Source organism: Podarcis melisellensis, assembly GCF_964234715.1.
Source record: "Podarcis melisellensis genome assembly, chromosome: 6".
Lineage (NCBI taxonomy): Eukaryota > Metazoa > Chordata > Lepidosauria > Squamata > Lacertidae > Podarcis > Podarcis melisellensis.
This window is the reverse complement of record NC_138538.1, coordinates 31,520,772-31,790,755: the sequence shown is the minus strand read 5'-3', so window position 1 is coordinate 31,790,755 and position 269,984 is coordinate 31,520,772. Positions and strand designations below refer to the sequence as shown.

Sequence of the window (269,984 nt, the reverse complement as noted above, 5' to 3'; positions counted from 1 at the left end):
CTTAGTAATAGCAATCATTTGAAAAAAACACACGCAGTATAATGAAATACTGAGAACCTCTACAGTCCTATACCAGTCCAGATGGTCTCAAATTCTGTATTTGGACCACCTTGTGGAAATTTAGATGTGTATACAATTGTATGCTTGGTCTGCAAGTTTGGTCGCTAAATTGGGATTTTGTCGGATTTGACTTTGTTATTTAAAAAAACACACAATTGAACAAAAAAATGATGCAAGAGGCACAGCTGGGGCAACAGTCAGGTAGGGACACGAAGTCTAAGAAAGTAAAGTTATTCGCGTGGAAGACACACCTTGACACACATACCCTATTTAGGCATGATGCATTTTTTCACATCCTCTTCATATGAAAGCATGAGAAAAGGGATTAAAGTTTTTTAATCATGAAAACTGAGATTCTTTCCCAGAGACAGTTTTTCTCATCTACCCCATCTCAGCACTACAATGTGGAGTATGTGGCAGTGGGGGGGGGGGAGGAGGAAACTCAGGGAACTGTGCAAGGGACAGTATTCCCTCTCCTCCCCATCATAGCACTGCAATGGAGAATGTTTACTTGCAAATGCATTTCTCTGAGCCTAAGTTTTGATTATATGATACAATCGCCTACTCTCTAAAACTGTGTTAGGAAAATGATCCAAATTACAAGGGGTTTTCATTTAAACCTGCCCTACCCTCACTTTGAACTGTGATAAATGCTGTTTCAGCTGCCCTGAATACCGAATGAATGATATATGTTTATTGTGCAAAGAGGCTTTTTTAAAAAAATCTGCTTCAGTGTCTCCTTGGAGTGTTAAAATCTTAGACTGTGCCACCTGTACATAAATTTTGGAATTCTATTTTGTGATATACAGGCAACCCCTGATTTCCACAGGGGCTACGTTCTGGGTCATCACGTGCGATGGCAGAACATGCATAAGCCCGCTTGGGTTGCCACAATGCGTGCATGGTCACACATCAATCGGACGCACGTAAATCAGTCGCTGCCTGTGTATCTATTTGTGTGTGCTTCTATATACATGCACACACATATACACATACTTTAATGTAGAAGATTCCCAGCAAAACTGATTACACTAAAAGAATTTTAATTCCAGTTAACAATTTAATCTCAGGTCCTGCTTGCAGGCTTCTGCAGGCATCTGACGGGCTGCTGGGGGAACTGAATTCTGGACTATGCAAGCCATTGGTCTGATCCAGGTTTGTCTTGTGTTCCCATATTCTAACATGCCCATCGTGACCAAAAATAATTTATTACCTCTGTTTCCCATACATTCAAATGGCCTAATAATGTTTCCCCCTCTACCAGTGTTTTGGCAGTTTGCTCACTAGGAGGATTACTCTGGGGGAAGAAAACCCCAAATATCGACATATAGGCAATATAGTTCCTCCTGGAAGGTAGCAGCAATTGCCTTCTGTCAGAGAAGACAGGCATGCATATTTATGGTATGACAAGGTAAAGGTGTATAAAAGTTTCAAAAACCATATTGTCAGGAAAGCATTATACAATGTTTGGATTCGATATAAAGACTTGTTGGAAAGTAAAACTCCCAGGTGGTTGTCACCAATGGAAGCTAAGGCGGTGAAAAAACTTAATATGGATTCTAAATGGCCAAAATACTTTGAAATCCTAGAACAAGATGGTGAGAAGCTTAAACTTCAGAGTTATGAGAAATTAAAGTTCAAAGTTCGAGACTGGTTACATTACCATCAGATAAATGAGACATTTAAGCAGGACAGGAAAATAGGATTTCAGAAGGAGAGGTCAAAGTTAGAAACAGAATTGTTAGAACCCAATACTAAGAATTTGTCTAGAATGTATAACTTGCTGTTGAAATGGAATACACAGGATGAAACGGTGAAATCAGCTATGATTAAATGGGCACAGGATATCGGTCATGACATTATGTTTGCTGACTGGGAAGTTATGGACCACTGGTGTTAAATTTACGGCATGTAATGCCTTAAAAGAAAACATAATGAAAATGATTTACAGGTGGTACATGACCCCAGTCAAGCTTGCAAAAATTTACCATTTGCCCAATAACAAATGCTGGAAATGTAATGAGACTGAAGGTACCTTTTACCACCTATGGTGGACCTGTCCAAAGATTAAAGCCTTCTGGGAGATGATTTATAATGAAATTAAGAAGGTCCTTAAGTGGACTTTTCCTAAGAAACCTGAGGCTTTTCTCCTGGGCATGGTTGCCAAAGAGGTGATAGGTGGTGCCAAAGAGGGATAGGACTTTTTTCATGTATGCTACTACAGCAGCAAGAATTCTTCTGGCAAAGTATTGGAAGATGCAAGAACTACCTACTCTGGAAGAATGGCAGACAAAGGTGACAGACTTCATGGGACTAGCAGAGATGACCGGCAGAATCCGAGACCAGGGGAAAGAGACAGTGGAAGAGGACTGGAAGAAATTCAAAACATATCTTAAAAACTGTTGTAAAATTGAGGAGTGTTAAGATGTCAAGGGGTAAGAAGTAGAGAATTACAGCTGTAACTAATAAGTTTAAGGAAATCTAATGAAAGGGAACCAATAGATAAATTGACTAAAGGGTTGCTAAAGAATTGTGGAATAAGGATGCAGCGAAAGGGAGGTATGGGGAAGTCGGTATATGTTTAATGTTGTGTATGTTTTTGTTTTGTGTTGTGTTTGTTTTTTATTATGTGTTTGAAAAATGAATAAATTTTTTTTTAAAAAAAAGAGAAGACAAGAGCACAAAATATGGTCTGAGGCTCAACATCAAAAAAACAAAGATCATGGCCACTGGTCCCATCACCTCCTGGCAAACAGATGGAGAAGAAATGGAGGCAGTGAGAGATTTTACTTTCTTGGGCTCCATGATCACTGCAGATGGTGACAGCAGTCACGAAATTAAAAGACGCCTGCTCCTTGGGAGAAAGGCAATGGGAAACCTAGACAGCATCTTAAAAGGCAGAGACATCACTTTGCCAACAAAGGTCCGTACAGTTAAAGCCATGGTTTTCCCAGTAGTGATGTATGCAAGTGAGAGCTGGACCATAAAGAAGGCTGATCGCTGGAGAATTGATGCTTTTGAATTATGGTGCTGGAGGAGACTCTTGAGAGTCCCATGGACTGCAAGAAGATCAAACCTCTCCATTCTTAAGGAAATCAGCGCTGAGTGCTCACTGGAAGGACAGATCATGAAGCTGAGGCTCCAATACTTTGGCCACCTCATGAGAAGAGAAGACTCCCTGGAAAAGACCCTGATGTTGGGAAAGATGGAGGGCACAAGGAGAAGGGGACGACAGAGGACGAGATGGTTGGACACTGTTCTCGAAGCTCCCAACATGAGTTTGATCAAACTGCGGGAGGCAGTGGAGGACAGAAGTGCCTGGCCTGCTCTGGTCCATGGGGTCACGAAGAGTCGGACACGACTAAACGACTAAACAACAACGGAGAAGACAAAATGTGATAAATTGTATGGCTGATAATTTGCTAGCGTGGGCCTTTGCCAAAATATATTCTGAACCAGTATTTAAACCTACTGTATAATCTGTTTAGGAGAGTTCTGCTTAGGTTTCTTTTCAGAGTTGGAAAAATTGGGATTAAAATCAAAACACAATTTCAGTCCAATTTTCTTCACATCCCAGTTCTAATAAAGACACTATCCAGTCTTCTCCATAGGCATGTGCTCAACTTTTCCTCAAACACACCTTGCAAAATAACAATTTAAAAAATACAAACCTACCCATTTTTTATTCAACGTAGGGAAGAAATGGGAAAGTAGATGGAATGCTTGATGCATTTTTTTTGCCTGTGAATAAAATTATATTTCTGAAAAATGTTATATATCCAAAGAATTGCTTACTTGGGTGGAAGTATAACAGTAGCTATGGGTGTGTACAGTTATTTTTAGTAATTTATTCAAAGGTATGTTCACAACTGGCTGTACTTATACTGATTAAAGACCTGTTCAGTTTAGCTTTGACCCAGAATAGGTGTGCTTCTCTAAGAATACACTGGTGCATTTTGTTGCATGTCCCACTTTTACTAATTACCTAAAAATATTATATTAAATGTAACAGGTTTAGTAAAGTGCAGTAAAGGTTTAGCAACATTGGTAAAGAGCAGCGTCCACAAGGAAAAAGCCAAACTCACGCTGCACTTTTACAGTTAAACATGCCTAATTGTGTTTAGTACTGCTTCTGTCTTCACTGTCACACCTTAAATTTAGAGACGGAATCCAGCACACTAGAGAGACTTCTCTGATTAAACAGTGAGGGATTGAAACCTGGGCATGCAAACCATGAGTTCGTCCTTGGAACTGTGCATCCTTCAGACCAATGCTCAACTTGCTGAAGGTGTCTTCAAACTTACAAAGCTGCCAAGAAAGGAGCAGATACATAAAATATTATTTGCACTCATCTGTAGTCCAGCAAATGAGGCCAAAGGTACACAACTTTAGCTTCCAGAAATAGTTTAAACACCATTCATGACCATTAGTCATAGCAGGACTAAATATGTTATTTATTACTCTCTCATTGGTGCCTTCATTCAAAACATGCGCAAAATACACAAATTAGACAGTGAAAGAGAAAATTGCTGTAAAGAACTTAAGAAATCTGCAGAAGTAAAATAAGATGTTTTTAAAAACAGACAAGTGCTTCACTGACACTGCCTTAGAGGCATTGCATATAATGAGTAAACAGTACATTAATTGCAACAAGTCTACTTAAGAGATGGAAAGGAACACTGAAACAGACACAGAGCTAGAGACCGGGATATTTCACGACAGCAAAGCTTCTATGTTTCTGAGCAAGGTCTTTTGGACAATCCACTGATACTGCTTCCTTTCCTTTTCTGGGAAATGTGAGAATCTTTGGGTGGGTTGGCTGCACTTTGGTGGTTCTCTTCATCGGTGGTTTCCAAAGTCTGGAATAACATCAGAGAAAACCAACTGAGAGAGGAAAAATATTGGTTTCTGTGTTCACACTTTGCTCAAAGAACCAATGCTTTCATTCACATCTTGCAAGTATGCAGACTCCCTAAGTTAAGACTTCAAAAGTCATGGGACACATTTTGTTCTTTAAAGACACAAATCAGCTAATTCCTCACCTCCTTACCACCCCACCCAGAATTCCCCTAGATCCTCATTATACAGCTCACCACATTTAGTGGCCTGACAGCCAACTTGAGGTGCTACAGAAGAGAAAATGTGCCTTTTCCTCCATCACTGGACTGTTCTTATGTGTTCTGGGAACTAGAAAAACCTTTTCAGAAATTTGTGCAATACAATATGTATGGCTCTGCAAGATTTGTATAGGCTGTTCATAGATCACTTCTATAGCATAGATATACCCAGTCCTTTTTTCTGGGGGCACTCAAGGGTATGCAGTACCGGCATATTTTTGCCTAGAAGAAAAGCACTGGATATACCAGTTTTTACAAGCAAATTCTGGGCAACATGGAGATGCTACCTCCAAACAGAAATCAGTTCTTTCTACAAGCAGGCCAAATTTATCCAAAGCTGAAATTCTGCTGACAGCCTAAGAAGAATCAGCTTCTTCACATTAGTTTAGAAACAAGAAAGTGCAACTATGAAAGAAGCTGTATTATTTAAGGTTCAGATGCCCCCAAGTGTTTCAGCTGTGTAATTTCATTCCAATTTACCTGGAAATTTCAATAAAAGTAGAAGGCATAGTTGTGAATTACTGAAGACCACTCTGTGCTTTATTGGGGCACACAAAACTGTTGAAGATGACACAGGATAATTTATACAGAGCTGATTGCTACATCTACTTTCTGCTTGTGCTACATTCTACTTTCATTGCTGGTGCTGGGCTGGGTGCTCTAGCATGGATGACTCCAGTAGTAAGTGCTCCCTCAAAGTATATTTCCTGTTTTCTATTCACTCCCCAGCTTTCAGTGACTGTAGAATACAGCCCTTTATAGTATGCATTAAATCCTCACTGAGGAAATGGAAGAGCAATGCTCACTGAGGAAATGGAAGAGCAATGCTTTCAGACAGAAGTTACAGTAGGAAGTGAAAGACTACATCCCCATCATTTTGAAGTTATCAAGTTCTATATGGAAAAACTTCAGAAATGCACTGTGAGAGGAATCAGGCATATATGCAGAATATCAAAAGACGATCTCTCAGCCTGCCCTTAACCATGCTTTGCCATCTCCTCTCCGCTCCTCAAATCACCCAGTTTGCTTGTCTGGAATGCTATAACCAATTCTGTGACTAGGAAGAGGCCAGAATAACTACAGTTGTACCTTGGTTTTCAAACAGCTTAGTTCTCGAACATTTTGGCTCCCAAATACTGCAAACATGGAAGTGACTGTTCCGGTTTGCGAACTATTTTGGGAACGTCCGATGGAGCTTCCTGCAGCCGATCAGAAGCTGCGCTTTGGTTTTCCAAATGTTCCAAGGTACACTGGTAGACTTGTTTGATGAGGATAGACCTTCATCTCATGACAAGCTTATCTCCTTCTAACCTGACTCTGGAGCACAATGGTTTAAAGCCCTACAGGTGAGCAGCTTGAAATTCAGGTTAAAAGCACTCATCTTTGAAAGTGTTTATAGTGGTTAGTTCACAGGAAGGGTATTAACTACCCTCTATGGAATCCTAACTGATTCTTTTTGCAGGGACCCTAATGGTTCTTGCATGATGTAGGAGAATGATATTGGCAGACCAATCTCTGAAGCTTCCTAATGTGCTCTGTGGTCTCATGCACCCTTTAAAACTATATCAGCAGCCGTCAAACTAGCTTCTCAAGTTAGTTTAAGCAATATAAGGTTCAGCAGTGAACTAAGTTATAGGAATCCCCCCCTACAGTAAGCCTGCAACTTACGCGGGAGGTGTGTTCCAGGGATCACACCTAAAGCCAAAATCACATGAAGTCAAAACACAGGTAGAATTGCCAAAGTCGGACACCTGCCCTTTATTTATTTATTGCCAAGCGCATAAAGCTGAATGCGCACAAGTTAAATGTGCCTAAGTTGTGGGCTTACTGTATTAAAAAAAGAAACTTGTTTCACTGCATATGTAGACCAGATGTAACTGGGAGAATTTCTATAAAGTATTTCCCGGATTAGTGAACAAGGCTGATCCCACATCCTAAATTTCCCTGGAATCAATGCGTGTTTGGCCTGGGGTACTGGAATGATTTTACCAAAAGATCTGCATCTCTGCTGATGAATTCTTCCCCTCATACAAATACATGGAGGATGTATGCCGTCTGCAGATTTAGAACCATACTGCAAGCCAAATAAAATTCCATATAAAATGTTTGCAATAGGGTAACTTCCAAATATTCTTACCCAAGGCAAATTCTACAAGATCAGACACAAATAAAATACAATAAACGCTGAACAATCCCTGCATTTTTCTATGACATTTTAGATTTATGACGTGGCCAAGAAAGCAAAACAAAAACTCCCATTGCCAGAAAAGGTAGTCTACAAGGGAGACGTTAATCCAGACACTTGTGTTTCATGGCACATTCATAGTATTTCCATCCCACAAACTCAATTATAGGAAGATGGGCAATTATAGGTGACGCAGATTTGAAGTATTCCGTTGGGCACAGCAAGACTGCACATGTGAAGATTAACCTACACCCCATTCCTCTCTAACAAAAGTGATATACTTTCCTTACCATTGTTGTCTGGCTTGCATACTTCTCTGTCCATTGTCTGGCATTTTTGAGGAATGTTTGCTTGTTGTATTTATACTCAGAGGACTAGACATAATTAAAAAAAAGGAAAAGGAAAAAGTAAGAGACAAGGATAATTATGGCCTCTCAACCATAAGACCATAGTTACATTTGATGACAGATTTACTAGACCGCATGGAAGACTACTTAACCACACTAGGTATTTAGGAAGACTGCAATCGCCATATTTTGTATCCTGTATGCAACACACATATACCCATCCATCCATTTTTAAGCATGATGTTTCAAGGTAGAAAGTGTTGACCTCACTGTCAACAAAACAAATTCTATTTGAGCATCTCCCACCTCTCCCCACCCCCACTTCTAGGTCAACATGGCCTTTTCTCAGTTGTATTACTGGAAAATTTGTACCCCAAAAAAATGAACTGCAAGAGGTACATCTATTGCACTCTGTGGTTTCTTCACATCCCTTCACAGACAGAGTTATAGCATAGTTATAGCTTCCAAAAATACAACACACATTCCACCAAAATAAAGGAGGAAACTTACTATGTCAGCCATGAGGGGGTCATCAGGGTTGGGTTCATTCATAAGTATCTGTATTGAAGTCAGCAAAGTAGCAATATTCAAAGACGGTCTCCATGCACCCTGCACAGAACGAAAAATTACTTGAGTGAGTGGGGGTATTATGATACAAAGAGAAGTGTGTCTTGTTGGGAGTTACTTTGCAGGTCCAAGGTATAATTCCCCCCAAGATTTTCTGGGCAACATTGCAGAAATTTAGAAGCAACCTGTATATCAAATAGGTAATACATACAAGTGTGACATGCAACAAAATGTTGCCGTGTATTCTCTTCCAATAACAGGAGTGCTTCTGTTTCCTCCAGATAGTGGTGAGGGGCTTAAGTAGTCCAATTCACATTCCTTCCCTAAATTCTCCTTTCTAAATCTCACTCTACATTCCGTGGCTTGAGGAGACCACCCTTCATCCTCTATATTTATTGAGTTGATTTTGGAAGGGTGTGTTGCCCTCTTTTGTTTAACTCTTTATGTACTTCTGAAAAATCTTAGAATAAGCCCCAGCAAACTATTTCGCCCCCCCCCTCCAAACCCTGTTTGGCAACAATCACAGTGACACTCACAAACTTCAGTATTATCAATATGCATAGCTAGATCAACATGCTGCAAAAATATGTGGTACTCAAAACCCCAAAAGCATCAATGCCACCTGTGCCACACACAACCAAAGGCAATAAAGAAAAGATGAGATTTACAAGGAGCTTAGACCAGTTGACTGTAACTGTTTCTGTCCAGGTCTCCTCAGTAGGGAAATACAAGCAAGTGGCCTCTTTCAACCAATACACATAGCAGGATCTGCACTTGCAGATAGGAACAGCTGTGCCAGGAGGCCTACTGCTGCTCTCATCAATCCCTGTAAGAGAGGCAACTGTAACCTTACCTTAGGTGGCAATCTGAGAACATCAAGGCAAATTCTTCCAGCTGAGTCAATGTTGGGATGGTAGATGGGAGTCAGAAAGCGTATCTTTGGGGGTTCAAATGGATACCTAATTAAAAAACAGTTGGTTCTCTTATTTTGAAAGATAATTTTCACAAGTTAACACCCACAAATCCCTTGTTCTTATCCATTTCTGAACATGCACAAGCATCATCATCATCATTTATTATTTATACCCTGCCAATTTGGCTGGGTTTCTCCAGCCACTCTGGGCGGCTTTCAACAAAATATTAAAATACAATAGTCTATTAAACATTAAAAGCTTCTCTAAACAGGGCTGCCTTCAGATGTCTTCTTAAAGTCTGGTAGTTCTTTTTCTCTTTGACATCTGGTGGGAGGGTGTTCCACAGGGTGGGTGCCTCTACCGAGAAGGCCCTCTGTCTGGTTCCCTGTAACTTCCCTGTGGCTTCTCGCAGTGAGGGAATCACCAGAAGGCCCTCGGCACTGGACCTCAGTGTCCGGGCAGAACGATGAGAGTAATATCCAATTGTGGTATCCTATATAAGCAAACAGGGTTTACACTTCCTTACCTCTGCAGTCCCCTAGATGCCACCAAAAGCTATTGTTTGGAGGCTTAGGAGAAATCCTGTTGCACCCATTGGCATAACATTGATCTCACTCACTAGCAGGCACATCCAGCTTACAAGTGCCTGCGATCTACTCCCTCTTGGACATGCCTGATCTAGAGGAATCAGCTTGATCTTAAAGCAGTTTAACAGCTCTCTAGTTCCTAATCCTGTAAAAGGAACTGCAGTCTCATGAGCTGTACAGTGGTGCCCCGCAAGACGAAATTAATTCGTTCCGCAATTTTTGTCGTCTAGCGAATTTTTCGTCTTGCGAAGCACGAAATCCCATAGGAATGCATTGAAAATCAATTAATGCGTTCCTATGGTCAAAAAAGGTCTAAACAAAGCCAAATTTGGTACAACAACAGTTTATTAACTGCTCTTTAAAGTCACACATACTGTAAAGAGCAGTTCAAAAACTGAAGGGAAAATAAATTAACTTTATAAACAAAACATGTCTTTGTTTTTAGACGTCGCGAGACGTTTTCGTCTTGCGAAGCAAGCCCATAGGGGAAATTCGTCTTGCGAGGCAAATCGAAAACGGAAAAACCTTTCGTCTAGCGAGTTTTTTGTCTTGCGAGGCATTCGTCTTGCGAGGTACCACTGTATTTAACAAATCTACCATTCCATATCTGCTTAATACATTGAAGCACAAAAGATTTTCAAAAATCCACTTAACTTTCAGGCACAACTACTTCCAAGTTAAAAATTCCTTTCTCGTATGGTGTATCTGCAGAACCCAACATTTCTAAAGAGAAAAAGACATATTAAGATACATCAATACTGCCCTCTTTAGGTAACTGCTTCAGTCACTGCAAAAACAAAGTTTGATCACATAAGCCACAATATATTCATAATATCTTCAAAATACATCCATCCAAGGAACTAGGCAGGAAAAGAACAAAAGTTACAAGGAATGTAATAATTATTTATTTTTCAGACTTATTGTTCAGTGCCAGAATTCTAAAAAGTCTTGGATGAGGATATATTTTTATCTTCCAGGAAAGGATCTTTATACTGGCTAACAAAATAAATTTCTGTCCAAAAAGAATTAGAAAATTATGAGCATCTTCTAATCTTTGCTACACCAAACATTTGTTTTAGAAAAAGGAGCTACTTCTCTATTTCCTGCTATGCAGATGACCTAGTATCTTTACCTTTTATGGATTATACAGTGGAAGCTCGGGTTGCGATGTGGGATGCACGTTCGCAACCTACGTCTGCGCATGCGCAAAGTGCGATTTAGTGCTTCTGCACATGCGTGACCGCCAAAACCTGGAAGTAACCTGTTCCGGTAGTTCCGGGTTTCGGCAGTCCGCAACCCGAAAAGACGCAACCTGAAGTGACTGTAACCCGAGGTATGACAACACCTTCCATTTCATTATTAATCACAACTAAGTTCAGCTTCTTAAGCAACATTTCCTCAAATTCCAGTGAATCATTGGCAAAAAACTAAATGAAATAATTGCATTAAAACAATCTAGAAAAGGGCTGGGGAATCCATAGCTCTCCAGAAGTTGTTGGACTGCAGCTCCCCAGCATCCTTCACTGCATGCTTTTTGGCACCATGCAAGTTTACTCTGAAACAAATCCAATTTTTTTTATGGAACTTGCTTCTAAATACAGTGTACAGTATATTTGCATGTATACAGAAAAAGCAAAACAAAGTTCTCTGGAACTTTTAATTAATGCTTATGTATATAAGTTATAGATTCTAACCTCTAACTATTTGTATATTGTTTTGTTTATTGTTGCTGGGTTACTGAGGTATGGAGGGCAGAAAAGATTGAATCCAGACAGATACATACGGGCTTGAAGATCATCTATACGGCTTCCATTCTGCCAGCAAGTAATTCCTGGTGGCGGCTGCGTAGTCAGCAAATGCAGCTCCCTCTTAAGTCGTGAAGCCCTCTGCATTGTTCTGCAATAGTGTAGGGGAAATTTGCTTCATTTAACTTTTCTAATTTCAGCAACTATAAATCCTTTCTGATAATGAATTGCATGTCAGTGCAGTAGTAGCAGAATTTTCGGGTAGCTGTGTAAGTTTTTTTTAAAAAGATTGTAGCCTGTTTAGACAACTTAGCTCAGAAATGCTGAACCAGACCCAGTTTCACTCTTAGAGATCACTATCAAAACAATTTCTCCATGTCAGAAGCACTCATGTTTTACATCAATCAATATTAAATAGGACTGAGATAGTAGGTAACGTTTTTGCAACTTGTATATGATCTTGTAGAGATCATTAAACACTAGGCTGAGATCTATTAGTGGGCAAGGCAGCACAATATTTCAGGAGTACAGTGGTACCTCTGGTTACGAACTTAACTCGTTCCAGAGGTCCATTCTTAACCTGAAACTGTTCTTAACCTGAGGTACCACTTTAGCTAATGGGGGCCTCCCGCTGCCGCCGCACCACCAGCATGCGATTTCTGTTCTCATCCTGAGGTAAAGTTCTTAACCCAAGGTACTACTTCCGGGTTAGCGGAGTCTGTATCCCGGAGTGTTTGTAACTGAGCTGTTTTTAACCCAAGGTACTACTGTAGTTGGAGAGAGCATGCCTTTTCAATCAACTTATCCTATGTGGAAAAGGGTGGGTATCAGATTTATAGACTTTACTGGCTTCTGTGGAGGTGTATTTTGCAGAAGTTAGGCTCCCTCCCAAACTGGTAGGAAGGTAGCATTATTACTGGTGGGTATCATTGAGCAGGATTCAACTAATGAGTCCCATCAGCAGACACCCATGCAAGAACTTCCATATGCACAATGGGGATTCCCCACTTCTGCCAGCCAATGCAGCCAATGGGTGGGGTGGGGAGAGAATATAAAATATAGAATAAAACAAGCCATTTTTAAACACATCACAATTACTAAAATTATATGCCTGGGTACGCTTGCATAAACAAAAAAGGTTTTAGTGAGCACTGGTGGGAGAAAAATACAGTGAAGGAACCTGCCTAATATTAATGTGCATGGAGTTCTGAAGTGAGGGTGCTGTTGGCTTCTAAATGTGGGACAAACGGGATACAGCACTTGTAAAAGTGTGAGTTCTGCAGATCTAAGCAGTGAAGGGCGTACATATTGGGGGCGAGGCAATCCTTCAAGTAGGTGGAAGTAGACCTTCAGCTCCAGGAGGCAGCCAGGCCCCTTCCTACTGTTTTTAAGGAAGGCTAGAGAGGGGTGTTAGGTTAAAAATGGGAGCCAGTTGGGGAGCTGCAGTTTTGGTTTCACTGCCTCTTCTCCCTGGCTTTTGACACTAGAGAGAGAGAGAGAGAGAGAGAGAGAGAGAGAGAGAGAGAGAGAGACTGTGTACAGTGTGTGTGTGTGTGTGTGTGTGTGTATGTATATATATATATATAGTGTGTGTGTGTGTGTGTATACTACACACATAAACATGCAAAGTCTCCCTGGCTTTGACACTATATATAGATATATAGTGTATGTGTGTATATATATAGTGTATAGTGTCAGAGAGAGAGAGTGTGTGTGTGTGTGTGTGTGTGTGTGTGTGTGTGTGTATACACACACACACACACACATATATACACACACTTTTAATTGTTGTAACCCGCCCTGGGGACCTGAGGGTGCCAGTTAGGATAGCAAAATAAAGGTAACAGCAATTATAACACCCATAATTCGAGCCTCAGTACATGCAGAGGGAGGGCTATTCCTCCTCCCCTCTCCCCGTGCGAAACTGAAGGGGCCCCCAGTGTGAACCGGCTCGTCCCGCCCCGGCGGGCTTCCTTCGCCAAGGCGGCCTGCGAGACCCCCGCACGAAACCCACCCGGTGCTTACGAACCCCTCTCGGTTTCTGAGGAAGCGGGACCTTCCGCTGCCTTTCCCGCCCTTTCAGAATGGATCGGCAGCTGCAGCAAAGCTGGAAGCAAGGCGAGGTTCGGGAGGGCTTTAGAAAAACCCGCTGCCGCAGGTTAGAAGCACGAAGGCCCGACATGCTTTGCACGGGCCGCGGCGTGAATGGGCGTTCGAAGTGTCCGTCAAAATGCGACCTACTACGGATTGGCCTTCGAGGCCGGAGGGCAGAGCGGCTCCAAGCGGGGAAACGGCACAATCAGGTTTTTCCAACACTTCGGGCACGAAGTCGAACTGCTCTCTCCGTTCCAGGCTGCTGAGGTTTCGTTAGCAGCAATCACAGCTGCTTTAAGCGCCTGCGGAAGATATTCTTATTTTTGTTAGGGAGGGGCAGCCAACGTTGTTCAGCTTTTTTTTTTAAGGAAATCAGGTGTAAAAATACCCCGTAAATAGGACATTGCGGGGGCAAGCTTCTGCTGGGGTGGGGGGACAGAACCTTAGATAACTGAGTACTTTCAATGCTTGTCAATCATTTTTGTGGACCGGGGGGGGGGCTGCCCCCCCAGGCTACACCCATGAAGCCTACCCAGATGTTTTGCCAGTTTGTACGGGTTTTAATTTGTTTCTAGTATATTCTATTGTGGTTTTAACTTTATGTATGTTTTAAATTATGGTTGCTAAAAAAAATAATAGTGATAATTCTGATTGCTTTATTTTTTTATTTGTAAACTGCCTTGGGTTTTTCCTACAATCAAGTGGTATATAAATTTTATGGAACAAAAATAAAATAGATATATTATGAATACTCTGTGCTGATTTTGCAGATATTTAAGATTTAATTGTCACAGATTCTCACTTACCCCATTGCAGAACAACTCATCTATAATCACATATATGTACATGTTGCAGTGCGCGTGCACACACAGAGAGAGTTTTTAATGTTTTTAAATAAAATCAAATACTGAGAAACACTCGCCAACTTGTTTCAGAACTTCGTTACACCCAATGCAGTAGACTACAGTCCATAAAAGCTGCCACCAGACAATGCAAAACAAGACTACCATGGTTTCGCTGGGTTTATTACAATCCTTTGACTGTAACATGCATTGCTTCATTGACTTCAAAATGTGATAAGCCAGCCCTCCTCATTTTGCTGAGTGGAACCTTGGACCTCTATCACAAAATCCTGCCCTTACCACACCACTGCACCCAACCCACTATGTGTTGCTGGCTAATAAACCATTTCCTGAGAGCTGGACCATAAAGAAGGCTGATCGCCAAAGAATTGATGCTTTTGAATTATGGTGCTGGAGGAGACTCTTGAGGGTCCCATGGACTGCAAGAAGATCAAACCTCTCCATTCTTAAGGAAATCAGCCCTGAGTGCTCACTGGAAGGACAGATCATGAAGCTGAGGCTCCAATACTTTGGCCACCTCATGAGAAGAGAAGACTCCCTGGAAAAGACCCTGATGTTGGGAAAGATGGAGGGCACAAGGAGAAGGGGACGACAGGGGAAGAGATGGTTGGATAGTGTTCTCGAAGCTACCAGCATGAGTTTGACCAAACTGCGGGAGGCAGTAGAAGACAGAAGTGCCTGGCATGCTCTAGTCATGAAGAATTGGCCATGACTAAACGACTATACAACAACAAAATGTCTTGAATATATATAGTGGAGGTGTTGTAAGCCCATTTTTGTTCATGTACTCCGGGCAGCATCTTTAGCTGACCTGCACACCACAAGAAAAGCATAAGCACATTGGTGCATCTCCATCTGTGTGAGGAGTGCAATGAGGCATTAAATTCACCCCTTTTGCAAGATAACTATTTCTCATGTACTTTAGAGGACTGAGATTAAAAAGCATATGTATACAGTGTTATGTGCCCAGGACAGACTGAAAAAGAAATCTTCATAAAGTATGCCCCGCCCCCTACAAATTACAATTACAGTTTTGCACCCCACACTATCCTTTTATCATTACATAATCAAGCCCTGTTCAATAGCAGAGATCATGCCCTTAAACTCTTTATGGCAGATTAAAAAATGCCAGTAACTTGGATGTGTAAGAGGTCAACATGTTTTAAAGGAGAATTTCATCATTGGGCAATTTATATTACAGCATGCTTCTATGTAATTTGATAATATTCAATGGCACTAAGATAAGTAAGTATACACTGATTGTAATCTAATGTCATAATCCTACACATGTTTATTCAGAAGGAACTCCGATTGAGTTCAGTGAGTTTCAGGTAAGGAGCTATATGATGTCAGTCTTGGTTATGCAAGTTAAAACTCTACTTAAGAACATTATAAAGCAGCCTTCAATTGTATGCTGCACGTAATTATTTCATAAAATATTATATATCACTTGGTTGTAAAAACCTCAGAAAGAATAAAACAATAAAATTATCAGTAAAAAGAGTTACATTCAAAAATAATTAAAAACAATGACTTCACTGCCTCTGCTGCAAAACCTAATGCACCACTGGCCTGAACCCTTTTCACTTTGAATAATTTTAACCAAGTATTTATCAAAACTTTAATAAAATATTACCCCCCAAAAAACCCCCTCCCAGGTATTTAGCATGTAATTAAGGGTTGTATCCAACTGTGTTCTACTCAGTGGGTCTACTTTGAGTAGGAATAGCAATGGCTACAATGCTAGGTTTCATTTTATTTTGCCTATAGAATCTGCATAGCTCCTTAAACCAGATGCCTATCACATGCCTGTACTCTTTTAAGTGGGCATTAGTCAGCTGCAGCTTTTGCCAGGAGGAAGGAGAAGGGATTTAGAGTGACCTACATTCTGCCCATAGTGACCTAGTTATTGTATTGTGTGTGAGGCAAGCACATACAGAAGCTTCCAGGTGTCACATAAATGCCAGTCAAATTCCTGTGAACAGCTTTGAACTGTGTGACAGGATATGATCCTGGGATTCCCAGCAGGAGTCAAAAGACCTCAACAGAAAAAGGTAAACATTACAAGGTGCATTTGGGGTTCAGTTCTTAAGCCAATTAACCAGTCCAGTTTTTTTGCAGTGGAATTGCTTCAGAGTTTGTTGTTTGAAGATTGTGCCTGTGAAGATGATGCCAAGTGAACTGGGAGAACAGGCCTAAGACATTTGCAACATTTTGGGAGGATTTAGTCCTGATCCTCCTGATTCCACTTACAGTGTGTCAGAAGAGACAGAGGCACAGTGTCATCGCCTTCCCTTCCAGGGCACTTCTTTGATTTGGATCACAAAAAAATATGAGTTCTGAATCTTGAGAGAGATTTGGGAAGCAGTGGCGTAGCGTGGGGGTGCAGGGGGGCCGGCCGCACCGGGCGCAACATCTGGGGGTTAGGGGGGGGCAAATCCACGGGTTAGGGGGCGCAAATTACTTGCCTTGCCCCAGGTGCTGACAACCCACGCTACGCCACTGTTGGGAAGCATTATAATTCAGCATGTTAATGATTACCATGTACATAAAAGATATACAGATGTGATTTTTAAATATGAAATGGTACTAGTGGGCTGTAAGAAATATGCATATTTCCACATTAATATTGTGAAATTTATTTCCTCCCCACACACAGCTCCATACTTTGTTACCAAGGTATTTGCTTACTTAGCATGGGTAGTATTTAAAGTACAGTGGTACCTCGGGTTACATACGCTTCAGGTTACATACACTTCAGATTATAGACTCCACTAACCCAGAAATATTACCTCAGGTTAAGAACTTTGCTTCAGGATGAGAACAGAAATCGGGCTCCAGCGGCGCGGCGGCAGCAGGAGGCCCCATTAGCTAAAGTGGTGCTTCAGGTTAAGAACAGTTTCAGGTTAAGTATGGACCTCCGGAACGAATTAAGTACTTAACCCGAGGTACCACTGTATATTCTCCGGTATATAAGATTTGACATTTAATAGCCCTCTACATTCACTTATCTTGGTCCAATAAAAAGTAATCCTGTTCACCTAAGGCAGGGCTAGGGAACCAGATGTTCCTGCACTCCCAACATCAGCCCCAGCCAGTGTGGCCAATAGGAATTGTAATCCAACAGCATCTAGAGACTAAAAGATCACAGTTCCCCCAGGCCTGACATATGGATGTTGGATAGTCAGTTTTGACTATCAGGAGTATGAAGCCACCTGTTTTCTGTAAAGGACGATGGCATTCGACCTGATCATTTTCCTGTTGTGATATCTGACAGCATGGCAAGCTAGAAATGTATGACATAAATAGATGTGTATGGGATGCCTCCACCTTTGCGTTCTGATAGGTCTCAAGTGCCTACATAAAGCTGTATAAACGTGCAGAAAGTAACGCAACCTCGCTGCCTCTCCACATTGCCCCTGGTGAACGTGAACCTCTGTCTGTTAGCAGCAGAGGAGACAAAAAGGTGTCAGCAGCACGTTCCCAGACTGGTCTACACCCGGTCACACAACCAACCCAAGTCTGGACACGCTTCCTCAGAAGAAGCAAGGTCTGACTGAGAGCAGTGTGACTGACACCAGGCTCGGGGATTTATTACCCCGACAGTCGGTTTCCCGTTTTGCAGCGGGGTTTCCTTCCCACATCACTGCTGCTGCTGCTGCCTGCTTAGGGCTGCAGCACTATTATTATTACTATTATTATTATTATTATTATTATTATTATTATTATTATTATTATTATTATTATTAAATAATTAATAATTAATTAATACCCCACCCATCTGGCTGGGCTTCCCCAGCCACTCTGGGCGGCTTCCAACCAAATATTAAAATACAGTAATACATCAAACATTAAATGCTTCCCTAAACAGACCCAGACCAGACCCGAGTCGGCTCCCGGTCTTCTTGCAAACACAACCCCGCGCATCTCCAGGCAAAAGCGACTGCTAAACCACCGTCACGCCCTCCCTGAGCTCCTCCGCCACCGCTTTGGAGGAGCCGCTACCGGAAAGAGGAAGGTCTGGTGCCGAGGCTGCCCGGAAGGCCCCTTGCGCCGCTGCAGAGAGACAGGTAACCCGCGTCCCCAGCAGCCCCTTGCCCGCCTCTCGAGAGTGGGGTGGGAACGGGACGCCCCTTTCCTCCGTCTTGCTACCGAGCCTCTCCTTCCCCCTGGCGCTCCTGGCAAGGCCCTGGGAGGCTTCCCCCTTTCCCCGTCCTGGTGGGGGCTCTTCCCCTCCGCCCCCGAAGCCCAAACTCCGCGTCTGTTCGCCGAATGCGTCTCTGCATGTAACGTGCAGGGTTGATTCCCGTCCCTCTTCCTGCATAGACAAAAAGCAAACTGCATCGACGGCGGATTTGATAATCTCCGAGGTCAGTAAGGGAGAGTGAACGCAAACCCTTTTTCTTCCCACGAGGTCGCCCTGAAGAAACTCCATCCTCTGAAGCGAGAATTTGCAAGAGGGTGAAAGTCGCCACTGGTTAGGGAGACGGGCGATAAAAAGGAATGGGCATCTGCACCTTGGACAGGTGTGTAAAAGATGCAAGCTGCATCAGCACCATAGTGAGTATACCTGCTGAAATCCCCTCTTCTAACTATTGGAGGTGCAAGAGCTCTGGTCTCTTTTTTTTTGCACCTGGTCGCTCTCCTCTGAAGGCAGAAATTTATCCTGCTGGATAAATGTTGCTAATCCCGATTACAGCTTTTTATTTTAACATATAATGCATGCTAATGCATGTGTTCGTTGAGCTATGGCCAAGGATAGAATAATGACCAGGAACAACTAGATTTTGGATTCTGTGCTGGAAAGCTGCATTCTGAATTCACCATAAATTTATACCAGTGCAGACTTCAAAACCAATATATCTGCAGTCACATTGATTTCTAACCTTCTACATGCTTGAGATGGGACTGAGCCTGGAGAGTCTAAAAGTATGGTACAGCAAGCAACAAATAGAGTGTTGTGAATGTTTTCTGTCAGGGTGCAGTCAGTCCATCAGATACCATCTTTTTGAAAATTATTTTTGAAAGCTGCTTTTCCAAATTTCCAGCTGCACCTAAGTAGGTATTCTTTCTATTCTGAGGAGTCTGCTTGGCTTCCTGTGACCTAGATGCCATTGTGCTTCCTGTCTTCCTGTTCTTTACCTCCTCTGCTGTTTACTGCAATATGCAGATATTGATAAAGTGAATAGAAGATTTACTCCCTCATAACACTAGGACATGGGACATCCAAGTTAGTTACCTGAACTGGGGTGAGGGAACCTGATCTTCCTTCTGTTGGTTCCTTCTTGGCTGGCATGTAGATCACTTCCTTTTAGGCTTTACTACTTTCCTCCTCCTTCAGCCAGGCTTTCTTTCTTTTTTAAAAAAATTAAAAAATATATTAATCAGTACAAACACCAAGCTAGAAAGACACATACAACAAAAACCATAATAACAATAATAACACAAATTTAGATACAGTAATATCCCTATGCCTACTCCTTGTTTCTCACCACTTTCTCTCCCCTCTATTTCCCACTGTTATCCGCCTTGTCACTTAGATATTTGTTCCAAATTTCTTTGTATTTATCCATTCTTATTTGGCGTTGACAAGCAGTTCTTTCGTATGTAGCTAAGCTGTAGTTCTTTCGTATGTATGTAGCATCTGTCCATATTATCAATCCATATGCTCAGTGGAATCTTTTTGCGATTCTTCCAATTCATCAAAACAAGCTTTTTTTGCTTCTAATGTAGCGTGTGATGTAACCACTTTTTTTGGCCCCTTGAGCTGTTCCAAATTTCCAGAATATACTTTAGAATTAAATTCAGTTCTCCTAAATAACAATTTCAGGCTTTCTTTCTATTTTGACATAATGTTGGGGCCTGTTTTGTTTAACATCGTGTCTCCATAGTGGACACATGTGAGCTTGTGCTTAGGATGGATTTGTTTTCCAAGAGTTAATAATAAAACTTAATTTTTATATTCTTTAAACTAGCAGCCTTACCAGACTGTTTCTGTATACCACTGCAATATATACCAAACCCTGACTTCTTTTCTTCCCCCATTATTGTAGATCTGAATTCTCCCCACATTTCTTCCTTCACGTGTGAAATAAATATCCAACATGCCTCATCGGACTATTCATCTTTTTCGGAAGGGTCTCCGGCTACATGACAACCCCACTTTGCTAGCTGCACTGAAGTCTTCCGAAATCGTATATCCTGTTTACCTATTGGATAGAAATTTTTTGACATCTGCAACTAGGATGGGAACTAAACGTTGGTATTTTCTCCTGCAGACTCTGGAAGATCTCCAGACAAACTTAAAGAAATTGAACTCTTGCTTATGGATTATTCAAGGGGAGTATGAGGCTGTATTGCGGGAACATGTTCAAAAGTGGAATATTACCCAAGTGACTTTCGATGACGAGATTGAACCATATTACAAGGAAATGGAGAAGACTATCCAAGTTATGGGGAAAGAAATGGGATTTGAAGTATTTTCTTTGGTGGGGCACACTTTGTATGACGTCAGACGGTACGGAGCTGACCAAGGGGAAGAAAGCTTATCTCCTGGGGGGCCATTAGTGGTTTTACAGCATAACAAACATGCAAACCTAGCTTGCATTCTGCAAGCATAGATATTTTTCTGTTGCTGATGCAGATCTTCACTCCTTTCTGCTGCAGAACTGGCCACTATTATGAGCGCAGACATTAAAATGAAGAGTTTAGGCTGCAGCGCTAAACACATTAGGGAATAAACATCACTGAACAAAGTTTTACAGAAAATTTAGTTCCTCTGCTGTGACCCAAGTTCCATCCTTTTGCAGGCGGTTTCTGTTCATAGTGTAATCATCTTGTGTTATACAGGATTGTGGAACTAAATGGAGGGACACCACCACTGACGTACAAAAGGTTTCTTCAAATACTAACAGTGCTTGGAGATCCCGAGATGCCTGTGCAAGACATTACAGCTGAGAATTCACAGTAAGGAATAATTGTACCACCAGAACATAGAAATTTTACTCTAGGAATAGCTGGCTCACTGTAAAATGATTTTATTTATTTAAGACCATTTATATACCACCTATTCAAGCTAAAGTGGTTTACAAAAGACAATCTAAAATAATTTTGCAATAAGTATTTTTTGCCAAGCAAAAAAGTTTTATCCATGTGACTTATGAAAAGATTAATGTATCCTTGTTTTCATAATGTCCAAATTGAGAGTCAAATTACTTTTAGTTTTGTTACATAATTATCTTCTGGGATATTTAATTAATTTTATAATGAATTATTTTAGAGTGTTGTTTGTGTTGTACTTTTGTACTGTTTTATTGTTGTTAGCCGCCCTGAGCCCGGCTTCGGCTGGGGAGGGCAGGATATAAATAAAAATTATTATTATTATTATTATTATTATTATTATTATTATTATTATTATTATTATTATTATTATTGTAGTGCTTTAGTAAACTGTCCACTTGTGATGATCACATTTGAAAACCAGTGTTGGGGCTCTGAACAGGTTTTATGAACGTATCAGAATTTGAAAAATCTGCCTTGCGGTGAAATACCGGTACTTCATTTGAAATCTATCCATACAATGGATTTGATTATGACTGATATATTGGGATCTCAAATGGCCAGACAGTCTCAGTATACTGGCATGTTTTGAAAGATTTTTTTTTTTTTTGTAAGCATTACTTAGCACAATACCAGCTGTCGATCTCATGAATACAGAGATGTACAAAAAGTATGAACTGAGGCTATGAATTGATGATCATTTTACAACTTATTTTAATTAATCCTGTTATCCCAGCTCGGGACACTAATTTGCATGACCACTGCAGTGTTTCCTAGAAACATAGCATGATATGTTGGGCCTGATTGTGCAAAGATAGGAAGGCAAGGGAGGCAGCTATTCCAGTCTATTATGTTTCTTCCTTTTCTGTTGGCTTTAGGACATGGGTGGTTTCCAGTGATGGTAACAAGCAACACTTTCTGCTGCATCCACTTGTTCTGTGATAAAACAAGCTGATTGTGTTTGTTTGCCTCATTATGGTATAACATTTGGTTTTCAAAATAAGTCTCTTTATTTCCTTCTTAGAAAACTCAGTCCTCTCCCTGAAGTGGGTCTGGCCGAGTGTTACAGGGTGCCTCTCCCTGAGGACCTTGGGTTTTCCAAAGAGTACAAGTCATCTTGGAGAGGAGGGGAAACTAATGGGCTCCAACGACTTGAAGAGCACCTGAAAAACCAGGTCAGTCTTAATTCAAGGTGTATCTGTCCTTTCTCATGTTGTTTGTGAGAGGATAATCAGCAGTCTTTCTGATCACCTTTGCAAGAACAATCTAAATGCAAGCCACTTACCATCTCCTAAAGAATTCATATCTGAAGTCATCTAGAAAGTCCCACAGCTTTTTGTTTCCTTTTAAAAAATTGCCTTCCAATATTTATCTTTATTCTGCATGTCATGGGTCACCAGTGCGGCACCCATGGGTGCAATAGTGCTCTTGGGGTCTCTAACGACTACCACTCTGACCACTATATTATGCTGGCTCAGGTTTGTCACAGTACACAAAGTGCAACAGATTGAATGATAATAACTCTGAAAATTTTACTGGTTATTTCCTATCATAAAGGTCTAGCCCAGTATGTGCAACATATTTGGTTCATATGTACGGTGTATAACCTATGAGGCTAATTCCAATATTAATATATTTCTTCTTTTCTAGTATACGTGCTGCCGAAGCGAGCACAACATTTCTTCTTTTCTTATCTTTTCTTGCTGCTGCTTCTTGTAAGTTCCTGTATAACACAATCCTTAGGTGAAAATAGAAAGGTATCGAGAACAACACAGCTGATGTAGACTGCTGGCACAAGTACTGAGAATCATTCATGTACAATTACTTATGTACCTGTTATACACATTGACAATCTAATATCAGCTGAGGAAGCCCTTTGTGTAGCAAGGTATTGAACTTGTTTTGGCTCAGGTTTGTCAGCACATAACTATAGTGTGGAGCAAGGATAGCCAACCAAGTGCCTTCCAGGTGTTGCAGACAACAAATCCCATCAGCTCCACCTAGTGTGACCATTGGTCAAGGATGATGGGAGTTGTAGTTCACAGCATGTGGATGGCACCACTTTCACTACTACTAGTGTGGAGGCTGTTGGTTTCTGCTCTCCTTCTCTGTGCAGCGAAGTGCTTGTCACGAGACAGGTTGTTTACATTCCACAGTAAATGCACTGTTGGGTTCCCACGGGAAGAGGAGACTGGATGTGACGTACACTGGTTTCCTGTTTTCACTGTTCTTTGCAGTTCAGTGTTGTTCTCTCCGTGCTTTAGAGGAGAGAGGATGCATTTTCTGCTCCGGCAGAGGCAAGATGTTTTTCTGTAACATACCAGCTTTGAACTGTAAATAAAGCAATATAGAGTATGTAGCACGTACTCCTCATCCTTCCGCTGTGCACGGGACGCTGCTTTTCACCAACAGAGGCTGTGTTCTTAGCATGGAGCATAGGCATGCTATAGATTTACTTGTTTTTAAACTATTTCTAGCCCTTTCCATTGAATTTTATCAAAGGTGGCTTATATAAAGGGTTTCATACAAAGGTAAAACAAAGAGGAATAAGGTTTGCTTATAGAACCCACTGCCTCATTGTAGCACAGCTGTCATTCCAGTTATAGCAGCTGTGCTTCTTCTGCTTTGTGTTTCTCTTTTTAGGGTTGGGTAGCAAAGTTTGCTAAGCCGAGAACAATCCCAAATTCTCTGCTTCCAAGTACTACAGGCTTGAGTCCCTATTTCAGCTTGGGCTGTTTATCAGTTCGAATGTTTTTTCACAGGCTGTCAAAAATTTATGCTCAGGTAAGTTTGCAGTATGCAGCTTAGCTACATGTTAAGCAAGGAAATGTGACAAATTTCCATTCCCAGAAAAAGCATGTTATTTTTCCTACAGCAGCTAGGCATGATTTATTTCTTTAACATATTGGATGGATTTTCCCCTAAATTGGTTTTTGAATTTTGAATTTATTGTTATTCATGCTTTTATACTGTATTTTATACTTTTTTTGTTGTATCACAATTAAGGGTTTTAAATTTGTTGTTAGCCACCCTGAGCCCGGTTTTCTGAACAGGGAAGGGCAGGGTATAAATAAACAATATTATTATTTCTACCCCATCTTTTAGTGCAGGCCCACATATGAAATGTTAAAACCAAAACATTTGCACAAACATGATAAAATCACCAGCAAAGTAAAAAAAAAAAAGGGGGGGTATATAGGGGCCAGGCCATCAATAATATCAAGAAAAGTCTTTAAGGATTGCTTAATGACTGTCTACAAGAGACGGGGCCAAGTGGAGTTTTCAGGGGAGGTAATTGCACAAATGTGGGGCCACCACTGAAAAGGTCCATGACCCTAGTACCCGGCAACCCATTCAACTTTAGTGACAGGTCTGAGAGGAGGCCAATCTTAGGACTTGAGCAGTTTCGTATAGGCATAGTAGGAGTTCTTCAGATAACCTGGTCGCAAACTGTTCAGAGCTTTAATGGTCAGTCCTAGCACTTCAAATTAAGCTGAGAAAGAAATGGTTCACCAGTGCAACTGATGCAAAACTGTTGTGTGACATGCTCAAACTGCCCATTGCACATAAGCATGCTGGAGGCTGAATTTTGCACCTGCTGAAATTTCCAGATTGTCTTTACATGCAGCCCTACATAGAGAGCATTACAATACTCTAGGCTGGATGTAACTACTGGTCCAGTCCACATATAACATTAATGCAAACCATGGGTTAGCACAAATGATGAAATGTAAGAGTTCCTGGAGTGAATATCATGGCAACTGCATCATTCCTCCAGTCCGGCTGCGCTAACCAGGGTTAGGTCATGGTTTGGTTTGGTGCGATTTCCAAACCCAAGCTCGTGGTTTCTTTTCCCAAGACAAACCATGAGGAGTAAATCAAGAACAAACCTTGGTTACAGCTTGTGATTTGACTGAGCAAGAGTAACCATGTGTTCAGATGTAAAACTAAGTCAAACCAAGGCTTAGCCATGGGCAGCCCAGCAGTAGGAGAATTGGGAGAGGAGCACAGCAGCTGCAATCTTTGGTCCAGGAAGTTGCATGCTTGCTCATTGCCCTTGGTGAAGCTTGAGTCATGTATATGTAACTGAGGCTAGATCTGCTTTCTGCAGCTAGGGTTGCAGCTGGTGAACCAGTCTTTGCTGGTAAAAGGCACTCCTAGGAACTGATGTCACCTGCACCTCCCTAGTTAACAGAGTCCAAGAGGATCTCCCAGTTCCATGCCTGAATTTGTAAGCGAGTGCAGTGAAACCATATGAAACTTTTTGTAAATCTCCATCTAGATCAGTGGTCTTACCAAGCAATGCCTTGATTGGATTATCTGGATTAAGATGATGTAATATACTCTATGTACAATTGTGTATACTGAATTTTTTTAAAGCACAAGGTGTAATTTGTTATATTTGCCCAATTCATAAGGTTTTAAAATACTTATAGTTAGCTTTATAAAGTGTTAGGATTCCATTTTAAGCACAGCAAGGTATTAGGATCTCCTAATAGGCTTGGAAATACTATTATTTAATTTCATCTGAGTCTCTTCCATGAGGCATCTCAGTGCGATTTACAATACAATAAAAACATAAAACAATTGCATATATAAAACACTGGAAGAACAAAATAGCTTGTGAAAGGTTCTGGCTTGCTGCTTTCAGTGCTTAAACCACATTAAATGTTACAAATTGTTGAGCTAAATCATGCTTCCCATTTTTTTCGTGTTCCATGATCAATATTACAGTCAAAGAACCATTCCCTGCCACCAGTATCTCTTCAAGGACAGCTACTGTGGAGGGAATTCTTTTATACGGTAGCATCAGCAACCCCCAACTTTACAAAAATGGTTGGGAATCCCATCTGTCTTCAGATAGATTGGTACCAAGATGCAGAGAAACTCCACAAATGGAAAACGGTATGTTGATTCCTTGGACTGTTTTAGTACTCTGAGGCCATTGTCTACAGTATTTTGCTGATGCTGGAATTATATAAATGTTACGGTTTAAGATGCTTTACCTCTGCTATGTTTTTCCGCCCTGGGACTTTTGGGGGAAGGGCAGACTACAAATACGGGAAATAAATCAATAATGGTGAATTTGTCATCACATCCATTCGGTCCTTAGTCTCTGTAAGAAGAGAGAATGTCAACTATTGTGAGAGTTACAAGGTGGGAGTGCAGCGTATCTGAGCAGATCAAGAAAATTGAAATTGTTCTATTTCTTAGGCACAGACAGGATTTCCCTGGATTGATGCCATTATGACTCAGCTCCATCAGGAAGGCTGGATCCACCATCTTGCTCGCCACGCGGTGGCCTGTTTCCTGACACGTGGAGACCTCTGGATCAGTTGGGAAGAAGGAATGCAGGTTTGCAGTACTTATTTTGCCTTCTGCCCTGATTGGCATAGTCCTGTAAAAAGCAAACTTTCTAGGGAATCTGAAAGCAACCTCAGTGTTTAATGTTAGCATTCCCCTTAGCAAACTGGGGGGTGGGGGGTGGAGTTTATTGCAAACATAATTTTGATTGGAGTGAACAGCAAGTATCCTTTGGAATGAAAAGGTGTTAAGGCTGTAATCCTATGCTCACTCTCTTGTGAGCAACTCAGCAGAATATACTTCTGAGTAGACACGTATAGGATTGCACTGTTAAGTAAATCATGGTAAAAATTACATATAGTTCTAAGGTGGTAAATCTATACCAGTACAGAATATGAGTGATGGCTTACATGATTGAATGGTTCATAATAATTCCTCACATTGATGTCTCAGGGAAAGGTTCTAACTTAAACTTGTCCCTTATATCTAGTCTTCTGTGTCCATGTTGGGTTTTTTTTGGGGGGGGCGGTTTCACAGGGACGTTAGATCCCATGATTCCACTGCCGGCATAGACATAATTCCTGAGGCATGCTGGGAAGCCGTAGCTCTTGCTGCTGGCACTTTGAAACAAATAAAAAAGACAATGAGGGGGATGGAAAGGAAGTCCACTTAGTAACTCCTCACCTCCTAGGATTCCCCTGAAACATCTTGCCCAGTCACACTACCACCCAGGTTTGCAAAATCCCCCGCCCCCCTGCAATTTGAGAAGAGTCAGCAATTTCATGTGGGTTCAGTTCAGCCCAACTTCGCACTGTGTCTTATTTTAATGGCATGACTCTCCTCAACTACAGGTGTTTGAAGAATTGCTTCTGGATGCAGATTATAGCGTGAATGCCGGGAACTGGATGTGGCTGTCAGCCAGCGCTTTCTTTCACCAGTACTCCCGCATTTTCTGTCCTGTTCGCTTTGGCAAGCGCACAGATCCCGAAGGGCAATACATCCGGTGAGTACGCATGGTTGATACGTCAGGGTCTATCATGCTATAAAACGTAAGAGCAGTGCTGTTGGATAAGAACAGTGGTTCATCTTGTCCACATCCCACAGTAGCCAATCGGACGCTTTTTAAGATGTCCACAAGAAGGCAAGCAGGAATAGTGGAAGAATTCGGAGAGTATGTATTAAGAGGGCAAACTCACCTGATCCGCACCTCAGGGTTGGACTAAGGGTTGAAGGGTTGGACTGAGCAAGTTCTCTCTGTGAATCTGCATTCTCCCAATGGTATTTTACAAGGTGGCCCAAGCAGGCAACTTGCAAATTCTGTAAATTAAATAGGCATTGTGTTAAAATTGCATTACTTCCATTTGTCTGTCCTGAATCTGAAAAGTTCCTCTTCTCCTGGGCCTTTGGCTAATTAAACTATCTATAATCTTTTAAATTGAGGGAATAGTGTTATATTTGTTATTATGTTATGTATTTTTGTGTTTTTTACTGTAAACTAACCTGTGATCTTCAGATGGAGGGCAGCATTAATAATAATAATAATAATAATAATAATAATAATAATAATAATAATAATAATAATAATGTGGTTCTGCTCATTTCTCCTGGGCCGTGTCCAGAAAGTGGTGTTGGGGGATGAGTGTTCAGACCCCTGGGCTCCCACTTGTGGGGTGCCCCAGGGTTCCGTCCTCTCCCCCATGCTTTTTAATATCTATATGAAGCCGCTGGGAGAGATCATCAGGGGGTTTGGGTTAGGTGTTCATCAGTATACAGATGACACCCAGCTCTACCTCTCTTTTAAATCAGAACCAGTGAAGGCGGTGAATGTCCTGTGTGAGTGCCTGGAGGCAGTTGGAGCTTGGATGGCGGCTAACAGATTGAGGTTGAATCCTGACAAGACAGAAGTACTGTTTGGGGGGGCAGGGGGCGGGTGGGTGTGGGGGACTCCCTGGTCCTGAATGGGGTAACTGTGCCCCTGAAGAACCAGGTGTGCAGCCTGGGAGTCAATTTGGTCTCACAGCTATCCATGGAAGCGCAGGTTAATTCTGTGTCCAGGGCGGCTGTCTACCAGCTCCATCTGGTACGCAGACTGAGACCCTTCCTGCTCGTGTACTGTATCACCAGAGTGGTGCATGGTCTAGTTATCTCCCGCTTGGACTACTGCAATGCACTCTATGTGGGGCTACCTTTGAAGGTGTCCTGGAAACTACAACTAATCCAGAATGCGGCAGCTAGACTGGTGATTGTGTGTGGCCGCTGGGACCACATAACACCAGTCCTGAGAGATCTGCAATGGCTTCCGGTACATTTCCAAGCACAAATCAAAGTGTTGGTGCTGACCTTTAAAACCCTAAATGGCTTCGGTCCTGTATACCTGAAGGAGCATTTCCACCCCCATCGTTCAACCCAGACACTGAGATCCAGCGCCGAGGGCCTTCTGGCGGTTCCCTCATTGCGAGAAGTGAGGTTACAGGGAACCAGACAGAGGGCCTTCTCGGTAGTGGCACCCGCCCTGTGGAATGCCCTCCCATCAGATGTCAAGGAAATTAGCAGCTATCCTATCTTTAAAAGACATCTGAAGACAGCCATGTTTAGGGAAGTTTTTAATATTTAATGCTGTATTGTTTTTAACACTCGATTGGGAGCTGCCCAGAGTTAAATTATTATAATAATTTATAATATAATTATAATATAATAATAATAGAAACAGTTAACAACACAAGGTGTGCACTAATTATATTTTTCAGAAAATACCTCCCGGTGCTGAAGAATTTCCCCTCCCAGTACATTTATGAACCTCGGGTAGCACCAGAAGAGATACAGATAGAGGCAGGCTGCATTATAGGTAATACTCAAAACAAAATAAATTTTCACTATGTACCCAGCAGAGTAGGGCCCTGCTTTCCCTGATTTTACCATATTTCCCCCTCCCTCTCAGTACCTAAGCTTCCTATCCTCCTTTCTGTCTGCCCCCTCCAGTCAGGGCAGGCTCTCAGAAGGTATCCCCTTCACCATACTGTGTTGCACTGTCTCACTTCCAATGACCCCATTGCTGGGTCAAATGACCAGTTTCCCAGCTTTGGAATTGACATGTTCCTCTATTCCCTGAGCTGCAATGAGAGTGCAGCTTTCTGTTTCCCAAGTACCATTAACCACTGCACCCAGCTCACCTTAGCCGCTCTGAAGTTTCTGCTTCCCTGGTGTCAAATCCTGTTCTCTCTCCTCATTCAGGGACTTAGCAAGCGAGCGCCCTTCTTCCCATGACTGCCTTTATCTGCCCATTGTGTTTATTTGGTCTAACTATTAAGCCAGTTGTGTTTGTCTGCAGCTGGAAATGGAATTCCATTTTGGTATTCAGTCAGGAATTTGAAAAGGTTCTACCAAGATCTGATACAATTAATTCGAAGAGTTACTGTTAGTAATTCTGTTTCCTTTCTGTCATTATTTCCTATGTTTTCCATTAGGTAAAGATTATCCCTTTCCTATTGTAAACCATAAAGAAGTCAGTGATCACAATCTACAGCTGATGAAACAGGTTAGAGAAGAACAGTATAAAACGGCTCAGCTCACAAGAGGTGCGTCCGTAGGCTGGTACAGAGCTCTTTCAACTTGGCAGGGATTGTGGGTTTCTCTTGATTCTGAAATCTAACCATAATACAGTGGTACCTCGGGTTACAGACGCTTCAGGTTACAGACTCCACTAACCCAGAAATAGTACCTCGGGTTAAGAACTTTGCTTCAGGATGAGAACAGAAATTGTGCGGCGGTGGCAGCGGGAAGCCCCATTAGCTAAAGTGGTACCTCAGATTAAGAACAGTTTCAGGTTAAGAATGGACCTCCAGAATGAATTAAGTTCTTAACCCGAAGTACCACTGTAAAAGCCTGGTAGCGTCTCTACAATTAAAAGTAACAATGTTGTAGATCTCTCTTTATAATCTGCATCTAGGTAATTCAAATTCTTTATTAAGAAAGGTTCCATTCTGCCTTTAAAATATATGTGCAAATTGTGCATAGTTTTGCTGCTCTTCGTGGGAAGTGAACTTCTGCAGGATATTAAAGGCCTGCTACTCAGTCCCTTCAGAGATTTCTCCAGGCATTGTTTATGCACTTTCAAGACTATTTTCAGAGCCTCAGACAAAATTAAGACGAATCCAATTATGTCTGTCCCCTAGTGGAATGGGCACCTTTGGTGTAATGTACTGTCTCCCCTAAAATCTACTCCAGAGGGCTGGGGGGCAGCAGGGATAAGGAAAATCCTATTGTGGAGGAGGAGGAGTTTGGATTTGATATCCCGCCTTTCACTCCCCTTCAGGAGTCTCAAAGCGGCTAACATTCTCCTTTCCCTTCCTCCCCCACAACAAACGCTCTGTGAGGTGAGTGGGGCTGAGAGACTTCAGAGAAGTGTGACCTGCCCAAGGTCACCCAGCAGCTGCATGTGGAGGAGCGGAGACGCAAACCCAGTTCACCAGATTACGAGTCCACCGCTCTTAACCACTACACCACACTGGTTCTCTGTGTGAGCAGAAATCCATTTGCTCAGTGTTAGATGTCACCCTTAGACTTTTGTTTTTATCACTGCCTAGGCAGTTTATAATCTGCATTATATATGGATAAAGCAGGAGGTTAGAGATTGATAATGAGGAGTGATGCTAAGGAACGGAATGCCAAATGGCAGAGGCTGTAAGGAGATTCAGGAAAGGCTTTGCTAAAAAAATATGAAAATGTATAATGGATTTCTTTTCACAAGATTCTGAGGGGGGAAAAACATTCTTAGAAATTTTTTCTTGGGAAAAAAAGTCATTACATGTATATTACTTCCTAAACTGGTCATTGTTTAGTATTTTGCTTTAGTATGTTTTGGAAAGTACAAGGAACTAATTCCTCCAGGAGGCATAGTTAATATTGTTTATGTATCTTTAAAGATATTAAAGCCAGGATTCTAAAATTTTCACAGCTGGTTCTACGTGCCCAGTGAGACTTTTCTCACAATATGTTAAACCACTTTTGAAATGGAGGGAACTTTCAAAACTAGATGCTACTGGTGGTGGAGAGGGGAGAGAGAAGAAGAAGGGGGGCAGTGGGGGAGAAATAGAAAATCCCTCCTGGCAAACTCAAGTCCCTGAGTGTGCCTGAAGTAGCTTCTGGAACCCAGCCTAAGTATTTTATTTGCAATTACATTTCAAGTGCTCCCTTAATTTAGTCAGGCGCTATTGGATTTGACCAAGGGGACATTTCAGTTGAGACATAAAAAGAGTATTCCATCTCTTCACCAGTGAAACTCAGCCTTCGAGTTTTAGTTAGTGTACATATTATGAGCAGTTTTGCAGTAATATGGTATTCACCTCCTTTCTAGATGATGTGGATGATCCAATGGAAATGCAGCTAAAGCGTGGATGTTCTGAAGAGACCACACAAAAGAAAAAACTTGCCAGAAGCAATGAACAAGGACAGACTGATTGACTGACAGCCCAATACTAGTTAGGTTTACTCAGGAGTAAGTCCCACTTTATTTATTGGGACACACTTCCAAGCACTTACTAAGCAGGCAACAGAAACTCCTAGAGACTTCTCAAAATCAAAAAGAAGTGATGAGGTGGTTAATTTGTGCTATTTATATTATGCAAATAATTTGGTTCTTTGCCTGTTCCTGAATTTTCTCCTTCAGAACCACCACCCACTACAGCTAATTTTGAAATAATTCATAGAATAACTTGCAACGCGGATGGTTAATAAATCATTTCTAGGAAAAAGGTTCAGTGTTTGAGTTCTGATTAGTTTACATAGATATACTCCTTTGACAGGATTCCATTCTGATCAGTGGTCAGTCAAATGTTTGCTTCGAGAAAAGATGTAGGCTATTTTTAATAAATTGTTTTCACAACACTGTGTTAACAGCTGAAGACGAAAGCTGGCCGCAAAATATGAAACCAATGGAATCATTTTCCAGTGGATTTACAATTCGGACAACAATATATTTATTTTACAAAAGTGTTTCTATAACCACCATATCGGTAGTTATAGAAATGCTTTTGTATAACACTAAAACATAAATCCTCTTTTAAAAACTACAGGTAATCATTAAAGTGACTGGCTAGTCAAGAAACAGTTGCTAATTAATTGCGGCAAGAAGGAAGGAAACCTTAAAAAAACACAAGCAACAGCGATTCATCTGTGGTGCTTGAGAGAAAGATTCTGCATATTAAGGAGATGTTTTTTTAAAAAGAAGCAGAAAACTAGATCATGAGGGATGAATTATGCAGTATTCTCTATTTTTTATATTTATATTTTATTGAAACATTTCAGTAGAGAAAGATAATTAAAAGGTGAGGAAAAGTGAACACAAAACAAAATGAAACAAAAAGAAAATTACTTGAAACTGTGGTATAATACAATCTGTAAATATATACATATATACGTATGTAAATACAGTGGTACCTCAGGTTACATACCCTTCAGGTTACATATGCTTCAGGTTACAGACTCTGCTAACCCAGAAATATTACCTCGGGTTAAGAACTTTGCTTCAGGATGAGAACAGAAATCGTGCTCCGGCGGTACCCCATTAGCTAAAGTGGTACCTCAGGTTAAGAACAGTTTCAGATTAAGAATGGACCTCCAGAACGAATTAAGTACCGTACTTAACCCAAGGTACCACTGTATAGAAGTATTACAATTATTCTAATGAGTATAACATCATTATGCTTTTCTGTAAATGGACTCAAAATATCCTTATATTTATCCATATACAATCTACGTCTACAAGCAATCTGTATGTTGTATGTGTAGGAATATCCATCATTCCAAGGGAGCCATGGTACAGTATTATCTTTCTAATGTATGAATATCAGTCTTCTAGCAGAAGCAAGGATGCAAAAAGTCCATTTATGTCAACCCACTGTCAAACCACATGTCGTTGGTTTGGAACTTTCATCTGACAGTTTTTAATTCCCGCCCAAAGTAATATTTATCTTAATACATTCCTCCAAAAAAATTTCAGTAACTAGTATTTGACAATAAGTAACCTTGGTGATATAATTTCAATTTTGTAATGCCAAATCCTCCTTGTTTAATTTGTACTTGCATTTTTAATAACAATAAACTTGGGAGTTGAAGAAGCTCAGAATATGAACTGGAATTCCTTTCAGAATATAGTTTAATCTGGGAATAATATTCATTTTGAGAACATTCACCCTTCCCCAAAGGGTAAGGGTTAGTTCCTCCCATCTATTAATATCTAAATAAAACTTTTTGATTATTTTATTAATATTACATAACTGGGTTATGTCATTTGGTATTAAAATACCGATATATTTAATGGATTTTGAACAAATATGGAATTTCAATTTCTTAAAAGAGTAAGTGAGCACCTTTTCACCTATTGGCATCAATTCTGATTTAAGCCAGTTAATAGAGTAGCCAGTAAATTTGACCAAAAGTATATTGTTTGCCTCAGCCGTAGTATACTAGTGTGAGTGTTAAATTGTGGGCGAACATATTAGACGACACAGCGATTCTTCCAAAGCAGCTCTTTATTTGTAAGCTGGAACAGAACTGAACTGAGGAGCTCAGTCAGCCTGCTTATATAGAGCTCCACTAGAATGCAACAGTAACCCTTTTCTGTAACTAGCCAATCACTGAACGTCACTTTCTATCCTTCATTTGCATACAAACTATCCAATCACTGAACGTCACTTTCAATCCTTCATTTGCATAACTATCTACAGTATCCCCCTGCTGGCCCAGGGTGAGAACTTCAGTACATAACAGTGAGATTTTGTAATAAACAAAAGTACCTATATCACCCACAAGTAAAACAAAATTATATTCAACTGAGTTGTGAACTGCTCTGCAAATCTCACTAAATTGTCTAATACCACAGGCTAAATGTTCTAAGCAGATAATAAACAAAAAGGGGGATAGGAAGCATCCTCATATAGTTCCTCTATATAGGGGAAGGGTTTTGGACATAATGCCATTTGCTTTAACTTGATGTAGGTATATCATATGGTATCATGATCCAAGGGAAACCTGATTGGTTCAGAATTGGGAAAGGAGTACGACAAGGCTATATATTGTCTCCCTGCTTATTTAATTTATATGCAGAATTCATCATGCGAAAGGCTGGGCTGGATGAATCCCTAGCCGGAATTAAGATTGCTGGAAGAAATATCAACAACCTCAGATATGCAGATGACACAACACTGATGGCAGAAAGTGAGGAATTAAAGAACCTTTTATTGAGGGTGAAAGAGGAGAGCGCAAAATATGGTCTGAAGTTCAACATCAAAAAACAAACAAAAAAAACCCCAAAGATCATGGCCAGTGGTCCCATCACCTCCTGGCAGATAGAAGGAGAAGAGATGAAGGCAGTGAGAGATTTTACTTTCTTGGGCTCCATGATCACTGCAGATGGTGACAGCAGCAACGAAATTAAAAGACACCTGCTTCTTGGGAGAAAAGCAGTGACAAACCTAGACAGCATCATAAAAAGTAGAGACATCACCTTGCCAACAAAGGTCCGTATAGTAAAAGCTATGGTTTTCCCAGTAGTTATGTATGGAAGTGAGAGCTGGACCATAAAGAAGGTTGATCGCCGAAGAATTTATGCTTTTGAATTATGGTGCTGGAGGAGACTCTTGAGAGTCCCATGGACTGCAAGAAGAACAAACCTCTCCATTCTTAAGGAAATCAGCCCTGAGTGCTCACTGAAAGGACAGATCATGAAGCTGAGACTCCAGTACTTTGGCCACCTCATGAGAAGAGAAAACTCCCTGGAAAAGACCCTGATGTTGGGAAAGATGGAGGGCACAAGGAGAAGGGGACGACAGAGGATGAGATGGTTGGACACTGTTCTCGAAGCTACCAACATGAGTTTGACCAAACCGCGGGAGGCAGTGGAAGACAGAAGTGCCTGGTGTGCTCTGGTCCATGGGGTCATGAAGAGTCGGACACGACTAAACAACAACAACACATATAATGTTTATAAATTTTATCAAAAGTTTTTTCCGTATCTAATGATAAGATAACAAATTGGTGTCTATTTTTAATTCTATTAAATCTATTACTGGTCTAATATTGTATGATGTTTGCCTAGTTTATTTTATAAATCCTGCCTGATCATTTCTTATTATAGACTATATCAACTACATGTACCCTATTTGCCAACATTTTTGTTAAAATCTTTATATCAATGTTGATCATTTACAAAATGAGGAGTTTCTGTTAAAGGAAGCTCTCCCATGAGAGGTGTTTATTGTTCAGTTTTGTAGGCGACAAACCTATGCACACATATTTGGGAATAAATGCCATTTTTTTCTCTCTTGCCACACTATTCATTTGCAATGGATACAAAAATATGCAGCTATGTTTACTACCTGCAGGATCAGGACCAGAGCCAGATCAAGACCATAAGAGGTCCTGGGCACCAAAAAGCTTATGGTGCCTCTCAAATATAATTCAAAATAAAAGCAATACTAAACCATAAAATAAGATTTTATTGGTTACATTTCATCCTCTTATTTCAGTTATCTGAAACTAACATGGCAGGCTAAGGCTGTTTAAATCTCACCACTTGTAATGTGGAGGGCAGTGAGGAATGAATAAATAGAAGTTGATTCATTCAACAGATAATTGTTTGTGTGAACTGGAGTTAATAGTACAATTAAGATGAATTTTGCAATTTTGCAAATCATTGCTCACTGATCAGAATGAAAAGATGAAGTAATGATTGTGCTATAATCATTTCCCCACTGGCCATGTGCCACTGCTTTGGACTTTATTTATTTATTTATTTTCACCTTTGATGCCTGAAATAAAGACTAGGTAAGTTCAGTTACTACTAAAGCCTCTGAATGATGGGAACTCAGGGCATTGGGTTAAATCTGAACATATTATTTGTTAAATAACTAATTAGCTGAGTTTAATTAAGTATGCTTTATTATGAATCTTTTATACCAGAATGAGACACTTAAAAATTGAAATTTTACTCTTGTCAATTATGTCCATCTCATAGGTTCCCAAGCCTTAGTTAGACTTCAACCTGGAAACAAGGACACCAGGAGAAAGTAGCACAACAGAGCCAACAGTTCCAGTTTTAAACTAATATCCCCCCAACAGGAAGTGCTAGCTGCAACCCGGAAGTCATTCTGGCGACTTCCCGGAAGCTGTAAACTGACACGCTCGGGCAAAAAAAGCCTACTTCCGGTGGCGCGTGGAAAGGAAGCAAGAAGGAACGTGGCGGAAGTTGATAGGAAAGAAAGCACCTGCTAGTGGTGCCTAGCAATAAGCGCACCGGAGACGGATGCAGTAGCTTCGACGGAAGCTCCCCGAAGCCGGAAGTACGTCACAAGGTTGGGCTCAGATTAATACACTAGCGGCGGGGGTAGGGGGAAGTTGGCAACGGGGACGCGACTGAGGCACTTAGGCTGCGTTTTCCTCGTCGTTATGTCCCGACTGCCTCAGGAGGCAGCTCAGAGGCAGGACAGGAAGGGCGAGGGGCACGAGGGGTCCGGAGCTTCCGCCGCCTCGCCCTGGTGAGTAGCGGACTTCGCAGCTCCCTCAGGTCTGCCTTATTTGGGGGGGGGGCGGCGGGTTAGAGCGCTTGGAAGTATCGGATTCCGGAACCTTTCGGCGGGGGAGGGGATCCCCGCGGCGGAGACGTGAAACTGAAGGGGGAAACAAAGCCTTTGTTTCCGCGACGTCGTTGTCTGGCCCTCGCGCTGTAACTACCACAGCGCCGCGTAGCGTTGGGTTCTGGCACTGCGCGCTCTTGGATGCCCCCTGCGGGCTTCTTGAGCTTAAAACAGCTGAAACAGGAAACCCGCCGCTCTTCCGCTTGCCTCGGTGAAAGCGCGACCAGCCTTTGTGGGTGGTTTCCCCCAGGTAAGAGTTACGGGGAAGGTTCTTGTCCTTTGCCACCAAACACACGCGCGCGCACAGACACAGAATGCGTGTAAGGCAGTAACAAGGCATCACAGGCTGTCAACCAAAATAGTGCCCTGCCCCAGCTCTGCTACTAGTGGTTAAGCAAAATAATAATGGATAAAAAAATTATCTGGACTTCACTGGTGTCATAAAACAGGAGACTAGCCTCTGAAACTGGTTTCATTACCTTGCTCTGATTTCTTGTTTTGTTACACTGTTTGTATACCGCTTAATAGATAGAACATATCTCTGAGTAGTATGCACAAGAAGACTGAAATAACATTTTTTTAAAAAAACAAAAAAACTATACTTAATTACAAAAATACAGTTGACATATAACTGGTAGCATATCCACTGAGTCCTCTGGTCAGGAGGTGCTGTTGCTGGATGCCAGATCAGTCCATAATAAAACCATAATAAAACAATTTGATTGGGGATGAGCGGGCTCATCTGGCTTGCATTACCAAGACTTGGGTGAGTGAGTTGTGTGGACTGGACCTTACCCAGCTCTGTCCACCTGGATTTTCAGTACTGCTCCAAGCAGACCAAGTAGGGGGTCAAGGTGGGGGAGTTACCCTTGTCTATAAGGACACCATCTCCTTGACCAGGGATGGCCAAGGAGATGGTTGGTGTTGGGATAGACAGATTGGGGATGCTGTTAGGCTACTGGCTGCCCTGTTGCCCAGCAGTATCCCTGATAGGCTGGCTAAGGTTAGTCTCTGGGATATTGTTGGAAGACCCTAAAATGATAATTCATGGTGACCTCAGTATCCACACGGAGAATGCTGTCAGGCAAGCTCAATAGTTCATGGCCTCTATTACAACCATGAGTCGCTCTTAGATGGTTATCAGTCCAACACACCAGGCAGGGCACACCTTTGATGTGATCTTTATCCAAGTGATATGAAGGATGGACTGAAGATAGGGTGTATGCAATACACTCCGCTGTCATGGTCAGACCATTATATGGTTAAGTTTGGACTGGCAATGGCAATTCCCTGCCCTCCATAAGGGTGGTGGGCCCATTTGAATACCCCACCCTTGGAGACTGATGGAACTGGATGTGTTCTGGAGTGCTCTGGGAGATTTTCCAGTGGAGAAAGCTGGTGACCCTATTGAAGCCCTGGTTTCGCTATGGAATGGTGAGATGAAATGGTTGACACAGTGGCTAATGTTGCAGCTCGTATTGTGTCCTCTACTAGCTGCCCAGCTCACACAGTCTAGAGGTGACTAACTCTCTGGGGAAGGGACCTCTGGAACCCTTTGAAGTGAAAGTCGGTAAACTTTGGTGTGATATTGACTCTTCACTTGCTGCAGCTCTGGTTGTAGTACCCAGTGTTGCTATTGAGGATGTTTTTTGGGATCAGTGTCACCTTATGCAATCAGTTGATGTGGACAAGATGCTGGTGGCAGTGCCTCTGACCATGTGCCACCACAACTCCTGTACCTCCTGGTTTATCAAATCTACCAGAGGGTGATAACTAGTTGGGATCAGAGTGTGGTTAATGCTTTGCTATGTGAGGGGGTGGTTCTTTCTGCTTTGAAAGAGGCAGTGGTGTGAGTCACTCATGTGACCACTCCTAACAAAACCAGCTCTGGGCCCTTCCTTTCAATGTTAGAAACTGGGATAGAAAAGCTAGGAGCCAAATGGCTTCTGGGACCTGGGTTATAGGCGCCAAAACAGAATGTCTAGTTGTCACGGAGTGGGTGGGTTGGCAACACTTTTTATTCATTATTTTGAGAAGCATTAATTAATACGCAAGTCACATAAGTGACACATTTTTAGCAGAAAATGTGAACACATGTTTAATTTAGTGTTTACAATAAAAATATTGGTACCATACTTCCGTTTTCAAAACACTCTATACTCTTTATTGTTAAACTCCTTAACTTATTATCTATTCTTAACATTTACTTTGAGGCTTCAAAGCATAAACATTTCAGTAATCCTTGAGTGTCAGCCAGGTGCAAAAAATGGCACCCAGACTTTTTGAGGTGCTCGCAAATGGAGAACCTTTAGGCGCAAAATGTGCCTGGCGCCCTGCTAATTTCAAACCCTGAACTTCCTTTAGATTGGAACAGCTATCAGCCAATTGCCAATTCCTGTTTTGGGGGGAAGGTGCAGATCTGCACTGTTAGCCCATTTGCTACTGGGTAAAGTTCAAGGTGTTACTGTTAGTATATAAAGTTCTTAACAACTAGAGACCAATTTGCCTATGAGATCGCCTTGCCCTACATGTGTTTACTTGACCACTTGGATCGGTGGAATTGGTACTGCTACAGGTGACAAATAATACCCATTTCACATTTTTAAGGACTCCTTGGTGTGGCAGCGCCTACATTTTTGAACTCCCTGCCTACTAAGATCAAGCATGTGCCTTCACTATGCTATTTTCAGTGCCTGCTAAAAACATTCCTGTTTTGACACACTTACTCAGATGCTTAGAAAGCTGAAGTAATTTTAATTTGTTTTAGTATGTTAACTTACATTTTAAAATAGCATTGTAATTTGTTCTTGATTTGTGTTATCGTTTGTAATCTGCTTTGAGGTTGTTTTTAATCAAGTGGTGTATAGATTGTATTAAATAAATAAATAAACATTAGCCACCCCTCTACCCACACTTCTTTCTCCACAGTTCTGCCCCTTTCTCCTCCAGCTGCTTTATTGCACCATAGAGAGGGCTTGCTTTTATGGAGAGGCACCAAGGGAGATGGCATTTCCTCGGCTGCCCACAGTTGTGCCCCATTAAGCAGTCAGCTGCACTCTCCACACACAGCTTCAGGTGCAGAAGGTTTGGTGAGTTTCCCAGAGTCCCAAGGATGGAAAAAGGACACCCCACCGCCCCAGTTTTCTCTTCAGCCTCTTCCCCTTCTCCAGCTGCTTTCATTCCATTCTCTTGCTCTAGTAGTGCCTTGAAGATAACGAGCTTCTCAAGTGTGCAAGAATATTTTTTAAAATAATGACCTCCCAGTGTGTTTCAAGACGAGTTGTTCCTTAGGAGCACTTTTGAACAACTAGTTTGAACTTGTTATCTACACACTGTTGCAATTGACTGTTCAAGAGTGTTCCTGAGAATATATTGGATCCATAAATAGATCTTGAACACTTGGAGGCGGTCTTCCTTCTTTTTCCTGCAATTGGTACCTTCCCATTTTTCTTTTCTGCCTCAAAAATAAATGGCAAACTGAATGAGGCAGGTGAGCATCTTTCTTTGGAAAGGGGAGCCCTTCCTTTCTGCACCTTTTATTACAGTGTGCTTTCTCTGTTGCTTCAGTATTGTAGATTGAATGAGTGAATCTGTTAGGCTTGGTGTCTTTTTCTCGACAGAAATTTATGTGCCTTCAGCAAGGGCACTGAAGGCAGAAATTATCCCATCTCTAGTAAGGAGCACCTTTTAATTTTTTTACCTGGCATGTAGCTGTATAAAGGCTTCCATTGGAAAAAAATCTGATGACCTTCAACAGCTAATTAGAGAGAAAGTGGTTCTCCTAGTGATCAGTGCTGAAGCATGCCATGTTGTTATGACTATAAGCTAACAAATAACACAAATTATACTGGTTTTGCCTTCCAAATTAGCCAAGATGCTTTTCAGTTGGCTTTTCAGATAAGCCTCTGATATGTTCACTGTAGATGTACCATTCACAGTACATAGTTTAATGCGAAATAATAATAGTGTATGAGTGATAGTTATTTACGTGACTTTTCCCCTTCAAGTGTTACAGGCCATATATACAAAGTAGTTCACACTACTGGTCTGGATGGAAAAAAACTTCTGGAATTGCTTCCACTTTCTAAACGTATAGGAAACATTGTGTCGTTGGTTCAGCCACCAGTCATATCTGATGCTAAAGGGGAAGACTCCATGTCTGGTCATAGTCATCTTAAGGACCTGTTTACAAATATAACTCCGTCTTCATTTGTTAAAGCTCCTGAACTTAATACAGCTACTCCTGGAAAATTAATTTTACCAAAGCCATTGGAAGAAATGGAAAATATGGAAGTAGCTCCTTTTGCAAAAGAGAACCCAACTACGCCATCAACTTCTACCATTCACAGCAGTTATCATTCAGCTGATAATTCCTGGGAAAAGGATGCTACTCTAGTTTCACCACACAAGAGCAGTGCAGAATATGTACCTGTGAATAAAAAACTCCCAGTTACTGTGAAGAGTCCTGTAGTGCCCTCTGGACATCACCTCCAAATACCAGCGCACGCGGAAGTAAAATCTGTCCCAGCTTCTTTTTTGCCTCCAACAATTCAACAGAAGATACTGGCCACAGCAGCCTCAAATGCCTTTAGAACATGTGAAGTTACAAACGCATCAACTGTTATATATGTGTCGCCAGTAAATACAGTGAAAACACATTCAAAACCATTGCCAAATTTATATCCACAGCCTGTCGGGGAAGTATCAAAATCTTTGGTGCTGACAATGGCACAAACAGCAGCCAGTAGTTCTGCCCTGGCAACGTCTGATAGCCTGGGAAACCAGTCATCTCCTATGAAGTGGGTTGTCGAAGAAAACCCACAGTCAGCATCCTGCCTTGTTCCTGTAAAGTCGTCAAACAGCGTGGCATCAAATATCTTAAAAACATTGGTTAATCCTGAAGATGGAATAAACAACCATGCCAGTATTCTGCCTACTTGTTCGAACAACCTAAATGAAAGCCAAGCAAAAATGCCCTCGATTAATGATAATGCTCTGGTGATGTTCAATGGGAAGGTGTATTTACTGACTAAGAAAGAGTCCACTGTGACATCAGCAAGCAAATGTGGCAGCCAAGTATCACTCGGTGCTGAAACACATTTCAGAAAAAATGCATTACCGTTCATTAATTCAGCTGCAGATAATACAATAACCAACCAAGTTGTCAATTTAGTATTGTCGAAGAACAAAAGAATTGCCCCTTATGCAAAGGATCCAAAATCCAGTGAGAATATGAGACTTTTCCCACAGTCTGAACTAAAGGATTTTAAAGTTACGTCTCCATCTCTCACACCACCACATGGGAATCTTCAAGTAAGTAGCATCAGCCAACCTGAGGCAGTGTCCACACCAGAAAACGTCCTAGCTGGAGGAAATGTTGCTAAAATATCAATCACAAAAGAAAGGATAAAGCATGGCTTACAGAAAATTATTCCTCCCAAAGTACCTGCTGCTGCTTTAAAGCCATCTACAAGGCATAGTACTTCTGAAGACCAAGATCAAAAGGTAACTTTCTCGCTAGAGTAAATTGTACCAATGGTACAATTGTATTTGATTTGAAGTGTCAGTTGCCTTAAATAAGTACTGTTAGATAATTATTTTGATAGGGAGGATTTTAATAGGCTATCTGACAAGTGAGAGTAAAAAAAAAATGAAACTGGTTTTCATTGCCTGCTGCCTCAAGTCTTTCACTGAAAAGAAAAAAAATCTGAACCATCAGCTGTTGTAAGGTTCCGTGTTTCTCCAGCAAAAAATACTTTGTTGATGTCTATAGTATTAAGATGCAGAGGCACTGAAATAGAGCTACATGCAAGCTACCAAGCTGTTGGGGCTAGGTGTACTGCTTGCCCTGGGCAATTTTGATATTTAATCCAAAGGGGCAATGTTCTGACAGTTCGGAAGGGGTCCTGTTTGTTTACTTGGGGCAGTATTGAACTAAATAATTGTGCAAGCACAAGGATTACGATAGTGTACCAGGACCTCCACCCCTTTCCTCCCAGTACGTGTACCCTGCACTGTCCCCAGATCTGTTCTGGAAGGTTGTGAAAACCACTAAAATATATTTAAGAGGGGGAGCGCATTCTTTTACATTCAATACAGCCCCATAGCTATTTATTATTTATATATGTGGAAGGCAATTCACAAATACGCCCCAAGGCGATTTACAGTCATATTTTTTAACATAATTTTGAAAAGCACACAAAACAATACAGATTTCAAAATGAACACCTAAAGAAGAGACCTTTCCATCTAGCTGGAAAACCTTGTTAAAACAAGAATGTCTTCATTTGTTTCCAAAAAGTACAGATGCACTGGAGAAGGAAGTTAAAAAGAAGTTAGTTTTCCTTAAGCTACAAACCAGCATTCACAAATAGCAAGTGTCCAAGGCTATCCAATTCTAGGGCTATCACTTACAGCAGGACTGGAGAACCTGTGGCCCTTCAGATGTCAGACTGCCATCATTCCCTGATGACTTGGCCATGCTGGCTGGGTCTGTTATGAGTTGGAGTCCAACACCACCTGGAGTGTCATGGATTGCCTGTCCACTGGATTATGGCTAATGGATTAAGCTTCAGTATATGTTCCTTTGTAACCTTTTTTCGGCCACAGACAATCTTCCAGGGGCCATATACCAGTGGCGGGCAGGTTCAGAGGTAAACTGAGTGGATCTAGAAGCAAAATGGGTTCAGTAACAGTTGTTACAGTAGTTACAGTCTCACCACATAAAAGCCAGAGGTTTCTACATGCAAACATTTCTCCATCCAGGTGAGCAGTAGGCATTATCATTGCTCAATTACATGTTCCTGCCAGGCTATGGAACAGGGCTAGTAAGGGGTCTGGCTTGAAGAGGAGCATGACTTGGGAGAGTCCAGAGTGCTGAATTGAGAGTCCTGAAGCCCCCCCAAAATTAAAGCTTTATGTACAATACCCTTAATCATTGTGATGTTCTGGCAAGCTTATATAATGAACGTTTATTATTTCAGATGGAGAGGATACTTGCGGGAGTGGCTGCTCAGATCAGACAAAGGAAACAGAGAAAACTCTGTCATGAGTTGAGAAAAAAATTTGGCCTGCATAGAGAAGAGAGAGTATATCTGCAGAGAATTCCTTTATCAGTTATTCTCAGAAAATCAGAAGTGACTGTGTGTTCCAACAATGTACAGATGAGTGACTCTTGCAAATTGCCACCAGAAGTACCTATTAAACCTGGACCTGAGGAAGAGGAAGAGGTATCCGAAATGTTTATGTGTCTCACTATACCATTTTGTTGTTTGAATTATTTTCATATTCATCAGTATTGTTACTCAGTCATTGAAGCTTCATGCAAAGATTGGCTGAGCTATTGTTATGTCGCAGTGTTTTCAAAATATTCTAACTGCTGAGCAAGCAGACCAACTTCTGCTTGGTTTGGAATAAACTAATAGGTATAGAATGAGCCATGTGGACACGTAGTAAAGCAGAGAAAAATGAATGGAGAAGGTAGAATGAGTATGCTGTGTACAAAAAGAAAAAGAGAATCCCGAGAGGATGGGTGGAGTAAATTGGGAGAGGGAAAATGAGTCCAAGAAAGGTAGAGAAAATGAGAAAAAGGTATTGTGAAAAATCTTCATGGGGCCCTAGCACTCAAAAGTAATTTCTATGATTATGTTAACTTGAGAAATATTTTGACATATATTTAAAAGTGACAGCTGGTGCAAAATGCAGCAGCTAGGTTGTTGATTGTGGCACTCCATCAACACCATAGAAAATATTGGTTGAGGGAGCTGCACAGGCTGTCAATATGCTAATAAGCACGGTTCAAGGTCTTGTTGTTAGCAGTTAAAGCCTTAAACAATTTGGGACCAGGGTATCTAAGGGACCACCTTGCCCCAGAAATGTGCTTTTTTACAGGCGGTGACAATTTTGTGCAGGGTGTTCTGTTCACAGAACCCCACATGCATCAGCGGAGCACATATAAGCGCTCCCTACCCCACCAGGTACATAAGGACCCGCATGTCGGCGATCACACATCAGCAGGACATGCCTAAAATGGTCATTACCTATACTAGAAACTGGACTTTTAGTGTTTTGGTTTAAACCCTCTGGAATCAGTTACTAGCTGAAATTAGACAGCTTAGTGTCACGATGTTTAGTCGCCTACTTAAATCATTTTTAAGAAGCCTTTCTCTGAAGTCACTGGTTGAACAATAGTGTATCTGAATAAATAGCTTTATTTTTAAATTTTTGGAAATATTTTAGAAGAAATGGCTTTAATGTTTTAGAATTTCTAGAGATTTATTATTTTCTGGAATGATTTGTTTTTAGAACTCATGTTTTATTCTGGTTTTTATATTGCACGCTACTTGGATGCCTTTATGCTATGAAGTAGTTTATGAATTTGTTAATAAAATTAACAAAAGTTGGTACATGTTCAGTAGATTTTAGGAATATAGGTCAGAATTTTAGGAAAATCTAGCCCAGTATTGTCCAGGGATTGGTTGGGACTTTATGCGTGCTCTACTGCTGAGCTGCAGTCCCTCCTGAGCTTTGGAAGTGAGTGGCAGTAAGGGGGGGGAATAACATTAAAGAATTTTAGTATTATTTAAAAAAAACACATGATTTGTGAGTAGGGCATATTCCACGATGCTAGGTGGATATTTTCATAAAAATCTAACCCACTCCTTTTCCACTGATACTGAAAACTATCATTGCCTATAGAGGTTTATACAGTCCCAAGGCATGGAATACATTGGTGGTAGTTAAGCAATTAGAATAGTTCAAGTTATAAAATAGCTTTGTGGACTATATATTTTATTTTTTTGAATAATTATAATGTCACAATAATATAGTATTACCTAATATTCTTCTCTCCCCCCCTTACAGATAACTGAGGAACAGGAGGAAGAGTTGAATATAAAGAGGAAGGCAAAAATGCTACCAATACAAGAAAATACAAAGAAGCAGAAAACAGAGATACAATCTATACCAAAGCCAAATTTGAAATGTGGCAACTCTGACTCAGTAGTGGATAACCCGAGTAGCTCTTACACACAACTTGTATCAGAGCAAGGAAATCCTACAAGCATTCTGCAGTTCTCTCAAAGGGTGGACCCACACTCAAATCTTTGTGTTCAAAGTAATGAAGAGAACAAAATTTCAACCTCAGCTTTACACTACAGTGAACATGAAACTCCTTTAAGCAAGGGTACTTTCAGAGAAGATTTTTCATTTAACCCTCCAGATCTGGAGGAAACAATAAGAGATGAAAAAATAGCAAAGCTTAAACTCATGCTGAGGGAACGAGAGGCAGCACTAGAGGAAATTCGCAAAAAAATGCAGCAGACGTGACAAGCCTAGTCCTTACTTAGCCCCAAATTTTGCTGCAACCCCTTTGCGACTTGTTCATGTCATTTCTTGTTTCTTGCATATAAAGCAAATAAAAAAAAATCTAGTTTTTTATGTTTACATATTGAGTGCAAGTATAAACATTTTGAAGCCTAGGAACTTATGTAGCAGAGTATTGTTTGCAGAATGTGATACTTGTTAGTTCAATATATTCTCTCATTATTTCCGTAAATGCAGTTTATATTCTTGTCGTTTATTGAGGTTGTTTCATGGAATGAAATGTAAATGATTTTTTTTTTCAGTTTTACGTTAAAAGGAACAGCTTCAGTTTGTTTCAGAAAAATGAAATTTCTAGAAAAATTGCTAGTATTAACTTATTTGAATTGGGTACTTGGAATCAATGTCAATGAATGGGGTAACAGTATTGAATTCATCAAGTTTCTTTAGTGATAAAAGTTTGATTGAATTTCCTTAAGTCAGCTTGAAAAGATCAACTCTTTAACTTCACCCAGTTCAGTTTTTCATTAGAACAGGTGAGATCTGCAACAAAGTGGTGTGCTATAATGTTCGTATTCAGGATGCCTGACAGCCAGCCATGCTCTTTTCTGAGGTACCCTTATTTGTAAAGCTCTTGCCCTCGTTGAAATGTATGTATCTTCTGGTTTAGTTTGAATAGAATACTTACTGGTCTAATTTGGTATGTTTTATCTCATGTTGGAACATATTTGACAGTAAAAATGTATTCATCAAGGCACTGCATATGTAGATTCCTGCCACAAAATGTTCCACTAGTGTTCTTGTTTTGTTTTGTTTTTGTTTTTTTGGCACTCTCAAAATTTGGTTGCATTTAAACCATTGGCCAGAATGCCATATAGAATATGTTTCCTTACCTAATTATTCTTGGTAATCCATTAATAACCAGCTACCTTGAATTGTGTATGAATACAAGTGGTTTAAATGGTTTTGGTTGTCCTAAAATATATAGAAACGAGTTCATCTCATAACAATCTTTTGTTTTATTCAGTTGCCTACTGTTCAGTTCCCTCTTACTATGTAAGTCAGCCCCATCACCTGGGTTCCATTGACAATGGCGGTACAATAACCTTACTCTTTATGAAAACAAAATTTTAACTTGTCTTTCTTGTTGATACCAGCGTATGATCTCAGAATATGTGTGGGATATAGAAAATGTTTGTTCTTCGAAAAGACAAAGGGTTCTGATTTTTAAAATCCACTCAAGTTTAGAACAGGCATATCCCAACTTGTCCTTCTCTCACAGAATTGTAGAGTTGGAAGGGTCATCTAGTCCAAACCCCTACAATGCAGGAATCTTAACTAAAGCATCCATGACAGATGGCCATCCAACCTCTGCTTAAAAACCTCCAAGGAGAAAGAATCTACCACCTTCCAAGGGAATCTGTTCCACTGTGAGAAAGTTCTTCCTGATGTTGGTCTCTTCTTTCTTGTAACTTGAATCCATTGGTTCATGTTCTGGAGCAGGAAAAAGCAAGCTGGCTATCTTACATAGTTTCTAAACACTATCTGGATTTTGTTAAGCTGCAGGGGAAGTGATACCATCAGTTTTGGAAGGAAATTTCCACATGTTGCTTAGCAAAGAGAAGGCTGCAGTTTGATTCAGAAATTCTACAAGGTCTAGTATGCAAATACAATTATGGAAGGAGCTGTGCAATGACTGTACCTTTCTGTGTCTCCCCCCTAACGTGGCAACTATGTTGTGGCTGGCACCCACAGAACTCTCAAAATTCCAGGTGTGCCCACTGGCCCAGAAACGTGGTTGACCCCTAATTTAACCTATACATGGTAATCTTTCAATCCCATCTCCTTTTGTGAGTATCATGGACTTCAGTCAGCAAACTTTAATCTGTATTTTATTATTGATTTTATAAAAATATGGAAGAAATGTTGCAGGCTGCTACTGGCAGTATTACTTCATATTCGGAATTGCATTGCTTTATGGGTTAATTAAAAATATTTTCACATAAGTGACAGATTTCATTAACAATCCTTCATCAATATTTGCATATAAAATGACACATTTTTACTGCTTGCACAGAATGTGCTAAATCTTAAAACACATTTATAGAGTTGTAGATGTGGTTGATGACAACGAGACAAGTAGGCATCTATCTTGTTAGTTGCATATTAAGAGTGATGGCATAACTGAGTGAAATCCAATGGTGTCTGTGGTCAAGAGCAATGGCACTTAGGTGACCCTCCAGGACAGATTTGGGAAGAGGATAGGGAAGTCCCATTGTGTGAGCAGAAGTGCACTCAGGCAACATTAGATTTTTAGACACAAAACCAACATAGGTTCATCAGATATTAAAAGCTAGTGTTTGATCCAAAGTTTCCCTTCTGACAGAAAAAGCCATTCTCTGATGGACGGATTCCACCTTTAGATCCAATTCATACTCATTCTCCATTGTTATCTTCTCATATATTCCCTGTGGTTGGCATTCCTTGGTCATCTGCTAGTAGCTGCTGATGTGTATAATAAAGGTTGTGCCCATGCAGCAGTGCTTCTGTACGCAAGGAGATTTTCTGAAGAAGGGAACAATGGTGGAAAAGAATGAATAAAGTCTGTCAATCCATTTTCGCAACAATTGCAACATCAAACAGTCCTCCACTAGATCTTCCTTCACTGGGTGGTGATGGTGGAATTGATGGGTCTCACTGGTTTGGATTACTATTGGCTGCTTTTTTAAAAAATTCCAGAGATGTGTGGTGGGATTTTTTTCAGCTCAATGGCTGCATTTCCTCATGGGGAACATTCCAGCAGCTGCATGCCAGTAATAGGTGGGCCAGAGGTAAAAGCGGGTGAAATAATAGATACAACTCTTACCTATTTACAGTAGGCCACATACCAGCTATACAAGTCCCACATCTCTCAATCCACATAAATCAGAGGAATTATCACAGTTTAAGGACACATTCTAGCAAGGCAAAAAACTCAAGGGGGGGGGTATTGAGTAGGGCTGTGACAAGGACTGGATAGAGAAGCCTTGAGAGCTGTATCTAACCCTCAGGACTGAGGTTCCCCAGCTATGCTACAGATGTACCTGGAGGGATTTTGTTGGAACACTTAAACCAGGGGTGGGATACTCGTGGTCCTCCAGATGTTGCTGAACTCCCATAATATCTGACCTGTGGCCATGTTTGCTGGGGAGGATGGAAGTGGGGAGTCCAATTTCATCTGGACTGCCTACCTGGCTTAAATAGACATGAACAGATATGGCAAGGCACTAAAGGTGTCCTAATTCTCAAAAAAAGGCTCGTGGTGGGGAATCACCCTTTAAGGGGGAAGGTAGGGTATAAATTCATCAAATAGAATAACATTCTGCAGTGCGTAGCAGAAATGAATTTTTTAATGGTTTTCCATCACTAAATCCAGTGATCCATGGGACACTTGTAAAGAAAGGTTTCATGCATTGCTTTGTAATTTGGTATTGGCTCATAAGCAAGGATTTTACTAGGAGCTAAGTGCCCATGCAAGTCAGGAGCTGGCCTCATTATGAGCATAAACTTGACGTTTATCAGTGTATCTGAACCAACCTGAATAAGACATAACAAAACGAAGACCATACATAGGAGCCTTGTTGCCAGAGTCCTTCATGTACACAGTCTTATCTAAAAGATTTACTACCTAGCTGAACTCTTGGTTATATTGAATGGCAAATTGCAAGACTGCATATATTCTTGTCAAGTTCTTTGTGACTACATACATGCCTTGTGTGGATTTTATTTTGAGTCATACTACCAATTGCACTGGGACTTTCAGTGCATATTATACTTTCATTGTATACAGAGTTGGGTTTGTTTTCATAAGCAAGGGAGACAACGCAGACAAAATGTTGTTCTTCATGCTTAAAAACAGATTTCTGAAAAAGGTAATATTGCAAGTAAACTATGAAAGTAAACTATGCTTTTATGAAGTGTTCTTTTTTCTCTTGTAGCTCAGAAAAACAGCCAGTTTAATTTCTGTGCTCCATCTAGTGCACATACTGTCTTAATAGTGGCTATCTAGTGTGCCTAACGTCTTTAAGTGGCCAGTCATGTACGTCAAAGAGGAAGTTTACAGATCAAAAGCCACAAGCTTTTAGCCTGGGGTGATATTTACCTTACATGATTTGCCATGGAAATTCACATTTCATATTATCCCATGAAGTGCCTTCCTTGTTGTGTTAAGCCACCCCCCAAAACTTCAGGATGGTTAAGGATATCTATTATCGCTTAGAAGCTATTCAACTAAAAACTCGCATTGGTTTACCTGGAAGTCACGAATGTAAGTAAGGAAAAAGCTGAGGAAAGAGAAAGCCAAAGACCACTCAGAGACTGTGCTCATGATGTGAAAAGTGTAACCCTGTAGAAGACAAAAACAGATTTCTATGAGAATACATCTTAGTGGTGAAAGATCACTAATAGCAATTAAGTGACTGTCAACAAGTAGTCAAAACAAGAGGGAAGTTTCAGCATGCCCAGGGGAACCCTACAGATTGCAAAAAGGTATGAATTGTTTTTGAAAAGATGAACACTTAAGGGGGCAAACCCTATAAAATCAGCTCATGGATGACTAAGCATGCTCAGTAGGCATAGCCTTTAAAGTAATAGTTGGAAAAGAAAAATGGAACAGATGGGGATGAGTTGAAAACTGTATTTAGAGGAAATTAGGATGGGGGGATGAAACCCTGAATGCAAACCACCCTTTTACAACTGGGGATACACTGCAGCATTTTGTTGCAGGTTTCTCTTGTTCCTTCTAAAATAGTCTCATAGATAATAAGTGTATGGAAAGTGTGTTGAGGGCTGATTTTCCCAGAGCCACCTATTTGGGCAGTATACAGAATGGCAGTGAATGAGTTCTGATTTGCGCTCCATACATTTTTGTTTGGTTATTTCCAGGTTCAGAGGCAATAGGCCAGTGAATAACCATGTTAAGGAGGAATGCTACACAATCATCTAGTGCTATGTGAATGAGCCTAGGTTCCTCATTCATATAGCACTAGACACTAGCTTTTTCTTTTTTTAAAAAAAATATTTATTAGGTTTTTACAAAAAATAAAAGTACATAACCACCACAAAAGTAAAAAGAATGTAAAAAGAAATAAAACATAATCAAAAATAGACACTAGCTTTTTCTTTCCCTTAACTATGGTTTGTCATTTCATCCAAAAAGCTAAGTAAGGTTTGCTAATACTAATAACAGTTAATTTCAAAATAAGACTCCTTCAAATAAAGATATATCGTGTTAAAGCTAACCATAATGTATTGAACCACAATTCACAGTTCAGACAAAAACAGGCCAGAGTTAAGGAAAGCAAAAGCCTCACTTCCATGTGAAAGGAAGGAAGGGAAACATGCAAGCCTAGGAGGAGGCTACACTTGTAGCATAATGGGAGGAAACCCTGTTTTAACAAGGCCAACTTTGACCCCCCTGGTGGGTAAAGTCTGGCTCGTGAGCTGGAGAATCTCCATCCCTGCGCTTAAACCATGGTTTAGCACTATAACTGAAGATGGTCAGTGCCATTTGCTGAAGAGTAACTGGGGGCTATTACCTTTATACCCTGCTTGTGGGCATCCCACAGACATCTGGCCGACCCAACTGAGCTCTTCTTACACATTTCTCTAGACTGGACTGGCATGAAATGGGCCGCAATATTTATAGAAAATGTGAGAAACACTTGTCTCATACTATTTTTAGGGTTATGTTTGTTAATTTATGTGCTACTTTATCGGGGAGGGGGGGACTATTCAAAGAAGCTAGCAAATTGGCAGAAGCTCAGGCAGAGCAACTGTCATGCAATCTGGTTTTTAACTTTACAGGTACCTTCTGGTTCAAATAGTCAAGCCAACAGTGGGTTTTGAGCTCCCTACATCACCACTGCTTTACTTTTGTATGCCCTGGTAATTTTTTACTGTGACTACTTAGCTATTTGTTTTTTAGGGTGTGTGTGTGTGTGTGTGTGTGTGTGTGTGCGCGCGCGCGCATAGCTCTCCCTCTCCCCCCTATATATATATGCTACAAGGCAGAGGACCAATTTCCATTATGTCTTCAATTTTTCTCATAAGAATATGAAACTTACCTTCTCCTGGGGGTCCCAATGCAGCTTCTGTACTAAACCTGTTCCACACAGGCCACTGTACAAAATGACTGAAGAAATAAACACTTTTAGCAGGTTAAGGAACACCCATGAGGCATACGGAGCACCCTCACTTTACATTCATCCTTGCTTGCCTTTATTTGCTTTTTCTCTGATCTAGGAGCTCTCCGGTTTATTGGCTGACTCATATCAAGAAATAGAAGAGATATTATTTTTCCTGGTATGGATCTTCAGTTTTGCTGGTCTCTTCAGTTTGTCCATGTCCTTTAAAAATGTGATAACCATAAACTGACCAAATGCCTCAGCTGAGATTTAGAGAACAGTCCAAATCCAAGATCTGCCAGGATGAGTGGAGTTTGGAACAGGAGTATCTCTGGGCTAAGCCTAAACTCAGCCGGCTGAAGACCCTCAGCTTGGCTCAACTGGAGAATACTCTTCCAGCCAGCACTGGAATGAGTCCTGAAAAAGTTGTGTTCTGTGGAGAGGCAGAAGACTTGCCTCTTTTCCAAATTCAGCTCAGTCGCATTTAACTGCTCAATGGTAATCTTACTTGCAAAAAGGGTGGTGGAAGACAAACTCTATTTAAAGACTTGTTTTCCCTCTTCAGGCTTGGGCTCACTCAGTCCTACTCCTGAATGGAGTTTGGAATAGGAGTGAATTAACAGCAGCATAATTTACCCCAGTGCAATTAACACTGGCTTCCGACCAGTGATTGCTCTCCCCATCAATGCCAAACAGAATATTTTTCTTACCTCTTGTGAAATGTATACCAATATAGTTGAAATTTAGAGACTCACAAATGGATTTCCTTTCAAATACCCCTAACATCTGCTTTGCGCTTTCAGCATTTGAGAAACCATTCAACTTTATCTTAGTCATTTATTTACGAAATACAGTGGTACCTCGCAAGATGAATGCCTCGTAAGACGAAAAACTCACAAGACGAAAGAGTTTTTGGTTTTTTGAGTTGCTTCACAAGATGAATTTCCCTATGGGCTTGCTTCGCAAGACAAAAACGTCTTGCAAGTTTCAATGCATTCCTATCGGAATTTGGTTTCAATGCATTCCTATGGGAACCTGTGCTTCGCAAGACGAAAAATTCGCAAGACGAAAAAACTCGCAGAACGAATTAATTTTGTCTTGCGAGGTACCACTGTAGATTTGCAGCCTAGTTCCTATGCAGAGAAGTATGAATACATTCAGCATGTTTTTGAATAGCAGCTGCAGATTGTGATGTGCAGGAAGGGAGGCTAACCATTTATTTCTGTGCTGCAATCCCTATGAAAATCCCTATGCTTTATTTTTCCTGGGAGGGAGGCTGTAATTGGCACCAGTGGCATCAACGTAATGTTGTTATACAAATATATGATGCAGCTGCATTTCGAATCCTACGTATACTTAAATAAGCATCACAGAACTGGGAAAGATGCATAAAAAGAACAAAAACTATCGGAGGGCTTGAGAACCTTCCTTAGAAGGAAAGGCTAGAACATTTAAAACCTTTGGGTTAGGGAAAAAGTCAGCTGGAAGTAAAATACTGGACTAGATATACCTTTGGTCTGATCAAATAGGGCTCTTCTTAGGTTCTTATACTAACACCCACTGAAGTCACAGAGACTTCCAAATAGAACATGGACGAGTTGAACTGCAGTCTTATGTTCACATTCTACTATTTGAATATAAATTATACATGTTCACTGTTTTAATGACATTTCACCACAAAGGATACTACTCACTATGCTCAATGTACACCACAGCAGAACTGTCAGTCTGATCCAAAAAATGCCCTTTCCATGAATCCCTGGTTGCATCTTGTAAGAAAGAACTGTTTGAACCAGAATGTAAATGGCTCCTATTCCAAACGTGAGACAGGCTCCAGTTACATGCATAGAAAATAAAGTGCTTTTCTGGAGGAAAAGAACACAGGTTTCAATGCTGGTTTGAGCAAGTAATATTTGAAAGCTGAACAATTCAGTCAATAAACTGATACTTTAGAGGGGTGGCTCCCAAGGAGAGTTCACGTTTTCAAAAAAATGTGTTTTGATAGCAAAATCATATACCTATTTCTTACATCTGTCTCCCAGACTTAATTCATGTTTTGTATTTTTTACACTTACAACATTTTTACCCTACTCTTTAGTGGAAAAGAATAGTTTACATGCTAGTTTTTCTCCAGGAAGCTCAAAGTAGCACACATGTGGTTTCCAGATAGTCTCTCACCCAACTACTGACCAGACTCAGATATGTCTAGCTGGAAGGTTGCTGGATTATGTGTGTCTAGAACTCTGATAGCACTTTAACCTCAACAACTCTTAGAAGGTTAGGCTGAGAGACTGCAACCAGCCCAAGGCCATCCAATAAGTTTTGTGCCTGAGCATTTCATTTCATTTCTTAAGACTTATTAGTCACTTGTCACCTGAATATCTCCAAGCGGCTTACAGCAAAAAAGGTAAGTTTTGCTTAACAAATCATATGTAAATATTGAAATTCACACCAATAAAACAAAACAGCACTAATTGCTACCAAGTAAATGTACAGCAAGGCCATGGCAATCGTACAATTGTGGCCTGACAACCAAAGCCCAATTGTAAATACAAACCTATTATGAGATGAAAAATTGTGTTTCATGTGCATTCACTACCCAAATTTATGCTGGAAGGCAATCAGTAGGCAACTTCTCTGGAGAGAAAAAAAAAGCCTATCATATCCTATATTCCAAAACAATTAAAGATGAAGTACAAACCTGGAAGTTTGCAATGACGCAAAGCCCAAAGCAACTAACTGTTCCTAACACAAAGCCAGCTTTATTTAACTTGAAGATCTTGGGGTTGTCAGGATTCAAAGCATCAACTTGTTTGTATCGGACATACATGGTTCCCATGCCTGTGAAATAATCCAAATACAGCACAGTAAGACTATGGTATAAAAGACTGCCCTTGGAAGAAGCCAAGTATAATTGGTGGCCATCTAAAACTAGCTGTCAGGTACTCAAAATACAATAGGAGGGAAGAAAGTCTGTGAATACAGCCCTGAGGGCAGATGAAATTTACTTATATGACGTAGCCATGTTAGTATGTTGCAGCAAAAAGAAAATGGCATCTTTAAAAGACTTAACAAATTGATTAAGGTAGAAGCTTTCGTGGACCTGCTCACTTTGTTAGATGCATGAAGTGTTCTCCTGAGCTATAGGGATATATTCACATGGTTTTGCAGGAGCAAAATTGTAAACAGTATGGACAGAAGGAAATGCAATGCAGGAAGCACAAAACAGTGATAATCATACATTAAGAGAGAGAATTCACAAACAGTTGTTTATAACAAACATCCTGGCATTGGTATGGCTATTAACTATGTAGTATCTCAAAACCCTTTGTCTTACACCTTAATGCATTTGTAAGTTTTTAAGCTGTCACAAGATTCTGTGTCATATACAATTACTTGTCTACTATGAGACAGGCAGATTTAGCAGGATTATTTATGGAAGAATGAATAGTCAATAATCATATTGCCACCTGTATTTGCCATGGCAATCTTTAAGAACAGTTGTTGTGGTGTCCTTGTCTCACTTCCATCAGTGCACCTTTTCCACATGGCAAGGGCATCTCAATAGCTATGCTACAGATACAGAATTCCTTCCCTTTGGAGTCTCACAAAGCCTATGTCTAAGCATCTTTCAGAAGCCTACGATTCTTTCCCCCCTGTACTTACCCAAAAGAGCGGCAATGTTTAACATTATCCCAAACAAACATCTTTCAGGGGGTGTTGTTCCTGTGTCACTGAAAGAAAAGCAATGTAAGATACAGTGACTCTAAAACTAACCAAATGCACAACTAAAAAATGGGAGAAATTTAAATTTTTAAATACCAATTTGTAAGTATCAAGAATAAGCAGTAGACGGGGAAAAATACAACTATCAAAAGGGAAGCAACCAAAAACAAATCCATGCCCATGCAGTACTTGAGGCACAATTCATTTGGTTTTTGTATTATTTCAAAATGCATAGAGTAAGTTTTTAATGCTGGAAAATCTAGCACAATTATATTTATTAAAGGAACAAGTTTTTTAAAGACTTATAAAAGGTTGTTTGTCAAATATAGAGCCTTTTTATTTATTAATTTAATATAGCCAGCAATGCATGGCTAAAGTTTACCAATGTCTGACAAATTTTCTGACTCCAAGTCATTTAAGAATTTCAATACATGAATAATGGCAAAGTTCTAAAAAGCAAAGTGCAGTCTTATCAGGCTGCCTATATGCTATCTCTATGTATTCATCCAGAAACATAGACCTTCACCCCCACCCACTTGCAAATTATCTGCTGAAAATATTTGCTAGTACAGTAATCCTTGCTCTTGCTCACAGCATGCTGATTTTTAACACTTCCCAGTGAATTACATAATGCAGGAGCAGGGAACCTCAGGCTGGCAGGCCAAATGTGGCCCTTGGAGCTCTCCCTAGGCCACAACACCTCACCGGCCTTGCTTCACACCCCAACATTTTTTGTCAGGCTAGGATGTGGCCATGTATTCTGATAACGCCTCTTGCTTTTCTGCATGGAGATACAGAGGGGTGTGTGAGTATGTGCAGAAACTAGCCTTTCATTGCTCAGCCTCTAGTTCTCCCTAACACTAGCATGTGGTCCTTGAAAGGTTGCCCAAAAGGGGATGCAGCCCCAGAACTGAATAAAGGTTCCCTGACATCAGGCATGACAAGGCCTAGAAATGGATAGCTCAGTTGGTGAGAGCATGGTGTTGATAACACCAAGGTTGCAGGTTCGATTCCTGTATGGGACAGCTGCATATTCCTACATGCAGGAGGTTGGACTAAATGATCCTCTGGATCCCATTCAACTCTGCAATTCTATGATTCTAAGGTTTATCTGCCACCCCAGACATAAGGCATTACGAATAATGAAGCAAGGACCCTGAAAATATATGAAAGGGGAGAGTGTTCATATCAGCGATATTATTTTTCTTCATCTGAACACATTAGATTACCTTTTTCTATAGTACTAATATTATTTATTTATATTATTCGTCTTTATATTTATATGCCACATTTCCTCCATGGAGCTCATGGTGGAGTGCATGATGCTCCGACTTCCTCATTTTATCCTCACAACCACACTGTGAGGTAGCGTAGCTTGAGAGGCAGTAACTCTGCAACACTTCCCCCCACCACCACCCCACAACAGTTTTCTTGTAAAAATGTATACTTATCCAATGGCATTTAAAACTATATATTTAATTAAAACAGTAAGAAGCTCTTATGGGTGTTTGGTTACAAGCAATATATGCATCATAGGAAAGAGATCTAACTGACCTGCTCTAGGACCTGTAGCTGGCATGTTAATGGAGAAAATGGATAACTCGGATGCAGGTTTCTCCCTGCCTCTTGGTTTCCAGTGATCACAGCAGCTACACCCACATTGCCTGGGAATAGCCAAATAGGAATCTGTATCTTAGTCAAAATGTGTATGCGGTTTATTACAGCTGCAGATTCTTGCAGTCTCCTATAGTTAAAACATGGCTGCAGGCAAGTTATAACCTATAACCATTTATTGATTTTGCCATACTCCTCTGTAAGGAATTGGGAAGTATACAAACGTCACCGTCCAGCAAAGCTGAGGGGAGAGGAACAAGTTTTTCAGCATTGTTAGATAAAAATGAAATAACTTTAAATTGGTATGCATATGACTTTTTAAAAATTAGGAGTTCCACACCCCCCAAAGGGGGAGTGCTTTCCTATGCAGTGATCTTTTGTTATACAGTGGTACCTCTGGTTACAAACTTAATTCATTCTGGAGGTCCGTTCTTAAGCTGAAACCGTTCTTCTTCTGAAGGGCGCTTTCTCTAATGGGGCCTCCTGCTGTGCGCATGCTTCTGGTGCGCGATTTCTCTTCACATCCTGGGGCAAAGTTCACAACCAGGAGCAGATACTTCCAGGTTAGCGGAGCTTGTAACCTGAAGCGTTTGTAACCAGAAGCGTCCATAACCAGAGGTACCGCTGTATGTAACAATGCAATAGTAAAAGTCTTACTGACCTGATGTAGGGCACCAAAGGGTCAACATGATGTAAGACGACTGCAGTAATGTATGAGAACACAAAGGAAGCAGATGTCCAAATAACGAGGGCAGAAGGCAAGATGCTCAGTCCTTGCTGAAACCACCACATCTCAAAATCATCTTCCAAGTCCAAACACTGAAGAATGAAGAGATACCATTAACTATGTTTTCTCTTCCCCTTCCTTGCCATTGAAAGCAAACAATTCTTTTCGTATGCAGTCTTCTTTGTGTTTAGAAACACGCCCAGGCAAACAATTTTACTGACTCAAGACTTTTGTCCCGAGAGATTAGCTTGTTTCACTTTCCGTGCCTGCACTGCAATACCAACACAAACCAGGAAACAGAAAGTTATTGCAATACAGAAACTGAATGGAAACTAGAAAGCAGAAGTGTATTTTGAATATGTGCAAGACTATTTTTTTTTTTTTAGAAAAAGGAGATGGGGGCATGGGAAAGAAAGAATCTAATAAACAGTGTCAAATCTTCCTAGTTTTCTTGGCTGCTTCATCTCTTGGCAGAGAGATAAAAATGATCACTGTTTTACCAATTATGTGCAATATCGTAAAAGCATAAAAGAGATGGATGGCATGACAACAAATTCCACATACAGTGAAAAATAATCTTCTAATAAACAATGGGAACATATGAAAACTTGCATAACTGTTAAGAGGATTAAAAAAAATAAAGTACAATACTAAAGACTGGAAATAAACACATTAGAAAAGAGCAATTATTGTTTCCAAGAGAGGAGCAGGCTGATACTACTTGGAATAACCTTGGTCAATCTCCACCTAAAGTTGGAGAAAAAATATGGGCATTGTAAAAGTGGGGTCCTTTTTTATCTAACTGTGAGCATAACTTCATGTTTACACAGTAACAACAGCAATCCCAGCCTTAGATATTGGTTTATCCAGCTAATGCTGCTCAGATTTCTGCTTAAAAATGGAAAACACAGTGTAGGGGAGCATCATTGGACTTGAAAAGAATGCAGCTCTTCCTTTCTACACTCCATTATTTGGTAATGTGCTGGAACCATCTAGCTTTACCCTTAATATTCTTCTGAATCTGTTCCAAGCTCTGAAACAGGGGTCAGCAACCTTTTTCAGCTGTGGGCCGGTCCACCGTCCCTCAGACCATGTGGTGGGCCGGACTATATTTTGAAAAAAATAATGAACAAATTCCTATGCCCCACAAATAACCCATAGATGCATTTTAAATAAAAGCACACATTCTACTCATGTAAAAACACCAGGCAGGCCCTACAAATAATCCAGAGGTGTGTTTTAAATAAAAGGACACATTCTACTCATGTAAAAGCACACTGATTCCCATGCCATCCACAGGCGATTGGGCCACATCTGGCCCATGGACCTTAGGTTGCCCACCCCTGCTCTAAATTTTTTTGTAAGAATATTAATTTTAATATTACCAGCATGCTGTTTTTATTTATCCAAGATAAGAATTTAAACAGGGAATCCAATTCATTCCTGTTTGAAGCCTTTCCACTGCTATGTATTTTTTAGAGTAAACAATAGTTGAATAGCACTGGACACTGCTAATTGATGGTAGGGACTATTTAACAAATGGGACTATTTAACATTTCTTAAGCATTAACAGTGGGGGGGTCTATATGGGCCTCTGACTATTCTCAGATATTGATACTTCTGCACAAAGGCTAAGTAATTCTTTTAGATGAGAAAAGCATATATTATTGGATTCCTCATATCCCGCAGCAGCAAGTGTCCCACAGAAAAAGAGTTAACACATTCAGCACCAGAGACAGAGAACATTCAGAAGACCTGTAACATGGTTGTGCTTTCCTGGATTTCAAACCATAGATTGTAGGTAGATGTGTTCAATTTCCAAATTCATACAAGTACATGAAAATGTGGTACATGGCATTGTGGGCAGAATTCAGTTTTCTGAGAGCCTCACCTTTCATTTTAAAAAGTGTTTCCTTCCCTTGTGGTTGTAAAAATAGGACACAAAGTATGTCTCAGGTGGGTGGAGGAGTATTTCCGGGGGGGCAGAGTTTTAATGCCTTGCATGGATCTTTACACTTCTCCATAAGTCAAAGCGGACTACATTCTAATCTGAATAAATTATATAGATTAAAGAATTAAAGAGTTTAATACAGCCACAGAATTACTCTAATGGTGAACATGGAAATCTTCTCAGCGGCTATTCCAGCAGGTCACCAGTTATATAACTTTTAAAAATTAGTACTTTAATTTCTTTTCCCCTTCCCTTTCCACTCCTTTTCCTTTACTATCATGTCTACTGTAAACATTTGGGCAGTTTTTTAGTAAATGTGCATCACTTTAAAGTGTTAGAAGTTGTATAAATTATAAAGTAGTACAGAAACAATTAGAACTTGGCTTAGGTCTTATTCTGTCCCCCTATTTGCTTTTCATATCAGCACTCTACTTTGTCAGGGCCACTGACCCCAGGTTACAATGGTGAAACCTGCTCTTTGACTTTGATCTGATGCACCTATCTAAGGGTGGGAATATATGTTGCAAACACATAATATCCATAGCAAAACTTGAGAACTGCTTTCCAAAGGGAAAAACTAGATGCAGGAGAAAGATTTGAAGCAGAGAAATGGTGAGGTAAGGGGAAAGGGGCTGTTAAAACCTCTCTCTACCTACCACTTATTCACTCCACACCAATCACCCTTTATTCAAAGCCACATTTCCTTCCCCCAGGTTTCCATACGCTTGCATGCAAAATGTAGCCAGGTCCTAAATATGGCAGTTTCTCTTTTAACCATCCTGTGAACTCCAACCACATAGCTTTGGGTATTTTGTATTTTGAAAATACTAGGAATCCTGAGAGCTCACTGACAATTGGATCTATTGGGAACAGAACACAAATCGTCGCTTTCCAACAATGGAAAATCCTCACATATCCTTAGGTATGGCATTCTAGTTTGGCAAATAAGCTCTCGCCCCTTTCTGCTGCCAACACTTGGACTCAAGAGCCTATTAATTCTATGAAGAGCAGGATGTCCATACCACCTACCAAAAACACTTATCATCAGCTGGAACTGTCAAATGCAACTACAATTTCTAGAATTGTGTGGTGAAAGGTTTATTCTAGCTGGAGTACTTGATCATTACACTTGATATGCTGAAGCCACAGGAGTACTGTGCATGCTGTTTTTAGCTCACAAAGTATAACTAGAAAGTAATCAGGGACCATAGCACAACTCTTTGGCTGTAGTGGGTACTACTAAACTACTTCCCCATGCACCCCACAGCTTAGCAATGCAACTCATAAGGAAAAGAGTTGTATGTAGGATGTAGCTTAAATCAACTACGGTATGCACAGAGCGCCAACCAGGATCAGATTCTCAGAGTCTATGATAAAACTCCCAATTCTGTTGGGTAAAGGAAAGTTTAGGGTATAGGAAAGTTTAGTTATTGGGAATAGCAACAGGATTTTATCATTTTAAACTGTTTATAAAGTTTCATTATTGTAAGGCTTCTGGGGCTCCACATTGGGCATAAATTTGATAAAATAAATATTTTATTTTCCCTGAAATAAGTATGACACACACAACATAGAGTGGAGCTGCAGGTGTTAATGCAGATTTCAAGATACGGGAGATACATTCTGATGAATGTGGATGTGTCCGACTCTATGAAAAAGGAATATTAGGTGTTTCTGAAACTAGTTGCAGATTAAAAATACGGATGAACTCTGGCAGTAGGTCACATGCCATTCATGAGAAAGGGTTGCGACATTTGGGACATTTTCTTTTAGAAAAAGGCAAGTAAGAGGTGGCATGGTGGAGAGAGAAAAGTTTACTTCCTCATAACACTGGAATTTGTGGACATCCAGTGATGCTGAAAGTTGGAAGATTCAGGGCAAAAGAAAAGAAGTACTGTACTTATTGATGTGGCACATAATTAAACTATGGAACTCACTCCCACAAGAGGCAGGGATGGCCGACAACTTGGATGGCTTTTAAAAAAAGGACTGGACAAATTAATGGGGAATAAAGCTATCAATGGCTACCAACCACAATGCCTATGCTCTGCCTCCATGGTCAGAACAGTATCCTTCTGAGTACCAGTTGCTGCAAACTACAGGGGGGCAGAGTGCTCTTATGTTCAGGTCTTGCTTTTGAGTTTCCCACAGGCATATGGTTGGCCACCGTGAGAGAAAGTTTCTTTAGTTACCTCCCATTTTTCTTTCTTGTTGGAATTGTCTGCATTCGCACCTTCAATATTTCACTTTTAAGAAACATCCATCCATTTTGGACTCTCTTCTCTTTGAGTATTTCAGACTATGGGATCTCACCTGCATCTTTAAGTTACAATGGATAAAAATTAAACTCCTTTTCAACATTAAAAGCTGCAGTATTTAAGCTGTAGATCTATAGTAGGAAATTCGGTTTCTGAAAGTTCCATGGCTCCCAGATTTTAATTTAAACTGATGTTGCTACTATTTTACTCTTCCTCCTCAGCTATTTCATTGGTTCAAAACAAGAAAAAATGCTACAAGAAAAAAAAGAGATTTGTGGCTTTCTAGTCAATAAAGACAGCTTCAAGCTGGACACGAATGCAGAACATAGCACAGAGCTAATGCCCTACCCTCTAAGAGTGCAAAGAAGGATTCTTCCCAGCACAGTCATTCGATTACAAAGCAGAGCCCAACTAATTTAGGAGACACAAAAAAAGCCTTCATTGGGACAAACAAAGGCATAGTCATAGTGATAATTTCGTCTTCTCAAATGCAGGAAGTCATACCTCAAATGAGAACGTCTTAACGTTTGCATCAAAAAAAGCTACCAGAAAGTGTGCATGCACACGAAAGCTCATACCAAGAACTAACTTAGTTGGTCTTTTAGGTGCTACTGGAAGGAAATTTTTTTTTTTTACTATTGCAGACCAACACGGCTACCTATCTGTAACAGCTACCAGAAAGTTACCATTCTCGGGCAAAAGAAAAAAACAACCCTGAAAAATAAACACTCTTACCAGCCACCAGCTCTCTTTAGGCTGAGAAAGGGGACAACAGCAGTTGCTACCTCTCCCTCCACTTTCCCGACTCGTGTGCCTTTAACAGCTACCAGAAGTTCAACGGGGGGGGGGGTATTCTGCGTATGGGGCTGTGTTTAATGGGGAAACTAAATCTGTTGAACGTCTGCCTGTCATACGGCTGTTAAAGCCACAGTCCTTCCCTCCCTCTCTCTCGGGGCGGGGAGAAGGTGCCCTTGGCACGGAAGAGTCGTTTTCATGCGACCCTCCTGAGGAGGAGGAGGAGGAGGAAGGCGGGAGGCAGGCGCGCTCCCTTTCCCCGCCCGCGGCACCTGAGGTGACCCTGTCCCCCTCACGCCAAAGTACACACTTCGATATTCGACCCTCCAGGGAGGTGTTAATTTACCGTCTCGCTCTCTCCCTCATCTCGCTGCTCCAGCCGCCTCCTCTCTGAGGGGGGAGCAGCGAAAGGGCGGACGCGAGAGGAGGAAACGGGTCACGGGCGGGCGGGCGCGCGCGACGCTCCCTCCTCCCTCAGCCAACCCCCGCCTTCCCTTCCAGGCGCGTCCCTGGAGCCAGCCAAGCAGCCTGCCGCCGGCCCGCGCGCGCTCCCGCCGGCTCCCCGTTAGGAGCCTCTGCCCGCTCGCGCGCCCGTCCTAAGCAACCACCAACCCGGCCTTGTTTACGGCAGCCGCAAAAGGGACGTAAAAGCGCCGCCTGGGCGAAGAGGCTGGTTGAGGTAAATGCCGGGTGTTTTTCGGCGCGGTTCAGGGCGATGGTCTCTGTCGGGCGGGGGGCGGTGTTGGTGGTGGGAACTCGGCCTTCGACGGCGCCGGGTCTCCTCCGGGCCCAGCGGAGGGTTGGCTAAGGTGAGTTCTCCCCCCACCTCAGCCACCGGGGTCCTTCGACGAGTCGGACCGCAGGGGTCTCTTCTCGCTCCCTCAGCCTGCGAGGCATCTGCGCAGGGGATGGTGGGCGGGTGGCTTGCGCTAAGCGGAGCCCGGAGGCTGCCCTTGCCGTTGGCTCCTCTCCCCGGCCGCCGCGCCTGGGAAGGTGCGTGGCTCCCGGTGCCAGAGAGAGAGCGAGAGACAGGGGGTGGGCTGCCGCAGTTCGTGTCATGTCAGTCAGTCCTTGGAGCCGTGTAACCGGAGCGGGTGCCACTGCTGGGACAAGTCAAAACAACCACCCTCCGCGCTACAAACACACACGCAGGCATGCCACAGTTTGCGTCAGGTACAGGCGTGGCAGGATCAGGACAAGGCTGCGCCTAGTGTCTCGAGACCGCAGGAGGGTCAGCCTTGCATGGAGTCCAGAGCGTTAGCCCAGGTAGCGGCCCTTCAAGGTCTCAGGTATAGTTCTTTCAATCAGCCTCGCCGCCTGCTTCTCTTCAGCCGCTATGCCATCCCTGTTCTCTTTACAGGAGGCTTACATGCAAAGTATGTGCCCTGACAGTGAAAGTGCGGTGCTTTCACTTCCCTAAGGGCAGGTGTGGGCTTCCTCATCCCCCACCCCCATCCTTGGAGTAATTTCTGTAGTCTGGTGACCAGAGAGGAGACTTTGGACTGGATCTTGGCACTGTGCTTTTTCTTTAGTTTGTAACTTTTGATACTGTATTGACTCAGTGCTTCTGACCTGCTTATTTAACTGAAGTGAATTATTAGCAAGGGTCTGGCAAGCTTCTGTTGTACTTTTAAAGGACAGATGATTTCTGGAACTCTAGGCAACCTGAGGGAGTTCAAGGAAAAAAATGCTTTCATTTTGTATCATCCGTAAGACTTGAGTAAGATTTCTTCAGTTTTATCTCTTTATCTTCTATTTATTTTGCTGAATCCTGTAAAAGTTTTCTCCTTTCGTGTGCTTCTTGTCACTCTTTGCAAAACTACTTCTCATATTGCAGCAGATGGATGCTTTCTGTTTGTATTAATAGCAAGGAACAAATAAAAAGGTGTTCTTTGAAGTACAAACTTAAGTTTCAGTTAGAGAAATTGGCATGTCCAAATGCCCCCAATCAAAAAGAGACCATTTATTAAACTTGTTCCTTGTATTTACTCTCAGATAGTTCTAGTCCTTGTTCTATGTCCCTGTATATGTCCAGATTCTCCTAAAGTAGCTTTTAGTTGTGACTAATGGCTCCTAAATGCCATGTTGGTGGCCACAAACTAATAGCAAGTCTTGGCTGATCTGTTTTCTCTATCCCGAGCCAACTTGAAGAACAGCATAGCCTGGGACAGGCACTGTGGCCATGCTCACATGTCATTGTAAACTGTAAGCCATGGATTACCATGCATGAGCTGACTTCTGCTGTCTTCATTTTATGGTTCCTGTCTAATTGTAGTGGGGGCACTTATTCTGTCACGTGAATCTCTGAGCACTGTTTGTTTTGTTTCTGAGTAGGCTTGGGCCTTCAAATATCTCATGTTTTGCTATGAAACACTCGAAACATTCCTGACAGCTTTCCACCTGTTACATTAATCTAAATACTTTATGTTCCAGATAGACCAGGATCTTGAGATACTTTACAACGGTTAAAATCTGTCAAATACAACATCAAGGCTAATAAATCCATGAGTGGGAATCGATCCGTGAAGAAACGATGTGGGGAATTGCAGTTGGAATCCCCTGTGCGCTATGGTCATGTTCCTTCAGCAGGATGTACATTAAGCAAACTGCTTCAGTTGCCTACGCCACCTTTGACAAAACATCAGCTAAAACGGCTAGAAGAACACAAGTATCAAAGTGCTGGACGGTCCCTGCTTGAACCATTAATGCAAGGTTACTGGGAATGGTTAGTTAGAAGAGTACCAGCTTGGATTGCCCCTAATCTGATTACAATAGTTGGACTGATAATAAACATCTGCACAACCATAATATTAGTGTGTTACTGTCCGACAGCTACAGAGCAGGTAAGCTAAATATCTCTTAACGTTTCTTTGAGGAAGGGATTGTACTCCTGTTGAACGGCTCAGTATTATATTTACTTTGGTGTTCTGTTAACAGACATATCGAGTTTTATGCATGTAATTTTTGCTCTTAAAGGATCTAAATTATGTTTCTAAAATTCCCAATAATACTTTTGCACAATCCTTAATTATTTCAAAAAAAGATACATTTTCACAAAGGTTTTCATAATATCATGAGCGCTATGCAATGCATGTTGACTGATGTGTGACAGAATGTGAGAATGATAGAAAGTTTAGCAGTGGAGCTCATAAAATTTGTAACAAGGGCAGAGATATCAAACATAAACATGAAAAATATGAAGAATATCAAAATGCCTCTCTCCCAAGGTCTGATACTACCAGGCTCTTGTCATTCTCTGAGATCTGGAGATTTAAAATGTTTTAAAATATATGTGGGGGGAAGCAAAAGTTGAGCTGTTTATTGTTGAAATTCAGCTATCAAATATTGGAGGACTCTGCACACATCACACCATTGCAATAGATCACTTTTCCTTAATTCAAGAAGCTTTCTGTAGTACACAATCTCAGTTTTCCTTCCATCTGTACTGCTGTGAAATATATATGTAATAAGCTCTAAGTGACTCAGCACCCTACTAATGAAACTTGCTTATGCTGAGATACTTGTTTTTCTGCCTTTACTTATGTAGTGTTTAGCAGCTGCTTAGCAGGATTCCTGCTTGAAAACTTATATGTGAAAGGGATTACTACTGATCTGTATTGTGCTTCGCCAGGCGCCTATGTATATCCATATAGATAAAGTGAAGATTATATAAATTTTTGAATAAATAAAATATAAATAGCATGTTAAAAATAGAATCTTAAGGTTTGAAAGCATCATCAAGTATTACCTAATTAATCTCTCTTCTTCTAAGAAAAGAGCAGGTTCACCTTAAGTTTCTTGACAGATGCCTGCACATAATGGAGATTCCCCAACTTCTCAAGTACTGTAGTTAGTTCAGTGACTGTTCCAAATATTAGGGAATTCTAATTATACCTTCCCGTATTTTTACTCTAATCAATAGGTAAATAATCCCCCCCCCCTTCCTTCCCTTCCTGCATCTTGGTTCTTTCCTAGGATAACCATACTTTCTTCTTTTTACTCTTCTGGCAATTGATCATTTTTATAGCTCTTCACTGGATCGTTTCCAATTTTTGCACATGGTACTCCAAATGAGGCCTTATATCGGGGTGGAGAACCTCCAGCCTGTGAGCCTAATCTGGCCCACCAGACCTCCCCATTTGGCCTGCCACACCATTTTCGCCAAGGCATGCCCAGCTGCCTTGACTTCATATACAGTGCTACCTCCGGTTACAACTTAATTCGTTCCAGAGGTCCATTCTTAACACGAAACCGTTCTTAACCTGAGGCGCTCTTTCACTAATAGGGCGTCCCGCTGCGCATGCGCCTACAGTGTGTGACTTCCACTCACATCCTGGGGCAAAGTTCGCTTCCAGGAGCACCTATTTCCGGGTTAGCAGATCTTATTACCTGAAGCGTTCGCAAGGAGGATGGTACATAACTAGAGGTATTACTGTATGGTGTCAGGTGTGGGAAGGTAAAAAGGTGGTTGGGTTGGGCCAAAGGTAGCTTTTGAAGCACCACTGTTAGTTGGTTGTCAGGACTTCAAGCACAACCTCAGCAGTTTTGCAAGCCTCTTTGTAATCCTCAGATCTGCTAGGAAATCTCAATGATCAGCTGGTCATCAGCACTTTGAAGAGCTCTGTGCAGTGCATTAAAGTCCCAACAATTAGCTGATTGTCAGGGCTTCAAAGCCCCGTATCACTTGACATCATTGTAACACCAGGTGCTTGAGAGGTGGGCAACCCCACCCATGTGTCAAATTTGGCCCATGAGTTAGAAGAGATAAGAATCTGGCCCATTATCTGGATGCAGTTTCCCACCCCTGCTATTGTTGTTGTTGTTCATTACATGTATTGCTTACCCTTCATGAGCATGTCCCAGTGTGGGTTACAACAATTTAAAATTCAGTGTTATAACTGTTAAAATTGATTATAATCAAAGGCATAAAGTGGGCCCTGAAAACACCCATTTCAAGTATCAAAGGCCAGGGTAAAGAGGTGAGTCTTCAGCATTTGCTGGAAGCTATATAGTGAAAAAGCCAGCTTCACCTCTGTGAGGAGGGAATTTCACAACAGAATTCTCTTTTCCAGGCCGCCGCCACCCTGAACTTCTGAGAGGTAGAACTGCTAAGATGGTCCTTTCTGCTGATCTTCACATTTGGGGGGAGGGGGTGTCTGTAGAGAATGAGGCAGTCTTTAAGATATTTGAGTCCTAAGTCGCTTAGGGCCTATAGGCTCAACAGAACAATATTATTGCCTATGGCAGGGGTGAGGAACCTCAGACCCAGAGTCTAAGAGAGGAATTCAGCGTAGCACTAAGCAGATTGCTCCATCAGCGCAAGCATTACTGTTTTCCTGATAGAATGAACTGTCTTCTCCTTCCCACATGTGCTGTTCTGGGGTTTTTTCCAACCCTCCCCCAACACCTGTTTGTGGGGCCGTGGGGGGAGGATAGGGGGCTTCTGCTTATGGGACTATTTAGTGAAACTGAGCCATAGATATAGCTCTGCAGACCTCTATCAGCAGCCCATGGGACTCTCCATAGACCACCCAGTCTTCCTAGTCCACAATTCTTAAAGGCTTTGCCTAACACTTCTTCATGTGTTTTTGTCTGGTTGAAATGTGACCTTAAACTGTGATGACACCTCTTGCTTGCCTGGATGAAGGGATGACTTGCTTTGCATGGTTGAAAGGAAGAAAGTTAAGAGTCACTTTACTCTGCCCACTTTTACTTCTGGACCCTTGTACAACTTGGCATGTGCTCCCCCGAAATATTCCCCACGAGGTAATGCAGGCTTTGGACTAAAAAAGGTTCTCCATCTTTGGTTTACATAGTCTTTGAGGAATTGCTTCAATAATAAAAGTAAGCATTTCATTGTCTCTTTTGATTTCAGGTCAGATTGTTGACTTGTGCTAATTTTGTTTTTGTTAGTTACCAAAAAATCTTTAGTAATGCTACTGCTTGTCTGGATCTTGTTTTCAAAACTCACACTTTTCTCTATTATAGCTTCCGTCCCTTTGAATTTTTATTTTTTTGCAACAAGTGTTGGTTATCCATCCTAATTGTGTTTTTTGTGTATTTGCTGTCCACTCCTTCATCCAGATAATTAATGAGGGCACAGAGCAGCACTGTGGCCTTTGCATAACTCCACTTAGGTAATACTTCTTTCTTATATTTAATCTATCCATTAAGTACTACATCTACCTTTTAGTATTATTGAGTATTGCCAGTTGCTACTCATCTAGACAAGAGCAAAATTAGGAGTGCAAATAGTCATAAGATTTTGGGGATCATTACTTCTGGACCTGCACTGTACAAGTAAAAGATCCCATGGATCTGGCATTTTAGAAGAACCACTTTATTCATAAGCACAGTTAAACTCTGCTATCAACAGAGGCATTTTCCTCCTGACAACAATCCAGTGTGAGTGTTGTACTTTGTATCAGACTCTCAGAACACAATTGGGAAGGCCTTGAGACACATCCTTTATCTTGTAATTCTTGTTTCCCTAAATATTTAAGGTACTTCTTGGAAACCCCATATATGATGAAGTTACTTAGTTACATCTGTCTTGTTTATTTATTTCATATGTCTTCCTCATACTCATTTCATAAATATACATGTGTGATTCAATGTCACCTTCTAAACAATGAGCAAAAATGCTGCTTTACTACTACTACTACTACTAAGTTATTCTCAAGTAGTACAAGTATGTAAGATAGTACAATACTTTGCAAACATCCAGTTGATTAGCAATCCTTGAGAAGTACAAGTTGACATATATTGAGTTACAGTTAAAATCCTGCCTCAGCTCTTTGAGTAACTATCTGTATATACACCCTGAGACATGCACAGAGTTGTTTCTGTAAGACAGGGAAAGAATATTTACTTAGGCTTCTGATGATGATTAAATAGAGGGGGAGGAGAAAAATAGAGCAGAGAAATTATAGTTCGAGGCGACATTTTAGGGGAAGTGTCATAGAAATATATAAAATGACTAGCAATAGTATTTATTACAAAATTGAGATTAATTGATACAGACTTAGGCATTGTTGCTCATCAAGGCATTAAAGATCTAGATCAGCATTTATGATATACTGCTGTATTGCAGAGCACTGTTTTGGTTTTCCTTTTGAGAGTGGGATTGATGGCTGGATCAGCATATTTTTTGCATAATATTGTTACTGCAGTATACGACTTATATTTTATGATCACCCAGTAAAGCAGACAGGCTTCATACCTTATAAGAAATTATTTCTTTGTGTAAAACCAAAAAATGGCAAAAAACACAAAAAATATTCACCAAAACCCAAATCACTCATATCTATATAGCAAAGATTTATTGAAATTTTCTCCCCTTTACTGTAGTTCTCTTAAATACATATTGGTAGTTAAATGTTAACTATTTCAAGAATGGGTGCCAGTTTGTTTCTAGGGTGGTATGCAATGATAAAATGCAGGAATCAAACATTCCCACTTGACATGGGGCCTTTGAAATTTCTATGCATTTTTGAAAATGTATTGAAATAGTGATTTAGATTATTTGAGGCTTTGGCCCAAATGAGCTCTGAAAATTTCCCCATTCCTTTGTGTATCTTAAACATGGCCAGAGATTGCCTTTTTACATTCTTGGAAAGTAGGATGCAGTGTTTCTAGTCCTGGTAAGAATCACCTATAGGAAAGCTAATGTAGTGCTCAAAGCTGGAGAAGTAATTGTGTGAACAAGTTATTTACTGAGGGCTTTATATATTATTGAAATTTTAAAAATCTAAGAAATTTGGGAAGTAGCCTAATCCTAGACATTGTAAATGTTTGGTAAAAATGTGTGCCATAGAATCTGTGCTAAGGGTAAATTTTGAGAGAATTTGTTTCTTTCCAGTATGTTACATAAACTGTAAAACTAAGACAATAACAGTGCATAGTTTGTTATTATTTTATTTATGTGGCACCTTATACTCCAAGATATTGGGGTGATTTACATTGTAAACAAATATGAAAAACTTACAAGTGATCAAACATTCCCACAAAGTTGCCAAAGTACACATGTCCTGCTATAAAACTATTACAAGCCATCACAATAAAACTGCAAGCAGCTAAAAACCACCCACTGAGAGTGAGTAAGAGACAGATGTCAACACTCAAGTGTTTGGGTGTATAAAACAAAGTCACAACCTGGTGCAGAAAATATTTTGGGAAAATCTGTGGCTCAGTGGTGGAGCTTTCATTTTGCATGCAAAAAGTTACAGGCTGAATATGTGGCATAGCCAGGTAGGGCTGGCAGAGACCCCTGTCTAAAAATAATGCAGACCTAGTGCCAGTCAGTGTAGATAGTGCTGTGCTAGATGGACCAATGGTCTGACTTGGCATAAGGCAGCTTCTTAGGTTCCTGTGTTATGCTTGGAGCCAGGTATGCTTTTCTGGGATGAATGTACCAGAGATCCATTACAGAATTAGGACTTGTTGGACTTTGAAACTTATTCTCAGGTATCCTGCACAATACATGGGTATTTGGGAGTGGGACCTATTGAGCAGAGTGAGACTAGCTTCATGTGTCAGATTAAACTGTAAGAGTACTTGAGGCAAACCATGTCATCACAGCTAGGTTTTCCACACTCCAGAAAAGTGGGAATATTTATAACCTTTTACAGATACAGTGGTACCACAGGTTAAGTACTTAATTTGTTCCGGAGGTCCATTCTTAACCTGAAGCTGTTCTTAACCTGAAGCACCACTTTAGCTAATGGGGCCTGCCGCGCTGCCGGAGCACAATTTCTGTTCTCATCCTGGATAAAAGTTCTTAACCCGAGGTACTATTTCTGGGTTAGCATAGTCTGTAACCTGAAGCGTCTGTAACCTGAAGCGTCTGTAACCTGAAGCGTCTGTAACCCGAGGTACCACTATAGTTAAAACTGGGAATAAATTTGCAGCATGGGAGAACCACATCTGATTTAAGACCCTGTAAACTTTTTATTGACATTAACTGCAGTCACATACTTTCTCTCTTAGGCACCTGCTTGGGCATATATTGCATGTGCTTGTGGCCTTTTCATATACCAGTCTTTGGATGCTATAGATGGGAAGCAAGCGAGAAGAACCAATAGTAGTAGCCCTTTGGGAGAACTTTTTGACCATGGCTGTGATTCACTGTCCACAGGTATTATGTCATATATTACTGAAATATAAGGGTCTGTTAAGTGGTTTATACTTTGAAGGATACTGGGGATACTGAACTGCAAACAGCAAGAAAAACTGTTGGCACTCTGGCAGAATGAAAATAATGTACTCTGATTGTATATTCCCGTGCCATCTTTCAAGGTTTAGCTAGTACGTTTAATACAGAATCAAAATTTCACTAGGTAATTTTAATTTCATAGTAAATAGTTTAAATTATTATTTTAAAATGACAGTAAATCTAAAATATTGAAATATTTGAAATATGATTGGGCATTTAGATTTTTAACCTACCCCCTGTCCAGATTCTTTGAACAAAGAAGCAATAAAAGTAAAGCTGAGTACCTTAAACTATAGTTAAAAGAAGTGATGGTTTAATGTGGGCGTGCAGTATGCTTGCACATGCCACTGAAATCACAGGCACTTCACCCCTGCACCTGCCTTGTTGCTGAGAAGCAGACCATACATAGTCTGGTTTAGTCTTGCATCCAAACCTGGACTCATGAATCCTTCCCACCCCACAAAAAAACCCCACAAACCATAAGTGGTTAGCATACCTTGGTTTTTCCATGTGTTTGGAGAGAAACAAACCACAAGCCCAGGTTCTGGGGTAATGCATTCTATGCCACTCTGTGGTTTGTTTCCTGGCTGGAGCACTTAGGATGCTACACATTCACATTAAACAATAGCTTATTTGAATTATGGTTCAATGTGATGTGCAAACTGATCTGAGTCTTTTAGTTTCATTCTCACTTCATTATTGTTGAAAAGCACCATGGTTTTCCAGTTCCCCTGGAATGTCATCCATTTTCCAAACAAATCCTAGACATCAGAAGGGAGTTTATGAAAGATTATAAGGTTGTTTAATAAGATGCCAGAAATTGAGTTAGCCTACATGCTACAACTCAGGGAAGCTCCTGAGCCTCAGGAACAAAGGCTTTGTGCAATCCCTCAACTTGTCCAACCAAACTTGAAGCCAACTGCACCTTAGGCAGAGTCTCTGTGAGCTCTTACCTGTGTCCATGTGATGGACCTCCCTTAGTCTCAGCCCTGTTCCTGTAGGTGGAAAGGATTTACAGAGATTATATGTCGAAACCCTGCTTTGCTTTAACGTGGTCCAGTCCTATCCACACAAGGTCAGTGATTGCAAGTGCTTAAGACTCAGAAGCTTTACAAACTGTCCTGTAGGCTAGCTCAGGGACTGCCCAATTCCTTGAAGATCCCAAAGTAGCTTTAACAGGTTTTTAAAAAACATTATCTAAGATGTGACTAGTGTGCAAAATTTGGGTGCAAAGTACACACACTCTGAAACTGTATGTGTAATTTTCTTAGCTGTTGGACCATTTTGTTGAACTCACTGAACATCCAAATTTTGACATGAAAATTGAAATTGTGATATTTTAGCACAATTTTGCTGTAAGTTGGATGTTAAATATAAAATAGAATAAAACTTTTAGTTAAGAAATAATGTTTAGTAAAACATTATTAAGCACCCCTAAACCTACTAAACAGAATAAAACATGAAGAACCTCTGATAAAAACACTAAACAGTCTCATCCAGTTGCAACCAAAATTAGTGTGCTGCTTAAAGTGATGCTTAATGCTATGATACGTTAAGTACCGGTAGTTGAATTCCTGTCTAACAACCTGTGTACTAAGTACTTTGCTACAAAAGGGCAGCAGAGTGAGCAAAGCTGTTTCAAATACTGCTTCATCAATTTCACACTCCTTTACCTTGATTAGGGGAAGCAGGAGGAATTATAACACAAGAAAAGGAAACAACTGTGCTTAATCCTAATATATTTCTCCTCTTTTCTATTATGTTTGCAGAATTACAGTATCAATCTAACAATTCTAGATCTGCTGTAGTGCCACATTAACTTAACCATAACAGAATTGGGCTGCCCAGTGGTTATGAAATGTTACTTACCATGCAGTTGTCTTATGTGTGTCTGCTTGGAAGTAAATCTCACTCCATTCAATGAGACTTACTCCCAGACAAGTGTGTTTAAAATTTGCAATCTAAATCATGCAGTATTAAAACTCAATGGTAATTTTATTTTCATATTTAAAATGTGTAACAGTATAAATTCTGATGGAACTGAGAACCCACCAGTTTTCTCTAGTTTAGTTACTTTGACTGTTGAAATTTGTTTCTGACTATACTTTATGCATATATTTGATCTTGAATCTTAAAATTCTTATGACCAGCATCAAAAATACAGAGCAGTAAATAAAAGAGAGTGCCAACTGCATACTACAGACTATTGAACACATTTGTTTGTTCATTCTTTGCTTTTGAAATCTGTAATCTATGCTCATGTTAACTGATTTTTTTCTGCAGTGTTTGTGGTTTTGGGAACGTGTATTGCTGTGCAGCTGGGGACAAATCCTGACTGGATGTTCTTTTGCTGTTTTGCTGGAACGTTCATGTTTTACTGCGCACACTGGCAGACATATGTCTCTGGAACATTGCGCTTTGGAATGTAAGTAAACCACCTAAGAGAGAAACCGAATATTGCCAAACATTACACTGCTAAGTGATTAAGTCAGTCAGAAGGTATATGCAAATCTATAATCTATGGAAGAGTATATTGAAGCAATGTTTTGGCCTAAACAAAAGTAGTGCTAATTAAATTGTTCTTTCAGTTTGGCACCTTTTCATCATAGTGAATAATCAGGTTGAAAATAAGAGGCACTAACTTGCACCAGAGATTGGGGCAGTGTCACACACATGATGTCAGGAGGCGGCTCAGCATGGTGCTGAGTGCACTGCAGCTTCAGTGGCTCCTCTCTCTCATGTGGCCTCTTTCCATGGTAGGAGGAGGAGCTGGCCACTGAAGCTGTGCCATGCTCGGTTCCACGCTCGGTCTCCTCCACCCTCTCAAAATTGGGCCCCCCAAAATAGCTCGGCCTCCATGGTGTCCCTGATCATAGAGTTTATTAACAGCACAGATTGATTAGGAATAGTGTAGGAATTAGAGACATAGTTAGGTGCCATGCAGTTCTGTTTTTTCCATTTTGGACCACAGTCCAAACTCCCTCCTCTGGTTAGCAGGGCTTTGTCAAGCCGTGGAGCAACTTTTGCACCTGCTGCTCATGGTGGCCACAGTGGAAGGTGGGGGCGGGGAGGGGGAGAAGAAAGAAGACACTTTAAAAATTATTTTTAACCTCTCTTGCAAGCCTAAGTTCATTCTGAGCTTTGGCCCACCAGACATTCCCTGCAACTGTTGGCTACTCGGGTAAACTCTTCCTTTGTGATTTCCCCTTTCTTCCATTTCTTATACATGGTCTTCTTAAAACTCAGTTCATCTGTAAGCTCCTTATACAGCCATACTGGTTTCTTTAGATGCCTCCCGCTTTACCTGCTTTGGTATGCAGATACAGGCCAGAGGAGAGGGAAGAAATGAGTGGGAAAGTTTAATGGAGTGCACTAGAGTTCAGTGTTGCATAAAAACATTGCAAAACTAGCTTTGAAGGGCAAAAGGAATTCAAGCAAACAAGAGTGTTGGGTAAACTTTAAAAAAAAGTGGGGAAAGGAAGGACAGTTGCCAGGATTAATCCCTTCTGTCCCTCAAAATTACAGTGGTGGGTTAATTACTTAATATTAAAATTAGTGCCTCAGAAGGGCACTGCTTTCTTGGAGCATTAATAATAATAGCATACATCCAGTAGAAAATAGACAAATGTAGGCCATTCAATTGCTAGTATGGAAGCTAAAATTTCTCTCAGGCTGAAGTGAGAGTTTCTCGCATGCTGAAGTGTTGCAGCCTAACTTTCTTTCTGCAAATTCCAAGATATGCTTACTGGAATCTGTGTATATGTCTATTTTTTCTATTGCCCACCCTTCTCCAACTCAAGATAAATGTTATGTAGCTGTTTTATGCAGTGATTTCATGCAATTGTCTTTGACCCACAATTCTAGATTTTGGTGAGCTCACTGAACTCCAGCTTAGGGAGTCACTAGGCTGTCACTAGGTTAGTTAGTGCATATCATGAAATGAAACCCAAGCTTGAGTGTAACACGAGGTGAGACATAAGCTTAGCAGCTTTGCTGGCAAAAAGAACTACATAATATTAAATAACACATCTTTAAATATATGCTATACATTTACATTTTTACAGTTTGAAATGTACACTGATTAACCAATTTTGTTTTATTTGACAAAGCAAGAAAGAACAAGCATTCTGTTCTGTAATCTTTAAGAAAATGTGTTATACATTTAAAAAAATATGATTAGTTCATTTCAATCTGGTAGACTGTGCTAGTTCAGCTAGCTTTGTTTCATTAGGTCTTCTCTTTTATTTAAATGCAAATGTTTGATTATAATGGCCTAAAAATGGACTTGAGTAGCTGCACTGAGTATAACTAATGCTGAATATTACCCAAATGTTTAAACACAGCATTCAAAAAACCAGATGCATTGCTTAGATTGCAATAATTGTTTACTTTGCATGTTGAATGCTGTCATTATTTTTTAAAATGTTCCTTTCTTTAGCTTTACCTATAATGGAATGTTTCTCCTTTCCTAAATACAATTCACCTTTTTGTGCCTATTTTTAATATAGTGATTACAGATCACTAGTTAAGGATTTAGCAGGTTTAAAAGGCAAAAAAAAAGAGTATCGTTTCTTCCTAAGTTATAAAATCACTGACTAATCAAATCGGAACATGCAAATTATTGTCCACACCCATCTTAAGGGTAGGAAGCTTGCTTAGCAATAAGTGACCTGACATCTTCTCGCATTCGGCTTTTCTGTCTCCTATCTTCATTGTGGTGCCACAAGGTATAATGCTAGTGTCACCAGTTACCATTCATACAATTTGAAGAGTACATTTTTACTAGATTCAAAGCTTCATAGGTAATGTTAAAGCAGGAATGATAGTTGGGGGAAACAAGCCTTAACAATACATGGTGTCCAAAACGTTAGCTAAATTTGAAAGTAGACTGTCTGAAGAACAAATAGTGTTCTGTGAACAACAACAAAAAGAAGTTGCACGTGAGTTCAATGTTCTGCATACCATTGCAGCCTTAGCGTGGAATATTTTAATAAATATAAAATAGATGCACAGCCCCCTTACATTCTTCTTACTGCTTTATTTACAAAGAGACCAGTGTAAGTGCTTAAAGAATCTAGTGTGAGTAAAGCTTCCTTCTTATAGCTGCTTTTCCTGAGTACAGTGGTACCTCGGTTTATGAACTTAATGTGTTCCTGAAGTCCGTTCTTAAACCAAATCTGTTCTTAAACCAAGGCGTGCTTTTCCTAATGAGGCCTCCCGCCACCGATGCCCTTCCACTGTTTGGCTTCCGTTCGTAGACCAAGGTAAAGTTTGCAAGCCAGAACACTACTTCTGGTTTTGCGGAATTCATAAACCGAATAGTTCGTAAACAAGACTGTTCGTAAACTGAGGTACCACTGTAAAAGTAAAGTTTAAGTAACATGATTGTAAACATATTATCTTTATTTGCATTCATTGGGTTAAAATATTACCGTTACAACTGACATAATATTTAGTTTCAGGTTTCATTGTATTAATTCAGTATTGTTATTGAAAATGTAAATCTTTAATTTCAATTTCTGTGGTGTTTGCCTAGTAATTTGTATTTGAATTATGTACTGCTTTTATAATATTTTCAGACTCCTTATGAGTACAGTCCAAAGACATTAAACTCAATGGGCACTTTACCATTGACGTCAGTGGGATTGTATTGAATTGTATGCGATGTGGATTTACTACTGCTTTTCATTTCTCTCTATAATTGTAATTGCAACTGTCATATCATTCTGAAGGAGATTATGCTGATTTCAAGTCTGTATCCTTAATTGTGTGTGAAAATCTGTTCTTATGGAACTATTAAGCTGAAGATTTCTAAGCAAGCTGTTTTTAAATGTTTCTTTCCCTCACACATAGATTTGATGTTACAGAGTCTGAACTCTGTCTTGCAATAATTCACCTTCTCACAGGAACTCTGGGACCTGGGTTCTGGAATAACACGGTAACAGATACAAATCAGTGTTACCCAATGAACAATGGCATGAAATCTCTAGAAGCAGCACCTTTTTGTCATGCACAGAGTAACTGCAAAAATGCCAATTGTTTTCCTGGTGATATTTCATGGACATTTGTTTTAAAGGCAACTCATAATGACTGAATGAAAAATAAAAACTCACTCAGATTATCGAACTTTTCTGCCCCTGTTTACTTTAAAACAAAACAAAAAAAGCTTTGTTTTGAAACTCTGGTGTTTTCTCCCCTATTGGCTACTGTAAAATACACAGAACTGACTTCACCTCTTTGAAGAGCAGAATGCCAGAGTGGTGGAACCATCTCTCTATATAAGGTCTGGATTAATTTTGTTGGAACACCTTTGGAATATTTCCTCCCTTTTTTGCTAGAAACCTTTCCACCAGGAAAAAGAATTGTTAACATAGTTAGCTATCGTGAAATATATTGATGTTAGAAAAGTATTTTTACAGGGCAATCCTAACCATTTCTACTCAGAAGTAAGTCTTACTGAATTCAGTGGGACTTATTCTCAGGTAAGTGGGTTTAGGATTGCAGTTTTAGTCATGTTTTAGAGTTCCTTGCCCTCACGCTTAGGAAAGAGTGCTATAGGATCTTTCCTAACCATCTTTGTAATAGTGATGTAATTTCCTCATAAACCGAAGTTCCATTGCCAGCTTCCCTTTACCTAGATATTAGGAAAGTAAATTCAAGCTCTTAGAAGGGGTTTTGAGCTTTCTGTTGCTTGGTAGAATCCCATATGAATATGTTATTTCTTCAAGATGACATAATTCTAAGGAAGCAAATAAACTTGGGTCTTCTGAATCTCTCAATATCTTGCTTAACTTTGCTGTCCTTTTCTTGCACCTCTTTCTATTAATATTATTTGTGAAAGCAAAAGTCATTTCACACAGAAAGATTGCTGGAACAACCTTTCTCAGTCTAATTTGTACCTGTTGCCAAGTAGCATATGGGTGCTAGCTGTACTCTGCTCATACCGAAAGGAAATACTGATTACCTTGGTCAAGCATAACTGGCATATTGTATGAAGCAGCATAAAGTTTGGATGACTTGGTGTGGGGCACAAAACAAGCTGCAGAGCAGACTGCTGGTAAGTTTGAAAAAGAGAGTCATATGTGCCAGCATGTAGTAACAGTAAGGCGGGATAGCATTTATATCATGCTTTCAGCTGTTCAAATGCATACATGGGGTCTGTAATCCTTATAGCAACAATGTAAGGTCCTGAGGAGGACAAATGCTGGGGCATAGTAGCTTCGCTGAAACCTTGTAGTGGTTGAGGTGGCATTTGAACTGAAGGCCTCCTGGTTTGAGGGATGCTCATACCGTAATAAAACTGTGACAAGTCAACAGGACCCTGAATATTTTTTTCACGAGTTTTACAGCTAACTTGCCCCAACTCTGTGGAGCGGCTGTCATTTTTATTTCTATTTTCATATATGCATCTGATCAGATTTTTTTTAAAAAAGCAAGACAAAATGAGTACATGGCGAAATGAGGACTGAGGTAGAATGGCTCCTGGAGTTGCACATAACTGACTGAGCATTTTGTGGTAAATAAGCTGCACCCGTGAAAACTATTAGACAGAAGGTGTCCCACTTTGTTTCAGAGTATGCACCACCACAAGTGGTCTTTCGCAGGTGCAATCTTTTAAAATTCCCCATCTCAGTCTAATAGAGCTGCGTTCCACTAAATAGAAAGATTTAAAGGCTTGCACCCATGAAAATAGTTTTGGAGGGAAACCCAAAGCCCACCTGAAGACCCTTGGGTTGGCAGTATTCTTTGTGGGGGCTACCTGCCCCCATTGATTTTTACGGATACTGCCATCAAAGACACAGGCATTAGAAAGGCCTGCAACTCTCCCTGACCCTGGTTACCCTTGGCACCTTTGTGCAGCCAGGAAATATATCCCAGTGGGACTTCTTCTGGTTGTACAAAGTTGTTGTTTAGTAGGTGGTGTGTGTGTGTGTTGGGAGTAAGCTAGAAATTCAGATTTTATCAGAACCAAAGAATAAGTTGGTGATTTGCAGTATGTGCCTCTTTCAGGCCAATAATATGGCCTGCAAGTTCATATCTGAACCTGTGCCTGGTGAGTTTAACTGGAAACTCAGCTTTGTACATTTAATGTAAAAAAGTTGAGATCTCACATCTCTAGATTTTAAAGATGTAAATGATGCATTTAATACCTTCAAACATAAAATAATAGTTAATAAAATCTGAATTAAAGCAAAAATAGTAAATTGAAATGCAGACATTATTTCTTTCACAAGATCAATTTATAATAGGGATTCTCCCTGACACAAACATAATTGATAGTGCAAGTGTGGTCCTGAAATGCTGATCATATGTGGGACATAAAATGGGTTTAATACAGTTTGTAAGTATTTGAAGGGAGTGTTTTGAAAATGTTATAGTCTTTCATTGTAAGACTTCATATGTTGATCTATTATATTTTCTCACAAACCCATCCTGTTCCCACTTTCAGATATTTCTTCCTCTTCTGTACTCTCTCTGCTGCCTCAGATTTCTCTTTGACTAACAGTGTGATTTACACAAGTTTGCTTAATCCAGTTCTTCTCTGTTCTTGGTGTATATTTCCCCTCCTGCCATCATAGATGAAGCTAATTAAAGTTTCTGAACCAGTAATTGCATCTGCCACAACAGAGTATTAAATGTTATGTTAGCAGTGATTTGAAGCCAAACGTTTATTAGAAGTTATTAGCCATACACTTAAGCAAGTGCCTTCAGAAATTATGTAACTCATGCTGGGTGTGAAGACACTTTCCTTTTTAATTGGCCCTTGGATGTGGGCACACCCCCATTTGGCTTTGGAACTTGAACCTATGTAGATTGTAGGTATAAAGTACATATAAACAAGCATTTCATTTCTAGTGCTAAGGTCTACACGATGTTTCTCTTGTGAAGCATGAAAATAAGGGAGTGTGTTGGTGTCCATTAGTAATGCCTGTGGAAAAGAGAGTAGAAAGCATGTGGCAAATTAAGAAACCATGATTTATTTATTTTTCTTTATATTATGTACATACAATTATATACTTTATCATTATACAAATGGAATATGTACACATATGCAACTTTTTTATTACTCTCTGAATTCAGCAGCATTCCTTCTCATACATGAAAGACAAGGCAGGATTATCTGAAATAAAACTTCTATTGTGACTCATGGAAGAATCTTAATCCATCAAACAGAAAGTCAGCACTGTCAGCTTTGTTGGCATTGCTCACCTTTGAGACAGGAGAAGAGGGAAGGGTGCCAAGGAATGTGCCCTCACTTTCTAACATGGTCACCTGCTTAAGAGGAGCACTGTACCCTGTAGCCAACCATGGCCTCTTAGCTAATGAATCTGCATAATTAACAATAAATGGTGAACACAAGTATGTTGCATGCAGTCATTACATCGTTACATTGGGGCTACTCTGAGTATGGCTTATTCATACTACCCATAAGTGTCAGTTGGCCTATTAAGGAAGACCCAAACCCCACAAACTTCAGAGTTGCAACCAAGTACCCTTCAAAAGAACAGCACTAGCTAAGACTAGTAGAAAACAGTGGTTCACTGAAGGTGTAACACTGCCAAGCTCTTCACCATGGTTAAGATATTGGTAGCAAGCTGCAGGCTTGCACCCTTCCTCCCTTCTCCAGTGCAAATCCCCCTTACCTTATTTGCCTTAACCAATTTGGTGCTACTCAGGGATGCTTCTTAACCAGAGTTTGCAAACCTGCTTCAAACCCAGGTTAGCGTTAACCATGGTCACTGCCCGAAGGTATCACATTTAACCATGGGAAAAAATAAAGAGGGAAGATTTATTATTGAGAGGTGAGGGTCCTAAAGTCTTATCCATGGTTAGGAGACTGGTAGCAGTATATCAGTTCCATGCCTATGTGAATAGCAGGACAGAATGAAAAGAGAAAGATTGTGATGAGGGCAAACATTTTTTTCAAGAAAGTAAGACTCAGAATTCTTTTTTTTGGTGGGCAAGGTTAATGCTTACATTTTTGCAACTGCTTATGGTTAGCTGAAAGAAGTAAACAAGTTCCAACTTTTCCTTTTGGCCACACTCCTAGACAGTCATGGTGTAGGTAGGAGAGAAGCAGAAGTGCAGCCAGAGGAGTTTTGAAAACTTGTCCAGCAGCCAGTCATTGGTGGAATGGGAAATCTATCTTGCACTTAAAACCAGTTTGCCTATACAGCCAGTTGATTGACTTCACTAGAAACCTTTAAAACACCTCTGGCTATGTATGTTTGACACATGCCTGCTCTAGAACTGTCTAGAATTGCGACCCCTAACTAGATTTCCATTTTCTGTGCTGTGATGTTAACAAACAGCGGTACAGCAAGAGTATATCAAGAAAACATTTTCTCCATTGTTTTGTTTTACCTTGTGCATGATAGAGGAGCGCTGCCATGCTTGCAGATTGATTATAATTGGCTTTGAGTAATTGTGCTTTTTTGGCTTTTTTGTACCTAATCAGAATTGATGTGACTGAAGTTCAAGTCTTCATAATAACCATGCATTTACTGGCAGTGATTGGAGGACCAACATTTTGGCAAGCGATGGTAATTCTGTTCATCTTGTATATCACATGTAACTTACATTGTTTATTTTTCCCAACCCATTTTGTTAATACATTTAGAACAGTATCTCTTTCCTTTTTGTTGGAGAGACCTTCCCATTTTGGCTATATTGCACTGGTTCATCCCACAAGATATTTAAAGCCATCATTCTTTTGTATTATGTGCTGCCATTTAGGCAGAGGGAGCCCAACACATATTCATTAAGGAGAAACTTGGTCTGTTGGTTGAACAAAGCATTCACATCTTGATGGACAGTTCACAAATCTGCTAAATTTGGAAAGGGAGGACTATTGCAACTGGATGCAGATCCTGAGCGTAAATGCAATGGCAGTGGTAAATCTTTGGTAACTATGTCCGACTAAATAATTTTTTAAGATGATTTGGCTGCCATAGTTGCTTGAGCAATGCTATATGTATGTCTACTAAAATATAAAAATTTGGTCCATAACATAGCTGTGTGTGTCTTGTTTTGTAAGCTATCTTAAAATCAAAAGCTAATTTGCTGCAAATCAAATTTCTGCTACAATTTAATTATAGAATAAATAAATAAATAATGTGGAACTTGCAAAATGTGAGTTAATGTTAATGTGAGTTACACTCAAAAGGAAGTGGTGTGTCAAGAAAAGGCTGGTTAAAAGTAAGCCTAGCTTTCTTTGAAGTATAAAACACATAAAAGTATTTTGAAGTCTGCTCTGAAAAATTAATATGTGCTATTTATATACACAGTGGTTTTTTTTAGATTTTCTTGACAACTGCTGCTTATTTTGGTGGTTTCTTATACTGGGGGAAAAAACACAACTCCACTTGTATAGAGGAAAATGTATCATTAAAATGTTTGCTTATTATTTCAATTGCACATGTACTCAATCATTCCACTTTTCTCTCTAGGGCCTTTCTGTGGCACTTCAGCATTTGCCCAATAGTTTCACAAGACAATAGAGCAATATTCTGTTCACAGCTGATGGAAGAGAGGCAGAAGGCCTGGGTGGGGGAGAGCTGATACTATACTGCTGTTACCTTCTATGCCTTTTGTTAACCTTGCTACTAGGTATGCAGCTCAGCAAGGGAGATGGAAAGTGCACAGCCTCCCAAAGAGTAAATTAATGCCTGCATAAATGTTTACGACATGCTGGGAGAGAGATAGTTATGCTGTTTCTCACCACTCTTTTAAAAAGAAATTTAAAAGCACTTTTTAAAGCTGCAGTGGTGGTGTGTGCAGCCATTATAGAATTAATAGGAAAATTTGGTTGATTGTCATTAATTGACTCATAGAATTGTAGAGCTTGAAGGGACCACGAGGATCATCTAGTCTAGCCCCCTGCAATGCTGGAATCTTTCACCCAATGTGTGGCTTGAACCCATGGCCCTGAGATTAAGAGTTTCATGCTGTACCAACTGCGCTATCCCAAGTCTTGGCTTAGTTTGGATGATTGTTCAAGTCATCATAAAACATGGTTTATGAAGCTGTGAAGCAGTATTTACTTAATTTATTGTTAAATTTCTATACTACCCTTCACCCAAAGATCAGAGGGCAGTTGACAATATAAAAACACAAAAATACATACCAAACAAACAACAACAGCCCCCCGCACCACATTTTAAAAGGCCATAGATGGTTTAATTAGCTAAAAGTCTGTATTAGGGTTGAGTGTCCCACTCCTTCCCCTTATTTCATTGTGTGCCAGCACTGGTGTGAAGATGCTGTTACACTCAAGCTGCAGGACTTTGATTTAATGCCAAAGGGCGGGGGATGTCCTGCTCACCACTGATTTGTCAAATGGCTTTTGCAGCACCATCTGTGTGTGCGAGTGTGCCAAGACCACCCTCTAGTGTCTGCCACTGACAAGGAAGTAATGGCCATTGGGATGTTGCACCCCCTGCCTGCCAGGAAGAAGACATGGCAAGGGGAAGATCAGCCTGGTTCCATCCATTAGCCAAGGAAACAGCTGTTCCAGGAAATTTGTTCCCCACCTTACACTTAAAGAGAACACTGCTACAACTGTCAGTTGCCCTGGGACTTGCGAGAGCATCCATCAGCTTACTAGGCTGTGTATGTGTGAGCTTGGGTGAATTTGCTTTTTTAGCCCTTACTTGTAAACTGTCTTGAGAATCATTTGATTGAAAGGTGAGGTATAATCTTCAAATTAAATAACAAGCCCCTTTTGTTTCTTTACAGTTCTCTTGGTTTTGTTAAGTTCATATCACTGTTTTTCAAATACTGTTCTTAGTTCAAATTTTAGGGGAAGAGTTTCAGAATAATACTGTAGAGTAAGTGCAACATCCCTACCAGCTGTAGTTTGGTGGTGGTCAGGATTTTGCGAATTAATTATATAAAACAGATTGGCGGTGGCTGTTCAGAATTGACAAAAGGAAGTTCTTTTTCCACATAATGCTATTTTGCCTAGGGAATTAAATGCCACAAGATCCAGTGATGACCACAGGCATAAGTGGCTTAAAAACAGAATTTGATAAATTCATCGAGGGTTGATCAACAATGACTGTTATGCATGATAATGGAACCATCATTTTTCAGGGACAGTATACCTTTGTCAGATGCCGGAGACAAACAACAAGGAATGTCGTCACCCTATTGTTTAGCTTTACGAGCATCCCAAGAACATCTCTCTGGCCACTGTCCAGGGTACAGAAATTGACCATGTTTTCACCCAGCACTGCAGCCCTGTGTACTTATTTTTCTATTTGCTTTTCTTCATTTCTAAGCTCTTAACATGAAAATTTGAAATATATTGAAATGTCCTTTCCTAATTCTTTAGACATATCCTATCTAGTCTGGCTTCTATGTGACTTCCAATTTCTTTATTCATATTATTTAATGTATATCTCACCTCCCCTATAGGAACTCAAGGGGATGTGCAGGTTCGTCCCCTTTTTTCCTTCAGAACAACTTTGTAAGGTAGAGTAGAGTGGGGATTTGAACCCTGCTCCTGCCAGTGGCAGGTCAACATTAACTACCATACCATACTTCATGGATCCTGGTTTCTGACCACCTCAGAATCGAAACCTAAATACTGACTCCATTCAGTACTGTCTGCTCTCCCCAGGAATAAGTTCTCAAATACTGATATTTCTCCTGTGTGTCATTATGGATACAGGTCTTCAGCTTTCTGAAAGGTAATGTGTGAAAGAATATTGTACCCCCTGTTGTTTCTAGGTAGTTCCCAAATACTAGATTTGGAAAAGTGGAATGTTTGAGTTTACTTGAAATCTAGAATTCTTTAAACTGTGTCTATATTTTTCTTCCTCTCCTGTTAAGATTCCAGTGCTAAACATCCCAGTGAAAATACTTCCAGCTCTTTGTACTGTAGCAGGAACCATATTCTCCTGTACAAACTACTTTGGTGTGATCTTCACAGGTGGTGTTGGCAAAAATGGATCAACTATAGCAGTGAGTTTTTCTCTACCTTTTGGGTAACTCAGTTCAGTCTCCCTTTTCTCCTGCCAGTCTTTAGAATTCTCTATGTCTTTGAGTGGACTTGTTTTATTGGTACGGTCTTCTACTTTGCATACTGGCATAAGGAACATAGTTGGGAAGGAGTTTGGCTGTATAGTCCTGTTGCCTATCAAAACCTCTTTCTCTGTGCTCAGTACAGAAGCCAAGCAAGCTGCTGATGGAATATATTGGCAACTTTTCCCATTGGCAACTTGCTAAAGGGAGCCCCCTTTCTCAGTGGCTGGCAAAGATCATCATGTATGAATGTGTGAAAATTGAGAAGTGTGCGTGTATGGAGTGTGGGCGGGATGTTTGTGGCACCCTAACCCTGAAGACCACTGACATGGAGACCCCAAGTTACCCTTGAGGGAAGGGAGCACTCGAGTTAAAAAATATTCCCTATCCCAATCTAAATGAAACATGCAAATGCTTCAGGGGCTTTGGAAATGAGGAAATATCATTAAAAAAAAAAATCTGACCCAGAAGGCCTATAATTTTCAGACATTTTTATTTTTGTTTGTCTGCTGGTTGTTTTAGGGCAGATTCATAGATTTCACATGGTAAATGGTTCTCCGTTTTTCACTGACGATGAAATAACCATGTCTCTGACTCCAAACTTATTGTCAGATTTTAGTACAAATGTTGATCTTCAATACATGTGTTTGTGGATTTTGCATTTTAAACTAAGATGGTTGACTTTTTAGTATGTAGTGATAGACATTGTTTTTGTTTTGTCATCCAGATGAAAATATCTGGGCCACTTGTGCTTTAAAAATTCGTCTGTTCACATCTGTTAGGCTAGAACTGGGTAAGAATTGCATTTCATCAAGCTGTTTTGTGACTGAAATTGCACTTAGGCCGGGCATGCAGCACAAAGTTCACTGTGCCTGCTTTTCTGTTAGAGACTCCAACCACACAGCCAGGTGACATCCTTCTCTGCACTTCCTTACTGCCAGCTGAGTGGATTAAAGAAGGTAACGTTAGAATGTTACAAAAGGACAGTCAGCCAGCCTCCAGTTGTTCTGGAGATAGCATGTTGAGATATTTGTTTCTGTAATATGCCCTTGATGAATACAAAGCTCTTTCTCTGTGTAGGGAACAAGTGTCCTTTCACCCTTTCTTCACATTGGATCCGTCATTGCATTAGCCGCTATGATCTACAAGAAATCTGCTGTGCAACTCTTTGAAAAGCATCCTTGCCTCTACATACTGACTTTTGGTTTTGTTTCTGCTAAAATAACTAACAAACTGGTGGTAAGTTAGAGAATTTATTTTATGAGGTGTCCCATAAATACAAACAAAGTACTTAACTCTTATTATTTGCTGGTCTCACATGGTATACTTTGTTGTGAAAGTTTTACTTTCTTTCTCCAGCTGCAAACAATGATTTTCCAAACTTCTTTCAAATACTGCATTTATGAAAGCTGTATAGTGGTATATGTAATGAAACGCCTCATTTGCTTCCCACAGAGTATGCCCTGGGAAATTGGTGATAGCCCAAGCTATAAAGAGAAATCAGAATTCAGTTGTTTACCCCTCCCCTCCAATATTAAATTATTCAGTATAGATGCTGAAATAGAATATTTATGAGTTTTAATTTTTCCCAACAGGTTGCACATATGACCAAGAGTGAGATGCATCTGCATGACACAGCATTCATAGGCCCAGCACTCTTGTTCCTGGACCAATATTTTAATAGCTTTATTGATGAGTATATTGTACTTTGGATTGCCCTGGTAAGTATTTCCTTATTTTTCTGGGCATGAAAAATATCCTTGTGTGTTCTTTCACGTTAATGTAAGCAACTTTATTTTTGCAGCAGTCTAACGAAAAAGAGGGAATGGTACAGAAAAAATCTGGGCAGCATAGATAAGTTTCCAAGCAGTTTTATTCTTGCAGCGTACATTTGGGATTTTTGTTTTGGATTTGATTTTTAATCTTTTATATTTAGTTTATTGTACATAACCTAGAGAATTCATTATGAGGAGTCGAATATCAATGAATAGGGAATATATACCTGCAGCTGGAGGTTGGGGAAGGCTGATTTAGAGTTTAGAAAAAGCCTTTTGTTTCAGAAAGACAAGGATAATTCTACACTTAACTGAAGAGAGGAACCCATTGCATAGAGAATGGATACAAAATTTGCAGAACAAATTATTTCTGAGCCTTTATGTTTGGATGTCACATGTAACTTATGTTCTTCTTCCAGATCTTTTCCCTTTTTGATTTGCTCCGATACTGTGTCAGTGTTTGCAATCAGATCGCTTCCCACCTTCACATCCATGTCTTCAGGATCAAGACCTTCTCCACATATTCTAATCATCATTAGTTAACTTGGTCACTGACACAATAAGAAATAACTCACAACTGTTTTCTACAGGAGAGGTTACAAACATACTGAGGAGACTATGAGAACTGGAGCAGATAGGAACAAATCTAATTTATAATAATGTTGTATAACTTCTACTCTTTGTTACTCCTTAGCTAGCCTCCTCCAACAAAAGGGGAATCCCAAGCACTCTCCAGTCAAACATGCATATTGCCTGCTCTGCTGGTTGTGTGCCCAGGAAAGCATGCAGAGAGTAAAGCTTTGTCTTTGTAATTACCTTGACTACACGGCATAAACTCTTGGGGAAATGGATTCCCAATAACAGAGTACTCTAATACAATGTGATTACAAGCTGTAAGACAATTTGCTTTCTAATTTTAAGAAATCATCTATTAGTAAAAAAACCCTCACTTAGTACCCACTCAAAAAATAAGAGTTGAGCTTGTGAAACACAGATCCCCCACTAGCTTTTGTGGCTGGAATGTCTTTGACTTTTGAGTCTGGACTGTGATCTCATTATTCACCTGTTACTGATACCAGAGGTAGATTTTTAAGAATCCAAAACGACACTTAGGCACAGCACTGTCACTGGAAACCAGGCATCTAAAGTGCCATCTTTGCAAGCAATCCACTGTTGCTGGGCAGTCTCTGTTCATTTCAGTTGGGTGATGTGTGTCTGCTGAATTCAAGTTGCTCAGCTGCTGTGCTTGTTGAACTGCACCTTTTATCTTTAAAATTCTACCCCCGGTACCCTGTGATGTGGGGGTGAGCGTCCGCATGCGGTAGTGTGGTTATCTCAGTTTATTTTATTTTTTAAAAAATAAACATTTAAAGAATCTATTTCTGTTTTCTTCAGTGGAAAGTCTATACAAAATTTACAGTTACTTTTTTTGTATAAAATTTATGCAAAAAATTATTTCTGCTCTTTAATAAATAAGAAAATTCTCATAACTGTGACCATCCTTGTGTTTATTTTGAGCCATTCTGCGGAATATTTATTTGAACTGATAAAAGTGCATTCCTGCTGTCAAAGCGACTCATGTTTTGCACATAAATATTTAGTTTCTCCTAGCAAAGGCTTCTTGCGAAGCAACTGGGACAAGCCTTGTGTGGTTGGCACAAGGAAGGGCACTGACTATTCTGAAGGCTGAAGGCGGCTGAGGGGCCTCAGGAACAAGGAATGGTGGCTCCAAGGGCAAAAATGGAGATAATGCCAGTGGGGCAATATTGCTGGAAGTCCTCTGGCCTGCCTGTGGAAAGCTCCATCAGGTTGAGGTTCCGCAGGCAGAATAGGTGCAACAGGATGTGCTCAGCACCTATCAGGGATGAAGGGCACAGGGATACCATATCCTAAGTCCCAGTGAACTGATAGGGCAAAGGATTTAGGGGCTGGCAGCTCCTCCCAGCACACCGGTAAATACAGGTAGTATTTACGCTTTAGTCATATAAATACAGGTAAATCTCAGCAATTCTGATTTCCACCCCTTTGGTAGCAGCAAAGGCACTTGCTGGTTTAACCAGGGGGGAACTAATGATGCAGACTATGAGGGAAACTTCAGGAAGAGATATCCTCTGAAGTAAGTAGATAGTTCAAAAGAATATATTCTTGTGACTGAGCCTCAGTACTAGAAGGTGAATGCTGGAGTGAATATATAGCTCGAGTAGGAACAAAGAGGGCTTTTGGCAGAGCTGTCAGCTGTTGTCACCAATGCTTCTAAGGGTGCATCTGCTAGTTAACTAGTCCCTGAGTTCAAATGAAGCAGGCACCAGCAGCCTTTCCCTTTGGTACATGTGGCAGATTGCCACCCTTTCCCCATTGCCCTTCTTGTCTCCTATATGAGCAAGAATTTAGATGAAGGCCTTTGTGGAACCTTAAGAGGCACACACTCCACAGCTGAGATTATGTAGGTTCCAGTGGCATTGTGAATATAGTGCATTGCTGTCAGAGCCACCCGTTTGGTCCCAGCTCACAAGAGACCCAACTCCGATCCGGTTTATTTACAGAAAGTCTTTATTGAAGATCATGGTTGCGTTTACATTCCATCTTTGTGACTCTACGTCTGTAACGTTAGACCGCTGAAGTCCCCTCTGAATCTGTCCCGCCGAGGCACCAATTTAAGAGGCTAGTCCTGGACCACCTCTTCCTCTCCTTCCTTTTCCGCAGGGTCTTTCTGCCCCCCTGGGTTCCCCCTCGCCGGGACTCGCCCGAGGCTGAATCCTCTGACGCCTCTGCCCCCCTCCTTCTCGCTTTGGGGCCGGGCTCCTCCCCAGGGCTCTCCTCACTTCCGCGCGCCTCTACATTTGAACTTGGCGCGCGTACGTTGCTTCTGACCTTTCTCTCGACCGCTACACTGCTCCCGGTGCTGCTCTCCACCCCTTCCGGCTGAGCGCCCTGCTCCGATCTCCTTCCCCTGTCTCTTTCTTGCTCTGCTCCCTCTGACACACTGGTAACTCCACCCCCTTCACTCCGTTCCGGCTGAGAAGCCGGCTCCTGTCTCCAACTCCCACTGGGGCTTCTCCCTTCGCTCCCCTGCTCCTCACTGCTTCCCCCTTGTCCCCCCTTTGGTCTGACCAGGGGGGCCCCCTTTTGGGAGTCCTCTGACTCACTGGTCAGACTCATGGACAACCTTTGGGCATCGTCATCCTCCTCCTCATCTCTCTGGGATTCTTCCCCCTCGCTCTCTGTCTCCTCCCCCATCTGCTCTTCTCTCCCTGAAACCCTGACATCCATCCCCCCCTCGAAGCCCCCCCTTCCCCCCTCCCGCTCGCCGGGGGCCGGTTGTGGAAACTGCGGCTCTTCGGGGGTAGGCTCAGGATACAGGTCGTCTACGTCAATGTTCTCTGCTGGCAGTTCTGTGTATGTGTGTTCGAACTCGGGTTCTTCACCCAAAGGCTTCTCAGTCTCTTCTTCCATTGCTACTTCCTCTGGTGCTGCCCGCCAAGGACCCATCATCCACCTCTTACGCCATTCCTCCTCTGGTTGCTCCTCCCACCAATAAGGGGTTTCCGTGTCCACCCCCGAGCACGATCCCCTGGGCGGGCTTGATTCTGGTGTTCTTTCCTCGGGGGAAGAGAAACCCCTGAACGTGCTATCTGACAATGTGGGTGTGAAAAGCCAGTCATCAAAGTACTCAGCTGGCATGGGTCTATGTGGGAAAAGTGCATGGAACTCATCTTTCAAAAGGGGTTCGTCTAACGCGTAGCCCGGCACCCAACTATTGGCAGTGGCTGGGGTGCCCTCCCTGGCGAGAAAGTATTCAACCCCCTCCTCCCCCCATCTCGAGTCCAGTATCTCTGTGACCTCGTTAAGGGGTTCGGCCCTAGGGGCCCCCCTCCTCTTGGGTGCCCCTTTGCGTGGGTCTGGTACTGTTTCTGACTCTTGAAACCTGTGCGGGGCCTTGTAGGGAGTGAGCACCGACCTATGAAAGACCGGGTGCACTCTGGAGCCTTCTGGAAGGGCCAGGCAAAATGCTACCGGATTGATCCTAGCCTCAACTTGGTATGGTCCTAGCTGCCTGTGTCCTAGCTTCTTCTTGGCTAACGACTTGGCTGGCATCGCTTGGGCCGCTAACCATACCCAGTCCCCCACCTGGATGTCCTCTCCCGCCCTTCTGTGCTTGTCCGCCTGCACCTTATAGGCCTGCTTGGCCAGCTCCAAATGTCTCCGCAGCTCCTCGTGCACCTCTTGCAACTCTGCTGCGAACTGGTCGGCCTCTTGAGGCACCCCCTCTCCTGGCGTTATAAGTCTCGGAAAGGTTCTGGGATGACGGCCATTGTTCGCGAAGAACGGCGTCACCCCGGTCGATGCATGCTTCGTGTTGTTGTAGGCAAACTCAGCCATTGGCAGGTAGTCCACCCACGCTGCTGGTCGCTGATTGGCGTAACACCTCAGGTACTGCTGCATGATCGCGTTGACCCTCTCTGCTTGGCCGTTGGTCTGTGGGTGTCTCGCCGACACTAGGTCGATCTTGACGTGCAGGATACCCAGAAGCTTCTGCCAGAAGTTGGAAACAAATTGGCGCCCCCTGTCGGACAGGACGGACTGCGGTAGTCCATGCACTCTGAACACGTGGTCGATGAAGAGTTTGGCGGTCTGTTCTGCCGTCGCCACCTTGGCACAAGGAATGAAGTGCGCCATCTTGGTGAACAAGTCCACAACCACCAGCACCGCCGTCTTGCCCCTGGAACTGGGCAGGTCAGTAACAAAGTCCAGTGCTACCCTCTCCCACGGTTGCTGCGGCGTTTCCAGCGGTTCCAACAATCCCGCCGGCTTCTGGTGTACTGTTTTGGACCTCTGACAGGTGTCACACCTGGCGACGTAATCCGCCACCTCTCCCCGCATCTGGGGCCACCAAAAGTCCCTGGCCACTAATTCTATTGTCTTCTCCTTGCCGAAGTGGCCCGCACTGGGGGCGTCGTGCAATTGCTGCAGAACCTTTGCGCGAAGTTCGTCGTTAGGCACGTAGAGGGCACCCTTGCGAGTTAAGAGTCCGTCCCGCAACTGGAACTCATCGTCTCTTTGCGACCCGCTGCGGAGCTCCTCCATCTTGGACTGTGCAAATTGATCCGCTTGCAACGCGCGTCGCACCGCGTCCAGGTCGACTGCGATGGCAGCGCACGCCCACGCCTGTGGTGCGAAAATGTGCTTCGCTGCAATTGGTGTCGTCTCCTCCAGGTATTGCGGTTTCCTGGAGAGCGCGTCTGCTATAACATTGGAGTCTCCCGGGATGTATTCTATTTTGAAGTCGAAATCCGCAAAGAATTCTGCCCAGCGCATGTGTCTTTGGGTCTGCAGCCTTGCCGTTCGCCAATACTCTAAGTTCTTGTGATCCGTGCGGACCTGCACTGTGTGCTTGGCTCCTATGAGGAAGTGTCGCCACGCTTTGAAAGCTGCATGAATGGCCAACAGCTCCCTGTCCCATATGGTGTAGTTCCGCTCCGTCTTGCTGAGCTTCCGGGAGTAGAAGGCACCCGGCCTCCAATTGCCTTGCGGATCCTCCTGCAGAAGGACGGCTCCAACCGCTCTGTCTGACGCGTCGGTTTCCACCCGCATGGGCCTGCCGGGATTCACGTGCAGCAGCTGCTCCTCGGAGGCGAAGAGGCTTTTAAGCTTCCGAAAAGAGCGCTCTGCCTGTTCCGTCCAAGCGAACTTCTTCTTCTTGGAACTGAGGGTGTCCGTGATTGCTGCCGTCTCATTTGCAAAACCTTTGATGAATTTGCGATAAAAATTGGCAAATCCGATGAATCTCTGGACCTCCTTCCGATTGCGTGGGCTCTTCCAGTCCAACACCGCTTGGACCTTGACTCTGTCCATGGCCAGCCCCTCGTCGGACAGCTTGTAGCCAAGGAAATCCACCTCCGTCACATCAAACTGGCACTTCTCCAACTTGGCGTACAGCCTGTGCTCCTTCAACCTCTGTAGGACTTCTTTTACATCCTTCTCGTGAGCTTCCGGCGATTCCGAGAAAATCAGGATGTCGTCGAGAAAACATACACACTTCTTGTAGAGGAGTCCCGCCAGCACGTGATGCATAAATGCTTGGAAAACGTGGCTGCCATTTTGGAGACCAAACGGCATAACTCTGTATTCATACGTGCCTAGAGGCGTGAACATGGCAGTCTTCCACTCATCGCCCTTCCGGATGCGGATGAGGTTGTACGCTCCACGCAAATCCAACTTGGTGAAGATCTTACCCTTCCTAACGGTCGCTAGGAGGTCGTCAATCTTGGGCATGGGAAAGGCCTTGGGCTTAGTCAGTCTGTTTATGAATCTATAGTCCACAATGAGTCTTTTTTGGGGCGTGTCTTTCTTCTTCACAAAGAAAACAGGACTGCCTCCCACTGCTTTGGATTCCCGGATGAACCCGCGCTTCAGATTATGCTCTATGAACTCTCTGAGCTCTTGCATCTCGTCCTCAGACATGGAATACAGCTTTGCAGTTGGCAGCTGCGCCCCTGGCACCAGGTCGATCGCACAGTCGTAAGGCCTGTGAGGCGGCAACTTGTCAGCCTCTTTCTCGCAGAAAACCTCCAAGAATCCCTCGTACTTGTGAGGCACTGCCTGCACCATGCCCAGGTGCAGTTGCTGCTCAGCTCCTTCCTCCTGATTGGTTTGGATGCAATGCTGAGCACAATACGATGAGCAGAAGGTGATCTGCCGCTGGTACCACGCTACAGCGGGACTATGCCTCTCCAGCCAACTCATGCCTAACACAATGGGCGTGTCTGACAGGTGGGTGACATTGAAGCTAATGAGTTCTCGATGATTTCCAATCTGCATCACCATGGGAGGCGTCTGCTGCACAACTTGCCCTCCCAGCAATTTCCTGCCGTCCACTGTGACCACGTTCAGAGGCGTCGTTGCAGGCAGGAGCGCTATGCTATGCTGCTTGACAAATTGTATTCCCACAAAATCCGCATTGCTTCCTGAATCAATCGTGATGGGAACTTCCAGGGATTGTCCATTTGGCAGCTGAAGGGTTGCAGTGAGTTGCACTGCTGGCTTGGGTGGTAAAGGGTCTGTGCGTTGCAAGGGTGCTGGGGACTGTTCTACAGATCCGCCTGGCTGAGCCCCAGTAGCTCCGCTTCCAGCCAGGCACTGTCGTTTCCCTGAGGCTGCTCTCTTTGCACCACTTCCGCTGCCACTGTTGCTAGAGCTGCAGTGTGTTTTTGGAGCCTCTGGGGGCACTCTTTCGCCATATGGTGTGCACTGTCACAGATGTAACATTTCCTGGTCCCTCTAGGCGGCTTCGCCTTCACTGCACCGGAAACAGGGGCTCTGGATGGTGTCTGAGCCCTAGCACCACCGATTTCCATCGCCTCTTCTCCTTGCCTCCCCAAGGGCGAGGGGTGCGTCTGGCTGGGGACAAAAGGGGGGGTTCTCGCTGGTGCACGCGCCTGGGGTCCCTCCCCCTCGTGCCACGGGCGTCCCTCATGTCGGATTCCTATAGCCAAAGCCCGTTGCACTACGTCTTCTAGGGTCTGGGGTCTATCCCCCCTGGCGATCTCATCCTTGACGGGGGGGCTAAGACCTTCCCAGAAAAGATCTCTGACTGGTTTACTATCCTTCTCCCAGCCCAACGCAGTTAGTAATGCAAAGAACTTGGAATGATATTGACGTACAGTGGCTTTGCCTTGCCGCAGTCCGTACATCTGTCTACGCGCAATATCCACATCCACAGAGGACTGGAAACAAGCATCCATCGCTTTAATAAATTCATCAGAATTGCGGCGGGCAGGGCCATCTTCGCGCCACAAATTGCGCAGCCAAGCTCTGGCCTCCCCATGCAGATGCGAAATTATGAACCCCACTCTATCCTCCTCATCTTTAAAATCATGACGGAGTAAATGCAGTGCATACACGACGTCTGCCCTGAAGTTAGGGTAGTCTTGCAGGTTGCCATTAAAGTGCGTAACTAGGGCGCCCCCCCGCCGTCCAAGTGCAACGCCCTCCGATCTGGAACCCGGGACCCCTGCCCTGCCTGCCTGCTCCCACCTTGTTCGCAGGTCCTGGCAAGCCTTGTCCAGTTCGTCATTCTTCTTCTGCGATGCAATGACTGCAGCTGTGAGTTCGGTAACTTGATTCCTCAGCGTAAGCAGCTGTTCCTCCGCGCTCATGGCTGCTCCCGTTGGTGAGCTTTGCAAAAAAAAAATTTTTTTTGCGTTCTGGAGAGGGGACTTACTGTCAGAGCCACCCGTTTGGTCCCAGCTCACAAGAGACCCAACTCCGATCCGGTTTATTTACAGAAAGTCTTTATTGAAGATCATGGTTGCGTTTACATTCCATCTTTGTGACTCTACGTCTGTAACGTTAGACCGCTGAAGTCCCCTCTGAATCTGTCCCGCCGAGGCACCAATTTAAGAGGCTAGTCCTGGACCACCTCTTCCTCTCCTTCCTTTTCCGCAGGGTCTTTCTGCCCCCCTGGGTTCCCCCTCGCCGGGACTCGCCCGAGGCTGAATCCTCTGACGCCTCTGCCCCCCTCCTTCTCGCTTTGGGGCCGGGCTCCTCCCCAGGGCTCTCCTCACTTCCGCGCGCCTCTACATTTGAACTTGGCGCGCGTACGTTGCTTCTGACCTTTCTCTCGACCGCTACACTGCTCCCGGTGCTGCTCTCCACCCCTTCCGGCTGAGCGCCCTGCTCCGATCTCCTTCCCCTGTCTCTTTCTTGCTCTGCTCCCTCTGACACACTGGTAACTCCACCCCCTTCACTCCGTTCCGGCTGAGAAGCCGGCTCCTGTCTCCAACTCCCACTGGGGCTTCTCCCTTCGCTCCCCTGCTCCTCACTGCTTCCCCCTTGTCCCCCCTTTGGTCTGACCAGGGGGGCCCCCTTTTGGGAGTCCTCTGACTCACTGGTCAGACTCATGGACAACCTTTGGGCATCGTCATCCTCCTCCTCATCTCTCTGGGATTCTTCCCCCTCGCTCTCTGTCTCCTCCCCCATCTGCTCTTCTCTCCCTGAAACCCTGACATCTGCATTTCACAGGAACAATTGAGTCCATAGCAGGTAAGACAAACTGCAATAGAACTTCCAGTTGTTCCACCTGTAGTTAAATAGGTTGGTATGCTGCCTTTCAAAGTGGTTTAATCCTTACCTTTGTACATGAGTAGCACTTCCTCAAAGAAGATTTAACTGTTATACTCAGGCTCTACAAGTTAGTGATTAAGGACTGAAGTTTTAGAAGTGGATTCTCAATATATTTGTCTTTAAAAATAAAACAGATATTTAAAATACAAAGGTAAGTGTCAGGGTTCCTGGGAGAGAGGAGGAGATGACAGAGGAGACGGAGAGCGAGTGGGAGGAGGGGCAGAAGGATGAGGAAGAAGATGACGGAATTCTAAGGGAATCCACGAGTCTGAGCAGCGAGTCAGAGGATTCTCAAAAGGGGGTTACCTTAATCAAGCAAAAGGGAGGAGAAGGGAGAAGCGGAGAGGAGCCCAGTGGAAGACAGACGCAGCAAGAGGCGTCTCAGCTGGAACGGAGTAAAGGGGGTGGAGTCGTCAGCCTCTCGGAGGGAGCAGGATTAGGAGAGAACAGAGAAAGGGGGTTGGAGCAAGGTGTTCAGCCGGAAAGGGTGGAGAGCAGAACAAAGGGTGGTGTAGCGGTCGAAAGAAAGGTCAGGAGCAACGTACGCGCGCCAAGTTCAAACGTAGAGGCGCGCGGAAGTGGAGAGAGCTCAGGGGAGGAGCCCGGCCCCAAAGCCAGAAGGAGGGGGGAAGAGGCGGCAGAGGATTCAGCCTCAGGCGAGTCACGGAGAGAGGGAACCCAGGGGGGCAGGAAGACCCTGCGGAAAAGAAAGGAGAGGAAGAGGTGGTCTAGAGCCAGGCTATTAAGTTGGTGTGGAAGAGGGGAGGAGTCAGAGGGGACTTCAGCGGTCTAACGTGACAGACGTACGGCCACGATGCTGAACTGTACGAGAAGCAGAAATCTTCAATAAACTTTTCCTGTAAATAAACTGCAACGGAGTGAGGTCTCTTGTGAGCTGGGACCCGTCCTGGGTGGCCGTGACAGTAAGTCCCCTCTCAGAAAGCAAAAAATTTTTTTTTGCGAAGCTCACGAACGGGAGCAGCCATGAGCGCTGAGGAGCAGCTGGTTGCACTGCGGGATCAGGTTACCGCTCTCACATCGGCAGTCATTGCTTCGCAGAAGAAGAATGACGACTTGGAGAAGACGTGCCAGGATTTGCAGGCAAGGTGGGAACACGCGGACAGGGCGGGGGCCCCAGGTTCCAGAGCGGAGGGCATTGCGCTTGGACGGAGGGGGGGTGCCCTGGTTCCGCATTTTAATGGCAACTTGCAAGACTATCCCAATTTCAGAGCGGACGTCGTATATGCACTGCATTTACTCCGTCACGATTTTAAAGATGAGGAGGAGAAAGTGGGGTTCATTGTTTCGCACCTGCATGGGGAGGCCAGGGCTTGGCTACGCAATCTGTGGCGCGAAGATGGACCGGCCCGTCGCAATTCAACTGCGTTCATCAAAGCGATGGATTCTTGTTTTCAATCCTCTGTGGATGTGGACATTGCGCGCCGTCAAATGCACGGGCTGAGGCAGGGGAAAGCGACTGTGCGCCAATACCACTCTAAATTTTTTGCATTGCTCACCGCCTTAGATTGGCCAAAGGACAGTAAGCCGGTCAGAGATCTTTTTTGGGAGGGATTGAGCCCCCCCATCAAGGATGAGATCGCTAGGGGGGACAGACCCCAGACCCTAGAAGACGTGGTGCACCGGGCTTTAGCTATTGGAATTCGACATGAGGGACGTCCGTGGCACGAGGAGGACGGGCCCCAAGCGCGTGCGCAAGCGAGGACTCTCCCTTTTGTGCACAGGGATTTCAGCCGTGCGCACCCCTCGCCAATGGGGAAGGACAGCGAGGAGCCAATGGAGATTGGTGGTGCTAGGGCTCAGAAGCCATCCCAGAGCCCTGTCCCTGGTGCAGCCAAAGCGAAGCCTCCTAGAGGAACCAGGAAGTGTTACATCTGTGACAGTGCGCACCATATGGCGAAAGAGTGCCCCCAGAGGCTCCAGAAGCACACTGCAGCACTGGCAACTGTAACAGCAGAGGTGCAACCAGGGGAGCAGCTTCAGGGAAACGACAGTGCCTGGCTGGAAGCAGAGCTACTGGGGCTCAGCCAGGCGGATCTGTAGACAAGCCCCCAGCATCACTGCAGAGCGTGGACCCTTTGCCTCCCAGACCGGCAGTTCTGCTCACAGCAACACTCCAGTTGCCTGATGGGGGACTCCTCGGGGTTCCAATAACGATCGATTCGGGAAGCAACGCCGACTTCGTGGGACTGCAGTTCGTTAAGCAGCACAACATGGCGCTCCTGCCTGCAACGACGCCTCTAAACGTGGTCACGGTAGACGGCAGGAAGTTGCTGGGGGGGCAAGTGGTGCAGCAAACCCCTCCCATGATGATGCAGATTGGCAACCATCGAGAACTTATTAGTTTCAATGTCACCCACTTATCGGACACACCCATCGTGTTAGGCATGAGTTGGCTGGAGAGGCACAGTCCCGCGGTTGCGTGGTACCAGCGGCAGATCACCTTTTGTTCATCGTATTGTGCTCAGCATTGCTTTCAGACCGATCAGGGAGGAGAAGCCGAGCAGCAGTTGCATCTGGGTATGGTGCAAACAGTGCCTCACAAGTACCAGGACTTCTTGGAGGTTTTCTGTGAGAAGGAAGCTGACAAGTTGCCGCCTCACAGACCTTACGACTGCGCGATTGATTTAGTGCCAGGGGCGCAACTGCCTGCTGCCAAGCTGTACTCCATGTCGGAAGACGAGATGCAAGAGCTTCGGGAGTTCATAGACCATAACCTCAAGCGAGGTTTCATCCAGGAATCTAAAGCAGCGGGTGGCAGCCCTGTGTTCTTTGTGAAGAAGAAAAACACGCCCCAAAAAAGGCTTATAGTGGATTACAGGTTCATAAACAGCTTGACTAAGCCCAAAGCTTTCCCCATGCCCAAGATTGACGACCTTTTAGCGACCGTCAGGAGGGGCAAGATTTTCACCAAGCTGGACCTACGTGGAGCTTACAATCTCATCCGCATCCGGAAAGGAGATGAGTGGAAGACCGCCATGTTCACCCCTCTGGGCACATACGAATACAGAGTCATGCCTTTCGGTCTCCAAAATGGCAGCCACGTTTTTCAAGCATTTATGCACCACGTGCTAGCAGGTCTCCTCTACAAGAAGTGTGTCTGCTTTCTCGACGATATCCTGATTTTCTCGGAATCGCCGGAGGATCACGATAAGGACGTGAGGGAGGTCCTGCAGAGGCTGAAGGACCACAGGCTGTACGCCAAGTTGGAAAAATGCCAGTTTGATGTCAGAGAGGTTGATTTCCTTGGCTACAAGTTGTCCGACGAGGGACTGGCCATGGACAGGGCTAAGGTTCAAGCGCTGTTGGACTGGAAAAGCCCTCGAAATCGGAAAGAGGTCCAGAGATTCATCGGCTTTGCCAATTTTTACCGCAAGTTTATTAAAGGTTTTGCGAACGCGACGGCGGCTATCACTGACACCCTCAGTTCCAAGAAGAAGAAGTTCGTCTGGACCGAACAAGCGGAGCGGTCCTTCCGGACGCTTAAAGGTCTTTTCGCCTCCGAAGAGCAGCTGCTCCACGTGAATCCCGGCAGACCCATGCGGGTAGAGACCGATGCGTCAGACAGAGCGGTTGGAGCCGTTCTTTTGCAAGAGGATTCACAAGGCAACTGGAGACCGGGTGCGTTCTACTCCCGGAAGCTCAGCAAGACGGAGCGCAATTATACCATATGGGACAGGGAGTTGTTGGCCATTCATGCAGCTTTCAAAGCGTGGCGACACTTCTTAATAGGAGCCAAGCACACGGTGCAAGTCCGCACGGATCACAAGAACTTAGAGTATTGGCGGACGGCTAAGTTACAGACCCAGCGACACATGCGCTGGGCGGAGTTCTTTGCGGATTTCGACTTCAAAATAGAATACATCCCAGGAGACTCCAATGTTATTGCAGACGCGCTGTCCCGAAAGCCGCAATACTTGGAGGAAGCAGCTCCAATCGCAGCAAAGCACATTTTCGCACCGCAGGCGTGGACGTGCGCTACCATCGCAGTCGACCTGGACGCGGTGCGACGCGCGTTGCAAAGGGATCAGTTTGCACAGTCCAAGATGGAGGAGCTACGCGGAGGGTCGCGAGACAACGATGAGTTTCAATTGCAAGATGGACTTTTGACTCGTAAGGGTGCCCTTTACGTGCCCACCGACGAGCTTCGAGCCAAGGTTCTGCAACAATTGCATGACGCCCCTAGTGCAGGCCATTTCGGCAAAGAGAAGACGATGGAGTTGGTGGCTAGAGACTTTTGGTGGCCCCAAATGAGAGGAGAGGTGGCGGACTACGTCGCCAGGTGTGATATCTGCCAGAGGTCCAAACCAGTGCACCAGAAGCAGGCGGGATTGCTAGAACCGCTGGAGACACCGCAGCAACCGTGGGAGAGGGTAGCGTTGGACTTTGTTACAGACCTGCCCAGCTCCAGAGGTAAGACGGCGGTGTTAGTGGTGGTGGACTTGTTCACCAAGATGGCGCACTTCATCCCTTGTGCCAAGGTGGCGACGGCAGAACAGACCGCAAAGCTCTTCATCGATCACGTCTTCAGAGTGCATGGACTTCCGCAGTCCGTCTTGTCCGACAGGGGGCGCCAGTTTGTTTCCACTTTCTGGCGAAAGCTTCTGGGCATCTTGCACGTCAAAATCAACCTGACATCGGCGAGGCATCCACAAACCAACGGTCAAGCGGAGAGGGTCAACGCGATCATGCAGCAGTACCTGCGGTGCTACGCCAACCAGCGACCTGCGGCGTGGGTGGACTATCTGCCGATGGCTGAATTCGCCTACAACAACACGAAACACGCATCCACCGGGGTGACGCCTTTCTTCGCGAACAATGGCCGTCATCCCAGGACCTTCCCGAGATTTGCGGCACCAGGAGGGGGGGGGCCTCAAGATGCCGACCAGTTTGCAGCGGAGTTGCAAGAGGTGCACGAGGAGCTGCGGAGACATTTGGAGCTGGCAAAACAGGCGTATAAGGTGCAGGCCGATAAGCACAGGAGGGCGGGAGAGGACATCCAGGTTGGGGACTGGGTGTGGTTAGCAGCCCACGCGATGCCGGCCAGGTCATTGGCCAAGAAGAAGTTAGGACACAGGCAGCTAGGGCCATATCAAGTTGAGGCTAAGATCAATCCGGTGGCTTTTCGTCTAGCCCTTCCGGAGGGTTCCAGGGTGCACCCGGTCTTTCATAGGTCAGTGCTCACTCCCTACAAAACCCCACACAGGTTTCAAGAGTCAGGAGCACCCCCAGAGCCACGTAGGAGGGCGCCTGAGAGGGGGGAATCGCCAAGACCAGAACCTCTTAACGAGGTCACAGAGATACTGGACTCGAGATGGGGGGAGGAGGGAGTTGAATATTTTCTCGCCAGGGAAGGCACTCCGGCCTCTGCCAATAGCTGGGTGCCGGGTTACGCGTTGGACGAACCCCTGTTGAAGGAGGAGTTCCATGCACTTTTTCCGCACAAGCCCATGCCCGAGGAGTATTTTGATGATTGGCTTTTCACGCACACTTTGTCGGACGGCACGTTCGAGGGTTTCTCCTCGCCCGAGGGCCATACGCCCGAAACAAGCCCGACCAGGGATCCGAGACTGGGGGGGGAGGAGACAGGCCCTTGTTGGTGGGTGGATCAGCCAAGGGAGGCATGGAGTCAGAGATGGATGGTAGGTCCTTGGCAGGCAGCGCCAGGAGAAACAGTGATGGAGGAAGAGACTGTGATGTCTTTGGGTGGGGAACCCGAGTTCGAACACACATATACGGAGCTGCCAGAGGAGAACGTTGAAGTGGACAACCTGTATCCTGAACCGACCCCGGAAGAACCACGTTTTCCTCAACCTGCACCCGGCGAGCGGGAGGGGGGAAGGGGGGGCTTCGAGGGGGGGATGGATGTCAGGGTTCCTGGGAGAGAGGAGGAGATGACAGAGGAGACGGAGAGCGAGTGGGAGGAGGGGCAGAAGGATGAGGAAGAAGATGACGGAATTCTAAGGGAATCCACGAGTCTGAGCAGCGAGTCAGAGGATTCTCAAAAGGGGGTTACCTTAATCAAGCAAAAGGGAGGAGAAGGGAGAAGCGGAGAGGAGCCCAGTGGAAGACAGACGCAGCAAGAGGCGTCTCAGCTGGAACGGAGTAAAGGGGGTGGAGTCGTCAGCCTCTCGGAGGGAGCAGGATTAGGAGAGAACAGAGAAAGGGGGTTGGAGCAAGGTGTTCAGCCGGAAAGGGTGGAGAGCAGAACAAAGGGTGGTGTAGCGGTCGAAAGAAAGGTCAGGAGCAACGTACGCGCGCCAAGTTCAAACGTAGAGGCGCGCGGAAGTGGAGAGAGCTCAGGGGAGGAGCCCGGCCCCAAAGCCAGAAGGAGGGGGGAAGAGGCGGCAGAGGATTCAGCCTCAGGCGAGTCACGGAGAGAGGGAACCCAGGGGGGCAGGAAGACCCTGCGGAAAAGAAAGGAGAGGAAGAGGTGGTCTAGAGCCAGGCTATTAAGTTGGTGTGGAAGAGGGGAGGAGTCAGAGGGGACTTCAGCGGTCTAACGTGACAGACGTACGGCCACGATGCTGAACTGTACGAGAAGCAGAAATCTTCAATAAACTTTTCCTGTAAATAAACTGCAACGGAGTGAGGTCTCTTGTGAGCTGGGACCCGTCCTGGGTGGCCGTGACAGTAAGTCTTAGAATAAACAGTGTAGGAATCTGCAGATGGTCTAAAACAAGAGTTAACTGGAATTCATTGAAACCTTAAAATACCAGGCCAGCTGGGAAAATGTAACTTTTTTGATTTAAAACGTTTCAGTATTCGTTCACTTATGGTGTCACATCACAGCAGCCTTTGCTGCGTTGACCTCATTGTATGGTTAAGCTGCCATAGTCCTTCAAATAGCATTCAACTAAAAGTCCTTCAAATAGCATTCAGCGGCTTTATTGTTCCCATTGGAACAATCTCCAGCTCAATCGCATGCCAACCCCAATTTATAATTCATATTTTATGTGCCAGGTGAAAGGGTCCCTTTAAAAAAGAAAAGGATGTTTTGAACTAGCACCTCTCTATTGTGTGGTTCAACAGGATTAGGCTGCTTATTCCCCTTCATGGTGTCAATATGAGATAGCATGAAGGTTGCTTTTTAAATCCCTGTGTCACTTCCACATTTTCTATTTTTTAATTCCTTTCAAATCAGTTTGAGAACCTTCCTTTCATTCCTTTGCATGCTACTACTTGCCACCACACCCCTTGAGTATTATTATTATTTAGGTGCTTTACTCATAAAAATGACAAAGCAATTTACAAACAAATGCAAACACTAAAACCAATGACAATTAACAGTCATGAAAGTCTAAACAAAACAAATCCATCTGTACAAATAAAAGACAAGTCCTGCAGATCCTGCCCCACCAAATACTTAAGAAATCCTTTAAACTAAGGGCCAAAAGCCCTAGGGAAGAAGGAAAATTCAATACGTTTTTTTCCCCTTAAGAAAAAATATATGGAACAAGTAAAGCCATTGCTACCTGACTGAGTGCAGAAACACAACTTTACAAAAATGGAAATAAGAGCAATGAAAAACAGAAATTTGATTCCAACAAAAGGATGCCATTAGAAGCAAACACTGCATGAAACCATTGATTTGGAAACCATTTAATGAGAACAGAAACGTTTCCAATTAATATAATTTTTCTCATCACTTGCTATACAATCTTTGTCATTATTAACCATCCTACATCTCCTTCATTTGACTGAATTTCTAGAGTCCTGTTTTGACCAAGATGATCACTTGGTTCATTTCAGTTTTATGCTGCCGTTTTCTTAAAGAACTTCAGTCCTACTTCCAAGCTGGGCTGTTAAATGCAGCCAAATATCAACTATATAATAGAAAAGCTCTGTAGTGCCAGTCTTGAAAAGGAAGGGAAGATTAAAAAGTAGAGCTTGAAGCCAAGCTGGCCTCTCATGAGAGCCAGCATATCCAATGATGTTCTTCCTCCTAGGAAGTTATCTTGGTCCAAACAGGCAATTACTTTAGGCACAGGCCTGTCCATCTGCTGGTGAGCAATCCTGAGAGCCCAAATTCAGGAGAGTCTCCTTTGCTTCTTTTGTTCTTCATATTCATTTAATCTCTTCTGAAAATATCCTGTGAATAAGAAACAAAATGCACCAATCACTACGTATGGATTTCCCCACCTAAAGGATCTTGTCATCCGCTTCCACATTGCAGTAAAATGTTAGGAACATAGGAAGTTGCCTTAAGATCCATCTAAACGCTGTCTACATTGACAGGCAGCAGTTCTGTGTGGGGGTGAGGAGCAGTGAATCAATGGGGCAGTAAACCCCAAGAACAAGGGGATTGGGGTACTAGGACCCAGAAACCTAAATGTTCAGCGAAATCTGGGTAGATGAGTTCCACAACAGGTGTGCATCAATTTTTTGTTGTTGCAGGGGATCCAGCTGTCAGAAGAACACTGTCGGGCATAATATTCATTTTTGCCGCATTCAAACTTTGATTATTTCTCAGGGGGAAATTCACACACACACAGACACACACACACACACCGCTGCACCTAGCTCTCAACTGCGATAAGTAATTATGCATGGATTGTGGTTGTGAGAAAGAAACTCCCAATTTATTCAGCCTGAAATGCGAGTCCTCATACGCAAACTATATTTATAAGAACTGTTTAAAGGAAGAATGGTTTCACTTATGCCAGTTTTACCTTCAACACTCTTCTTGTTCCTTTCTGCTTCTTGAATAAATAAGGAGAACATCTGCGTCTTCACAAACTTTTTCAGAAACTTGCGACTGGTCTTGGAGGTGAGGGCCTTGCAGAACGACCTCTCCTGGAAGCTGCCCTGACCATTCTTGCCCCACTTGATGTGTGCCGGATAGTGGCCAATTGTTTTGACGAAAAACTGCACAAAGGCGTCTGAAACACGTGTGTTGAGTTCCTCAGATGCTTGGGAGCAGGGAGAGAAAATGAGATAATGTACAGTTCAGGTCTAGAACAAATGTTGCTCCTTTCCCAAGCCTCAGGATACAGGACCAGACGGCCTTTTTGTCTGCCTGCCTCTCTGTCTCTCTTGTGTGTTTTCTTGCATGGAGAGAGTCAGCCAATACTTAACATGGATGCACACAAATGGTTCAATATGTGCCCATTTATTATTGATTGCGTTTATATACCCCCTTAATCCTTAGCATTTCTAAGAGGTGTACATAAAAATAAACCATGCAGAGAATAAAACAGTAAAGAGACACCAAAAAGCTGAAGGCAGCCTTAAAATGCCTGCTAGGATAAGGAAGTCTTTGTTGTGTACCTGAAGATCAGCATGGATGGCACCTGCCTAATCTCAACTAGGTGGGAGTTCCACAGGTTTGGACCCACAACACAGAATGCCCCATTTCTGGTGGTTACAAGCTATATATCTGAGCCATGGGGAACAAACAACACATACTCCCCGAAGATCTCAGCGATCGGGCAGGGATATAAGGGATCAGGCGGTCCTTAAGATATCCTGGACTCAAGCTGTTAAGGGCCTTGCAGATTAATAGAAGAAGCTTGGTGACATATACAAATACACAGACCCCAGGGAACAGACATTACTCATCCTTGCTGAGTTCTTCAGAGTTCTCAGACATTAATCTCTAATAGGGATTATGGAGAATTCACGTGAACATAGGTACTCTTCACTCTCACAGCCCCTTTAATCAAAGAGCTTTAAAGCTCTGCATACTCGTTTTCTTAATGAGGAAATGTCTACCACTTACACACAGTGGAGGCAGTAATGGCGTATTAACTCATCAATTAACTGTGGCGTCCTTAAGTCATAAAAGCCAATCCCCTAGCATTAAACTGCTAAGGAGCTGTTGCCATGGAAACATAGGTCTCCAAAGGGAAGATCTACCTGCATCACTAGCTTGCATATAATCTGTAATGGCAGAAAGAGCTAGAGATGCAAAATTGTCCCCTCCACCTTTGGAAAGAAGGATCTCCTATCTGAGCTCATCTGTCCAAGGACAGCCATTTTGGAGCCCTTCCCTCATAACATTTCTCAAATAGCTCTGTTTTATGTATATAAAGGGAGACGGAGACAGGCAGGCTTACTTTGTACGTTGTTGTTCATCGTGGGCAGAGAAGACAGCATCTCGCTTTGTAGCTTGGCAGGCAAAATCTCTTCTTCGTCACCAACCTGCAGAATTATTAACAGGGAGGTTTAGACAACAGCCGGCCACTGAAAAGCAGCAGATGTGAGGACAAGGGGCTGCCACTCAAAAATAACCCCTTTCTGATGGCACTTTCAGGTCTGCAGGGCTATAAACACGTCTTGCCACTAGCTCCTCCAAGACACATTCTGCACAACGTACAGACAGATGTAATTTATATGTGTCAGGGAACTGCCATCGGCACAGAGGTGAGAGATAGAGGGGGAATTGTGTTACAGAAAGCCTCCGAAAATCTTGCGAATCAGTTCCTCTTCTGGCAAGGAGGAAAGCCCCACCTCCAGTGGAGAAGAGGTGGAAGGACCAGGGGATGCTAGAAAGAGCCTTAACACCGCGCCTGAGCAAGCCGTAGAGGAGGGAAGTACACCCCTGCCTTCGCCCATCATGCGCAGTAGCTTGAGGCACAGGGAGGGGCGGAAAAGGCTGGGGGTGACGAAATGTTTATGTTGGGGGAGGTACAAGAACAGACCACTCCCGGATTCTGCTAGCGATTGAGCCAGACATGAACTTATGACACTCTTCACTGTAAATAGTTTGCACCAAAATAAAGCCTGTAAAAGACAGGTCGGAGTCCTGCCTGGTTACTCTCAAGCAACCACAACAGCATCTGACAGCATGGATATGCAGTCTCTCATTAGCTATCAACAGGAGCCATTCCATGGTATCAGAGAGGAGAACAGAAAGATTATCTCACGAAGAAACCAAGAAACAGGTAGCATGACAACCTGAGAGCTGGATTTGCCATCAGATTATACTGGCCTAGCCTGGCAGAGTGAAGACTGTCTAAATGATCCCAGGGTATTGTCTGAAAGCACATGGTTTAGTAATGTTTTGGAGGCTAGGCAGGTCTGAGTTTGGTTAAAATGCTATTTCTATTCCAAACAATTCCAATACTTAAGGATACACGATGTCTGAAAGATTGACAAAAAGATTTGTCTAAGTTTATTTGGAGGGAGAAGAAACCATGGGTAAAACATAAAACTCTTATTGACATAAAAGACAGAGGAGACCCAAGGATAATGTTGGATTTGGATTGAACTTACCAATTTTAAGAAATTTCCTTTGCACAGGTCAACAAGGAGCACCTAAAAAGGTAAAAATAAAATAGGATCCAGCTTTATTTATCCAGAACTACTTTAAGAATGAGCAAACTATCCAGAGAATGTTCAAAATTGGAGGGCTGGAAGAATGCAGGGGATTCAGAAGGCAGTGGCTTCAACCAAGTTGTGCCAAAACACTCACTGACATTGTGGGTTCTGATGCCCAGTAATCCTGGGAGTTTTAATTTTTATTATCTGCATTGATTAGCCACTTATACAAAATAAAAAGTCCCAAAGCAACTTGACAAGACATAAATACAACAAATAAAAGCAGTTCCAAACCAGAAAAGTGTGGAACAATGAGCAATAGAAAATATATGAAACAGACATTCAGTAGAATGTTATAAGTCCTACCCAACCTGCTAAAATATGAACAATAATTTGTAAAAGGCAAATTAATTATCAAAAGCTTGAGCACACAAAAAAGTCTCAGCCTGGCACCTAAAGACTGACGAAGACGGTGTCAGGCACATCTCCCCAAGTAGAGTATCCTACAGACTGCACTGGGGGGCACCACTGAAAAGGCCATTCTTCTGTGGCCACACTCTGTACCTACTACTGGCAAGGCACATGGGGAAAGGCATCTGATGAAGACCAGAAGATACGGACTAGTTCATATGGAGAGGAGTCTTTGAGGATTTTGTTGTTTTGGGTTTCTTTGGTTTATTTCAAGGCTTTGATGAAAGTTCCTTTCAGGGGTTTGAGTCAGGCCCAAAGGTGTAAACTGACACCATCATTAAATTAAACCAGGAGCCAAAGTGAAATATTTGCATGGAGGGGGGGGGAAATCTAGGCATATTGTAGTTGGATGGAACAACCAACGTTGATTTTATGAGAGCCAAATGACCATGCCAAGCCTTTAAGATGACATGGAACTGGATATGAAGGTGAAAGTGATGAAGAATAGCTGCCTTGCCAGCAGGAGGACATAGGTGGACACCACGAATGTCCATCTTGGGTGCTGTGATAGCCCCAAATACAGAGTCATGTTTTGCTCTCCTGCCATTCAGGGCCACTTTCCCCTTACTCAGAAACATGAAGGACAGTACCTCTTCCATGGGTTGCTCCTGAACCTCATCTAGGTAGCGCTTCTGGATCCCAACCATGAAGGGGGTGGGGCAGCAGACGGTGCTGAGAAGCTGCTCTGGAACCACCGGGATGTATGTATGGGCCCAGGTGAAGGGGTAAAGAAGAGCTGCAGCTGCATGGATGCACTTGGAAAGGGAGCTGAAAAGGGAATCATAATGCTGATGAGATTATTACAGTGGTACCTCTGGTTACGTACTTAATTAGTTCTGGAGGTCCGTTCTTAACCTGAAACTGTTCTTAACCTGAAGCACCACTTTAGCTAATGGGGCCTCCTGCTGCTGCGCCGCTGCGCGATTTCTGTTCTCATCCTGAAGCAAAGTTCTTAACCCGAGGTACTATTTCTGGGTTAGCGGAGTCCGTAACCTGAAGCGTCTGTAACCTGAAGCGTATGTAACCCGAGGTACCACTGTACTGAGAAACACTCAGAAAGGTTAGGTGCGCACCAGGCAGGAATCTATTGAACATGGCGGACAAATACCCTTATTTCATTACTTTCATTTCACGCCAGTAGAGAGGGCCAAGCAAAGCGGCTTGATGGGCCACATTCAGTCATCCTCCACTCCAATCTACGCCAACAGGGAAATAAATTCTGAATAATCACTACACTTCCTGACAGTACAAGCAACAAAGTCATCCCACTGATTTCAGTGGGGCTGAAGCGCAATTAGTTTTTGGCCTAGATGGAAGCCAAGAAATTCACCTGAGTTCCTCGGCCAGGAATACTATCCGCCGTTCCAGCACTGCAGAGGCAAATATCTGGAGGATCTTCTCGGGGCTGAGGCACTGAAAGAGGGCCTGAAATTCCACGTGTTCCAAGTGAGAGTCCAGAGGCCGTGTTAGCTCAATATGCTGTGAGGAAGAAAGCAAGACATGGCAGGATGACTATGTTCATCTATGGAGACAGGAGTGGGTGCATTTTGTATCATAGGTTTAGCAAAAAACACTCCACGTTTCCCCCGCACACTATCTCCAGCTACTCAGTGAAGAGGAATCATTATGATCAACTAAAATTACTGCCCTAGAATTCAACCTAAATGCCCTTTTTGAATGTAACACAAAACTATGATTTTACATTATGTGCACAAGGAGCAGCAAGTCTTGGGCTTGAGTTCTACGTTACATATGAACTCAGGAGAACTAAGGCTTGTTCAAATAGACCAAGATAATCAAACAGTGAATTATTATCCAGATTCGTTCTCAGTTAGTTTAAACAAACCAGAGTCCCCATGAGTTTGGACACAGTGAGAGAATCCAATTAGCTTAAATGTTTCTTATCTCCTTGTAGCTACACCAGGGAAGAGAGAGAAGGAACAGCACTCGAGCTCCAGGCTTGCTGCTGCTTGTAGCCTCCTGTTTTAGACAACAGTTCCATATATTTTATTTTTGTTGTTGTTGTTGTTTAGTCGTTTAGTCGTGTCCGACTCTTCGTGACCCCATGGACCAGAGAACGCCAGGCACCTCTGTCCTCCACTGCCTCCCGCAGTTTGGTCAAACTCATGCTGGTAACCTCGAAAACACTATCCAACCATCTCGTCCTCTGCCGTCCCCTTCTCCTTGTGCCCTCCATCTTTCCCAACATCAGGGTCTTCTCCAGGGAGTCTTCTCTTCTCATGAGGTGGCCAAAGTACTGGAGCCTCAGCTTCACAATCTGTCCTTCCAGTGAGCACTCAGGGTTGATTTCCTTCAGTATGGAGAGGTTTGATCTTCTTGCAGTCCATGGGACTCTCAAGAGTCTCCTCCAGCACCATAATTCAAAAGCATCAATTCTTCGGCGATCAGCCTTCTTTATGGTCCAGCTCTCACTTCCATACATCACTACTGGGAAAACCATAGCTTTAACTATACGAACCTTTGTTGGCAAGGTGATGTCTCTACTTCTCAAGATGCTGTCTAGGCTTGTCATTGCCCTTCTCCCAAGAAGCAGGCGTCTTTTAATTTCGTGGCTGCTGTCACCATCTGCAGTGATCATTGAGCCCAAGAAAGTAAAATCTCTCACTACCTCCATTTCTTCCCCTTCTATTTGCCAGGAGGTGATGGGACCAGTGGCCATGATCTTCGTTTTTTTGATGTTGAGCTTCAGACCATATTTTGCGCTCTCCTCTTTCACCCTCATTAAAAGGTTCTTTAATTCCTCCTCACTTTCTGCCATCAAGGTTGTGTCATCTGCATATCTGAGGTTGTTGATATTTCTTCCGGCAATCTTAATTCCGGCTAGGGATTCATCCAGCCCAGCCTTTCGCATGATGAATTCTGCATATAAGTTAAATAAGCAGGGAGACAAAATACAGCCTTGTCGTACTCCTTTCCCAATTTTGAACCAATCAGTTGTTCCATATCCAGTTCTAACTGTAGCTTCTTGTCCCACATAGAGGTTTCTCAGGAGACAGATGAGGTGATCTGGCACTCCCATTTCTTTAAGAACTTGCCATAGGTTGCCGTGGTCGACACAGTCAAAGGCTTTTGCATAGTCAATGAAGCAGAAGTAGATGTCTTTCTGGAACTCTCTAGCTTTCTCCATAATCCAGCGCATGTTTGCAATTTGGTCTCTGGTTCCTCTGCCTCTTCTAAATCCAGCTTGCACTTCTGGGAGTTCTCGGTCCACATACTGCTTGAGCCTTCTTTGTAGAATTTTAAGCATAACCTTGCTAGCGTGTGAAATGAGTGCAATTGTGCGGTAGTTGGCGCATTCTTTGGCACTGCCCTTCTTTGGGATTGGGATGTAGACTGATCTTCTCCAATCTTCTGGCCACTGCTGAGTTTTCCAAACTTGCTGGCATATTGAGTGTAGCACCTTAACAGCATCATCTTTTAAAATTTTAAATAGTTCAGCTGGAATACCATCACTTCCCCCTTCATGGATCACTGCCTTGCCGTGGCGAAGGGGCTTGAAGAACTCAGAGAAGCTATGAACTATGCCGAGCAGGGCACCCAAGATGAACAGGTCATAGTGGAGAGTTTTGACCAAACGTGATCCACCTGGAGGAGGAACCGGCAAGCCACTCCAGTATCCCTGCCAAGAAAACTCCATGGACAAAGACAACAGGCATATTTTATTAACTTCCATACTATAATGCTAATTTTCGCCTGCAGAGGGCAGTATGCAAGCATTTCTGCTATACCAGTGGCACCACAAGACTCAAGTGTCTGAAAATCCACAAGCTGAGACAGCCAACAAGCCAGGCCATATGCACACACCTGACAGGATACATTTAATAGGTTAAACAAGAGCAAGCTGTGCACAAAGGGTGGGCCTCAACCACTTGAAGTTTCCTGAGGCAGAGCACAGGCTTAAAAGAGCATCTCCCGAGTGGAATGGAACTGGAATGAATGGGGTAGTCTGGGCTAACACCTCTTCTACTCCCTTTGCTTGCCATGAGGAATGGTGGAGAAATTTGATCCAATTTGCATTTCAAACTGAATTTGCCAAATTTGCGCTTTTCTGAAGCAAAATGCGAACAGAAGCACAGCTGTCATTCAAAATTCGAACTTACCTGAATTTGGAGGTGCAGTGATCCCAAGAATGCACACATTGTTGGGAAAACGTGCATAAAAATGAACATCTTTGTGAAAATACCATACAATAGTCCATTATATTTGGGGAAATTGCTTGCAACCATGTGAAACATTATTCAAAACCGTGTGTGTGTGTGTGTGTGTGTGTGTGTTTACTGGGAGAAATTAAACAAAAAAAGCTGACTAATTTTCACAAGTATTTAAATAATAATTACAATTTGCTGCAGAAATGTGGAGAACTGAATTTCAGATCGGAAAAAAGGAGAACCTGAGAACCCAAACTGACATATCCTTCCACAGGCTACTTGCCATTCAGCAACATCAGTCTAGAGGCAGCCCATCTGCCACCATCACTGATTGGAGAGCAGAGACAGCCAGGAAGCAAGGAGGACTGTGCCAACTTTGGCTGCAATCACATGCACACACTTACTTTTGAGTATGTCCCAATAAAACCAGTGGAATGCACATCTATTTCCTCCTCTTAAGCCTGTCATTTGCCCATAATCCTTTATTTCAAAAGGCAGCAGTGGTGCAACAGCTTCGGTAACCTTTGGACTTTCCATACTGCAAGTGACTCACTACAGCCAGGGCAGAGAAGCAAATGCTTGATTCCAGGCAGAACTAACTATTCTTGTTTATTTTGCAAGCTTAGGGTGGAATGCAGTGTAGTCCTAACAAGATCATTTCATGGGCGCAGGCATTTCTGCAACGTTCCCCTCTCTCCTCTCCTGCACTGTTCTGGGGTTTCCCCTGACCCTCCTAGGCGAGATGGGAGGGTGGGAGTGCAGAGGGAGGCAAGGACGAAATTATGCCGTGATACTGACAGTCCTTGTGCTGGCTTCTGCTAGCAGGACTGGGTAGTTAAAACCCAGATCTTAATTTCAGCAGCCCACCAAAAGAGAGACTATGGCCTGCTCAAAAGTGGCAGAAATGTGGAATGAGGTGTTCTCTCTCTTTGATAACTAAACTATTAAGCCATCATTCCACCTGACACTTTTGAACCTGTATATGGAAACAGAACCGAGTCTGAAAAGCAAATAATTTATTTCTCATCTCTTAACAGCAGCCCGGGGCTCTATTACTAAATCCTGGAAGTCCTTCGGTCTTAATAATTTGGATCGCTGGTACTTTAAGGTTTGGCAAATTGCCCTCCTTGAAAAGATATCTCACAAACTACAAGCATCTAAAGGGCAGAGCTGGAATGAGCTATTTTTTGTTACATGGCATGGTTTTATTTCTTAAATGATTGGTCACTCGCTGCCATCAGCATGGGCAAACATATGGCGCATCTAAGATGTTATAGAAGCTTTATTCTCAATAATGATAGAATTCACAGGTGGAGAATACTTTATTTTCCCATATCTTTATTATGGGCAAAGGGACATTTTGCAGGAGTTAATACTTTATTACCACTCTAAGGCCGTGCTGTATCTTTGTACTTTTGTCCTTTCAGGCTGTGATGCTTTATGGGTTATAATGTTTTTATTTTTTATCTTTTTATTTCTTTTGCTCCTTTTTTGGAGCTAACAAATAAATGATTATTTTGTTAAAATAAAATACAAAATAGACCATAGTAATCCCAGCCAAAGTTGCCAGAAAAAAAGCCACATAGACTCAGAAAAAGCTTTTTGACAATTTGCACAGAGAAGACCAATCTGTGTGTTAGGTCCAAAAGTACATACTATATACACCGTACAGGACTTGCCTGCCCTTCCATCGCCATTCTGTTTCCTCCGGACATTGCAGTGTGCAGCAGGCAGATGCTCTGCCTGTCCTGTCAGAATCAGTAGACCTCTGAATACCAGTTGCTAGGAGCTCCAGGTATGGAGAGTTGCTGTGCTCAGCCCCTGCTTTCCCACAGGGATCTGTTTAGGCATTATGAGACCAGGAGGCTGGAGTAGGTGGGCCTTTCCCCACTTCTCACGCTTTAAATTATCTGGTTTTAAAATTTATTTTCAAAGCACAATGACGTTTATTCCATTTGTTCCCCCTTTCTCGTTTTTAAAAAGCAGAATCATTCTTTAAAACATTTCACAACTATTCCCGTAATGGGGTGAGAAAATGTAGTTTAGTGACCATAACGTAATTCCAGCCACTCTTGTCTTGCCCTAGGGTCAGCTTCCAATACAAAGATGAGAAACTGGCTCTTCCCTGAGCAAAGTCTGCAATGCAAACAAAAGGAACTGGTTTCCTGAGCAAAATCCTGCAGAGGAGGTTTATACATGTGCACAAAAGCTAGCAAGGGCACTTCCACAAGGGTGTGACTGCTGAAATAATCTGTTTTCTGTGCGCAGTTTCTCCTTCTCCATAAAAGTCAAGTCAAAAAGTGTCTGGTGGAAACATACTGCTATGCCCATTTAAGGATAATGAACAGACGCTGGTGCTTTTGAGGAAAATGCAGGCTGCACTCACTATCTAACTCTTCCAGCTGCCTTAAACATTGAGCAAGCCAGGAAATCATACCAGAATTTCATTTTCTGGCAGCTGAAAGAAACAAACTTTTGACATCATAACAGGAAGTCAAAACTCACTAGCACAGAGCACAGAAAGGCAAGTCACGCTTTGGGGCCGAGGACCTAACTAATATTTCTAAGTAAGAGGACCTTTCCCTAGGGAGGAAACTTGCTATGGGCTAGAAGAGATGCCAGACACATTAGAGGGCAGGTCTCTTACACCTTTCATGGTTGCATCAAAGAGGAAATTTGGGTAGGTGCTGTTGTCATGTCCTAGTACGGAAGGAGGGAATCTACATCTGCCCAAATCTGTGCAAATATTAAAATGTACACAAGTCCTGTCCTCCACTGTATCTGGCAACTTTTTACAAAGTAGAAAACCACATTCCCATCCCATTGTAGGGAATTTCTTGCACTTTGATTCAGCATGCCAATATCAATCCAAACCACTCATGCTGTTATGATCAGACAAGCAATACTAATGGGGCAGGTAGATGCAGAAGCAGTCACAGATTTTGGATTTCTAATACAGTGGTACCTCAGGTTAAGTACTTAATTCGTTCTGAAGGTCCATGCTTAACCTGAAACTGTTCTTAACCTGAAGCACCACTTTAGCTAATGGGGCCTCTTGCTGCCGCCGCGCCGCCGGAGCACGATTTCTGCTCTCATCCTGAAGCAAAGTTCTTAACCTGAAGCACTATTTCTGGGTTAGTGGAGTCTGTAACCTGAAGCGTATGTGTCAGGGGCTCAGGAGCAGAGGCACAGGAGAGGGAGGAAATGGAGAGCGAGGGGGAGGAATCCGAGGGGAGCGTAGGCGATGACAGTGGTCCGAGGGATTCCTTGAGTCTCTCCAGCGAATCGGAAGATTCACAGAATGGGGCGCCCATGGCCAGGGCAAGGGGGGTGCCTAGGGGGACACCCGAGGAAGAAGGGGCCAGAGGGGACTCAGAGAGCAGCAGTTGGAAATCAGGACCAGCTTCCCCACCAGAGCGCAGTGGGGGGGAGGAGTCCCAGGTATCGGGATCAGGCTGCTCACCACTGGCGAGAGGAGATGAGTCAGGATTGACCACGCCTCCATCGGAGAGCGCGGAAACGGTCGAGAGGAAAGTTGGAGGCTGGGCGCGCGCGCCAAGTTCAAATGTACAGGCGAGCGGCACAGCAGGTAGCCCGGATAGGGAACCAGGTCCTAAAGCCCGCCGGAAGGAGGGACAAGAGTCAGGGGGGTCAGCGTCAGAAGAGTCCAGAAAGGAGGAGACCCCGGGGGCAGATGGAACCAGAGGAGGAAGGAACAACGGAAGAGGTGGAGTAAGGCTAGAGTCTTAAACTGGTGTACAGGAGGCGGAGACTCAGACGGAGCTTCGCCGGTCTAGGTTCTAGACGTAGAGCTGCACGCTACGGCTTGTAAATGGAAACTGAACTTCAATAAAGACTTTTGTACATTACCACCGGCTGGCGTTGGTCCTCTGTGAGCTGGGACCTAGAGGCAGCTCTGACAGTATGTAACCTGAGGCGTATGTAACCTGAGGTACCACTGTAGTTATAAAGGACAGGGTGTTTTTGGCAGGTACGACTGTAATAAAAACTACACCTACATAAATTCCCTCTCCTATGCAACTGTTAATAGCCTAGGAGTCTTTTCTTGTCCTCCTGAATGACAGTAGTGGAGCACACTCTTTGCATACAGATTCAATCCATCACCTGTCCAGGTGGAATGAAGGTCAGGTAGTATGTGACATGAAAGGCCTATTTCTGAGATCCTAGAGCAGCAGTGGGAAACCTGTGGCCCTTCCAATCATCCCAAAATTATTGCCCATAATGGAGGCAGCTGATGGGCGTTGGAGCCCAACAACACCAGGAGGAGCACAAGTTCCCCACCCCAGTCCCAGAGAACCACTTTCAGTCAAAACAAACAACAGGCAAATAGCCTGACCTGGTATAGGGTACTTTCCAAAGTTCCTGACTGTGGGCACTTAAGCCTCTCAAGGCATACACTGGACAATTCATATGTCTAATCTTCCCATGCCAATTGAGTTTTCTTCCCCTGCCTCCTATCTCAACTGCAGTGTGCTTGCAGTGGAGAAGTCATCAGTTTTGTTAGTCATACCACTTTCTGAAGTGAAAAATTGTGGTTTGTGTCCATGATTAACAACCCATGTGGTCCATGGGTTTCAAGATGATAAAATCCAGGCAGACACATATAAACAAAAGTTAGCCACATAAAGGCTCACTTCAAATGTAGTGCAGGTGTATGTTTTGTGATGCTAACCATAGTTAAGTGAGCAAACCATTTTAGTTTCCAGGTGTACAACAGGCAAACCATGGTTTAGAGCTTCTTGACCAGTCCCTTCCATCTATCCACCATTCCTTTTCCTAAATTCACTGCCATCTCCACTGTGTAGTAGTCTCTTCAGGAGGAAGCATGGCCCTTAGAGTGGTTTGTCAATGCTCTGTGAATTGGGATGTAATGCGAAACCATAGTTAGCTCAAACTGCAACTTGCAGACCAGCTTCAAACCATGGCTTCAGCACCTGGTTTATCCCCAAGAACTACGTTTTTGGGGCAGGTCTGGGTTCAGATGTTAACATGAAACCATGAGATTCAGACCATGGTTTCAAGTTAACATCTGAACCCAGCCACAGAGTGTTTTGTGATCACCAGCTCCTGCCTTATTGCACTCCCTGCTGAACTACCACTATTACTGACTTACCGTATTTTCCGCCCCATAGGACGCACTTTTCCCCCTCCAAAAATGAAGGGGAAATGTGTGTGCGTCCTATGAAGCAAATGCAGGCTTCGCGCAGATCTCCGTAAGCCTTGGGATCCCGCACCGGGCTCCCACGACTTGCGGAGAGTTGCCTGCATGCCGAAGGCTGCAGAGAGTTGCCTGTTCTGGGGGCTGGGGTGGGGGAAGCTCGGGCTTCCCCCGCCCCAGCCCTGCGCCTGGGAAAAAATAAATAAATTTCCCCCCTTTGTTTCCCCCCCAAAAAACTAGGTGCGCCTTATGGGACGGGCGAAAAATATGGTATTTACTAGTCATGATAGAACCGGCTGAGGTTATTATCAGCAGCTACAAACCTCTGTCCCTGAGTCGGGGATGAAGCTTTTAATGGTGACCGTTTTCCCTGGTGCTGGAAAAGGGGATTCCCGGAGACCCTGCATAAAGGGGTAGATGACAGCTGTAGAGATCTGCCGCCTTTTCTCCACCTCATCCAAAATCTAATGGGAAAAAAGAAGGGTATCAGTCGCTTGACAGCCACTCCGAATCTGCTTGCACCTCTCCAGGGACTTACAAAAGAAAGAGAATTCTCAGCAAGGAAGCCACATTATGATGCACAAGACTTAATTTTGCTTCTTTCATCTTCGACATCTTGGCGTCAACTCCTCTTGTAAACTGCCTTTCCTCTAAGGGCATCTCATCCTCCCAACCACTCTGCAGGACTGGGGAGCTTGAGTGGCAGCACCTCCTATGACTAGGTTACTGTACCACACTGGCTCTTAATTTTAATAACGATGTGCAGAGCACATTTCCACTGATCAGTAGGTAAGGACACCTGGGATTACAAGGCATGACATCTATGTGAGATGGAGCCTCTTTCTTTGTACTGGTTCCTCATAAGGGGAATACCAGAAGTTGGTAGATTTAAACATGGAATAACAACACAAGCAATTCTGAGCCAAATCTATTTTTTCTGTATGTGCTGAAGAGTAAAAGGGATGACTGGGGTGCGGGGAGAGATAGTCCAGAACTCCTACCTTTGAAAACAGGCCAAAACAACCCAGGCAGCTTACAATGCAGTAAACCTCTGGAAGACGTGCACCTCGTCCAGATGGCTGAAAAAATCATTTTACAAAAAAGTTAACCACCACTAAACGTCGTGTTCAAACTGCATGTTTATAGTATGCAAATACACAAAAACATTCCTATAGCAACAAGAAGAGGTGGCTTAAGTCACTAAACACAACTTTCAAGGCCCCTAAACTGGATTGTTGGTTATGGAGTGGTGAAAGCAAAAACACAGGGCTATTTGCAACAAGCGTCTTTGGGGTGGGGTGTATTTCTTCTTTTCTGCAGCAGATGGAACACATTTTGTCCTCTAGGATGATAAGGACAGAAAGAAAGCCCCGAGCACTAGACCAGTTTGAACGCCCTCCTGCTCTCTCTCAAGATCAACAAGACATCAGCTTAACTCACTGAACACAGAAGAAAGGTGAATTCTGGATGACCCAGTTTTGTGAAAATCACCCACAGAACTTGAAAATTTGGTTTGGCAACAGGAAGCAATGCAGTTTCACTATGCCAACAGAGGGGGACAGAGGGGGAGAGGGAAATCTCCTGGTTTTTTTATAAGCTAACTAAACAGTTTATTTCTAAATTTAGCCGAGTCCTGATTAAGTCGCAGTGCGCATTTCCATGAAGCATCCTCATGACACAAAATGAGCCTCAAGTGATTTCCTCCCCCCCCCTTACCCACAGCCTAAGACATGAGAATTTAGTAGATGTCAAATAAACCGGATGGTGAACAGATGGTTAAGCTCTTTGTCACCATAGAAAACAACCTAAGCTGTGGAGGGACCAAGTATAAACAGCTCTGCATGGATGAATATTGACTGGGCAGAAGGCATCTGCGTGGGGTTTCCTTTGGAGCTCTGACATGCTGAGGCTGAAGCTCCAAACCCACCTATTGCGGAGCAAGCTGCATTAAGTTAATTAACTTCTGAGTAAAACGTGCTTAGGACTTGCGCTGCCAAGTGAGAGCAAACTGTCACTCCATGTAGGACATAGCACCTGGACACAACCATGGCAGGTTTCCTGGTAGTCCACATGACAAATCAGTCAGCATGCAAGTCCAGGGCACTGCAATGAGATACCTACTTTTGGGGGCTGGAGAGGCAGGGGCCACACTGCTTCCTGAACTTCCGGTTTCACACTAAAGCACTGAAACAGGCACAAGGAAAGCTTCCCTGGGCACACGCCCTGGTTCTGAGTCTGGAGTTTCCTCAGAACACAGGTAGGAGCAATGATGGCATAACTCAAAGTGAGTCATACAAGAGCCTTACAGAATGTGAATATACAGATTTAAAGGGTAGCATGGGCTGGTGGTCAGAGTGAAGCATTTCCCTCACCTACAAACCTCTCCTAAAGCCCCCCTTCAGCCACTTTTCTCCCTATGTGTGTGGAGTGGGTTATATGTGGACAGAGAATACCACTGGGAGGGGGGAAATGGCTTTTTAAAAAAAGCAGTAAGGAGGCAGAAGCTCAGCCCCCTTCTATGGTATGTTTTAAAGAACCACACACCCAGTTGTGGGGGTTTGCTGGTAACCCCCCCCCCCCGATGTCATGCCCTGTTTAACCTCAAGACAATTCCTTCTTTATGGTCACACATCCAACTGCCTCCCCCTTCTTCTGAATCACTACATTTGAAGTATTTCCCACCCCCACCCCAACTGTCCCTTCAGCTGTTTGGGATTTTTCTTTGTAAATATGTCTATTGAGTGGTTTTCTGAACATACAAATAGCAAAAACGAACATCAAACAGAACCACAGAATATCTGCTGCAATAGTGTTCACTGTGAAGTCCTGTAGATTAACTTAAAGAGTCTCTCCACAGGTCTCCATGGGTTGATGGAGGAATTATGGGATGACTAGTTCTGTTAACATATGAAATAAAGCAAAAACCCATCAAAGTCAGCTTTTCATTCTTTTCACCTTTCGAGGCCTTCAGTCTTCCTGTTGACTTTTCAACTAAGCAGCAATTGAAATATTTGCCCTGAAAGATGTGTGTTTCTCTCTCCTCCCCCCTCCCCTGCCTAACATCAAAGCTTTATCAGCTGGAAAGTTGTGCCCTGTAATTATTATGCAGAAATTCTTATGCACACAACACTTTCTCATTTGTCCTCACGAAGTGTTATGGTGTGGGTGCATGCCAAGCGAGAAAACCAGGTTTCTGAGGAGCCAAGTATTTGTGTCACAGGAAGTGAAAGGAGGTACTTCTGCCTCAAGCTTCAACCTCACTGTACAGATGCAGGAATGGAGACACAGCTAGCACCTTGCCCAAGAATCATAGAGTTGGAAGGGACCCTGAGGATCATCTAGTCCAACTCCCCGCGATGCAGGAATATGCAGCTGTCCCATATGGGGATCGAACCTGCAACCTTGGCCTTATCAGCACCACGCTCTAACCAACTGAGCTACCCAGGACTACAGTTCATCTTTCCAACTGAGATCCTCTGGGGGAAGGATCTGAACCAGATCACCAACCTCCAACTAGGCAACAATGGGTTCTTCAGCCACAGCAAATGAAACAGCCACATTTGGTTCATTAAGAGAGGGGTTGCAGGCTGTTCCGTGATTTTGAAATTTATTGTTTATATGAGATATTGTATTGATTGGCTGTGTGTGAGTGTGTGTTGCAATCCCCTTGGTGTGGCTCTGTATCCTAAGAGGTAGGGCACAAACACATTCGTTCATTTAGTAAATTACTTCTTAAGAATGTACCAGATAATCTGAATGTCGGACATTATCATGACAAATACCGATTCCCAATCGGTGATAATTTTCCATTTCAGCTTCCAATCACACATAAGAAATCAATTTGCTTTAAAGCGAGTCCAGATTCCACGTGCACAAAAATGCTATTATTAACAAATAACTGGAACTGTTTGACATGCAGAAATGAAAGTACATAGCGTACCTCATATGTTAACCAGAACATCTTCAGAACAGTATAGAATACAGGGCTGGCCTTGTCATTAGACAGAGGAAGGAAACTGCCTCAGGGCTTAGAGCAGTGGCAAGGTGATTAAAGAGCTGTGTGTGCCGTGTGGCCTGGCCTGCATCCCCTAAGCTAATTTGGAGTCTTCAGGTGCAGGGAAGAAGTTGAAGGAAGATTCAACTGCCAACCTGGAATGGGCATATATGCCATGCTGACTTGTACTTTGCCTCAGGCATCAAAATGTCTTGGTTCAGCCCTGATCTACGACATGCAGTTTGCAGCCAGTTTTCATTGTACTTCTAAGCGCAATGCAATCTGACTGTAAGCTTTGAATGTTGCATATCTTGTGAAAAGAGCAAACAACACAAACAAAGGTGCTGGCTACACTAGCAAACAGAATGCCAACATGTAAACTTCTAAGAACATACAAACTCACTTCTGAATCAGACTGCTATGAATCAGTTTGTAGGGGAATTAAACTAGTAGATTGTGTTGTTTTTGGCTAACTGGAAACAAGCCAAGAGAAAGATCCTATGATCTGCAACTCCCATTTACAGGTGGATATTAAGAATATTCAAAACTGAAAGGCAAAGGAAGAAAGGCAGTGCAGAATGTCTAACAGGTTAATTTAAGATATGAATATTCCAGTTCACCGCCTCAAATTTAAGGAAGTGCACAAAATAGGCTTCCTCAAAGGGAGGTCACAAAGTTTACAAGAAAGTGAAATGAGGACAAAAAACAACTGTCCCTGCAGAATAGAAAGAGACAACAGACACTCCCTTGTGTTGAAAAAGGAACACATCACAATGAATGATGGTTGTTCAGTCTAAGGCTGAACAGTGGGTGGAGGTAGCTGTGAAGACCCCCATTTCATCTGTACAAAGAGTGGTCAAGAGGCCTTTTCTGGCCTTATTCACAGCAGCCCTTACTTGAGGGCTCACTGCTCCCCCCCCCCGCCCTCCAGGACTTGGAGTCTCACATCTTTCAAAAGCCTGTCCCTTTGTTATCATCTGAGTTAAAGAACCAGTAATGAAGGCTCTGATTTCCTGTCCTACTTTCTGGTTGCTCTGTATCTTCAGCAGGAATAGAGAAACTGTGGCACTGGAGGTTATGTGCAGCCTTCGTTCTGATTTCATGTGGGTAGCAAGTGGGGAAAAAGAAGGGGAGGATGGGGGGGGGAGTGGGAGCGCACTTGTGCCCATGCTCCATCTACATTTGCCTCAGGCCTCCCCCCATCACTGGCATGATCCAGATTGGGCCAATGCCAAAATCACCACCACACCGCCAAGGTTTCCCTTCAACGTACGTAGGGAGTGCTCCAGAAATGGTCACTGTTGCAACCAAGAGGAGTCAGTGCCATGGAGTGCCTTGAACTGGCACCACTTATGGTGGGGGAGGCCAGGCAGCAGTGAGATTGGGGCTGTGTGGGAGTGCCAGCTGCAGTAACAGGAGCCCTGATGGAGGAAGATTCAACAGCCAACCTGGAATGCGCATATATGCCATGCCCTGATGGAGCCAATCCAGCACCCGGTCATCATGCTCCCACAACCCCAATCTCACCACCCCCTGACGTGTCTCTATAATGTCCAGGTGAACAACAGTGATTCTGGTATCAGGAAGGTGTCTCCTCCCATTGCCTCTCTCTTTCTCTGCTCTTACCTTATCCGCTGCTAGGGAAAAATCCCACCTTGTGTATGGATTTTAAAAAACAAACTAATACTTTAGTCACCTCAACTTGTTCACCCCTGATCAGAAATACGTAGCTGCCTGAACCAGCGGTCTCTGCTGGTCCTCTCTGCTTCCCCCTCTATGTCTGTCTTGTCTATTCAGGCTGTATATCCTTCAAGCTAATTATTTATATTTTGATCCCAGTGTGTGTTTGTCCAAGTCTTTGCACAACAAAGCCCCCCCTACCCTCCCACTGTTCCCTTGAAGGAACAAACATAATAAACATAAAGCCGCAAGCAACTCAAGGGCAACTGTGCTGTGATTGATACAAACACACTTAAAAAAAAAAAAAGATCAGTTGTTGTTTCATTTATCTGAGAAATTGCCCCAGAATTTGCATCAGATTGCCTTGGAATGTAAGCCTAGATGTCTCCAGAGGCAAAGGGCCTTGACTATGATCCAAGTGTCCTTTGTAACATACAGTGCAGAGCTCTGGCTGGTCATTTTTGATTTCTGCAGAAATGGAGTGGATCCAAGTCACTCAAAAAGAAGGCTGTTTTCCTCCCCTCTCAAAACTCTTAGCCACAAAAACTAGGACCTAAATGTGACTGTGGATTCTTGCTTTTAGTTTTTCCTATTTTATTTGGAAGAGGTGATCTGAGTGTTGTTGTGGTGGTGGTAGTTGTGGTTGTTATACCCCACCCGTCTGGCTGGGTTGCCCCAGCCACTCTCCAACACAAGAGTTCTACCTTTTTAGAGGTCCAACATTAGGAACACACACCATAGATGCTTACACAGTCACAGATTTTTAAAGCTAAAGGCACCAGTGACATAGCTCAGAGCAGCTTTTGTCAGTCATGTGCCCTCAAGGTGTTTTGGACTACAACTCCCATCAGCCCCTGCCAAATAGGTTGGGGAAGGCTGCCCTACATAATGGTAGGGACATAACAAATGCTCCCATTCTAAGCATGGATTCTACATAAGTGTTCACCAGCGCTGGGACCCCACGAGACCCTTTACCATTATTATTTATTTGTAAATGTAATTTTAAAAAACAGCAGGTGTTTTTACTCATGTGGAAAGAGCTGCTTGCACACGAGGGGGAGGGGAATCTTCTTTTCCACCTCCGCTAAAGAACAGCCTTATCAACTTTTAAGTTGATAAGGGACTGTGGTAAGGGCAAGGAGCAAGCTAGGCACTTTGCAGCAGCAGACAATTGTCCCATAATGCATTTTATAAAAGTCATAACACTATGCTTGGATAAGGGCACATATTTTGCAAAGGTCTGTTCATACAAAAAGAAGGTTGTGAATTGCCCTGGGATCTTTGGATGAAGGGCAGTATAGAAATAATTATTATTATTATTATTATTATTATTATTATTATTATTATTATTATTATTATCATCATCATCTTTGGCAGTCTAGCCCACTCTCCTACTGCCATCACTACTATTACTACTAATTTGGGTTGTTTTTACCATTTGAAATAAGTACTGTTTTCATTCCTCACACTTGACTTTCTCCTCTAATGTGTAAGTTCTTTTTTATACCTGACAATGCTCTTTCATTAAAGCTCCATACATTTTGGGGAAGAATCTGGTGGTTTTCATAGAATCCCTGCCAAATCCAGCAATAGCCCAGTGCTGACAAGGACTTGACAAGTTCTCATGCCCTGGAGAGGCCCCAGTTCCTTCATCCAACACCCTGCTGCAGAGTCAAGAATTTCCATCACACTCTCTGCCCTTGCCTGCACTGCTAGGCTTCAGAAACAAAAATCCCATTACAGCTAAACTAATGCATTTGCCCATCGTATTCTCTCTGGGAGCCCCACTTGCTGAATTTATCAACCTTGTTTTCTGATAGTGAATTTAGGACTAAATGAAATCTGCGGGCCTAAATCACATCTTTAGAAAGAAGTACAAAGTAGTGCATCACTACAGATACGATCAAGGATGAATAAGCTGACCGGCTGGTATGTATTATCCAGACCTTGCAAAACCCTTTTGGTCCCAGTCAATTCAAGCCAGTTATTTTGTACAAGAGCAACTTATGGTCATTGGGTGGGAACATGGGATTGCTGTAGTAGTGCCTAGGGATCCTCTCCTCCATGCCAGATGCCCAGTCCAAGATACAATCCATTTGGCTATGAACATCTAGCACAGAACAGGGATCCTGCTGTTGTCATAAACACCTCCCTCCCTGAGTGAGCAGTGAGATTGTCTTGGGCATGGCATTGGGGACTCCTTAAAGAACAGTACTAGGGTACTGCAATTTCAACATTGAGACTTCCTTAACAAGCACAGATCACGATTCATGGCCACCTTGGATCCAGTCGGCATGTGTTAGGTCCAAAATACACAACAGGGCAACACTGGATCAAGTTTCCTGTACTGACCAAGATTAGCATGATTACTGATTAGAATGATTAGCATTTTGTGCATAGAGAGGGGAGAGAGTCCCACCTGCAGTTTAAAGCGGTAACACCCAAGCACAGATTTAGCACTTCAGTAAGGACTGGGGCTAAGGCACTGGATTCATACATGTATTAGCAACTTCCTTCTTTTGTAAGTCTTATAACTATGGGTCAATATGAAAAACTATGCCTATTCTGGCATACTACAAACTCAGTGCGGGGTTGGGCCTGACTGCAAAAACTGCATGAGCTCCTTGGATTAGCCAGCCCCACTCCCCCCCCCCCCGGGCCTAAACATCAAACTAAAAGGAACATTTAAAAAATAGTAGTAAAAGAAATATTCACCAACAGTCGCCTGCAGTAGCCAATCTTCCTACTTCCATCAACATTGGTGAGAACAAAAGAAAAGGTTTCACTGTAAAAAAAGAATAAAAGACTTAAGAGTTTTACCAGTCTGCTAAGTATTGTATGGGGGGGGGGGAGCAGAACAAATCAGCTACTTAAATGAAGATTTGGGAAGCAGGCTGCAATCCTCACCCAACTTAGCTGTGAGTAAAACCTACTGAATTCAATAGGGCTTACTTATGAGCAGACAAGATTAATTAGTCTCTGAATGTTTCAGGGCTCAGCAAATACAGTCTTCAGGTAGTAACTCAGGAACCTTACGATCCATGTATCAGAGAGATTCTATGACTGGCCCAAACACGTGGAAAACATGCCCCGCTCCCCTAGAAGTGCCTTCACACCACTCAGCAGAAAATAAGAGTGTATTCTTTTTCCTGCTTGGTCGGCAACATTTCTGGGAGCAAAGAGATTATCTGAACCGTTTCTTGCAGGCATAAACTACGATTTTGCACTGCAGCCTCACTCTTCCAAAAATAAGCTGAGCAGTGGCATGGAAAGCAGGAGTTTGGTTTTTTTATGACAAGTGATTCCAATGAACCTGTTAACTACAAGAATGAAACCAGCAAAGCAGTATTTCCCTGAAGATCTTTAAGTTATAAACGCAAACTGGGTAACATACAAAGGTCACGTTTTCGAGGCACATTACGGGTGTTACCAGCTTCCCTTAGCAAACTGCGCTGCAACAGGCAAGCATTACTACCTCTTCCTGTGAAGGGAAGTGAAAGATAACAAAGGCTTACTCAAAACTAGGGCAGTCAGATGCAGAAGTTGTGTAGAAGGGGGGGAAAATGAGCAGGTACTCAGAACTAAACTTTTACATTTGTTATGTGTGGCCAGTGCATTTCAGAGGCAGGGGAAACCCTAAGATTTTTATCACACTGAAAAATGTAGCATCTGTTTTTGTCTTAAGGGAGGACTATCATGATTTTAAGTCATCAGAGAGAATGGTAAGAGATTGTGCAAAAATAATCAATTATCACAATCTGCAGAGAGAGATTACAATGACAGTTTAACATCAGCCCTTTGCAAAAACAAAACAAAACCCTCTCTGCACTCAACAGATGCTGGCTAAACTAGAAACAGGATTATAAAGCATCGTTATAAAGGTCCACCGATTATGAGCAGGTGGTTTTACAGAATTTCGAAAAGAAGGTTCTGCTCACAAACATACAATCTGAAGTACACACCATATAGTTAAAGCTGTATCGTGGAAACTAGCTTCTTAAGGGTGGCTGAGAACTGTAGTTCCATGAGGGATAAACTAGAGTTCCCAGTACTCTTTGGGAGAGGCCAAATCTTTTAAATGTGGTTTAAACATATATCATGTGTATGTAGCACTACATCTTTGCCCCTTGGTGTCTATTTTGCTTTCCTAATCTCTTGTGGGACAATACAGCGCTAGTCCCTTGCTGACTCACAAGTCGCACGGCGCTTACCTGTTAAACTCTGTGAGCGGTGCCCATTCATTGCCATCAGGAAAGCAGAAAAGGGGAATGGCCTGCAGCAACCTTTCCTCCTCTTCACGCTGTCCCCTCATCAAGTTCTCACGCTGAAATTAGAAAAAAAGCAAAAAAAGAGATGAAAGAAGTTACCCCATGATACTTAGGAGATTTCTGTTGAAATATGAAGTGCCTAGCTTGCTTACTTTCTTACCTGATTCACTGATTCATTCATTGCATTTTCATTCCACTTTTTTCTCCAAGAAGCTCAAGGTGGCACCCACAGGTCACCCTTCCTCATATAATTCCCCAAACAGCCCTGTGTGGTAGGTTAGGCTGAGAGGCAGTGACTGGCTCAAGGTAACCCAGTATGCTTCATGGGAGAGTGAGCCTTGGTCATCCAGGCCTTAGTCTGACACTCAAACAACTACACCACACTGGCTCACTTGCTATGGGGTAAAAGAGTCCACACACAAGATCTGAGTTGCTTCCGAGGTCAATTCTGAGAGATGCATATGACCGCCAGTCTTATAAGGTGACATACCACCATTCTCAAGTAACATTTGTCTGCATTCTATAAGACTGAAGATCATATGTAACTGTAAGAAAGGACTTTGAAAGAAAGTCCTCAGTCGTTATGTGTGGACCATCATTTTTGTATTTGTAAGTACAGTATTACACTGCCAAAAATAGGACTACCACGGTAAGGATTTATAAGAGAATATATACAAAGCATGGGACGCGGGTGGCGCTGTGGGTAAATCCTCAGCGCCTAGGCCTTGCCAATCACATGGTCGGCGGTTCGAATCCCCTTGGCGGGGTGAGCTCCTGTCATTTGGTCCCAGCTCCTGCCCACCTAGCAGTTCGAAAGCACCCTAAAAAGTGCAAGTAGATAAATAGGTACCGCTTTCTAGCGGGAAGGTAAATGCCGTTTCCGTGTGCTGCACTGGTGCCGGCTCGCCAGAGCAGCTTCGTCACGCTGTCCACGTGACCCGGAAGTGTCTCCGGACAGCGCTGGCCCCTGGCCTCTTAAGTGAGATGGGCGCACAACCCTAGAGTCGGACACGACTGGCCCATACGGGCAGGGGTACCTTTACCTATAGAGGAAGCACACTGCACCGTTAACATGGCAGCTCATGGCAGCCTGTTCTTTGGTTCACACACCGGACTGAGAAGCTGGCAAGGCCTGTGAGGCATGATGGGATCACCCCCCCCCAACCCCTTACTCTCATTTTGTGACAAGCGTTTAAAGATCAGACCACCTGACTCGGGGGGGGGGGGGAATAAGGCAAAAACTGGCAAGGATTGGCTATCTAGAGGTTGACTGAGGTGGAGGTCCTTAACCAAATATCCTATTGTACCCTCAGGAAACAGGCTTCCTCCTGCCAAGTGGTCAGATTGCACTCCAGATTGCTGGAGTTCCAGGAAAGCCACTGTCAGTCAAAGAAGACAATAGCGGCTCAATGATCTGACTCAGCATAAGACAGCTTTACATAGCCATACTAGGGCTGCCATATTTTGAAGAGCAAAATACCCCTACTATATGTAGGCTACAGAAACTGTAATATATTGCTGAGGGGGGGCAGGAGAAGAGAAGAGGAAAGCAAGTCTTCAGCCACCAGTTATGTCTAGGTCTCATCCAGAAAGCATAGCCAGAGACATTTTGGCAAACTTAAAAAAATCCACCCGGACAGAAATTTTACCCCTGAAAAAGAGGATGTGTCCTGGAAAAAGAAGACACATGGCAAATACATACTGAAGATGTTTCTATGACTGAGATGACAGGAACCTAGCAGCAGATAGTACTTTGCAGAGGAAAACAGTTGCTGGCTAGCGAAATGAAGAGGGGTCTAGTTTGCAAGTGATGTTTGGTGAAAGTTCTCTTGAGCAAGGCAGTACTTGCACTCATGGCACCTGCACAGATTTCTGCATAAAGTTCAACCTGGGCCTAAAGCAGAAGGTCACATATTAAATTCACATACTACACTGAGCAGTGGATTGTGTCACTACACAGCCTGCAGGACACATGCATGAAATAACTTTAAAAAGAAAATCTGAGTCTGAAGCAATTCTGTACTTTTCCTCTCCACGCAGACCGAGGGGTGAGAAGGTATGCCCAGATAAAACGAAAGTGCTGCAGTGTGAAATCATGCTGCATGAAGCGAAGCCACAAAGGAACATGTTTTTATTCTGCTTTTAAAAGAAACGCTGAGGCACAGACTTTCGGAACGGCTGTTGCATCTTGTACAACAATAAGAGTAACAAGCCTCTTTCTGTGATCACTTTGCAAAGACCGGCCACCCCACTCAGTGACAAGGATTTCAGCCTCACATGAGTTTTTTCAATCAGGCAGAACTACTTTAGTAAAACACGACACTAGATCAAGACAGCATGGGATTCTGTGGAAGACCCCTGCATTTCTCTAGCGGTCAGGGTGCTTCATTTAGATATAATGTGGCACTGAATGCTGGTCCAGCAGTGCTAGATAAAGTCAGGTAAAGAATACACAAACCATCTCCACACATATGAACTGGAAATTATTTCATTGAGATGCTTAAGCTTACAGCAGGGGTAACCTCAGGCCAGAGGCTAGTAGACCTCTGCTTGGCCCTCAGAGCTCTCCTCAGGCCCCCTCCCACAGGCCATATACTCCCCGGGTGCTGTTGCCTGGCTGCAATGTGTCCCTTGAACTGTGACATGCCTCTTGCATGCCTGGAAGGAGCATGGACAGATGCATGAGGTGTGTGAGCAGAAACCTCTGACACGTACATGGATGGAATGTAACATACAGCACAAAATTAAGAGTCACATCTATTGCTCTGCCTGCTTTTGCCTCAAGGGAATGTAGTCCCTGAGCTGAAGACATTTCCCCCCCACCCCCCTCATCTTCTAGGATATGAGTTTAACCCAGAGATGAGTGCAGAAGTGCCAACACACTTGGGACATTTGCTGTGTGCTCTTTTCACTGCTCCCACACCTGCCTAGACCAGCCTTCCCCAATGTCCTTGCTGGTTGAGGCTGATGTGCATTGTAAACCAAAACATCTGGAGGCACCAGCTAGGAAGGTGGGCCTAGGCGACATCATTTCTGTCCTAGCTTAGTGACTTAGGGAGTAAGTCCACGTCAGATCGATGCCATTGCAGGCTGCAGGTAAGGGTTTACAAGACAGAATATGCCTCCACAATAATAAGAAGTAAATTTCTTCAGATACTAATCCAGAACTCTTCTTCCCGACATTCAGCTTTGCTACATGGAGAGATTTATTTATTTTGGTACGGAGGAGCATTCACCAACCCCTGTGGTCTGAAGTGGCACAGCCCAGACAGAGGCCCCAGTCAGCACTAGGTCTAAAAGATATGTAAGATGTATGTAGGCTGCAACAAAGATGGCTTGCCCTGCAGATGGCCTAGGATTATATTCCACAGCCACAGAGATCACTTATGTTGACATTTTTTCTCATGCCTTCTTGACACGCTGGGCCTGATGTTCCTTCCTCACTCCATCAGCAGTATCCCTCCTACTTTCACAATTACCAAGGGAGAACTTTCCTTGGCACAACTCCAATGGATAGAGAGAAGATACACCGTGAAGCAAAACACTGAGGGACACTTCAAAAGAGAAAGATTGCTGCAGGCACTGGTTTTTGTTAGCAGGATTTTCTGCATTTCTTAAGATAAATCAATTCTACTGGAGTTTTACAGGCAGGCAAAATTTTGCAATGCAGGCAAAATTCTGTGGAACTGGAGAGGAAGAGAATCTAAAAGATGCAGGATCCAAATCAGCATTTTTTCCCCAGCACCCCCTCCCCTGCCTTCATTTTCAGGGAATGCTTGGGCCTGCCATCATGAATTGCAACAGCAAAAGTGGCCCAACATTCCAGTTTCCCTCTGTTTTGAAGAAATCTCTGTTCTGTTTTTTTAAAAAATCATCCTGCACTCCAACTTGTGTGTTTTCATTTCAGCTTCTGAAATGATACACACATACACTTGCATGGACATAGGCTCATCTCAAAACAACACAGAGGTTGGAGTACAGCAGCCTTCTCCAAACTGGTGCCCTGCAGATGTTTGTTAAGATTTATAGCTCCCTTCATACTTGACCTTTGGCCCTGGTCACTGAGACTGATGGGAGCTGTAATCCAAAACATACAGAGAGCACCAGGTTAGGGAAGGCTGAAGCAGAACCTGCCATCATGGCACTGCTTTGCTTCCAGCATTCAAACCTCCAAGGTCTAGTATCTGAGGAGCGTTCCTCACTAATGCACTCCAGTTTTGTCATCTGGCAAAAGAATCATGCTGGGTATCTCACCTTTGGAAACTGATAGGTAATCTTGGGCTCATAATCTCCTTTAGCATTCTTTTTGAGCGAGACCACAACCAAATATTCAAAGAACAAGTGTCCTGCAGAGCTGGGGAAGCTGCTTCTTTCTCCCGGCCTCTCGCCAATATCAGGTTTGCTTTCAGTAGGGTGTGCATCCCGGGATTCATCCGCTGCACAAGATGACAGTGACACAAAAACAAAAATTAGGCCTTACAAAAGGATTTGAGGGATACATAACCATTTCTGAAAAAACCAAACAGATGATGGCCTGTGCACAAGGAAAGTGGTCTGGAAAGGAAAACAAATGCCTCAGGAGACAGTGAATCTGTGTTCAACTGCTTTAGAATGTATCTTCCAGGGTGTTCATTGGTGGAAGCTGGGCCTTGGCTATCAGTGGTGGCTAGTGCTCATTGGAACTGGTGGGGAGGAAGCTGGGGAGACCAGCAGTAGCTGGAACCACAGCCAAAGACAGGCAGAGCTACCTCCTGACTGGTGTAAGAAGTAGGGCCAGCTCACCCATGAAGGAAGGTGAGGCAACCACCTTGGGCAGCAGGATGCACAGGGGCAGCAGATCCGGCCTCCAAGGAATGTATCATCCACTGCTGCTGCCACAGCAGCAGTGCAATTCTTGGAAGTGGGAACTGCCACCTCCTCACCAGTGTGGTGTAGTGGTTAAGAGCAGTGGACTCGTAATCTGGTGAACCGGGTTCGCTTTCCCACTCCTCCACATGCAGCTGCTTGGTGACCTTGGGCTAGTCACACTTTTCTGAAGTTTCTCAGCCCCACTCACCTCACAGAGTTTTTGTTGTGGGGCAGGAAGGGAAAGGAGAAAGTTAGCTGCTTTGAGACTCCTTCGGGTAGTGATAAAGCGGGATATCAAATCCAAACTACTACTCCTCTTCTTCTTCTCAGCAGCCTCATGGCAAATAGGGGAGCTGCTGGTCTCCTCCCATCCTTGCTCCTAATGTATAATTTTGTTTTCCCCTTGTTCTGGTTGTAGATCTTCACACACCCCTTTTTTGTGTGTCTGCGTGTGCCATTTTGTGGTTCGCCTCAGGTGCCAAAATGTCTCGGGCCAGCTCTGCAAAAAGGCAGGAGCTACTTGGCTCCACTCGCCCTAATGGACCAGACCCCTCTGAGGCTACTGACTATACCCACAATGCCACTGGTCAACACCCCCCATGATCCACATCTTTGGCACCAATGAGAAAAGGGGCTCTATGCATATACAACTGTATTTGTGTATGCATCTTCCTTCACAACAAGCCCTGTGAAGTAAAATAGGTTAAAATACAGTGACTAGCCCAAGGTCACCCAGTGAGTTGCATGGCCGAGTCAGGGTAAAATGAGGAGGGGGAGAAGCACTGAGCTTCTTGGAAGAAAGGTGGAATAATGGGGGGGGGGGAATGTTCACCATGCCAGAAATGCCTATGGGGCAAAAAGTATGATCAACACATCTCAGAATGCTACTAGTATCAGGAGCCAAATTCAGCGGAATAAGATTATGCAAACAGCCACAAAAATGCTAACCTTTGAACAAACAGAATGGGGCATGATCCAGCATAAATATGAGAGTAAGGCTACAGTTCTAAGACTAGTTACTGATTAAGCCCCAAGGTACTTCATTAGACTTTATGCTCAAGCTGTAAATCCCCCACAAGCTTTGCTATGTCTGGATCCTTCCCTTAGCTAGCTTATTAAGCAATGATCATTGACCCATCAAATGCACACTTACCTGCCTTGTAAATAACCTTATGTTTTCTGAAATGGGGGGGGGGAGCCCACACTAGAAGACTCTTTCCGTACTTTGGAGAAGAGCCCATAACTTCCCATCCCTTGGTAAATTCATGCAAGCTGTAGCTTGAACCAAAGAAATCTCAAATTCAGTCTTACAACAGGACCTGCTTCTTTCCTCAGAAACGGTTACAGGACGTGGAACATCCCGGGGTTGCCACAAAGCACTTGTCAGGTGACTTGCGCAATTGTTTTCAATGCTACCGGATCTTGAGGTTTTACAGCTTTCTCTGCACAGGTGTTTGGTTGCTGCACAGAGGAGTGAGTCTTTCTTTCTTTCTTTCTTTCTTTCTTTCTTTCTTTCTTTCTTTCTTTCTTTCTTTGACTGATTGATTGCAGCAGGAAAGTTTAGATGGCTTGAGTCCAAGCCCCAAAAAGAGAAAAATCACAATTGCATCAGAAAGATTGGGTGGAGGAATAAAGAATTAACGCCACCCAGGAAGTAAATTCACTTGAATGCACCCAGAAAGGAAACGGGGCAAACAGAAAGCCTGCGTCATTTGTTACAACAGGTTTGGCAGCAATTCTGCAGCTAGGGATCGGTTTTGGTTAACTTCAGAATCTGATTTTGGCTGCTGCTACAGCAGGTTTTCCCCCACCTGCCTAAACAGCAGCAAGTTCAAGAAACTTATAGGCGGCTGTTTGCACAGGAGGAAAACAAATCAGGGCTTTGTTCCACACTGGGGAATTGTGCTTGTTGCAATCACCCGCTGAGACCACTAAATGCTAGTATTAGACTGCGGAGACAGGATTGTTCTCCTATGAGAACAAGTAACTGGCTCAAAGACAGGCTGGATTAAGACCTTCAGAGGCCTTAAGCACTTAAAAGATGTTGGTGCCCTCAGTTACCAGATTCTGATTCTGTTGTAGTCCCAGGATTAATGTATATCATTAATCTCTATTATTACTATTTCATTATTGTTTTTATTGTTTAAATCTATTTCATTTATTGTGAGAGCCATTTTGTGCAACCTGGTTCAGCTGCGCCATTTAGTCCAGGGTAAATTCATCAATGACAAATTTCTGTGGTGCCCCCCCTCCCTTGATGTATATTACACCCTTAAAAGTTTTATTCCTGCTTCTTGAGATCTGCCTGAACTGTACCTTTACTGTGCAATTATTGCGCATAAATGTCACACACATTCCCCTTTGGGGGACCTTCTCTGGTCAAAATAAAAATTTAAAAATCCAAATTATTTTGCGTCTATGTAGGGAGTCATCACTGACACAATTCTAGACTTAACCATTTTATGGTGGTAATGTGTATTGCTTTGCTTGCTTCCATTTGTAATAAGCCTACCGTGCCGCATTTTGAGGCCCTCCTTCCTGTTCTGCTGAGGTGCCCTGGGTGCCTACGCTAACAGCGCCACTAGGTGCAACTCAATCATCCTGCTTCACCACCGTGCCATCTCCCCAACATTAGCTTCAGTAATAAGGTAACTGTGAGAAGTAGACTGCAACAAAGGAAATGTTCTCTCTCCACCCTCCCATGGTAAGCTTGCAAGGCTTTCTGGTCTCTGCAGTTCCTGAACCACCAAAAATGTGGGAAAAGTTTGGCTGCTTTCCAATATAGATTCACTGGGCTTTTCCACAGCAAGTTGTTTTTTTTTAGGGGGGGGGTTGATACAAACAGAGGGCTTCTGGTGCTTCTTGCTACACCAGCCCCATCAACATCCCGGCTGGTTTAGAGCCAAGTTACGCACTGTGCTAAAACACTTCACTTGAGTGTTACGTGGATTTAGCAGCCACCAACTGGGGCTCACCACACCTTTGCAAAACAACCTCAGAAATGCTTTATTTATACACAGTTTCCTAATAATGGAATGGTTCTCTTTCCTGGAATGGAAAGGATCTGCACCACGAGGCCAAAATAAACGGAACCAATCTGCAGGTAAAAACACACCCAATTTTCATAGTGCCCATCTGGTTAGGGCTGGATTAGGGATTAGTCTCCATTTATGATGGCATAAAATGCAAAGCAGCTTGCTCCAATTGGTGCATTCGGCAGTCTGGGGAGCAAAGGTGAAGATCTCTAAGCAGAAGGTATGTAGGGAGAACCCTTTCCGTGTTTGCCTTAGGCAGGTGACTCTGCAGATAATGAGGTGATGAGTGCCTATTATAGAGCATGGGATGTATGTGGCTATACAGAAGGAACAGCTGCTGAATATAGTTACTGTTCTTCCAGCATAACTGCCAGGGAGAGTTTACCAAGCTAGTTTCTAAGCTGATATTTAGACAAGTCGGTACCTTATCCCTATAGAAATAAGCCTAACACACAGCATTTGAAATCTTGGGGCAGATTGGGAAGGAGTCTTCGTGACCACAAGAGAACATAAAATTGAGTGGCACCCTAGGTTGGTGTGTCTGGGCAAGCATGAGATAGTTTCATACATGACATGGTGACAAGTTGTCCGTCAATATGGACTTCTCAGTGAGTGTACCTGTATGATTGCAAGTGCTTGCAAACATGCATGAAGGCTTTTATGGAGCTCTGCACATACCATGTGGCTGAATTTGGAAGACTGACATTTTATTCCTCTTTAAAGAGATGCAAAATGTTTGTAGCTGTGATCTTTTATGTGGCTGTGATCATCTTTTTCCTTCAAGGAGACAGAGGGTTGTAGCCGGTGCTTGTCTACTCTGAGTAGATCCACTGAATTTCACTTATTTCCATTACTTTTAATAGTAAAAGTAGAACTCAGTTGGCTCCAATCCAGAAGATATTATTCTCCAGCTAAATATGTCAATATAAACCCCAAACAAGTCATGGGGACTCTGTGTTGTTCCGGGTATTGTTTTATTACAGCACCCATCATCCCAGGCCGTTGGCTATGTGCTGGCTGACCTGAAGGGGGCTCGGAATCCAAGACTATCGGTACAGCTGAAGGTTTTCAGGCTTTTTTCAATAGTGTTTCCAATGTATGTGATTACACTTAAACGTGTGGTGCCTTGGAACGTAAATTGGGACTTGCCTGTTTTTAAACTATGGCACTTGCTCCTGCAGGAGGAAGTAATGGCCACTAACGTGACTGGCTTTAAAAGAGGCTTAAGCAAATTCATGGAGGGTAAGGCTACCAATAGCTATGAGCCATGGTGGCTATGCACTGCTTCCATGGTTGGAGGTGGTAATGCCAGGTGCGGGTGGGGAGAATGCTTTTGCAGACTTTCCACAGGCATCTGGCTGGCCACTGTGAGAACAGGATGCTGGGCTAGAAGAAGAAGAGTTTGGATTTGATATCCCACTTTATCCATACCTGAAAGAGTCTCAAAGTGGCTAACATTCTCCTTTCCCTTCCTCCCCCACAACAAACACTCTGTGAGGTGAGTGGGGCTGAGAGACTTCAAAGAAGTGTGACTGGCCCAGGGTCACCCAGCAGCTGCATGTGGAGGAGCAGGGAAGCGAACCTGGTTCACCAGATTACAAGTCTATCGCTCTTAACAGTGGCTCTCAGATGAGCCACTGGCCAGATCCAGCAGGACTCTTATGTTCTGTCCTCTTTGCATAAACGTGGCAGCTGCACTGAACATAGGAGGGCAAGATGCAATCCCCCCCCTTCTTCCCTTACTGGAAGTCTGTGTGATTTGAGGTTCTCATGAAGCACATTTTCATATGAAACATCTTTCGTGTGGTGGCGGGGAAGGTATGTTTCTGTTTCTCTTGTCACACAAAAACGTTTGCCAACCAAGTAATTGTCAATAACAGGCCTCTGAGAACCACTACAAGTATGAAACTGGAGTACTGACAGTGTAATTGTAAAATGGATGCAACAACTGGAAAAATCAGCGACAGTTGCCAACTTGCAGCCACACAATAAACTTTAGCAAAAGTTGTGGCCTTGTGGTTTTTGACTTTCTTCTTTATTCTGTACTCAAATGTTTATCTCATCAGTCTAGGGTAAAGTGTGCATAAAAATGCATGTATTCGTGAAAATAGCAAACCCCAAAAGCATTATATTAGAGGAAAGCACTTTGCAAAAATGTGTGTATTAAGAGAAATTTACATTAAAATGCTGGCAATTTTTTTTTGTTTGGTTGGCTTTTTTTTAAAAAAAATGCTAATTGGTGGAGAATTTAAGATTGGGAAACCAAAATTAACAGATCCATTCATCCCTCCTTACCACACAGTTTAGAGATCCTCTATCCGTATTCTGTATTACAACCACTAATCTGCATTAGTTAATACTTCCTCCAGAAGTATATATTCTAAAAAGGCTACCTTTAAAAATCATTTGCAATGATAACTTGGCAAGCTGTGCTTTTGTTCTCTGCTTTAATTAACCCAGAACAACAAAAGCCATCTGCTCTGGTATTCCCAATTATAAATATAATTAGATTCCTGTCCTCACAAGCATGCATGGTAGTGCTCTTAAAAAAAACCACCCGCCTCCTATTTTAATATCCCATTATTAGCATCAGGGGAATAAGAAGCAACTAGCCCATTTTACGTAATTTTGTCTACACCCCTTGACGGTGAAAACGAGCCTGAGGCTGCAATCCTACGCGCACTTGAAAGCAGCAGCGACTTTAAAGAAAACACACTGCAAATGCGTCGTTAAGGGAGCTGTGCGTTTCCGTGTTGTCTTTTTTTTAAAAAGCACTCCAGCGAGGGATCGCCCTTCCTTGGGATTCCCACTCTTTCCCGGGGTCATTCCCGAAATGTCCATGGTAGTTACACCCATTTCCCCACACAGCGTATGCTTAAACGGCGCTTTCTCTCTCCCTCCCCCGAGCCAAGCACGCGTGGGGACTTTCCGTCTCCTGGAGAGCCAGCCCGGGATTCTCCAGGCGTCCGGGAACAGCGCTGGCTGGGCTGCCCCCCGGGGCGGGCCTCGCTCGGCCTGTTCCTGGAAGCTTTGGCGGCGAAGTGCACGCTGGCAGCGGCAATGGACCCCCACCCCGCATTTCACACGCGGGGGCGCGCGCAGATACCTGGGGGGGCGCGCTTTGCTTTCTGCTCCCGGGGAGACCTGTTGCCTCCGAAAGACGCGCGCGGGAGGTAGGCGCCGAGGGGACCCGGAACTGGCGCCAGGCTGACGGGCAGCCGGACAGGGGTCGCCGGGTGGGGAAGCTGGGGCAGGGGCGCCGCCGCGGCTCTGCTCACCTCTCCTGGACGACCTCCGGCGCAGGCTGTTTCGGAAGAAGCGCACGAAGCTTTCCCCCGCCATGCCGCGCAGCCGCGCGCACTCCCCGGGCGGCCGGTCCGCCCTCTGCTTCTTCGGCGGGCGCTCAGTTTCTGCCCAGCGCCTCCTCCTCCTCCTCCTCTGCCGCCTGGCGCGCTTTCGCTTTCGGCGCCGCCGCTGCGGAGCCGCCGCACACCTGAGAGGCGCGCAAGGAGCCGGTGCTGCGCGGAGAGGGAGGCGGCGCCCCGTCGCTCCCCAGCGGACGAGAGCGGAGCAGCCAAGGGAGCAGCATCCCCTGGAGGCCGCAGGGAGAGCACCTGAGCAGAGGTGGGGTGGATCCTGCCCGGATTGGTTAGTTGGACGGCCAGGGCCTTCCTGTAGGCAAAGGGCGCAGTCCAAACCCACGCGACGTCTACGCGCGCGCACGTGGGTGGCTTCTGCTACCCGGAGACGGGGCGCTTATCTCGTCTTGGCATTATTTCTAAACCGCTTTTCCAACGGTGTTCAGAGTTTCTTAATAACTCGCAGGCTTGCGAAGAAACTATGAGCAAGATGGTTTTGCAAAACTTAAAAAACTAATAATAATACAAGAATGAAATAAATACAGTCTGTGGAGCAGAAAACAAATACTTAATATTACACAAACACATAACACAGTAAAAATACAGCTACAAAAGATAAGAAAAGATCAATCTTATTGAAAAAACACACAATAGTAAGTTTCTCAGTTCCCAACTGCAAGTGCAATGTGCACACACTGGGAAAACGTAACCCTTGAAATGCACAATTTTATGTGGGTTTCATAGACAGAATTTATTGTCAAAACAAAAAACATTCCTTCCAGTAGCACCTTAAAGACCAACTAAGTTAGTTCTTGGTATGAGCTTTCGTGTGCATGCACACTTCTTCAGATACACCTCTCCTGGACGACCTCCGGCGCAGGCTGTTTCGGAAGAAGCGTATCTTCGGAAGAAGTGTATCTGAAGAAGTGTGCATGCACACGAAAGCTCATACCAAGAACTAACTTAGTTGGTCTTTAAGGTGCTACTGGAAGGAATTTTTTTTGTTTTGACTATGGCAGACCAACACGGCTACCTATCTGTAACTAGAATTTATTGTGTCTCCCTTAATTTTACAAAGATGAAAGCGCTGCTTTCAGGAGTTAAACTGGTAAATTAAGGGAGAATAAAGCAGCAAACTCCCAAAGGATTTCAGTCTCTTACAAGAAGATAGTCTTTTAAACATGTATTTGGGATAGGATTAGTCTGCAAATCTGTTTGTCCAGCCAAGGCCTTATGTCATATGCCCAATTACGCACTGATAATGAGAGTAATATGTTTTGTTGCATTCTGGTGCATTAAAGAAGGGCTGTGTCTAATATTATTTAATCCACGTATTCTGTCTGTTTTGGTGCTGTGGTTTTATAATGAACTCTCTTTAATCTGGTTGTAATTACTTGCTTCTTGGATGAGATCTTCCATTCTTGGAGCCACATATGTAACATATATCTGAATGAATGAAGAAACTTTACAATGCTGGGTTTAGACAGACTGAATATGCCATGTGGATAAATGCTCTTATGGTTTGTTCCAGCCAGTGTGGACTTTGCATTAGTAATGTTCAAGGGTGACTGTCCACTGAGGCTTGTGGGGCAGAGGGCAGGGCAGGCAGAAGTTAAAATAGGGAGAGAAGACTTGACACAAATGTGCACATAGGGGTATATGGGAAAGAGAGCAAGGCTGTGGGCTGAAAAAGGGAAAGAATAGGTTAAGGGGTGGTGTGGAGAAAGAAAAAGGCTATTTGCTAGCATATGAGAGAAAATGTGCGTTTATTTCTGCAGCAAGGAAGGAAATCTGTTTCTCTCAGCACAGCAAATCAACCAAACAATCTTCATATCCGCGCAATGGGGTGAGCTCCCATTGCTCTGTCCCAGCTCCTGCCAACCTAGCAGTTTGAAAGCACGCCAGTGCAAGTAGATAAATAGGTACCGCTGCAGCAGAAAGGTAAACGGCCTTTCCGTGTGCCAGAAGCGGTTTAGTCATGCTGGCCACATGACCCAGAAGCTGTCTGTGGACAAACGCCGGCTCCCTCAGCCTGAAAGTGAGATGAGCGCCACAACCCCATAGTGGCCTTTGACTGGACTTAACCATCCAGGGATCCTTTACCTTTTTACCTTAATGTGCTGGCCAAGCTCCTCTCTCAAAACAGAACTGTGGTGGCTGCAATGTCATTGGTTGAAGGCATCTGAATTAACTCCGTTTGGTCCAAGGACACCAATCAGAGTAATTTTGCTGCCCGAATTGAGAGAAAAGATGGCAGCCCCTCTCCATTGCATGTACCTAAGCCAACCAAACTGGTAGTTGAATCTTACTTCAGCCCTGGTGACAGGTGATAGGTGAGCATCTTCCACCACACCTGAGGGCAGCAAGCTAGTTCAGTGCACCATCCCAGGCAACCAATACACAGTTCTGTTCTCCACTACCTCACTACCGCTAGCTGCTCCCCAGAATCTGCTGCCTGATTCAACTGACTCACTTAGCCTAATGATAGGACTGGTCTCATGAACAGAGTTAACCTTTCTTATGCTCTGCTACCCTAGGAAAAGGACCCCCTTTGTATGGGCAGTACAGCTGAAGTTTTCTGTTTGAAGAATTGGCCTGAATTCCCTTTCTGGGGAGACAATAACAGCCACCCACAGTGTGAAAGGAAGAATGGTCCCCTCAAAGGACGCTTCTTCTGCTGACTGGGCTGGTAGCCAAAGAAGCAACGGAACATACAGCAAGGTCACTTTCCCCATTGATTCTCAGGAGAAACAATCAGAAGGGAGACATTTTCTCTAGAGTCCATCAGCAGAAGCTGGGTAATTATTTTCTGTCAACAATGTACTCTCCCTGACGAAATGACTTGCTCTCAGACTATGTAAATAGATAACAGGTGGCAGGTTGGGAATGCTTTGGGGTCACTCAAAAGTCCTTGAAACTATAATTTAGCAACTGACATCCATTAAGTTCACACCCATAAAGTGCATGCATGGTCTCACCCTGGCACCCGCTCTATGGAACATTAAGGAATGTTGTATGTGATGTAAAGTGATTATACTCAGTCATAGTTATACTACAATGCCCAAAGAGAAAGTAGGGAAAGTGGTCCCTGCTAAAGAACGGACCCAGCTATGCACTTATACTAACCTCGCAATAAGTATTTAAGGTGCTTATTATTAAATGCTAAAACTGTAGACAGTAAAGCCAAAGTGAAACAATGGTTGATGTGCTTCACTCTGTCTCCCAGTGAATCAGCAGAAGTGCTTAGCTTTGCCTGGCTTGTTCCTATACATTCTGCACTATACATTTTATTGTATTATACTGGGTACTGGTATACTGTATTTGAGAGCCAGTGTGCAGTGATACCTCGAGTTAAGAACTTAATTCGTTCCGGAGGTCCGTTCTTAACCTGAAACTGTTCTTAACCTGAAGCACCACTTTAGCTAATGGGCCTCCTGCTGCTGCTGCGTCGCCGCCACACAATTTCTGTTCTCATCCTGAAGCAAAGTTCTTAACCTGAAGCACTATTTCTGGGTTAGCGGAGTCTGTAACCTGAAGCATATGTAACCCAAGGTACCACTGTAATGTAATGGTTACAATGCTGCCGCAGGACCTGGGAGAAGACTCTACCAATTCCTCCTCAATTATAAAGCTTACTGGATGACCTTGGGCCAGTCACTATCTTTCAGCCTAACCTACCTCACAAGGTTAATCCCAGAATCATAGAGTTGGAAGGGTTATCGAGCCCAACACTCTGCAGTGCAGGAATCTTTTATCAAGATAAAATGGGGAGAGGGAAAACTCTGTATGCCACCTTGAACTCTCTGGAGTGGAGTATAAATGCCAAAATAAATTAATGTCTCATTGTGCACTGTTAATTATACACTCTACAGCAGTCTCTGTACTTTTCCTAATAATCCCTAGCTTTTTTTATTGGCTCCAATATGTCGCGTCAGTATTCCTGGAGATATTCACAGCAACTCCTAAGTAAATTGTGTGATTATAACTCCGGTTACATTAGCAGTTCAACATTATTTTGCATTTAGTAGTGGCTCATCTGCCACTTGCTTGTTGCTGGTCAATTATTTCTGTTACTTTTCATAGGAAGGTTTATACTCTTGGATTTAGCCTCGCAAAGTCAAGAGGTGCTCAAACGCCAGCACCTATTTATTCTTAGTCAGGGCTTTTACCCCCCCAGCCAGAACTGATTAAAGTAGGTTTGGTGCTCAACAAACCAGCATCCTCCCCACTCCCTGCAAAAGATACGGAAATGCACTAGAAAGTATGGGGTATCATGACATTCTATAAACTTCCCACAAAGAAACCAGAACGAATGCTTAATTCAGCTAACCTCAATGTCATCTAACCTGTCTCCCTGCAGCCTTTGTGCAAACAAATAAGGCTGAACATCCAGTAAGCAGGCATGATCTGAAAGTTAACTTTGTGAATTGATTCGTTGCAGATTTTTTTCCCTACCACTAGGTGTCGGGATAACAACAAAGAAACTTCATATCAGCCAGTATCCATATACCTCAACAGGCACCCTCGGCCCTCCTGGCAGGAACAGCACAAAGGGATTCCTTGCTGTCAGACCATCCTGAAGCAAAACACTGCCTTTGGAAGAGCTTCATACCTGAGATGGTGCCTGTGTACTTTGATTAATTGATGATGTAAGGAAAGCAGTGCTGATGGAGCAGGTTGTGGAGGCCCTCTTGCCAGAGGTTGTACAACACAGGTGAGGAACCTCAAGTCTGAGGGTTGAATGCCCTTAAGACTCTTCCTAGAGACAATTCTCCCTCTCCCCAGGCCCCACTCTAACTGCTCCTGCTCTACATCCTTGAGTGCTTTTGCTTGGCTATAAATGCCCTTAAAGTCTGATGATGCCTCTTATGTGCCTGGATAGAGAATGGAGGTGTGTGTTTGTGTATTGAACCCTCAAGCTTTTGTGTAGTTGAAATGTAGCATGCAAAAGGTAAGAGTTTAATTCCCCAGTCCCTGTCTCACCTTGATGAGGAATCTGTTAGCTGCCCTTCATCCTCCTACCAGAGAGCCAGTGTGGTGTGGTTAAGAGCAGTAGTCTCATAATCTGGTGAACCGGGTTCGCGTCTCTGCTCCTCCACATGCAACTGCTGGGTGACCTTGGGCTAGTCACACTTCTCTGAAGTCTCTCAGCCCCACTCACCTCACAGAGTGTTTGTTGTGGGGCAGGAAGGGAAAGGAGAATGTTAGCCGCTTTGAGACTCCTTCGGGTAGTGATAAAGCGGGATATCAAATCCAAACTCTTCTTCTACCTAAAGCCACCATGAGTAGCATTTCTCTACCCCACATGGAATACAATTCAAAAGAAGATTTCTGTAGCAACGGCAACATCACACTGATATTTTCCAAAGGGAAACTGTGTGCTTATGTAATGGAAACAAGGGGTTAGTAGACAATTATTATTAGACCATTTCCCTCTTGAGATGTCATAACAGTTGTTTGCTTGTATTATTATTACACAGTATTTCACCCCTCCCCAAAATGCAGATTTATCCAGCCGAAATATACTAGTAGCTATTCAGTTTCTCCCGGCCAAACTAGGCATGATACTAATTGCTTCCTTGTTTTTTGTTAGGTAAATTGCAGGCAAAAGGAAACCTGATAAGCCTCAGGTTCACGGAGAATGAGGAGTTTGTCTGATTTTTTTACGTGTGACATTTTATTCCAAAATATTAGAGACTGAGTACTTGTTTTTTTCCTATGTAGTGCAGTCCTGATCTATTGCATATTTTCTGCCCCTGAAAAACACTTCTTGAGAAGCTGGTTCCATTCTGAAAATAAGAGCTGATTGCAAATCAATTCAGCATTACTCCACATGTGAAGGGACATGTTTATTTATTTAATTTCATAAAATTTACATACCGCTAGATTGTAGAAATAAACCTCAAAAGCAGTTTACAAAAAAGAAGTTCACATGCACCAAGATCACAACCGCCACTTCCTTCTTCACTCACCTGGGGCATTTGCAGGAGGAAAAGACATGGATATCCTAATCGGGAAGGATTCTGAAATACATATCAAGTAGCCGTATACATCCTTTTGGATAGCAGGATCCAGAATCAATACAGATTGAAATCAGCATGCGAGGGATGAGAACAAACTATTCCATATTGAGAAAAACTAAATTTTAATGCCGCAAATGGATAGGTGTGTATGCAGCCTCTCTCCCTGATATGATCCCAACAAAAACCACTTCAGCAAAGCCTCTATTTACACACCACCTCTGTCCTGAGACTGTTTAGGCTTCCCCTAAGCTGCAAATTACGAAACAAGAAATGTGCATGTTAACTGCACCTGCACAATTAACTTCATGGCTACGGTGGCCTTAGAATGCCTTCAGTTGACAGGTAAGCTTGACACACATACACAGTTAGTAAAGGTAAAGGTACCCCTGCCCGTACGGGCCAGTCTTGACAGACTCTAGGGCTGTGCGCTCATCTCACTCTAGAGGCCGGGAGCCGGCGCTGTCCGCAGACACTTCCGGGTCACATGGCCAACGTGATGAAGCTGCTCCGGCGAACCGGCACCAGAGCAGCACACGGAACGCCGTTTACCTTCCCGCTAGAAAGCGGTACCTATTTATCTACTTGCACTTAATTGTGCTTTCGAACTGCTAGGTGGGCAGGAGCTGGGACCGAACGACGGGAGCTCACCCCGCTGTGGGGATTCGAACCGCCGACCATGCGATCGGCAAGTCCTAGGCGCTGAGGTTTTACCCACAGCGCCACCCGCGTCCCTGCATACACAATTACACAGAAGCAACTAAAACAGAAGCTGTACTTTCTCATTAGGCATTGTTGGAGAGCTTGTTATGAATGACTGCTGTGTCTGTCCCAGTGGCGACAAATCCTAGTAGCCCTCAATACCTTGCAGCATTCTCAATGGCTTTGTGAAATTCTCATTCACATGTAGCTATTTCCACGTTGGAAGAATGATTACAATAAATCATTTCTGTTCCCAGTGGAGTATAAGGGGGCTGTGTCGGCCATTGCGTAGGTTTGCCAGGAGATAATTAAGGCTGGAAGCTTTCTTGCCCAATCAGTTTGGAAGTCTTGTTTAATAAGTTCTGATAATCCCTAAGTATTTGTTGGCATTTGAAGCAGTAATTTACTATGTGCCTCGCCACATGGAGTACTTTCCAAAAGGCCATGCTAAGTTTACTCTGGAGTTTGCAGTATCGGGTATCTTGGTGGGGGTGTACTCTCTCCTTTCGTGCTCTCACTTTGCAGACCTTGACGGATTTGTGCATTTCACTGGTAGGTTCAAAAACCACACAGCATCCTACAAACTCACACGTCAGACAAAATTAGCCCTACTGGAGAGGATACTGTGAGAGACCCTTCAGTGCGGGGATAAGACACATGTGTACATTGCAAGTTCCTTGAGCTCCCTACCCACAGAGCAGATGAGGATGGGGTAGCGGTAACACCAGAGATGATGATTATTAAAACTACCAAGTCATAAGGGTAATAGCCACCAATTTATATGGCTTTAAACCAGTATTAGACAAGTTCAGGGAGGACAAGACTATCTGTGGCTATTCAGACTGGCTATATGCCATCTCCAGTATCAGAAGCTTTTGAGTACTATTGCTTGTAGCTTCCCCTAAGAATCTGGTCGGCCACCGTAGGAACACAATGGTGGGGCATGATGCATTCTGTGGAGGCTGGATTTGCAGCCCTGTGGATCCTGCCACCTGAGGTAGCTGCCTCAGCTTGCCTAATGGGTGGGCCAGCCCTGATCTCCAAACATAGGATGCTAAGAACCCTTATATCCCCGCTCGATCATTAAGGTCATCTACAGGAGTGTCGGTTATTCTACGAGTTGGTGAGGCTCAATTGACAACTAGAACCATCAGCTCAGTCCTGTGGAGTGCTTTGTCAATGAGAGATTCAGCGGACACGCTCTGTGCCAACTTTTAAATAGCTGCTGGAAACTTTTTTATTCCACCAGGCCTATGCAGGCAATTGAGAATACATCCTTCCACAATGGTTACTTGACGTCCGGTTATAACTGCTTTATATGTTTTTAGATGACAGCGTTGTATACGTTTGGTGAAATGCTAAAACCTTTAGTTGTTAAAATGTTAAGTTGTGGGCGAACATATCAGACGACACAGTGATTCTTCAAACAGCTCTTCTTTATTCTGAGGCCAGAATTGAACTGAGCTGAAGGGCTCAGTCAGCCTGCTTATATAGAGCTCCAGTACCTTGTTACTGTAACAACTTTCTAAAACTATCCAATCACTGAATGTCACTTTCAATCCTTCATTTGCATACAAACTATCCAATCACTGAACGTCACTTTCAATCCTTCATTTGCATAACTATCTACAGTATCCCCCTGCTGGCCCAGGGTGAGAACTTCGGTACATAACATAAAAGGCTTTCTCAAAACAAGTTCACTTGTGAGCAATATTGAATGTTTCCTTCTTTTTATTAGAACTATGTTACTCATTTTTGTTTGTGATTTCAGCATTTATACATCTTTCTAACGAGTTAATAAATTATTATAATCAATAATAACAAAATAAATACTAATGACAGTTTCCAATAAACTCAGTTTTGTGCTTTCATGTTTTATGAGTCTGTGAAGTATTCCGCATATATCAGCAACTGGAAAGTCTGGGACAGGTCTGGGATTCACTGCCTATACCAAGGAGGAATAACAAAATGAGCTGCTAATATGTAGGCAAATAATGACCAGCATGAAAATATTAACTGGAAAGCTTAGCCTTAAATTTCCCCATGAGACACACTCTGCCTGGGAAGTCAAGTGCCCTTTTGCAAGATCCTTCAGGGCCTCACAAGCTGTTAAAATTTAAAGTAAACCTCACACAGCAAGGCACTTCCACTCCCAGCCAGATACTTAAAAGGGTTTATGGACTAACCTCCCAAGCTATATAGCACCCCATTTCCCTTGGGATCCCAAAGATTTACAGGCTGAGTGATAACTTGAATCCTGTGCATTCCAGCAGTTCTCACCCCAGAGGATCCCAAAGGGCTTTATAGGCCATGAAGTGAAACTCATCCCTCACATTCCTGCCAAGATTCTCTTTGGCAGAGTCCAAGAGCATTTATAGACTCTGTGAGATCTGCACCCCCTAGCGACCTTTCTTCCTCCTTAGCTGGGCTGTCGATGAGTAAAAGGAACTGCATCCTTCAATATCTCCTGCCCATCTGTTAGGGGTTAAGCTGGAGGTTTCCACTCTAATGCTGGTGCAAGGATTTTGGGAGCCCAAGGTGGAAATTCCAATGGCACCCATCACCGTCACCAATAAACATGGGGAGCATATAGTGCTCTTGCATGAGAGCACTGTGACCTGTGGTAGGTTGGGTTTCACTTGGAGGGTCAGTTGTTCAAGGTCGTTCAAGGTCTATCTCCCCAAATGGAGGGGAAAAACACATTGCTTTTCAATGCAAAGAAAGCTGCCACAGTGGATATATATTAGACCTGGACAGAGAAGAGTTCTGGATCTGCAAGACCAGGAGGGAAAATGCAAAGATCATTACAGAACTTGGTTTTTTGAAACATGGGTGATCCTTCACATCTGGTTGACATGTCTTGTGAACCCCACATCATCCCAGTGGTTTATAATATAGAAGAAGTAGAGAGGGCCTTCCTGGTGGTGGTACTATGGTGATGAAATGCTCCCCTCGGAGACCCTTGCCTAGAATCTCCTACAGCAAGTGAAGAATCCTCTCTTCTCTCGGGCGTTTCTTAGGGGACCATTTTATCTTTCCCTAGTTGGTTCCTAACTTCCGCACCTTGGTTTTATGCTGTTGTGTGGTTTTATTCTGCTTTTAAAATTAATTTTGCCCTAATGTTGCTTTTATATATTTGATTCTATTTTAGCACTGTTGATTCTGTTTTTATTTTCTTTAAATTGTGAAGTTGTCAGAGAACAGTTGTGTTATACAAAATAAATAAATAAATAGTTCCATTTAGAAGATTTCTCTACAACTTAGCCCTGTTCTGAAATCTAAGTGTACCTCTCCTATTCTCCTCAGCAAATGTGTCAAGACTAAGTGTTGGTTCTCGAGGTTTCTTGAAATTCCCTGCCTATTCCGTTATCTTGAAAATTCCCTGCCAAGAAAAAGTCACTGATTTTGTTTTTGCTTCAGCATTGTTTGCGTACATGACAGGGATAGAGATCTCAATTTAGAAATGCTCCCCTTCCCTTTAGGTCTGTCAGCCAGTGATTCTTCTAGATAACTCCAATATGCACACACCGAGAGTTGCCTAAATGAAGGACAAAATGGAGAGGATGCACGCTTGAAGAAATTATGTATTTTGGAAACATTGCAAGATGTATTTCTTTGTGCTGGCTTTTTGAAGGTCATGTATAAGTGAATAGGTTTTTTCTTTTAAAATGCATTTTAGTGCTTGACTTTTCTTCTGTTTTTCACGTTACATGAACTAAAGGTTGTACGCATAAGATCAATTCTGTCTTATATGTCATGCCAAGAAATAGGAAGAACATCGGTCTGTGCCTTTTTATATATATGCAAGCCTTAGTCATACTATCAATTCTGATCCAGCAATGTCAGCTTCATGTTTGAGAGTATTTTAATGTTTTAGGGCTTAGTGATTCACACAGAAGCATGCTTGGATGTTTTCAGAATGCAGCCCAGATGGCATCATATTTCAAGAATGCACACCCCTATTTAGTTTTCCCTTTGTCATGTTAAGTACTCCTTATGTGACCTAGCTAAGCCTGGCAGGGCAGCTTACTCTATAGCATTAACCCCTTCATGCATTAATTAACTCAAGCATACTGGTTATATGAGGCTGGTTATCCCGCAATATATGGATATGATGGGTCCATACAAAGGCAGCTGTTTCCCTTACAAATAAATGCTTTGCTGAAGCTGTCATTGTTCACTTCTACTGTCACTACTGAAAGTGGGACACTTTCTCATTAACAACATGGAGATATCTAAAGATGGAAAGATGAAATTCAGGATTAGTTAATCTACAAGCACAATGGAAATATCTGAAATCCCAGAATGGAGCAACTTCCTCCTAAAGTGAACACACAAAGGCCTCAGGCACTGTGGTCACAGAAACAGTTCCCAAGCCATTCTGTCTCTCTCACCCACACTCCATACATGCACACAACACCTGTCCCAGCCTTCCTCTTCAGCAAAAAGACAAGAGTAATGCAGAAGTGGAGGGATGCGGGTGGCGCTGTGGGTTAAACCACAGAGCCTAGGGCTTGCTGATCAGAAGGTCGGTGGTTCGAATCCCCGCGACGGGGTGAACTGCCGATGCTCGGTCCCTGCTCCTGCCAACCTAGGAGTTCAAAAACACGTCAAAGTGCAAGTAGATAAATAGGTACTGCTCTGGCAGGAAGGTAAATGGCATTTCCATGCGCTGCTCTGGTTTCACCAGAAGCGGCTTAGTTATGCTGGCCACATGACCCGGAAGCTGTACGCCGGCTCCCTCGGCCAATAAAGCAAGATGAGCTCTGCAACCCCAGAGTTGTCTGCCACTGGACCTAATGGTCAGGGGTCCCTTTACCTTTTACCTAATGCGGACCTCCAGAAGTTGTTCAACTCCCATCAGTCCCAGTCAGCATGACTGATGGCCAGGAATGATGGGAACAACATCTGGAGGGTCACAGATTTGCCTGCCCTGCTCTGATGGGGACTGCTAAAGCAATTCCCTACTTTAACAACCGCAGAGCCTTCCTCTCCCACATGCTTTAAAAGGAGTGTCAGGTCTCAGCAGAGCAAGAATATGCTCTTTCAATACCCATTAGAGTTACGTTTCACCAATGAGTTCGGCAAGTGACCAGAGCTGCGGTCTCTCTCTCTACCTTATAAAAAGACTATTTTTGAATACACTGCCTCTCACATGTTAGTACTGATACCTGGGTGTCTTGTTGAGTGTCCTCAGATGTCAGCAAGTATTGTTTTCATTCACCTACACCCTGAAACAGAGATCAGAAACAAGCCAAGGATTTGCATTTACTTCTTTATATAAACAGAAAGTGATGCCTTCAGTCCGTCAATCAACTTAATAGTACATCTGACACAGGGCACAGGAATACAAATTTGACCTGTTACTCAGGTTGTATGTCTGGATGTGAATCCAAAAAAACAGAATTTGGTTGCTTGGCAGCACTTCCATGCGTCAGACCCTTATTACAGTTCCCAGCTGCTGTCTCGGATTGTGCGGTTCATAGGAGTGAGGCAGCCTCTGCAACAGAGAAGCAAGGATGGATGGTTGCTATCAACATCCAATACATGGAAATCTCCAAAGATGACTTCCATGCTAAGAAAACACTTAGGTGCCATTTTCAAAGCATGTATAGTAGAAACAGGATCCCAAGAGACATTTCACTTACCCATTCCCTAAGAAGAAAAACATATTTGAATGTAGCACATCCAGCTCTTCCCTAGAACATGATTCTATGCATTACCTTACTCAGAATATACTTGCATGTACAGGAAAAGGAATCGGCCCTAATTCTTAGGCGTGGCTCATAAGAGTTCAGCATATTTTTCTATTTCAGTAGGCACATTTTGAATTTTCAATACACAGACATGTGAAATTTCAAACCCACTCAAAGCAACTGAAGTGGTCAACGAAAAGACCAGACAGGACAGGGGCAGGCAGAAGATAGATCAGGGTTTGCTAATTTCTAGACAACTTGTCTAGATTGTCTAGATCATCAAGGATTTTGGGGACACACCGATTGTTTTTTTAAAAAGCCACAGCAAAAGGCATTTTCTTTCTAAATTAGGCCTTTCTAATGAAGAAAGTGTGAGAAAAAAAGCCAGAGTAGTTTTAAGTATGGAATTACTGTGTGCTCTATTCTGGTATTGAACACAAATTCCTGGACTGAACATATGCTCAGAGGCATCCTGCTTCTTTAATTCCATGGGCATTACCCAAACCACGATTGTGATCCTGGCTGCAGTTGCTGGACTTTGGGAATGTAATAAAAAAAAAAAAAGGCAAAGTAAATATTGGAAACCTGTTGTCTGCTTACCTCTGGTGTAGAACATGTAATACCTGCATCTTTCTTCACCATCTCTGGGTATTTAAGGTGATAGCTCCTATCTACCTACTCAGCATAACAGACCAAATATAAAATGTTCACATTGCAATTCACAACTGCTATATTTGAATTTCAGTGAAGGAATCAATCGGATAAAACAAACTTTAACAGCAGCATGTGCTGAATAAAGTGGTTTCTATCTACAAAAGAATATGCTCTGCTATAACTAAGGGAGGAAATCCAAGCTGAGGGATTGTTTAGGGTTTTTTGTTGGGTGGGGTTTTTGCTGTTTCTGATATTTTGTATCTTTATTTTAGATATTATGATTTATATGGAAGTTGTTCAACTTGGTTGTGTACTTTTTGACGTTTCATTCATTATGACTACTTTCGTTATGTTTGTAATTATGTAAGTTTTCCATGTTGCAAGCCACCTTGAGCATGGTTCTTTTTAACTATGGAAAAGTGGCATACAGATAAAATGATGAAGTCTTTAATGACTGCTCAGTTATGTTTATCACTATATAACGGAACTGGTTTCTCAGTTTTATAAACTTACTTCCGTGGGAATACTTTCTAGTTAAACTGTCCCTGTATTTCGAGGCAGGTGTTGGCACAGGCGAAAAATTAATGTCCCTGACTGCGGAATGCTCTCATCCCCAGGCAAATACTTTTTATTCCCCTGGGCATTTGAACAGCACTCTTAGTTGGACTTTTGGTTGCTACTGGTGTGCATTCTGTGTGGGTGGGGGTATGGATATTTTGTACTTTTAGATTACTTTTACTTCGGATGAACTCTTTTAGTATTTGACATTTGCTTTGTTATATTGAATTTACTGTGTATTTTATTTTTTTTATAATTCAGGACCCTGAAGTAATATAAAAATGTAATAAACTTAACTATTATTATGAATTGCTGGCATTTCATTTTATGTTACATTTTGTCTTTTGTAATTGGTACATGTTGTGTGCAACAGTGCATAAACTCACCTTGGTCTATTATTCTAAAAAACTCAATAATTTTTTTTTAAATAATAATAAGCTAAACTGTTATTGGGAGAGCCAGTTACATGAACATTGGTCAATGTAATTATTTTTGTCTCAAGGAATACCCTCATTTTCACAATCCAGTAAGATTTATAAATATAATCCCATTGAACTCAATGAAAATAAATTGGCTTAAGATGTTACCCTCTCAGCTGAACTACAGTATGAATTATGTTCTTAATAAAATGAATAATAATAAACAACCATCCCCCAAACACACTAATGCTAAGAACAGGCCAGAATGTGCTGTCTTACTGCAATGACAATTTCCTGAATGATGGGCTCTGTCACACTGCCCAGCCGCACACCTGCTATCATTGTTCACGAGTGAGGTAAGTATGCAATTGTGTGCCATACATATAATGAGAAGCTTCTCTGTTTATTGGTCCACCTGCTGGGTATCCGAGAGAATGTGACTAAGCCTGCTCTGAATGTCATGATGACAGCAAGTCTGGAAATGCTAATTCTCCAAGCCTAGAGACATATGAAACAGCATTGGCTTTTGCCTTTAAGGTGGCCTTCTCCTCGGTAGCATTTGCAGGCAGCATTTGTGAACTTTCCTCCTGATCTTTTCAGATTGTGTATAGTTCTTTTTGTCATTAATGGGAGAACAAGATGGCATGGGTTTAATGGTCAAGGGGGAGGCCTGAAGCAAAAAATGCCCTTTGATTTTTTGCAGGTGACACGGCTTGTGGAAATCAGATAACTAAAAAGAGAGTGGTCTGATAAGAGTATGGGTGACTTTTCACATTTGCACACTGAATATTAAGTTTTGTGTCCGGTCATACTCAAGAGCAGACCCACTGAAATAAGTTTACTTAAGTTCTGTCCTTTTTTTCCTGGTGGTACTCACCAAAGGAGAAAAGGATGTGCCTTTTCTCCTGTGCCCATGGCAGCGGGCCCCTTGGCACGTCACTTCCTCCTCTTCCTTGTCCTGTGGTGGCGTAGCTTCAGGAAGCTGCCAGGCTGCCACTGTGCCTGCCGATGCCACTCAGCCAGGTGAGAGAGATCAGCAGGCAGCAGATGGGCCAGGTCCGTGGCAGCCGGGCAGCAACAAGAGGACTCTGGCTTCCTTGAAGTCATCATGGATGGCACAGAGGTGGAAGGTCATGTTTCCCAGCAGTGGCCAGCCCAGTTTTGGGCACTCAGAGGGTGCTCACTCCACACTGAGCCCAGCTGGAAGCGCGGCTCACCCAGCATCAGCTGCGGCCAGTTGGCAAAGAAGGGTACCGTACTTCACTGGGAGTACTAGACCATTTTTCTAGAATTAAGGCATTTTTCTAGAATAAAGTTGGTTATGAGTTCAGTATGTCTATCTTGGGTATGACTTAGGTGAATTCATAGAATCATGGAGTCAAAGAATTGTACAGTTGGAAGGGATTCTGAGTACAGTATCATCTACTTCTAGTTCAACCCCCTGCAATACAGGAATATGCAGTTATCCCACAGGAATTAAACCTGCAACCTTGGCATTATCAGCAACATGCTCTAACCAACTGAGCTATCTAGCTCCATCCCAAATTTCTTGAAAGCTGAGCTGTGTTACCTTTTATTTTCTCTGAAGTGAAGCACAGTAGCACGTTCTCACATCCTCTGAAATGTATCTTAATAGTTGGGGTTTCATAGTTTGACCTATGATACGATGATGCCTGGCTGCCATGTTCTGACACCATTATCACAATTCTTTTGCCTTATTTTTGTTCTGCTCAGGGCAAAGAGATGTGCTACATGTCTCACAGGGCTCTCATGTTTATCCATGGTGAGCTATTTGCGCCGACGCCTGAAGATATTTAATATCTGCCTCCCCAGGACATACCAAAATTACCACCTTGACCATCTAAACTACTATCTGCATACATTAAGCAAATAAATTCATGTTAAATTTAACCACAGACAATTGCCAAGCACTGAGGCAGATCTGAAATGCATTTAAGAAGAAACTTAGCAACATGAAGATTTATTCTTTCAGAAAATCCAGCCTTGAACCCTTTGACCTTTAAAATCTCTATCAACTGCTTTCTCAAGCTACAGAAAGTTGCTGGCTGCTTCTTAACTCAGTCACTGGAGATGAACGTATATCAAACCAAACACCTGTTAGGGTGTTAGAACAGAATTAAGACATAAGCCTAGGAAGTTAAGTGCCCATAAACTCTGTTGCCTGATGGCTTCTTTGGACAATCAGCATTCAGGTTAACAAAAATGGTTCCTTTTTCCTTACTCTGACAATCAATTCAGGAACGGTTTTTTTTAGGAACAATGCTTGGCAATAGGGTTAGAAATCAGGAACATACCAAAGCCAATTGTGCAAAATCAGTAGTGCAGACATGCCCCAACAGTGAGCTATTTGCTAGATCTTTTCCCACACTCAGATCTGACAAGGCAAGCAGGGAAGCAGCATCCTAAAAGAACTGACCATTCTGGGACTATTCCAGTATGCTGCTACCACCATGAGCAGCTCAGTATTGAATGCTCATTTATGAATACCACTAGCCTCCTCTAATTCTGTAGCACTTCCAAAATAAATAAATTAAGATCATCTACTTCCCTGCGGAAACTTTCAGATGTATCATACAATTTAGGAAACATATCTTAAAATGACTCCTGTTTCCAGCTTCTGTACACTCACGTTTCTCCCAAACCCCCTCAAATTAGCAAAAAAAGATTAATAGGTATTTTATTAAAGTGAAATGTCATTACATGTTATATTTGCTATTTACATGCTGTATTTATTGTTTACAATTAAGCATAACTTTCAGGATTCTTTTATTCCACAAGATATTATGCTGCAGCAAATCACAAGATTACTGTTTTTCTTGCAGCAGACTAACACAACTATTCCTCTGGAATTTATAGTTTGTCTAGGGACCTTTGCCTTTTGGCACAGTTTTGTCTTCATCAGCTGTTTCCCATAGAAACTTGATCCATAATCAAGCAGTTTTGTTAGTGCAGTCCGGACCCTGCAAGCCGCAAAGACAGATGAGGCTCTTAGGTCTATTTGGAAAACGGAGGAATCAGAGGATTGATAATACTGTAACATAATGATAATTTATTATTTATACCCCGCCCATCTGGCTGGGTTTCCCCAGCCACTCTTGGAATGCAAGGCTGGAGAAAGGACACCCAAATTCCTGCTCCCCACAGGATTTGAGGTCGGCATTGATTCCTTAATTTCCAGTTTCATGCTGAACTGGCAGCTTGTGAAGGTTTGCCACCCTTTCTCTACAGGGCTTGGTTTACTTTAAAAAGGAGGTACGGAGGAGGGAGATGGCAAGGCTGAAGGAATGTCACTTTGCACATGCTCAGGGGCAATGCCCTGCATTGAGTGCCGGCTTGAGGGCCCAGTTCCGTCCCTGCTAACGGAACGCAGCGAAACAGAGCGTTGCGAAACCCGGTCTCAGGGGAAGCCTTGCTTCAAGGGACAGATCATTCTGCGGGCCAGTCCCGCCGAGTCCCGCGGATGACAGCTACTCCCGAGGAGAAGCTGAATTTGCACCTCGCAGCTGCTGGGCGGCTATTCCTGGCTCCCCCGCCCGCCCAAGCAGGTGGGCCCAAGCGGCGGAGAGAGAGGAGGGGGCGGCCTGGAGGGACCTATAAAACCCCCCAGACCCGGCGGAGAGCACAGGGGGGAAATCGCCGCCGAGGAAGAAAGGAGAGACAGACAGCAAAGGGCGAGCCGGGCGGGACTTTGGCCACCGTTGACCCTCTAACCGCACGGGGCAGCTCCACCGACTGCCACCCCGGGGCACAGAGCGGAGTCCTCGAAGCCTACCGCAGATGTCCGAGCAAGAGGCGGCCCCGGCGGCCCCACCGGAGGCCGCTCCCTCCGAAGAGCCGGCCTCGGCTCCAGCAGAACCGACTCCAGCAGCTCCCGGACCGGACGTAACAGCAGCAGCCGTCGAGGCTCCGGCTCCCCCGGCGGCCCAAAGCGCCCCGCCGGCAGCTCCAGCTAAAAAGAAGCCCAAAGAAGGTGAGGGCGGCGGCCGACGAGGTGGCCGAAAAGGGTCTCGAGCAGCGGAGGCGGGAGGGCGGCGGCAGCGCGAGCGCCTCTTTGCTCCCGGCGCAAAGCCGTGGCGGGACGCGGGAGGCCGTTTCCAAGGCCACGTGCGGAAGCGAGGCGCTTTGAGCCTGGGCACCAAAAAGGACCTGTGGGGCTTCTCTCATATTTAAAAGACGGCAAAAAAGTGGTCGCGAGTGAAGCGCCACGGCCTGCGCCACGCTGGTTTCCGGTGATTTTTCCAGAGGGGTGTTTATTGTGGTATAGCGCTCGCTCCATTTTTTAATTAATTAAATAATATAATATAATATAATATAATATAATATAATATAATATAATATAATATAATATAATATAATTAATATATAATTGCGGTGCTCACGCTACGCCATTGGTATCCTAACTGCAGGCCACGTTCTGCCTCCTCCATTTAAGACGGATTTCACTTCTCTGATACATTGCAATGCAATCCATGGCTACCTAGAAGCAAGTCCTATTGAATTAAATGGGAACTAAATAGGGTTGGGACTGCAGCCTTAAAAGCCCCATTGCCACCGAAGTCTCATTTGCAATTATCTGGATGAGCTGTATATGGCCGGAAGCACCAAAAGAGGTCTTGTAGCTTTTTACAACAAAACCTCTATCAGTGTCAGAAATGGAATGAATGAGAAAACCACCCTCCATGAAATCATTTTCAGCTATTTGTTCCCACTGACTACTATTGAGAGCATAATAGAAGGAGCTGGAGAAGGAGGATAGTCCCAGAAATTTGAAGGTCGTAGGAAGGAGACCTGGTTCCCCAGGGTATTTACTGCAACAGCAATATGTATGTTGGTGTACCCCTCTGGTCACAACCCCCCACTACATTCTCTTGTTCAGCTGAACAAGTGAAAGCGAGCCCTGTATGCATACAACTGTACATGTATCTGAGCTTCCATGCAGTCAAAAATCCAGTGCAACTGAGGTTCCTGATCACATGTAAATCCCTATGCCCATACAACTGTATGTATGGAGATGTGCTCAGCTTAATGCTGGATGTTGGGGCATATAGCCAGAGTGTTGGGGAGCGGGACACAACCCCATTCCCTGCTCTCACATTCACTAAGTGTGTGAGAAATGGGAATTTGCATAGCTATCATGCAAAGGCTAAAATAAGGTTGGGATATGCATTCTATGACCAAGCCCTTAGTCCAAGAAAAGAGCATTAATGAATTTACACAACATTAAGTACTGAACTGGTGGGGATGGAAAATGCCCTACTAACGCTTTTATATTTGTGATACCAGGCACTCCCAGCTCACCGATAAATCTAACAGTGGACGATGTGAACGACAATTCTGTGACTCTGACGTGGGATGCCCCAGAGGTTGTGGGCCATTCTGGCCTGGATGGATATGTGGTGGAGCACTGCAAATACGGAAGTAGGCTTGAGTTTTATCTCTCGTGAGCATGAAGAGCTGCATGCATTAATGTGGAAAATAGGATAACATGGTCAGGATAAATTGCTTGTCCCTCTCTTGACGTATCTACAGCTACAGTTGGAGGTGAGGAGAGAACCATATCGTTCTCATGAAATGTTCATTGAACCCTTAAACCGCTGAACAGGTGTGTAAAGAAAATGATATGTCTTCTCTTCTTAGCCTGACATCTTCTCCACACACCCGATCAGTTGCTCACATGCCATGTTGACGTGCAATGGACATGCTCTGTGAGCTCAAGTTGAAAAAGGCTGGGAATACTAGAAGCAGCAAGTCATGGGATTGCAAATTCTAGAACCTTGAGATTGGTCCATCTCTTCTAGGAGCTCTCAGGCAGGAAGAGATTCCACAGATGTACCTTCTTCTATTCAAGCACTGCATTGGTTCTGTCCAACTGCTGAGAAACAGAACTTGCATGCTGCAGGAGGAAATGTTGCACATGTAGAAAGTCTGCTTGCTGTGAAACTACTGAAAGAAGGAAATCTACTTAAAGTCGAGAAATGACGACCTTGCCCTTCAGCCTCTTATACTGTATATGGCAATGGTGGAAGTGGCTTTCCAAACATGGAAATTCAGAAAGTAGTTATTTCTCCCCTTTTTCAACCACTTTTGCAAATTGAATCCATTATGTAGCAAGTATAGATGCCATACCATAGAAGCTGCCAAATACACACTTCCTGGGCAAGGCTTCTCTATAGCATAGAAAGGTACAGTATAGTAGCACTTTATATTACGAAAAAGGGTTGCAGTCTATGATGTCTGCTTTTAAAAAACTGAATAATATTAGGAAACAAGATTACATTTGTGAGCAATTTGGTTTGTAAACCACCAGTGATGGATTAATCATGTCACAGCCTGAGTGAAGGATGTTGTGTATTAAACAAGGTGTATTATACACACTGAGTATGCTCTAATGGTAATAAATAGTGGGTGACGTCTACTAAAGTCTTCAGAAATTGATGACATCCCTATTGATTGCTACAAACAATTTATGTTGCCCATTTTCATGGGTTGTCTAGCTGGGGTTTCTTGTGAGCGATAGCTGGGTGAATCATTTCTCATAAATAAATTATTTTGAGTTTAGCTCTTTTCCTTGCTTGCAAATTACTTCCTGCATTCCAAATTGTTTGCTGAATATTTTATTCAAATCAGTTTTTCAACCTGCATGAGTGCATTATCACATATTTTTCACTCCATATCTGCATGGTGTATTTGGAGAGCTATTGCCATAGGGTAGCATTTCCACTCACTGATTAGATTGCCTCAACCTTTGTAACCTCTTTTGTTAATTGAATCCAATAAAAGCATGCTTTTGTTGTGATTAGAAGAGGGTGTCCTTGAAACATGGCATAACTGTTCACAAAGGATGGCTTGAGCACAATTGTAGCACAAATGTATCCAAATGTTATATTCCGGTAGGGATAATTTAGGGTTGCCATATTTCAAAAAGTGAAAGGCTTTTTGCGGGGGTGGAGGCAAAGTTGTTGACCTTTCTTTCCCAGACATTTTAGCCACTTTTCGGCCCAGACGCCATTTTCGACGGACGAATCCCGGCTATGTCCAGGACGTTTGGCACCCTTAGATAATTTGAATGTAAGAATGACCTTATATGTGGTCTTTCTAGAGTTGGGAGGCTAGGATTGATATATTGCAACCTTAAATTTGGTGTTGGTTTTTTAAAAAACAGACAGACAGACAAACCAGTAGACATAGGTTATCAAAGCATAGGTTTGCTTTTGAACAACATAGTCTTAAGAGTGTTGAATTCTAAGTAAGTGCTACTGTGTTCTGAAGTTAGTGTTCTAAGCATTGGAGCTTTCATCTCATTCTCAAGAAAGAACTGAGTGGACTCTGTTGACAGATACATTTTAAATGTATCAGAGTAGAGGCCGCATTGTCCACTGAATCGACTTTTTACAATAATTCTGTTGCAGATGACATAGTGGGCCAGCAATAAATATTAGACCTCCTGGCAGCTTACCTGCTGCTATTTACCTGGAAGTGGGGGCAGGGAGGTTGACATGGTGCAAATATACTGGCAGAGCCAATCTGGCATTCCAACCGGTGTGTTTACATTGTGTTGACCCCTCCTTCCTGGTAAGTAGCAGTGACCCTGCTGTAAGGTCAAACGAGTGCCATAACCCAACTGTGCCATCTTTGCTTCTAATCGCATAACTCACCTGTTGCATATTTTTGTTTTAGCTACAGACTGGGTGGCCGCCAACACGAAGCCCTTCCTTTCCACCCGTTATGTAATTCGCGATCTAACATCTGGAGATAAACTTCTCATTCGTGTGAAGGCTGTGAAAGGTGATGGAGTTAGTGAGCCAGCCATCCTGGACCAGCCACTCCTCATCAGAGAGGTTCTTGGTATGTATCTTGAATGCATTTAGCGTAACAGAACATGTTCATTAACATGGATTATTCAAAGACGTCCTTCATATCATCTTCCTGTTCAAAATACCCCCTCGAGCTGCTGTTTGCCTTGTTGGGAGTTATTCCCCTACCCCCCCCCCCCAGGAGCTTTGTGGGACCATGATTTCTATCAGCAAAGTGATGTGGTATGCAAAGGTTAAACAACACTCCTTCCCTTATACCAGTGTTTCCCAACCTTGTGCCTCCAGCTGTTTTTGGACTACAATTCCCATCATCCCTTGCCACTGGTCTTGCTAGTCAGGGATGATGGGAGTTGTAGTTCAAAAACAGCTGGAGGCACAAGGTTGGGAAACACTGCCTTATACACAAGCAGATCAAATTTGCTTAATGGCTTTCATTAACTCCTGTAATCTCCATAAGAGAGACTTTGGCTCACATTAGTATACCCTTGGAGTTTTTTCTTCACCACAACTAAAGCCTGCTAGCATTTGGTGTCATGATTTGTTGTAGCTGGTTGCACTGTGGTATGCAATGGAGAATTAATTTCAGATGACTTTCTGGTTTTGGCTATTTCCATTTTGCCCTGGCAAAGATTGCTTTACTTTTCCTTCTGTTGTCGTTTCTTCGTTGCTTTAAAAATTATGAACAGCTTTGACTCATTTTTGCAATTTCTTGAAATGAAAATGAAGCAGACATCCCAGCATAGAGCCATCAGACCTGCTTGTGTAAAAATGGAGCATACTTTACCTGCTTAAAGGTGAGAACAAGATGCAGTTGTTATGTGAAATCCGCTTTACTAAATAAAAAAGGTGTCATTGATGCTCCCACTGCACCTATTTTTGGACAGTCCCATGAATATGTAGGGCAAGTGGATATCTCCTATGACCGTGTGCATTGCAGTGAGCGGCAGGCATTGCACATGGATTTTAAACATGCATCTGATAGGCCTTCTTGGTGCACCATTGGGAAGTACAATTATGTTTCATTCAATATTAATATAAAACTGTTCTTCCGAATACAGGAATAATAGTGCAATCCTATACATGTTTATTCAGAACTAAATTTCCTTATTTTCAATTGGCTTACTTCAGTAGTTCTGTTGAGGGCATGATAGCTCCCCATGTTCTTTCTTCAGCATTTTAGCACTCAACTGGAAGCACTAGATAACATCCATGGCAAGGCAGGTTCCTTTTAACCTGCGATGCCCTTGTGGCTATGACATTACCTTGCCCTCATCCTTCAGTCATCAACAGAACTCTGGGTAACAGGAGACCAGAAGAAGCTGAAGTCAGTGATGAAGAAGTATACCTCCCAACCACATTTAGTTCTCAAAATAAATCATGTGCAGATATGTCTACAAATTGCAAGAACAGTCTGATCTGCAAATCCTGGGTATGACACAGCTCTGACTTCCATGGTGTCAGCTGCTGTTAACATTAATGTGGCACCACAATGTAATGAAACATACATTGCACTATTAATTGCATCTCACTTGGCAGCAGTGGTCATGGATCTGAGTGCTGTAATTTGGAACCCATGTATACCTTTTTCTGCAGATGGAAACCAGCTGAGGAGAATCTGCCAAGTACAGTGGTACCTCGGGTTACATACGCTTCAGGTTACATATGCTTCAGGTTACTGACTCCGCTAACCCAGAAATAATACCTCAGGTTAAGAACTTTGCTTCAGGATGAGAACAGAAATTGTGCTCTGGCAGCATGGGAGCAGCGGGAGGCCCCATTACCTAAAGTGGTGCTTCAGGTTAAGAACAGTTTCAGGTTAAGAATGGACCTCCGGAATGAATTTGTTACTTAACCCGAGGTACCACTGTACTGCTTTTTAAACTACTGCATAAAACACTGCTAGAGTGCACCCCCCCAACTATTAAAGATTCAGAGATCTTGTCCTTCTTTGCATCTGGTCACTTTACCCCTGGCTCTTTCACTTCAGATTACAGCAAGGGTGTGTGACCTTCAGTGCTCCTTAGGAGTTTGAAAGCTTCTTCAGCCGCCTCTAGGTATTGCTGGCCCCATAGTGTGTTTAGTAGGGATCTTGTGTGGAGTGTGAAATATTAAGACCTTGTATAGAAGGATCACACTTCAGAATAACCTACATTCTGTTTCTACTACGAAGAGAAATTATTTTTAGACAAATGTTTTGATGGAAAACGATGAATGCCGGTGACGAACATAATTCTCTGCCAGCTAGTTGGTAAGTGAGTTCTCTAATGCAGCCTGAAATTGTGCTGCCTGCTAGCACAGATTGTCACTGGACTTACATAACTATCTTTCACTTCTTGTGCACCACTAGCATAAGGTGTGGAAGGAGTAGGGACATAAAGGCATCTGCTACTGTCTTATGAAATTTGTACACAGTGCTTTTTAACCTGACTGAATGAGTCAAATACGGGTTGTATTTTCAGATATCGGCAGTACTGTACTGGCAGATGAATGTTTTCTTTGTGCTGGGGTAGGTTCTATAGTCTTGAGTGTCTCAGATTATGCAAATATAACATCTTGACCAGCATGTTATGTTTAAATTGTTCTTGCAATTCCAGCTGTTTAGTTAGCGAGTCTACTTTATGTACATTGCTGGGAGCAAATTCCAGTTGAGTGCCTGTGTAGCCGCAGGTAGACAAAAATAAATAAATGCTATGGCATTTTGAGACTGATGGTCTATTTACACACTTAATCTTCAATTAGTTTTCTAGCCAATTGGTACAGCGTAGCAGCACCAGTTCTCAGCTCAGGAAACTCACAGTCTCTCTCATTGCACAATATTGATATAATATTACTAGCATACTTTATTGTGTGTTGAAAGGACTGGCTCTTTTTTTAAAAAAAGTGTGCTTAATGCTGTCACTTTTATTTTGAAAGATTAGCATCAGTGTCCTCTACATAGGTTTCTGTGTTTGAAAATGTCAGCCTGCTGTTTGCTCCTGTTGCTGTTTGATTATAACAGTTGAATAAAAAAACCCACCTTTACGCAATTTTAAGCAATTAGCAAGATAGCAGACAAGCTATGCTTTCCTTCAAATGTAGGGATATAGAAATTAACTTAGTTCCTTGGAGTGCTGGATTTCACTTGACTGATAAGCAGGGGTGTCAGGGCCTGTGGGAGTGCCACCTTGGGGGCTTCCGCTGCCTGAGAGAGTGGCCTCATCCTGCCTATTGGCTGCGCTGGCCCTGTTGATAAGAATAAATGCCAGCAAGGGATTCCAGGGGGAAAGAGATGGGTGAGTGAAGATGCTGTTACAGTTCTTGGCAGGGCTCTCCTCTGGTATATCCTACTGCCTTGCTGGTGTTCTATGAACAGCGTTGCTAAAGTATCTTTCAGCTTTTTAATCCTGGGCCCTCCTTTACACGATCACTTCTGGAACGGAGGCTACTGCACGTTTAAGCCTCACAGGCATGCATAGCTCTTTTATTAAACCCCAACATAATTATTTTACCACCCAGGCTACCATTCACAAATATAGCATGCTAGAGTTACACCATTGCTATTTTGATGCTAGTGAAGACAGCGGCAAGTGATTAAATGCATACAGGCTTCTTTTGACTCTCACCAGGTTGTTTTCCCAAGGGAAGTATAAAGCTCTGCTTCAAGTATGTGCTGCTCATTGCATAGCACACACACACACACACACACACACACATCTTTTTGGCTTCGTATACAACAGAGGGACTTGAAGTAAAATCCAGACATTGTAGGAACATAGTTTTAGAGCTGAAAGAAAATCTGACATTGATTTGGTACAAAACCAATTTTGTAGCTGTATATTGGAAACTACTATCTTGGGATGATGAATTACAAATCTACCTTTATTAGGACCCCAAAAAAGGACACTAACCCCACCAATTTGAGATTCCTGCATTGCAGGGGGTTGGGCTAGAATGACCCTCGGGATCCCTTCCAACTCTACAGTGTTATGATTCTGTGACTAATCACTTCTGGAGGTGGGTGAAAATCGGAATTTGAAGTTACAGTGCCTGCAAAAACGTGCAAGGGAAAAAAAACTATTTAACTTTTAGAAGACACCTGAAGGCAGCCCTATTTAGGGAAGGTTTTTTATGTTTGATGTTTTATCGTGTTTTTAATATTCTGTTGGGAGCTGCCCAGAGTGGCTGGGGCAACCCAGTCAGATGGGTGGCATACCAACAAACAAACAAATAATTTATGTTGCAGCTGGACCTAAAATTTGCCAAATAATATTCATTGTAGAATTTGGAAATTAACCCAGCAGACTTCCCTTGCTTACTTTGCACATCTTTGGCATTCATCAGGCACCATCTTAATTCTGGAATGGCAACAGCCTTCATTTTCCAGGATTGAGTTGTGTCAATGCATCCATTTTCCATTGAGCCACTGAGCCATTATAGGCAGCAGAATTGTACCAAACGTGGCAGTGTATTTATCTTTAATACCAGAAGGAGGAAGGATATCTGTCAACAGTTCGGTGAGGTCAACACAAGATATACAAGACAAACTAAGGGACACGCAAATACCTTGGCTAACACACCATCAACTACTTGCCTTTTTAAACAATCCAGCAGTAAAATCAGCAGCCACTAGCCCTTGACCACCTTCGAAAACCACTTCCTGGCAGCAGAGGGACACAGCAAAGGGATGATATTCACAATATACAAAATACTCCAAAATCCCACAACCCGCCTTGACTCAATGAAAGAAGAATGGGAGCACGACATAGGCTATGAAATTAACCCCACCCAATGGACTAGAATGTGATCTAAACCTCCCTTTAAGTCCGTATCAGCCAAAGGAAGGGAACTCAAGCTGAAGCTCACCTATGGGTGGTACTTAACACCACGGAAACTGGTGCCGATACGCCCAGGAACCACACCAAGATGCTGGAGAGGCTGCACCTCCACAGGGACATATCTCCACATGTGGTGGGAATGCTCTAAAATCCAACCCTTCTGGACAGCAGTCCTACAAGAGATATGCAAAATAACTTAACAGGTATTAGAACTCACCCCATATCTCAGTGTTTCCCAACCGGTGTTCCGCGGCACACTAGTGTGCCACCGGACGTTGCCTAGTGTGCCGTGGGAGGGAGGCGGGCGAGTCGGGCTAATCCTCCGACGAGCTCCACCTCCAGACCCATTGCTCAAATCCTTTAACCCAGGAGGGCGGGGGAGAAAGAGAAAAAAGAAAGGGTGGGAAAAAAGAAGGGGAAGAGAAAATATTTTTTTTAAAAAAGGAAAGAGAGGGAAAAAAGCGAGGGATGGAGGAAGGGGAATAAACAGAAGGGGAGGACAATGAAGAGGGGCGGGGCTTGGCAGGCAGCAGATAACTGGGGAGGGGGGCGCGGCTGGCGGCGGCTCAAGGCAGGAAGGGAGGAGCTGCCTCGCGGAGAGTCTTGGGCTGCAGAGATTTCCCGTTCAGGAGCACGGGAGGCCACGCCGTGGATGGGAATCTCCTCCTCCTCCTCCAGGAGAGAGGGTGGTCCGCCCCACCGAGTCGGGCGTGCTCAAGCGTGGGAGCCTATAGTTAGAGCTCAGCTCCTTTTCTTGCCTTCCCCGCCCCCCCACGGAGCACATTTTCCTCGCCCCCCCAACCCCCGCATGTAGAATAGAAGCCCTCCAGCCTCCACGGTGCACAAACTCTCCCCTCTGCAACGAAGCGCTTTGTTGCATATTTTTGGTGAGGTTTTTAGGCAGTCTTGGTGCACCTTAAATCAGCGCTAATTGCGCCTGGACGCAGTATTTACTTCCGAGTAGGCCCCCCCCCCCGGTAGCACCTGACGTTGCTATTCGTATCATCAGGTTTGTTTGTTGATAATTTAATTGTTTTAAAAGCATCATGCTAAAGAGCTCTCTCCCACCCCCAGACCCTTGGGCAAAACAGAAACACACACATACACAAACACAGAGATTGAGCCCTGCAGGTTTTATGAAATGAATGGATTATGAATGCCTGTTTCAGTGGCTTGTCCGCCTTAGGCTGCCTGGCCAGACACCTGTTACACGGTGCAGCCCGTAAGCTGTGAGCGCTGCTACCTGCCGCCGAGACCACGTAACGACAGTCTTGAAAGACCTACATTGGCTCCCAGTACCTTTCCGAGCACAATTCAAAGTGTTGGTGCTGACCTTTAAAGCCCTAAGCGGTTTCGGTCCAGTATACCTGAAGTAGCGTCTCCGCCACCATCGTTCAGCCCAGACACTGAGATCCAGTGCCAAGGGCCTTCTGGCAATTCCCTCACTGTGAAAAGTGAGGTTACAGGGAACCAGGCAGAGGGCCTTCTCAGTAGTGGCGCCCGCCCTGTGGAATGCCCTCCCATCAGACATCAAAGAGATAACCATTACCTTCTATGCTGTTACTATTTTTTTATTTTTTTTTACATAAGTAAAAAGTGACCTTTCCCCATCTGGCATGGTGGTGTGCCTCGAGATTTTTTTCATGAAACAAGTGTGCCTTTGCCCAAAAAAGGTTGGGAAACACTGCCATATCTGACCCTACCGAGCATCTTCCAAGATCATAATGACCACTCACATTATACAGGGCTTATAACCCAAATACTCTCAGCAGCCAGAAGCCTCATAGCCAGACACTGGAGAGAGCTGTCAGGAGTAAACATGGACCAATGGTATCAAATTGTATGGGAAACGGCCTTACTAGAAAAGCTAACCAGTAAACTGAAACTGACACGGGGACAAATAGAAGAGGACTCCTTCACCCTGGTATGGCTCCTCTTTATCACATACACAGCCCAACAAGAACCCCCGACAACATATGAATCAGTCTGGCTTACCTGACCTAACAAGACCTCCCCTGCTCACAAATGCAAACAAACCCCACTGCAAGTCAGCCACAGACAACCAACCACATCCTGCCCCCCAATACCTCTCACTACCAAGGAAATGTAATAAATGAATAGAAAAAGAACTTACCCAGTTGACGCTGACACAAAACCCCACACGTACACTATATAAAAGAATATAAGCCTCACCACCCCGCCCCTCCTCTCCCCTACCTTATACGATACTCAACACTAATGTCTCACAACAAACGTAACTGATTTGTAAGAAAGACTCTACAACCTGTAAAAAGAGACAGTGCTTGTACTTTTGTAAACCAAGAAAGTCTTTAATAAAATACATATTTTTTTAAAAAAAAAAGTTCAGTGAGGTTACAGCAAGAAGGTATGCTGTTGCTACAAGGCACTTGATATTCATTCTTCTTGCTGAGTGGATTAAATTAAATTATGAAATGCATCCCTCGTACTATTTATGAATCCTGATCCCAACTCTCCATTCATGGAGCTAACAAACTCAGCTCAAAGAATTGCCAGAGCTAATAGAAACTCTCACCTCTGATAATTTATAAAGCACAGTTACCTGATCTGGGGCTCCATGGTTGGGTCAGGTTACGAATGTGTCATTTAATAACAAACAAACCGCAGGGTTCTTGCCAGTGCAGCCTTGGCCAGAATTCATTTCCATTTTGATTCTCTGGACTGTGATGGAAGAGCTAATCAGTTTGCCTTACCTCCCTGGGTTTACTGATTTACTGTGTTTATATGGCACCTTTCTGCCAAGGCACTCATTGTAGTTTACCATTTTAAATATTAAAACAAATGTTACATAGAGCTTTCCAAACTTTTCATGTTAGTGACACACTTTTTAAGACATGCCTTATTTTGTGACACAGTAATTCAGTTTTACTAGCAAACTGGAGCTTAAACAAACCCCTTTCCCAGAAGGAGCATGGGGAATGTTTGTGTGACACACCTACTCACTGCAGCCGGCACACTAATGTGTCATGACACACAGTTTGGAAAGCTCTGCGTTACAGAATACAGAACAGAGCTTTCTCAATCGGAATTTCTGAGCTGATGACACAAACTTCCTAGCCTGGATTTCTCCTCAGGGATACACAAGTTTTTCTTAAGAAGACTAGAGCAGGTATGGGCACTGCTGACTCAACATCTTCTCAGGCCATGGATAGTCACTTCAGGAGCTGATGGTTTGGGCTCCCTGGCTTGGGCTTCTCTCCTGCTTCCCCTCAGGACACACAGGTATTTCTTAAGAAGAGTCAGGGAATGTGGGAAGGACTGAGCCAACAGTTCTCTCACGCCACTGCTGGTCACTTCAAGAGGTGGTAGCATCTTCTCCTTGGCCTAGGTTGTATTTATGGTCCAAGGAAGATGCATTGTTGCGCAGAGGGGAAAGTGTCAAGAGCTCGCCCTACACTCGAGTAGGATCCTGGCAGAGACACATGCCTGACTTGCATGTTCTCTCCCTCCTGGTCGATCGTTCGAGAGCTTTCTTCAGCCCGAACATCACAGCGACCGATGCCAACAGACACCGGCACACTTAGGGATCTGCAGAGTCTTCGCAGCTTGCGTAACAGACCTCAGCAACTCAGCATTTTGGCTAATCTACTTTATTTACATATAAATACACAGAGAGCACTGCAACATGGCCTCTCTAGAGACAGCAAAGAGAACAAAGGACAATAGTCCCACTTCACGGAACACAGTAACACAAACATCCTGTCTCCATCACTTCCCTCTCTGTGGAGTCAAAACATATACCGTCATGTGATAGACAAAAATCCCATGACTGTAATCATGGAGCAGGAATTCTAACAGAAAGTACCCTTGATCCTACAAGGTTTAACCACAATGAAATATGAGATATTTGGCTTATTCTGCCTCCAAACTGCTGTGGAATCTCTGGTCATATGAGTATCTCAGTGCTGCCCCCCCATAACATTCTTATTTATTTAAGACATTTATATACTGCCTAATCACTAGTGCTTCTAAGCATTCCAGGCAAGCCAAATGATCCAAGCAAAGGCAATTCATCAGTGATTCCACAGCAAAGTTCTCTGACAAACCGCTATAATTTTGTTTTCTCCAGAGCAGCCCAAGATCCGACTGCCCCGCTATTTGAGGGACTTGTACATGAAGACTGTGGGCGATGTGTTGAACCTGATGATTCCTTTTCGGGTATGTGGATCCTTATTCTTATTTTGACATTTTGGCTTTGGATAAAAGCCTTTGCATAATTGGTCAAGAAGCTAGGAATAGTTGCAGAAAGCTTGCAAAGGTGAACTAGTTCTCAGGTTGGCTACAGTGGGCAGCCTCCAAAGCAGGAATTATTGATATTTTGGAAAGAATTCCAGCTTCACTTGAATGTGGCCCGGTCACTGAGAAAAATAAAGGACTGACAGGCTTGGGCAAAAGGAAAATTGGAGCTTGAGCTGTCTCAGGACAAGGCAGGACTGGAAGCAAGGTACTCTACACAAACCATTGTATCCTAAACTGTAATGTGTAAACAAGCTTAAGCTTTGTTTGGCTGACATAGGCATTACATCTGTATATTGCAAGTCATATAAAACTCACCAGCTCTTGGTAGCTTCCTAATCTCTAAACACAGACGGAAAAAGTGTCTTATGTCATACTTGATTCTGACGCTGGATCTCTTTTTATGTTATTCTGATTTAAAGAGCTCTTATCAAGAGAATACTTTGACATTGTGATCAAGTTTGTTATGTGCGTTTGGAAAGCAGAGGCAGTATGTTCCAGTCAGGCACTGGGTGGGGGGTTGTAGCCAGGAGCCTAAAATAGCTCTCTACTAAAAATAGCAAGTGCAAGCCATATGGAGTGGCATAGAGAGACTTATAATAGGGTATAGCACTCCATGCATTTCCTTGGTTCTTGGGTATCTGTAGACATGCTGTGGATCTAGGCCACTCCCTTAAAGGGCCAGCTGTCAGAAGCAACTGCATTTGACACACATTCATACTAGCTTCAACTGCCCCTATGTTTTTTGTCGGGGAGGGGACTTCAGAGCTCAGGTTTTGGATAGAAACATCAATATGAATTTTTTTGCCTCCTGTGCATGGGCACTCATACATAAATGTGTGTCGGCAAGTGTCCTGCCTTTGAATAAGAATCCAAAAATTGTGTTGGCTTTTTGCATCACAGTTTAATCACATATGGCTAGAAAGTGGAAGCAAATGAGCACTTTCTTTCTTTGAAACTTTATTCCCACTTTTCACTTCCATGAAGAACAATCAACACGGTTCACATAATAGAACCACAATATAACATAAAGCAAACTCTAGTCAGTGAAATCAAATTAATAAAATGAAACAAAAAACAGACAACGTAGTTATAAGAGCAACACCAGGAACCATCAAAATCATGAAAGACCACCTATCCATTGCCGAAGATTCACTGTATGTTTATAAGAGTTAGTAGCCAGACAAATAGAAGAAAACCACAATATACAAACTGTTCTACATATGCCTTTCCTTAGGGAAAGCCAAAGCCACAGGTGACCTGGACTAAAGATGGCCAGCCTCTGGATCCCAAGCGAATGCATTTGCGCAACAGTGAGAGGGACTCCGTCCTATTCATCCGCCAACTACAGCGCAGTGATTCTGGAAAATATGAAATAAGTGTTAAGATCTTAGATGAACTAGAAGACAAGGCCACCATTAATCTCCAGGTGATTGGTAAGGGCGATGAAACCATATGGTTTGATTTGGTATCTAAAGGGTGGCTAGCTCAGATACCTCTTCCCTTGAAACAAAATTCTCTAATTCAAGAGTCACTGTGTACTGTGGCATATGGCAGCTTGCTGGGCCTGGCATTATTAAGCATCGGAGCATGTGGTCTGCTTATGCCATGGGGAATGTGTAGTGAGATGACTGTTCTGTTTCAGTCTTGAATCCCTCATGTAACAGGGTAAGATAGAAAGACATTGAAGATTAGGAGCCATTGTTTCTGATACTGAAACTACACCTGCATGAGAGTTATGAATGAATAATAGTAATATATTCTAGTATGGTTATATATTTCCCTCTTCTTCCAGATAGCTTAATGTCTGCTCTCTGTTTTATCTGGTGCCTGCTGCTGAACTTCTCTGTGATGTGCCATGGCAGGTAGCACTATCTTGATATTTCAGAAGTAATGTGTGGCTCATCTTTTCAGAGAGACCAGGCCCTCCTGAGAACCTGAAGCTGGTGGATGTATGGGGCTTTAACGTGGCATTGGAGTGGAGCCCACCCAAAGATAATGGCAATGCTGATCTCAAAGGGTACACAGTCCAAAAAGCAGACAAGAAGACTGGGGTAAGGACTTGGGGCTGGGAAAGATACAGCCTGGGGGGGGCATTGTACTTTGTGCAAGGATTAGTGGTGGGTCCTGAAGCCCCCATCACTTCACAGCTGTTTACAAATCCCAACAAAAAGGAGTCAATATAAGAAATGCAATGCATATTCCACAAAAACGCAGCCCACAAATTCCGTGACAATACAGAATTTGGTCACAGGTGGTTTAAACAGTGAAAATGAGAATGGGAAAAGAACATTACTTAGAACCCTTATGCTTTTTATTCTTTTATGTTTTTTATAGTACAATAAACGGAATCAATAACATCTTGAATAAGAATGTAAATCAAGGTTTAAAAAAAGCTCATGTATGAACTTTTTTCTTTTTAACTAGCAAATGTAAATAACCCTCTAAATGTATCCATATTTAGTCCAACAAATCTTTCCCTTGAGAACCTTTCCCTCTCTAATCCTCCATCGGCAGCATTTATTTCAGAAATGGCAGTAGGTCAACACAGTTTGCCTTTGTAATAGAGCTTTATTCCTGGGGTCCAATCACAAGCCCCCTGGAAGAGTTGATTCACTCAGCTATTTTTATATACCTGGTGCTGTGACCTATGCCTTGCTTCAGTTGCTCTGTGGAAGCATTGATACTGTCTAAGGTTTTAAAACAAACAAATACACAAACTTTCATTTAAAATTTTGGTTCAAAATATACATAAAGGTCATTAAAATCAATAAAAAAAATTAAAACATGCAGATCGTCATAAAACAACATTGCTGCCAAATATGTTTGGGACCCGCCTTGCTTCTGTGAGTGCCAGCTGTTTTGAACTGTTTTTAATATTGCCTTTTGATGTTGTAGCCTTCTCTGGGATCTTGGGGTGAGAGAGGGCAACATATTATAATATTAATAAATGTGCAGTTCTTCTTCTTATCAAATAGTATCAAAGGTCTTTTCTATAAGGTGCAAAAGCACCCTTTTAATCAAACGTATAAGAGAGTCTTGGCTTGTTCAGTGCAGCAAGTTAGCATTTCATTGTATGCTATATTTATATATGCTGGCAATTAAGAAAGGGCTTGGTGGGAGAAGGTGTTATGTGGCTGGATAGAGGGTGAGTTTTCTCTGCTTTACTGGTGGGGGCAGTTTCCTGTGGAAAGGAGAATTCCTGCCATTATTCCCCTCCCCATGACAGCAATGGAATGTTTGTCAAGTGGGGACTCTCTTCCTTCTCAATTTGCCAAATTGTATTGTGGGCTGTTTCCCACCTCTTGCAATGCTGCTGGAGAAGTGGTAGAGTGAAAACCATGGGACCAGAGAGCCTGTTTCATTGAAAGACGTAGCTATCAACAATTGTACAGTTCTTTAAAAAACAAAAACAAAAAACACTACAGATCGAGTTAAATGCTTCCTCCTGTCCTACAGTTCCAACAACCCCTGCCCTGGGCATTGCCTATTCGGTATGAATAGGAGGCCCTAATGGTGCCACTGTCACCCACTTTCATTTGCCCTAACACCAAAACAAAATAGCACCCCAAGGTGGCTTCCATAGGTTTTTTTTTTGCTTGGGAAGCTCTTGGTCCTTCTGCTGGGAGGGCAGCCCTGTGCCCTGAACCTGAACCTTTTTCGTGTTTAAGAGGCTGACCTTTACTGCTTTCCAGCAATGGTTCACAGTTATGGAGCACTACAACCGCACCAACTGCACCGTCTCCGATCTCATAATTGGCAACAGCTACTCCTTCCGAGTCTTCTCGGAGAACCCCTGCGGCCTCAGCGAGAAGCCTGCTGTCTCCAAGGACGTGGCTCACATCAAAAAATCAGGTAGGGGCTGTAGAAGCACAGTTGGAAAGACAAGGTTGTGGAGACCCATCTCTTCCCTTGTAGGGCTGGTGGGTTACGTGCATGGAACATCGAGAACAGAAGGCAGCCATGACAGCTCAAACCATTCCAGCCAAATTGTCTAAAGCATCTTCTTTGGTGGGCAGCGTTCCAGCAGCTGTATGCTAAGGTGGCAGAGGAGGGGAGTATCAGAGGAAAAGTGGGTGGGGACAGCAAGAAAAATAGGTAATACCACACAACTGACTTGTTCAATAGGCCACATTCCAGCCACACCAAAGAGCTGGAGGGGAGGGTGTGAAGCAGGGCTAGTGAAGAGGATGTGGAGAGAGGGACGCATGGGTTGGAAGAGAGATCACAACCTGAGGAAAGACCTGAATGCAGGATTGGGAAGCCTGGAGGGGGCAGTTTTGAACCCAGAGGCTGGACGTCCCTCACTCTGATGTAAAGCCAGATAAGCCATGGCAGACACTGGGAGGGATGACGGAGTGAATTTTAATGGTGTAGTTGGGGTGAAAAAAGGAATGTTTTCTTTCTGCCTTTCATAAAGATATCAGATACAAATGAATACATGGCTGGAGGCTGCTGATAGTTTTCTCAGGGAGCTAAAGGTCAGAAGGTTGGTGGTTCGAATCTGCTCGACGGTGGTGAGCTCCCCTTGCTCTGTCCCAGCTCCTGCCAATCTAGCAGTTTGAAAGCACACCAGTGCAAGTAGATAAATAGGTACCGCTGCGGCAGGAAGGTAAAAGGCATTTCCCGTGCGCTATGGCTTCCATCATGGTGTTCCATGGCGCCAGAAGCAGTTTAGTCATGCTGGCCACATAGCCCGGAAAGCTGCCTGTGGAGATGAGCGCCATACCCCACAGTCATCTTTGACTTAACCTTCCAGGGGTCCTTTACCTTTTCCAATTTCAATATACAGAGCTGTCATTTTGTATTGTTTCAGAAAGTCTCACAATCTGCTCCCCCTCTTATGTAGAGTTATATTGATCTGCCTTCTCCCCCACTCCCCCAGCAATCACATACAAAGCAGAGAAGTACAATAGCAAGGATCTTTCTGAACCTCCAAAATTCACCCAACCGCTCACCGACAGAACTACTACCCGGGGCTACAGTACCCAGCTTGTCTGTTGTGTCCGGGGCTTCCCAAAGGTGAGTGCTGGTCATTCTTGGAAGCTAAGTGATCAGTGACCGTCTTTAGCAAGATTGAATCTGACATTGGGTATAGGATGAGAGGCTTGAGGTGTTTCCTTTGGTAGAGGAACATGGGTTGACTTCTTTTGTTAATGGGGATAAGTTGCAGACAGGTGGATCCATTTATTTCAGGTTAAGTGTTCCTTCTGCATGTGTTTACTCCTCAGCCTGTTCTGTCCTGCTTCCACAGTAATCTGCAACCTTTTTTTAAAAAAGCTGCATTTGAATGCTTTTCTTTCAAAATAGAATTTCTAATTGTAATTTTTTTCACAACACGCATTTAGATGCATACCTTTTTAGAGCTGAGGTCCACATCGCAACATTCAGAGAACCATGAAGTCTAACAGATAAGAGCTACATTCTGATCTGCACTTTAGTCCAGGAGATGCAGATCAGGCCAATTTGCATCAAATTCTTCAAGCATCTCTAGAGTTTACGGGGCTTCCAGGAGACCTGTTTATTGAGCATTCACCCTGATTTGTTTGCAGGGAGATTAGATGACTTGGGCTGTTTAATGAGTAGTCATTCTGATATGGGGGGGGGGGATTGGATGGCACTGCATCGAAGCAAGTGTTATGCCACACTTTCCAGTGCATTTCCCCATCACTTTCCAGATAAATGTCCAGTCTTATGGGGAAGTGGCTTTGTAGTGCCTCCCTGTTTCAGCAAACATGCGATGGGTGCTGCAGTCTATGACAGCATTGGGAGATTGTCAGTGACATCCACCATAAAACAGTCCCAATGAGTAGGCAGGAGGGTTGAGGGTGGAAAAGTAATGAGACATTGTCTAGAGACTCTAGAAACATATCACTAAGTAATGGGAAGCTGCTGCTCACCTGGGACCAGTGATCAGCCCCTTCCCACTTTTTTGGAGAGAGGTGTTAATTTCTGCCATTTTGGTGCCTTATCTGTATTTCAGCCCAAAGTGATCTGGATGAAAAACCAGATGGAAATTGGAGAAGACCCCAGGTATTTAGCCCTCATGAACCAAGGTATTTGCTCTCTAGAAATCCGCAAGCCCAGTCCCTTCGATGGTGGCGTTTATACCTGCAAGGCCGTGAACCCTTTGGGGGAAGCCTCTGTAAACTGCAAGCTGAATGTAACAGGTATGTATTTAATATCTGAGTTGTTTGCTTTGGGACTGCCTATTTTGATGCAATTGCTAAGATTTCCGAAGGGAATTGCAACCATTCTGGGTGAATTCTACTGTGGCTTGGAATCCTTTGTCCCTTATGGGAATTCCAATCATAGTCATGTAACGAATTATTTCAGCCTCCTGGAGAGATGTGATTGACAGGCAGGGTGTGTTTGCTAGATGCAGCTGAAGGCTGGTGCACTGCCATCCCTTTGCTTGGATTGCTGGCAACCCTTTCCATCTGGGACATTCCCAGAATCACTTTCATACATTGTTAATGCTGGTTCCCAGGACTGATGGCCCTTCGTTATTGATTTCCCAAGGAAACACTGTGCAGCAGCAGGTAGTGACTTAGAAGGTTTGCCAAATGCTGCACATTCTACTTCAGCTTATTAAAATTCATTAAGAAAGTGCTTCAGTCCAGAGGTGATTGGATCGTGCAGTTATATCAACACTTGTGAAGAGCAGAAGAGGTGACCACAAGCTAGCTTAATTACAATATTTAGCATTTATGTCATTCTTCAGAATATTCTTTCAAATTGCTTCCTTTACATGTCGTCCCTTACACCAGCCCTTTAAGGTGGGTCAGTATTATAATCTTTTGCAGGTAGAGGGCTCAGGGATTGTGAATTGTTTAAGAACAACTTGGCAGAGGTACAACTAAACCAGAGGCACACTCAGTCAGCCTGGCCTGTGGTTTTTAAAACTACAATAAAGTAGATTTTGATTGAATATTGGGAAATACTGTCTATATGAAGTAAGAGCAGTCACGTGGGCTGGTTGTAAGAAGGTGGAATAAATTATTTGTAAGTTTTCAGGAAGAGGGTGGCCTTTCCACCATAGAATCCCAAATCTGCAATTCTGTTAAAACAGAAAGAAACAAAACAAAAACTAGCTAAGAGAGAGTGTGCAAGTCTCCCCATTGGCAAACCTGGCAGTCAAGATGATGAAATACCATATGTTGCACCTGATCATGTTTCCTGGCTCTGGAATCCTGCAGCCTTGTAATATTTCTCTAATAGGATCCATTTAGCCTTAACTATGTAACTGAGATATTAATTCCTCTCCACTCTATTAATGGCAGAGAACCTCCTGTAAGTGGGTAACTGGTGCTCTCCATCTTCAGTGGCTGCAGCCCAGCTGAGTGGCTGTAATTTATTGCCCACACAAGGCTTCCTGATCACATTTCCTTGCTTCAGCAAACAGCTCCCCAGCTCTCTTCCATCCCCCTCCACTTCAACCCCCAAATCTGAGAAGACAAGAAAACAAATGCAACACTTAACCACCCAGAAAGATTTGGTGCTCTCACTTGCAGAGATCTAACCCAAGCAGCACATTCAGTGCAGGCCCAAGCCTGCAAGATCCCTGGCTCACGTTTTGTATGACAGAGTCCCAAGGGCTTGGGAAGCATTTGATATTTCAGCTTGCATTGTGTCCTGTCATGCATATTTTAAAATATTTTATGAAGGCTGTACAATAAAATTCTTACTTGTCTAGATTCTGTTATCAAGGCTAAGCAAGCAAAACAAAAATCACTTCCCTTCCCCAGAACAGCCATGTAGCAAATCTTTTATGAATGAACACCAGAAACAAAGCCAGAAGGAGATTCTAGAGCTGTATTTACTAGGAGAGGAAATAGCCAGCGCAAAAAGCAATTGACATTCCCACTGCAGGAGTGAAACAGAACATAACCAATCTGGGATGGAGATGAGAGAGATACTAAGAAAAAAGAGCCCTTTAAGCATATAGTGTTTCAAATATAGTGCACTGCCTCTAAACATCTCCCAGCAGACTTGAGTCAGCTAAGCAACTATCTGTGCTTTGCATTTTAACATCGCAGAGTATATAAAGAAGCATTTTTATAAGCCTGGAACTGTTGGGTTTTTTGTGTGTTTGCAAAGTAGCTCTTGCTTACTGTACTGCAACCAATCACTGTGTTTCTCTGGTCCATTTCTATGGCAAAATCTTGTGCTACCATTAATGTCATCAGCAGGACAAAACAAACAAACAAGCAAAAAAAGACACATTGCGTGAAGAGATGCCTAGAAAGTAATCTTGCAAGTTTCTTATGTTTCTACAGTCCCAGAATGAGGATGACATGGTGAGTCCAGAAGAAGAACAAAGTGAGTTTGAGGTAAGATGTCACTGGAAGAATTAAAGATGATCATCCAGAATGCATATTTGGTTCAGGAGGCATATGAGAGCTTGGGCTAGGGCTGGCCCAAAACATTTTGTGGCCTGGAGTGAAGGGCAAGGTCTCTCTCACTTCTGTCTTCTACAAAAGACTTGCGGTTCAATCTTACTTCAGTGCTGGCAACAGAACATCGTCCTCCATGGCACTGAAGAGCAGAACAAGCTTAAGGGGTGCGTGGTGGCAAGGAGAAGGAAAAGCTGACTGCTTCATAGGTATTAGGAGTGAATGAGCGCTGAAATAAATTAGATGCTTTCTGTTCTGGGTGCCTAGTATCCACTCCAGACATTGAGTCTGCACATATCTCTTGTTTCAGTGTTTCCTGTTCAAGGCCTCCTACAAAACTCCCTCTTGGTATCCCTGCTCTGGAGCAATTCCTTATTCACACACTCAGCTCCATGGTTCCTAGAAGGAATCTCCCGCTTGGAGATGAAGCTGCTGCTGCTACTGCATCTTTTCAAAAACAGAAGCTTTATAGAGGACAGAACCTGCAACTAGGATTGCTCCGTAGGGAACACTGACCACGTCTCCTGTTAAATGTCTTTTACTCCTTTTTATGGTCTTTCACCCTACAATACAGTTGTTATCAGTCTCGGGGGGAAATGTTCATTTAGGATGACGACGACGATCGTGATAGCAATAAATTAATAATTTAAAAATATCCTACGAAGGACTTTTTACTCAGTGATACATTCTGCAGTTGACTCCCTCCAGCATCCCATCACCTATGTATGGGTGACACTGCATTCCAAAATGAAGTTCGCTACTGCCCTCGGAAGCTACCCAGTCAGGTTGGACTGAACCATCACAAGGGGTGTTTCCAACTTACAAACTGTTTCTGAAAGATTTGACAGCTAGTGGAGTAAAAGGCTAGTGAAAGTTCTAAAGCAGGATTGGGGAACCTTCCCCCCCCCCTCTCTCAAGGGCTGCGTTCTCTTGCATGTAATCTATGGGGGGGGGGTCCTGTATTTTGTGGTGGGCAGAGCCAAAAGTGGATGGGGTCAGAGCCAAACATGGGTGGAATTTGGAGGGTTGCATAGGTTTCTCTTTCCTCTAGTCACTGTCCTGACGGCCACCTGATATTAGACTGAAGCCACATGTGGCAAGTGGCAGTGCCAAAAGCCTCCTCTGATTCCTCACAGCAAGCATTCCTTTTCACCTCCGCAGGCTTTGATATTAAGCAGTATTCAGAAATCAGAAATCCCATCAGTTCCTTTTTCTACTCAGCAGGATCCTGGGCATTTTTACAAACTGGCACACTGAATGCTAGTTCAGTCCAGAATGTTCCTCTTGTGAATATTGTCAATGTAAGAGAGAAAACAGCAGACGCCGGGTGGTATTTGACTAACCTTTTGCACTAATGTAAGGATTAGTGCTGGCGCAATGGGATCACCCCCATGCTGTCCCCAAATCTGCTCTGGATGGATGGGGGAAACTCCAGAACAGATTAGGGGTTTCATAAGGGGAGAATGTTTCATTGCACAAGGAAAAATCATTGCACTGACGGAGCGTTAGCCTTATGACATTGAATGCAACCCATTCAAAGCGCCTGCTGCTCAGTGTGATTTTTTAAAAATTCATTGCCGTTTACGGAAATAAGGAAAATGAAGAAAATAGTTTAAGAGACAGAAGTGAAAATGGTGTCTGTCTCCAGTATCATAAATATGTTACCAGAGTTTGCTTCTTGGCCTGAACTGCCATATGTCGTAATGTACAAATTTGGGCAAACTGAGTGCCTGTTCATTGCCACCCAGGAATAATTCAGAGGCCTCACAACAGCAGTGTGCCTGCACAACCTTAACCACACCCCTGCCTCACCTCACACTGTCTCACTGTTGAGAGAACAAAAGCGTGGTACTGCCACCCTAGCTACTCCTGCTTGTATCTGAGGAGCCTAAAGGAGTAGCTTCTCTGCCCTGATAGACCCAAATGAGGCTTCTATGAGAGCCATATTCCACACAGCATAATCTGTCAGACCAACATGCTTGTGGGGCCAGAGCCTGCTTTTCTCCCCGTCTTTGCCAGTCCTTTCTGTTACCAGCTTTCTCCCCCTTTTGTGACCTGAATGAAATCAGGGCACAGCTCACATGAAATTAGGCTGAGGGCCACATAGGCCATTCATCCGTAAAGCACCAGGACAAAAGAAAAATTGCCAAATACTTTGTGTAGGATCAGAATCAAAGGAAAGACATGAGTCTGCCACACACTGAACAGGCAAGTTCATTTGTTACCTCTCTGTGTGAGCTATGTCATATTTTGACTCTCTTGGCACAGCGACTTCTTTCTACTGATATCCCATAACAGTCCTGAATATTGAAGGGCAGCAGTGAGAAGGCGAAAGTAAACATTATCAGTCCCTGAGGATGATGAATCCACACTCGTGAAAGAAGACACGGGGAATTGCAATTGAACTGTATATGAGCTTTGCCCTCGGAGGATTCAACAACGTTCTCCTCCAGGAGATCACACTGAATCAGGCTTTACATGGAAGAATGGTTCTGTTGAGCTGTTTTAAGATGATTTCTTCCCTTCTCAGAGATCATTGCCCATTACCCTTATCTACATTTCTATGACCCATCACAAAACAACTATTTCCTCCTGGCTGCTTCCTTTCAGTTCTGGTCACCAGATGGCACCATAGCATCAGCTTTTTTTCTGGGGCTGCTACCACCCTACACAATCTGTATACTGCAATCTGCCAAATGTCAGAAATTATTAGATGCAAAAATACTGGAGCCGATTTCAAGCATTTATTTGAAAGCAATGAATTAGTGTTACGTTTCTGTTTGTAACCTAGTAACACTTCAGTTTTTTGCCAGAATGGTATTCCAAAAGTCATGCATTTTGTGTGTGCTTTTTTAAAAAAATCCCAGGATTTGGGACTGAGCTTTAAAAGAAACTATAGCTGATGACATCTGTACACAACCCACTTCCCCAATTCCATCACTGAGCCTTGCAATGTTTAGTTCATTGCATTTCATAAATGCCCTTTAAAAAACAAATCACTTGGGGCATCTGACATATAAATTAGTGCAGTGTTTCCCAACCGGTGTTCCGCGGCACACTACTGTGCCGCGAGACTTTGCCTGGTGTGCCGCGGGAAAAATTGGCGGGGGGGGGGAATAAAGGGGAAAAAATTTATTCCCCCACCGCCAGGCGTGGGGCTGGGGCGGGGGAAGCCCGAGCTTCCCCCTCCCCCAGAACGGGACCCAGAGCCATGCCGAAGCTGCGCGCAGCTTTGGCATCGCTCTGGGAGCTTGCGGGGCTGGGGGAGGAGGAAGCCCTCCGCCAGCCTCCAAACCATGTCGGGAGACAGCGGGATGGCGCGCTGCGCCTCTCCCGCTGTCCCCCGAGTTTGCGGGGCTGGCGATGGGGAGGAGCAGGCTTCTCCCCCCGCCAGCCTTCCAGCCAAGTCGGGGGACAGCGGGATGGCGCGCTGCGCCTCTCCCGCTGTCCCCCGAGTTTGCAGGGCTGGCGACGGGAAGGAGCAGGCTTCTCCCCCCGCCAGCCTTCCAGCCAAGTCGGGGGACAGCGGGATGGCGCGCTGCGCCTCTCCCGCTGTCCCCCGAGTTTGCGGGGCTGGCGATGGGGAGGAGCAGGCTTCTCCCCCCGCCAGCCTTCCAGCCAAGTCGGGGGACAGCGGGATGGCGCGCTGCGCCTCTCCCGCTGTCCCCCGAGTTTGCAGGGCTGGCGACGGGAAGGAGCAGGCTTCTCCCCCCGCCAGCCTTCCAGCCAAGTCGGGGGACAGCGGGATGGCGCGCTGCGCCTCTCCCGCTGTCCCCCGAGTTTGCGGGGCTGGCGATGGGGAGGAGCAGGCTTCTCCCCCCGCCAGCCTTCCAGCCAAGTCGGGGGACAGCGGGATGGCGCGCTGCGCCTCTCCCGCTGTCCCCCGAGTTTGCGGGGCTGGCGACGGGAAGGAGCAGGCTTCTCCCCCCGCCAGCCTTCCAGCCAAGTCGGGGGGCAGCGGCAAGGACGCGCTGCGTTTCTCCGCTGTCCCGGACGGCTTTCAAAAGCCTGCCTTCAAAAGCCGTCCGGGACAGCGGAGAAACGCGCTGCCTTTCTCCGCTCTCCCGGGAAGGCAGGCAGGGGGGAGCAAAGGCTTTCGCCCCCGCCCGCCTTCAGAAGAGGTCCAGGACCTCTTCTGAAGGCGGGCGGGGGGCGAAAATCTTTGTCCCCCCTGCCTGCCTTCCCAGGGGCTTTTAAATCGCCCCGGACAGCGGAGAAGTCCTCCGCTGTCCCGGGCGATTTTAAAATGCCGCCCGCCAGCATTTTAAGATTGCCCCGGACAGCGGAGAAGTCCTCCGCTGTCCCGGGGTTTTTTAAAATGCTGGGGGTCGGAAGAAAAGCCCTTGTCCCCCCCCCCAGCCTTCAGAAGAGGTCGGGGGACAGACTGCGGGGAGAAATCAGGGTGGGAGTCACGACCGTGAGGCAGGGCTGCCAAGTGTGGCAGAAGAGGACACGGCGGTCGCACCTGTCCTTAGGTAGGAGCTTCTTCCGTGTCGACCTGCTGCCCTAAAGTCTTGGCTTTTTTCTTGGCTTTTTGGCGGTTGGCACAGAAGGAAGGCAAGGGGGAGGGGAAAAAATTGAAACTTACACTTTCGTGCGTCCCTCCCGGCGTGACGCTGCGCGCTGACGTCACGGGGCTGTAATGGTGGTGTGCCTCGATATTTTTTTCATGAAACAAGTGTGCCTTTGCCCAAAAAAGGTTGGGAAACACTGAATTAGTGCACTCATCGACTATTGTGAGTATGTACATTGGCAGGATCGGCTAAGTAGCAGGTAGTGGAAACAATGCTTCTGGGGTCAGGTCACGTTTGCAAACAGCTTTGTAGCACAAGAGTTGGTCTGCCAACAGGCCTGGTACCTGAAGCCAGGACCCTTGGGGATCCTGCCACTTTCCATTCTGTGGACATGACCAGGCATAGATGCTGTTGAGATAGGAATGCAAACGTGCTGGGAATGAGGGCTTAGGGGAGCACATCTTTGTTTGGGATACTGTCCTGCCATGTGATGCCCCAAATCTTCCTGACGCAGTGCTTGTAGAAGACGTTGAGGTGTCGCTCCTGGTGTGCTCAACATGCAAGCCTCGTATTGGACACTAGCATCACATTCTCCCATACCCTTTTGGAGAAGTGACATCCTGACCAGGGTGTTAGTCTTTGTCAGGCTGATGGTACAGCCGAGCTCCCTGCAGGCTTGGGCAAAATGGTTGATGAGTCTCTGTAGAGCTTCTTCGGAATACACTGTCAAGAATGTATCATCTGCAAACAACATTTACTGAGAATAACATAAAAAAATACATTATATTAGAAGAAATTTCTAGCAAATGTGTGAAAATAGCATGGTGACAGACTAGTGCAAATATAATATAGAAAGCAGATTATTATGGGCCAAAATTGTGAGGACATCCATTTGTTTTAGCTTCTAAGATGCCATATGATGCACCCTAATTCTCAAAATTCTCATGAATTTCTCCCTCGGCCAAAAAAGCGAGATGAGCGTTGCAACCCCAGAGTCATCTGCGACTGGACCTAACGGTCAGGGGTCCCTTTACCTTTACCTTTAATTCTCAAATAACTTCCATTCTCAAGTTCCTGCTTTCACCCTATGCCTTTCTTCATCCATTTAGAGGCAATTTAAACATTACAGAAAAACCTACGGAGTAGTCCACCTGGTACTATACGAAATCAAAACAATTGTGTTGAATTATGTGTTTGATTACCGCATCATGGCAAAAACTCCCTCACTGAATGTGGAAAGCTAGCACACCTGGAAAAAAGTAGGCTAGTTCTTTTCACTCTTGTGTTAGCTTTCCAAATGCAAATAGTTTTTGATGTGTCTTCATATATATGATTTCCCATTTGCTTTCTGAAATGGTACAACCATCTGGCATTTCCGATTCAGTTCTTAGTTTGGGTTAATAAACACCTCTCCAAGGTGGCAAAGTCCTAAAAGTGACTTTAACACTGCTAAAGCACTCTATTTCCCATTAGGAGCCAATTTGTCTGACACCTTTTTTATATGAAAATCATGCTAAGAATTACATGAACATAAGAAAATGGCCCTCAGCTAAACTCTGTACCATTTCATGACCCCATGTCCTCCCATTGGTACTTTCATTTAATTCCCAGCACCAATTTCCCCTCAACTCTGCCTCTCTGATACAATTCCTTTTTTTCTGTGCCACCATGCTTCATAGCTAAGTCTGCCCAGTTTTATTCTCTTCCAATCATTTTGGCTGCATAAGCCTTCCAGCTTGCCAGATTGAATGATATCCTTTATCCTCACCCTGCATGCTGTTTTAAAGATGTTCCTGATCTCCCACTCTGAGCCAATTTCAGGGGGACAAGATGCTTGGGAAAGGGGAAAAGCCCTGTTGTGGAAGCAGAAATTGTTATGGAGGGCTTCTGCTGATAGGACCGGTTAGGTGAATCCCATCCATTATTTATTCCATAAGGCAGAGGTCAGGAATCTTTTTGGTTGTGTGGTCCGGATACTTATTAGCTTGGCAGGCCACCTTCAGCTGGTGAGCATCACATAATTGACAGGTGAGTTGTCCCACTCACCTGTCAAATTTGACCCACAAGTCTGATCCTGATAATGTTCTGTCTCCTGGAGTCAAAAATGTTCCCCCAAAATGTTACATAAGTAACTCACAGGCTAATGAGATGGATGAAGGCCCTGATCTTCTGTTTCCAAACAGAGTAGAATTCCCTGTGGGCAAAGTCCAATGAAATCTGGCAAGAGCTTTGCTCAGAGTATTAATAAAACAACCTTTAATTTATAAGCAACCCAGCCCTAAGACCTCTGAACACCTTTGCATACCCCGACTGGCATGTTATTTACATAACCAAGGGGGCCAGGTCCTTTGCATTCCACAAACATTGCTCATAATGAAATCCAAGCACACTGTGACTTCTCAGGAGGGGAGCAAATTCCCCAGGGTGGCTTCTTGGTAGAGAGGGGCTGCCCCTTGGCTTCTCCGGATGGTTCTCAAGAAAACAGTGGGTTATATACAGTATAACAGTTGTAGTTATATTTGCTCTTCTGAAATGGCATTGTTAAATTACTGCAGCTACCAAACGCACACAGAGTCCATGACAGATAAGTCATATCGGTGCATATATAGGGGGGGGGGCAGGATTTAGCCTGCTGGTCTTGGCTCCCATCATTCATCCAAAGCAGTAAACAGCCTCCAAGAGTACAAATTGTTCTAGGGTCTCAGATTGTTCACACAGAGTCTGCACATTTATAATTTGGGGTGAATGCATGGATGTGGGAAGCTGGGCCAGTAGTCATAATTCTTCCTCATGTTGATTTCCTGCATATATCATCTGAACCAGTGAAAAGCAGAAGTATTGACTGTGATGCAGAGGCACCAACTTCTCAAGATGTTTGAGGGGAGGAGCCGAATGCCCTCTGAACATTGAGGCTGCCCGCCCCTCCTCAAGGAAACATTGGGAGGACCAAAGTGCCTCACCCCCCCCCAGGAGTTGGCGCCTCTGCTGTGATATAATGAATGCACATGCATCTACATTTGTGCAATTGACTCCGTATGTATGACTGCGAATACAGCCACAGGTTCAATTTTAGAAGTGTAGAAAGGGGTTGCAGAATCAGTTTCCAGATAGAAAAGTTTTAGAAATCCCTCATTCCAGTCAACATTGGCTTGAAGGAAGAAGGAATCATCTTGATCCCGTGCTTTGTCACTCTTTTCAAAGAGCAGGAAAAACATTGCATAAGATTGGAAAATATGTTAGAATGTATTTTCCTGGAACTGAACACATTTCTGTTTGATTAATCTCCCTTTCCAGCGCGATAACACATAATTTGGTTCAGTGTCAGCCTCTGCAGTTGAATTACAACAGCACATTCCCACTTTCCCCAAATGTTTGATTTCATTGTGTAGAGGAGAAACAACATGGCTTTCAACCACATGGACTTGCAACCTCAACCTTGCCAAAAATAACAAATGGGTCTGCTGCAAACTATCTGCTTTGATGAGCAGAGAGATGCTTAACAATACTGGCATTGACATTATTAATAGTGGCATACAGGAGAGAACCTGCTGAGAATTATACATTTATCAGGTACCTCACAGGTCAAAACTTGCTGTGGATTTTCTGCATACGCAGTCAGACATCTGTGAACTCACTCCACATTCTTTGCACTCCGAATAACTAGAAACAAGCAGCATTTATGAATATTATCGCAGACATGCAAACAAGTCACTAAATATGGAAACTTGAGTAAATAACTCTCACAATATACAGGTTTGCACAGTTGCAAAGTAGCTCCATTGAAAACAATTACAAATACCTAGCAACATAGGTTTCTTTCTCATGACAGTGGGACTGCCACTTATCCCAGGTCAACAGAGTACATAAAAGTGACTTGATTCATATCCTCCAGCATTAGCCAAAATAAGGACATGAACAGCTGCATGAGCAGAATGTGGCTAGGAATGTAGTCTGGAATTGCGCGAAGGACAGTGGCACAGTCAAGACCATTCGGATTCAAACATGTCACAAGCATAAAGCAGGAATTGGACGTGCATGCAAACCAACAGCTCCAGATGACAAAATCATTGAGGCAAACCATACACATGGCAAACAAATAACAGAACACATAATATGTGCAATATTGCATACGTAACTTTTAGCAGGCACTGGTTGCTACATTTTACAGTGGAAGAACAATGAAGCACAGGATTTCTTACACAAAAATAACAGTGTATGTGCTCTCAGCCATAATGGATGGTGTGGTGGGATAGAGGCACTTAGCTAGTCTTCCAGCAGGCCAGCCATTATTTACTGGGAGGGGAAGGAACAAGGCAGTGCAGTGCAAACACATAGACAGGAGAACCAGATTGGTTCTGCTGGTGCATTGTGGTGTAGTGGTTAAGAGTGGTAGTCTCGTAATCTGGGGGACCGGGTTTGCGTCTCCGCTCCTCCACATGCAGCTGCTGGGTGACCTTGGGCCAGTCACACTTCTTTGAAGTCTCTCAGCCCCACTCACCTCACAGAGTGTTTGTTGTGGGGGAGGAAGGGAAAGGAGAATGTTAGCCGCTTTGAGACTCCTTAAAGGGAGTGAAAGGCGGGATATCAAATCCAAACTCTTCTTCTTCTACGCTGACCTCAACATAATCTTTCCCTTCCCAGCGAACAGCAGTAGGAGGTTAGCTAAGTGCCTCTGCTCCACCATGCCATCCACTGCTGGTTCTCAGTTTGTAACTTCCTGGCACTTATAGTGCCTCCCTCACTTCACTCGTCACCTCATGATGAATTCATCATGGGAGAAACATGGTTCTATAAGGTCATGCAGCAGACAGATTTTGCTGGTTGGTTAGCAATGTGAAAACATAGGTTGGCGGGGGGGGGAGTGTCTGTCTATATGTTATGAAATGTAAGAAGTACAACCAGTGACATTTCTACCCAAAGCTCAGTTGTATAAATAAAAACATGAGAACACAACAAAAACCTGCTGGATCAGCCCAGTGGCCTTCTTCCCACCGTGACCAACCAGATGCCTGTGGGAAATCTGAAAGCAGGACCTGAGCACAAGAGCCCTCTCCCCTCCTGTGGTTTCTAGCAAGTGGGACTCAAAAGGAAACTACCTCCCACTGTGGAGGCAGAGCATAAATTTCTCTAATCCTCTTATTTTATTTTATTTTAATCATTTTTATTAATTTTCCAATAAAAAACATCCAATTAACATATCCAATCATAATCCAATTAAAATAAGAAACCAAAATAAAAAAGACCAAATTATAATCCAAATTAATTATTGATTTTTCGGGGCTCCCCATAGTCTGGACCTCAGGCATATCTCCAAATCTCAGTCCTGCCTCTCCTCTCTAATCCTCTTTTAAAGCCATCCAAGTGGGTGGCCATCACTGTTTCCTAGGAGAGCAAATTCCATTGTGTTGTGTGAAAAAACACTCTTTCATCTGTCCCGAATCTTCCAACATTCCAATGTTCTGCTTCATTGGATAGCCATGAGTTCTAATGTTGTGTGGAAAGGCAGAGTTCCCTCAACCCCAGGCAACCCCAGAGCGGAATAATGACTCAAGACAACGTGCTATGGGGTTAAAATTGGCCACAACTTTATTAAGTTTCAGATGTAGGGAGACCTTGGCTTAGACACTGGGTGTTTATCCTTCCCCAGCCAGGGATCTGGGAGACATCAGGGTTATCCAGAATGTGTGGGGATTGGGCTGGCTCTGGAGAACATATGTTCAAGCAGAGAGCTCCCCCCCCCCCCGTTCCACCGCCGTCGCAGGGGAGAGCAATGACAACCTCTCGGCATATGGACAATGCCTCCCCTCAAGACCCCTTTATCAGGGAGCCCTGGGATTACCACTGCAAGGGGGCGTGGGTCACCGCTTCAGCCCCCCCCCCCATTTAGGAAGATAGACTAAGGGATTCCGCCCAAGGCCTGAAACTGCCAAAGTTGTGACGTTTTGCTATGGGAAAGGCAAAACCTGCCAATGCAGGAAAATTCCTTTCTGGCTCTTCGACAGCAACCCTGACGTAGCAGCGCCCGCATACCTGTGGAGAAGAGATTAACCTGCAAAAGAAGGCTTAAATGAGGGAGAGCAGGGTGGAAGAAGCTCTGGCACCAACTGATGCTTTGCAGGTAGGATTCACCTTCCATTGGGAAGGTCCCTACCCCTACCTGGCCGATCCCCTGGCAACACCTCCCCAGGCAGGATTGGGCGATTGGCTGAGGTAGGCGGAGACCTCCAGGTATCCAGCCTGGGGAGGGCAAAGCCAGCCCCTACAACCGGGAGCTGCACTGGAATCTGGGGGGCTGCGTACGACCACGCAAAAGGTGCCCCCCATTTGATGTAGGGAGCGGTCATTATGACAACAGTCAGAGCTGTTCGGCAGTGGAACGAATTCCCACAAGAGGTGGTGGACTCTCCTTCCCTGGAGGTTTGTAAGCAGAGGTTGAATGGCCATCTGTCATGGATTCCTACATTGCAAGGGGTTGGACTAGATTACCCTTGGATCCCTTCCAACTCTATGATTCTATGAGAGAGGGAGAAAACCTTTCCATATCGACTTTCTCCATGCCATGCATAATTTTATAAATTTCTATCATGTCACCACTGACTCAAAACTAAAAAGTCCCCAATCCTTCCTCACAGGGGAGTTGCTCTACCCCCTTGATCATTTTGCTCATGCTTCTCTGAACTTTTTTTCAATTCTACCTCACCTGAGGTGACTAGAATTGCCCAAATGCACCATAGATTTGTATGATGGCACTATTATATGGGCAGCTTTATTTTCAGTTCCTTTCCTAATGATCCCTAGCATAGGCTGTGCCTTTTTCTCAGCTGCGGAAAATTGGGTCAACATAGAACTTTGCATAGAAAATTGAGTTTTGCATAGTAATGTTAAACTACGCTCTTGTAGCTGTGGGGAAAAGAAACATCGTTTTCTCAGTGTACTCTGTATGTGTGTGTGTGCAAACTTCATGCATTTGATAATTTGATTTCTATTAGTCCATGAACACATATGCCACCATAAATACATCAGATTTTGAGGTGTCAGGAACCTCCTTCCCCTGCCTTTAGCTTATTAAGCATTAAATTTGTATCAGAAATATGTAGCATGCGATCCCTTTTTCATTTTCTTTCACTCTTTACACATTTCACCATCCCACCTCACTGGCACTAATTATTTATGTTTTAATAGAAAAGCATGGAAAAGGTAGCCAAGTGAAGCACTGTTTATTAAAGTCCTTTGAGTTAAGTGGGCATTTTTGCTGAAAGCAGCGACCCATAAATGCTTAATTTTGGCTGGAGCATATTCCTCCTCCTTAATGTGGCCATGTTTTGTTAAGAGTAAATCATTCCTGCTGAAGACTGAAGTTCCCACCCTCATCTGCTACCTAAGAGCAACTTGGCCCAGTGGAAGGGTTTTGTGCTTGATTTTTAAACTGGTAACTGATCATGTGAGACAAAGAAATGAAGGCCCCTGCCTCAGTAGCAGCTCTCCTGCCTTGCAGTTCTTGGGAGATGTGGCATTCTCTGTTCACCCACACAGAGTGTAAATAGTCTACATCTGCCTGAGACAGCTGCATATGGCAAAGTGGCAGCACAGCCATTCTTATCTTGTAGGGAGAGAAAGGGAAAAAATGGAAATAGCTTACACACCTTGTCTTTATTCCTTTCCCTCCTTTCATTCCTTGTAGTCTCTTAATAAACATTGCATAGAAGACTCTTTCTGCCATGCACAGTGATTGGAACTCAATTTGTTTTATCTTATACTAGGGAAAGAAGTTGTGTGCTAATGAGGGTGATACTCCGTTTTGCCACCCTATTTTACAGTACAAAAATGATCTGGCACCGGTGGCATAGTGTAGGTTGCCAGCGCCCGGGGCAGCACAAAGGGGGTGAGTGGGAGAGATTATTTTATTATTTTATTATTCATACCCCACCCATCTGGTTGGGTTTCCTCTGGTAGGAAGGGAAATGGACGAAGTATGCATGGGCATTCAACTACCGGCGTCTGCGTCACCCAAGAGATCATGGCTGAAGAAAAAAGAAAAGAAGAGTCATTCCATTGTCTGGAGAGGTCACTTCCTGGTTGGCATGGAGAAGCTGTTTTCAACAGAGCTCAGTGATGGAAGCACGCAGCTGTACTGAGGGAGCACCAGGTGTTGAAATTTTGCGCCCCTAACAATTTTGTACCCAGGACAACCACCCTTATGGCTCCCCCTCCACTACACTAAGCCACGACTTCACCCTAGCCATGTTGTTGCTTGGCTGACATTCATTTGTCAGGACAGGAGACACTAAAGTATATAAGGGAGCTATTTGCATCCTGCTGTATTTGCTATGTCCTGTCGAGGGGGCTTCCCAGTCAAAGGAATGCACACAGCAGAAACTTAGCTATTGTCAAAGATAACACAGTCACTTTGACAGCTCTGGGGTGCACCACTCTGGCACCTAGGAATTTATTCCCAGATTCATGCTCTGTGGAGCAGTTGCAGCAACTGGGGACCACTCCCCATCCACCAGTTCATGTAAAACCTGACGGGTTGCACGCACCTAGCTGGAAACTACACCTGCATGAAAGCTGCTGCTGCTGCTGCTTCTCTACCAACTTCATTTCTCGCATTCTTCTGGGAGAGAGTGTTGAAGGGAAGGGTAGGGAAGCACCCGGTCCTTCATTTGCCTGGGCTGCCTCTTGAGAGAAGCCAAAATTGTCAGATTCATCCATCCCTAGTCATAGGCCATCCCGTTCCCTCCTTTGCAACCCCACTCCTCAGCAGGGCAAAAGGTGAGCAGCTAATCCAGTGTACTTTCCCCACCCCAACGTCCTGTGCAAAACAAGAGCCAGGAGGCTTCTTCTAGCCAGCTCAGAAATTCAAGCCTGACTTAGCTTTTCAAAGCAGACACAGTGGTACCTCAGGATGCGAATGGGATCCGTTCCAGAGCCCCATTCGCATCCTGAAGTGAACGCAACCTGCGACTGTGCGTCTGTGTGTGCGCGGGTTGCAATTCACCGCTTCCACGCATGCGCGTGACGTCATTTTGACCATCTGTGCATGCGCAAGCGGCGAAACACAGAAATAATGCGCTCTGTTACTTCAGGGTCGCCGCAGAGTGCAACCTGAAAGCACTCAACCTGAAGCGTATTCAACCCAAGGTATGACTGCATATCCATTTCCATTTTTACAAGTTGATACCTACTTTTAGGTTGGTTTACTGTGGGTTAATAAGACATAAGAAACAGTAGTCTTCTGTTAGGTTTCTATAATATTTTCACGCTTATCAGTATCTGCCTAATTCATTTGATGTAGGCTTTATCCGTTTTGCTCTCTTTGGCAATTTCATTTTAGTCACCTCAACAGACATGGTAGGACCCAACTCTTAGGGACTGTGATCCCTTTACACACACACCCTAAGGCCTAAAATGTTTGAGGAGACCAGACCCTTCCAAAGTTGATGGGCATTGCCATTCAAATGGTGTTTGTGTTTGTGTGTGTGCTGAGTCATGTGATTGATTATGGGGGTGGGGCTTGCCTGCACACCCCCCCCCCCAATATTTTATTCAAGTTGGCACATCTGACAGACATGCTGCTTTATGGGAAAAAATGCAGCCATATAACCTGGAATAACATGGGAACAATTTAATGAAAGGGATGTTTGGGAATGTAGTGCTATAACACTTGCAAGTGTTAGTTTACTTTTGACCAACACTGATACTTGAGCTAATTGGGTCAACAATGTATGCAAGTTTATTAAGCATCCTGTGGTACCTGGTTAATTTCAGCTTTGGAGCCCTTGCTTGTTTTTCAGGGTACCCCCACACATGCAAAGTGTGCTGATGTCCCTGAGGCCTCTCCAAATCACCAACTTACATAGCAGGTTCAGGGGACTGGTGATGTACGTGCGTTTGATTATTTACCAAGTAACCTATTTATTTGATTTCTTTCTTGTATTCATTTCGTGCCTCTGGGGCACAGCAGGGCATGTACTTGCAGAGAGAGGAAAAGGAGGCCCTTCCAACTTGCATCTGAACTCAGGCTCTACCTCAAACAACAAGATTGAATCTGCACTCTGAAGCCAGGAACATTTATTTCCAGCAAGAAGCAATTCAATACACACAAGCCAGCTTGCACTGATATCACGCTCTGTGAGGTGTTGTTCTTTCATTTTGTAGAAATAAGCTACATTGGCCTATGGGTCAGCAGAACAAGACCACATGAGGCAGCTGTACTGCTGAAACCGTTAAATGAAATTGTTGTCAGGACATACAAAATAACCCCCTGTGACAAATGTAGAAGTTAACCTGCTGCCTCACCATAATTCTAATAAATGTTCATTAATTGCAGTAGGGTTTGAACACAGATTCAGCATTGTGATCATGGCAGCAGCTTCTTTTTTCCGGTTAATTCCTGGCAGTGCTTGGTTAGAGAACTATTTATGCCAGTCCCCAGATTTAAGGATATGGGGGCTGCAGCAAGGAGGTAGAATCACTGAAAATTGCTTCTGTCCCTTTTCACTTTATCATTGGCTGAGCTGTGTGATACTGTTAGATACAACCCTGTATATGTCAAATTGTATGTTGTGTATTTGTTTTAAACCTGTAAGTTGTCCAGAGCTGGTTTTTGTTTTTTTGCAGAGGCAACTCATAAATGCAATTAAGATTACTGCTACCAATGAGAATATTAAATTCCATAGCGAGTACAACTCCCCATTAATTAAACCACAGAGATTCGTTTCCTCTTTATTGGAATGAAATATACGTTCTGTTGGCATAGTCCCCCTTTAAATGCATAATTATAAGTGTCACCTTGCTTCCAAAAAATGGGAGGGGAAAGAACAGCTCCTAGAATACCAGATGGTAAAATGAATATTACTAGTAGTAATAAATAATGCCCTTGATTGGCTCTGGGCTTTGTCTGCTCTGCCCAGGAGCAGGCCTTGCGTATAATGGAGATGAAGCCAACTTGGCCATTTGGACAATGAAAGGGATGTTTATAGAGCACCCCATGTGGCTTGAAGGCTGCAGGCCAGCCTGGCACCAGTCGACTCCTAGATGGCAATGTCAGTGTTATCAATATTGTTCATGTGCTTGTCCCCTTTGCAGTAAAAATAATGGTTCCAGATCTGCAGGAACGTGGTCCTGAATTTTCTAATTCTGAAGGCATAGACGATGGGGTTCATGGCAGAGTTCCCATGCGTAAGAAATATTGCAATGTAGGTGAGGCTGCTGTGGGTCTTGCACGACGGGTAGAAAAAGCTGATACAGTTAAGAGTGTGCAGAGGCAGCCAGCTCACAGCAAACAGGAAGAGGACGAGGGCAAGAGATTTGGCGATTTGCAGCTCCTTCCCATAATACTTCTCTGGATCCGTCGAGCAGGAGGCGACCTTTTTATTAAGCTGCTTGCGGATGATCTTGAACACTTCCAGGTAGATGATGAGCATGATGAGCAAGGGAGGCAATACCCACACGAAGAAGTTGAAGTAGACCATGTACTCCATGCTGATAACGTTCTCAAACTGGCAACTGACGGTGAACTCTGACTGACTGGTGTTCATCAGCTGACTGGCGTTCGCCCTCTTCTGCATTTCGTTCAAGTTGTTCCAGCCAAACATGGGGGTCAGCCCGACGAGCAAGGAGACCAGCCAGCAGCAAGCGATAGCGATTCCAGCACGCTTAGGAGTCACCACACTCTTGTAGCTGCAGAAATAAGAAACAAAATATGTATTAAGGTCTTTAACAGGCAAAATAAAATAAAAATCCTTCCAGTAGCACCTTAGAGACCAACTAAGTTTGTTATTAGTATGAGCTTTCGTGTGCATGCACACTTCTTCAGCCAGTCAAGTGGCAACGCAGTTCAGCTCTCACAATGTTTGGACAGGGGACATAATTAAGTGTTGGTGTGTAGATGGTTTGCATGCAGAAGTAAACATAAGCTGCAAGCAAATGCAAAGACCTTAGTCTGCTTGAGACCCTGGAGAGTCACTGCCACTTTGAGCAGACAATACTGGGGTAATAAGATGGACAATTAAGTCTTACCTGGCATTTATTATTATTCATTACTATTATTTATTCAATTTGTATACCAATTTGTATTTATCAAAAGATCTCAGGGTGGTGTACAACATTAGAAACACATTGCAGAACATCATAAAAAGCATACTGACATTCCTCTCCCTAACAGTTCTCTCCCCAACACTTTTACAGGCCGTATGTTATTTAATAACCATAGGCCTGGGTAAAGTTTTTGCCTGGCATCTTAAGACATGTTTTGATGGTGCCAGGCGAGCCTCTCTGGGGAGAGCGTTCCACAGGCCACCACAGAAAAGTCCCGTTCTTTTTAAAAATAATAATATTTATTTATTTATTTATTGGTTTTCACATATTACATTACAATACAGGTGTACCAAAGCCAACACTATTTCCTCCCCATCCCACCATACATTTACATTTATATTTCCTCAATCCATCATATTATTCTTTTCTCCTTCCTCCCACTTCCCTCCGCCCCCACTCGATTTCCTCCACATTATACAATTTACAATAATCTTTGCATTCTACAATCTTCTCAAATCATTTATATATTCTTATTATCTTTCCTTACTAATTTTTCTTCCCTCCAGTACTTCACATTTTAATCTAGGCATATTAGCGTATCTTTTTTTGAGCAATATTTTGCCATATATTCATCAAAACATTTCCACTCCTTTTTAAATTTTTTATTCGACTGATTTCTTATTATAGCAGTTAATTTTGCCAAAATTAAATATTCATTTAGTTTACAAATCCATTCCTCCTTTGTAGGTATAATTTGTGACTTCTACCTAAAACTGAGAAAAGTCCCGTTCTTGTGTTGTCACCGTGCAAACTTTTCAGGGAGAGGGAGATGTAGAGAAGAGCCTCAGATGACAAGCACAGGGTCCGTGTTGCTTTGCATAGGGAGAGGTGGTCCTTAAGGTATTGCGGTCCTGAGCCGTGTAAGGCTTTATAGGTCAACACCAGCAGCTGCTGTGTTTTTACAAGACAAACAGCAATAGGAAAAGTATCCATGGGAATAATTCAGCTCTCCTTTCAGAGCAAAATGAATCTGTTGTCACAAACAGGCTGAATCTTCCTTAGTGAGATGAATTATACCTCGCCTTTCATTCAAGGAACTCAAGGTAGCATACAATTCTCCCCTTTCCTGATTTTATCCTCACAAGTAGGTTAGTCTGATAGACAGTGACTGGCCCAAGGTTACCCAGTGAACTTCATGGCTAAGGGGTGGGGGGAGTTGAACCCGTGTCTCCCTGGTCCTAGTCCACCACTGTAACCACTACACCACATTGGCTCCCAAACTGCATCTATCATAAATTGTTTGAAGAGTGTCCTAGCATCAAAGCCACGTTTTACTATATGTGTTTCCCTGTATTTGAACCTAAAGTCCATAGGTGAATTGGTTTTGTGGTGAGCCAAGGAGTGAAAACAGCACAGGTTTTGAATTGGAGGCCCCCACTTTGAATCTCATCTGAGCCATGAAGTGAGTGGCGTAAGGCTAGTTGCAACCTGTATCATGGGAATAATATGAGTGGCCTACAGAAGTCCTGAAGAAATTCAGAACAAATGGAATCCTTGATTAAAAATCAATTTGCAGTCAAAATGCAGTAAATCTGGGTTTTCCCTAAAGCAAGCAGATAGTAAAGAAGTGGCTAAACAGTTGTTCTTTTTAAAAAGTATTTTATTATAAACAAGCATCATTCATACCTATACAAGAGAAGAAAGCACACAGACAGAATATTCTCTGCACTTATACTTGATAATTAGAATACTTCAAATTTTGTGCATTGCCAGAGCACTGCATGAATTGTGTGCACTAAAAAAAATACTACCCATATCAGGAATGGCCCCACCATTAGATAGCATGAGGCGGCGGCCTCACTCAACCACTTCTGAGTGCCACCAAAGGTCAACCAAAGAATATCATCCTTCCATTTGCCCATTCCTGTTTAGAGATAGGCTGACAATTAAGTTTGTGTGATGATGCCATATCATTTCTGAGAAAATTAAATTCCCACAATGCAATGTGCTGGCAAATCTAATGCAGCAATAATAGGGTGACACAGAGCAATTACTTTGTCGTTTTCATTGACGTTGCTTATATAAAGGGAGTGCTAGTTTATCCTGCTGAGTCGGAGGATGATCTCATAGGGGAAACAGTCAGGGGGTGCTCAGGGGGCAGAGTAACACAACAACAACAACAGAAACAACAACCTTCGTTCAGCCCAAGGCCAGTGGAAGACTAATCATCTCTAATGTGCTGGCAAGTGAAGGGTAGACCAAAGGAACCCTCATTTTGTAAAAGTGTCAGGCTCAAAGCAGTGAAAATGTCCAAGTGTACAGAAAGCTGGAGATCTGTTCTGCTTTGACAGCCACTATTCAGAGGACTCTAATCACCTTAAGTGACTCAAAAATGGAACACAAATTAGATGCAACCTGGGAGGTTCACATTCAAGATAGTAAGTGCAGCTTGTTTCTGCTACACAATACTTTAATCGCAACGATTCCATTAACAAAAGGGTAATGTAATTTTTAGATTCCCTCTTTTCTTCCAGTGCTTGGTTATCTGCAGAGTAGGTATTTTAATTTGCATGATTAACTAGAGTATGAAAGCAAAGGATACCAGCTTAATCTGCAATGTCTGGAGGTGACAGTGAGACCAAAGAGATGAGTATGCACATTATGGGTGATGATGACTTCCTCCCGAAGGTTCAGATAATCATTACTGGAACTATTGTTCCACCTCAGCAAAGCCAAATAATACCAAGCAACAAATATCTGGAAGAATAGAGACATCTTTACTTGACACAGAAAATTTGTTAGTGTTGGTACCAGATGAGCCTCACTTGTGGGAGAATTCCATAAACAGAGGGCAACAGCTGAAAATGATCTTTTATCATCCCACACACCCACTGAATAACTCTCAAAGCCTCCAGTGATGACCTCAGGGTTCAGGTAGGCTCATGTCAGAAGAGGAAAGAATGTAAAGCCCTATGTGTCTTTATAGGTTAATACCAGTCGTTTGAACTGGACTCTGAAATGACTTTTGTCCATCCCAAACCCATAAAACCCTGAAATAGAGGTCTACCATAGATGCACTACACTCCTACATTTAATGGCTGGAACGTTGAGATGATGAGTGACCAGTACTCTAAACACACTGTGCCCAAGGAAGGTTATTAACATCATTGCAAGCATCATTTGGGAGGCAGGAGAAGCGAGTGGCAATGCTCCAGTAGGAACGCATCAGGGCTAATGAGGAGAGATGCAGGCAGTGCCAAAATCCCCAGGAATTGAGATGTTTAACCTTTGATCATGAGGCTACAGAAAATAAATCGGCAACATGGAGTGTCAGCCCGGCACACAGGGTAACAAACAATATCCCATTCCAATTAGAGAAAACAGCAGTGAGAGGACATAACATTTGTCTCATGCGCAAAGATTGCTTGCATCTGACAAGGACTGGCATCTGTTAAGATTTGGGACCCATGTCCTCCCTTGCTCAGAACCTTACATGTGAAAATTTGCTCTCAGTAAGGATATACCTAGGCTTTTGCAAGGGGAGAAGGTCAGACACTCAGAGTAGACCCATTAAAATGAATGAGCATGAGTAACAGGCATTTTAATTTCAGTGAATCTACTCGGAGCACAGCTTAGTTGGATACAACCCCACAGATTTTCAGAAGTATATCTGAACTTTGAAAAACCCTTTATATTTACTCTGTTTAAAAACTGTAAGCTTGACTTTGTGCAAGCGGTGCTTTCATGTCCTGAAAAAAAGTAGAGTCCACATTTTCATAACATGGCAAAGTAGTAGTATAAATTCTGCCTGTAGGTTCTGCTTGTTAGACCACAGCTGCTTCTGTAAAGCCAGAACATTATATTTGCCCTTGTGGTCTCTTTCTGTCTTAAATGGAGTGGAACTAAATCTCTTCTCTCTGCTGCTTAGTTTGTGTCCCACTTGCATTGTAGTTGTTTGGGGTCAAAGGTTTACAGGCAAATGGACAGAATGATGGTGGAGGGTTCATACTGGGCACTCAAGGGAGACTGCATAAAATGACCAAAAATTATGGTAGTAAGGCAATGAGTGGTTTTACAGTGCATGTAGAGAATGAGAAGAAATATTATGTGGAAACATTTTTCAGCTGGTGCATTTTTCAGCTCTAGAGTGGATAACGTACACATCTATAGTTCAGCTCAAAGTAAGCAGCGGCACTTAAACCACTTATTCATGTGCTGGATTGTGGCCAGGGAACTTCCATGCCTCATAGGTTTCTGTCAGCTGAGATACCCATCGATCCTTTCATACACTATGCATCCAGACCACAAAGGCACACCGCAGAGGAGTACCATCACAACATCTTCATAAATGAAGAAGACCATTTCTTAAATGATTAGGAAACAGAGTAGGTGCCTCATAAAAGAGTAATAAGAAACATTATTTCCGATATGGCGGGAAAGGAGATGCAGCAAGGAGCAATTTCCCCAGCGGAGGTTGTTCTATTAAGGAGAACAGGGCATTGCCCCATCAATCCCAGTCTGCCCTCAGTGTCAGGGACTGGCTGGATAATGGGGAGTGGTAGGAGGCTCCAGCTGGAGAACCCCATGCAGAAACCTCAGAAGAGGAAGGCAAAGAGCCAAGGCAGCGGTGGCTCCACCTACTGGTGACCTTCCTGCTTTTTGTCCTACCAGTCCCACTGGTCACCAGTCACAACTGATCTTGTGGCAATTCAGACTAACGTGGCCTGAGCTTTCACGAGCTAAAGCCCACTTCACAAAATGGAATGGGACACAAAATATTTCTAATGGAAATAACTATTTGAATCCTCAGGATAGCCAAGCAAAGTGCTTCAAAACAAAACAAAATTACCTGAACACACACACAAAAAAAACAAGAGCTGCTTTTCCAGTTTAAGAGATTACCTGAAAATTGTGTTAAGATTTGGGGAAAATAATAATAATTGAGGTTGGACATTTGTCACTGCCTCACGTACAGATGTAATTTCACCCATGGAAGCGAGAAAGAGAATTTATTTCAACAAATCTCAGCGGAGCCGTTGCCATGGAGCTTCTGAAGATCAGACACTCGCATGAGGTGCACTTTTGCTAAATGAGCAGCCTGCCTCTTCACAACAATCACATCCCTAAGTGTCTTTGAAGTTTCAGCAAGCCGAGTCACCTGACTGAATTCACGCAACAGATTTATTCCCTCCTGAAGCCAAGCTGTTAGTAAGCATAAATTCCATTGTGCTTCAAGCTTGGAGATTCACAGCTAGGGATAACGCAATCCCGCTGTCAATCCTTTTAATGCATTTGAAATTTTCCAAAACAGAACTTGTTATTTTTGTCTGCATGTGGGACAAAGGACCAGGAGAGGTGACTGCCAGTGACATGAGGGTTTTCATCCACGTTGGATCACACCCAGAACTTCATTGCTATGCAAGAACTATGGTTTAGAAGACGTGAAGCAATAGGAAAGAAGATGGTGTTTCTGAGCATGTGCAAAATGCTTCCCCCTCACCACAACAAGTCAATGCATGGTACTCATAGAGGAGGTGGGAGCGGGACATGTAAGCCTCCCAGTGTTCTGCACTTCAGTTCCCATCATCCCTGACCACTGGAGATGCTGACTGGGGCAGATGAAGTTGGGGTCCAACAACATCTAGGGAACCACAGGTCCTTCATCCTTGTCATATAGGAAAGCTAGAGCAGCTTCCACATCCGAGGCCATGATTTCTAGATACAACCCAACCAGTAGTGTAGCTATCATTTGAAGATGACAGATGAAAAGGCAGGTATCTACCTGCTCAGGGGATTAGAAATCCTCTCCATGGTTGTCATCTGCATAACTTTAGACAGCAGAGACACCAGGAGGAGGCCTCCAGCAATGATCTGAAGAATTTAACCAGCAAGCTTTATTGCACTACAGTCACTTTCTTGACACCTACCAGTGTTATGAGCAGAAAGAGTAAATGCACTTACAGTAATACAAATCCTTCATGTACTGTGCAGGGGTCCTGGCTACATTCAGTGACTTGTCTCTTGCAATTTATCAGTGGATTTAACTAGTAAAACTGCTTGTCAGGAGTTTCAAGATAAGACCAGCACAAAAATAACTCAGGGGCAGATCCTCTTCTCTTTGCTATGAATAATGTTATTCTTTCTTTTCCTCAAATATTTATGACCCTCTTTCTTTGAATTTCAAAGTGACTTGCAGCATAGAAGCAGTAAAACCCTTCATTTAAAAAATGATACAAATAAAACCCACTTCTAAAAGCGGAAACAAATAAATGCTCGAACAGCTTGGAGCTAAAATAAAGAAGTTTATTAAATTGTGGGAGAAGAGAGACTCTTTTTGCTATCAGGGGATGACTGTTTCTGTCTGTGCCTTACCCTTCAGCCCTGAGGAAGCTGCTTGCAGAAGAATTCGTAGGGAACTTTCCAGCTTTTGAGGTTAAGTCATAAAAGATTGTGTGTATGTGTGTGTGGTTATCAGCTTTTGGAGATACTTTTGGATGTGAGGTAACTGAAAACTGGTGATCTTTAGGCCCACTTAAATTTTGGTATATGTTAAATGAACTGTTAATGGTTTATTTTGTAGGTTTTCTGTAGTGCTATTATACTTTTTCTAACATACTGTTATTGTGGCTACTGTATTTAGACTGTTTTATGCTGAACCGCTTTGAGCACAATTGTTTCTGTAGGAGATGATGTATATAAATAAACCGAGTACTGTATGCCAAAATTGTGAGAGGAGTGGGGAGCATGGCACTCCTGCATGGAAGAGTGACTTATTGTGGCTACTAGCTACAATGAATAAAGACTCTGGGTTCAAATACCATTTGCTTGGCTGTCACAAAAGTGGGTGGTTTTCACTTTCTTGCCCTGCATCTTCCTGAAGCACTTGCAAGCCTAAAAGAGGCAAACAGGATGCTGGCCCAGCATAGAAATTCATACTTCAGCTTCCCAACATCTGTGAAAAATGCCAAGCTTATCAACAAAATGAAGCAAAATAAGTGGGAGCTTAAGGGCAAATCTAAAATGCAGCTCCTTGAATTTATTATTCCAGAGGCAGAATCGAAGACTTTGAAAATCCCTCAACAAAAGCTCTTTGATCTTGCTCCATTTCGGCTTCTGCTTCTTACTCTCTTCCTGTCCTTGCTTGTGATCTGAAAAGTCTCCTGGATGCCCAGCAGACGCGGAAGCTCAGGCAATTATCCACAAAGTTCTTGAAACTATGGTGCGTTGTATAGAACATTGAGCAGTTTAAGTTAGACCTGGGTGTTTGTTCCCAGTCCCAGTTTAATAAAAGTGAATTTGTTAGTTTATTTTATGCATCCTTGTTATGTACTGAGTTGAATAGGATCCAAAATGCAGCAATTTGATTGGTCCTAGAACAACAGGATCCAAAATGCAGCAGTCCTAGAACAATTGATTGGTCCTAGAACAATGCAGCAGTATGATTGGTCCAGCTGCAGGTGGAAGTGAATCCACAACCTGACTGGCCTACAGGAGAATCCTGGAATTAGCCAGTCGCATGGGCCCATTGTGTAAACAATGTACCGTATTTTTCACCCTATAGGACGTACGTTTCCCCTCCAAAAATGAAGGGGAAATGTGTGTGTGTCCTATGGGGCGAATGCGCACCGACCCCTCTCGCTCTCCAGGCTTCGCGCACCTCTCCGCAAGCAGCGGGAGCGCAGCGCTGGGCTCCCGCTGCTTGCGGAGAGTTGCCTGCACGCTGAAGCCTGCCCGCACTGAGCTCAGCGCATCCAGGCTTCGCGGACCTCTCCGCAAGTAGCGGGAGCCAGCGCTGGGCTCCCACGGCTTGCAGAGAGCTGCCTGTTTCGGGGCTGGGGTCTGGGGAAGCTCGGGCGGACCTCCCCCGCCCCAGCCCCGCACCTGGGGGAAAAAATAATTCCCCCCCTTTATTTCCCCCCCCAAAAAAAACTAGGTACGCCTTATGGGACGGTGCGTCCTATAGGGTGAAAAATACGGTATCTAAAGCAGACCTTCTGGGGGAACTTCCATTTCGTCCTCACCACTATGAGCTGAATAAAGAGCATGAAATCAACTCTCGACTCTGAGTATATTTCACATCCTCTTCACTGAAACGATAGCTACACAGCGCTTAGTATCTGTTTCACACTGTTTAAACGTCAAACAGGTGATGTCATTAAGAAAAGAAAGGAAAAAGATAGTGGGAGCTATAGCTTAATAATTGTATTGAGGCATAGTGACGTAACTGCCCTGGTTTCTTTAAAGGATAACCTAGCCACCATACTTGCCACTCCCCTCACCCTAAAGAGGAACCCTGCTGCAGGCTTATGTTAAGAGCCCTGCCAAAGGAGAGCTGTATATAGCCCTGTAAATAAATTAATTCAAGCTGCCAACATCTGTGTGGAGTCCAAATTCAATAGGCAAGGTTTAACAGGTGAGCTTTAGTGAGGTTCTGAGAATTCTGTTAAATGCCCTGCCCCTGAAACAGTTTGAAAGAGACACTAGATGCAGCCAGAGTGCACTGCACAACCTGGGAGGAACCAGGAATTACTTAAGAATGCTAATGACTTCCTCTGACCAGGGGAGACAGCAGTCACAGAGGGAGAAAGTCCTAAATAAAACTTAAAGATGGTTTAGAATGCAGAGTTTGTTTGATGCTGTAATCCCACAGTCTTGAAACAGCCCCTGACAATTCCCAGGGTTGGGAACGGACAATCAAGCCAGCTTGCACCTGAACTTGGAATGTCTGCACTGGAAATTAAGGATCAATGTCAATGGGAGACATTGGAAATATATGTCTGGCACATGGTCCACATTGTTTGAAACGATAAATTTTCACACATTGAGGGATTATATTACCTTGGCCAAGCTTTCAGATCCATAATTGATATGCAATATCCCATCCTTTTAGTCATCTCATTCTATCCTGCCCTTCCTCCAAGGAGCTTAAGATGTCATACAAAGTGTGTGCTCCACCCCGCAGCTACCCTGTGGAGTAGCTTACTCTGGGTCTGATCCAGTGAGCTGCATGGCTGAGGGATGTTTCAAACACAGATCTCCCTCATACAAGGCCAACCCTTGAGCTCTTATGTCTCATTGTCTCCCAGTGTGCGGAAGGAGGGAGCCAAACGGGCAGAGCTTTTGCGGAAGCTGCATACCCTTTTGTGCAAGAGCTTCTCTTCATCCCATGGGATCATTTGGTAATCCCCATGCTGTCTCTCTCCTAACTGCCTGGTTCTCACAGCACCTTTGAGTTCTCATCTCTGCAACTCCAGCTGCTGAGCCATAAACATAAGCATGGAGACATTTAATAAATGGGGAAGTCCTTGGAGCTGTGTTGGGTGGAAGCCTGCAAATTCCTTTGAGAGTTGTAAGGGGCAGGAAGAGAGGAAGGAGCCTGGTTGTGAAAGCTCAAGGCAAAGTATCCGCTCTGCTGTTGGCTGCTATTTCTGGATCTGTCTTGGAATCTCCTGTGAGATTGGAGGATTCACAGAGAGGGGACCCAGTGTGGAAACATCAGCTCAGATCTGTGCCTTGACTATGTAGAGATCAAGAGGCTTGGGGTTAATTCACACACACACAACTCCCTCTCCCTGATTCAGTTCATGTAGATGTTCTGTTCCTGACCTTACTCAATATATATAAAAGTTGCACATTGCAAAATGGTGACAATTTACCAGCTTCATTTTCCTTTTACACATTACATTTAGTTGCATTGATGATAGTGTTACGAGTCTGTGGATGCCAGATTCCTATAAGCCCTAGATCTAGCAAGTGTTAGAATTTAATCAAGGCTTGGGGTGCTAAACTATGTGCCAGATTCTTCTAATCCAGCAAGTGTTAAAAACTAATTAAGCTTGATTGAGTTTGGTGGGGCAGTGTATCATCTACCCTTATGGACCATCCCCACTGCTTTAGGACCCTTCACTAAGGACCTGCCTGCTCCCAGGGCTCCAGAGGGGCATGTTCCTATCCACACAGAGGTTTTGTGATAACCATAGTATCTAACATCATCCAAAAATGACAGTTTAGCTGTGAAGTCTTGCAACCATGTTTGTTTGCGGCTATAATACCAGCATGCACAGGGGCACATAAAAGAACATGTTTAGTTAACATGAGCAAGATATTGCCTATATACATGCAATCCTTCCCACACTAATGATAAATCAACCCCCTATTTCCATAATATTTTTTTGGCAGTCCCATATATACTAAGCACTTTTGGTGTGTCAAGTTCATATCCAAAGTTGCTCCAGGTGCCAATTTGATTGGATATGACATACTTTCATCATTCCTCCACAATGAATCCAAATGCATCCTATGAAACGTGCATAGCTGCTAAAGTTGAAACTACACATTATGACAGTCACTATGGCTCCCTGATCCTGTTTCAGCCGCATGAAGGGAATGCCAAGTGTGTGTGGGGAATTACATGGATTAGAGCTCATATGAAGAAGTGGTTCTAGTCTGCAACAGCTGATGCCACAATAAAATCTATTTGTCTTCAGAGTTTTACAAGATTCATTTTTGTGATAGGCATCGAAGATGTATTTTATATGCTCACAGTATCTATTAACTAGGGACAACCAGGAATGTGATTTACCTGATTTATCTGTTGGATTGTTATCCTGCCTTTCATGAGCTGAGGGCCAAACTATATTATATAGTAAATGCAACATGCCTGATTCTTGTTATATAAATAGCAACTGGGGGATATGTTACTGTCAGGAAATTTCTTTTCATGTTTAGTCCAAATCTGCTTCCCTGCAATTTCTGGTCCTGCCCTCTGGAGCAGGGCAGAGCAAGCCTGCTCCATCTTCTGCATGACAGCCGTTTAGATGTTTGAAGACCATACAGCTGTATGGGCAAACCATCAGCACAGATAGTTTGTTCTATGCTGCAAATGCTGGGGCTTAGAATGTATAGGGTTTGTCCACACTGGAGTTTACTGTACGTTGCTGTTCGCTGTTCGCATTCCCATTTGGTTTGTGTAATCCGCATGACCAGGGGTCAGGAGACATTTTCAGCAGTCCACTGTCCCGCAGACCTTGTGGGGGGCTGGACTATATTTTGGAAAAAAGGAATGAACGAATTCCTATGCCCCACAAATAACCCAGAGATGCATTTTAAATAAAAGCACACATTCTACTCATGTGAAAACACGCTGATTCCCAGACCGTCTGTGGGCCGGATTTAGAAGGCGATTGGGCCGGATTCGGCCCCCGGGCCTTAGTTTGCCTACCCATGCGTATGACATTACTGCCAAACAATGCCAATCTCAATGCATTCTCACTGTAAATTCTGGATTATCCTATAGTTATTGGTAATCTGGTAAATTGGGCTCCAAACTGCTCAATGTCACAGACAATTTGTTTTGGTGTTTTGGGGTGGGTGCATCAGTTGTCACTTTCTGCTACTCCCCTTTCCATGCCCACTACTTCCTCAATATTTTCTTTTCTCGCTGTGCTTATAACTATTTCTGGTGTGATCCTGAATAAAGGAATATTTCTCTCCCCTCCCCTCCTCCCCTGCCCCACTTTGATACCTCAGATTTGCACAAAATCAGAACACAAGCAAATTTACAACTGCATGACAGTGTGCTTTTGCACACTTACTGGGTAGCTCAAAAAACCCCCAACCCAACACGGTTCAAGTGCAGCTATCTGCACGTTTGCCATATCTGAACTTAATCGGCATAAAAGGATCAACAAATTAGAAGATAGGGACAGACACAAAAGGGAATGCCTGGTGGGATGAACGGAAAAGATTGAAGTTGTTCCTCAAATGCAAATTCAAATATGTGCAGGGTTAGACTATTCTGGTCTAACTCAAATGGGGGGGGGGAGGGAATGTGAATTAACAGCTCAATAATGCTCAAATGTGGACAAGCTTTTAATGCCTGAAGAGAGCTTATTATTTCCTATGATTTGGACACAATGGTCCTGTTAATGCAGTCTTGGATGGCATTAGCTTTTTAAGCAATTGTCTCATACTTCTGGCTCAAGGACAGAGAAATCCAAACCACTGATCCATTGTGCTGGAGGAAGTTTGGAGGTATCCCTCCATCCAGCCCTGCCTGGATCTGTTAACCTCTGTCTGTAGGAGAGCTCCACCCCCAGCAGGACAAACTCACTGACGAGGAATGTCATAATGTGCCCACCCAGACAATGGGCATATGCTCCTGCTGGCAATAAAACCAGAAATGGGGTATTTTTGGGGTGGAGAAGGAAAGGCCCGAGCAGGCACAGGATCCATTAAGCTCTGCCACTGCCAGCTAGGAGTTTGGATTGCCTCTACTGCACCTAGACCCATTTCATTTATTCTGCCGCCTAGACAGATCTTTCCCATCCTATTTGACTTGCTGGTTTTATCCTGTCAAGATTATTTTGACCCTTGATTCTATCTTCTACATGGTGTTAACTATCCTTCGCAGATTTGTGTCATGTGCAAATTTGATAAGAATCCCCTCTGCACCCTCATCCGGGTCATTTATAAAATTGTTGAACTAGTCAGAGTGTAGGATGAAGCTATGTGGCACTACAGTCAAGACCACCCTCCAGTTTGATAGAGAGCCATTAATGAGCACTTGTTGGATTGCACACACACTTGTGAATCCACTTAATAGCACATTGTCTGATTCACATTTTCTCATCTTGTCAATACATACAGTACTAGGATATCATGAAAGACACTGCCAAATGTTTGCTAAAACCAAGATATACTATGTTCAAAGCATTCCCATGATCTACCACACTAGTCACTATATCAAAAAAGGAGTTCAGCTTGGTCTGGCATGACTTATTCTTAAAAACAAAAACCCTATGCTGGCTCCTATTAATCAAAGCATTATTTTCTTGATGCTCACAAGTCAGCCACTTAATAATCTGTTCTATAATTTTGCCCAGCATTAATGTCAGGCCAACCAGTCTGTAGTTTCCCTGTTCTCCCATACCCCTCTCTTTCTGAAGACAGGGAAAATATTTGCCTATCATCAAGCTTCCACAGCCTTACCAGTTCCCTAAAGAATTATAGCCAGCAGCTCTGAAATAATGCCCACAACCTCCTTCAGCACCCTGAAAAACAGGACATCACATTCCCCCCCCCCCCCAGGAGAGCATGGCAGCCATTTTGGTTAAGTAACCCTTTGGTTTAGAAACTCTTTACTATTATTTGTTTTGCTTTCTCCAAGTTAATTGCAATTTTCTTTGTAAGGGAAGACTGGATCAAAGCATTCTCACCATCACCTATTAACACATGCCAGCCTCAGCCTGTCAGAACATAGCTGCACAAACCAATATGGAGCACCCAGAAAGAGAAGGTAGCTAAGGCACCTGGAGATGCTGAATATGTTTCAACTTTCATTCCTGTGCAGATTCAAATCTTGTGATGTATCTCAAACTCTGATAACATTCCACTACAGCACTTTAATATCTCTTTCTGCACCCATGGCCTTCAATAAATCATTGCATGTAATAAAATACTTTATTTATTGCCTACTGTAGTGCCTTAAAATGTGAGTCATTAAGAGTGGGAAAGGCCATAGAGTTAAGATTAATCAAGCAACAAGGAAAGATTAATGGCCTTCGTGGGTAAAGAGCACTCTTCTGAGCTCAGATGGAGGGAAGGGTAAATCTCACAAATCAGACAAATAGCATTAATAGATCCAGGACAATGTATAGATCCATTATACATAGCTGTCAACGTTTTCCTTTTTTTAAGGGAAATTCCCTTATTCCGAATAGGATTCCTCGCAAGAAAAGGGAAAAGTTGACAGCTATGATTATAGGCACGAAGGCTAAATCCTGGCAAGTTAAGCCCTAATTTAAATTAAGCACTGATGAGAACAGTAAGGAGAGACGTAAACTGTAAACATCACATGAAATTTCCATGTTTAAGCCAGCAGACATCCAGCAATTAAAAAATATTGCCACCCCACCTTATGGCTCACTTATAATGAGAAAGAAGTCACAAGGCATACTTTATCAGTCCTTCACAGCGGCTCTGGAAGACAGGGAGGGAGGGAGTACAAGGAGACAGGTTCATGGGACAAGCAGAGGTGAATGAGCTGGAACTCTATGGGCAAAGGACCAGCTAACTGAAGGAATTGGTGGAAGACTTTTTCCTTCCAAGTATGGAGACGAGAAGGTGGCTTTAATTTGCTTTAGGCTGGAAACTTAGCTGTCTCCCAGCTCTTTCTTAATGTACTCTTGAATACAACAAGTACTAATGAGAGCTGGTTCCTCTGATCCACAGGAGTATTGATATTCTTCTCAGGGTATCTTTTTTGCATAAAGATTTCATTAAAATAAAAAAAGAGTGCCTGCTGCTATGAAAAGCATTTCTCACAGCAATGGTGATGTTCTGAGTGCCCTGATTCTGTCGGAGGTGGTACTTGGACCTGCAGCACAAATTAGGGGAGAGGGGAAGGCTAGGTTTGCCATATTTCAATATTTCATATTTGGGAACAAACCCAAATTGTTGAGCTTTCTTAGGTAAACCTAACCCAAACATAGTGATTTTAAGCTGCTTTTTTCATCGCGTTGCCATACATCCAGGTTTTCCCTGACATTTTGCCGATTCTGCAAAATTCCCCCCTGACGCCATTTTTTCACCCGAAAACCAATACATGTCTGGAATTTTTCTGACATATGGCAAGTCTACAGCTCTGGGACTTTTCTCAGAAAAGGAGCAATAGTCACCAGAGAAACTGATGGATTTTCCTTGCTCTGGCAAGTGAATGTGATGAAAACAAGGCTTCTGAGTTTCACTATTGTGACAGATTAGCATAGTCCAGGAGTGTGGAACCTTTTTCTAGCCTGAAGGAGGCATTTCTTTCTGGGAAATTTTCGTGGGGTGGGTGACACATGACAACAAGGGGCAGGACCAGAGGCAAACATGGCTGAGACAACTGGTACAGATGTTATCATCGTGCAGAACGGTACACACACGCCCCTCTATCCTCCATCAGGGCAAACATTATCACATTCCTGCCAGGCAAAAACACTCAAGGAGGGTGAAAAGCAGGGCCAGTGGGGGGCATGGTCTGGGGAGAGGGGGTTTAGGGTGAGGTTCAGGTAAAGAAGCTTAGAGTGAAGCATTTGGCCTGGGGTTCTCCACACTTGACAGAGACTCTTTCACACAGAACAGGGTGTGGAAACTTCTTTGGCTCCATCAGCCAGATCCTTATCAGGATTAGTCTCATGGGTCAAATTTGACAGGTGGGCAGGGATGACACATCAACCACATGGCGTCATTGTGATGGCACATGTTTGGACAGGTGAGGGTTGGCCACACACCTGTCAAATGTGCAGCTCTGCCAGTCTCCCTCTCTCCCCCTGATGTGGTTGGGGAACGACAAAAATAATCAAGCAGACGCTGGAACCATACTAGGTAAACACAGATTATAGTGGTACCTTGGGTTACAAACGCTTCTGGTTACAAACACTTCTGGTTACAAACTCCACTAACCCGGAATAGTACCTAGGGTTGAGAACTTTGCCCCAGGACGCGAGTGGAAGTTGCCCGCTGGCGGCACGGCACATTAGCAAAAGCACACTTCAGATTAAGAACGGTTTCGGGTTAGGAACGGACCTCTGGAACGAATTAAGTTTGTAACCCAAGGTACCACTGTATAATGTTTTTGTTGTGTTGGAAATTCTTGAGTAAGTTTAGTGGTCGTGCTACTTGAGCACTGCTAGCTTTTGACTGATCCCTGAAAAACAATGGGCTGTGTTGTTTTACCACAGGCTCTGCTGGAGGTGGTGGCCACAGTGTGCCATGATTCAAAACAGGGTGATGTAATGGAGTGATGTTATCTATCCCTTAGTGCCCTTCCTATGAACCGTAACTGTGCTTCTAGGCAGCAACTTCTTCAGCAATGGGAACACCATGGGGGAAAAGTGTGGGAAGTCGAAAAGGGAAATCCAGAGGACCCTCAGTTTGGCTAATTCCTGCTGTCCGCTTCTGCTCCCTCCTGGTTATTAGAAAATTTTCTTCAATGATCCCAATCAGTGGAGCAGAGTGGGGCAGAATGGCCTCATAACCTCCAGTGAATGTCAGAGATAAAAGTTTTTTAACTCCACTGTTATGGAGTGCTCTAAATGTCTCACTAGGTACCTCAGATTTGGTGGTTTGGCTCTTTTCAGTTTAAATAAGTTTTTGCTCATTCTCTGAAATCACTAAACAGTGGGGGGGGGGGAAACGTATGTAAAAACAACAACAAAGACGCATCTCAAAATGTTAACAACTGTCTTTATATCCGATGCCTACATCACGAGTATTGCACTAGGAAGAGGCTTTGAGATTGTAGTGTTACAGGAAGTCCAACTCTAGATTATCTGGATAACAGAAGCAGCCTCAGATTATCAGTAATTAACAATGATTCCCATAAGACCACGAGTTTGGTTTAAGATGTTTTTACACAGCTTCCCCCGCCCCTGCCACTTTTTTGTTAAATGAAAAATGTCTTATATTCTTTTTTAGCACAGGTGCCTCAGCACTAAACCAAAGTCATCACACATGAAATGGAAGCTGAACCATTAGGAAACTAACTGCAAAAGAAAGATCACTGTGTCACAACATCCAATAGTCTATCTACCGGATTCTTCATCATTGTTATATATATTAAAACATTCTCCTTCAGAGAATTAGCTTACTAGTTCAAAATCAGCATGCCATTTAGAACCTCTGTTCTCTCAGTGTTTCTGTTCTCTTTGCTCCTTGACCCACAAAAGTCTATTGCTATGCCATTCCCTTCTTATATCAAGTGACCTTTACTTTTCCCCTCTGCAGCTGCACAGTTTATCAGCATTCTGTGGCTTATAGCTTCACCCTCAGAAATTAGAATGTTCATAGACATTCAGTTACATCCAAGCCGCTCCATTAATGGCTAAGAGGAGCCCACAGATAACAAGCCCACTTTTTATTGCTACCATTTAGCCGTTTACATATCAGGTATCTATGGCCAATATTTTCTTTCAGATACTCAGACAGAAATTTGACAGATATTGCTGCAGAGTAAGGGAAGCATGGGACTACATTCCTGAAGAATGTGGTATAGCTACATCCAATCCTCCTGCCATATATTACAATCTTATACCCTCTTACCTGGGCACTTTACTTCTGAATAAATGTGTGGGCTTGCACTGTTACTTTCAAAAAGGTTTGCCGATACTAAGAGATGGAGTAGCAAAAAGTTGGATGCAGTTCTTGTGGCTTTTTTAAAAAAAAAATCATGGACCATAATCTTCAAATTGGGTGTGGCTTACCCAGTCTGTTCCTAATGGATTGAATGCCTTGAGATGGGATACTGCTTGGGAACAAACTGAACAAAAAGGGAAATATGTTCTTTAAAAAACCTAAAGGCATAATAATGAATATTGCAAACAAAATTAGACTTATGCAGGCTAAGACTTTTTTGGGGTGTGTGTGTGTGCAAGATCTCAGCCTGAAATCATGAGAGAGCCAAAATGGCTGCTGTGCTCTCATGGGGGAAAAAAACCTGGATGTCCTGTTTTTCCCAAGGCAGTTAATGAATATGCAATATCTCAATTTATGTGTATAGAAAGAAAAAGAAAGTAACAGCACATTGGTTCAGATGCACCCATCCCAGTTTCACAATGAACGGAATCACAGCCCCTCCCTTCATAGTGACATAAACATTTAATGGCTGTAGAACTGGAGCATTGTGGAGGATGCAAAATGGTGGCCAGGCTCTGAACACAGTTGCTGCTGGTCAGACAAAACCTTAGTGGGAAGGGAAGTGGTGCTATTGCCACTGCTAATGATAAAGTGTTAGAGAATTTCGTCTGCCTCTGGAGAAATTAAGTATCATCATACTTTTAGCTGATTCATTCAACCAGAAGATTTCTGCTGGTTGCTGTTTCTTTCTTCAACTTGTGTCAGCTTTGTGTTCTTGGGGAGCAGGTCATGTGACTCATTCGCCACAAACCAAAGCTACCTCAATACACACAAATAATCTCTGGGTCATCATGCGCTGTCCCTGGATGAAGAATGGTGCGATGAGCAATCGAAACAGGAGACATAAGCCCAAACATGAGGTGATCATTTCTACTCTGACACATATCCTGGTTAATGAATTCTTTGGGCCAGGGATCCTATTAGCACCATAACATTAAGATTTATAGCATTATGAATGAATCCCTGAAGAGGCTGTGAGGTAACAGAAGAGGTACTAGCCACAAAAAATGTGCATCTATGCATTACAGCTCTCCCAAGTAAAGGCTTTCTTCCATTTCACACAACATGAGTCTTAACATCTTGATTCACGGCATCTGGCACCAATGCCATTAGTCTGTCTCTAGCCTCTAAGGATATTTCTTGCCTCCTAAAGGTTCTTAGGTGTAATTGCCAATTTGCTACCAAGCATGCTGTCGTAGATCCATTCCTCTGCTCCCATGAAAACTCCATCGTGCCAATGGTATTTACAAGATTAATTTTGTTCCACTACCTCCCAAGGGGTGATATGGCAGGGTTGGGAAATGTTTCACTAAGCCCTGGAGGTCTTTTTCTTTGCTACTATGTCACTTAGTCAAAATAGAGTGAGTGTAACATACTGAATGGAAAGAACCAATGCGACTACTATTTTCTATTATTATGGTGATGGTTTTATCTTTAAAACACCTTTCAACAGTCCATTTGCTTCCAGCATAATTCCTAAATCTCTGGTGAATTCTCTAATTCCCCATGAGCAAACCATCATAGTTGGCCCTACCATTAGGCAAAGTGGGACAGCTGTCTCAGGTGGCAAATGCTGGGGGGCAGGCAGAGTCTGTAAGGTGTTGTTTGTGCTGCTTGGCCTGCCTTGTATTTAGGTATGCTGGAGGATGCTGTCCCATGGCCAGTGTCAGAATTTGTCTTGTCCCACAACCTCCCTCCTGCTCTGCGTCCAAGATATGTCTTAATGCTTCAACTCATTGACATGGAGGCGCTGCCAACCTGCTTGGCTCAGCCGACAAAGCTGTTTTGCCCACCCAGTTGCAAGATGCTTCTACCACTGCAGTAGTGGCTGCACCTGATGAGCTGGCAAGGGATCAAGGACTGCTCTTTAGCTTCTTGGTTCAATCGTAGATTTATACAGAATGCAAAACCACAGTATTTCCCTTTTGACTGAGTCAATTAGCTAGCCCACAAGGAACACGAAGCCAAATAATGGCATAGCACAAATGCACAGGTCCCCAGAGAAGAGATTCCAGCCAATTTTCTCCTTAGTCCTGCTGTGAATAAGCCATGGTTTGGTTTAGCGTGTTTTCTGAACTTGGGAACGTGGTTTGTCCCCACCAGACAACTACAAGCTGTCTTCTTCTTCTTTGGCGATCACTCGTAGCCGAGTAAGATTGTCTTCCATAAACACGGTTTTAACAATGAGTCCGTAAGTGACTGTGGAGGCCAATTCTGGATCCACATGTCCTTCCACAGTAGGGACATTGGTTTCCAGGCGGGAGTTGATCACGGTGTTGATTTTCCAAGTGTGCCTTCTTCTTAGCACATTTCTCCCTTGCGTCCTGAGTTCAAGTGTCTTCAAGCCCATGACAACTTTGGTAAAGGCTGTTCTCCAATTGGAGCAGTCACAGGCAAGTGTTTCCCAATTGTTGCTGTTTATACTACATTTTTAAAGATTTGCCTTGAGACAGTCTTTAAACCTCTTTTGTTGACCACCAACATTACGCTTTCCATTTTTAAGTTAGGAATAGAGTAGTTGCTTTGGAAGACGATACTCAGGCATCCGCACAACATGACCAGTCCAACGAAGTTGATGTTTAAGAATCATTGCTTCAACACTGGTGATCTTTTCTTCTTCTAGTACACTGGTATTAGTTTGCCTGTCTTCCCAAGTGAGGTGCAAAATTTTTCAGAGACACCAGTGATGGAATCTTTCGAGGAGTTGGAGATGGCATTCATAAGTGGTTGCACATCTCATGGACTGGCAAACAGCAAGACAAACTATGGGCCTTTGTTTGAACAGAATGCTAAACCAAACCATGGCTTAGCTTGCAGGAGGAGGAGGAAAACCAGGGGGTTGGGTTTGCTCCTTGGCTTTGATTCCCAGGCTCCAACTCTCATCAACCTTATCTCTGGCTGGGGGGTGACAGGGGCAAGATGCTACTGTATGTAGGTGAAAATATGCTACTGGAAGAATGTTGAAAAACTATACAGTGATGAGCTGATAGAAGCTCATAAATCTCATAACACCTGCAACTGTATAAATCTATCATAATAAGGCATATACTAATCCAGTGCCTAGGAGGTAAGGCTACACATTTTTAGCATAGAAAAGAAAGCACAATTTATTCTTCAAATTGGATTTATATCCATCGGAACCAGCTGGGAAGCAAGATGGAAAGTTTACCAATAATGAAGTCTTCAAATTGAAATTACACTGCCTTCTAAAAGAGATAAATTTTAGCCAAATGCAATTTAGCCAAACTTGATGTAGTAAGGAGGAGATTTGTTTATCTATCTATCATTAAATTTATGTCCTGTCCTTTCTTCCTAGGGCACCCAGGGAGCCTGAGATTCTAGTCAGTGGTGACTGGGGTGGTTAATATTAACAATTGATTGTGCTTTGATTAAAATTGACAGAAATTACTTTGATTGTTGTAATTAGAACTTTAAAGTAGAATAGGCAACTGCATTCCACTCATAAGTTTTCATTTTCTCCAAGGAGCATTGAGCAGAACAATATATTTGATACTAGTGCTAGGTTTTCCTCAGTTTATAATTTTTCCAATGTTAAGTTCAGCTCTCCACATTTCCACATCAGTTTGTAACTTTTAAAAAGTCCTCATGAAAAACACCAGCATTTTTGCACAAATTTCTCCTAATATACACATTTTTGTAAACCAATTTCCTTTACTAGAATGCATTTCTGTATATTATTTTCAGCAATATATGCATATTAATGTACACTTGACCCTAATATATGCATTTTGTACACATTACTTAGCTGGAGAACTGCACTGCAAAATGTGAACAAGTGCAATTTTTGAAGGATGGCTGTTTTTCAGTTCATGTTTTGTTTTGGAAAGTACAAATTAGGTAAGTCTGCCTTTAAATATGAACTAAATCAAGTTTCTCCCCCTCATCCTTAGTGCTGAAGCAGATCACCTTATGGTTACAATCATCTGCTGCATCCTCCATGCTGTGACATCATCAGAGATGCTGTGTACATACATATCATAGATTTTTAAAGCACATTTGAAGCATTTCACCCAGAGAATCCTGCGAACTTCATTTTTTAAAGAGTCCTGGGCACTGAAGCTCTGGATTCTTTGGGGGAAGTCATGACATTTAAATGTATGGTGTATATGCAACCGTAATTTCAAGCCAAGATGATGCTCTGATAGGCCTGTATCTTTTCAAACAAGAGTAGAAAAATGAGTATTTATGAGCTCATGCTCTTTGCCAAATCTGGTATCAAAGCCTCATTAGACATAAATGCAGGGAATTTTCCCACTTCAATCCCCTTTAAGGGATTGACCCAATTCAAAGAGAATTGAACCAGGCCATAATTCCTCATGGACACAAGGTTTAAGGAGTATCTCCAGACCAACATTCACGTCACATTTCATTTTAGCTTTGCATGTCTGAAAATAAATCTCTGTGTGTTTCCAGTAAACGTGCTAATTCTTCCTGGAATTGCGTGCTTGGATTTTTCTTTCTTTCTTTTACAAAATGTCGCATTTGCACAATTGTATTCACAACCATCTGACAGGCGTGATCCCTTTCTATTGGAATTTAAGAAATGTGTGTAAAATATGCTTCCATTTTAGAAGATCTCCATCTAATGAGTGATTTGGGCTCCAGCTTTTCTTTTATTGCTCATGGTTCTATTCTTGTTTTTATGGGTTTCTTTGAATTCTTAATGCCTGCTTTAAATTGCTTATTATGACCTTCTAAGCTGCCTTGAGAAATCTTTGGAACTAAAAGATGAGATAATGTGGGCACAGTCTTGAGATGGGAAGGAGCCAGGTTCAAGGACTGTGAAATAGCAAGGTTTCTCTGCTGGGAGAAAATAACATCCGTGGCTGCCTCCAAACTTTCCTGGAACTTGGACACAGTAGGAGTTATTTTGGCATAAACATGTACAGGATTACACTGTGGGAGACTTAGGGCCACCCAAAGCTCAACTAAATGGGGGTTGTGAACCCCTTGTGCTTCCTTGTCCGTGTGCCATTCCAACTTTCTCTTCCCTAAACCTTAAGATTCCCTATGCAACTTATGTAGCTCTGCTATTGCGATTTTCATAGCATAGGAGTTCTCTGTATATCAAATCTAGGGTTGCCATACGTCTGGATTTTCCTGGACACAACCAGAATACTGCAGGGTGGAAATTGGGGAAAATGTCTGGGGAAATCTGGATGTATGGCAGCCCGTGTCTGCATTTTTTATTTTTTTGCAATTTTGCCCCAAAAGCTCATCAACTTTGCCAAAGAAAGCCCAACAACATTTCAGATTTTCACTGTTTGAAAAATGGCAACCCTATTGAAATCCACAGAAAGGACAGTGTTAAGTTGTGGGTTGACATAGCAGCAGGCACAGCGATTTCTTCAAGTAGCTCTTTATTTTGTAGCTGGAATAGAACTGACTGCAAACAGCTCAGCCGGCCTGCTTTTATAGGCAGCCGGCTGTCAACATTGTAACAACCACAGCCCAGAGTTCCCGCCTAAAATAACTGCTGCGGACCTGAGTGAAAACTATCTACAGACCTGAGTGAAAACTATATACAGTATCCCCCTGTTGGCCCAGGGTGAAACTACACTACATAACACCCCTCCCCACCGAGATAAGGTGTTAGTTACAATCGTAATGGTTTCCTTATATACAGCACTACGCGTAATGGTTCAATTAGGCACAAAAGCATATCGGTTACATTTCCCATACTTAGACCAACAGTGATACATGTCCAACAACATAGTCCTTTAAATAAGTTGGGCGCTTGGAAACTCTGCCAGACCGCCGGGGACTGGTAGCCAAGTCCGGAGGGCCACACAGTTCTTGCTGAGGCTGTGGTGGCGTTGGAACCAACTCCCCTGGATCCGCTGCTGTGGGTGGAGCCTCCGCAAGTGGAGTGGTCTGAGTCTGTTCTGAAGCGGCTTGGTTCGGCTCCACGCTGGCAGTTTGCGAGGGAGGTGTAGGTGGGGCCTCGCCATCTGTACGTGTCTCTTCTGGAGCTGCAAGCGCAGTTGGGGGCACCTCGGTAGTGTCCAAGTTCCCAACCCTGCGCCTAAGCTGGTCTATGTGCCGTCGCCACAAGCGTCCATCTTCGAGTGCCACCTGGTACGAGCGAGGTCCAGTGACTCCCACTACTGTGGCTGGCACCCAAGGAATGTCCCCCACATAGTTCCGGGCAAAGACCTGGTTTCCTGGGACAAATGACCGTGGCGCGTTGGCACAGCCTGGGGGTTCAGCCACGGCAAAGTCCGGGTGTAGCCGGTCGAGCGGTGACCTGAGGCGGCGGCCCATAAGCAGTTCAGCAGGACTCCTCCCTGTGGCCGCATGAGGGGTGATGTGTTGCACGAACAAGTATTCGGCGACCCGCTCATGCCAGTCTCCCCGGTCCAGGCGCGCCAGTGCCTCTTTTGCCGAGCGCACCATTCTTTCCGCTTGCCCGTTGCTGGATGGATGAAAGGGTGCCGTTAGGGCATGGCGGATGCCCAGTCCCAAAAGATACCGCTCAAAGGTGCCTGACGTGAACTGCGGTCCGTTGTCAGAGACAAGGACATCAGGACACCCATGCGTTGCAAACAGGCCTCGCAGCACCCGGATGACAGCTTCGGTAGTGGTGGAGGGCATCAGGGCGACCTCCAGCCATTTGGAATAGGCGTCCACCACTACCATAAAGGTCCGGCCGTGAAAGGGGCCAGCCAGATCGATGTGCACCCTCGACCAGGGTGTCTTTGGCGTCTCCCAGGTGTGTCCCTTAGCTGCCGGTGGTGCAGGCCTCGACTCTTGGCACGCTTGACAGGCGGACACCCAGGCAGTGATGGCATCGTCCATATTAGGCCACCAGACGTAACACCGAGCCAATGCCTTCATTTTGACAATTCCCGGGTGGCCAACGTGCAGAGCCTCCAGGACGCGCTGACGGAGTCCCTGGGGAATCACGACGCGGTCTCCCCACAGCAGACAGCCGCGATGAGCTGAGAGTTCATGTTGTCTGGTTGCGAAGGGCTGGAACTCCGATGCAAAAGGCCCTTGTGGCCACCCCCTCCACACCCAGTTGAGCACCCGGCTGATGGTGCGATCCTGGGCAGACGCGGAGGCCACAGTGGTAGCTGATACAGGCGCTGCCGGAAGATCCTCAATCAGAAGGAGCGATGAAGCTGGAGCCGGGTCTTCCACAAATGCTGGAAGAGGGCAACGGCTGAGGGCGTCGGCATGGCCCATCGATTTCCCCGGGCGATGGATGAGCCGGTAGTGGTAGGCAGCCAGGAAAACAGTCCATCGCAGCATGCGTGGCGAGAGGACCGGTGGAGTTGGACGATCACCGGCGAGGAGGCCCAGGAGTGGCTTGTGGTCAGTGATGAGGTCAAAAGTCCTGCCATAGAGGTATTCATGGAACCTCTTCACTCCAGCCACAAGTGCCAATGCCTCCTTGTCGAGCTGGCTGTAATTCCGTTCCGTCGGAGATAGTGTCCTGGAAAAGTAGGCGAGCGGTGCTTCTCTTCCATCTGGAAAACGGTGACTAAGGACAGCACCGATGCCAAAAGGTGAGGCGTCGCAGGCAAGGACCAGCGGCCTGGATTCACTGTACTGTACCAGCACACTGTCTGAAGAAAGGAGAGCCTTGACTGCGTTGAAGGCCGCTGTCTCCCGATGACCCCAGGCCCAAGGTGACTTAGTGCTAAGGAGTCGGTGAAGAGGCTCAGCCACTGTGGCTTTGTGGGGCAGGAACATGTTATAAAAGTTCAGCAGCCCCAGGAATGCCTGCAACTCCGTTTTGTTCTTTGGGGTGGGGGCCTGCTGGATAGCGCGGATCTTGGATGTGGTTGGGTGAAGGCCGGAGGCATCGATAAGATAGCCCAGGAACTCTACCTGTGGAACGGCGATCTGGCACTTCTCCCTCTTTACCTTGAGCCCGGCCTCTTGGAACCTGGTCAGCACGGCACGGAGGCGCTCGAACAGCTGCTGGTGTGAGTCTGCAGACACCAAGACGTCGTCAAAATATGGTACCACGCCCGGAAGCCCTTGCAGGAGACGCTCCATAAGGCTTTGGAAGATTCCAGGAGCCACACTCACCCCGAACTGCAACCGGCGGCAACGGAATGCCCCCCGGTGGGTGACGATCGTCTGGGCTTCAGCAGTGGCATCATCAACTGGCAGTTGTTGATATGCTTGGGCAAGGTCCAGCTTAGCGAAGACCTTACCCTCACCCAGGGAATGCAGCAGGTGTTGGACAACAGGAACCGGATAAGCGTGCTGCTGAAGTGCCTTGTTGATCGTGCACTTGTAGTCAGCGCAGATTCTCACCGACCCATCTGGCTTGACAGGCGTGACGATGGGGGTTTCCCACTTGGCGTGGTCAACCGGCTCCAAAACTCCTTGGGCAATCAGTTTGTCCAGTTGTTCGTCCACCTTAGCCTTGAGAGCAAAGGGAACCCGGCGTGGCTTTAGCTTGATGGGGGCGACTTGTGGATCAAGGCTAAAGGAGATGGGCGTACCTGTATATTGCCCCAAGGTGCCGTCAAAAACCTCGGCAAAGTCTTTGACCAGACCCTCAGTCTCTGCGTTAGAGATGCAGTTGATGCCGGTGACTTCCAGGCCGAGGGCATCAAACCAGTCTAGCCCTAGGAGGCTTGGCCGCTGACCTTCGACCACCACCAACCGGAGCAGGCCCGAAAAATCCTTGAAGGCGATCCGGAACCGGCCAACGCCTACCACGGGAATGTCGTTTCCCTGGTAGTCTCTCAGGTGTACGCGGTGGGAGTTGAGTTGCCTCTTGGACACTCTGGGTACCAGTCTTTTGATGGTGCTCCATGACACGATGGACAGGGCAGACCCGGTGTCGATCTCCATGTCACATGGAGCTCCTTCAATGAGCACCGTGACGTTCAGCTTGCGTCGCGTAGGCGAGTCGGTTTGGCCAATTGTGGTTCCAGACGGGCAGTGGCAGTTGGTGAGAGCGAAACAACTTTCCTTGGCAGACTGGAGTGAAGACTTGGACTTGCGAGTCGATGAAGGGGGGGTGTCAGACGGAGCCGATCGGCAGACCTTAGCGATGTGGCCCCTTCTGGAACACTTCCTACAGATGGCGTCTCTGAATCGACACTTGGCACGGGAATGGTTGCCTCCGCAGCCGGCACATTCCGGTTGGCCCTTGGACTTCTGTTGGAACTTCCTGCGCTCCCGCTTTGTCTGGTGCACGTCATCGTCTTCACTGGAGGATGCCTCATCACTGCTGGCCTCTTCATGATGCACCGGAACTGGCTCCCTAGCAAGACGCGGGCTGCTGGACTTGCGGATCTCCTGGGCGGAGCGTTCAGCAGCTTCTGAGGCCACAGCCTCCTCAATGGCTTTCTGTAGCGTGAGGTCTGGCTTGGCTAGGAGACGCCGTTGCAGATGGATGTCCCGGACCCCGCAGACGATTCGATCCATCAGGGCATCGTCTAAGTCTCGGAACTCACAGTGCATTGCAGCCTGTCGCAGGGCGGTGGTGTAGTTGTTGATTGACTCCCCCTCTGCCTGGTTCCGGTGGTAGAACGCATGGCGGGCAGCAATCTTGGACGGCTTTGGTGCATAGTGGTTGCGGAGCTTCTCTTGGATCGTGTCCCATGGTGTTGCCTGGACTGCTTCAGGCGCAACCAATGCTCGGGCCGTCTCAAACACCTCAGGCCCACAGAGGCTGAGGAATAGGCCCCGCTTCCGATCCTTTGATACTGCTGTCAGCTCGTTGGCTTGGAGGTAGCAGTCGAACCGAGCGAGGTAGGAGTCCCATGATTCAGAGGCTGGCGCAAACGGCAGTAGAGGCACAAGTGAAGCCATGATTCCGATGCCGGCGTGAAGGGCGATGGATGGAAGACAGTGCTCTAGCCAGAACAGTCAGCTCTGAATTGGTTCTGCCCAGTGATTTCGCTCAGTGATTTCGCTCTGTGATTCAGCTCAGTTCAGAGGCTGGCCGCATCTGGCTGTGCTCTGATGTCCATCCATCCCATCCTCGTCGCCAGTGTTAAGTTGTGGGTTGACATAGCAGCAGGCACAGCGATTTCTTCAAGTAGCTCTTTATTTTGTAGCTGGAATAGAACTGACTGCAAACAGCTCAGCCGGCCTGCTTTTATAGGCAGCCGGCTGTCAACATTGTAACAACCACAGCCCAGAGTTCCCGCCTAAAATAACTGCTGCGGACCTGAGTGAAAACTATCTACAGACCTGAGTGAAAACTATATACAGTATCCCCCTGTTGGCCCAGGGTGAAACTACACTACATAACAGACAGGGTGGATTGGAGGAGGGGTGGCACTAAAAATCTAATACATGGAGTCCAACAAATTATTTATTAATGGCAACTCTGCTCCATAACCAGAGTTCTCTGAGTGGTTTACATCAAAAATAAAAATGCAGTCAATTAAAATGCAATCATAACAAAGAAATATGCAGCATAAAAACAAACAACAGCAGAGGCAATATCAATTCAATAGTAGGACAGACAGCAGCATAAACAGAGCTTAAAACCTTCAAATTTTAAAAAAGATTTGAAGCCTTCAGAAGTGCAATTAGAAAACTGAAGGGAGGGATGTCATAATGGGGCCCTTCAGTACCCCCACATTAATTGAATAAATCAGCTTTTCCCAACCTGGTCCCCTCCAAATGTTTCAGAGTACAACTGGTGAAAATGTACATTCAGATAATGCCAAAGCAAGCCCAGGCCCCCCAGCAGGGCTTTATGGAGTGATGGGATTATCTGCGAGCTGGTGCACCAGTCAAGTCCTATGCTCTCATGTGACAGCAGCAGGACTGGATCCAGTGAATCCTGAGCCAGCTCACCGCAGCCTGTTTTCCAGTGACCGCTGACTCCACCATTGTCAAGGTTGAGGGAATCCTATCCCTCCCCCAGTGGTATCCAAAGAAGCAGATAACGCAAAGAGTCCTTACCACGTAATTTATTCAGTATTCACAAAGAGAGAGAAAGGAATGTAGTCCTTATTCAATAATGGCATTGCTCTGAGTAAAGCCCAACACCCTCTGTCTCTCTTTTCCTACGTCATCCCTGCTCCAGCTGAACTGAGCTTTCTGCCTCTGAGCTTTCTGTTTTACTACTCTTAATGCACACCTAGTTCTGGTAGAGGGGGGGGGGCTCAGGAATGCCCTCCAAAGACACTGAGTTTGTCAGCTGTCTCTCCCCTGGTGCTTATTCTTCCTGCTGTTCCTCTTCCAATATTTCCCATCTTTCCCCCTTTGCAATCTCTGAACTATGTCCTTCTGCAAACCAGTCTTCTAAATCTATACTGCCCTCCTGTTCTCGGAAAGGTTCAGGAGAAGGGGAGACTGCCCCCACCATTCCTCCTCAGTCCTGCCCCTGACAACCATTCTCTTCAGCTGGCAGAAGGGCACTACACCAACCTAACCAAATGAGCTTGCTCTGTAAATTTTTTAATATGCTAAATAACTGTGAATTGGAGCCAGTTAGGCAGAAGTGGTTAATCTCTGACTTAATCTTGAGTGGTACTCAAGATCTGGCTTGTGATGATGCTTTTCTCCTTAGGGCAGGATGCAGTGGTGGCCTGGCAAGGCTGAGGAAACTCCAGGTTGGCAGAAATGACCCCATCAGTTCATGCACGTATGCCCTGAAGCCCCACCACCACCACACCCATGCCTCCCCTCACCCTGATGAGTGCACAACCACTGCTGACAGGGACGGGCCCAAGGTCTCTCCATGAACTTCATGTCCAACGCTCTTACCACTAGACCACACTGGATCATTCATGTAACATGACTTGTTTTTACTGGTGATGCAATTCCTGCCCCTTTTGCCACGAGAACTTTTATTTTTATCTTTATCAGAACCTTTAGTATCTGGGCCAAGCCAACACAGCAAGGTTGTGCACTTCCCCTCTGCAAGGCTGCTGCAGAACACCAAGAAATAATGGAGTCTCGTCCATTTCATCTTCCATTTGGTGAACATGGCAAAGACCCGTAGCAAGACATCTCCCTGGCTATATCCCGCTCCTTGGGGATGGAGTACGGAAGACAAATGTGTAATGCTATATACATGTAAGGAAAAGGCAGCACCAAGCCACCAACCTTCGCTCACCCTCCCTGCTCATTCTAGTTGCACCTGCGCTGCCAAAAGTTCCCACTTGGGTGGAGCACAATCTGAAGGGCCTTTCTGTTTTGTTTCTTGCACAGAGAGGTTTGCGGATACAAAAAAGGGGGGAAATATCTCAGGCATTTGCACTGTGAACACAACATGATTAAAGCTGAGATTAATCTCTCTCTGTGTCTTGACTGCTGTCTTCGTGGTTTATAGAAGTGACCTGATTCTTAATGGGATCGTCAACCCACATCTCCAGGCAGCGTAGCCGTAGCTGCATGTAGGCTGCAAGAGATGGATCTGTAGCACAATCTCAACTTCTTGCCCTAAAGGCAGTATGATCGCTGACATTCAATGGATGTCCAGCACTACTAGCCCAGTATTTGTCTTGCTCCAAGAGCACCAGTTTGTTCACTATTTCCCCTTCTCATTCCTCCTCCAGTCATCCCATCCCATCATTTTCTTCTCTGGCTTTCTGCTCATTTGATTTTTTAATATATATTTTTGGTGGTGCATATGGAGATAGGAATGATGTGTGTGGCTGAATATATAGAAGGTTCACAGCAAGATCCAAAGTTTTTAACAGGGTAGACATTTTTCTAAAAGGCTGACCTTATAGGAATGATGTTGTTGAGAAGGGAAAGGGGGGTGCTGAGGAACTAAACATGAACGTTAAACATGCACATGACAATCTGTTGTTTTTTTTAAACTTTTTTAATATGTAATGCTGCCAGATGTAGTTTCCTCTGGATAGAGTCTTACAGCATCATCGCAGTACATGCTGTGTTTACAAATATACAAGCAGAGTATAAGTTGAGACAATCAGAAAGATGGACCTTAAGAAAGCAACTTACTTACCTACTTAATGAAATTTGTATACCGCCATTCATCTTTAGAACTCAGGGCAGTTCAAAGCATAAAACCTAGGCTGCAACCACAGTTTCAGCAGATTCTAGCTAGAAACTCAAGGTGGGATTCACCTAGCAAACCCCTTCAGTCTGTTTTCTTGTGCAATAGAGCCCCCTAAAATTGGCTCAGAGGATCAGGAGAACTCCCCAGAACAGCACACTGAGCAGGGGTGAGGAGGGGGGTTATTCCATCTAGCCAAGCTGGTTTGCTTACGCAGAGGGAATGTTTGTAACAGCACAACATTGAATTCCACCGTCAGTTCTTTCTCTCCCTGCCTCTCTGTGTCCCCAAACTGTCAGCTGCTGCTGATTCTGACACAAACGCACACTCTCACATACAACTTCTTTCTACCAAATATTGGATTGTCACTTTCTTCACGCTTTGATGGGTATCTCATCCAAAAACAAGGGGTGTTTTCACCACAATACTATCCCTGAACAATTAGTTCCCATTGATGAACCATCAACAAATGACCCTGGATTATGAATCAGCAAAGAGCAAAGAAATACACGGCCAGAAACTGTAACAATATACTGTAAATAAACATGTGTTCTTTGGGGAACAAATGTAAGAGCAATTTGCTCCTGCTGACGCCACTACTTGTGTCTTCTGGATTGTACAGGTTGATCTGTGCCAGGGATGGGGAATACTCTCCAACCCAAGGGCCACATCCTCTTGATAGCAACTTTCTGGGATTTGCATGCCAGAGGTGGCTGGGGCAATGGTGGCAACCTGCATCTTTGTACTGTAGGCTACAGTTCTGCCATACAAAAGCCAGCAGTTTCTACACGTACATCTCTTCATCCAGGCAAGCAAGAAGCATTTTTTCAGTTCAAGCCCACATTCCAACCAGGCAAAACAACTGCAGGATAGTGTTATAGGCCACCCCAATCTCTACCAAGAGGTGCAAGATTCTAGGAGTCTTGGCACTTAACCAGGGTTTGTGCCCCTTTGAAATCAGGCACAGCAGAGACTAGTGCTTTTTAAAAATATAATTTATTTTACACACATCTACCCCTGAAGCCTTCAATGGAGGGGGTCCTCTCATAGCCTCAGCAAGCAGTCATGGTCGCTGGCCTCTCAGTGCAGCCCCTCCCAGCCAGGGCAGCATGGAGTTCTGCCCACTTTGTGTTCCTGTTTCCCAGCAGCCTTTGCAGAAAACATTTTCTCTGTTTAAAAGGACACATTTTTTCCTGTGGTGACATCATACATGCTGTTCCCCTGGCAACCTCTGTGGTGATCACACAGGGTCCCCGGACGTTTCACCGTCTATTGATCCCTGTACCACCACTTTATTTCTCACTGCCACCACCCAGGCCCTACCTGGTACAATACTGAGTCCAGTCGGGGTTAAATTGGAACATAAACTTCTGTTTATTTATTGCAGTTTAACAAGCGTGTGATTTCATAAACGGTATTGGTCAATTACAATCATGGAGTGCCTATCCAGACCTATAACTTCCACTACCTGCTCTCACTCACTAAACCACCTCTCAGATATTTATTTGTCTTCCTAGCCCTTAACTGTTCCTGACTCAGCTTATTTCGCTACACTAACTCAACCTACCCACAGACTCTATCCCACTTCACTCCCACTCCAACCAACCACCCAACTGCCAACGAACTCCTCCCTTCCAGAGCTGGTATTCTAGTCCCTCTGACTCCACCCCCTGGGTTCTGATTGGGTAACTTGTTTAACTATTTCACCTCCAGCACTCTCATATGTTAACGTCACAACCTCTCCCCTCTCAACTTTACTATTATCTTCTGCTAACTAACACAAACTGGGGAGTGGGGAGGAACTCCACCCCAATTCCATGTCTGGCACTGAATGCTTCACCTTTCATCAGAGTAATGTTCTTTAATGACACCTCTCTAAGCCAATAGCCTAAGGAAGCGGGCTTGTCTTCAAACCCCACATTTACCAATGTCAGAAATTATGGGGAGAAACGGGCATGCAGGAATTTCAGAGGATCCTTGTCCCTGGCAAACCCATAACAATAGTATGGAGCAGGGCCAGGTAAGAGTGAGGTCTAGGGAAGGGCAGAGCCTGGGGAGAGTCTCAATGGCCAGACAAAAAGGAGCTGTATTTCCCCTCCCCCCAATACCTGAAGTTTCGTACCCCAGATCTATAGGGTCTTGCTTATGACTGTTCGTGCATTTGGGGAAGATTTCTATCCAGTACCCGTAGACATCTTATTTGTTTTGTCACCTACCACAAATTATGCATGGAAAAAACCCAAAATATTTACATGTGAACATGCATCTTTTCCTTGCATAATGCAAATGTTGCAGTCCGTTGTCACAGATGACATTACGAAGATTGTTTTTGGCAAAGACTAGCATAGTGATGGGAAATGCTAGAGGAGGACTGTAAGATGGAATTTGAAGAGGCACAACGGGGGAGGTTGTTAGGCAGGGCATTTGTAAAAGAAGGGGAAGAGATTAATGAATGTCTGCTCTGCTTCCAGTTGTTTGTCAGCCATATAAATTGCTTAAGTCTGAAGAGGCTCAGATCAAATGGAGATTCTCCAGCCCCAGCTACGAAGTGCATGCAAGATAACAGCCAACTTCTATGGAAACATCTGTGATCACAGACTCAAGGCACAAGAGTGCTTTATAAAAAACACCCTCAACTCCAACCACCTTCTCAAAGAAAATCACATAGTCCTCTTAGTCTCTTGGTCACTTAGTCCTCTTAGTCTCTTGCATCTCAGAGCAACAATGATAATACAGAGAAACGAAAACTAGTTGAAGGTCAAAAATAGTCTACTAGTATGATCACATCAGGCCTGCTCTGTTGTCTGCTCTCTTCAGTTGCTTCCCACAGAACACCAGGTCTATCTATAGGGAAACCAATCTTGGCCCAGCAAACCGGTCCAGCAACAATTCAACCTGTTCAACAAACATTTGGCAGTAAGAATATTGGCTTGCCATAGCATTTATTCACAATGCAATGGAGCTGTTTTGGAATCAGTGGAGGGGAAATATGTCTTTCTTCAGAGAGCTTTGGGTGGCTTTACATGAACAGCTACCACATGGTAAGTGTTTTAAACTGCTAAGTCTGGAAACACAGCTGAATGTCAGTCTAGGGGTCCTTACCAAGGGCATTGTTAGTGGATGTCCTGAGGAATCTAAGCTTCTTTGGGACTGGACCCCCAGATCACTGTCTCCTTCCCCCCCTTTAAACCATTTTTTAAAAAACAAACTTTGTCACACTGCAAATCCACCACCCACCTTCATTTTGCCAGAGACACATTTGTGTCATGGTCTCTGGTCCCCACTCCACAAGTCTTAGCATGACCCCTGGTCTGGCACATCTGAGAAGCTGATTTTCACTAGGCCATTGCACCGGTGGTTTTTTCAGGTTTCTTCATGTGCTGCTCCACTTAATGTCCATTGTCCAAGTTGAGCAGGCTCACTGCATGGACAAGATGGCTGGCCTTCTTGACAACACACTGTGAAAGATCCAAGGCACAGACCCGCATCCACAAGAGATCAAAATTCCTTTAGAAACTACACCCCTTTTTGGGAATGACACCAAGTCTTTGGACCAGAAGAATTCTAAGTACAAGCTGTTGCCTGGTTGTCTGGTACCTGAGACTCTGTTCTTGTTTTTCTTTTTTGCAGTAGAAAAACACCATCACTGTGATAGAAAGGATGAGTCTGGATGAGGAGTTTTATATTTGTGGATAGTTCCTGAGAATATGCACAGTGAACTTTGTATATCTCTTTATTGGGCTGGACTATACAGGGCCAGGCGCAGAGGGCAACTTTCCCCCTCACTATAGGTAAAGGTAAAGGTACCCCTGCCCGTACGGGCCAGTCTTGACAGACTCTGGGGTTGTGCGCCCATCTCACTTAAGAGGCCAGGGGCCAGCGCTGTCCGGAGACACTTCCGGGTCACGTGGCCAGCGTGACATTGCTGCTCTGGCGAGCCAGAGCTGCACACGGAAGCGCCGTTTACCTTCCCGCCAGTAAGCGGTCCCTATTTATCTACTTGCACCCAGAGGTGCTTTCGAACTGCTAGGTTGGCAGGCGCTGGGACCGAGCAGCGGGAGCGCACCCCGCCGCAGGGATTCGAACCGCCGACCTTTCGATCGGCAAGTCCTAGGCGCTGAGGCTTTAACCCACAGCGCCACCTGCGTCCCACCCCCTCACTATAAGTGTCCTCTAATGTAACACTTTACTTTGCTTCCATTTACTCCCATGGGGCAATCAACTCAGATGGGGAGAAAGTGAAGGAGTGCATTTGGAAACACCTTTAGGGTAGGGATGAAACCTTCTCCCCACTCCTGGTAACTCCACCCTAGTCACCTAGTCCTGCCTCTTCACCTATGTGGCCTCATCTTTGCTTCAGTCTCTTGGTCACACAAGAATGTGAAAGAAGGTTGAGAACCGGCTTTTGGATCCTCTGTATTCAGTTATTGTTATAAGGGAGACTTTGGAGATTTCCCTTTAAAAGATAACTTCAGAGCAAGGAGAATGGGCAAAAGAGAAGAGCAAGAACAAAACACAATGCTTAAAAGAGCCTCTTCTTTAGAACTCTGCCTGCCTTTGATGCTTGGCTGGAATTTTCAGAGAGTGACAATTAAAGTGTTGTCAAATTTAATGACGGCAAGTTGTGTTACATAACCAATATATTCACACACATACACTTCAAACAAGCTATTAACCTCATTTGAAGCCGTGTTACCTTTTCACTCAGTGTATAAACACCCTTCCTTTCCTAGAGTGGGAAAGTAAGATCTTAATTAGGGTTTGCTCTCATGTTAACCAGTATCTGCCTGTGGCTGAAATCCATCGGTCTTTTCTCCTATAGGTCAATCACTCAATTATCCCAAAGCCTTGGAAGCAGGATTTTTCTCTACATTTCTGGTACTGCTGTGGGCTGCAGGGAAGGCATGTTGTGTGGTGAGATTCCTTCCCATGTCACAAGTTAGCTGCAAAGCTGTCTGGAATTTTTCTTCTTCTTCTCTGCAGCTCCCTGCAGGAAAAACAGTGCCTTGCTGCAGACTAGAGGAGACTTTAGGAAGATTTATACCACTGGCCTAGCTTAACTTTTCCAACCACACATATATCCCTGAAGGCACTTTTTAGGGTCCTGCTTCAGGCTGATTGGTGGCCCTGGAGAACATGCGTTGCGGCAAGAATAATCCTGTGCCAATCAATCACAAACTGCAGAGATTTGCACCAAGCTCTCTTTCGTTATTGCATTTCCAGTGTCCATTTCCTAGTAAATTTACAGCCATGTCTGACCCAATTATAAGAAATTTATCCATGAGACATCCCAGTTGTGATTTTGCTTTTTAAACTACCACGTCACTTTCCAAGCTGGTTCCATGTGTGCCTCTTGAACAGATAACCAGGAAAGAAGGTTTGTTTTTTTAAAACTTTCCAGAGGTGTATGTATATCCATGGACTGCAAACATAGGCGTTCTTTCTGAAATGGTGCTTATTGGCACATAGGAAGTTGCCCTGTATGGAGCCAGGCCATTGATTCATCTTGCTCTGTATTATTTGCAATGAATGGCAGTGGCACTCCAGGAGTCCTTCCTAGCCCTATGTAGGGATGCCCAGGGTTGAACTTGTAGCTGTTGGCTATGTGTTCCAGCAGTGGTGCATGAGCAGAAGTGGGCAGAGCGGCATTCCCACTTGCAGAGATGGAGCTAAGTGAAACAGTGGTGAAGTTGGGAGCAGTGGCGTAGCGTGGGGAGTGCAGGGGGGGCCGGCCACACCGGGCGCAACATCTGGGGGGTAGGGTTAGGGGGCGCAAATCCACGGGTTAGGGGGCGCAGATCCATGGGTTAGGGGCGCAAATTACTTGCCTTGCCCCGGGTGCTGACAACCCACACTACACCACTGGTTGGGAGAGCTCAGGTTTGTGGCAGTAGTATCCCACGGGAGCACAGTAACTCGGAGCTCCCCTGAACTTGCAACTTCTTCAGGCTCATCCACTTTTCCCGCTGCTTTCCCCCAGGAAAGCCCACACTTTACTGCTGATTTGGAGCAAACAGCAATCAGGTGTGTTTTTTTTTGCAGATTGACACTTGCTCCGATTCAAAGAGCAAGTTCTCCTGGGGAAACCGGCAGGGCAAAGAGAACCCCCTCTTTCCCATGCCTAGAAAGCACAGGGCGAGCAGAAAACCTCTCAGATCAATGCAGTGCCAGAGTTATGTATAAGGGTGGCGCTGTGGTCTAAACCACAGAGCCTAGGGCTTGCCGATCAGAAGGTTGGCAGTTTGAATCCTCATGACGGGGTGAGCTCCCAGCTCCTGCCCACCTAGCAGTTCAAAAGCACGTCAAGTGCAAGTAAATAAATAGGTACCACTCCAGCGGGAAGGTAAACGGCGTTTCTGTGCGGTGCTCTGGCTCGCCAGAAGTGGCTTAGTCATGCTGGCCACATGACCTGGAAGCTGTCTGCGGACAAACGCCGGCTCTCTCGGCCTATAGAGCGAGATGAGCGCGCAACCCCAGAGTCGTCCGCGACTGGACCTAACGGTCAGGTGTACCTTTATCTTTACAAACAAGCTATAGCTTAGGGCCCCACTCTCTTGCCCCCCAATATACTTCTTAATTGTATTTCACTATTAATATACTTCTTCTTAATTGTATTTCAGTTCAACAATTGCTTTGATAAAATACATATTTTGTTATGTGCAAATGGCTTTAGATATCTATTAGGTCCATAAATTACCATATAGCACATATTCAACACAAAAAAAAACTACAATTTGTTGACAAATGTCAGCTGGACATATAAAAGGCCTCATTACCTTCAGTAGCTTAGGGCCTCATCAAACCTAAATCCGGCCCTGGAAGGCATGAGACAAATGTGGACAAGCCCTTCATCTCGCCCCATCCTCATCCCGGAACACAGCAGCAGTGCTACTCCTGCTGCTCCACACCCTGCCCTCACATGCTGCTGTGCTATATAATTAAGCTACAGCTTAATTAATTTAGAGTTTTAGTCTTCCACCCTCTGTTTTCCCCCCTAGTGTTGCACTCATATGGGAGTGGCTGGTTGTTGTTGTTGGTGAATCAGCTTTTTGTACCTGTTTTGAAATGCTATTTGGTCACTATTAATAGGTGCCATGTTTTAAACGTGAGAAATTGTGTCCTGTATGGATTAAAAACAACCACCTGCAAGAGAACATAGCAGCAGAAGCAGAATCCCATAGAGCAGATGATTCCTATCTACTGCCTTTGGGGCCGGTTCACAGGAACGTCTCAAGTTATTTTGTTGCCTGAGGCAGAGCAGCCAATGGTAGCCCTGGGCATGTTACACAGTAGCAGGGTATGCCTTGACCACAAGATTCAGTTCAGACTCCAACGGACACTTCATTAAACAACCCAGTTAGGCTAAGGCCAATATAGAGGCTGCCCAATTTGTCCCAGTAGTTGGAGTCTGCTTTCTGCCCCCTGCACTTCCCTATTGGGAAATCAAAAAGCGGCTATAACTTTTTCCCCCTTTTGGCAGAACTGGATGAAATAGTAGGCCCTCCAGAATGGATTAGGCCTGGCATATTGCAGGTAGATAGCTCCAGGTATTTTTGTTCTGGATACCTATAAAGTTTTATTTTTATTTGGTTTTGGGGATGATAGAATTTGATAGGATTTACAAGCAAGATTGTCTCTTCTGAGGGAATGAATACTGCCAGTTTTCAGATAGAGAGCTGCAGTGGTTTTCCTACAAGGGCAGCCATCACAGTTTCAAGGGTAGAAATCCGTTTTATTTCCCGCAGTGTTTTGTTGGCAATTGGTCTGAAAATCACAGACATGAAAGAGGTGCTCCCAGGTAAGAAACCTGCCAAACTGCATACAAATAGGTCCAGCAGCTTTTGTAATGGGCACCTTTAAAATTGATTTTGGGGTGGGAGGGATTTGCTTTTCAAATAAAATCCTTCCCTCTGATTATGAGCTAGCTAGACAGATCAGTCATAAAGGATCTTTTAATTAATTAATAATGGATGACCAGAGCTAAATGCTTTCATAGAATCATAAAATCGCAGAGTTGGAAGGGATCCCAAGGGTCATCTTGTCCAACCTATGCAATAAAGGAATCTCAATTAAAGCATTCATGACAGATGGTCAGCCTACACCTGCTTAAAAACCTCCAACCTCCCAAGGGAGTCCATTCCACTGCTGAACAGCTCTTACTGTCAGAAAGTTCTTCCTGGTTTTCTAGTTGGAATCTCCTTTCTTGTGTCTTGAATCCATTGGTTTGAATCCCACCCTCCAGAGCAGGAGAAAACAAGCTTGCTCCATTTTCCATGTGACAGTCCTTTAGATATTGGAAAATGGCTATCATATCTCCTCTCCGTCTCCTCTTTTCCAAGCTAAACAGACCCAACTCCCACAACCATTCCTCATAAGGCTTGGTTTCCAGACCATTGATCATCTTGGTTGCCCTCCTCCACACAAGTTCCAGCTTCTTAACGCCCTTCTTAAATTGTGGCGCCCAGAACTGGACACAGTATTCTAGGTGTCAACTTGTCGTCCAAAACATCTGGAGGGCTGCCCATTGGTTAGCCCAGATCTAATCAAACCCCCACTTGATGCAGAAAACCTAGAGCATCTCCAACAGATGGCTGCACAGCTTCTTCTTGACAATAAATACCTAGTGGGGAAGACCCCACTAAGTCACTGATCCATGGAAGCCATTAACAAAAGAACATGAGAAACAAAACATTGAAGGATGACTTGTTTTGTACCCTGGTTTAGCAACTTATCAGAAATAGAACTGAAGATGAAGTTTATTATGACTTCCTTCCTTATTTATTTCTAAACATCTATATCTCCTTTTGATATCAGGGCACACGGCAAAGAACAACACGTCCTTCTGCGTCTCTGGTCTGAAGATAAGCTCTATGTTTGCTGTTTTCCACTCGGCTGAAGTCACAACTTTCTCCCAAGGTTTGCTCCAGATAACAGTGATGCAATCTGCATTTTCAGTCAAAGGGTGAGTGCAAAAGTTCTGGAGGCAAAGGGACAGAGCCTGTTGTGCAGCCACATTTGCAGTGATAAAGCAATGCACAAGCAAGCCAGAGGAGGCTAGAGAGGGGCAGAGGAGCAGCCGTGGCATGTGCCTTGGGTGGTACAATGTCTTGTGCCAGCCCTGACATTACTCTCCAAAACTTATGGACTACAATTCCCATCATTCTCTAATGCTGACCATGCTGTCTGGTTGAGGGAGCCCAAGAAGACCTGGAGAGCACCAGGTTGGGGAATGCTGGTTGATGTACCTAGATGTTGTTAATCTGACATAAAAAGCAAACAAGGAGGCATTTTGCCATTCAAATGTACTCTCAAATGTAAAAGGACGCTTTTACATTCATATTAGAAACTGGATTATGCAAAAACTGCTTTAAGCCTCTTCCATGAAAACCACCCTTAGATGTCCCATTGCGAAACCAACCTGGCAAATTCCTGCTTTTGAATTAAAGACGTGCCCAGTGTTAAAATAACATTATAAATACATTAGCAAAAATGGGCATGTTCTGAAAATCTGAAAAGTATTAAGAGAAATTTGCACTAAAATGCTGGCACATTTTCATGAGGAAATTGCGGTGGAAATGTGGAGACCAAAATCGGCAGATTCACTCATCTCTATCTAAAATCTGCTTTTATTCCAATAGACTTTTCTAAGGGGTTTGCAAAAAGGGAAGGGGAGAAGCAAAAATCAGGATGTATCCATAGATCCCAGGATCTTTGAAGCAGTTCAACAAGGATTTCTTACTAGCAACAACAACTCCATTGCCTCGAACCCCCATTATAATCCTAAAACGAAGAAAGCTTAGGTTAATCAGGAATGAATTTGGTCGTGGAAGGACAATGAGCTCAGCCGAGTTTAGGGACTCAGAACTAATTTTGGGGCTCCAAACCTGGCACTCAGATAATTGGTGGAAACAGGGATGAAGCACCTGCATGAGATTACACAAATTAAGCTCCCTAATTTAAGTTACTTTATTTGCATGATTAGCACCCAGATTTGCATTTTATGGAAACTGCCTTGATGGGTTGGCAGCTCCTAAAGCCCACTGGGGCTGAAGACAGACAATAGCTTTTAAGAAAGTTGAAAGTCTTACTGCACACACATTTGTCTGCCCTGTTGTCACTGGACAAAGTAGAGCTGAACTGAAATTTTATTTTTTTAACCGTGATGGCTGTGTGTCAGAGATTGGTATACCTCTGCATATCAGTTGCTAGTAATCACTGGTTGGTAGAGTCCTGTTGCACTTGCAGGCTTCCCATAGGCATTTGGTTGGCCTCCTTGAGAATATGGTGAAGGTCTAGATAAGACTTAGGCCTGCTCTTGTATCTCTAAATGGCTTCCTGCTGACTGCAGTTCCTGGAATGCCTTGGAAGTGATCACTGAGGTAAACCCCTCAGCAACCTTGTAAGATTTTAGTACAGTAAGAAGCAACCCTCATCCCCCAAAATTCAGCAGGGGATGAATATTTTCTTGAAACAAAAAAAATCCTTCCAGTAGCACCTTAAAGACCAACTAAGTTAGTTCTTGGTATGAGCTTTCATGTGCATGCACACTTCTTCAGATACACTGAAACAGAAGTTACCAGACCCTTCTATATAGTGAGAAGGTGGGGAGGGGTATTACTCAGAAGGGTGGTGGGAATGGGTGATTGGCAGATAGCTGAGATGGGCCTGTTAATGACTCTTAACGACTGCAATAGGTCTTACAGGAAAAAGCAAGGGGTGAGAAGGTGAAAAATGGCTTTGTCATGTATAATGAGATACATGACAACTTGAAACAAGAGGGAGATTGTCCTTAGGTCAAAAAGCTTTTGTGGGGCTTGGAAACAGAACAAAACCCAATATATGCTTACCAAAGGCAATAGTAGACTGGGTGTGCCCAACAGCAGTGCCTCTTTCATATGGTCATCAATACTCAGGGAGAAATCACGGCTCTCTTTTGGACTGAACTGCCCAGACATGCATTTCTCATCAGATCTATCTATCTAGCTATAGCTGTCCGTCATATAGATATATAGAAAAACACACACACATTTTGCAGACTTCAAAACACTATTATTCATATCTCTGACCTGCATTAATCCACATGTTTCCTGATGCTGGGACTGGGAGTGATATTCCAAGCCTCCATTTTATTCCCAGGACAGAGTCTCACAGCATACTTTATTGTTCACTATCTCAAACAAGAAATACATTTTTAAAATCTGCTCCTTGGTTTCCTTTCAGACAATGAGATCCCCTGCAGCTTCCCTGCAGGCATGACAATGTTTAGCCTTAACACAGAAGCAGGCAAGGAGACGTTTCCTCCTGTTTTCACTCTAGAGCTACAGGAAGACTAGTGGGCAGGCAATTTGGGGAGGGGGTTCCTTATCCTTGCCAATCCTTCATCTCCAAACACTTTTGTATATTTCTCGTGGCTCACACACTCAGTCAGCAGCACTGCTTCTGTTGTGGAAGAGTACAGCTATAGATTAGAGAAAGAGAGAGAGAGAGAGGGAGAGCTCATTCATCATTGCGTTAAATAGATGCTTTTATACAATGGTAGGAAATCTCCATTCATAACCCTTCATTCATAAGCTTCCATGCTCAGAACTAAGAGAGAACGAATTTCACAAACTGTTGCTATGTGGAATGATCCTGTTCAGAGTTCTAGCCATATGCTCTTCCATTCACACACCCCTTCCTAGTTTTCTCTTTTTGTCCCCCAACAGTCAATCAGCATCCCATGCCCACTGAAACATTCTCAGCCCCCACTGACTGTTTCCCTGTTCTTTAGCTTATCTTCTAATGATTGCATGTACTTGTATAAAATGTGGAGTTTCCCTGAACCTGGTAATATCCCCATGCTGCTATCACAGCCTATGAAGAGTAGCAGTCACAGAACTGAGTTTGCTCTTAGTATACTACAAGGGTTCCCTTAACAAAATGTTGCAGTGCATCCCTGGCAAGAGTGCATTACCTGAGCTGGGGGAGCTGAAAAAAATTAACAGTTGGCATCAGAGACAGGAGTCCTTACTCTAACTGGGGTCCTACTTGATGTGATTGTTTGCTGCTTCTGAACTGAAGTCCAGCAGGGCTGAGCATAAAGCCTTCATCCTGGTTTGAATGCATGAAACTTATATCTAGTCTTTAGTGAGCCTTCATTCTGGTTTCTTTCAGGGGAGGTTATACATGCAGCTTATGAACACACAGCTTACATTCATCCTGATATGTTTGTGGAGTGTTTGTATATCTTCTGGCTGGGCATAGTTCATGCTGCTTTTAGATACTTTCCCCCATCATTGTAAAACCTACCCAAAAATAAAAATTTGGATTTGTCATGCATGGGCAAGGGGAAGACACCTCCTGCCCATGGGCCGAATTAGGGTCCCAAATTGGCCTTCAAGGCTTTTCCCCAAAACCACAGCCACCTGCCCATATATGATGCCAGGTCTGGGGCAGGTAGAGAGGTGGTTGCCAGTGCACAACCAGGTACTTTGAAGTGTGCTCTCGATTGTTCATTAAAAAGGATATACCAAGAGCTCTGGCCAAAAGTTTCAATACAAGGAATAATTCCTACTCGAGAGTTGAAAAGAAAAACGTGTATATTCTGCTAAGAATAACAGTTTTAAACTAATAGTAGATTTAAACACAACGTATAAGTGCGACAGTTTTAAAATAATAGTAAATTTAAACACAACGTTTAAGTGCAAAGATAATGTAGTTTCAAATATGCAGTAATATAGTATAAAGGTACATAAAATACCAGTACACAACAATTGTTTTATACAAGTCTCAATGGCAGTCAAAAGAGTCCATATTATATAAAATCAGAATAAAGAATCAAATAGGGCCAAAAAGAAGTATCCAGAGTATGAATCAGATGTGCGACTCAGTAGTGGTGACCAGGACAGGGCCCTGTTTCGGAGTAAACGCCTTCTTCAGCTCGGTTTTTTAAGGAATATAAATCTGTTGGAAGTCTGTATCATTCAATTCTTTTATGTTTCTTTTTCTTACATACGTCTTAGATAAATGAATCGAAATTTTCTTGCATTTCTCTGTGCGTCTCGATTGTTCATTGGCAAGGGAAGTTTGATGCTACTGCCAGTCAGATGATTGGCAGCACGATCAAGCCTGCTAGGGCATCTTTGCTACTGGACACTGCAGCCTATCTCAGCAGAAAGCAGGTCTTGAAGTCACTACCTAGGAGCAGATAGCCAGAGGCTTTGAGCGCATTGCATTGATTGCACTACAGTCCCCCAGGAAGTTCACCACACCACACCAGGTCCTGCAGAAAGTTGGTCTTGAAGTGGGTCTCAAGGCCATAGCCACCTGTCAAAATGGCCCCACCAAGGGTGGGTGAACCCAGGTTGCAGCCCACCTGCGGGGCCTGATTTCCCACCCCATGCTAGGGTGACAGAGTGTCTTTATTCATTTTAATTGAACGAACCAAAATTTCCAGGGATGTGTTTGAACCTCCCGCAAAATCCTGACTGTCTTGGAGGTGTCTGCAATTTACAACTCATCCATGACCACTCAGAGAGGAAGGCCATGGACTGGCCCTTGCGGCTGTAAATGTGAACCCTCTCTTGCTATTTCCTAGGAGAAGCAGCACATCTGTCTGGGCCGGCAGCTGCTCCCCAGCTGTGTGTTGCAATCTGCCAAATACCAAGCAAAGGCCATGCCGCTGGTGGCGGCTTCACTCCGCTTCTCTCTTCATTTACATCAAACAAAAGCCAGCTGGAGCCAGTATTATTATTTGTCTTCGCAGGAAGACAGCTATTCTGTGCAAACTTGAGTGTTTATTTCTATGGGCTAGATTTTAAAGGCCGTCGTTCCCACCTTGATCTCCACCTTTCATTTCAAGCAGACGAGTCCAAATGGACATGACATCCTGGCTTGAGAGAAGAATCAGAAACAATCCCAAAGAATAAGAAACAAAACAAAAATGATTTGAAAGGGAACATCAGGCAGACAGAAAAGCAAATTGGTGTTGTTGGTTTTTGCAGTGCTAGTGCAGCCAATTGCTTGCAGTCTGAATTAAAGCAGAAACTTTCTGAAAGTTTTTCTTTGCTTTCCCCCCACCAAATGTGCAATGATGGGTGGAAAGTTAGCCATTTGATAGGTGGAAGAGCAAGAGGTGGAGAGTAGATAAAATCAGCTGGGTAGGAATAGGTTTAGGAGATCACTAGATCCAACTGCGTTCACCACCCATGTTACATTAATGTGTGTTTTGTTTCCCATATAACTACCCTGTGTTATTGTCCGTGGGGGTTTGAACATCTACCCCACCAACACACCACTGTTAGTGTTGTAAGATGGTGACAGGGGTCTGGTGGTACCACAACCATGGATGCACTGCCTCTCTTCCTGCTGCTCTTGCTGCTTTGGTTCCAACAGTTACTGTGCATGCGCTCCACTGCATATAACACATGCGCATTGTCTTTGTAAAGCCTGCAAATAACATGACACTGCAGAGGCTTCAAGACTAGGTCTAGTTGGTGATGGAAACATTAAATTGCTTTGAGGTGGTGGGAGAGATTTGGAGCAACTTGGTGCTCACCAAATATTTTTGACTACAACTCCCATCAGCCCTGGTCTTCATAGCAAATAGTCAGGGATGATGAGAATTATAGTTCAAATCACCCAGAGGGCAGCAGGTTGAGAAAGGCAGATTTAGAGCTTCTCTGTCTACAATAGTCAAGCTTCTTCTCGTTTTGTTGCTGAAACCTATTTGTTAGATGAAATATACTCGGAATAGAGTGTGGATTTCATGCTCTTTATTCAGCTCATAGTAGTAAGGAATTAAAGTTCCCCCAAAATATCTGCTTTATATACATTATTTACACAATGGGCTGCACGTGATTGGCTAATTCCGGGATTCTCCTTAGGCCAATCAGGTTGTAGATTCACTTCCACCTGGAGCTGGATTGGGTGGCTCCTTCGGACCAATCATACTTCTGCATTGTTCTAGGACCAATCAGACTGCTGCATTCTGAATTCTATTCTTCTAGAACCAATCAGACTGCTGCATTTTGGATCCTATTGTTCTAGGACCAATCAGACTGCTGCCTTTTGGATCCTATTCAACTCAGTACATAACATTAGATTACACAGTTGTTTAAATCGTTCAGGTCCCCATTGCAGAGGGTTGAATCAGAGGGTCACCTCAGGGGTCCCTTTCAACTCCACAGTTCTACAATTCTATGATTCTATTGCTAGCATTCAACATTTCACATGCTACAAAAATTAAGTTTGCAAAAAATAATAACCGTGGAAGTCCAAGAGCCCCTTCACATTTGATGTGTGGTTCCGTGGCAGAAAGAGCATGTAATCTCCAGTTTGAACCGCATTCTCCTTTCCTGAGTGGATGAATCTTCTCTTTTTGCTTTGTACATATAATCTTCTAGCGTGGCAAATAAAGCAAGGGCAGAAATAAGCAAACCCCTGGCTATCAGCATCCTTGTCTGAGAGCTGCAGATAAGGTTTGTACTGCAAATAGCCTGCTCTCTCACACAGACATTCCAACACTGGGATCACTTCATTTAGGTCTGCAAGGTGGAGGGCTGGGGGGGGGGGGGGAGAGGTGGAACTGGAATCAAAGCAACAAATGCACCCAAAGAAGTTGCAGGGAGGTCACACAACAACAACAACAACAACAACATCTGGCTGGGTTTCCCCAACCACTCTAGGCAGCTTTCAACAGAACATTAAAAACAGAATTAAACTTCAAACATTAGAAACTTTCCTAAACAGGGCTGCCTTCAGAAGGCTTCTAAAAGTAGGATAGTTGTTTATTTCCTTGACATCTGATGGGAAGCAATTCCACAGGGCTGATGCCACTACCAAGAAGGCCCTCTGCCTGGTTCCCTGTAACCTCACTTCTCACAGTGAGGGAACTGCCAGAAGGCTTTCAGAGCTGGACCACAGTGAATGATGGGGGTGGAGACACTCCTTCAGGTATACTGGGCTGAGGCTGTTGAGGGCTTTAAAGGTAAGCACCAGCACTTTGAATTGTGCTCAGAAAAGTACAGGGAGGCAATGTAGGTCTTTCAGGGCTGGTGTTATATGGTCTTGGTGGCCACTCCCAGTCACCAGTCTAGCTGCCACATTTCCGGGTCATCCCGGAACACCTATTCAAAGATAGCCCCATGTAGAGCGCATTGCAGTAATCCAAGTGGGAGATAACTAGAGCATGCACCATTCTGGCAAGACAGTCTGCAGGTCTCAGCCTGTGTACCAGATGGAGCTGGTAGACCAGGCATAGGCAAGCTCCGGCCCTCCAGATGTTTGGGACTACAATTTCCATCATCCCTAGCTAACAGGACCAGTGGTCAGGGATGATGGGAATTGTAGTCCCAAACATCTGGAGGGCCAGAGTTTGCCTATGCCTGTGGTAGACTGTATAACAGTACCCCCAGCTCCCAGCTCCTCTAGATGGTCCAGAAGGATGTCATGATCAATGGTGTCAAAGACCGCTGAAAGATCCAGCAGAACTAGGAAACAGCTTTCACCTTTGTCCCTAGCCTGCCGGAGATCATTGACCAGTGGGACCAAGGCAGTTTCAGTCCCATGTTGAGGCCTGGAAGGGATCCAAATGGTCTGCAACATCCAGGCGTGCTTGTAATTGTTCAGCAACCACCCACTAAATCACCTTGCCCAAGAATGGAAGATTTGAGACTGGGCGATAGCTGGCCATATCTGCCTGGTCCAAAGATATTTTTTTAAGAAGCGGTTTAATGACCGCCTCTTTCAGCAGGGCTGGGAAGACTCCCTCACAGAGGGAAGCATTCACCACCCTGCAGAGCCCATCGTCCAGACCTTCCCGGTTTGTTTTTATTAGCCAGCATGGGCAAGGATCAAGGAGACAGGTGGTTGGTTTCACTCGTTCAACTGTTCATTTACATAATTTGATCAAGCAGCATTTCGCCATGAGAAAACACTGGAGTCTGCCTCATACTTGGTCAATTTACCTCAGTTTTATCTAAACTGACTGTTTGCTTCTGCAAAAGTTTCAGGGTGGACATACTGCTTTGTTTCCAGTTGGTGCACATCCCACAAATTCCTGCTGAACTCCTGTAGTTTTCCACACCACAAAGGTTAGGAGTTGTGTGTGTCCTGCTCTTGTAGTGCCATAGTGCAAGAGTGCCCCTTCTGACTGCAATGATGCAGTAAGACAGGGGAAGCATTACAGAACAACTAATAAAGCAGAATGATGTGTGGATGGTCCGATGTGAATCCACTACCAATGCACTAATATTGCATCAATGGCATGTTGCAGAATACACCTTTGAAGAGCTTTGAAGAGCAGGCTGTGCCTGGAAAGAGTGGGGGAAAGTTAAGTGTGTACAAGCCCTGTATCTGTCTCTGCCAACAATGGGGGTTAATCTCCAGCCTGTGCTTAAAGGTCATCATGTACAGAAAAAATAAATATTCCAGTAAAAACCTGAGTACAAGGAGACCACCTTCCTTTGTGAGTCATAAAATTCAGAGCAAGGCTCAGTCAGCCAAGTTCCAGAAGCTGGGCAGGCTCTATTGCCTCAGGCAGCAAACCTGTCTGGAGATGAGTCACTGCCACTCACGCTGCCTGCTCTGCTCCGGGGACCCGGTGGCTCCAGCAACCAGTCACACCAGAAAATCAGCCCTAGCTTCCCGTGCCAGAACACCACCCGTGACGGCCGCACTTTGCAAACAAGAAGGCAGGCTGCAAGCAGGGCCCAGTGTGTTTGCAGCTGATAACCAGACCAAAGAATTAAAGAGGGGACTCTGCCTACAACTGAGACAAAACAAGGAGGTTTAGCGGCGCTTGTCCTTTCCGTGACCTAGCCAGGCAGAAGCACTGGAAAATGCCCTTCATGCTTCTACATCCAATCAGAGAAGCAATCTTGCTTTACAGGTTCCATGGCTATAGCAAAGGCCACCACCTGCCCTCTCTTCTCTGGTTCTGAATCCTGCACAGCCTACCGATCAGATATTAAACTGCATCCATGTGGGCAGACAACGGGCGTGCCCCTTCTGCACTGCCTGCTACCGCCCAGGGCTTGCTTCTGTCTTTATGCTGTCAATCAAGACTCCCACAGGACTATAGCAGACAGACAGGTTTCGGCTCGGCACGCGCTGAACGGTTGTGCTGTGTCTCCGAGCAGAGAATGCCTCAGCATAAATTTCCACAATGCTGCTGCTCACGCATTCCAGAATCCGATCGCAGCTGGGCTCCCAGTGTGCCGCAGCTGCAGCCGTCCCGCTGCCTGGATCGCAAGAGCCTGCAGGGAAGCTCTTCCTGGCATTTATCTGTTTGGACCCTGCCATCAGCCTATGGGCAAGGAGACAGTGTGTTTGCAGTATTCTCTACCTGCCCGCTCCCAGCTTGCAGCCATTTCTGTGGGGTCCCTGTTCAGGGAGCCCACCTCTGCCCATTCCCTCCAAACGCTCTCTGCCAGTCTACTGCAGAGACATACTAACGATACAGTTTTTAAAACTCTGCATGCATCTGTATGACTGCATCCTTGCCTGCAGTTGGGGATTATGTTGTGGGGGAAAGCAGACCGAACCACTCATCCTGATCTGTTAATCTCAGAACCTTTTATTTCCAACAGGAATCCCCAACCCAGAATTTACTGTTTTACAACTAGATTCCTATAATACAGCTATTCTTCCTCCTTGAACCAGCTTTGCTCCATGCCAGACTCTATCATTTAGGGAGCAGCTGTACTTTTGGGAGCCAACATCCCAGCTACAAAAAGGTCAGTACAGAAAGATAAAGATAAAGGGACTCCTGACCATTAGGTCCGGTCGTGATCGACTCTGAGGTTGCGGCGCTCATCTCGCTTTATTGGCCGAGGGAGCCGGCATACAGCTTCCAGGTCATGTCACCAGCATGACTAAGCCACTTCTGGCGAACCAGAGCAGCACATGGAAACGCTGTTTACCTTCCCGCTGGAGCAGTACCTATTTATGTACTTGCACTTTGACGTGCTTTTGAACTGCTAGGTGGGCAAGAGCAGGGACCGAGCAACCGGAGCTCACCCCATCGCAGGGATTCGAACCGCCGACCTTCTGATCGGCAAGTCCTAGGCTCTGTGGTTTATTCCACAGCACCACCCGCGTCCCATCAGTACAGAGTAGGGGGTCCTAATCAAGAGGATATTTTTTACTGCAAAAAGATTGAGAAGTTGGAGAGAGAGAGGGAGAGGGAGAGGGAGAGGGAGAGGGAGGGAGGGAGAGAGAGAGAGAGAGAGAGAGAGAGAGAGGGAGAGGGGGAGGGAGAGAGAGAGAGAGAGAGTTCTAAATGTGTCAAAAACATAGAAAGCTTCTAAATGTGTTCAACACATAGAAAGCTTACTTATCCCAAGTCAGATGACCATTAGTCTATCTAGCTCAGTGTTATCTTCAAAGTTACCTCCAAAGTTTCAGAGAGAGTTCTCTCCCAGCTCTACCTGAAGATTCTGGGGGTTGAATCTGGGGATTTCTACATGCAAGGTACATGCTCTACCAATGAGCTACAAGCACTTCTACATGTACTATACAGTGCAACTCAGCCTTGCACTTGAGCTAACAATTCAATTTATCATCCAAGAGCAATGCAAAAGTGTTGAATCAGCCTGAAGCCAACAGAGATGTTGGAGAGAGTTATTTGCTTAGAACAAGGAGAGAAAGGGAATGAGTGTCTCTATGCAATGCTTCTACACCACTGGCTGCCTTCTTCCTGGCCGTGGAGAATATTCCTCATACGGCTACCAGCTGAACTGTTAATTATTCTGTTGCTACTAATGCCAAAGTACAGCAGAGGGACCAGAAGACAAATAGCTCTCCTGAATGCACTTTATCACTGGTTCATACAAATGTACACCATTCTTAAAGTGGGGGCCACAAACACAATACCACAAATAGGAAATACATTGTCTAAAAAAGAGGACTAAACGAGGACACAGTTTTGCATGAACCTGCCTGTGCTAATTTATATGTGTAGATAGACATTTAGGAATTATTACTATAATTTAAAAAGAAATGCAGCACATTTCATCATAGTGGGGAAGGCTGGGGACAGGTGACCCATATGCATAGCTGTCAACTTTCGGATTTGAAAATAAGGGATCAGCAGCCTCGAAAATAAGGGATCAGCAGCCTCACCTGTCCCGGGGACAGTCAACGAGATATCTAACAATCCAGGATAGCAGCAGGAAGCAGCGGGAAATGGTGCTGGAATAAGGGAATTTCCCACAAAAAAGGGAAGGTTGACAGCTATGCCCATATGCCTGCTTTGTCTACTGATAGGCAACTTCAAGCCACATTCACAACATACCTTGAAAATGCTATAATACCACTTTAACCAGTCATGGCTTCTCTCCAAAGAATTATGGGAGCTGTGGTTTGCAGGTATTGGGAGGCCCCTATTCATCTCACAAGATGGTTAATAATAATAATAATAATAATAATAATAATAATAATAATAATTTTATTACATACCCCACCCATTTGGCTGGCTTTCCCCAGTCACTCTGGGCAGCTTCCAACAGGAAATTAAAAATACATTAAAACATCAGTCATTAAAAAACTTCCCTAAACAGGGCTGCCTTCAGATGTTTTCTAAACGTCAGATAGTTGTTTATTCCCTTGACATCTGATGGAAGGGCATTCCACAGGGCAGTAGCCACTACTGAGAAGGCCCTCTGCCTGGTTCCCTGTAACTTTGCTTCTCGCAGTGAGGGAACTTCCAGAAGGCCCTTGGAGCTGGACCCCAGTGTCCGGGCAGAACGATGGGGGTGGAGATGCTCCTTTTGGTTTAACAAACAATCCCTAGCAACTTTCAGCTTAACAAACTTCAGCTTCCGGTATTCTTTGGGGGAAGCCATGACTGGTTAAAATTGGTGCCACAGCACTTTAAAGGCATTTAAAGGTTGCTTTTACATTTCTGCTAGCCAAATTGCCTCAGCTAGACTTACTCTTTCACAAGGAGGAAGGTTTCCTTACTCTCAGCCTCATGAAGGGGGTGAGCAAAGATCCCTTATGTGGCTGAGTTGCAAGCCAAATGCTTTTTTTTAAAAAAAATCAATCCTATTTTGAGATCTGGTGCTAGAGCATATTGCGCTAACTGTGTGGGTGGAAACACAGCACAGCCAACAGCTCCACATGCTGTTCTGTGCTGTCACCTGGCTGAGACGTGGCAGTCAGCAATTCTGCTGCCACGGAAAACGATGCCCCAAATCCCAGCCTGCTCAGGCATATTGGGATGGTGTGACCTTTAAGTATATGTGGGGTGGGCCCTCTGCCAGCCCCAAGGAAAGTGGCTAAGCTAGTAATAAGTTAAGTACACAGTCAGCGCAAATAGTTATTAACGTGTACATAAGTGAGGATAATTATATTATTTACTCTTAAGCACGTAGTACGCTGCACAATCAGCAAAGAGTTATTTGAAATATTCACCCTCAAACCTGGGTTCTCTGTGAGAAGCGCAGAGGGGGCTTCTCATGGGGGCTATTATCTCCCTGTCCTCCCCAATAGCTGTTCTGGCTACATAAACAACAGCACTCACAGCCTGAAGATCTGAAATAGAGGAAATGTATCTTTAAAGACATGTGATGTAGAATGCAATGGGGCTGGTGGTGCCCACCAGGTATGGCCAGACAGCAGGCAGGGAGACCACCCATAGGTGGAGTCAGAATCAATGACAGGCAGAGCCAACTAATTAAAGTCCCACCCCCATCTCTGCTGAATCCACAAGGGCAACACAGAGACTAACGGGAAGGAAGCTGACAGGTAGTGGCACTGCATGGACTGATTGTAAGTAGAAGACAGGCAGCTGAGGGCAGGCTGAGGTTGATGTGGTCATTTACCATTTGCCCTCATGGACCAGCCTCCGGAAAGATCCTGGGGCCAACCCTCAGCTCAGTCCTATACATGAGACATTGTGTCAAGTTGAGTAATTATTAATGACCGCAATATGGGGTTGACAACTTCTCACCCATGGGGTACTTACTTAGGGTTGTGTTCAATGTCAGTTCTATTCAGAACAGACCCATCAAATTAAGAGACATGAGTAGCTTCAGCCCATTTTAGGGATGAATGAATTCATCAGTTTCTGTTTTTCATTTTTCCAGTCTTAAGCTCGGTTGTCCACATTTCCACCTCAGTTTGTGATTTTTCTTTTAAATTCCTCATGAAAATCCACCGGCAATTTTTTCCCCCAAATTCATCCTAATGTATGTACACATTTCTGTATCCATTTTTGCAAAACATTTTCCCCAAATATAATGCATTTTGTATGTTATTTTCACGAAGATATGCATTTCAATGCACACTTTAGTAAATGCATTTTTGCGAACATTGTTTGGTTGGAACTGCAAAATTTTGAGAAGCGTGAATTTCCAAGGACAGCTGTTTGAGTTTGCATATTGTTTCAGAAGCTGTGAAATAGGTCGGTTCACCTTTAAAAGTAACTGAGTCAATTTTCTCCTGCATCATCCCCCCCACCCCGAAGCAGGTAGAGTATGCTATATACTTTAAAGGAATACAACCTGTTATGTTGCTTAGATCCCTTTTATCTCTTAGCACAGGCTAAGGAACAACTAAGCAGGGCCTCCTTGCACTTACTCAGTCCACAAACCATTACAACAACATCATTGCTGCCGTGTACACATTCTCGCTTGTCAGAGCAAGGCAGAAGCTGACAGCTTGCAGCAGCACGTCCACCGAGGGTCCCAAATGATGGCAGGCAAGGCATCAGCTTCACTGGCAAATGCCTCAGTGAACCAGGTTCAAGAAAAAGAAGAAGAAGGGGGGAAAGCCCTTGAGATTTTGAGAATCCTGACAAAGCCACCAGACTCCACAGAAGAAGCACAGATTTCTCCCTGTGCAACATGACCTTCTATATGACACCCCCTCCCAAAAGAAATCTAACTCCGCCTCTGGTAATATTTTCTCCCTCCGGCATGGGTGTCTCTTACCGCATTGGAATCTTTACTCTGAGGTAGCGATCCACAGCAATGGCCAGCAGTGCCAGTATGGAGCTCTCAGTGAGGATGAGGACAGGACATGCCACCATCAGGCAGCTGTAAAAATGTATCTGTGGTCCAATGTTGATGATGATGGCAAGCGGGATGACAAGGGCTCCCACAGCTACATCTGCAACTGCCAGGGAGACGATGAAGTAGAAGGTGGCATCCCGCAGGGCCTGGTTCACCTTGACGGCCCAGATCACCAGGATATTCCCAGGTATGGAGACCAGGGCAATCAGCACCTCGATGGTGATGTAGGCAGCCTGGAAGCCCGAGATGTGATGCGGCATGGTGCTCTGAGAACCCCGGTGTTGCCTGAAAGGATCAAAGGAGTCATGTGTTTTAAAGACAGAAGAGACCACCAAAGTATTCAAAACCCAAACATCTTTCATTTTTTGCATTTCTTCGCTTAGGTATTGCTTTCATACCCTGGCTTTCATCCTCCTGGAACCCAGGGCAGCTAACAGCAATTAAAACCATACACAAATATATCCACATTAAAAGTAAAGGTAAAGGGACTCCTGACCATTAGGTCCAGTCGTGGACGACTCTGGGGTTGCGGCACTCATCTCGCTTTATTGGCCAAGGGAGCCGGCGTACAGCTTCCGGGTCATGTGGCCAGCATGACGAAGCCGCTTCTGGCGAACCAGAGCAGCACACGGAAACGCCATTTACTTTCCCGCTGGAGCAGTACCTATTTATCTACTTGCACTTTGATGTGCTTTCGAACTGCTAGGTTGGCAGGAGCTGGGACTGAGCAAGGGGCACTCACCCCGTTGCGGAGATTCAAACCGCTGACCTTCTGATCAGCAAGCCCTAGGCTCTGTGGTTTAACCCACAGCACCACCCGCATCCCGATATCCACATTAGAGGCATCCAAAATAACCTCACAATCAAGCATTACCAACTTTTAAAATAGTTATATAGCCTGACTCTATACTTCAGTAAGTTTACAGATTTCCTTGCATGCCACAATTTCCTTCGCGAACACTGCAAAACTCCTCAAATGATTTCCCAGTGCTGGCAGATGATGGTCCCTTGTTCTTTCCATACCATTGACTGTGCTCCGACTATTTCCAGCTCAAATTTGCCATCCCTAGCCTGGTCACCACCAGGAACTTCACACTAAAGGGCTGTGCAATCTCGGTGCGTCTGCTGTGCAGAGAACCTGCCCTTCTGCCCATATTGGCTGCTGCAATGAGAGATTTAGGATTTCACTGTTGCCACCTCTGGTCCCTATCTCTCCAGTTCAGCAGCCAGGTAGTTTTTAAGCAGCATTAAGAGAGCATCTCTGAATGCTGCTGATTGGTCACATGGTTGCAGAAGAATAGCCTTACGAAAGTTCCTAAGAGAAGTGGCCACCCTTGTCCACACATGCCTAGTTGCAAGATTCTTCTTTAAATAAAAATAGATTCCATTGTGTCTACAAGATTATCAGGCTTTGGCAAACTTCCAAAGTATCCCCCCCCCAAAAAAAAACACACCCCAGGATTGCAGTCACTGGGGATGTCTTTTATATGCTGGCTTTGTGGTTTACAAGAAAATACCAGAGAGGAGGATTTCGTCGTTATGTAACTAAAGCTATACTGATAATTTGCAAATGCTCCAAGTGTCCCTATTTAACAGGGACAATCCCTGTTTGTCCCACATTTTCTAGAAACCTCTCTTCCTGGTAAATCACATTCCATAGCTATTAGTAAAGATGGCTGATTATTAACTCCAGAATCAGGGACAGCATTCCTCTGAATACCAGTTGCTGGGAAACAGCAGGACTGCCTTAATGTCCTACCTGTGGACATCCCATATGCACCTGGTTGGTCAAGGAAGAAAAGAGAATGCTGGACTAGACTGGACAAAGATGGAGAACCTGTAGCCCACCAGATGTTGGAGTTGGATGGGAGTTGTAGTACAACAACATCTGGAAGACTGCTGGTTCACCTTCCGTGGGACAGGCCTTTGTTCTGATCCTGCAGCGTCTTCCTTACATCCCTGAAATCCCTGTTTTCTTCCTATTTTATTTATTGCTCTATTTATTTTATTAGGAGATTTCTATACCCCCCTTCACCAAAAATGGTCACAGAGCGGTTTACAAAAACAAGGTAGGATAAAAAACATAATGCACAATAAAAAGAAACATGGAAATAATTATGATAAATAACATAATTCATTGCCTCACTGAAACGACTTAGCCCAGCAGCCTCTTAAAGCTGGACCAAAAATAGTGTTCTTTTTTTACCTTGCAATTAAAAGAATGCAAGGCTGGGGCAAGATGCACTTCAATAAGGAACCCATCCCACAGATGCGGAGCCAACACCAAAAAGGCTCCTCCATGGGTTACCACCAGGGGAGCCTCATAAACCGGCATATTACACTGACTATGAAATTTAGGACAGATTTAGGCCGATATTATTAAGGTGGTGGTGGATTAATGAATTTGGAACGCCCTGTTGTTTCTCTGCATTCTTTTTGATGCTAACCTACTTGCTGTGGGAAGCTATGAGAAGTGCTCCCATGGCTCCAGATGTTCCGCTCTTAAGTGTGGGGCTGCTGGGCTTCACAAGCTCCCCTGCCCCAGAAAAGATATTTAGCGTGATTCAGCCCCTGAGCTGTTATATCTCAGTTACATTGGGAAGTAAGTCAGTCTCACCAAAATCAATGGGACTTCGTTCCGAGTGCTTGGGACTCAGCAGGAACAACAAGCCAATCAATTACCATTCAATAACAATGTAAAGCATCATTTTGCATTTGCCACTAATGCAGGAGAGCTATATTGTTGAACGAGCCTTCCTTTTCTTCAGCACAGCAAGTTTATAATGTGTCTGCCTGCCTGCCTGCTTCTCCCTCTAGCAGTACAGGCTTGTACCATTACATTTGTATGAGGTATACTTTAAACAGCACTTCCCAAACTTCCTCCTAATGCATTCATTTTTTCTCTCTCTCTAGGAAGCATCAGGCGGAGCCAATAAACACCTCTTTTTTGAAATGCAGGTCAGAATATTGTTCAGCTAGCATGGGGTGGGGGATTTTTGGGCCTCTGGGTACTGTTGAACTACAATTCCCAACAGACCCAGCAACCATGGCCAATTACCAGGCATGATGGGAGTTGCAGTTCAGCAACATCTGGAGGGCCTAAGGTTCCTCACACCTGATCTAGCATAATAATACCTATTCTGCTGGATTAGAGCTTTCCAGAGTCTTGGGAAGAGAGAAGCCAATTACATCACCAGCTCCCCAGTTCCTTTTTTCGACTGCAGATACCAAGGATTGAACCCAGGAACCTGTGCATGCAAAGCATGTGCTCTGCCACTTAGCTGTGTCCACTTCCCTTTTCTTTGTGGGAATATCTTTCCATATCACCCCAGCAAACTTGCAAGAGATGTGCTGTAGCCAACAGGGGAGACTTCTGCAAGTAACCTCTGCAGAACTATACTGCAGTATCCTGGCCATGCAGCTAGGTTGTTGACTGAGGCACACCATTCACACCATATAACTTATCTGCTAAAGGAGCTCCACTGGCTGCCAATATACTACCGGGCACCGATTGAGGTTTTCCTCACCAAATATATCTGGCAAAACCAGGCAATTGTGTTTCTCAGAAAGTGTGTTGCTGAGAATACCATATGCCTTGTACCAGAAAGTGGGCTTTTAGTGTTGCAGTTCCAGCTCTCTGGAGTCAACTGCTAGCTGAATTCAGATAGGCACCTTGTATCATGATATTTAGGGGCTCACTGAAAAATGGTTTTGCTGTTTTTGGAGTTTGTAGTGGTGGTTTTATTGTTTTGCAAGTTTGTTGCATTGATTTTGTTGTTTTTAGAGCTTCTGTTGCTGTGTTTTATTCTGATTTTATCTTGTACACCTTTTGATGACTTTATGCTGCGAAGCAACCTATAAATTTCTTTAACTAGGGGCTGCTTGCTTTATTTCAGCTCACTAGCCAGCCCCACTCCACCCTACCAATCACCCCTTCTCCTTAGACTTCATTGCCTGAGAAGGAAGCTTGAATTTTGAAAAAGGTCTTCTTTCTTGTGCTCAATGGCAGCCGAGAAAGAAGCTTTTCTCCTCAACAGTAGTGGAAGTGGCAGCAGTGGGACAAAGAGGAGAAAGGTTTCTCTGCTTTGTTTTGCCCCAGGTGATGGTGGCCACTGGGAAAGAGAAAGGCTTCCAGTAGCGGTGCTGTTCTCTTATAACTCTGGAACTCACAGCACCATCTGTTGGCAGCCATGTGAACTACAGCATCACGGCATCCTTATGCAAATACGGTATAGAAAGATAATAATAATAATACCCCTTAAAACTTAAAAAAATAGTAAGATGTGCACTTCCAGACAGAAGTTGGAGAAATGGGACAGCCTATCCTATCTGGATAACAGAATCAGAGTTTCACAAAAGAGTCAAGAATAGGGTGGAGGTGTACTTGCAGTAATCACTTCACAGACAAATATTCAATAGGTGGACTTGTGCAACCACATTCCACACATCAACCACAGCAGCAACTAAAGCACAATCCAAGGGATTTACCACCTGTCCCTGGCTAAACAATGTTTCACTCATAAGGTGTGAATGTTTGGAAAAGGTGCCAACTCTGCAATATGAGTGCTATCTTGAGGGAAGACATGCAAATTGCACGCCACAGATGGGAAGCAACTGCAGATTTATTGTGCGGACAAATGGGTACTGGTGAAAGTACACAAGTTCAGTTTTGGAGCCCCATCATGGTCTCTGATTAAACTGAGTTAGCATGTTCCTATGGTACTTCAACCTGTCCCCAGAAAAGCCTTCACACAAAGAGGTGTGACAAGCAATCTTGTGATAGGTGTTTGCATGCTTTGGTGCGACAGTCAAGGGTTCCTGTTGGATAGCAGCATGAAAAACAACACCCTTCCCACCACACACGTATATATCCAGAGTACTTTTTGAACTGTGCTTTTTCTTCCTGCAGGGAGACAATCCTTGCTTCCACTGCTCCTTCTCTCATTATGCTTTTACAGTTACAATGCTATCAGTCCTGGATCAGGACTATAGTGCTACGAATGCAGCAAGTCATTCCCATTGTTCCAGAGAAACAATTACTTGTATAGAAAGCCTAGCAAAAGCTCAAGCAGTAGCAGTAGTAATAATAATAATAATAATAATAATAATAATAATAATAATAATAGCAGTTTGTCTCTAAAATGCCACAATACTCTCTCTCTCTTTTGTTTACACCTTTCTGTTTTGATTTTTTTCGGGAGAACATAGATTTCATTTGGAAAGAACAAATTGGTAGCATTTCAAGGGACAGTGGCATGTGAAATCTCTGTGGAGCAGAGGAGAAGCTTACTTGAGAAATAACGTCCTGCTCTCTATATCCATACATTTTCCTGACACTCACCCCTCTGACCTCTGACTATCTCCAGCCCCTTCCCTCCCCTTTAATCTCACTTTTCTCTCCTCCTGGAATTTCTTACTCTCTCCGAACTACCCACCCCCGAATCCAAAATGTACAGCAGATTCCAGGCAAATAGTTGTCATGCTTAGACCTGATTTCTGTAACAAAGGCAGCCCTTCCTCACCATGATTTCCCCTTCAAATGATACGCCTCCCTCTGCTGCTCTTGAACATTTCCCTGCCTCTAGATTAAACCCCACCGCTTCAATAAACACATAGCAGAAATAACCCTGCACACTGTGGTCAAAGAGAGAGAGAGACCCAAACCTGCAAGGAAGTACAAGATTCAGACTCACTTTCTCCTACACAGATTCCAGTGTGTGTTACTGTTTCCTCCTCCAAGTGAAGACTTCACACCCAGGGCAGGCAGGCTGTGGGAGCGTAGGTACCATTCTGCTCTCGGATGGCTCTGTTAGATCCCCGTGGCTCCTGGCATCCTGCAGATGAATGAAACCTGCCCTGCTCTCCCTACGGCATGAACTTTTACTCCCCCGGTTGGAAGGAGCACTTGATTCACTGCAGTGTATTCTTAACTCTGATGCAGGCAGGCAGGCAGCTCTCATCCCCAAGTCTCCTCTCCTGCAGCTTCTAACCGCCTTTCAAGCTATCACATGGTCCAGCACACTGCACCGGCTGTGCCTGCAATATTTTAAAGAGGTAGTGGCCTGTTTTGTGCATGTGTGTTTGTGTATCAGGGTGGAGGGTGGGGTCTGGCTCGCTGAACTGCAACAGAATGTTGCACCAGACAGAGCCACATCGGAGAGCTTCTCTTGCTTCCATATCCCAGAGAACTGAAGTCAGCCTTTGCTAAGAAGTCAGCCACTGTCGCTGCAAAATGCTTAATTCAAAAATCGAGAGGGCTCTTCTCTTTAGCCCTTGCTATGGCAGAACAGGTTCCATCTACTCAGTGCCAGAGAAAAGGATCGCTGCACATGTTCAGAGACACTTTTACCTATTAATGTTTCACCCATTCCAAGACTCGGTCTGCTGCTAAAAAAAAATATTTCAGAGCTGAGTTCCCTGGGAAGATTTATCTCCATGCCAGTGAGAAGACTCCTCTTGCTTCTGCTTGCAAAAAGTGGACTCAGAGGTATCTGAAGAAATGACTACCTTGACATCCACTTGTGACTGTGCTGAGGACTTCTGCTGATGCTCTACTCCATTGGAATGAAGCTGGTAGACCTACTGGCAAGTTGACGTCTGATCTAGCGTGGATCATTAACAGCAGCATTACCAACTAAATGGCAACAATTAAGAAACAGGTCCCCATAAATTAAATCTTTATCCTGCCCTTCCACCCAAAAGGAGCCCAGGGAGGCAAACATCAAAAAGTTGAAACAATAGAATTTAAAATAAAATAAAATCACATTTTAAAACATTTCAAAATAATAAAATAATCATAATTTAAACTGATTTCAAAAGATGTAGAACAGGGGTAGGCAACCTAAAGCCCAGGGGCCGGATGCGGCGCAATCGCCTTCTCAATCTAGCCCGTAGACGGTCTGGGAATCAGTGTGTTTTTACATGAGTAGAATGTGTACTTTTATTGAAAATGCATCTCTGGGTTATTTGTGGGGCATAGGAATTTGTTCATTTCCCCCCTCAAAATATAGTCCAGCCCACCACATGGTCTGAAGGACTGGCCCATGGCTGAAAAAGGTTGCTGACCCCGATGTAGAACATCCCGATGGAAAATGTCAAAATATTTATTATTTTTATTTATTTACTTTATGTATTATATTTATATATCTCCCTTCATCCAAAGATCTCAGGGCAGTTCACAGCATAAAAAATGTGAGTTATGAAGATACAGTAAAGCTCGATACAAGCTGAATCTAGTTAACATCAGAAGGCAGAGAACTAAGGGAAATCACTGACAGATCAGTGTCCTCCCATGACTTTGATGAGGATATAAAGGAAGTGGAAAAGACCACAGATCAGAACCTTCCCACTCAAGCCCCCAATTTGGAATTGAGACTTCATTGAGAAGCTTTTCCGGTCCTCCTGCCTTGGCTCAGGGTGAGGAGATCAGGGCAATGCCAAGGAGACTTCTTTTCCACCAGGCAAAGCAGAAAGCCAGGCATTGTCTCTGAAGCAATGGCAGCACATCAAGAGGCAGGAGCAGGAGCAGACCCAGATCCCTCAGTAAGAGCACATGGCTTGATAGGACAGGCATAACCTCCAACATGTTTTGAGAGAAAACCAGGAGGTGCGTCTTTCAGGGCCATGTTCCTGCACAAGTCACATGACCCAGAGAGACCTCCCTCACCTCTGTTCCAAAGCGTGCCGGACAGGCAAAGCCAATTGTTGGAGCAACCTTGTACTTCCATTCATTCTCAGACCGCCCTGGCCTTATCCCTGAGGCTCCTCAACTAAGTTTCTTTGATCCTTGCCACATCTCTGGCACGTAAGGGGAGTCTGGACTAATTTGTGCTCTTCCCTTGCTGAGTTTGCACCATCAGTCTGCTGCAATCAAGCTTGGCTACTTTGCTTGCAATAAAATGCACCTGTCATCACTCTTCAGCTAACATCTTGGTTCCCTGTATCATCATTCTTCACACAAATTAGATTTTTTAAAAATATACTATATGATTATTCATAAATGACAGGATGGTAATGTGAAATGAGGTGTTAGTTATGATGGGGATGTTCTGCCAAGTGCCACTTTATTTACTGCATCTATTTTAGGGGCACCCTGAAAATTGTCTTCTTCTGTCACGCATGTAAGAAGGTGGTGCAATCCACACCTCTTCACGTGGTCTGTTGTGGAAAGGGATGGCTATGTTATGGCCATTAAGAAAAGCTGTGAATGGCATAGAATCCTTGTCCCTTCTTGGTCCTTATCACTGTACCAGCAAGGTATGTGGCCGAACAGATAAGGCAGCCTTGTAAATCAGCCCTCAAAAGTTACCTGTCTGGTGTGTGTGTGTGTGTTTGTTTTTTACTAGCTTCTTGGAGGTTGGCAGAAGATCGATAGGGAGCTGCTTTTCTCTTTTGGGAGAGCAGAGAGGCTTCCCCTCTTCTAGCACCCACTTGTTTTCTCTCTTCCACCATGCTTGTGTGGAATTTCTAGTTGCTGATGGCGACCAAGCTAGAAATTGAAATTGACAGATTCTTACTGTGATGGCCTGCGATTCGGACTCAGAGGCTGAACCTGAGGAATCCCAGCCTGCACAGGAGTCCCCGCTTCCAGAACCAGCTGAGCCGGGGCTGGGGCCTGAACCTGAAGGGTCCTCACCTGTGCTGGATCCTCAGATGCCGGCACCAGCTGAGTCTGCTCTGGCCCCTGTGGGGATGGAAGACCCATTGCCTGCAGGTGCTCCACTCTCAGCCCCATCAGGGGAAGAGGAGGTTGCCTCTGGGTCTGGTAACCCTCCAGCCTCTCCTGAGCTGCAGAGGCTCCAGGCAGAGAGGCGGAGGGAACTAAGTTCCTGCAGGAGGAGTGCTCGCCTCCAGGCCAGGAGAGGCGAGTCATCTGTGGACCGGGGCCGTCCTATGCCTCAGGGCAGATAAAAGCCAGTCAGCCCCAGTCCCAGGTTGCGGGAGCAACGTTGTTGCTAGCCTGTTCTTGCCTGTACCCTGTCCTGCTCTTCTGCCAGAGTTCCTGGCCCCACCCAACTCCCTGCCTTGGACTCCTTACAGCTTTGACGGACAGCCTCCATACTGCACCATTGACCTCAGACTGGACTCGGACCTCGCCTCTCGCTTAGCCCCCGGGACCAGCACACTTACTGCCAAGTATCCAAAAGCACATGAAAGGGAGAGTGGGGCACCTACTCTGTAGAGCAGCAGTTCTCAACCTGTGGGTCCCCAGACATTGTTGGACAACAACATCTGAGGACCCACAGGTTGAGAAAGGCTGCTGTAGAGCTTCTAAGGATGCTTCACTAACGTCTAAAATTTTCTCCAGCTTTCCTGGATCTAACCAAAGACTTGCAGTTCAGCACCCTGTTCTCCCTGTGGTCAATCAGATGCCTATGGGAAGTCTGCAAACAGCTAATGTTCATGCAAGATGTCTGTCATTAAGGAGGTTGAAAGTTCAAAGTACTTTCCTACATTCATCCACACAACCACTGCCATTTTCATTTTACAGGTGCAAACAGAAATCTCACCTCCAGCTAAAAAGAATCCAAAACAGATGGAAGCAAACACATTCAATATTCATGGCTATGAACAGGAGGTATGGGGAACCTGTGGCCCCCCAGTTGTTGCTGGAATGCACCTCTGCTGGAATCGTAGTTCAGTAACACTTGGAGGGTTGCAGGCTCTCCATCCATGGTTTTACATTTATATGTAAAAGTATGTGGTGTTTGGCAGAATGTAAGAAGAACATTCTGCTGGATCAAGCCATTGGTCCATCTACTCCAGCCTCCTGTTGTTACCGTGGCCAACCAGATGACTGTGGGAAGACTACAAGAAGGATCTGAGCACAACAGAACTCCCCTCACTTGTGGTTCCAGTAACTGGCATTCAGAGACATACTGCCTCTGCCTGTCTTGGGTTGTATGCCTCTCACAACGGAGGTAGAAGAGAGCCATTGTGACTGGTAGCCACAAAGTTCAGCAAAAGGCAGTTCCGTGCTCCAAAGATTTTTCAGTCTAAATTTTTAGTGAGAGGAGGAAGGGAAGGGAGAGTCAAAGAAAACAAAGGTGAATGTGCACAAAAGCTGGTTCACCCCTTGGTATCATTGACTTCCCAGTTTCTTCCACTTCTGTGTGTCCTTTGCCACCCCCACCCACCCCCTGAATTTCTGGTGCCTTTGAGGACTTAGGTTTGCTTACAGTAAAGCTTCATATAAACTGATGGTATACTATGATAACATACGTCTGCCAAAGTTCTATTTTGTAGAACAGCATTCCTGTTGAGATACGACAGGTGCCCCCTATTTGTAGTTTCTGGAAACAATTGAATACATTCTTGTTTCGACAAGCTTCCCCAGCTGGAGTAAAAAAAAGAAGAAGATGTCTGCTTTGGTTTGTGTTTGTGCATGTGTTTTTTAAACTTAGTTTTAGTTGTATGGTTGTATGGCTGTAAATCACCTTGCAATGTATATGAAGGGCAATGAATAAATTAAATTTAAAAAGCAATGGCTGCATTGCGATTTCCTGAAACAAAATGGGAAGGTCTGTCATATCCTTCTGTTCACTGATTGAATGTAACTTTGGCATTGCATTACTACAATAACGACAGAGATGTAGACACAGTCCATTACTGCGGTAGTCATCATGTATTACTGTATATACATTACAGAAATCCTTCAGGACCTCAATTAGAATTCGGTACCCTATCCATCATATGAAAGGCAGCTACTTTGTAAAGGCGGCTTCAGGAAATTCGGTGCATTAGGTGAAATCCAGCTGGTGGATACAACACATAAGTGAGAAACACACAGCACAACAATGAGAGGTTATTTTGAACAGCCGGATACTGTCTGGACACCAGCTGTTGGGCTGTTCGTAGTTTTTGTTTTGTTTTGTTATTATTACTACTATGACACAGAGGAGATCTGAAGGGCAACTGATAGGTCTGTCCAGAGCGGGAGACTCTGGAGTAGGTCCACTTGAAGTTTGACTTCTTCCAAGGTTGATGCTAATGTTCCAAGAGGAGGACATTCACCTTATTGGTATATTTTACTGCACTTTTATCTCACCTTTCCTCCAAGGAAAGCATATGTGGCACTTACTCCTTCCCAAGCCTCACAACAATCTCCTGTGAGAGAAATGACCAGTGTGAATGGGGCAGAGGGTTCGTGGCCATGTGGCCAGAGGGCAGAAGAGCCAAAGTATTGTTATGGGTTTGTGGGGAGCCAGATGCCCCCTAAACTCCTGGGTCCAATAAAAGTTTGAATTATTCAATGCTTGGAGAGTCAAAATGGGATGTCAGACCCTTAATAGCTGGACTCAGCTTTCCATGTCCTAAGCAGCCCTAATGGCAGAGTGGTTGAGAGAATAAATGATGGCCCGCCATTAACCCATCAGTGAAATCCATCATCATCACAAGGCAACATACATTCTTTAACACAGGGGTGGTGGGAGAGACCCTACCCTGAGCTCTGGGTAATTAGCAAGAGACAATCCCAGAGTCGGGAGGGGAAAGTTTCCAAGATTACAGTGGACAACAAAATAAGCGAACAGGAAAAAAGTGTCACTTATGCAAGCTAGAGGAGGGGGCAGAAGAAGGAGGTGGGCAGTCTGTTTTATGCTGCAGAGAGGGTCAGACATGACATGTGGAGTCTCTAGGAAGCGGAGGCTGCAGCAATGGGAGGAACAGAACCTTTTGGGGATGTGAATACTCTGTAGAGTGGCTGGGAAAACTCAGCCAGATGGGTGGGGTATAAATAATAAATAATTGTTGTTGTTGTTGTTGTTGTTATAATATCAGGTTGTATATATGTGCAAATAAGCCATATTGTCAGGCATGGAGAGTCCTCCTCAGTGGCGTAGCATGGGTTATCAGCACCCGGGACAAGGCAAGTAATTTGCGCCCCCTAACCCGTGGATTTGCGCCCCCTAACCCGTGGATTTCCCTAACCCCCAGATGTTGTGCCCGGTGCGGCCGGCCCCCCCTGCACCCCCCACGCTACGCCACTGGTCCTCCTCTCTCTTCGGTAATTTCACAAATAAGAATTAACGAGCAGTTTATAATTTATAGTCCTTTTATTACGGCATCATGTTGCAAGCACAAATATACAGGTCTCCAGAATGAGGGCAATTGGCTGCTATAAATCTTCCACCTTCCACCACATCCAAGATGCCAGTGGGAAGTTCCTTCTTCTCTCTGCTTCCTTTGCTCTCTGATAGATTCAGACCTTCTAGTCCATGGGGAGGGGGGTCCCCCACACTCTCAAATGACATCTCAGCTATCTGTTCCCTCCCTTCTGTTTCCCTTGTTCCTATCTTGTAGCTGGATAACTCCTGTCTACGCTGTTCAGCTTCTGTCTCTCTCTCTGCTTCTGAACATGCTGTGGACATTGGGGGGGGTGACTTCCCCCTCCTGCTCTTCTTCGGAGAGAAGCTGATTTGTCATAGAATGCATTCCTCAATCCTCAGCCTCAGTCTAATGGAGTGGGCAACCCCCATTCTGGGATTTGGAGCAGTAACAAATTCTTTTTTTAAAAAAATAAATCTTAGGAAGTTCTTAAGAATGGAAGTAAAGCAAATTAATTGCTTTGCAATTCATGGTAAATTGTGTGATAAAACATGAGTCTGCTCCAAGTTGGATTAACAAAAGATGTTATGTAGCAGCCAAAAGGTTGTTCCTGGGGATACACGCTTGCCTCTGCAAATGGCAAGCGGACCTTGATGGAGAGAATTTTGAGTTCCATGCACCAAAAGAAATTACTGGTAAGAAGGCAGCTGATGATACTAGTAGGGAAAGAGACCAGATCTCTCACTTCTGCACATGCAAAATCTTTCCCAATGCTCCTGTTTGGAAGCTTCTTTTCTCTGTGACTGAAATGCTAAATTAAGATGGGAACTACAGCAGTTGAATAAACATTTGGTTCGGTGATGCGATAATGTTTTGCAAAATAAATGATTGACATGAACTTGACACGGCGCCGAACACAAACAAGATGCAATAAGGAAGGTGCATAATAGGCCTTTGTGAGGCAAGGATGTCACACTGCAGCAGAGCTATTATGAATGCAGAGATAGCTCATCACCTTGCATACTGATTATGGATGTTTCTATTCCATAAGGAAAGGTTAGAGGATTTTCATGGGTTCTGACCTACTTCTCACTAGAGCAGTGGCTGATCTCCACTTGTTCTCTGTTGTTTTCTTTTGGGGACCTGGGTCTGGGCCTGAGACCTCTTGTAGTTCATGTCAGGGGAAGGTGCCTTCACACCTCTGAGTCTGCACCCTGGGAGTCAAAGCAGGGCATGAGCAGACAGAGGATGCTATTGCATTTAATACCTGCCTGGAAAATAATTAAACCAGGTGCAGAGCAAGCAGATGATGTGATGCCACTTATTTTATTTCTGCCCACCAGAAAAAAGGAGGCAACTCTGTTGGGAAGGCTTGCATAAATACTGGTGCTAGTCACGTAACTGCAACTGGAGGAAAAGATTAAAGAGACTTTGTAAGCAGGCACTGAAACATCTGCCAAATTAATGCAAAACAGGTGAGGTTCCAAAGTGCCAGAAATTGTAGTACCCTTGGCATTGCCCTTTCCAGAATCAGCTAGGGGCAAGTTTGTTCTGTTTGATTTGCCTACAGCAAAACATTATTTCCTTCCCCCACTCATTACGGTATTTCCTTCCCCTCCCCACAATCCTTGAGCAGTGAACTCTGAAGCCCTGAATCAGATTAGTGTATTTACTGGGAAAGAAACTCCTGCAGAAGTCAGCATTTTCTGCCTGAGATGAATTTATATAGAATCCTCCTGATTTCAATTCACTGTATTGCATCCACTCACAGAGTCTTTATTTTATTTCATTTTATCTCAGCCATCACTGGAAAGAGTTCACATTATTAATTTTATCAACCTGGGAAACATTCCAAGAGTAATTCCTAATACCATTTATAACAAATCTAATGTTTGGCGCAGGGCAGGAGCGGGCCAAACGTTTCCATCAAAAACATTAGTATGTCACAGCTGATAGAATAAATAAGATCAATTCCCTCAGCCTTTTCTCTCCCCTGTGCACTCTTAGATGTGGAAGAGTGTAAAACAGCAAACCAGTGATCTGGTGACCTCAAGGCTTAGATGCAATAGGGGTCCTGGGCTCTCTGAATTTCAGCCTGAAATGGAACAGATTTCCCTGGGAAAGAGAGGTAGGGGTGACGCAATCCCTTGGAAAGAAAAATATCACGAAAGGTTAAGTCAATCTCTGTGATTTGTTGATAATTACAAGGGAAGAATATGTATAGGGAAATGAAAGCTCTCTTTCATGCAAAGTACTCCGATTATTATTATTTAATTACTGACTATATTTTATATTTTTCTGTAATTTGCTTCATGGCCTCATGGAAAGGAGAGCAGAGGGAAAAGATAAAAGATCTTCAGGACCGGAGCAAAGTGCTGAGTTAAAGTATTTCAATCCAGTTTTAACCAAGCTGATCTTCCCTTGCTGGTGTTCTCGTCTGAAGAGCAGCTGGTGGCTCCTTTGCCTTTGGCTAATAGATGGGGCCAGAATGTCCTCATTCCACCCATCTTGCTTGTGAAGCCCCAGGACAACCAGCAGTTGGAGCAGAGTAGTTCCCCCCGCCTCCAGCAAGCTCCCTGCAGCTCTTGCCAATAGATGATGGCAGGTTGGTCTTCCACTTGCCACAATGTTCTTCCTGGGCAGCAGAGGAAGCAGTGAGCCTCACAGTGGTTCTTCGTCCCCTAGCTGGTGGCAGAGGCCAGAGTGTGCTGCCCTTCAGCTCTGCAGTGCAGTGGCTTAGAGTCCTCTGATGCCCACAAGCCATGAGACCCTGGAGAGCCAGTTGGTGGTGCAGTTAAAACGCAGGCTTGTGAGTAGATCTGGGCTCAAATCCTCACTCAGCCACAAAGGAACTGGATAGCCAGTGTCAGAGTCTGTTGAAGCTTTGATTCTGAGCATACTTACTTGGAACTCTTTCCTTCTGAGGAAATGTGTTTAGGATTGTGCCACTGGGACTCAGGACCTCCCTTGTCCCCCCCTCCTCCCAATTGCAAATTTGGCTACAGTACACTGATGGTTTTTCTAACAGTGGGAAGATAGGGAGGGTGACCAGGATGGTCCTGTATATGAAATCTAAAGAAGGGAGCTTGGGAACCCTCAACTTAGATGGCACCAGAAGGCTTGCCAACTTAAATAACTTCTCCCAATTATTAAATGCAGTGCAGAGGTATCCTGGCCTTCGCTGGAGGATTCTTCTCTTGGTTCCCTTTCACTTCAGGTGCTTCTGGAGCCTAAATAAGCCCTTTCTTTCTACTGCACTGCAGATGTGGTGGAGGGGGCGGGGGAGCTTGGCTTCCTTTTCCTCTCTTTTGCACTCTTTTCTAGACCGTCCTGGGTTGTCTCTCCTGGAATGTGATAATCAATTCGGCACACAGGAGAAGGCTGGAGTGGAGAGATCTGGAGACTTGTTTCAGGCAGGGGTTCCTGAAATGACTGCTAAGCATTATACAGTTCTTGATTCAGAAAGGGGGGAAAAAACCACTGGCTAGATCTAACTGACTTCAAATTTCCCCAGGCCTCTGACAGCATTTGAAAATGAAGGTGGACAATACACCAGACTTAGAAAAGGACCCAGTGTCAGAACGATATCAGACGCAATGCAAAATGTGGTAGTTTCCAAGGACTGCAAAATGTTTGAAAATCAGACCTGGGGGGGATCCCTTTGAACATATGCCCCCCCCATAAGGTAATATCAGCCATGGTGAGAGAAGCCTCTTGAAAATGATTCACTGATGGTACTTCACTTCAGTAAAACTGAGTTTTATCCATTTTTCTTCATTGTCTGAGTGCTGTGGATGTGCTGGGTCAGGTTCATCCCTCCACATGTGGTGGTTTTGTCCTTATGCATCTAGCACTTCTTAGTCTTTAGCTGCATTTCTCAATTAACTAATCAGGTGGCCCCCAAACCACCCCCTTCAGCACGTCTTTCAATTTTCACTTGCCAAAACTGCTTCATAAAGACCTTATTATATTTCTCTTAGTGGCAGTCAGATCGATGACTGTGGGAGGCAAGAAAACGTCCTCTGATTTTTCACTCAGTAACCGGTACAGACATATTTGGCATCTTGCCCTTATGGAGAGGTTAATTTATGGTGCACAAAGGTCAAGCCCAGTCTGGCCAGTTTGATACAGTGTGTTTCCCATTCTTAACCTTTATCTGTCTTTCTCCTGAGGGTTTATGACCTTCAGGTACCCAGGCTTGGTTCCGGGAGATTATATCAGATTATTGTCCTGCACGTACGCATACCTGATTCTCACACCTGCTATTCCTTTCCAAGCCAAACCTGCAATAATAACTCACATGAAACCTACATTTGCTTGTTTTATAAATGTTGGCTTTATCATACTGGTGCTTGCAAAATCAACGAAATATTTCATTTAAAAGGTCTCATTTAAAGGGGAACTTACCTAATTCAAACTTTCCGAAACAAAACCCAAACTGAAACAAAGGCGTCCTTCAAAATTCACATCCTCCCAATTTTGAAATTCAGTTCCTCAGCCAAATCATATACTAAAAATTGCATATACTTAGGTAAAGTGTGTTTTTAAAGGCATATATTGGTGAAGATAGCATAAAATGCATCATATTAGGAGAAGCTGGCTTGTAAAAATGTGTCTATTAAGCAAAATTTGATAGAAAAATGTGTATATTAGGGGGAAATCACTTAAAAATGCTAATTTTATGACTTTAGGGGGCAGGTCCCAAACTGATGCAGGAATGTGGAGAACAGAACTTAAGGCTGAGAAAATGAGAAACTGGAATTGACAGATCTGCTCATCCCTAAGCTATAGACTTACTGAGACATTCACTGAAATTCTTCCAATGTACTCTGATCTGCATGTCCCAGTTCAGATGTTGTATTTCTGGCTGCAAGAACACACAGCAGCAGCAGCAGCATGTGGGCATCCTCTAGAAAATGGAGATATTTGTGTGTGCGTTCAGAGCAAAGAGGGTGGGTTTCCCCCCCTATTATAATCCTCCAAAAGGAATTATGGTAGCTGATGTGGGACCCTTTGGTGAGACGTGAGCAGGAGCAGATACGTAGTGGATGCTGACCTGTTTTCCCCCCAGGGACTCTTGAAAGGCAGTTTTGTTCCAAACCAAATCTGTGCTTGAATGAAGTTGGCAAGGTCTCCCAGGTTGAGAGAAGAAAGAGATGGCTTCATCCGCTGCAGATGGAGGGGAGATGAGCTGCAAAAGGAGGACACCAATGCCCTCCAGAACAACTGCTTTTCTGACAAAGGATTCTATTTCTGGAGGCTTCCCAGGATGGATATAAAAAAAGATGCAGCCATGATAGCAAAAGAAGTTAGATTTTCTCTCTCCAGATGCTTGTTAGGTGTCTGCTCTGTCCAAAAATCAGGTCTTGGCCTCAGCTGGCCACTGATATTGCTCTCTCTCCCCACACCCTTATTGCAAACCTTTTCTTTTTCAGTCCCAAGGTAAATAGGGACGCGGGTGGTGCTGTGGGTTAAACCACAGAGCCTAGGGCTTGCCGATCAGAAGGTCGCAGTTTGAATCCCCGCGATGGGGTGAGCTCTCGTTGCTCGGTCCCTGCCCCTGCCAACCTAGCAGTTCGAAAGCATGTCAATGTGCAAGTAGATAAATAGGTACCGCTCCAGCGGGAAGGTAAACAGTGTTTCAGTGCGCTGCTCTGGTTTCACCAGAAGCGGCTTAGTCATGCTGGCTACATGACCCGGAAGCTGTATGCCAGCTCCCTCGGCCAGTAAAGCGAGATGAGCACCGCAACCCCAGAGTTGTCTGCGACTGGACTTGACGGTCAGGGGTCCCTTTACGTTTACCTTTACAAACTGGTACAACAAGAGCCATTCATATTGCAATATAAAACTTCACTGTATCCACTTAATCAAATCAGCAAGCTGGTTTGAATATTCAGACTATGGCCCATAATTCACCTGTAAAAAATGGCCTCCAAACTTTCTGAAATTCAGTGGAGTCTGAACTCAGGCTACAATCCTGTGCACACTTTGATAAGCCCCACTGAACAGAGTGGAACTAACTTTGGAGTAAGCATTCATAGGGCCAGTCAATCCCATAACACACTAGCTGGACCCTGAAAAGCAGGATCTCACCCAGGAAGCAAAATGCACTCGTCTTAAGGCAGAATGCAGAGCATCTTGAGATTCTGCCTTGATTTGTTGCCACCAACAAAATGGCAAGCATTTTTTTTCCAGGTTTTGTCTTGAGAGTAACCCATTTCTGATGCGCCCCCCTGCCCTCATCAACCCCTCATTCAAAAGGAGAGATTAGCAGGAGGGCCGTCCGACCTTTTGCAAGGCTATCGTTCCTCGTGACAACCTGGCCCCAAGTACACTTGCTCAAAATAGTACAAGACCTTAGGAACGCAGCCTTAGCTCTTGTCATCTGAGTCAATCATTCTGATTAGATATATTGGAAAATAAGCAATGCAGCTGGGAGGTTTTGCCCTCCTAGAAAGATTAAGGGGGTAGAGGGCAGAAGGGAATGGAAACTTGCCTATTTTTGTCTAAATCCTTACCTTCCGTAGAAGTGGGAGGTCAAGTCAAATTCCCTGAAACAAGCTGAGCACAAATTTCCAAATGCAGCCCTAAAATACCACCTTGAGAGTTGTTTCGCTTGCCAAAAATGTCTGTCTCCATCAGCAGTTTCTTCAATGAAACAATTAACCAAATGGATCAGAAGTGACCAGCTGTGTCTTGGGCCCTGGGCAAAAGGACCCTGTGGATCATGCAGCCAGTAAACAGGGCCATGAGAGGTGCTGTTTTTAGAACTCCACCTGTGCGGGAGCAAACCTAGGAGTCAACAATCAGGACAGAATATCAACATGTTTCATTGGAAGACTTGTCCGTCTCCAAAAGCAAGTAATATGTTAGGAGAAAGGAGAGATGGGACTACAGAACCCTGACTCTCCTGTAGCTTGTGGCTCCTCCTCTGCCTGAACCTTTTCCATTCCAGCTGGTCATTGCAAGAACTCTGTCATTTAAGAACTAGTGCATGAGTCCCCCCTCCCCCCCGCGCTCCCTCCCAATCCTTTAATGTCATGTCAGTTAGATTGTAAACCTATGGACAGGAATTGTAAGACACTCTTGGGAGCCTTTCTCCAGCTAAAGAACAGGGTAACAATATTTTAAACACACTGTATGTGGTACACCAACATGGGTTCCTGGGTTGACTTGTAGTGGTTAAGAGCAGTGGACTCATAATTTGGTGAACCAGGTTCGATTCCCCGCTCCTCCACATGCAGCTGCTGGGTGACCTTGGGCCGGTCACACTTCTCTGAAGTCTCTCAGCCTCACTCACCTCACAGAATGAGGAGAAGAAGGGAAACGAGAATGTTAGCCGCTTTGAGACTTCTTCGGGTAGTGATAAAGCGGGATATCAAATCCAAACTCTTCTTCAACTTTTGAAAGTCCAAAACAGGTATATTTGGTCACCTCCAGCTGATCCTGACATGCTCACTTTTTGTCCTGATCCTGAATACCTGAAGAATGCTTAGTATCATAAGAACAGCCTGATAGATCAGGCCAAAGGATCATCTAGTCCAGCATCACGTTCTCATCCTGGAGGGATGTGGGTGTTGCTGTGGTCTAAAAGATCATTGAGCTTCTTGGGCTTGCCAATCAGAAAGTTGGCGATTCAAATCCCCATGACGGAGTGAGCTCCCCTTGCTCTGTCCCAGCTCCTGCCAACCTAGAAGTTGGAAAGCATGCCAGTGCAAGTAGATAAATAGGTACCACTGCAGTGGGAAGGTAAACAGTGTTTCTATGCCTACTGGTTTCCGTCATAGTGTTCTGTTGCATCAGAAGTGGTTTAGTTATGCTGGCCACATGACCCAGAAAACTGTCGGTGTACAAACACCGGCTCCTTTGGTCGGAAAGCAAGATGAGCGCCACAACCCCATAGTCACCTTTGACTGGACTTAACCATCCAGGGGTCCTTTACCTTTTACCTTCTCATCCTGGCCTAGCAAAGCCTATGGGAGGCCTGCAAGCTGGACCTGAGTGCACTTTACCCACTTGCAAAGGTATATTAAAAGGCATACTACCTCCAACAGGGGAGGTAGAACATAGTCAATGATTGCCATCTCCCGCAGGAATTTGTCTAATCCTCTTTTAAAGCCATAGAAATCGGTGAACCGTCAGTACATCTTGTAGGGGCAACCTCCACAGTTTAACTATGAACCAAGAATCTAAACTCAAGCATTCATGACAGTTGGCTATCCAACCTCTGCTTTAAAACTTCCATTGAGGTTGCCATATGTCCAGAATTTCCCAGACATAGCTGGAATAGCACAGTTGGAAGCAGTGTCCAGGTGGAAATTATCCAGGAAAATCTGGACATATGGATTTTGGCGAATTTCCTTAAAAATAGCTCTAAAACCTCACTTTACAAAAAGGGGGGGAGAAGAAAA

At 44.0% G+C, this 269,984-nt stretch overlaps 8 protein-coding genes and 2 long non-coding RNA genes across 36 annotated transcripts; 6 read left to right on the top strand and 4 right to left on the bottom strand.

The window, feature by feature from the left end:
- Window positions 1-4,493: 4,493 nt before the first annotated feature.
- UBE2T (ubiquitin conjugating enzyme E2 T) lies at window positions 4,494-13,722 on the bottom strand. 3 transcript variants are annotated; one of them, XM_081914483.1, is made up of 7 exons: window positions 13,552-13,722; window positions 11,561-11,673; window positions 10,433-10,500; window positions 9,130-9,237; window positions 8,220-8,318; window positions 7,653-7,736; window positions 4,494-4,919 (listed from the first exon to the last, which is right to left on the bottom strand). In XM_081914483.1, the coding sequence occupies exons 2-7, from the start codon at window positions 11,667-11,669 to the stop codon at window positions 4,791-4,793; spliced, it is 597 nt and encodes a 198-aa protein (XP_081770609.1). In that variant the 5' UTR covers window positions 11,670-11,673; window positions 13,552-13,722; the 3' UTR covers window positions 4,494-4,790. The 3 variants fall into 3 exon arrangements, with proteins under 3 accessions (XP_081770609.1, XP_081770608.1, XP_081770610.1); XM_081914482.1 differs by having other exon boundaries at window positions 13,537-13,721; XM_081914484.1 differs by lacking the exon at window positions 13,552-13,722 and having other exon boundaries at window positions 11,472-11,598.
- A 2,678-nt stretch (window positions 13,723-16,400) lies between these two features.
- LOC309371604 (cryptochrome-1-like) lies at window positions 16,401-32,593 on the top strand. 5 transcript variants are annotated; one of them, XM_081914426.1, is made up of 11 exons: window positions 16,401-16,533; window positions 20,533-20,996; window positions 21,329-21,445; window positions 22,563-22,713; window positions 24,182-24,322; window positions 26,273-26,443; window positions 26,753-26,893; window positions 27,694-27,845; window positions 29,590-29,687; window positions 30,307-30,417; window positions 32,196-32,593. In XM_081914426.1, the coding sequence occupies exons 2-11, from the start codon at window positions 20,584-20,586 to the stop codon at window positions 32,300-32,302; spliced, it is 1,602 nt and encodes a 533-aa protein (XP_081770552.1). In that variant the 5' UTR covers window positions 16,401-16,533; window positions 20,533-20,583; the 3' UTR covers window positions 32,303-32,593. The 5 variants fall into 5 exon arrangements, with proteins under 5 accessions (XP_081770552.1, XP_081770554.1, XP_081770555.1 ...); XM_081914425.1 differs by lacking the exon at window positions 16,401-16,533 and adding an exon at window positions 18,571-19,005; XM_081914428.1 differs by lacking the exons at window positions 16,401-16,533; window positions 30,307-30,417; window positions 32,196-32,593 and adding exons at window positions 18,566-19,005; window positions 27,947-28,013 and having other exon boundaries at window positions 29,590-29,679.
- Window positions 32,594-36,993: 4,400 nt separating this feature from the next.
- LRIF1 (ligand dependent nuclear receptor interacting factor 1) lies at window positions 36,994-46,917 on the top strand. 9 transcript variants are annotated; one of them, XM_081914408.1, is made up of 5 exons: window positions 37,213-37,374; window positions 40,402-40,562; window positions 41,481-42,978; window positions 44,457-44,702; window positions 46,336-46,917. In XM_081914408.1, the coding sequence occupies exons 3-5, from the start codon at window positions 41,629-41,631 to the stop codon at window positions 46,798-46,800; spliced, it is 2,061 nt and encodes a 686-aa protein (XP_081770534.1). In that variant the 5' UTR covers window positions 37,213-37,374; window positions 40,402-40,562; window positions 41,481-41,628; the 3' UTR covers window positions 46,801-46,917. The 9 variants fall into 9 exon arrangements, with proteins under 9 accessions (XP_081770533.1, XP_081770531.1, XP_081770536.1 ...); XM_081914407.1 differs by lacking the exon at window positions 37,213-37,374 and adding an exon at window positions 36,994-37,179 and having other exon boundaries at window positions 40,402-42,978; XM_081914405.1 differs by lacking the exon at window positions 37,213-37,374 and adding an exon at window positions 36,994-37,191 and having other exon boundaries at window positions 40,402-42,978.
- Window positions 46,918-48,669: 1,752 nt separating this feature from the next.
- On the bottom strand, window positions 48,670-64,507 carry DRAM2 (DNA damage regulated autophagy modulator 2). 4 transcript variants are annotated; one of them, XM_081914475.1, is made up of 9 exons: window positions 64,376-64,496; window positions 63,169-63,295; window positions 58,960-59,117; window positions 56,625-56,692; window positions 55,660-55,799; window positions 54,646-54,823; window positions 52,899-52,981; window positions 51,086-51,178; window positions 48,670-49,359 (listed from the first exon to the last, which is right to left on the bottom strand). In XM_081914475.1, exons 3-9 carry the CDS (start codon window positions 59,088-59,090, stop codon window positions 49,252-49,254), a joined length of 801 nt encoding a protein of 266 aa, XP_081770601.1. In that variant the 5' UTR covers window positions 59,091-59,117; window positions 63,169-63,295; window positions 64,376-64,496; the 3' UTR covers window positions 48,670-49,251. The 4 variants fall into 4 exon arrangements, with proteins under 4 accessions (XP_081770601.1, XP_081770599.1, XP_081770602.1 ...); XM_081914473.1 differs by lacking the exon at window positions 63,169-63,295 and having other exon boundaries at window positions 64,376-64,507; XM_081914476.1 differs by lacking the exons at window positions 63,169-63,295; window positions 64,376-64,496 and adding an exon at window positions 64,340-64,364.
- Window positions 64,508-64,571: 64 nt separating this feature from the next.
- Window positions 64,572-90,536, top strand: CEPT1 (choline/ethanolamine phosphotransferase 1). 8 transcript variants are annotated; one of them, XM_081914443.1, is made up of 9 exons: window positions 64,572-64,708; window positions 66,463-66,872; window positions 73,018-73,165; window positions 75,527-75,668; window positions 83,703-83,787; window positions 87,080-87,211; window positions 88,352-88,510; window positions 88,867-88,992; window positions 89,466-90,536. In XM_081914443.1, exons 2-9 carry the CDS (start codon window positions 66,534-66,536, stop codon window positions 89,583-89,585), a joined length of 1,251 nt encoding a protein of 416 aa, XP_081770569.1. In that variant the 5' UTR covers window positions 64,572-64,708; window positions 66,463-66,533; the 3' UTR covers window positions 89,586-90,536. The 8 variants fall into 8 exon arrangements, with proteins under 8 accessions (XP_081770569.1, XP_081770571.1, XP_081770570.1 ...); XM_081914445.1 differs by having other exon boundaries at window positions 64,573-64,708; window positions 66,467-66,872; XM_081914444.1 differs by having other exon boundaries at window positions 64,708-64,838; window positions 66,467-66,872.
- LOC309371639 lies at window positions 75,675-78,618 on the top strand. Its single transcript, XR_014169236.1, has 2 exons — window positions 75,675-78,151; window positions 78,249-78,618. It is a non-coding gene; the product is annotated as an uncharacterized lncRNA (long non-coding RNA).
- A 15,237-nt stretch (window positions 90,537-105,773) lies between the features above and the next one.
- On the bottom strand, window positions 105,774-140,631 carry DENND2D (DENN domain containing 2D). 2 transcript variants are annotated; one of them, XM_081914431.1, is made up of 12 exons: window positions 140,372-140,631; window positions 133,465-133,646; window positions 129,154-129,266; window positions 127,658-127,727; window positions 120,270-120,347; window positions 119,592-119,669; window positions 111,251-111,399; window positions 110,511-110,688; window positions 109,405-109,446; window positions 108,246-108,330; window positions 106,860-107,099; window positions 105,774-106,279 (listed from the first exon to the last, which is right to left on the bottom strand). In XM_081914431.1, the coding sequence occupies exons 1-12, from the start codon at window positions 140,433-140,435 to the stop codon at window positions 106,218-106,220; spliced, it is 1,341 nt and encodes a 446-aa protein (XP_081770557.1). In that variant the 5' UTR covers window positions 140,436-140,631; the 3' UTR covers window positions 105,774-106,217. The 2 variants fall into 2 exon arrangements, with proteins under 2 accessions (XP_081770557.1, XP_081770556.1); XM_081914430.1 differs by having other exon boundaries at window positions 119,592-119,732; window positions 140,372-140,628.
- A 1,654-nt stretch (window positions 140,632-142,285) lies between these two features.
- LOC309371635 lies at window positions 142,286-151,734 on the top strand. Of its 2 annotated transcripts, none has more exons than XR_014169231.1 (3): window positions 142,286-143,597; window positions 144,894-145,166; window positions 150,657-151,734. It is a non-coding gene; the product is annotated as an uncharacterized lncRNA (long non-coding RNA). The 2 variants fall into 2 exon arrangements; XR_014169232.1 differs by lacking the exon at window positions 150,657-151,734 and adding an exon at window positions 146,057-146,837.
- Window positions 151,735-158,048: 6,314 nt separating this feature from the next.
- MYBPH (myosin binding protein H) lies at window positions 158,049-180,481 on the top strand. The gene is made up of 11 exons (XM_081915505.1): window positions 158,049-158,492; window positions 159,806-159,940; window positions 162,200-162,367; window positions 171,259-171,347; window positions 172,663-172,861; window positions 173,340-173,479; window positions 175,121-175,280; window positions 176,311-176,447; window positions 177,409-177,595; window positions 179,705-179,758; window positions 180,132-180,481. The coding sequence occupies exons 1-10, from the start codon at window positions 158,300-158,302 to the stop codon at window positions 179,713-179,715; spliced, it is 1,419 nt and encodes a 472-aa protein (XP_081771631.1). The 5' UTR covers window positions 158,049-158,299; the 3' UTR covers window positions 179,716-179,758; window positions 180,132-180,481.
- A 14,567-nt stretch (window positions 180,482-195,048) lies between these two features.
- ADORA1 (adenosine A1 receptor) lies at window positions 195,049-255,546 on the bottom strand. The gene is made up of 3 exons (XM_081914460.1): window positions 255,222-255,546; window positions 249,448-249,813; window positions 195,049-196,017 (listed from the first exon to the last, which is right to left on the bottom strand). Exons 2-3 carry the CDS (start codon window positions 249,786-249,788, stop codon window positions 195,369-195,371), a joined length of 990 nt encoding a protein of 329 aa, XP_081770586.1. The 5' UTR covers window positions 249,789-249,813; window positions 255,222-255,546; the 3' UTR covers window positions 195,049-195,368.
- Between the last annotated feature and the right edge of the window lie 14,438 nt (window positions 255,547-269,984).

Excerpts from the sequence above, each read along its gene's own strand:
- UBE2T (XM_081914483.1), bottom strand. The coding sequence starts at position 11,669 with ATGCAGAGGGCTTCACGACTTAAGAGGGAGCTGCATTTGCTGACTACG. Across the intron at positions 9,238-10,432 it reads TGGAAGTAGTTGTGCCTGAA|AGGTATCCATTTGAACCCCC; the intron begins AGTTAAGTGGAT and ends TGTTTTTTAATT. Across the intron at positions 7,737-8,219 it reads ACCCCCTCATGGCTGACATA|TCCTCTGAGTATAAATACAA; the intron begins GTAAGTTTCCTC and ends AATTATGTCTAG.
- LOC309371604 (XM_081914426.1), top strand. The coding sequence starts at position 20,584 with ATGCCTCATCGGACTATTCATCTTTTTCGGAAGGGTCTCCGGCTACAT. Across the intron at positions 24,323-26,272 it reads TGTCAAAAATTTATGCTCAG|TCAAAGAACCATTCCCTGCC; the intron begins GTAAGTTTGCAG and ends TCAATATTACAG. Across the intron at positions 27,846-29,589 it reads CCCGAAGGGCAATACATCCG|AAAATACCTCCCGGTGCTGA; the intron begins GTGAGTACGCAT and ends TATATTTTTCAG.
- LRIF1 (XM_081914403.1), top strand. The coding sequence starts at position 37,286 with ATGTCCCGACTGCCTCAGGAGGCAGCTCAGAGGCAGGACAGGAAGGGC. Across the intron at positions 42,979-44,456 it reads CTGAAGACCAAGATCAAAAG|ATGGAGAGGATACTTGCGGG; the intron begins GTAACTTTCTCG and ends TTATTATTTCAG. Across the intron at positions 44,703-46,335 it reads GACCTGAGGAAGAGGAAGAG|ATAACTGAGGAACAGGAGGA; the intron begins GTATCCGAAATG and ends CCCCCCTTACAG.
- DRAM2 (XM_081914473.1), bottom strand. The coding sequence starts at position 59,090 with ATGTGGTGGTTTCAGCAAGGACTGAGCATCTTGCCTTCTGCCCTCGTT. Across the intron at positions 55,800-56,624 it reads AAACATTGCCGCTCTTTTGG|GCATGGGAACCATGTATGTC; the intron begins GTAAGTACAGGG and ends ATTATTTCACAG. Across the intron at positions 49,360-51,085 it reads CTTACATTCGTGACTTCCAG|AAAATCTCCTTGCGTACAGA; the intron begins GTAAACCAATGC and ends TCCCTTCTTCAG.
- CEPT1 (XM_081914443.1), top strand. The coding sequence starts at position 66,534 with ATGAGTGGGAATCGATCCGTGAAGAAACGATGTGGGGAATTGCAGTTG. Across the intron at positions 66,873-73,017 it reads GTCCGACAGCTACAGAGCAG|GCACCTGCTTGGGCATATAT; the intron begins GTAAGCTAAATA and ends TTTCTCTCTTAG. Across the intron at positions 83,788-87,079 it reads CAACATTTTGGCAAGCGATG|ATTCCAGTGCTAAACATCCC; the intron begins GTAATTCTGTTC and ends TCTCCTGTTAAG.
- DENND2D (XM_081914430.1), bottom strand. The coding sequence starts at position 140,435 with ATGGCGGGGGAAAGCTTCGTGCGCTTCTTCCGAAACAGCCTGCGCCGG. Across the intron at positions 119,733-120,269 it reads GTTTTGGCCTGTTTTCAAAG|ATTTTGGATGAGGTGGAGAA; the intron begins GTAGGAGTTCTG and ends TTTTCCCATTAG. Across the intron at positions 109,447-110,510 it reads AGGAGCAACCCATGGAAGAG|GTGCTCCTTGTTGACCTGTG; the intron begins GTACTGTCCTTC and ends TTACCTTTTTAG.
- MYBPH (XM_081915505.1), top strand. The coding sequence starts at position 158,300 with ATGTCCGAGCAAGAGGCGGCCCCGGCGGCCCCACCGGAGGCCGCTCCC. Across the intron at positions 159,941-162,199 it reads GGAGCACTGCAAATACGGAA|CTACAGACTGGGTGGCCGCC; the intron begins GTAGGCTTGAGT and ends TTTTTGTTTTAG. Across the intron at positions 172,862-173,339 it reads CATTAATCTCCAGGTGATTG|AGAGACCAGGCCCTCCTGAG; the intron begins GTAAGGGCGATG and ends TCATCTTTTCAG.
- ADORA1 (XM_081914460.1), bottom strand. The coding sequence starts at position 249,788 with ATGCCGCATCACATCTCGGGCTTCCAGGCTGCCTACATCACCATCGAG. Across the intron at positions 196,018-249,447 it reads AGAGTAAAGATTCCAATGCG|CTACAAGAGTGTGGTGACTC; the intron begins GTAAGAGACACC and ends TTATTTCTGCAG.